The 253,552-nt window shown below is 45.5% G+C and overlaps 1 protein-coding gene across 2 annotated transcripts; it reads left to right on the forward strand.

Annotated features, from left to right (window-relative positions):
- The first annotated feature begins 16,005 nt into the window (after positions 1 to 16,005).
- Positions 16,006 to 223,968, forward strand: IGF1R (insulin like growth factor 1 receptor). Of its 2 annotated transcripts, none has more exons than XM_077263390.1 (21): positions 16,006 to 16,759; positions 38,552 to 39,103; positions 151,538 to 151,841; positions 155,220 to 155,365; positions 159,909 to 160,053; positions 167,472 to 167,686; positions 168,437 to 168,563; positions 170,851 to 171,089; positions 171,486 to 171,653; positions 172,332 to 172,539; positions 175,665 to 175,951; positions 177,251 to 177,387; positions 177,831 to 177,993; positions 180,249 to 180,354; positions 192,100 to 192,170; positions 198,299 to 198,528; positions 198,618 to 198,728; positions 202,843 to 203,002; positions 206,468 to 206,597; positions 206,783 to 206,917; positions 222,496 to 223,968. In XM_077263390.1, the coding sequence occupies exons 1-21, from the start codon at positions 16,651 to 16,653 to the stop codon at positions 222,860 to 222,862; spliced, it is 4,110 nt and encodes a 1,369-aa protein (XP_077119505.1). In that variant the 5' UTR covers positions 16,006 to 16,650; the 3' UTR covers positions 222,863 to 223,968. The 2 variants fall into 2 exon arrangements, with proteins under 2 accessions (XP_077119505.1, XP_077119506.1); XM_077263391.1 differs by having other exon boundaries at positions 155,223 to 155,365.
- The last annotated feature ends 29,584 nt before the right edge of the window (positions 223,969 to 253,552 follow it).

The raw sequence follows: 253,552 nt of genomic DNA on the forward strand, positions 1-253,552 counted from the left end.
TTTTTTTTTTTGGCATGCTTCAATAGCCTCCGTGGGAGGCTAGAAGCTGCCATAACTTGATCGGCTCTGCTACATAGAGGCGATGCTCAGATCACCCCTATGTAGCAGAATTACTATATTGCTATGAGCGCTGACTACTGGGTGGCGCTCATAGCAATCCGACATCAACAACCACAGAGGTCTCAAGGAGACCTCTGGTTGTCATGCCGATGCACCACTGACCCCCGATCACGTGACGGGCTCAGCGGTGCGCGTATTTCGGGCTCGATGGCCGGAAGCGTGCATTGAATGCCGCTGTCAGAGTTTTACAGCGGCATTTAACTAGTTAATAGGCACGGGCGGATCACAATTCCGCCTGCACCTATTGCGGGCACATGTCAGCTGTTGAAAACAGCTGACATGTCGCGGCTTTGAGGTGGGCTCACCGCCGGAGCCTACCTCAAAGCGGGGCTTCTGACGTCGGACGTACTATCTCGTCCGACGTCAGAAAGGGGTTAAAGGTGTTACCTGAAGAGCCATGTGTGAATGGTGCCAAAGTGAGCATGATTGACCACAGCTCCATTTACAGTTCTCGGGATCATGGGGGTCCCAGGGAATGGACTTCAGCTATTGGAAAGTTCTCGGGATAGGGGATTACTTGGGATAATCCATTTAAATGGGTTTTCCAATATGTATTTTATTTTCCTATTGGAATACTGAAAATAACAAACCAGAATTAACCCTCCCAAAGTCCAATGTCACCTCCGACAACAGGATAGGAGGAATGGTACTATGCAGTGTAGATGTAGAAGGGAAGACCGGGCTGCCAGAGCTGCTGAAGAGCTGGATCTGGAACTGCTGGGGCCGAACCTCCTGTTCCTGGGGGGAACGAGATTGCAGCCGGAGTGAGCCAGTAACCAGGGTGAATGGGGCATGGCCAGTCAGTGTGAGGTAAAATGGGTTGCGTGGCAACGGAAGCAGTCTTGTCACCAGAACGATGATGAGGTACAGACCGCAAATGCTAAGAGGGGAACGTCAGGCTGCGGCGTGAAGAGAAAGGGTGGCATAGTGAGGTACTCACCGAAACCGGCGGGTACACAGTGGAGCGTGCGACCGACGGAGCATTACAGCTCTGACATCCAGAGAGATGCACGTCGGGCAGAGCATTGCAGCACAGCCCTTCAGGTGACGGCGGCTGCTCAAAAAGACACATGCCAAAAGGAATCCTGCGGAGAGCTCTATTCTTTTGCTTTGCAGATATATGGACTAGGGGCTCAGCGGGCAAAACCGGAGACCGCCCGCTGCCACCAGAAGTAGGACCGTGTGCTGGGTGAGGAAACCAGCAGACACCACACCGACCGCTGCCAGCATCCTACTATCCACTGGACCTTCAGCGAGTGACAGGCTGGGGAGCCACGATAAGTGAACTGTTAACCAGAGGCTGTTAGTTAAACAGACGTTTATTCTGATTAGTTTTGTATCCTTTTACCCTGCTATCTCCCTGCACGGATTTCCCTACTGTTGATTAATTAAATATAGTTAACCCCTGCTCTGCAACATTTGTGTTACTGCATCCCAGCACCTGCATATTACATTTGGCGTAGTCGGCAGGATGCAGTCCGGGGATACAGATGCTGCAGACCAGGCCACTATGGGTGCCCAGAGGTCCAGTTTGCCATTGGGGGCAATGCTTCGTAATCTCCAAAAGTTCACGGGAGATATGTTGTGGGACTGGACTGAACGGGTCAGGAGCATGCACCCTATGGCCCCTGCGTTACAGGCGGAGATAGCGTTTAATGGCACAAGGCGGGGAGGCCCGGTGTTCTGGAATGTTCTGCCCTTCACATGAGCGGGATACATTTGAAAAAGTGATCCAGGTTTTGGAAGACATGCACGGGGATCCCACTTTGTTTGGTTGTGTCCAGCGAGAAGGGGAGAAGGTGGCGCAATATTTCAACGCGTTGCAGGAGGTACATGCACACATTACAAAAAAAGGAAGATGTGGGAATCATGGGAGTGGGGCCTCCTGATAGGTATTTGAGGGATCAATTTGTATCGGGTCATAGGGATGGACCGTTGAAACAGGCATAGCAAGAACGCTTGCACGCTAGCCCACGCATGACATTTTTAGAGGTGGGGCACAGGCGCGCGTGAGAGCAGGAGCAGGGGGTGATGGCCCTGGCAGGGATGGTCCGCAGCTATGAATTACCTACTCCACCTCCAGCAGAGCCGGAGTGGGCCCAAGAGATACGGAAGGATATACAAGAGATGCGGAGAGAATGCACCAGTCTAAGGAGAGACCCTGTTCCGGCTCAAGAGCCACCGGGGGAAGGTTCCTCAATCTGAGACAGAAATGCTACAAGATCTCACCTTTCTACCAGGATTCGTCAGGGAGTGAGACCTTTTGGTGTTGAAAGGGGGACTGACGTGTTTCAATTGAGGGAAGACTGGACATTACGCTTGAGGCTGTGTGAGCCGGAGACGGCCGCCACCGAGGCAGCTGTTAAACTAGTAGGCTCCGCGGCTGAGGGATCCAGCCCGGAGCCAGGAAGACAGAAGAAGGGGGAAGGAAGTCCAGAAAATATAGTTTCTGTGAGCCCTACAGTCTGGGCCGAAGTGAATGGGCGAGCTGTTCACTGCTTGATCGACACCGGGTCACAAGTGGTCTGGATGGAGATTAAAGTATGCGGGAAGGATGTAGGCAGCAAGGGGGTCGTGTTGGTCACAGGAGATGCCGGTCGTGGACCAGTAATGAGCTGCAGGGATATTTCTTAAACCAATGGAGCCCACGAACCCACCAACGGAAGGTGTTTCAGAAGCTAATCCGAGCAGCTCAAGCCCAGGAAACGTCAAAAGATGGAAGAGTCTTGGGAAAAGTGATGGTGCCGACGGCTACAAAGATTAATTTACTGCCCAGCCAAACAGTGCTCACATTGCCAATGCGAGCTTGTACTCCTCTGGAGGGAGTGGAGGTGCAGATCAAGCCAACAGCGACGGACCAAATACCCCTTGGATTGCTCGTCGCTCAAACACCAGCCACAGTTCAAGACGGCAATGTTGTAGCGTGGTGTATCAACCTGGGGACAGACAGTATCACTCTTTTACCCAAGAGTTAGATAATCCAGATCCTGGGCATGCCGGAGAAGCTAATGCCACCCAAAGAAGTACAACTGGCCGTTGTGCGAGGGGATCCCTGGACTCTAGCAGTTACAGCCACATCGGAGTCTCTGCCTGGCAGCCAGAAAGGTCATAGAATTTTAGAGCGGATGCGGGCAGAATTGACGGGACTGTCACCTCAAAAGGTGCAGCAAGTAGAGGATGTACTGGAGCATCAGGAAGTTTTTGCCCGCCATGAAGATGTCTTCAGTTGCACTCAGACCGTCGATCACAAAATTCCTACCAGGACTGCCCCACCAATCAGAGATATCGCCAAATACCCCCCCCCCTCCAGATGTACAAGGAGGTAAAGGAGATGTGGGCCTCACCGAAACCCCCATACTTGATTATGCTGATTTTTCACAGCCATTCATCCTTCAGGCACAAGGAGAAAAAAAATGGGTGATAGCCTACGTGAGCCGGTCCTTGCATAATTCAGAGCGAAATCCAGACAATTATAGCTCCGTCAAGTTGGAGCTGCTGGCCCTAGCATGGGCCATGACTGAGAAGTTCCAGGAGTACTTATCCGGATCAGAGGTTCCGATGAAAACGGACAACCCCTTAGCCCACCTCGAGAATGCAAAGCTAGGGGTCCTGGGTCAAGATTGTCTACGGGGCCAAGGCCGAGAATACTCATGCCGACGCACTCACCAGGATGACACACAAACGTCCTGGCTGTGACCGAGATGATGAGCTTGAGGCGGAGGAGATTCCTGGATTGGGAAAACTGGCTACCTCGTGTGTGGCAACGCAGGGACAGATCGAGGAAGAGTCTGAAGATCAGATACTGAGGCAGTGCCGAGATGACTGGATCCAACTCCAACAGATGGACAAGGAGACTGCTCAACTGCGACAGTGGGTGGCATTGAAGCAACTTCCTAGTTAGAGGGAGAGGAATGCGCTGTCCTCAGGTGCCCTGTGGATTCTAGGACAATGGGAATCACGCTGCTTGAGAGATGGATTGTTATATCAGAAAGTGCAGCTGTTGCGAGAAGAGGGAGTTATTTGACAAGTAGTGCTCCTGGAGAAGTTGATCAAGATTGTGGCCACCGAGGCTCAGGAGCGAGGGGCTCACTTCGGTGCAGAGAAAACGTTGCGGTGGCTACAGAGATTGGTATATCACCCACGACTGAGGAATGCCGTGGAAGATGCGTGCCAACAGTATAGAAGCTGTGAACTGGCTAAACCCCCAGAACAGCGGGCCCCAACACAGACCATTGTGACCTCCACCCCTCTGGAAGTCTTGATGATTGACAACCTGACTGTAGGACCAGCGCATCTTGGCTACGAACATTGTCTGGTGATGACTGACCACCAAATTTGCTGTGGTAACGCCAAACTTAGTAGCAAAGCCACAAAAGAGGACTAAAAATCCTCCAAAAATATAGCTGAAAAACAGGCAGCACCGCTTACCTACCCAGGTCTCTGAACAAATGCACTACAGGTTGCAGCCAGCCCATATAGCGTGCTGCCCCTTTTTCAGCTGTATTTTTTTATTTTTGGAGGATTTTTGACCAGACACCATATTACCACCACATAGTGACCTATAATACCACATACAAGGAACAAATACCACCACACCATGACCAGATTACATATTACCACATGGTGACCAATAATGCCACATACAAGGAATAAATACCACCACACCATGTCCAGATCACATATTACCACCACAGTGACCGAATAATAGAACATACAAGGGACAAATACCACCACACCATGTCCAGATCACATATTACTGCCACATAGTGACTGAATACTGCAATACTGATTATTAATAAAAAAAAACAATACTATCACAAGTGCCATTATACACAGGAGATCTGTACTTTGTATGCAGTGTCTGTGTACAGGTAACACACTGACTCACCAGTGACGTCTCTAGATGAAGTCCTTCAGCCTCGCTTTCCATCTTCATCCAGCACAGACCACCATCACGTCTTCCAGCCAGGACTCATCTCTGCCGGAAATAAAACAGTTATCTAGAGCACCGCTTGCAGAACATATTGCTTAATTTTTTCCCAACTTCTACACTATACAACATGAAGAAAAAAAGGCGCTTAGTACACAGTAACAGGACCGCCCCTCCATTTAAAACAGTAAACTAAAAAATTAAAATAAATACATCACTGCAGTAATAATATCCCTTAATTAGCCCCTATGGTAATAATATTCCCCATCCTGGCCCCGTGTATCTCATTCCTGGCTCCAGCCATATGTTCTCACATCCTGCCCTCATGAGTATCCATTCTGCCCCCATATGATCTCCCCATCCTGCCCCATGATTCTGACCCATCTGTCCCATGATCCTGCCGCCCCATCTGTCTCCATCCTGCATGATCCTGCCGCATCTGTCTCCATCCTGCCCCAACTGTCTCATTCCTGCCCCAACTGTCTCATTCCTGCCCCATTTGACTCCATCTTGCCCTGTGTTTCCCAGCCTGCCCCCGTGTCTCACATCCTTCCCCCGTGTCTCACATCCTGCCCTCGAGTCTCACATCCTGTCCCCGTGTCTCACATACTGTCCCCCTAAGTCTCACATCCTGCCCCGCCTCACATCCTTCCGTGTCTCACATCCTGCCCCCGTGTCTCACATTCTGCCCCGTGTCACATTCTGCCCCCGTGTCTCACATTCTACCCCCGTGTCTCACATTCTACCCCCGTGTCTCACATCCTGCCCCCCGTGTCTCACATTCTGTCCGTGTCTCACATTCTGCCCCGTGTCACATTCTGCCCGTGTCTCACATTCTACCCGTGTCTCACATCCTGCCCGTGTCTCATTCTGCCCCCGTGTCTCACATCCTGCCCCCTGTGTCACACATTCTGTCCCTGTGTCTTACATTCTACCCCGTCACTCTGCTCCGTGTCACACATTCTGCCCTGTGTCACACATTCTGCCCCCTATGTTGTTTCCATTCCTGCCCCTTGTGTTGTTTCCATTCCTGCCCCATGTTGTTTCCACTCCTGCCCCGTGCATCACATTCTGCCCGTGTTGTTTCCATTCCTGCCACCAGTGTTGTTTCCATTCCTGCCCCCTGTGTTATTTCCATTCCTGCCCCTATGTTGTTTCCATTTCTGCCCCTATGTTGTTTCCATTTCTGCCCGGTGTTGTTTACATTCCTGCCCCCTGTGTTGTTTCCAATCCTGCCCTGAGTCTCACATTCTGCCCCTTGTGTTGTTTCCATTACTGCCCAGTGTTGTTTACATTCCTGCCCCGTGCCTCACATTCTGCCCCGTGTTGTTTTCATACCTGCCCCGTGTTGTTTTCATTCCTGCCCCCGTGTCTCCATCAAACCCCTGTGTCTCCCATCCTGCCCTCTTGTCTTTATCATGCCCCGGGCTTGCCGCATTCAGTAAAAATAAAAAAACACCTTTCTTCTTACCTGGCAGCAGTCCAGCGCCGACGTCCATCCCAGCGCGGACTCGCCGGCGAATGACAAGGACGTCATACGCCAGCGACTTGCCCACTGACTTCAGCTGCCAGCCTCCGATTGGCTGACGGCTTTAACTACTGCCCTGCGGGGCCGGACGGGCCCGCAAAAGCAATAGAGGACATTGAACCTGCGTCTCAGACGCAGATTCAGTGTACCGTCAGAAGCCTGCCGCTGTGGCCCGGGACTGGGCTCGATGGGCAGATGAGACGGCCCGAAGCGGGCCCCCTCTGCCCACCGGGCCCCATATGCCAGGAGTGGTACTGTGCAGTGTATATATACAGGACAGGATGAGTGGTACTGTGCAGTGTACACTGTGTGCAGAATTATTAGGCAAGTTGTATTTTAGAGGATTATTTTTATTATTGATCAACAACTATGTTCTCAATCAACCCAAAAGACTCATAAATATCAAAGCTTAATATTTTTGGAAGTTGTAGTGATTTTTTTTTATAGATTTGTCTATCTTTGGAGGATATCTGTTTGTGCAGGTAACTATTACTGTGCAGAATTATTAGGCAACTTAATAAAAACCAAATATATTCCCATCTCACTTGTTTATTTTCACCAGGTAAACCAATATAACTGCACAAAATTTAGAAATAAACATTTCTGACATGCAAAAACAAAACCCCAAAAAATTAGTGACCAATATAGCCACCTTTCTTCTTTCGATCAACATTACGTGCAGCAGCCACCACAGCCTCCCAGACACTGTTCCGAGAGGTGTACTGTTTTCCCTCCCTGTAGATCTTCCATTTTATGAGGGACCACAGGTTCTCTATGGGGTTCAGATCAGGTGAACAAGGGGGCCATGGCATTACTTTTTCTTCTTTGAGACCTTTACTGGCCAGCCATGCTGTGGAGTAGGTGGAGGCATGTGATGGAGAATTGTCCTGCATGAAAATCATGTTTTTCTTGAACGATACTAACTTTTTCCTGTACCACTGCTTGAAGAAGTTGTCTTCCAAAAACTGGCAGTAGGTCTGGGAGTTGAGTTTCACTCCATCCTCAACCCGAAAAGGTCCCAAGAGTTCATCTTTGATGATACCAGCCCATGCCAGTATCTCACCTCCACCTTGCTGGTGTCTGAGTCGGAGTGGAGCTCTCTGCCCTTTACTGATCCAGCCACTGGCCCAGCCATCTGGCCCATCAAGAGTCACACTCATTTCATCAGTCCATAAAACCTTTGAATAGTCAGTCTTAAGATATTTCTTGGCCCAGTCTTGACGTTTATCTTATGTTTCTTGTTGAAAGGTGGTTGTTTTGCAGCCTTCCTTACCTTGGCCATGTCCCTGAGTATCGCACGCCTTGTGCTTTTTGTTACTCCAGTAATGTTGCAGCTCTGAAATATGGCAAAACTGGTGGCAAATGGCATCTTGGCAGCTTCACACTTGATTTTCCTCAATTCATGGGCAGTTATTCATGAACAGTCTATAATTTTAAGGGTAGGTTAATTTTAACATTGAGAGATAGAATATCAAAAATAAAATCCAGAAAATCACATTGTATAAATTATATACATTTATTTGCATTTTGCAGTGAGAAATAAGTATTTGATCCCTCTGTCAAACAAGACTTATTAATACTTGGTGGCAAAACCCTTGTTGGCAAGCACAGCAGTCAGACGTTATTTGTAGTTGATGATTGTCACGCAAATGCAGGCGGAGCGAGGTTAATGAATCCACTTGACCACAGAAGACACTGTGGAAGCTGAACCCTAGGAACCAGCCTGACCAGGATGTCAGATGAATTGCAAAGCTTTATTTAGATTCTTAAACAAGAGAACCCACAAGGGAGAACCCCCTGGGCCGAAACACCGAATTTCCTTGAGGGAGCTCTGGAGAGCGAACCCCTTAACAGGGATTGATCCGGCACAACTGAGGAGGTTCAAGTGCAACAGCTCCAAGACCACAGGGTCATACCCAAGAGGAACAGTGGAACTGAGGGGAGGAGAGTGAGAGGTCCAGGGAACCGGAGAAGATGAACCAGAAGATCCAGAGGGTACTGTCATAGTCCCCAGGTCCTAGAGGAATAGCACCAGGAATTAATACAAGGCAAGAAAAGGCTGAACAAGCAGGCACTGGTCTGGGACCTGGGAACAGCAACTTAGAACAATGCACAAAGTTGCCCAGGCTGCTCCCAAAGGATATGAGAACCTTAAGTATAGACAGGCCTTTCAGCGATTGGCTGAAAGGTGATTACAGGAAAAGGGTGCACTGGCCCTTTATATCACTTGACAGCGGCGTGCGCGCCCTATGCTCGCTGCCCCGCAACCCGGAAGTGAGGAGATTGAGGAGACACGTCGGGAAGACGCTGCAGCCCGAGGGAACATCGCGGGAGCGCAGACAGGGTAAGTAGGATTGTGGGAAACAGGGGAATGCCTGCAGCCAGATGGGGCCCGATCTCCCAGTATACTGGAGACGGATCCCGCCGACCGGATAGCTACAATGATGAGGTTTGCGCATGTCAGGAGGAATTTTGGTCCACTCCTCTTTGCAGATCATCTCTAAATCATTAAGATTTTGAGGCTGTCGCTTGGCAACTCGGAGCTTCAACTCCCTCCATACGTTTTTTATAGGATTAAGGTCTGGACACTGGCTAGGCCACTCCATGACCCTAATGTGCTTCTTTTTGAGCCACTCCTTTGTTGACAGCCACGACCCATTTTTAATGTCCTGGCGGAGGGAAGGAGGTTGTCACTCAGGGTTTTACAGTACATGGCTCCATCCAGTATGCACGGTATAATAGTTGTATTAAGTGTAGTAGTGATGGCAGTATGTACACTATCTACAGTATTACATGTAGTGGTATTATGGATATTAGCAGTAATTAGTGAAGCAGTGACAGTAGTATGTACAGTATCTGTAGTATTATGTGTAGTATCATATGTGTATTAGTTTTACTCAGTGAAGCAGTGATAGTAGTATGTATAGTTTCTGTAGCCGTATGTGTAATAGAATTATATACTGTAGTAACAGTAGAGATGGCATGGCAGTATGTACAGTAGCTGTAGTGTTATGTATAGTATCAGTGCTGGTAATACACACAGTATCAGTGCATATAGGGCCGCCATCTGACTGGCACATGGGGCCCGATGACCAGAGGGGGCCTGCATAGGGCCCCGTCTCTTCTGGTTATGAGGCACCAACGGCAGGTTCAGTTAAACTCTATTGCCGTGCGGGCCTGCACAGCATTGGTTAAGTAGCCCCTATTGCCATAGGGGCTACCTAAGGGATATTATTACTGCAGTCATGTATTTATTTTATTTTTTGAGGATACTGTTTTAAATTGGGGAGGGGGGGGCGGTCCTGTTACTGCGCAGAGCAACAGACACTATGTCGCCTTTTTTTTCATCTGGTGTAGTGTAGAAGATGGGAAAAATTAAGTAATGTGTTCTGCAAGCGGTGCTCTAGATCAGTGATTTTCAACCTTTTTTGAGCCGCCCGCGGCACACTTTTTATACTTAAAAAATCCTGGGGCACACCACCAACCAAAATGGCACAAAATGACACTAAAACAGTACATATTCTACATATAGTTAATAATATAGATTCTAAATGTATTTATACTCACTCAGTGTGAAACCTGGGCCTGTTTCGATAAACACAAAAGGGATATCCTGGCAGGAATGGTGGAAATCCGCACCGTGTGCACATAGCCTAATTCTAACCCTAATTCCAACCCTAACCCTAATTGCAACCGTAATTCTAACCCTAATTCTAACCCTAACCCTAACCCTAGCCCTAAGTGCAACCCTAGTCCTAAGTGCAACCCTAGCCCTAAGTGCAACCCTAGCCCTAAGTGCAACCCTAGCCCTAAGTGCAACCCTAAGTGCAACCCTAGCCGTAAGTGCAACCCTAACCCTAAGTGCAACCCTAACCCTAAGTGCAACCCTAACCCTAAGTGCAACCCTAAGTGCAACCCTACCCCTTCCCCTACCCCTAACCCTACCCTACCCCTAACCCTAACCCTACCCCTAACCCTAATGGAAAAACACAAATAATTATATTTTCTGCATTTTATTATTGTCCCTACCTATGGGGGGTGATAAGGGGGGGTTTATTTACTATTTTTTTTTATTTTGATCGCTGTGATAGAACTTATCACAGCGACCAAAATGTACAGGAAATAATCTGCTGGCCGGCAGATTCGGCGGGCGCACTGCGCATGCGCCCGCCATTTTCCAAGATGGCGGCGCCCATGGAGAAGACGGCCGGACACCGGGAGGGACATCGGAGCTAGGTAAGTATGGGGGGGTGGGATCGGAACTCGGGGGGGGGGGGGGATCGGAGGACCGGGGGAGCGGACAGGAGGGAGGAGGGGAGCGGACAGGAGATCGGGGCAGAAAGGACGACTGGGGAGGCGATCGGTGGAGGTGGGCAGATCTGGGTCTCCAGCCATGGCAGATGCTATTGCAGCATCGGCCATGGCTGGATTGTAATATTTCACCATTTTCATAGGTGAAATATTACAAATCGCTCTGATTGGCTGTTTCACTTTCAACAGCCAATCAGAGCGATCGTAGCCACGGGGGGGTGAACCCCCCCTGGGCTGAAGTACCACTCCCCCTGTCCCTGCAGATCGGGTGAAATTGGAGTTAACCCTTTCACCCGATCTGCAGGGACGCGATCATTCCATGACGCCACATAGGCGTCATGGGTCGGGCACCATAGTTTGGGGAACTTTCCCCGCGGCACACCCGACCATGTGTCGCGGCACACTAGTGTGCCACGGAACACTGGTTGAAAATCACTGCTCTAGATAACTGTGTTATTTCTTGCAGAGACGAGTCCTAGCTGGAAGAAGTGATGGCGGTCTGTGCTGGATGAAGATGAAAACAAAGATGAAGGACTTCACAGAGAGAGGTCACTGATGAGTCGGTGTGTTACCTGTACACTGACACTATACATGTACACTATATACAGCGGTCCTGTGTACAATGTCACCAGCTATCACTGTATTAACTTTACACTGACACTGTATACAGAGCTCCTGAGTATAATGTCATTGATCACTGTATAACCTGTACAATATAGAGAGGGCTCCTGTGTATAATGTCACTGTTGATCACTGTATTACCTGTAAACTGACACTATATACAGAGCTCCTGTGTATAATGTCACTGGTGATCACTGTATAACCTGTACACTGACACTATATACAGAGCTCCTGTGTATAATGTCACTGGTGATCACTGTATTACCAGTACACAGACACTGCATACTAAGTACTGATCTCCTGTGTTTAATGGCACTCATGGTGATATTAGTATTGGTTTTTTTTTTTTTTTTTTTTAATGATCAGTATTATAGTATTCAGTCAATATGTGGTGGTAATATGTTGTCCGGCCATGGTGTGGCGGTATTTGTTCCTTGTATGTGCTATTATTTGGTCACTATGTGGTGGTAATATGGTGTCTGGTCATGGTGTGGTGGTATTTATCCCTTGTATGTGATATTATTGGTCATTTTAAAAATTGAAAAATAAATAAGAATATACCTAAATTGTATTGGATATTTTAACAAAAGAGTCTACCTTGTCGTGGTGTCGGCTTAAAAATCTCTTGGTCAAAACAAAAGCTGCTGGCTATATGTGTGATCTGGTGATGGGAACTGTTAATGTGTGATTGGTGAGAAGTGGAGTTTTTCCAAGAGAGAGCGGTGGGGCTGTGGACAGTTCGAGGGGTGGAGCCTTGGTGGTGTCTCAAGGGGGCCCCCGAAATTCCTAGTGGCAGCCCTGAGTGCATACACGGTATCAGTGGTGGTAGGACACACAGTATCAGTGCTGGTAGGACACACAGTATCAGTGCTGGTAGGACACACAGTATCAGTGCTGGTAGTATGCACAGTATCAGTGCTGGCAGGATACCCACAGTATCAGTGATGGCAGTACACACAGTATCAGTGCTGGTAGTACACACAGTATCAGTGCTGGTAGTACGCACAGTATCAGTGCTGGTAGTACACACACTATTAGCGCTGGCAGGATACCCACAGTATCAGTGATGGCAGTACACACATTACCAGTGCTGGTAGTACACACAGTATCAGTGCTGGTAGTACACACACTATTAGTGCTGGCAGGATACCCACAGTATCAGTGATGGCAGTACACACAGTATCAGTGCCGGTAGTACACACAGTATCAGTGATGGTAGTACACACAGTATCAGTGCTGGTAGTACGCACAGTATCAGTGCTGGTAGTACACACACTATTAGTGCTGGCAGGATACCCACAGTATCAGTGATGGCAGTACACACAGTATCAGTGCCGGTAGTACACACAGTATCAGTGATGGTAGTACACACAGTATCAGTGCTGGTAGTACGCACAGTATCAGTGCTGGTAGTACACACAGTATCCGTGTCGGTAGTACACACGTTATCAGTGCCGGCAGGATACACACAGTACCAGTGCTGGTAGTACACACAGTATTAGTGCTGGCAGGATACACACGGTATTAGTGCACATACAGTATCAGACAGTTACAGTACACACAGTGTCAGTACACACGATATCAGTGCCGGCAGGATACACACAGTGTAAGTGCTGGCAGGATAGACAAGGTATCAGTGCACACACAGTATCAGACAGTACACACAGTGTCAGTGCTGATAGTACACAGTGTCAGTGCTGATAGTACACACAGTGTCAGTGCTGGCAGGATACACGGTATCCGTGCACACACAGTGTCAGTGCTGATAGTACACAGTGTCAGTGCTGATAGTACACAGTGTCAGTGCTGATAGTACACACAGTGTCAGTGCTGGCAGGATACACACAGTGTCAGTGCTGATAGTACACACAGTGTCAGTGCTGGTAGTACACACAGTATCAGTGCTGGTAGTACGCACAGTATCAGTGCTGGTAGTACACACACTATTAGCGCTGGCAGGATACCCACAGTATCAGTGATGGCAGTACACACAGTATCAGTGCTGGTAGTACGCACAGTATCAGTGCTGGTAGTACACACACTATTAGCGCTGGCAGGATACCCACAGTATCAGTGATGGCAGTACACACATTACCAGTGCTGGTAGTACACACAGTATCAGTGCTGGTAGTACACACACTATTAGTGCTGGCAGGATACCCACAGTATCAGTGATGGCAGTACACACAGTATCAGTGCCGGTAGTACACACAGTATCAGTGATGGTAGTACACACAGTATCAGTGCTGGTAGTACGCACAGTATCAGTGCTGGTAGTACACACACTATTAGTGCTGGCAGGATACCCACAGTATCAGTGATGGCAGTACACACAGTATCAGTGCCGGTAGTACACACAGTATCAGTGATGGTAGTACACACAGTATCAGTGCTGGTAGTACGCACAGTATCAGTGCTGGTAGTACACACAGTATCCGTGTCGGTAGTACACACGTTATCAGTGCCGGCAGGATACACACAGTACCAGTGCTGGTAGTACACACAGTATTAGTGCTGGCAGGATACACACGGTATTAGTGCACATACAGTATCAGACAGTTACAGTACACACAGTGTCAGTACACACGATATCAGTGCCGGCAGGATACACACAGTGTAAGTGCTGGCAGGATAGACAAGGTATCAGTGCACACACAGTATCAGACAGTACACACAGTGTCAGTGCTGATAGTACACAGTGTCAGTGCTGATAGTACACACAGTGTCAGTGCTGGCAGGATACACGGTATCCGTGCACACACAGTGTCAGTGCTGATAGTACACAGTGTCAGTGCTGATAGTACACACAGTGTCAGTGCTGGCAGGATACACACAGTGTCAGTGCTGATAGTACACACAGTGTCAGTGCTGGCAGGATACACACAGTGTCAGTGCTGATAGTACACACAGTGTCAGTGCTGATAGTACACACAGTGTCAGTGCTGATAGTACACACAGTGTCAGTGCTGGCAGGATACACGGTATCAGTGCACACACAGTGTCAGTGCTGATAGTACACACAGTGTCAGTGCTGGCAGGATACACGGTATCAGTGCACACACAGTGTCAGTGCTGATAGTACACACAGTGTCAGTGCTGGCAGGATACACACAGTGTCAGTGCTGATAGTACACACAGTGTCAGTGCTGATAGTACACACAGTGTCAGTGCTGGCAGGATACACGGTATCAGTGCACACGCAGTGTCAGTGCTGATAGTACACACAGTGTCAGTGCTGGCAGGACACACACAGTGTCAGTGCTGGCAGGATACACGGTATCAGTGCACACGCAGTGTCAGTGCTGATAGTACACACAGTGTCAGTGCTGGCAGGATACACGGTATCAGTGCACACACAGTGTCAGTGCTGATAGTACACACAGTGTCAGTGCTGGCAGGATACACGGTATCAGTGCACACACAGTGTCAGTGCTGATAGTACACACAGTGCCAGTGCTGGCAGGATACACACAGTGTCAGTGCTGATAGTACACACAGTGTCAGTGCTGATAGTACACACAGTGTCAGTGCTGGCAGGATACACGGTATCAGTGCACACGCAGTGTCAGTGCTGATAGTACACACAGTGTCAGTGCTGGCAGGACACACACAGTGTCAGTGCTGGCAGGATACACGGTATCAGTGCACACGCAGTGTCAGTGCTGATAGTACACACAGTGTCAGTGCTGGCAGGATACACGGTATCAGTGCACACACAGTGTCAGTGCTGATAGTACACACAGTGTCAGTGCTGGCAGGATACACGGTATCAGTGCACACACAGTGTCAGTGCTGATAGTACACACAGTGTCAGTGCTGGCAGGATACACACAGTGTCAGTGCTGATAGTACACACAGTGTCAGTGCTGATAGTACACACAGTGTCAGTGCTGGCAGGATACACGGTATCAGTGCACACGCAGTGTCAGTGCTGATAGTACACACAGTGTCAGTGCTGGCAGGATACACAGTGTCAGTGCACACACAGTATCAGACAGTACACACAGTGTCAGTGCTGATAGTACACACAGTATCAGTGCTGGTAGTACGCACAGTATCAGTGCTGGCAGGATACACAGTGTCAGTGCACACACAGGATCAGACAGTACACACAGTGTCAGTGCTGGCAGGATACACAGTGTCAGTGCACACACAGTATCAGACAGTACACACAGTGTCAGTGCTGGCAGGATACACAGTGTCAGTGCACACACAGTATCAGATAGTACACACAGTGTCAGTGCTGGCAGGATACCCACAGTGTCAGTGCTGATAGTACACACAGTATCAGTGCTGGTAGTACGCACAGTATCAGTGCTGGCAGGATACACAGTGTCAGTGCACACACAGGATCAGACAGTACACACAGTGTCAGTGCTGGCAGGACACACACGGTATCAGTGCACACACAGTATCAGACAGCGCACACAATGTCAGTCCCGGCCCCGGCTCCAGTCCGGGCTTTGCCGCCGCCCGCGGTGGATGTGATGTGTGCGGCGTCTCAGCCTCTTGTTTACAGCATTCACGTCACATAGAGCAGAGGGATCACACAATGAGAGCGCCGGAGCCCGCCGCACACGGAGCCCGCTCACACGCTCACTGACCGCGGCCACCATCGTCCACCGTGTGCTCTGACCTTCAGCGGCCGGGAGTGAGAGGCCGGCGGCGGCGGCGGAGGAGGGGACACTGCTCCATTCATTGGTCCGCAGCGGCCTCCTGCGGGCTGAGCTCCGGGACTGAGGCGGGTGACATGGAGGCTGAGGACTCGGAGCTGCTGCCGTGCACTGCGGGCGTCTGCTGTCCGTCCCTCACGTCCCAGCGGCGGCGGCGCTGACACACTACACCCGGCTCTCACTACTACTACTATTACTACTACTACTACAGCCCGAGGAGCGGGACACCCGCGGGCGTCTGCGTCACGTGACTGCGCCCCTTCTATTACGGGGAGGTATCTGGGGTCATAACCTCCCGGGCCACTGCTCGGTGTGCGACACGGTCTCCCGGGGGAGCGGCAAGGTGACAGTGCGCGGACCGTCCAGACATCGGGGCAGTGTGTGTGGGCTCCGGCCATCTTTCTCCCGGGCACTTCGGGGGCCGCCGTGGATGTGACCGGAGTGGCGGATACTAATCTTCTGTGGACATGAAGGCCGGATCGGGCTGGGGGGCTCCGGCCTGGCTCTCGGGGGTCCCCCTGCTCCTACTGCTGCTGCTGTGTCCGGCCCAGAGCCTGGGGCACATGGGTGGGAAAGGTGAGTGTCTGCCCCGGGGGTCTGTGTGTTCCCGGGGTGGTGGGGGAGCAGGACCCTCCTTATATCCTGTGTGTACAGCACGGGGGCTGCCACCTGTGGCTCCACTACTACTCCCAGCAGTCACTGGCTGCGCCTCAGAGCGTGCTGGGCGTTGTAGTGCCGCAGGCTGCAGCATCCCATGTGCTGGGCACAGAGGTAGTGTCAGGTGAAGGTGCCAGCCACCGTGGGTACACATCCTCTCAGCACATCCTGTCAGCACACGATGGGTTAGAAGGATGTGCCCGGCTCATCGGGTACCAAATGCCCCCTCCGCTGCATCTCTGGGCATGGGGGGCTCATCGGGTACCAAATGCCCCCTCCGCTGCATCTCTAGGCATGGGGGGCTCATCGGGTACCAAATGCCCCCTCCGCTGCATCTCTAGGCATGGGGGGCTCATCGGGTACCAAATGCCCCCTCGGCTGCATCTCTGGGCATGGGGGGCTCATCGGGTACCAAATGCCCCCTCCGCTACATCTCTGGGCATGGGGGGCTCATCGGGTACTAAATGCCCCCTCCGCTACATCTCTGGGCATGGGGGGCTCATCGGGTACCAAATGCCCCCTCCGCTGCATCTCTGGGCATGGGGGGCTCATCTGGTACCAAATGCCCCCTCTGCTACATCTCTGGGCATGGGGGGCTCATCGGGTACTAAATGCCCCCTCCGCTACATCTCTGGGCATGGGGGGCTCATCGGGTACTAAATGCCCTGCTCCTGCCCCCTTCTCTACATTTCAGGCCATGGGGTTATTTTGGTTTCACAGATGTTTTCCTCAGCACCCGGCCATTGTTGTGGCACATGGATGGTTGGGGGGGCAGTGTCTTGTGCAGAATTGGACGCTGGGGGGGCTTGGCGATGTGAGACCCTCACAGCCTGGTACAGGGGTGGGGGCTGGTTCCGGGGCCTGTGTTATTTACTCCTTGGTCTGTTATTAATCTGAGGCAGATGTTTAGTGCTACATAATGTCCCGGGTGCTGTAGTCGCACACAGATCCAGCCGCCTCATCTTCAGTCTGCATCAAGGTTCAGTCTGTTGTTCCCTGTTATCAGCTGTTTACCTGTTTGTGGTATTTGATAAGTGACCGGTAAAGTGGAAGAAAGGTCTGTCCCGCCGGGGGTCCCTAGTATGGAGACCGTCACGTGTGGGTGATGTCGCAGCTTCTGTATGTACTGTATATATCTGAGGCACCATTGAGGGCATGATGGGGTTAATGGATGTGATGGTAACGCGTGTGGTCAGTCCATGATGTGTTGGCCGACCTCGGAGATTTACCCTCTGGTCCGACCAGCATGGCGATCATTGGGGCATTCCTCACTAGGTGGGCATGCAGATTGTTTAGGAAGATGTCCGACTGTCCTGGTCTCTGTGGACGGACACAGTGTGGCCGTGTCCCCCTATAGATTGTGGGCACGACTCCTCTATTGGCTGTTCGTTGTGGTATACGGATCCCTGCCTATGTTTACACACCCATCAGGTACCCTCGTTATGTCATTTGCTTAGAAACAAGAATGGACCCCGGTGTCCGGACTCCTCTCCTGGCTCTGATGCATTATGTAGGTGTTGTCTGATGCCTTACATTGGCTCCAGTCTGGCTGACCACCCGCCTATGGAGCGCGTGAGGCCTCTGCTCACCCTGCCGCTGGGTTCCTTGGCTTTTTCCTCCATTAGTACTGAAACATTGACAGATCTCGTCATACCTTTCATAAGTCATTGGGGTCTGTAATACAAGACCTGTCCATAACTGAATACTGTAAATGCAGGGGTGCGTACCCCAAAATTATTTCATTCGTGGGGGAGACCTTTTCTATGGGTGTCGTCTGATTAAAAAGATTGGGGATCCGCTGCGTATTTACCAGCCATACATGATTACAAATTCATAGTTGGGATTTTGCTGTGAAAATCTGTAAAATGTTTGTGGCATCTTCACTAAATTGCTTCCAGGATGAAACTGTATTGTCCCCATGATCGTCCGTGCATCCTTAAAGACTGTACACAGCAGAGCGACCGTTGCAACCAACATGTCTGCTGTGAGCGCTACCAGTGCCCATAGTAGAGGTCTCTGGGAATAATGGTGTTGCCACTGGGATTATGCCATACACAATTCTATTAAGGCTTGTGTGCAAACACGAATGGTTAAAAACAGCGGCACCGTGAGTGCCGACACCGCAGGAACGGCGCCAGCATGGGAGTATAAGCTTTTTCTGTTTTATCGGGGCCAAGTGTGGGGTATGAGAAGTAGTTGTTCTAGTAGTGAACAACCCCTTTAAGAAAACACCAGTGTGATCCCCCTACCTTCTATCAGCAAAGATCCCTGCCTGGTGCAGCAAAGTACTAAACAGCGTAAAGTGCCTTTTTACATGGCGTACAAATAATAAGAAAATAGAAGGTCCAACATCGCAGAATGCAGTGTAGAAGTGCAGTAAGAGACCCTCGGGTGCAGGGGGTCTGTGCGTTCTGCTGGCGTTTCCTCACCACACACGGCTTCCTCAGGGGTTGCAGGCCATATTGATGTATAGTCTATAGCACCTCGAATTGTGTGGTCCTCTAACACGTGGAGTGTCAGCTTCTGGGCCAAGGTCGCATTATCCCCCTTATGGGCCCTAATGAGGTTTAGACTGTCCTTCTACTTCTAGATGGATGTGATGGAGTGTACAGTGTCCCTGCTGTGCCGCCATTCATAGTCACTGTATTACTCCACTCATCAAGTGCTCTGTCAACATGGAACAGAAGTCTCCACTGTATACAATGGCTGCGCTATTATTTGTCAGGGAGGGTGAGAGACAGGCCCCTACTATATACAGTAGTCCTGGATTAACTGTGACAGAGCGCCAGCGTTCTGCTTTCTGCCTTGTGTCTGGGGATTATACTGATATGGTCGCTTTCCCATGTTTACTCTTCATAGATGCCTAGAAATGCTGCCCGAGTGTTTCCATATGGTTGTGTGCGTGGCAGCTGTGGGGTTAATTGTTTTTATTTTTAGTGGTGTAAGAAGCGAGGCATATCTGTGTAGATCTACAGACCAGGCTTTGTTTGTGGGGTCACATAAGACGTCATTTGTCCCCAAAATAAAGGAAATCTTAGGACGAGCCAAAAATAAATTCCAAATGTTGAAATGTTCTTTTTTGTGAGTGATTTGGGGCTATTCTGTTCTGTCCAGTAATGTGTCCTGTATGTGCAGGAAGGTTTTACTCTGGTGCCTCCTTGGTTTGATTTATAAAGATCCTTTGTGTTTGAGACCTGATGCTTTCATCATAGGGGGAGTGGCGTGCGACTGGTGGTCCTGGCTTACCCTACTACGCACTTACTACCTCCTTGTTTACAAGCTTTGACTAGTTCTGTATAGGAGGTCGATGAGCGGGAACAGGCAGAGCGCTTACCATTGTAACACTGGGGATGGTATTTATTAGGAACCATCACTTTATTTTATAGTCTTTTCATACAAGTCATAGACTCAACAGGTAGGGAGACTCTGGAAAAGTCAAAATACCAATAAACATTGTGTGTATTCACCGTGTCTAATAGCACAATAAAATTATACACTTTATCCAGCTATCAGAGTAAAAGAAAAGCATAATGGAGGCTGATGTAAAAAGATCAATACGTGTTTAACATAAAAAAATGTTTATTTTATTGCTTTGGAAATAGGCGAAGTAAGAATAATTTATACTTTTATTTTTTTTAAAGCAAATCTTACCTTTTTTTTTATTTTTTATTTAACTTGAACCTAATATTTTGCAGTGCTTGGTCATTGTCATTTTTTTAAAGACTTTCTATTGTGCTGATGTTGGCTTCTAGTAATAATCTAACATACGATCTGCTATGTAAGCTGTAGCGGTAAAACGCCTGTGAGAATGAGGGCCGGTCACTGATAAACTAGAACTTCTGTCTCCTCCAGCTTTCACCACGGTAAATAGGAAACATTGCCTTATACTTTCTCTTTTTGTTACGTTAGCCACGTGTTGGCTTGTAAACATTATAAATACTTTCAGACTGTATATAGGTGTTTCTGGAGATATGTTTGGTGGGAAACGGCTTTTCCTTTAAAATCTTATGCCGATACGTTGTGGTCATCCCCTGTTTTGTGCAGGTTGTTGCATGGAGCCCTCATTATTAAAGAGGGAAACCATTGTAAAATTGTTGCCTGGTAATCATTAATTGTGCCCTCTTACCTATTTTATGTTGTATCCGAGCTGGTGTCCCAGGCGCACCTGTAATGTAAGCTTTGATTTTCTTTCATCAGATGTAAGGTCAGTTTTGTCTTGGCTTTTACATCTTATGTGGTAGGTTCTAATTTGTGTAGGTAAAATTATTGCATCTTCACATTAAAGTTAAGAAAGTCTTGTATCCCTAGTTGACTTATCACAGTTACAGATGATGATGGTTTTATATTTTATATATTTTGTGTTAAGGTAAAACAATGCTAGTAATATGGTCTCGCCCTTCTAAATCAGTAATTACCATAGTAATTTGTGTTTTCAGAAATAGGAAACTTTGACTTTAGTGTTTTTTTTTTGTTTTTTTTCTTTTTTTGTTTTATCGTATTTCTATTTAGATTTTTCTGCAAGTTTTAGGAAACTAAATAATTGTATAAAGCTTACAATAAAAAGAAATAAAAGCAAAATTGTCTGGTTTGCATAATCTTGTAATCTAGCTGATGAGATAATAATATATATTTTATATATAAGTAAATTTGTATCTTGTTAGCTTTTTTAAAATATTTATTTTTATTTAAAATTACACTTTTTTTTTTTTTTTTTTCCTTTTACAGTCCAGTTAAATGGATTTCAAGGAAAGTGTTCATACCTTAATGAATTAATCTTCTTAATTATATGTAGTAATATTTCCTTTATGTTTAAATTCTGTCCTTCAGAGAAAAGCATGAAATTTCTTAATGTCCGTATGGGGCAAAAAATATTGCAGTGTGTTTTCGCATGAGTATCCCATAGCTAATCATTCTATGTGATTTTTACAGAGTCTGATGTGGTATTGGTACAGAAAAGATTGTAATGTTTTGTATTGAATGAGCTTGTGATTAAAGACCCAAACATTGTGCTTGTGGAAGGACTTCTAAACTATTATGTTCGTCTTAAAAACAAACAAACAAACAAAAAACTAACAAAACAAGACTTACGGTTGACAAAAGAAAATGTACTGTTGTCCAAAAAGTTTTTTTTTTTTTCCCTTTTGACATCTTCATGTTTTTGAAATAACTGTGTAATATTTATTTTTAAAGATTTCCATTTTATTGTGGCAGATCAGTACTCCATTGTTAGTCACACCTAATTTAAGGGCTCGAATATCAATCCTTTGTGTAAAATCTGTAAATATATGTATGTCAGCTGCGTGTTAGAAAACTTTTGATAAACTTTTTCTTTTGTTCTGATCAAATTTCCATTTGTTTTGAGGTTTTTGGACTGCTAGAATGCTTGTTTGATTTAGCATTTAAAGGAAAATTATTAAATTCTTTTGTATTTAGGTGTAGATTATTCTAAATTAACAGAGTTGGGGATTTTTTTTCTTAAAATTTCCCTAGTTCATATGTGAGGGAAGTTTGAAAATTAAAGGGAAATGGGGAAATTTTAAGTCTAAAAACTTTAAGAAATCTGCATAAATCTTCATACAAAAGACAAACGGTATAATTAAATGGAAAAATCTGCTGTATTAAGTTTGCATAATTTTTATTCACGCACATGCCCTGCTCTCATCCAGTTATGGTGCTGACGGTCCCAGCATTTCTTAAATACTGTAGCTTTGTCCTTTTCTGCCACATTTCCATTGTATCTTCGTCCTTTTCTGCCACATTTCCATTGTATCTTCACAAATAGAGGTCGCAACATTTCCAGCCTTGTCCCCAATTTAAGCTTGAAGACCACTATGTATAACCGCATTGTTCTTTGACGCCTCAGCCCCATCCTGATTGACGCCATTATTTCTTTTGTGTTAAAAAATACAAAAAAAAGTGCATTTATTGATTGAAGTGAAATGTTATCAATTTAATGATCTATAGTTTTGGCTCTAGTTTTTGTTCTCATTTTTTTTAAGAACTCTTGCTGTGTTTTTTTGTTTTTCTTTTACATTTTTTTTTTTCTGATAAGTATATTTAAAAGATCCTGAAAACTTGTAATATTTATTTTGACCTCTAAACTTTGCAATAAGCTGACAGCCCCTGTTCTGTACACACAGACCACTTTTAGGTAGCCATCTGATCATCACAGGCGGGATTACAGTGACTTGATCCACTCCTCGATGTAGGAATTGGATTCTAACTGGAAAACTTATAGAATTCAGTTCAGATCTTCAGACTATTATTTTCTATGGTTCTTGTAACTGTTGTAAAGCATTTCCCTTAAATTATCAGATTATGCAAGGAGGCTGCCCCCAGAGTATCATGTACATAAACATTGCATAAAAAAAATCCCGAAACAGAAAATAAGATCATATTCTAACAAAATTCATCAGTATATGTTTAATTGGTGAAGTAAAAATATATGTGTTGTAATTCCCCAGTAGAAAGATAAGGATGATCATGTTAAAATTCATCTCCTGATCCTTTTTTTCCTCATCTGCTGTTGGGAGCCTATAGGAAATAAGACATTTATTTACCAGCGGCGCAATGAAAGATGAGGCTAATCAGTGGCTTTTTCCCTTATCCTCCACATCTTAAAACCTCCAAAACCTGTAGCATATGTATGAATGACAGCAGCTTTGTGATGTATCTTTTCATAACTTTTGTCGGCATAGAATGCAGAAACGGGCAAATTTGGTTAGAAAAATGAGTTTGTTTTTTCTTTTATGTTGCCATGATATAACTTTCAGTGGTTGTGTTAAGTCTGGGTGTCATCCCTTATTCTCAGGATAGGGAATAGCTTCCTGATCAGTATTGGCCTGACTGCTGGGACCTCTACCAATCCCAAGAACCAGGGCTCTGAAGTGTCCGATGTGAATGGAGTGGTGGTCAATCATGGTCACCTCTGCTCTATGCATTCTTAATGGCAGCACTGGAGATGGCCGAGCACAGCGTTTGTCTGGTCTTCGGCACTTCTGTTCAGAATTCAGTGGAGTTGCACATGATCGTGCAAAAAACCCCCCCAAAAAAACGAATGCACACTGACCCATCGTTTCTAAATGTCCTATTCTCATCCATTTTTGTGTAATTGTAGCTAAAGTGAAAATGTGCGTCTGTCTTTATACACACTAAAATAAATGAAATGGTAAAAAAGGAAAAGGGGGTAAATCTGCTGTGGATTTCCGTGCAGAAATTGTTCCACCTATTAAATCGACAGTGCTGTGACGATGTCATTTAGATTTATTGTGCTTTACTTATATAGAGCCATCATATTCTGTAGCGCTTTTCGGACATGATAATCATTGACCAGTGATGTGGCGGTGATCTCAACCTCATCATTCAGATTAAAATTGGATCTATGTAATGGTTTTGATATGCTCACCCCGAGGCGTTGAAGGTGTGTAGAAGTCAACACCTATTGAAGAAAACCCTCATAGCTGATAGGATGGTCACATTAGGTGTAATTAGGGGGATGATTTAGGCTGGAGACCCCGCTGTGCTACCCCTAAAACCTACAAGCCACACAGAAATCCTTGGAAAGGTCCAATAGAAGATCCAGCACCGTGTGACAACCTACCAAGGCAACTCCTGCCAGACCACCAAGACACCTGCTTTGCCTGAGGTCCATAGAAGTAGATCTCTATAACATGGTCTTGGTGTACAGTTTGGACACTCAGTATCTGTAGTTGCTCCCTTCACCCTCCTTCAGTTTTCAGTAGATGGCTCTGGTTGGCCTCCTGTATGCCCTTCCCGTCTTGGCGAAGCCATCATGTGGTCTGCAGGCTTTGTGTTGTACCATGTGTGTTCAGGTCTTGGAATGTCCTCCTATATGGCTCCAGGGCCAATGCTTTTGCATTGATGCTTTAGCTGCAGCAGACGGACTAGGAGGTTAATCTTCTTGGTTGTATCTGCGTTAGTAGCACCACGTGTTTCTTGATGAGTTCACTTAAACACAGAGACTAAAAAAACCTCACGTGACCCTAATGAGGAACGTCTATCCTATTTTTATTCCTCCCAATTAAAAGGGTCCTTAGTCTGGTTGCCAGGAAGGAGGTTACTGTCCTGCTCGTGCCCTCACCGCCTTGCCGAGGAAATAGCCTCGAATGGACAAATATTTCTACTGTAACATCTTCCACACAATCCCAGATTCCTCCCAGACTTCTTTCTGTGCGTGGAGCCAGCTGTGCTCTGCAGTGCTCATGGAGCGCAGACCTCGTCTGCAGTGTTGTGTGCAGCTCTTCTTAGAGATCTACTGTTTTTAACGCTGCATAAAAATATTTAAAAGGTTTAAATGGATTTTTTTGGATCCTAATCTGGGATTAAATGTGTGCTTGCGTAGCAAGGAACCCTTTTTGTGACAAACATGTTTTTCTTAAAAAAAAAAAAACGGGAAAGGGGTGTTGTCTTTTGTGATCCTACAGATCTAGACTTGCCCATCTATAAAGCGTTTTACTGTCCATCAGATTCTCTCCAGTAATGTGGCAGGTGGTACTCTGCAGTTCTTGAATCAGATTTTTGGCTGGCTGCCCTGTCGTAGCCGTTGTCTGGCCACATGTACTGCTGGGTTGTGCTGCATTATTGACATCATTTAAGTGTAATGTTATTTCTACAAGTCTGATGCTGGGAGTCTCCTAGTAAGAGGAAGGATTGCCCTAAAATTACTTCTGCTGATTTTCTAAAGATATCAGCCTCACTATTGTTTTGCTTGGGAAAAGTTTTTCCTAAAGAGAAGCCAGTAATGCTTCCCTCGCAGCAGGGTGCAGGGAGAGTTCTACCGAAATGTAGTGATTATGCAAGGACGACTATTACTTGTGCAGTCGTAATCATATCTTTGATTTGAGGGAAAACTAACTGACATTTTCTGCAGTATGACGAACTCAAACTGTGCGCTCTTGGGGACGTGTCCATGTTTGTCATAAGTATGTGTATAAGGGATCGGTAATGAATTTATAGTGATGGCGTTGTCTTGGACGAGTGACGTCACCAGAAATATTTGTGTGTAAACGGCCAAATTGCAGACAAGTCTCAAGTTTATTTTCGTGACTCGACTTACATTGATGTACGGTATTTGTGGACAAAATCATACAAGGGAAAATCCAACAGATTTGCATTTTACGGGCCAAAAATGTGCCATGGCATCTTTGATTTGCCTTCCCTGTCAGCCATTCACAAATTGATAGTTCTACAAAGCAGCCGGGAATTAGCCCTTATGTTCTCCATGGGTTCTGTTCAGGACTGTATGCCAGTGCATGGCATTTGCTGCATATTCCTGAACCGATGGGCACAGGATTATCACCTCTTTTTACTTGTATCATAATGTCTAGGTATGTGATGGTGGTTCTTCCACAATAGTGAAACCCCGGATATGAGCTGGCACAATTAGGGTACATTATGAGATGCGCAATCCAAATAATATTCTTCTAATATAAGGCTTATTCTAACGGCATAACCAGTACCGTGTGAGTGAGTGCAACCAGTCCAAAAACCAATGTGACTTAGGGGTGATGTGTTATGGTTTGTGATTTAATTGGCGTACTGACCTCCAGCCTGAAGATTACCATTATTATTATTTATTTATATAGCACCATTAATTCCATGGTGCTGTTCATGAGAAAGGGGTTATGTACAGAGTTATAGATATCATTTACAGTAAACAAATTTACAATGACAGACTGGTACAGAGGGGAGAGGACCCTGTCCTTGCGGACTTACATTTGTTCATAAGACTAAGCTCAGCCAACCCAACAGGAAGGAGAGGCCATATTGAATTTCAGAATTCCTTATACTGTTGTGAAGAGAAATGAGGCACTACCAGGGGTGTCAGGGCAGCTGCTTTTTCCCCTTTCCCCAATGAGGACACGTTTTACAAAAACTGGCATATATGCGGAGGGATATTTATGGAATGTACAAAACTCTTGAAGGTGTATAGTCACCTTAAGAAGGTGTCCTTTTGCACTCTCCATCTTTTTGCTATTATTACCTGTTGATAATATTGCAGCATAGTACAGAGGTTGTCCCCATTCACATTAGTCCACCATGCTGCTCACAGTGTAAGTACTCAATCCCTCACAGACACTAAACGTGGAGGAGGATCCATGGGACCACCAGGGACTTGGCAAGCTCATGTGTATTTCCTGCAGGCACTTTATAACAACTGACAGTAAATTTACATTTATTCTTCTAAATGAGGCATGGAAATCAATACATTTCAGGTTTGTGTAGTGCATTACATATAGAAACAATGGTCTGTAATAAAGTCCCCTGCTAGAAGACTATAAAATATGGCTTGTAGAAGAAGTGGTGCCAGCTGTTACACAGCGGAGTCTCGGCAGTAAGATGACGCCACTGAGCTTGTTGGGCACACACAAATAGTATTGTTAGCCACTAGTGTATTGTATTTTATTCTCTGGTGAATTAAATGGCTTTATACAGAGGTCTCGTTCCAGACTATCAAATTCTAATGGCCATAAAAATGTATTTGCATCAGGACTCCTTTTCTTTTGATCATGGGTTCTTGGCTGATATGGGCGCAGATTATATAGGACCATGGTCTGCTGGATTGTTTTCCCTGCCCCCACCCCACCTTACAGGAGGTTGGTTTCACAAGTCTGTCCGGCTGGAGGTTTTTATGACACAAGCTCTCCAGCCTTCTATATGCCTAGAAGGTTATTGAGTTGGGTCTGGAGACCTGCGGCCTGTCCAGGCACCATGAGCGCGGCCTGTCCAGGCACCATGAGCACAGCCTTAGGAACACCTTTTGTACAAGCTGTGACTCTTAAATTTTTATTAATTTTTAATTTTCTTCTACATTGTGGACAGTGGTGATATATATGGAGAACCTCTGAAATATTGTTTTGCCAGGCAACTTTGAGTTGGGTCAATAACGGGGGGTGGGTAGGGCGGCATCAGGAAACCATCTAGTAAAAACTGACTTCACGATATTTTCAGGATTACAAGTGAAAACATATTGTTGATAGTAGGAAATGTTTACTAAGTGAGTGACTAAGATATGTAAACAAAGGAAAAATATTTGTAAATAAGATGCCTATTACTATCACCAGGATGTAGATGATACACGTGCCATTTGCAATTTCATTTTAATTCCGTTTCTATTGTTCTGTTTTTTTTTCTTTTTCTAGCCACATTGATGTATTTAGTGGTTTGCATGGGATTCATTGGAGCAGATGCCTATGTTGTCTCCTTTCTTCCGATTTGCTAACCTTTCATTGTTCTGAATTGTGTGATTTGACAATGACAAAGTGCTTTTCAACAGAAAACAGTGAAGCCAAAGGGTTATTTCCTCAGCCATCCTCTTATTCCCCCCACTCAGAAAATAATGCAAAATCCTGGAATTCTTGGCATTCCTGAGATGGTCTGGAAGAAAGGACTGTACTGACCCCCATGCTCCACCCCCATCCTCATTCATAGACTGCACTTTGGATTTGTTATGGCTGCAATCTGATTGGCTGCTCCTCATAAAAGCTACCATTGAAGAAGCCAAAGGAAAGAATGGGCAGAACTTCCTGTGACTTCAGTCTGAGGTCACCCTCCGCCAATACCAGAGTCCTCATTTACTCCGGTGGTATCTGACGTGCTGTATACACGTACATGTCACATGAGGGTACACGCCATGAGGCGGTTTGTTTTTAGTGAGTCCAGGCTGTGACACCATAATATTTCACATACAACCTCTCATGTGGTTACGGACGTGATGTGTTGTTAAAGGCATGGCACATAATAAAAAACACAGCGCTCTTCAGTCATGGGAAAAGATCTCCTGGTATGTGAGCATGGCAGATTTATTTTGCTAATATTTCCTATGGGAAAAATCATAATGATTGAAGTAGGAAATTTAACCTTTGATTCTCCCTAAATAGTAGCTTCTTATCCAATTGCTGGAAATTGCAACCAAAATAGTGATAGCGAGGTGAGACGTTCTTGGTACAGGATACAGATATAGAAAGTAGACCATTCAAAGTTGTTGTTTTGTTTTTGTCATTATGAATTCAGCTATTGTTACAGTTGCAAAAATATTTTTCCTTTTTACATTAGTTATATCCTCTCATCCTCTGCGCTCGCAAAGTATGGTATCCCATAGTTGTAGGATATGAGAAAACTTGCTGATGTGTGGGGTCTGCCTGCTGGGGAGCTTCAAGAAGATCTTTGGAGTCTTCAGTGTAGCAGAGGTGCATGGTCAGCTTTGGCTTCATTCCTTGCCTATGGGGCGGAGAGCCGACCAATATAGTTACTGGTCGAATGATCGGCCAAAACCTCATCTGGTCGTCAGTTATCTAATATGTATAGTAGGGTGCCAAGGAAAAATGAACTTTGCACATTGGTAAGTCTTACCCCTCAAATTTGTCCCTTTTGGCATAAGGATTCACCATGTAAAATAGTTTGACATTACATTTAGATTTACCACTTGCTCAAGATGTCTCTCTCGATCTCTCTCTCGATCTCTCTCTCGATCTCTCTCTCGATCTCTCTCTCGATCTCTCTCTCGATCTCTCTCTCGATCTCTCTCTCGATCTCTCTCTCGATCTCTCTCTCGATCTCTCTCTCGATCTCTCTCTCTCGATCTCTCTCTCTCGATCTCTCTCTCTCGATCTCTCTCTCTCGATCTCTCTCTCTCGATCTCTCTCTCTCGATCTCTCTCTCTCGATCTCTCTCTCGATCTCTCTCTCTCGATCTCTCTCTCTCTCGATCTCTCTCTCTCGATCTCTCTCTCTCGATCTCTCTCTCTCGATCTCTCTCTCTCGATCTCTCTCTCTCGATCTCTCTCTCGATCTCTCTCTCGATCTCTCTCTCGATCTCTCTCTCGATCTCTCTCTCGATCTCTCTCTCGATCTCTCTCTCGATCTCTCTCTCGATCTCTCTCTCGATCTCTCTCTCGATCTCTCTCTCGATCTCTCTCTCGATCTCTCTCTCGATCTCTCTCTCGATCTCTCTCTCGATCTCGCTCTCGATCTCGCTCTCGATCTCGCTCTCGATCTCGCTCTCGATCTCGCTCTCGATCTCGCTCTCGATCTCGCTCTCGATCTCGCTCTCGATCTCGCTCTCGCTCTCGCTCTCGCTCTCGCTCTCGCTCTCGCTCTCGCTCTCGATCTCGCTCTCGATCTCGCTCTCTCTCTCGATCTCTCTCTCTCTCTCGATCTCTCTCTCTCTCTCTCGATCTCTCTCTCTCTCTCTCGATCTCTCTCGATCTCTCTCTCTCGATCTCTCTCTCGATCTCTCTCTCGATCTCTCTCTCGATCTCTCTCTCGATCTCTCTCTCGATCTCTCTCTCGATCTCTCTCTCGATCTCTCTCTCGATCTCTCTCTCGATCTCTCTCTCGATCTCTCTCTCGATCTCTCTCTCGATCTCTCTCTCGATCTCTCTCTCGATCTCTCTCTCGATCTCTCTCTCGATCTCTCTCTCGATCTCTCGATCTCTCTCGATCTCTCGATCTCTCTCGATCTCTCGATCTCTCTCGATCTCTCGATCTCTCTCGATCTCTCGATCTCTCTCTCTCGATCTCTCGATCTCTCGATCTCTCGATCTCTCTCTCTCTCTCGATCTCTCTCTCTCTCTCTCTCGATCTCTCTCTCTCTCGATCTCTCTCTCTCTCTCTCGATCTCTCTCTCTCTCGATCTCTCTCTCTCTCTCTCGATCTCTCTCTCTCGATCTCGCTCTCGATCTCGCTCTCGATCTCGCTCTCGATCTCGCTCTCGATCTCGCTCTCTCTCTCGATCTCTCTCTCTCTCTCGATCTCTCTCTCTCTCTCTCGATCTCTCTCTCTCTCTCTCGATCTCTCTCTCTCTCTCTCGATCTCTCTCTCTCGATCTCTCTCTCGATCTCTCTCTCGATCTCTCTCTCGATCTCTCTCTCGATCTCTCTCTCGATCTCTCTCTCGATCTCTCGATCTCTCTCTCTCTCTCGATCTCTCGATCTCTCGATCTCTCGATCTCTCGATCTCTCGATCTCTCGATCTCTCTCTCTCTCTCTCTCTCTCGATCTCGATCTCTCTCTCTCGATCTCTCTCTCGATCTCTCTCGATCTCTCTCTCGATCTCTCTCTCTCTCTCGATCTCTCTCTCTCTCTCGATCTCTCTCTCTCTCTCTCGATCTCTCTCTCTCTCTCTCGATCTCTCTCTCTCTCTCTCGATCTCTCTCTCTCTCTCGATCTCTCAAATAATGCAAATAAAATGATAAAAAACAGACAATGTGATTTTCTGGATTTTTTTTTCTCAGTTTGTCTCCCATAGTTGAGGTCTACCTATGATGTAAATTACAGACGCCTCTCATCTTTTTAAGTGGTGGAACTTGCACTATTGCTGACTGACCAAATACTTGTTTGCCCCACTGTGTATGTATGTATGTATGTATATATATATATATATATATATATATATATATATATATATATATATATATATATATATATATATATATATATATATATATATAATTATAGTGGATCCCCCTTTGGAACTGACATCCCTATGTAAGTTTGTGTTATTAATGGAGGTGATCTATGTGGACACTTTGCAGACTTGTTGACGAAATGTCGGACTTCCCTTACTGCCCCAGCAATGCTGCTGTGATGTTACTGGCAGTCCACAGACGGGGGGCCGCTCTCCATCCTCAATCTGCCCATGTTTGATTTCCCCCCCTCAATGACTTGTGTTTCTTATGACAGCCAGGTATCATAAGGGAAGGTAGACCAGTGTTTTCTGTGCAATTTCCTGTCTGCCTCTGTACACCCCGACAGCTACTAGCAGAAAACAGCTTAAATATTATTATCACAGCCAAGGAAAGGTTTATCTGTCATAATATGCCTCCCACTCCAGTTGCTCCTTTGAAAGCCATGGATGCCAGAGCATAAGTACCGGGATGTGAGCCTTGTTTTCTCCTGATTTTCTCTGAACTAGAAGTAGAAACCTGCGCTCCTCCATATCCCAGTCTGTCAGTGCTGATAACAATTGGCCGTTACAATGGATGGTCTTTCTGCAGTAGCTTTACATTTGTACTGCTTCACGCAGGAGCTTCATATATACAATTTAATAGTTACTGACCTGATATATCAGTCACCTGGCTATAATACGGAGCTTCAGGATTTTGTTAAAGATACTTGATGCAATTAGCTTTTTGTACTTTTAACCATTAACTGTGAAACCAAATTTCACTATTGATAAACAGATGACATTCTAAGGCTATGTGCACACTTTGCGGCGTGCTCTGCGGGTTCTCCCGCAGCGGAATTGATAAATCTGCAGGGCAAAACCACTGCGGTTATCCCTGCAGATTTACCGCGGTTTGTTTTGCGATTTCCGCTGCGGGATTACTCCTATACTATTGATGCTGCATATGGTTTATACTCACCCTCTGACGTCCCGATCTCCTCGGCGCTGCACACGGCGCTCCGGTTCCAAAGATGCTGTGCCGAGAAGGACCTTCGTGACGTCACGGTCATGTGACCGCGACGTCACCGCAGGTCCTGCTCGCACAGCAACTGAGACCGGGCGGCCGCGTGCAGCGCTGAGAGGTGAGTATAGCATCATTTTTTATTTTAATTCTTTTTTTTTACACTATTTATGCTTCCCAGGGCCTGGAGGAGAGTCTCCTCTCCTCCACCCCAGGTAGCAACCGCACATTATCCGCTTACTTCCCGCATCGTGGGCACAGCCCCATGCGAGAAGTAAGCGGAACAATGCATTTCTATGGGTGCAGAATCGCTGCGATTCTGCACAAAGAAGTGACATGCTGCGGGTTGTAAACCGCTGCGTTTCTGCACGTTTTTTCCCGCAGCATGTGCACTGCGGTTTGCAGTTTCCATAGGGTTTACATGTTAATGTAAACGCAATGGAAACTGCTGCGGGCCCGCAGCATCAAAATCGCCGCGGATCCGCGGTAAAAACCGCAAAGTGTGAACATGGCCTAAGGCTGCCGTCACACTATCAGTATTTGGTCCGTATTTTACATCAGCATTTGTAAGCCAAAACCAGGAGTGGAACAAATAGAGGAAAAGTATAATAGAAACATATGCACCACTTCTGCATTTATCACCCACTCCTGGTTTTGATGTAAAATACTGACCAAATACTGCTAGTGTGACGGCAGCCTAAGAGAAATCCTCCTAGGTCTTCCTGCTGTTGTGCTTTATGGAAACAGATCCTTGTGACATTGTGGAGATACCACCTTGCTGTTTACTTACGGGGATAATTATTTGTAAGAAATGCATAGAATTTCCTTTTTGGTGACCGTTCTGACACAAGATGGCCCAATGCCTCCTATCTATGTATAGTCGCATGTTGTACATTTGTGTAGCATGGTATTTATAGGAGCATGATGGATTAGGGTTGTCAGTACCTGTTTTCCAAATGGGCATTCATTTGGTTACAATTAACACAGGTGATTGTTGTCCCCCACAATATTTTTATGGCGAGTCTGTTAGCACAAAATGACTGTTCAAACCAAGCACGGGTGCACCCTAGGAATGGTCGAGCAGGTCAGTACATGATGCAGGTTTTCCAGCTATGTGCACACGTTCAGGATTTTTCATTAGAATCAGGTTTTGGCACAAAAAGGCAGTAAAACCTGATGCCTGCTTTTTTGGTGCGTTTTTTTTCCAGCGATTTTCACCACCCATTCATTTCTATAGGTAAAAAAATGCTTAAAGAAGTGACGTGTTCCATTGTAAAAAAAAAAAAACAACAAAAAGAAACATGCAAAGCACAATATACTGATTAAAAAAACAAAAACGAGCTGTGTGCATAAGATTTCTGCAATCTCATAGACTTTGCTGGTACTGTAAAATGCAGCTGAAAATTTTCATAAAAAAGCTGCAAAAAAACGCCCAGTGTGACCTTAGCCTTCGGGTGCTCAGATTGCTTGTGCTTCTTTTGGGCAGTCATTTTGTGCTGACCCTTTTAGATCTTGTTTACCATTGATCATGTCTAGTAAACACATACTAGGGGTTTTTCAGTTAAGACTGGGTGGGCTAAAAGATCTCGTCTTCTACTACCGGATCATCTCTATTCCCCCATATACTTTTCACTGTAATTTACTTCTTTCTTCTAAATCCCTGATATTTCAAGAATTTGTGTTTTTCTTTGTAAATGTCTCATTGGCTGCGCAAGTTGCTGATGTGCGGATTCAGATAAGAGGGGAATCTATTGTACCTGAATACAAAATGTTATTGTTCTCTGCGATACAAATCACCAGAAACCAAATTAGAGAATTTAAAGCGGCTGCGTTTAGCGAGAGAAAAAAAAATCACCTAGGGGCACAAAAAAAGCTAGCAGTTGTGTAATCCACACTGTCTGCCCTGAGTGCGAGCAATCTGGATAAAGCTGCTTTTGTAAACCATGCAGGGAAAAAAGTGTGTTTTTGTAGGAAGTTGGTAGGCTGCCCCAATGTGTGTTGTGCTAATGCATTGTATTAACACTTTCCCTGCCAGCGGGAACAATATAAGCCTTTCTTTTAGCCACTTTGCAGCCACTGAGGACTTGTTTTGATTCTGCAAATCAATTTGGTTCTGCGACTGCCAAACTTATTCTAGGCGGTATCTCCTCCACATACTGCACAAGTAATCCGCACCATGTCAACACACTGCTGATTTTCGCCAAACTCTTTGTTAAATTATGTGCACACAATGTTATTTTTTATTTTTTTGCGTTTTACAAAACGCTGAAAAAGAATGAACATATACACTGCAATGTCGGTAACGTGCTATGCATAAATTGTCTATTTGAGCTTCCTTTAAATGCTTCACACTCACTATATAGAAGAAATAAATAGAAAAAGAAAAAAAAAAAAGAAAAAAAAGACAGAAAAGACGTGTTTTTTTTTTTTTTTTCTGAAGTGTCTTCTGCTTGAAAAACGTGATTAGTATGCCAGCCTGCGCTACCCTAAGGCTATGTTTCCACGGTCAGGAAACATTCAGGATTTGCTGCGGATTGGACGCTGCGTACAGCCGCAGCGTCCAAATGTTACAGCATAGTGGAGGGGGTTTTATTAAATCCCGTGTCCACTATGCGTGCACGGACACCTCCGGGAGCTCTGTGTAACCGAACATGCGGCGCGTCTTTCCAGACCGCATCATATCTGTTTATCTTGCGGAGACGCTCCGTCTCCATAAGATAAATAACAGTCTATGAATACGATGCGGTGATTCCACATGTGTTCAATGAGCACATCCGGAATCACCGGGCATAAAACACGGGGCAGCGCTTTGGGCGAAGCGGGGTAGATGCTCAGAGGTTACACCTCATGGAAACATACCCTTATACAGAAAAACAACAACCTCTGTGAGACAAGCTCACTATAATGTAGCAACACTAATTTAGGATATTCACAGAAAACAATAATAAGCCTACTCCAAAATATGTGAATAAACCAGAAAAGAAACCAAAGTAATATATATAAAGTTTTACTGAATCATAATATTAAAAACATATAAAGTAGTGGAACCAGAGAACAGCAACAGACCCCATAGTACAGGGTCAATCATTAGTGGGAATACTGACCAAATAACATGCTTAAAGGGAACCTGTCACCACGTTTTTGCAAGATGGGATAAAAATAGCGTTAAATAGGGGCAGAGGTGGGCATTACATTAGTGTGTTTGTTATGCGTTTATTACCCACCTAAGTTGCCGAAATACCTTTGCAAAGTCTCCGTTTTCGCCTGTCAATCAGGCTGGTCTGGTCAAAAGGGCGTCTTGTCTTCCCCCAGATTTTGCGTAGTTTTCCGTTGGTGGCGTAGTGGTGTGCGCATGCCCAAGGTCCCGAATCCTCTGCCAGGGGATTTAAAAGAGCGCGCTGTTCGTTATTTCATTGGTGGTCGGTGGGCGCGGCCATCTTCCTTTGGCCGCGCGTGCGCAGAAGCGGCGCTCTGCTGGCCGCGGCTTCAGGAAAATGGCCGCGGGATGCCGCGCGTGCACAGATGGATATCGCGGCGGCCATTTTCCTGAAGCCGCGGCCAGCAGAGCGCCGCTTCTGCGCACGCGCGGCCAAAGGAAGATGGCCGCGCCCACCGATCACCAATGAAATAACGAACAGCGCGCTCTTTTAAATCCCCTGGAAGAGGATTCGGGACCTTGGGCATGCGCACACCACTACGCCACCAACGGAAAACTATGCAAAATCTGGGGGAAGACAAGACGCCCTTTTGACCAGACCAGCCTGATTGACAGGCGAAAACGGAGACTTTGCAAAGGTATTTCGGCAACTTAGGTGGGTAATAAACGCATAACAAACACACTAATGTAACGCCCACCTCTGCCCCTATTTAACGCTATTTTTATCCCATCTTCCAAAAATGTGGTGACAGGTTCCCTTTAAATATAATAAGGATCCCTTACAAGAAGACTAGGCCCCTTTCACACATCCGTTTTTTTGCTGTCAGTCACAATCCGTTGGCTCGATGGATCCGTCACAGATTGTGAAAAACTGATGCGACGGATCCGGCTAGGTGGGCAGGCTAAAGGATCCTAAAAAAAAATCAAAGCATGCTCCGTTAAAAACGTATCCGTCGCTGTCCGTTATTTCGACGTTACTTTGTCCGTCGTCTCCGGCTGCTGGACAAACAATTTTCTACGGATCCGGCAAATGACGGATGAAACGTGAGGCAATCCGTCGCTAATACAAGTCTGAGAAAAAAAACGGATCCGGGTGCATCAGTCTCCAGATTTGTTTTTTTCATAATTCGACGGATTGCGACTGATAGCAAAAAACTGATGTTTGAAAGGGGCCTTAGTGCAAAAAATCTAATAGACAAACATGTCTAGATGTAAAGTGCATAAAAAACATAAAGAGGAGGGATATAATAGAGTAATATGTACCAGTAGACGGTAACCCTTGGCTCCTTTAACTCCAACGTACGTTTTGACCTGTGGCTTTCTCAAGGAGTAATACAAAAAATATTTCCCACTCAAGTTATGTCCTCTGTAAACATGCCCTTATTATTCCTATCAGATAAATGTATGAATGTATGGCTTGTAAATAAATATTTAATTAGGAAAGTCGGGTAGGATAGGGTTGAAACCTGGCACCATAGGCCCTGATTAGAGGTACCTGAATAGCTATGACTAGAACCAGGCCATGTGTTCATTGGTCAGTCAGCTGGGGAAGCTGAGCAGTGTGGGTTGTTTTGGAGCTGGAGAGAGACGAGCCAGGATATCTTTGTCTCTCTGCAGCAAACTGCCACCATCACCGGTTGATATGGACGCTGGCTGTTTTGTGTTACCAAGCTGGGGCTGGCTCAGTTGTCTGAATGGCCAGAGTCTTAGAGGCTATGTGCACACGTTGCGGATTTGCCTCTGGAATTTTTTGTTCGGATTCTGCATCTCTTGGCAGAAAAAGCAGGTGCGAATTTGATGCGTTTTTTATGCGGATTTGCTGCGGATTTCATGCGTTTTTACTCCTGCGGATTTCTATAATGGAATGGGTACAAAAATGCTACAGATCCGCACAAAAGAAGTGACATGCTTCTTCTTTTAATCCGCAGCTTTTCCGTGCGGAATTTTCCTCACCATTAGGACAGCATTTTTTTTTTATTCATTGATTTACATTGTACTGTAAATCACTTGCAGATCGGCAGCGTTTCTGTACGGAAAAAAATGCTGTGGATCTGCAGGCAATTCGCACCGTGTGCACATAGCCTTATTGTTTAGTTAGTGCCTGGACAAGGCTAGGGATTTCATGGTTTTTCTCTCATTGCTGTTTAACCAGGGGGCGTGTTCTTTTTCTTCCTGAATTATGTCTCCTGCTTAAGATTGGTTAACATCATGCAGGGGAAGCAGTCACGGCCCCAGAACAGAGTCTCTAGTAACACCCCTTTAGGATTATCATAAATTATAACCTAAACTCCAAGACCATATCTCCACTACAGAGGTGACATATTAAAAAATAAAAGCTACTTTTTATCATGATATAGCCAGATTGAATGCTACAACTGGTGAAAGGGCCTCATTATTGGGTAGAAAACCCCATTATTATGCTATGTGTGCACTGGATCTTCATACATCATCTGGAATGTGGTGTAACTAGACCTCAAGTGTTACCTCTATAAATCAGTGGAGCCGCACATAATCTGCTGCAGATTGACACTTGCAAATCCGGACCGTAAAGCGACAGCAAATTTGCTGTGTCTGAACTCCTGCTTAGACAATGTTCACTCAATGCAATTGTTTTTTTTTTTTTGGCTGTAATATTTCTAAGTTGCTGTGTTTAAACAGGGATCCAAGAAGTATCGTTTCTCCTTGTGAAGAGTGACATGTTAAGCATGTCGAGGTGAGGAGACTTAAAGCCGCAATGCTCCTCTGGGAAATATGCAGATTGTCTCTTCAGAGAGGAAGAGGACTAGAACTCTAGTGCCACCTATTGGAAGTAGCAATCATTGACTGTTAGGACTGCTACTTCCAATGGGTGGCACTAGAGTTCTAGTCCTCTTCCTCTCTGAAGAGACAATTTGTGTTTAAACAATGATTTCAGAAAATTGCTGTAAGAGTGCAGCTTGATCGCATTGTGTGAACATGGTCTTAGAGTTGATTAGTAAATAGGTGAATGAGCCGTTATTCTTTTACTGTCTCCCAAATCCACGTAATAGGGCCCCTAAACTTGTTTTTAAGGATTGGTTGCTGTGAAATGTAAGTAGTTAATATAAATCTTGTGGCAGAGCTTCTAACCTTCTCTCCTTTCTCGTCAGTTTGCAGTAACAGCATGGACATCCGTAATGACGTCCAGGAGCTGAAGCAGTTAGAAGACTGCGTTGTGATTGAAGGCTACCTCCAGATTCTGCTCATCTCTACTGGCAAGGCTGAGGATTTCCGAAACATGCGGTTCCCCAAGCTTACTGTTATTACGGACTATCTTTTGCTTTTCCGTGTTTCTGGCCTGGAAAGCCTGAGTGACCTCTTTCCAAATCTGACAGTCATCCGTGGTCGCAAGCTCTTATATAATTATGCCTTAGTCATTTTTGAGATGACAGACCTGAAGGAGATTGGACTGTACAGCCTGAGGAACATTACTCGTGGTGCTATACGGATTGAGAAGAACTCCGACTTGTGTTACCTTTCTACAGTGGATTGGTCGCTGGTTCTGGAGGCAGTCTACAACAACTATATTGTCGGTAATAAGCCACCAAAGGAGTGTGGTGACATGTGTCCTGGGGTCATGGAGGATAGGCCACTTTGTACGAAGACGACCATTAACAATGACTACACGCACCGCTGCTGGTCAGCAGATCATTGCCAGAAAGGTAAGAGAAGAGACTTGGAACTACGTCTCATTTTCCTGTTGTATTGTCCTTTGGCAATCCAGAAGACTTGTGGTTACTAATGCTTTTACTTGAATGTTTTTTTTTTCCTGGATGTTTAAAGGAAACCTGTCAAGTTCAGATTCCTTATCTAGGTGAAAGCAGAGCACGATTGAGGTATTAAGTCAGGTCCATAACATATGTCTCCGGTAGCAGTCACGGGTGAAAGGAGGAAGCGATGTTATAATTGTACTTCGTCTGCTCCTTTGCAGTCATCAGGGCAGAGCAGCCCGTGCCCCCTGCTCTCCAGCCCGTGCCCCCTATTCTCCAGTTGTTTGACCTCCTGGTTATCGCATTCACAAGCTGAGAGGGACAGCAAGCAACTAAACGGTGGGCATGATTAGAGGTCGGACACGACTGCTCTGTGCTGCCTCCCTGATTGGAAAGAATCGGTATGTGCACACGTTGCGGATTTTGCTGCGGATCCGCAGCGGATTGGCTGCGGCGGATTCGTAGCAGTTTTCCCTGAGTTTACAGTACCATGTAAACCTATGGAAAACAAAATCCGCAGTGCACATGCTGCGGAAAATACAGCGCGGAAATGTAGCTTTGTTTTATTCCGCAGCATGTCAATTTTTTGTGCGAATTTCTCAGCGGTTTACATCTGCTCCATAATAGGAATCCGCAGGTGTAAAACCGCAGGTGGAATCCGCACAAAACCTGCCAAAAAGTGGTTATTCTGCAGGTAATCCGCAGTGCGGTTTACCTGCGGATTTACCAAAATTAGTCAGGAAAAATCCGCACCACTTTCCGCAACGTGTGCACTTGGCCTCAAGGTGCAGCCCTTGCACTGATGACCTCTACCAGTTACACACATGCTCTACATGCTAATTATCACCTCTAACAGGCTCTCCTTTTGCTTACATAGGGAATCTTGGGCCAACAGGGTCAGTTTTAAGCCCGTATTCACATAAGGCAGATATGTTTTTTGGGTGGAAAAGAACACCGCTTATTATGGCAAAGTGGAGGGTACTGTATTAAATCTTACACATTAGACTAAATCAGTGCAATAATTGACTTGCGGTGCAGATTTTAACTACTCCACACCATGTAATTTTGTGCTGTGGATTTTCTGTGCAGATTTCTCTCTTTACAGCGTATAGGGTAAAATCCATGACCGGACAGCAGGTAAAGCGTGGATTTCACATCACACCTGCAATGGACCTTCTAAGCTGCCGTTAAGTTTCCCATTGCTGCAGTTTTTGCAGTCAAAGCCAGAAATGGGTTCAAAAGTAATAAAAAATATAAAAGGATGTGTACATCTCAGAAAAAAACACGTTCCAGCTTCTTAGAAATAAAATTGCAGATTTATTGAAAAATTCTTAAAAAGTGCATGCTCCACGGATCTCACAATAGCCCCGGGAGGAAAGCGACGCGTTTCGACTGCAACCGCAGTCTTTATCCAAGCTGATCTATCCCAAAGCCCATATGGACATATATAGTACTATGCACCAATAAACAGGAAGTAACACAGCACATGATTAAAAGGTCCTGAAAGGCTATAGCAATTGTGCATACAAATGAACACATGGAAAAAAAAAACAAAAACAAATAAATCTCTTATAACACAATATAATATTGATTACTGGATTTTAGACAGATTTCAATAATGAAACATTATCTCATTTCTACGATTAAGCCGCCCGGAAAACGTGTGCCCAAAACAAAAATCCAATAAGCTTCCCGGGTTAATAACATTCTATGGATATCTCCACCCCGGTAAGGTTTTTTTACTTTCTCCAGACCAATACACGAAAAAATGAAGTATTCCGTGTGTGATGATCAATAAGTGTTTAGCCGCAGATGTGTACATCTCCTCTGCTGGGTCTGCTTTGGCGCAAAAATTTCATCAAAACCTACACGTGTGATTTTGGCAATGATAATGTTGTATTAAAAGGGGTTTTAAAAGTAAATCCTGATGGGCCCATGGTGGTGTAACAAAAATTAATACCGATCCTGCCATAATGGTGCAGCTCCTTCCCATTTGGTTCTTTGTCTCCTGGCATCATCATCCAGTGTGGATGTCATGTGACTGCTGCAGCTAATCAGTGGCCATGCTGCAGCTAATCGGTGGCTACGGTTCTCCTGCAGTTTTCACATTCTGTCCAAATCAGAAGAAAGCACTCTTCCTGTGAAGATGGAATGTAAAGGCTACAGCCTGTCAGAAGTTGCTGATTGGCTGCATCGCTCATGTGACTCCACACATACTCCAGAACAGATTACAATGCCTGGAGACTGCAGGGGGCAAAGTAGCAAATGTGAAGGAGCGGGCGCCATTACACTAGGCAAGTATAGGATTTATATATATATCTATCTTGTACTGTCCTGAGCCCATTGAGGTTAACTTTCTAAAGCAGTGGACAGCCCCTTTAAGTCCCCATGCTGCAGTGTATTACTGCTATGGTTTGTCTATCCACTGTAGCTGTGACTACCGCCATTCCCTCCATCATCGTTCTGCTGACCTGGCGGGATACCTCCATGACGATGCAGAGGTGCGGATGAGAATGGCGCGGCTCCTCTGCTGTTTACACTTCTTCTAGATCTTCTGGGATCCAATGCTAATAAAATGTATGTTGAATGAGCAGAAAGCATGGCAGAGATCAGCGCCTCCCAGACACGGGGAGCTTTTCCAGGACCTGCAGCCAGTGGCTAATTAGTCAGTTTTCTGTCTCCGCTGCCAGCATTTGTTGTTGATTAAATTGTGCAGTATATTAGCAATGAATGAATTTTCTCCCTCCTCTATCTCTGCTCTTAAAACAGTGTGTTTCTCTGCCAAACGTTTCTTAGAATCTAATTTTTTTTTTTTTTTTATTGTGGCTGCAGGGAAATATTTAATTAGCCACCCGGAAAGGGGGGCTCCATATCTGCTCTGTCTCATCGTCCCTGAACTTCCTGGTCTCAAGTTCTGGAACTAAGCCACAATTTCGGGGGCTGTGTATTGTTTAGTTTCTTGCCACCTTCTCGTTGCATGAGTGATGGCTCGGGTTTATTTATTATTACTATAGTGAAGTGAAAGCTGCTTGGGATGTCTGTGTTTCTGCTCCCCCACCGAGATGTCTTGGGATGTTTCTAATGCTGTTCCTGTTGGACATATACGTTTGACAGCTGTGAGAAAACCCATTAAAGTTGCTACATCTTCCCCATTGCAAAACAAGGAGAAACGGAGTCAGAATATACAAAAAAAGTAAAGATTTTACTAATGTTACAAGAAATTCCAGAAAAATACATAAATAATATTAGATTTGCATGGGTACAATATGGTTCCACCTTTTTGGGTAAAGGTACCGTCACACTAAACGATATCGCTAGCGATCCGTGACGTTGCAGCGTCCTCGCTAGCGATATCGTTTAGTTTGACACGCAGCAGCGATCAGGATCCTGCTGTGATGTCGCTGGTCGCTGAATAAAGTCCAGAACTTTATTTGGTCGTCCGATCGCTGTGTATCGTTGTGTTAGACACCAAAAGCAACGATACCAGCGATGTTTTACACTGGTAACCAGGGTAAACATCGGGTTACTAAGCGCAGGGCCGCGCTTAGTAACCCGATGTTTACCCTGGTTACCAGCGTAAAAGTAAAAAAAACAAACAGTACATACTCACCTGCGCGTCCCCCAGCCTCTGCTTCCTGACACTGACTGAGCTCCGGCCCTAAAGTGAAAGTGAAAGCACAGCGGTGACGTCACCACTCTGCTGTTAGGGCCGGAGCTCAGTCAGTGTCAGGAAGCAGAGGCTGGGGGACGCGCAGGTGAGCATGTACTGTTTGTTTTTTTTACTTTTACGCTGGTAACCAGGGTAAACATCGGGTTACTAAGCGCGGCCCTGCGCTTAGCAACCCGATGTTTACCCTGGTTACCCGGGGACCTCGGCATCGTTGGTCGCTGGAGAGCGGTCTGTGTGACAGCTCTCCAGCGATCAAACAGCGACGCTGCAGCGATCGGCATCGTTGTCGCTATCGCTGCAGCGTCGCTTAATGTGACGGTACCTTAAGGAGGCGTTTGATATCACCCCTCCTAATGCCACACTGGACATGTTGAATGCCTCTGACCGAGAAGGACGTAGGGTTACATTTGTCTGTACATATTACATTGTCTGTTACACATGTTTGTACATAATGTCCTCCATTGGATTGTTTTCCTACTATTATTATTATGCACAGAGCACTATCTGAACTTGAGAGTATCGGCTGATACATCAATCTTGTTGCTCCCATAGTGTCACTTTTTTCCTGACCAATTCTCCGGCCTTTTTGTTCACCTATGGATCAAACCATATTGTACCCATACAAATGTAATATTTGTATATTTTTCTCAAATTTTTTTGTTAAATTAATCTTTACTTTTTTTTAGTATTTTTTGACTCACTTTCTCCTTGGTTTTCATGTTGTTGTGAGTCATATACTATGTGGGTACATTAATATTTTGGAACTGGTGTTCCTGTTTAAATTTTCCCCATTGCGTTGGGTGTTTGCTGTGTTTTTGGTAACTTAAGGCACTGATGGCAGATGTCACCGGACAGGAATGATCTGCTGTGTAAATATCACGGTCTGCCGCCGTCATTGACTTTGTGTTGTGTTTGTGTGATAATCTGGCCATACATACAAGCCAAGATCCTGAAGACCGTCTGTGTATTGGGCTGGATCATCTGGGTGTACCTGTCACCTGCACACCAAACCATTGGGAACATGTCCCAATAATTGCCCTACCAAGGGTTCATTTTTGCCACAATATTGAGCCGGAGGACCAACAATTTTGTAATATTTCATTATTAAAATCTTGAATAGCTTTGTGTATTACGGGCTTTATTTCCAGGAGTGCTTATGAATTTCTGAAGGTATTGGGGATTTTACAGTATGAGTTTCATTGCCTCTTGAGCACTGAGTGATACTGGGGCACTGCAAGTCCCAGATATGCTAAGATAGAAATGTCAATCTACAACCATTAGTAGTGAAATGACAATAACAACAATTAGGTGGGTGCATGGGAAGGATGGCACAACCCTGGTTACACAAAGGTACAGAAGACTTGCTGGGTGGATGATGAGGTAAAATTGCTATGGGGGAATGCCCAAAAGAACTTTTCACCCCTGAGATCCCCTACTCAAGTGGCACACAGACAGATATAAGGACCCCTGTGCAGGGATAATATATGGGCTCTTTGCTGTCCAATTCATCAAAATGCACAATTCCACCTACTGTGGAGGTGGCCCCCATATCTCTCGGGCCCCTGTGCAGCTGCCCAGGTTACACCAATGATATGTCCGTCTCTGCCCTACTCCCTTGTCCCGCTCCAAGAAGCTTGGTGTGGTGGAGGGGTAAGCATCCTGTTATTTCACACTGGCTTTACTCACAGAGCGAGCATCTACTGTATGAATTTACAAGCTCTTTCCACTGTGTATTTTTCTGAAAATCTGCAACAAAGTCCTCATGTTACCTGCATGCAATGTAGATTATTTATAATTTGTCACTTATTTTTGACCCAAAATGTCCAAAATCCATGTAAATTCTGACACGTGTGAACTAGGGCTGTGGAGTCGGTATAAAATGGACAGACTCCTAAAATGTATAATAAATTGGGTTCAGTAGTTCAGGGCAGGATGTGCTGTAAATGTTTTCATAATAATTTGGAAAAGTTGTGAAATCTTCTATTTATGTCTGTTCTGTTCCTGATCTAAGGATCTCGGCTTTTAGTTGCGATGAATCTGTGCTGCACTTTATGCACATGCTCAGTAGTGACCAGGGCTGTGGGGTCGTAGATGAGATGAATCTGTGCTGCACTTTATGTACATGCTCAGTAGTGACCAGTGCTGAGGGGTCGTAGATGAGATGAATCTGTGCTCCACTTTATGCTTAGCACAGCACTTAGCACTTTATGGTTAGCACAGCAGCCTTGCAGCGCTGGAGTCCTGGGTTCAAGCCCCACTAAGGACAACATCTGCAAAGAGTTTGTATGTTCTCTCCGTGTTTGCGTGGGTTTCCTCTGGGTACTCCGGTTTCCTCCCACATTCCAAAGACATACTGATAGGGAATTTAGATTGTGAGCCCCATTAGGGACAGCGATGATGTGTGCAAACTGTAAAGCGCTGCGGAATATGTTAGTGCTATATAAAAAATAAAGATTATTATTATTATTATGCACATGCTCAGTAGTGACCAGTGCTGAGGGGTCGTAGATGAGATGAATCTGTGCTGCACTTTATGCACATGCTCAGTAGTGACCAGGGCTGTGGGGTCACAGTTGGTGAGATTGGGGAGTTGGAGGTTTGGTTCAGCCCTGGTGTGAACTGTGCCTTTTTTTAAAGACGTTTTCTGCTACGGTGACATTTATGACCTATTGTTATAAATGCTAGGAAGCCTGACTAAATTGTGATTATGTGGCCGCACCTTACTTATTAACAGTACATTACTGCCCTCCCCATATTTTAATGGCTCCTGTGAAGTGAGGGTAGTATAGTGCTCATGCTATAGGGACATGAGTTGGTCCTATTCCAATCCTCGCAGCGCGCTCTTTGTTGTCACCCTATTAATATCACCAGAGTAAAGTGATGATGAGCGCTGCTGGTTACTGCCGGCTGCTGCATCGCACATCCGGTGTCTGCGATTTACTGCAGTGCCTATTAATAGAAGCCAGTGCACCGGTACTTGGTTTATAAGCAAACAAATCTCTGTGCTGCAGAGTATATGGAGGTAGAGCACTATAGCTAGCCGTACATCACTGCTCCTCTGTGGTGCCTGATCGCTGGCTCCGGAGAGGTACCACCAGAGGAGTCGTCATCCACATCTGTGGTGCCTTATCATTTGTAGACTTGCTTTTCATTGGGATGTGTACTACGGCATCGAGGTATTTTACCGAAATATAAACCCTAAAGTGAGCTGTAGATCATATCCTCATGATCGATGCCAATGTGTATGCGTGGCATTAATGACCATTCACCTAGATGCACAGTGAACACGCTGGTGATTGATTCTGATTCCTCCAGACTGGAGGTCTGATCGCCGCAGACACAGTGACCCTTTCTCTTTGCCGCTGCTTATAGGCTACACAGGAAGTCCGCAGAGGATCACCCCGGCCGTGTGGCTGCCATATGGACAGATATTCTTTTTCCTTGGCAATTGACGTATGGTGATAATTTTCCTACTGTCCCCATAGCGCCCCATTTCTGGGATTCGTGCTGGTATAGGAAAGCGCCGTGTTCTATGTATTCCTTACCTCTGCCAGAATGCAGGAAGGAGCAGTGAGGAGAGGCCAGTCCCTGCAGGACCGTCCCAGCCCCGCACCTAATGACATGGAAAGCTCTTAATTTGTCTTTCTGGGTGTGGGGCATGGTGAGGGGCCCTGCGCCTGCCTGTTCTCCACAACACCTTTTGTTTGTACATTTTTATATGGCTGGCTTTGATGTTTGCTGCAGGAAGTTCAATGTTCCCTATTCATCTCTGTATCCTGTAAGGCTCGGTAATCCGCCTCGGGGCTGTAAACTCTGCTGGGGAGAGGTGGAGGGAGTGCACTTTTTTTGTGTGTTCTAACTACAAGGATCAGGGACTTCCACAAGTACACAATGTTAATAGTATATTGGGGTGGAAGCATTCAGCCATTAAAGCAACTTTTGTGTAGGCACTCCCCTATGGTGCCTGCACAGAAGCTGTATTTCCTCTATAGCTCGCTATGTATCGGCTCTGTTGTACTGTGAGAATGGTGGCCCATGCGGAATAGCGTACCTCACAGCCCTAAGACATGGCCGGCTTATAGGTTGGCCCTTACCTGTAGTAATAATCTTCTTGTGTAGAGACCACTGGCTAGCCTTTCTACGCCTCTGTAGACTTGCTGACACTGCTGGTGAACCCAGGGATGGGCAGGTTCTCAGCTGTGCAGCTGTTGCTGAATGATCTCCCCATGATAAGTCATCCACAGTATGGGTGGTGGAGCGTCCTGATGTATGGGTGCACAGGCAGCTGGAATGTCAGCGCACCACAGCATGTGCTATGGAAGGTGTCACACCCTGCTCATTTCTAGAAAGGGCTCATCTTCTTACCAAAAGGCCACAGAGGCTGTGTATTTTTTAGCAATTTACACTGTTTATAGCATAAAAGAATATTGTGTAGCATTCTTTGCTTCGCTGTGCCCTGCACCCTGCAGCTGCTGCGGTGGGCTTTAAATGTAATTTCCTTCCCCTTCTGGCAGCTATCAGTATACCTCTGTAGTATAGGAATCTTCTCGCTTATACTTCTATGGCAGTGCCAAGGCTCGGCTCCTCTCCTGACGAGCAGGCAGAATGCCGTTTTCTATTGGCTGCGGTGTAGTGACCAGAGATCATTATGCAGAGAAGGGACTGAGCATGTGTGTCCATTAGCACACGGGTCATTAGGTGGACGTGCACCGTGCTGGAGGCTGTGAACACCAGGTGGCGCTGTATGGTGTAAGAAGATTTCAGAACTTTTCACTTTTTTAAAAATCATTTTTGCCGCAAATCTGATAATTAATGGCCGAACAACCCCAGTAACATTCACGTTCTTTCATTTCTGGTTTAGGAGCGTAGAGAGTCATATAATACAGAATACTAGAGAGGTGTTTATGCAGCGGCCCGATACATGTGCACTTCTTATCTCTGCGCACATGGTTTTTAGCAGGTTGCTGGTTTAGTCAAGGATTATTCATCCTTTTTTTTTTTTTTTTTTTTAAATTTTAGATAATGATAATTGATTTGTATCTGTGTTTTTGCTCCCTTAGCAAAGAATGGGTTAATTGATCTATAATTGGCCGGGAATATTTGTCGGCTGAGTCATGTCGGGAGGGAGGCAGTGGGTAGAGTACTAAAATCCCACAAGCCCCAGCCCTTAGAAGCCCAGTGGGCAGTGCTTGTCATCCCGAAGGAATGCAAGTGTGAACAAAGCAGAGAGATTCTTTGCCCAAACAGCTCCAGACGTCAGGCAGGGCGTGATCCTCCGGGCAGATGGGTCGTCTCCCCAGTATAGCCGTACTCCGGTCAGGGAAAGGTTAAATGGCGTTGTGGAGCTTATATGTTCCCCTTATGGGGTCACCTTTGTCCATCCGGGCCACGGTTTGCCCAGCGTGACCCTTCTGGAATAAGTTTGTGATGTTTCGTCTGATTCCATTTACATCAGTCCAGCTTCCTGTTTTCTTATAGATCTGTAGAAAGTAACGGCACTTTCTGGAAATAGGGAAAACCGACTGAGCGAGCAAAAGAGGTCAGGCTGCTGGGGAATCCTAATCGATAGCACTGATGAGAGCCGGAGCTTTGTGTGTCGGGGCCCGCGGTATCAATAACGCCGCTGCGGACAGCTCTCTGTCTATTATGGAGTGTGTGGTTGGGATATTTCTGAACCGGAGGCTCGCTGACTAGGTGCTGCTGCCCGCCTATACCCCTGTGTGTATGTATAGCAGTAGTACGGGGTTGCACCGGGCAGGAATGTCACGCGCCGCTCGCGCAGGAGGTGTTTGCCGCGTTGCATCAGATGGAATTCGAAGGCCGGCCAAAATCTGCAGCATCTGCTTGGCTCCTGTAGCACAGCGAAGATTAAAATAACTCGCAGGCCTGCCGAGGAAAACTTCCCGTTTGTAGAGAAACCTCCGCGCAGAGCCTGTGCGATGCGGCATCTAAGCTGTAAGGCAGAGCTGCCGATAAATCCATGTGACCTGTGGATTCCAGCTTCTTATTTTTTAATCTGTTATTTTAGCTCTTTATCAAATTAGTTCCCCCAAGAGTTTATACAAAGGGGGTCTGTACAGGCACATGTATGGCCATATAGAGGACAGAATCAGCCTTCTAGCCAGCAAACTGTTTACACTCTAAAAATATCCATGGGATCACATTTTGGCCTGCAGGGTAAAATGCCCGATTAATGCATCATTTTGTCTTAAAGGATCTTGGGGTCTATTTTAGTGAAACAAAACAAATTTTCCTTTTTACCCTCAGTTTAAAAGCAGTCACCGAACGATGTAGACAGGGGGTAGATTTGCCTCCCCTTTGAACACTTTGACTATTGGTGGGATTGTATATTTGATCCACGGTTCATCCACAGATTTTTCCTTATAAAAGGAACACCTTGAGATATGTTGATTCCTTTAGTTAACACTGTCATCAGCAGGGCTGTGGAGTCAGAAAGCCAAACCTCCGACTCCTCAATTTCCATGACAGTCTCCGACTCCACCAAAATGGACTCCGACTCCACAGCCCTGGTCATCAGATGAGATTTTTATAAAGTGTCTGGACTATATTGCTGTGTAACACTGCTGTAAATAAAAAAAAACGAGGTTGGCGTAATTTTGTTTTAGGGATCTCGTTTAATTCACGGTCTTTTCAACAAACTTTGCATAAAGGAATAGTGCAGGTGAATATAAGAACCTTTGTAATATACTAGATCGGAGAATTCTGCTTATTTCTCCACTTAAGAGACATTGATTCCCCTCTGCCTCCTGAACTCATCAATCACTGTGAAAACACCACTCCAATCCATCTTGGATAAAGCAAAACAGACTGCTAGGACAGTGAGGTGAGCGGTTACACCACCTGTACTTTTCTCTATGGAACATGTGGACAGGGAGTGAGATCTAAATGGTATCATTTCTCCCTGTGGAGAGTGATATGCCTGGCATGCCAGGGTAAGGAGGCTTATAAGCCATGAAATGCTCCTCTGGGGAATTGAATGTGCAAATTGCCTCTTCAGAAAGTAAGAGGGCTAGAGCTCTAGTGTCACCTATTGGAAATGGCAATCCTAAAAGTCAGTATTGACCCTTGCTGTGTGACTTGGGCTAATGCTGATAGGGAATTTAGATTGAGCCCCATTGGGGACAGTGATGATTATATATGTAAAGCGCTTTATATACGCAAAGCATAAAAAAAATAAATATAGTGCAGTAGCTTCATCACAGTGCTGGAGTCACATCCACACTGCTCAGTACTGCTGTATAATGTATATATCTGTCCTAAGGACAGTCTACTCCCAATAGCTCAGCGATGGCTGAAAATGGAGATAAAACCCGTAGAACCTGAAGTTCAACAATAAATGCAAGCATTATATACTTATAGGAATGGGTAGAAATGTGGTCTTTAGGATAAGGCATCTCCAGACTCTTCCTAAACCATAGGTGCCTTCCCTTTACCTATTGGAAATGTGTGTGTTGTCTAGGCTCATAGGGAGGCCGTTCTCAGGTTGGGGCCCCACAGCTGTGATATTTGGGCTGGAGAGACCTTATATCCCCTACCCTGTTATACACTGATTACAGTCATAGTCTTCCTGGCAGCAGCCTCCTGTGCTCCATACCTGACAACTCCTGTCCTCCACCGTTCACTACACAGGGATGTCAGTGGGGGCCAGAGGGGGGGATTCTGCTGGAGAGTACTTTGTGTATGGCTTGTGTTCTTACAAATGGCTGTTAGGAGTTGCTGTTTCTTTGCACCATTTGTATGTGTTGGAGGGATGTATAGCTGTGATTCCATTATTCCCTTTTTCCATTTCCGTCATGGGGTGCGTGTCCCCCTCATCCCTGTGCCGTGGGTGAGTTTGGATGTGCACGGTCCTTGTGGTCTCGCAGAGATCAGTGTGAGCATGGTGGAGGCGCAGACAAAGCCTTTCCTTTGTACCATGCCTGTACATTCATGCCTTTCACTTCTGTGAGTCACCAGAGGATGTTGGTTTGTTTTGAGGCTCTGACCACCATGTAAGGACTCATTTTCCCTAAATTGTGACTCATTTCTGTGTCATTCTGTTACAAGTCACTATGAATGATTAACCATTTGCATCCCACTTCTGCTGGATCGATGTTCACAGATGTCCTCTGCCCACTGGATTTGGCAGTTTACTTAGAGGGGTACATAGACTCCATACACCTAAAATAAAGTAAAAAAGATTAAGGATCTAAACAAGGTTTTACCTATCCTCTGGGTTGGTCATAACTGTGAGATTAGTGTCGGCCCCAGTGATTGCCAGAATTGCGGACTTGATCAGAAGAATGATGTTGAGATGCAAAAATCATTACCTGAGCCTTTAAAGTGATGAGAGCAGTTGTCCCTTCCCTTTCGCCTCTTTGGCAGGTCATACAAAGTGCATTATTGTACAGGCGTTGTGTGTGATCCATGGTGGGAGCGACGTCTCACAAGTTACATTAGGAATCTATACGGCAGCAATGATTGGAATATGTTGTGGATGGAGTTGCTCTGTAAAGATTAAGTTCCTTTTTTGTAAAGCCTTCAAAAGTATAGCAACTTTGCTTAGGTGGCAATTCCATGCAGTAATGTTTGATCATGTGGTTCTCCTAGGCCTTATTTAGATGCCGTGGTCCCCCCCCCCCCCCATCGGTGAATTTGGATTTTCGGAGACTTGGTTAACATTTTATAAACTCTCGCATTAGTCAGAATGAGCTCACTGACCGATTCTCAGAAAACTCATTCTGCAGCCTGAGGCAGTAAGACAAACTGTGAAATGTTTTACTGTAATCCGATTGCAAAAATTTATATTTCGCCCCCCACATACAGGTAAATAAATAAAAAAAAAAAAATATATATATATATACATACATACATACATACATACATACATACATACATACATACATACATACATACATACATACATACACCCCTCCCCCCCCCCAAGGTAGACTACCCCACTACGCCTTTAAGATAAGGATGGGCAGGATGCATCTAAAGGCCCCGTCTCACATAGCGAGATCGCTAGCGAGATCGCTGCTGAGTCACAAGTTTTGTGACGCAACAGCGACCTCCATAGCGATCTCGCTATGTGTGACACGTACCAGCGATCAGGCCCCTGCTGCGAGATCGCTGGTCGTGTCGGAATGGCCTGGACCTTTTTTTGGTCGTTGAGGCCCCGCTGACATTGCTGAATCGGTGTGTGTGACACCGATCCAGCGATGTCTTCACTGGTAACCAGGGTAAACATCGGGTTACTAAGCGCAGGGCCGCGCTTAGTAACCCGATGTTTACCCTGGTTACCAGCGTAAATGTAAAAAAAAACAAACAGTACATACTCGCCTTTCGGTGTCCAGGTCCCTTGCCGTCTGCTTCCTGCTCTCACTGACTCCCGGCCGTACAGTGAGAAGTGAGAGCACAGCAGTGACGTCACCGCTGCGCTCTGCTCTCACTGTACGGCGGCTCAGTCAGAGCAGGAAGCAGACGGCAAGGGACCTGGACACCGAAAGGCGAGTATGTACTGTTTGTTTTTTTTTACATTTACGCTGGTAACCAGGGTAAACATCGGGTTACTAAGCGCGGCCCTGCGCTTAGTAACCCGATGTTTACCCTGGTTACCCGGGTGCTGCAGGGGGACTTCGGCATCGTTGAAGACAGTTTCAACGATGCCGAAGTCGTTCCCCTGATCGTTGGTCGCTGGGGAGAGCTGTCTGTGTGACAGCTCCCCAGCGACCACACAGCGACTTACCAACGATCACGGCCAGGTCATATCGCTGGTCGTGATCGTTGGTAAATCGCTTAGTGAGACGGGGCCTTTAATCACAGGTCAGATTGTTTCCCAAGGATCCAACAAATTAAAGGGCTGAGTAAGCTGGTAGATTCGGGACCTAGATTAAAAAAGAAATGTTGGGTGAGAGATCGGTCTCCTTATCACAGAGGCCTCATTGGGAATGAGAAACACAAAAAACGTGAAATATGCGGCAAATCTGCAGAAACGACCATCTCCGTGGCCAGCGTTATAATGTCTAGTTCTGATGTTTGCATTATCCCTTGTCATTGTGGTATGTGCCATGGCCTTAAAAGACCACTGTGAATAAAAGTAGACTATCCATGCCCCATTTAGATGGCCTCCTGATTACATCAAATCATATCCTGTCTGTTCCCATTGTTGCTGGAGTGAATGGACCCCAGCTAATTACATTAGTTCTGGGAATCCAGACCTTTCTTAATGCATCTCAGCAAGCAAGGTTAATATTCTCAATTTAACATGAATGAGGCATGCAATCTAGTGAGAGGCCGTGCTCCAGGAAGGCTGAACACTGCAATTTCTTCTCCTTTAATTCATTCATAAAACACTTATCTGTGCACAGCTGCACTGTTTCCAGGAGAGGAAGGACCAGCAGGTATCGTTCATAGGGGCTGGGAAGTATTAGTGCAGTAAGCAGACCACCTCTTTTACACACATGTTTATCTAAAGAAGCCACCCCATCAAAGTTTTCTATCCTCTTAATATATTGCAATCAACTTATTATATAGTGCTACGTACTGTATGTTCTCGAGTCTAAGCCGACCCGAGTATAAACCAAGTCACCTAATTTTGCCACAAAATACTGGGTAAGCTTATTGACTCGAGTATAAGCCAGGTATGCATTGTCCCCTCATCCCTGTCGTGCTCTGTGTGGCTCCTCCCTGTCCTGTCCTGCTCTGTGTGGCTCCCCCTGTTGCATGCATGGCTCCCCTGTCCCATCTTGTATGCATGGCTGGGCTCCCCTCCGTCCCATCTTGTACGCATGGCTCCCCTCCATCCCATCTTGTACGCATGGCTCCCCTCCGTCCCATCTTGTATGCACGGCTCCCCTCCGTCCCATCTTGTACGCACGGCTCCCCCTCCGTCCCATCTTGTATGCACGGCTCCCCCCCGTCCCATCTTGTATGCATGGCTCCCCCCCTTCCCATCTTGTATGCATGGCTCCCCCCCTTCCCATCTTGTATGCATGGCTCCCCCCCTTCCCATCTTGTATGCATGGCCCCCCCGTCCCATCTTGTATGCATGGCACCCCTCCGTCCCATCCTGTATGCATGGCTCCCCCCCCCCCCCCGTCCCATCTTGTATGCATGGCTCCCCCCCGTCCCATCTTGTATGCATGGCTGGGCTCCCCCATCCCATCTTGTATGCATGGCTGGGCTCCCCCATCCCATCTTGTATGCATGGCACCCCCGTCGCTGTCCTGGTATGTATGGCTATTTATCCCCTATCCTTGTATGCATGATTCCTGTTAAAAGCAAACCAAAAAAACATCCTATTTACCTGTCTGCGTGCCCTCGGTGGCACTGCATCTTGTTCGTTCTGGTGCCAGCAACTCTTCCGGCCGAGTGATCACGTGACCCCACTCATCAAGGTAATGAATGTTCCCTCCACGCCTATGGGAGCAGAGATATGTGCATATGCATTTCTTTATGAGGGCCCACGTGATCGCTCTGCACAGGAAGAGCTGCTGGCGCCGGAACGAAGGTCATGCAGTGCCAGTGAGGGCGCGCCGGAAGGTGAGTAGAATATGTGCTGGAAGCCGGCGGCTGGCACTGCGCTATTACAGCAGCAGCACAGGCCTTAGCCACAGCTGCCGCTCCCCCTCCCCCACCGGCCTCTGAGACAATTGACTCATGTATAAGCTGAGGGCAGCATTTTCAGTACAAAAAAATGTGTTGAAAAACTCTGCTTATACACAAGTACGGTATACACGGTACTTACAAATGCTTAGTTTGCCTTTCTACCCAGTTTATTCTTCTTTTACATTAGGTCTATCACATGATTAAACACTGACTAGCTGAATCCTTCTAAGCTCTATGTAGAAACAGGAGGTCAATTTTCCCTGCATGGCCCATGAGTCACGCAAGAGTCTGACTGGAGAGGAGGGAGCGGCTGGGTCAGGAGTTGAAGAAGATGACTTCCCGTTTCTACATAGCCGAGAAAATATAAGAATTAACTGGGTAGAAGGGGAAAATGAGCAATTGTTAAGTACATACTGCTATATAATATGATGACTGCAATGTATTAAGAGGATAAAAACTTTGATTGCTGTGCTTTTTAAAAAAAGAAAATTAATTTTAAAAGGTATTTTTGTTGGTAAATGACCTACTTGTTTAAATCAAGTTTTTGCTACATGTATTTTTTGACAATCTTTTTACTTTTCATATCACGATTTTTATAAAAAAAACAAAAACAAAATTTGTAATTTTGAGACTGGCCACTGGAGCTTTTTTTAGGCTTATTTTCCTGGAAGAGTTTTCATAGGGGACTCTGGGATGCACGGAGTATGGCGGGTGATTGAGTGGCATGTTCAAGTTCCTCGCACACGCATGTTTTGTGGGGATTGGCTGACATAAACGGGCGATCTCAGCATGTTTTGTAGCTATCGAACAGCCACGAAACATGCGGGCGTGGGGACACGAATGTGTCACTTGAGCACTCCTGATACTGTGTGTACCCGACGCCCTTGCCAAATGCCAGTGCGCTCATCACTAGTCACTACATAAAATAGGGTCAGGGGACATATGGGACCAGGGCTCACAGCCAGGCTCTGTATATACAATGTCTATAGACAGTGAGCTGCTTATCACAGGAGGGGACTTATGGAACCAGGGCTCACAGCCAGCCTCTGTATATCCAATGTCTATAGATAGTGAGCTGCTTATCACAGGAGGGGACTTATGGAACCAGGGCTCAAAGCCAGCCTCTGTATATCCAGTGTCTATAGATAGTGAGCTGCTTATCACAGGAGGGGACGTATGGAACCAGGGCTCACAGCCAGGCTCTGTATATACAATGTATGTTGACAATGAGCTGCTTATCACAGGAGGGGACCTGTGGGGCCAGGGCTCACACCAACTAGTCAAGGCAGTGATAAGCTACTGGTGCTAAAAAAATCACTGTAAGCAAACAGAAGCTCAGAGCTTGATAAGGAAGAAATGGCTGAAATCTGTTTTAACCGCGATCGCCTGCTGTTTTCAGATTACATAATAAACACCTGCTGACAGATTCCCTTTAAGCACTGTTGATTGTTTAGTTTTTTTCTAAGCTGTGTAGAAAAGGAGGGATCCCTAATCTGATTTCTCCGAATGTGTGATAGGAGTTTGTGTAGATGAGATTTGGTCATTTGGGTATGTGCACACTGATTTCTTGCATCTCTTGGCAGCAAAAATCAGCTGCAAAAAAACATTTTTGCAGTGTTTTGGGTGCTTTTTTGCCTGTGTTTTGGATTGATTTGAGTGAACTCAATGATGAAAAACGCACAGAATTGACACGCAGAAGATTATTTTCTGCACCAAATCTGCAAGCCAGAAATGCTCAACGTGTGCATGACACGTCAGGTTTCTCATTCACTTTTCTGGCATTAGGTGTCACAAAAACTGTGCCCGAAAAACGCGACAAAAACTTACCAAATCTGAAATGGGTGCACGTACCCTTAAGATAGGTGCACACGGTCAGTAATCGGCAGCGCTATGGATCAGCACATGTCCGCTCCATCCAAAGCGCTGCCGTCTATTGAACTCCGGTGATTCCGTATGTGATCACTGAACCGTGGGGAATCACTGCGTCCAATACATTGTATGGGTGAGATTTATCTTGCGGAGACGATAAATTGATATGCTGCGGTCTGGAGAGACACGCCACATGTCCGTCTCCACGGGTGATCCTCATTTCTTGAAATCCCACCCACTATGCTGTAACATCTGGCTTTTGCAGGTTGGACGCCGTGTACTTGTGCAGCGTCCAACCCTCAGCGGCCAGCTGTTGCAGCATAGTGGGTGGGATTTCAAGAAATCCCATGCTCACTATGTGGGCACCGGCACCCACGGATCACCCGTGGAGACAGACATGTAGCGTGTCTCTCTAGACCGCAGCATGTCTATTTATCGTCTCTGCAAGATAAATCTCACCCATACAATGTATTGGACGTGGTGATTCCGCACCGTTCAGTGATCACATGCGGAATCACCTGCGTTCACTAGACGGCAGCGTTTTGGACGCAAAGAACATGTGCTGATCCAAAGGGCTGCCAGTTCCTGATTGTCTCCACATTCCCTATTTGTCTTGATCTGCTGTCATTAGTGACTTAATCTAATATATAAAGCTGAATGTGTGTGTGTGTGTATGTATGTATGTATGTATGTATGTCCGGGATTGGCATCTGAACCGTAGCAGCTACAGCCACAAAATTTTGCACAGTCACACGTCTGGACCCCGAGAGCGTCATAGGCTATGTTGTGAGGTGAAATTTTAACCCCGCGCTTTCCAATTCACCAAACAATTTTGCCCCTATCTACATAATGGGGAAAAAGTGAAAGGAAAAGTGTTGGAGGCGTCGCAGCTACAGGCACAAAATTTTGCACAGTCACACGTCTGGACCCTGAGAGCGTCAAAGCTATATTGTGAGGTGAAATTTTAACCCCGCGCTTTCCAAGTCACCAAACAATTTTGCCCCTATCTACATAATGGGGAAAAAATGAAAGGAAAAGTGTTGGAGGCAAATTAACAGCTGCCAGATGTGAACAAGGGGGACTTAAAGAATGACAGCGATGGCACCAAAGAGTATATACTGTACAGTTGCTAAGGTGGGGCCCCAACATGGGATAATCACACCACCACGGGGATATGAACACACACACAAAATGCGCCACACACTACCACGTGCTCGAACACATATACCACCCTCAGTGCACATTTCACCACACATACACCAACCTCGCCACATAAAAGTAGAAACACAAAAGTCGCCGCTCAAAACTCGCCACGCGCAAAACTCTCCACATGCAAAACTCGCCACACGTGCAAAACTCGCCACACGCAAAACTTGCACACGCAGAAAAATTGCCACACGCAGAAAAATTGCCACATGCACAAAAGTTGCAACACATGCAAAAGTTGCCTCACACAAAACTTGCACATACTCAAAAGGCACCACACATAAAACTCGCCACGCGCAAAACTCGCCATGCGCAAAACTTGCTGCACACAACTTGCTACACTAACCTGTCACATGCAACTCGACACACAAAAAGTTGCTACACGCATGTCGCCACACAAAACTCATCTCACAAAAGTCCCTACATGCATGTCGCCACACGCAACTCAACACACACAACTTGACACACGAAACTCGCCCTAAAACACACACAAGTCTGGTATCCTTCAAAAATAAAAATCTGATTAATAAGCAGACAAACTACAAGAGCAACAAATGTACCATATAGGAATCCGGCAGCTGTCAGTCACATGACCAGTCTATTATGTGTATGTGTGAGCTAATATATACTGCCAGGGGGTGGGCTTACTGTTGGCTGGGGATTTATCAGGCTGCCATTTTAGCTTACAAATACTGAGGTAAAAATACTGACCAAATAACGTGTGAACGAGGGCTAATACAGGAGGAGATGGCATACAGCTATATACTATATACAGGAGATGACACACAGGTATATACTATTTACAGGGGAGATGACACACAGGTATATACTATATACAGGAGGAGATGACACACAGATATATACTATATACAGGAGAGATGACACACAGGTATATACTATATAGAGGAGGAGATGACATACAGGTACATACTACATACAGGAGGAGATGACATACAGGTATATACTATATACAGGAGGAGATGACACACAGGTATATACTATATACAGGAGCAGATTACCTACAGGTATATAGTATATACAGGAGGAGATGACACAGGTATATGCTATGTATAGGAGGAGATGACATACAGGTATATACTATATACAGGAGATGACACACAGATATATACTATATATAGGTGAGATGACACACAGGTATATACTATATACAGGAGATTACATACAGGTATATCTAATATATAAAGCTGAATGTGTGTATGTATGTATGTGTGTATGTCCGGGATTGGCATCTGTACCGTCGCAGCTACAGCCACAAAATTTTGCACAGTCACACGTCTGGACCCCGAGAGCGTCATAGGCTATGTTGTGAGGTGAAATTTTAACCCCGCGCGTTCCAATTCACCAAACAATTTTGCTCCTATCTACATAATGGGGAAAAAGTGAAGGGAAAAGTGTTGGAGGAAAATTGACAGCTGCCAGATGTGAACAATGAGGACTTAAAGAATGAGAGCGATGGCGACAAAGAGTATATACCGTACAGTTGCTAAGGTGGGGCCCCGACATGGGATACTCACCACACACGGGGATATGAACACAAACACAAAATGCGCCACACACTACCACGTGCTTGAACACATATACCACCCTCAGCACACATTTCACCACACACACACACCAACCTCGCCACATAAAAGTCGAAACACAAAAGTCACCACTCAAAACTCGCTACATGCAAAACTCGCCATATGCAAAACTAGGCTCACGCAAAACTCGCCACACGTGCAAAACTCACCTCATGGAAAACTCACCTCATGCAAAACTTGCACACACAGAAAAATTGCCACATGTACAAAAGTTGCACCACATGCAAAAGTTGCCTCACACAAAACTTGCACATACTCAAAATGCACCACACATAAAACTCGCCACGCGCAAAACTCGCCATGCACAAATCTTGCTGCACACAACTTGCTACACTAACCTGTCACATGCAACTCAACACACAAAATGTTGCTACACGCATGTCGCCACACAAAACTCATCTCACAAAAGTCGCTACATGCATGTCGCCACACGCAACTCAACACACACAACTTGACACATAAAACTCGCCCTAAAACACACACAAGTCTGGTATTGTCCTTCAAAAATAAAAATCTGATTAATAAGCAAACTACAAGAGCAACAAATGTACCATATAGGAAATACGGCAGCTGTCAGTCACATGACCTGTCTATTATGTGTATGTGTGAGCTAATATATACTGCCAGGGGGGAGGGCTTCCTGTTGGCTGGGGATTTATCAGGCTGCCAATAGCAACCAATCACAGCTCAGCTTCTATTTTGCTACAGTTAATTAACCTGAGCTCTGATTGGTTAATATAGGCAACAAAGACATTCTCAGTATAACAAAGCTAATATATGTTGTGAAATGCTTCTATTTGCTTAGTTTTTGCCTTTTAATAATTACATTTCTATCTATTTGTTTTGTGGTTTTTGTGTGCAGAATAAATTTTTGTTAACACATTCTATTTTGCTAACAGCAGTCATTAACCCGGGCGAAGCCGGGTAGTACAGCTAGTATTGATATAAAGGTGTAATATATCCATATACCTCTAATTTCCTACAGGTTAAAAAACTGCTTTTGCTGCTCATACCAATCTAATATGTTCGGGAACTCCTGCTCTATAATTTGCCATTCCCACTTTTAGAGGGAATTCCTTTTCATCGGTATTCTGCCAGCACTAAGGGTACTTGAACTTTCTTCCCAGAATTGACGAAGCCAGTCAATGTATGCATTGTACCAGCCTTCTCTGACAGTACACGTCAGAAGAAAGAAAGATCAGTCTGGCTGTGGCTTGCTGCTGGTTTACTTGGGTATGGGGTCTGGAGGAGGCGGCTGAAAATAACTGTGGGCTGCACAGCTTAGAGCCAAAAGCTATTAAAGAGATATGGTCACCTTTAGTCATGCTCACATCTGGGAGGGGATTTTTCGACTGCTGAGCAAGTTGTCTAAATAGTTTGCTACAATGTGTCAGTGCTGCTACTATGTATCCAGGAACATGGGTAAGGTGCCCAATCGCTTCTCCTGTCCAGCTTGGTGTGTTAGGAATGACTGAATGAAAGGTTTATTAATCTTTGGAGGAAGATGCTGGCCTCCTTCAGAGCCGCCTCCTGCTGACCACTTTCTTATCCTTATCTAACGTGTTGGCCACTGAAATCTGCAGCGTCCATGAGGTCCATTTACATGTGACTGTTCTCGGCTTCACCATGAGAGCTGGCACAGAGTCTGTGGCAGAGTACACAAGACCCTTATTAGTAGGCGTTTTGTGGGCAGCTAGTAACAAAGGCTTCTGAGGACTAAGACTTCACAGCTGTGAGGTGTTCTGTATACTGGGAGCACCTGGTCCTGTACGCCTTCCGTGTATATGCTGATCTGCATGGAGGAAGGAGAAGGCTTGGCTTACAGTTACTTGGTCTTTCTGTGCTCACTTCCAACTTCAAGTTGGGTAGTTCCTTTTTATCAGAGTTCTGCCAGTACTACAAGTGCAAGAACTTCTTCATTGCTCTTGCTTTGCCCAGTGACTTTCCTGTCTGTAACTGGAAGCCTGTATCTCTATATGCAGTTTGTCTCTCTGCTTGTTCTCTCCTGGCTCTATACCTTGCATAGATCCATCTCCATTACTCCAACAGGCAGGGGATGGAAATCTAGACAGAAGGGCAACATCCAGCGGTTGGCACTCTGCAACAGATCAGCTTCCTCTTATCCGATCATTATTGGTCACGCCTGTGGACTTTCCAGTTTTATGTAAATAGAGCTTCATCATTGTTGTTTTAAGCATTCTACATCTTCTTCATGTACTGGAATTGCTGCGTTTATTGAGAGCTTTGTTTGCTGTCAGTGAACGCACTTCTTCTTGTCTCCATCCAGTGGCTGATGAGTTGTTTTGCTCCCACCCACTGACACAAGGTCAAGTTTTCAGCCGCTTGGTTTGTATTCTCACATACCGGTTGGATCATGTTGTGTTTTGTTTTTTATACAAGATTTTTGCACACAAACGTGGCGAATTTGCAAAACTGCCAATTCCTGCCAATGTTTGAATCTTAAAGCTGGGCCCAAAGAAGGGAGTACCAGTTATCATCCCTGTACTGTGACATTGCTGTGTGCATAGGGCACGGTTTCTGGGCACTGACTCTATGCCTGGAAAAGCTTGGGACACATTATTTTATTTATTTTTTTAACATTGCTATATTTTCCCATCCACCTACCGATGGTCAAGAGTATTCTGTATATAGCAATGTGTAGAAGACTTCACTTTCCTACACAGAGGGCCACTGATCTGAAAATACCACATGGTATACAATTTGTAATAGGCCCTGTGGTGGACGGTTGCTATGGCATCCATCTAGACTGGCCACATATACATAACAGTGGCCAAACATGCTATCCAGGCCTAGCCTCATTGTATTTTGATGTTGTAACACCACTGTTCACTACCTCAAGGTCATAATATTAAAGGGAACCTGTCACCTCGTTTTTTCGGTATGAGATAAAAATACTGTTAAATAGGGCCTGAGCTGTGCATTACAATAGTGTAGTTTGTGGACCCCGATTCCCCACCTATGCTGCCGAAATACGTTACCAAAGTAGTAGTTTTCGCCTGTCAATCAGGCTGGTCAGGTCGGATGGGCGTGGTGTCTTCCCCCAGATCTTGCGTAGTTTTCCGTTGGTGGCGTAGTGGTGTGCGCATGTCCAAGGTCCCGAATCCTGCACAGGGGTGTGAAAATAGCAGCGATGTCCGTTATTCCATTGGTGGTCGGTGGGCGCGGCCATCTTGCGTGCGCAGAAGCGGCGCTCTGCTGGCCGCGGCTTCAGGAAAATGGCCGCGGGCATCCGCGCGTGCGCAGATGGCTATCGCGGCGGCCATTTTCGTGAAGCCGAGTTCGCATCTCGGCTTCACGAAAATGGCCGCCGCGATAGCCATCTGCGCACGCGCGGATGCCCGCGGCCATTTTCCTGAAGCCGCGGCCAGCAGAGCGCCGCAGCGCCGCTTCTGCGCACGCAAGATGGCCGCGCCCACCGACCACCAATGGAATAACGGACATCGCTGCTATTTTCACACCCCTGTGCAGGATTCGGGACGTTGGACATGCGCACACCACTACGCCACCAACGGAAAACTACGCAAGATCTGGGGGAAGACACCACGCCCATCCGACCTGACCAGCCTGATTGACAGGCGAAAACGACTACTTTGGTAACGTATTTCGGCAGCATAGGTGGGGAATCGGGGTCCACAAACTACACTATTGTAATGCACAGCTCAGGCCCTATTTAACAGTATTTTTATCTCATACCGAAAAAACGAGGTGACAGGTTCCCTTTAAGGATGCCGTGTACCTCAGTGACCATGATTTCATGTGTATGTCTTCATTTTTGTCATTACCTTTGTCATACCTCCCAACTTTAGGGGAAGGGAAAGAGGGACAAAGTCAGCGGCGCGCGTAGCGCGCCGCGGCAAATTTTAGGCCACACCCATTTCACAACTAGCCACGCCCCAACCACACCCATTTAGCACTTCTGATCACAATGTTTCGTTAACAATAATTATGAACAAAAAAATATGGCCACACACGACGCTCCATACTGTACAATGGCCATTGGCCACATTATGCTCCATACTGTATAATGGCCCCACATGATGCTGCGTACAGTATACTTGCCCCACGTGATGGTCCATACAGTATAATGGCGCCACATGATGCTTTGTACAGTATAATGGCCCCACACGATGCTGGGTATAGTATAATGGCCACACAATGCTGGGTACAGTATAATGGCCCCACACAATGCTGGGTGCAGTATAATGGCCACACATGGTTACCCCACCCCCATCATTGCCTTCTCCATCAGTACACACAAACACCTTTCACCGCTCTCCCTCGCAGCAGCCGGCAGCTTCCACTCCCACGGCGCTGAATGGTGTCATCCAGCTGCGCCGCTGACTGCTGTATCCAGCATTACAGCTCAGTCCCCATAGAATGTAATACAGCACAGCCCCATAGAATATAATGCTGCACAGCCCCCATAGAATGTAACGCAGGCAGGTGGCAGCCCCCATAGAATGTAACGCAGGCAGGTGGCAGCCCCCATAGAATGTAACGCAGGCAGGTGGCAGCCCCCATAGAATGTAAGGGGTGCTGCACCAGGTTGGTGGAGAATCCGATGGATGGGTACCAGGGGGAGAGTGGGAGCGGGGTGCGCGCACCATGGGGAGACAAAGTTTAGTTTGTCAGTCCTCCTATGCTGTCAGAGTCTCTGCTGTAACCGCAGCAGGGCAGCGCTGCATGGAGAGGGGGAGAGACACATACATTCACTTACAGTCTGGAGATCCGCTCGCTGCTCCCGCGGTCACACAGACACGGAGTGTCTCACAACTCTGCCCCCGTGCCAGAAACCAGTCCGGGTGCTGCCGCTCTGTCCTCAGAGTCCGCCCACGTCTATAGTTGAGGAGGAAGCCGGAGGCGGGCGGTGAGGCAACTCAAGGGGGCGTGGCTACAACGCAGTCCCAGGGAACGGAACGAACAGCGGGTACTAATCGGGCTCTCTCTACGTCCCGGAAGTGGGCGGGGCTTCACCGGCGGCCGCAAATTCGGGATTTTAAATGCCCGAAGCGGGACAGCGGGACCCCGGTGCCAAAGCGGGACTGTCACGCTGAAATCGGGACGGTTGGGAGGTATGCCTTTGTGCTGTATCACTAATGTTACCACTTTGTAGCGGTGTCATTTTTTTTGTCACTATAGTGTGTGTATATTATCTGTGCATTGTGACGTCGGTCCGTGCTTGCGGTCTGTGCATTGTGGCGTCGGTCCGTGCTTGCAGGTCCATTCATTGTGACGTTGGTCCGTGCTTGCGGGTCATTGTGACGTCGGTCCGTGCTTGCGGGTCCAGTCATTGTGACGTCGGTCCGTGCTTGCGGGTCCATTCATTGTGGCGTCGGTCCGTGCTTGCAGGTTCATTCATTGTGGCGTCGGTCCGTGCTTGCAGGTTCATTCATTGTGACGTCGGTCCGTGCTTGCGGGTCCATTCATTGTGACGTCGGTCCGAGCCTGCGGTCTGTACATTGTGACGTCAGCCCGTGCTTGCGGGTCCATTCATTGTGATGTTGCTCCGGGCATTGTGATGTTGGTCCGTGCTTGCGGGTCCATTCATTGTGATGTCAGTCCGTGCTTGCGGTCCATGCATTGTGATGTTGCTCTGTGCATTGTGACGTCGCTCCGTGCTTGCGGTCCATTCATTGTGACGTCGCTCCGTGCTTGCGGTCCGTGCATTGTGGTGTCGGTCCGTGCTTGCAGTCTGTGCATTGTGACGTCACTGTGTGCTTGCGGTTCGTGCATTGTGACGTCGCTGTGTGCTTGCGGTCTGTGCATTGTGACGTCGCTGTGTGCTTGCGGTCTGTGCATTGTGATGTCGCTCCGTGCTTGCGGTCTGTGCATTGTGACGTCGCTCCGTGCATTGACGTTGCTGTGTGCTTGCGGATCATGCATTGTGCCGTCGCTGTGTGCTTGTGGTCCATTCATTGTGCCGTCGCTGTGTGCTACCTTTTTCATTATTCCTGCAGTGTGAGATCATTGTGCATTTTCCCGGTTCTGAGACCTCACTGTTGGAATGGTTACTGTACAGTGGCATCACTGTGTGCATTTTGGAGCGCATGAGTGAGCTGAGATTTCATGTCATAGATGGCTCACTGTCCTGTACCAGACAAGAGAGAACCTGTACTATAAATTATATGTAGATGGGACTCTGCTGCAGCTTGTGCCTGGGGCCCTGACACTTCAGGTTACACCTCTGCATCCTCTGTGGACTGGTTGTTCCTGGACTCGCATGTCTAGCAGAGAATCCCAGCCTTGTGCTTGGATCAGGGTCACTATATGTGGGGGTCACTTGGTGGACTCGTGTCTCAATATATAGTCTTTTCTTGAAAATGTAATCCCTTTCCTAGAGTTTTCGGTTTGTTTTTGGTAAATGACTTAATTGCTGTTTGTGGCTGAGGCAGATGTCATCGGAGCCGGGCCTGATGGCACAGATAATCTGGGCGGTGATCATTGATAATACATGTAACCATGTGAGCCGCTGAGTTCCTGTTTTCTGCTCTGGTTAATGTCAGGGCGCTTCATAATTTATAAGAAACAAAATATCAGAGTTTATTTTATGCAAAACCGTCTCTGGGAACTTGTGTTATTCGGCAAGACGTCAGATTTCAGCTTTCTTTTTTACAGCCCGAGAACAATGTCGAAAAAGGCAGACAGGAAGGTTGAGGAGGTATCCGATGTGACAGGCGCCCCGGATTGTGCGTGGGAGCGCGGCCGGGTGTACAGCAGGTTTTGCACATGTAAATCACAAATCCATTGGCAAGACACGTGAGAGGGGTGGGATAAATGAGGATTGACAGCAGCTGCCCTGTTCTCTACCTGTTGGGGCACCTCGGCCTCCAGCTGCTCCATTTTTTCCTGATATTTAGAACCTTCTTATTTGCAGTCATTTGCTTTTCAGTCCTATCTCCAGTCATAGAATGACTTCTCTTTGATGACCTGCACATACAGGTGTGTGCGACATGTACAAATTTGATTCCAAATTCCAGATGTCTGTGAGAGGGGAACAAAGTCACCTGGTAAACGGCGGCTGCGGAGAAATTGGTGCAGTTACCTATAGCAACAGCTGTATTGTCTTTTAGATGCCCTTTAAGTGAAAGCTGTTCTTTGTCTCCATTTCATCACCTTTGATAACTTTTCTCCATTGTCTTAGAGAGACCTGTCGCCAGCTCAAGTGGCCAGTTTTTGCTCTTCTTCTATTCCCACTGCTCCCCTAAATTATTATTATTTTTTTTTTTGAATCCTTGCTATGGATCCAGAAATCGTGATCTTTTCGTTAACGGGGTTTTCCCACAAACAAAAGTTGATTTTAATCAATATATCTTGGAATAATAATAATTTCCACAATTGGATGTGCATAAATAAAATGTTCCTGTGCTGAGATAATCTTATACATGTGCCCCTGCTGTGTACTGTGTAATGGCCGTGTCTGACCATACAGGGACCTGGTCTGATCATACCACATCTCCTGGGCAGGGGAGGATGCAAGAGATTATACAGATATTACAGCACAGGATCACAGCTGATTCTTTTTGTCTAATAAAACATTGTTTCAACACCTGCAAAGCAACAATCCGCTGTGATCCCGTGAAGTCCTGTCTGTGTCTTCTCTTTTCCTTCCTCCTCTGCCCAGGAGATGTGGTATGATCAGACCATGTCCCTGTACGGTCAGACACGGCCATTACACAGTACACAGCAGGGGCACATTTATAAGATTATCTCAGCACAGGAACATAAACAATTCCAATTGTGAAAGTTATTATTCCAAAATGTGTTGATTAAAATTAACTATTGTTCGTGGGAAAACCCCTTTAAGTGCTAATATCTATGGTCTCCACCTATAGGGGTGTGGATCATTGGATTCTCTGGGGGCATCTTGAGGCTGCTCTGCATTATTACGCCTGTGAGCAATGACTGTAAAAATTAGCACCAAATAAAAAGGATCAGATCTCGGGAACAGAATGGCAAATTAAAAAATAAATACATAAATGGAATATGCCGGGGAAACAAAGTAAGGGCAAAAAGGGAATGTGCAGTCAGTAAATTACCTAATATAAATAATAATACAGAAAAATAATAGATCACATTTTTTAAAAAATATATTAAAAAAAACAACACAAAATTGGTAGTCTTGCAATCTTCGCGCTGACCATTGGGGCTTTAGACTGATATTGCCTGTGTTTCTTTCTGGAAGAGTTTTCAGCAGGCTCCTTATCATCTGAGACAGGACTACAATGACAGGTAACACCTCTATACACACAGGATCCATCAATCACTGAGTTTTATGTGCAGGTTTTGTCCATTAGCATGTATCAATAGTTTTATCAAAGTCAAATAACGGGAAGTATGAAAAACAAAGCGGCTTTATTTAAAACGTGAAAAAAACCAAAAACAGACAAACTGTAGCATCAAAAACCGTGATAAAACGTACTATAAAAAATGCTAAGAAAAGTAAGATATTTAAACTAATACAAAAAGGGAGAGAGAAGTAATCCTCTAGAGTTGGCTCGCCCACATGGTGATCCAGTGCTCGGGAGCTGCGCTGCGTCAGGGACTGAAGAAAAGGGGTTTCCAGCATCAGGATCTTCCATACAAATCGCTGCATGATTAGGAACATGCGCCCTAAACGGGTGTGCCCGTATCTTAGGCTATGTTCACACGGTGCGTTTTTTGGTGCGGATCCGGAGCGGAATTTCAGCTGCGGATCCGCATCCGTTTTCCATGTAGGTTACAGTACAATGTAACCCAATGGAAAACAAAATCCGCTGTGCCGACGATCCTTTTTTCCCCAGGAAAATCCGCGCGGATTTGCCTGCGGAAAAAAGAAGTACCATGTCAATTCTTTCTCCGGATTCCGCTGCGGGTTTCCAGCAGCACCAATAGGAAACTGCATTTGGAAACCCGCAGTGGAATCCGCAGAAGAAAAAGGATCAAAATCCGCAGCTAAAATCAGCGCTGAATTTTAGCTGCGGATTTTCAAAACAGGACAGGAAAAAAAACTGATGAAAAAACTGAACGTGTGAACGTAGCCTAACCTGTTTTTAGTGGTGGTGGAGGGTGTGTTTTTTTTTCTTGTTGTAACTTTTTTCTCCTATAATAAAAATATGGATGTTTATGGAAGATCCTGAAGCTAGAAATAGCTTTTCTAATTGAACTAATAGGTGCAGAAAATCTGCACCATCAAAGAATCACCAAACACTTCTCATGTGAACGTAGCATTATATCTAAGCCCTTCCCCAGCTACAAGGTATAAAGTGCTTGTCCAGGATTAGGAAAACCTGGGGACCATTGTGGTGCTGTTTTTTTTGGAAGAGGGCAGGAATGTCTGGACTTTTATGTGCAGTCTTTTGTTTTTTCGGCTACCTTCTCATGGGGTTTTTAAAGCAACAATTTGTGGATTTCGTGGCACCAACAAAAAAAACTTGTGTTATCTGTTGTGTCTAAAGTACTGTAGATGTGAGGCGTTAGTAGCGGGCTGATTACACTGCACTAGCTGTGAAATATTACAGACGCTCAGGCCACGGAATGCTGGGCTTTGTAGTACTGGTTGGATTTTTATAAGCCTGGCAATGATGGGGCTTGATGCGAAGGTGGGGGGGGGGGGGGGGGTGTTAGTCTACATTGGGTACAAGTTGTGCAGTCCCTTTTCTATGCAATGTATAAGTAAAAAAAAAAGTTGAGCTTTGATGATTTCCATCCATTTTTGGGTTGCCATAGAGACAGTCTGGGAATGCCGCAGGAGCGGCGTGGAAGCTTTCCCAAATTGATTTTGCAGCACTGTACAAACATTACAGCTCCAGTACATTGTACCACGGTGTCTTGTGCTTGTAGACGGTAAGGAGATAATGGCATGATCTAATTGCATCTAATTGATTTAGGCCTCTTCAAAGACCATGTTTTCAGCTTTTTTTAAACACTTGCAATTTATAGTGTTTTTTTTTTTCTTGAATTTTGTACATGCAGAATCGTCACATCCAGGACATAGTTTTTAAAGCCGTAAAACCAGAATGCCACTTCCCGTAAGGTTTAGTGTGTGGTGCTGAATATATTTCACTATAAACTTCAAGGTAACGTTTGCCCATATTGTTTTTGGCCCCTCAAAAAAAAAAAAAAATTAAAAATGTTTGTCTACCAAACTCCGTATGTAACATCATCCTGAGGAATTGTCCTGGTTGTCAGGGAAAACATTTGATCTTACATAATGGGGATCTGGCATCTGCCTGCACTTTGTCTGGTGGGTGGATGCTTCATGGAAATAATAGTTGGATGTGTTTTTCTGATTTTCCGGTGTGAGGACTTGTTTACAGGGGAGGCTTTGACCCTTGTGTTCCTTATTTGCCAAATGTGCTTTTGGCTTCCAGAAGATGGAAGAAGGAAAACCTGTCCTTTGGGTTTTCAGTCTTCCCTCGGAGATCCAGCTTTTTTTTTTTTTTTTGTTGGCAAAAACATATGGAAGAAAATACCAAGCTCCTATTTGTTGTAACCGTGTGTTCACACAGTGAGGAGCCGCAAAATCAGATGTGCGATTGCCGGAGCGCAAGATTTCTGCCAAATTTCCATTGAAGTTCAGAAAGTTAATCGTGGCACTCATGGTGGCAATCGCTTAGTCCAGCGTAATGTTGCCGTTAATGTGCTGTTACTCGTCCAGTTTGTAAGAAGATTTCTTCTGGATTATTGGCCGACATAAACATGCCGCCGCTCACCCAACAAGCGAGCAAAACTCTCCTTATCAGATGTTTATGTTGGCATGAAAATAATTATCGGCAGCGCACTGAACCGTGGAAATGGAGGCTGTATGCCGTCAGTGATTGAGGAGACATTAATATGGGCCGCTGTTTTGCTAATGTAGCGGCTGGGATGCTCAGAAACCTTCAATAGTGTAAGAAAAAAAAAGTTAGTGTTATCTGGGCACAACATGTGCCTTGTATAAGGGCAGTGCCATCTGTTACAGGTCTCTTTTCCTTACAGTGCTCTTGGCCCTCTGCCACTTGTCTATTTTCCAGATGATCCATTTCCGCAAATTGTAAATCCAACATGTACATTTTTCTCTTTTTTTTCTTTTTTTTTTTCTTTCCTTTTTCATCCAAAATACATTAGCTGGACGTCCTCTTCAATCTCTTCAGTGTCTGTGATGGCTTATGGAAGCTGTAATTATGTGAACACCGGAAACGCTCAGGATGTCCCGGGGCGTCCATGAGAAAATGAGAGGTCCACAATTCACCTAATAAGTCACTGTCACGTCGGCTGCCTCTGGAGCTGTATGATGTGCATGTCTCGTGTGATCTGGGCTAAATGCTAGTGATGCCAGAGGATCTGCTGGGAAGAATGACATTTACTTCCTGTTAAACTTTTTTATTTATTTTAATTTTTTTAAATGTTGCTGATCTTTGTAAGATGATTAGGGACCGGTCCTTTAAGGAAAAGCTTCAAGACGTTAGTAGAACAATGTATAGCTGTCAATGTCTCACACGGAGTAAGGTCGGTCATTCCTCGGAGCCCCGGCTCTTGTATGCGGGCCTTGATTGGAAAAGTCCTGAATTCTTAAGCAAGTTACTCAGTTTCCATCCACAATAGAATATTGTAGCATATTGTTTTTATGCAGTTTTTTTTTAGTCTTTTTAGATATTAGATAACAGATTTGTAGTATTTCTTTTTTTATACTTGGTTATAAAGTGCCGGAAGAAACGCCCAAACATAAGACATTCTTGCAGATGTAGACCCCAACGCTGCAAAGCAACAGTGCTAACCACTGAGCCACCGTGCTACATAAACCCAAACACTTAGTGGTGTTCATTTATTATGCAGCTCTCTATTGCCTTACATTTGTCATCTTGCCAGTGTCACAGCTTCTCCTCCACATTGGATAATGTTGCCCTGGCATCTCTATGGTAAGAGGCGGCCATTTTTCATGGTTATTGTTCGGCTGGGATGAGGTTAAAGAGCCTTCCATGGGCAGACTGACATTTACATCTCTCCGAGTAAAAAAATATTCCTGGAACAGCGAGTTCTGGTCGTGTTCTTGTAAAGGTTAATACACCTTTCACGGTAGGGAGCACGCGCTTGTAAGTATGAGCTGGTTTGTTTGTGCAAGGCTTTTGGGAGAGTGCTTGATAGCTGCTCAAATACTCCTTGGTTTGGCGGTGACGCTTGCCACGTATTCATTACGTTCGCACCAGTGCAAGTAAGTCACTAGTGACGAAAATCTGGCCAAGTGACACAAGCGCCGGTGAGAGCGAAGCCTGGGAGTCGGTGCCAGCCGTGCCGTGTTTGTATGGTCAAGAGATACCTGTGCGTGCACTAATGATGAAAAGGAACGCGTCAGCTAGCAAACAAGGAAATTCTGAATGGCCGCTGGGCGGGTTTGTATGGGGACGGTGCCAGAATCACTAATCATTAGCTAGGTGATGATGGAGAGATAGGGACAACATAAATACTGGCCTCGCCTGATAGCACTGGCGGAGACATTGTGCTCCTTCATCTCGTGCCTTTCTAGCCGACCCTGTAATGTAGCATCTCCGCTGCAGACTATCCCCGGAGGTCACGGCTGCACCTTGCAGAGGTAAATGGTCGCCTACATCCGCAGACGGAGTTGACGTACTGCAGCTCTCACAGATATTTTCTCAGCAGGTGCCTGAGATTTCTTAAAATCTGATGATAAATGCAGTGTATTTTCCTCTGCCTTACAGAGACTTTGCGCTGGACCCACCACACTGCCTTGAAGCAAAGTGTTCCTTATCTGTTCTTCAGTGCCCCTTCTTGGGTTAGAGGCCGGTTCTGGGGCATGGAGAGATCCACAGACCGAGAGTCACCGATGGTGCAGTGAGCCAGGGCTTGGTTTGGATTTACATTGCTCTTTTTTTTATTCCCCCTGTAAGATTACATCTGGCGATGTGGACCCCAAACAAAGTGATTATCTTTCTCCTTCGCTATAGTTAGTGGTTTTCCTAATTGCCATCATTATACTGAGTGCAGCGGTGTTTGCCTGAATTTCTTCTTTTTCATCTTCAGATTGATGGTTCCACTGCAATAAATACATAAATGTAATGGAAGAAAATCACTTTCTATTTTATGTCCTGAGTGTAACAAATTAAACGATACTAGTCAGGATTTACCAGGCTGGGCAGCGTGATGAGAAGATGGTAGATAAGTGGTGTAACCCTGTGCTGTGCCAGCTCTGCACGATTTCTTTTTTAGGCCTTTTTCACACTTCCGTCGGTATGGGTCCGTCGCAATGCGTCGGGTCAACGTACCGACGGACGTTGTGAAAGTTTTGCACGATGTGGGCAGTGGATGCAGTTTTTCGATGCATCCGCTGCCCATTCTGAAGTCCGGGGAGGAGGGGGCGGAGTTTCGGCCGCGCATGCGCGGTCGAAAATGGCGGACGCGACGGACAAAAAAAGTTCTCTAGAACGTTTTTTTGTGACGACGGTCCGCCAAAACACGACGGATGCAACGTGTGGCCATCAGTCACGATCCGTCGCTAATACAAGTCTATGGGCAAAAAACGCATCCTGCGAGCACATTTGCAGGATCCGTTTCTTGCCCAAAACTACGGATTGCGACGAATGCCAAACTACGGAAGTGTGATAGAGGCCTAAGCAGTTTGTGTGCAGATGACAAATTAATCACAAAAGTGGCCTGAATTATGACAATGTTCTCCCATTTGGCTGGAGCATATTTCTTACCCTGGCACGCAGCAGCATTTTACTCCAGCATCGGTCATCAAAACCCCAGTGTTAATGAATGGGGGTCATATTGGGTGGTGGATATTTTATGCTTGGCTATATGGTGGCATCTGCTGGAGAAAGTCTCCCTTAGGCCCTGTTCAGACCTGAACTATAGTGATCTGTTCAGTTTTCCAGTATTTGGGATCGCTACGAATAAATGCGATTTGCAATGTTAGGATTTGTTACTGCTGTCATGTCCTTTATGAATGAAGGCCATGAAGCCAGTGTGAATAGAGTCTTGAGGGTAAGTGCACACATCAGGATTTCTTGCAGAAATTTCCTGACAAAAAAACAGACATTTCTGCCAGAAATCCACATGCGTTTTTTTTTTTTGCATTTTTTAATGCGTTTTTGACGCCTTTTTTTGCGTTTTTTCCCCAATGCATTAAATAGCATGAAAAACGCGAAAAATCCGCAAAATTAATAAACATGCTGCTTTTTTTACCGCGATGCATTTTTTTCACGGAAAAAAGCGCATCATGTGCACAAAAATTGCAGAATGCATTCTAAATGATAGGATGCATATATCTGCATTTTTAATGCGTTTTTATAGCGTTTCTATTGCGAAAAAACCTGAACATGTGCACATACCCTAAATGTTCCTGTAAGACCGTGGGATATGTATGGTCTCTCCGGCTTCTTATGGAGGTCAGATAAAACTTTGTGTTGGAATCTAGCTCCATAAAAGCAGGAGATTTGGACCTGTGAGCCGCGGAGACATTGTGCTGTGTAGTTGCAGTGACGTGTACCTTATTTGCTTGTAAATCCATAGTAGACCTTCCTGCCTTCCTGCTCGCTCCTCCTCATCCGGACAGCGGTTTGGATAATGTGGTTATGCTCAGCATAACTTATTCTCTCTGGCTCAGGTAGTCTGGCTGATCGGGGGCCGTGACAAGGGCACAAGAAGAAAATGGATGTCCGTGGAGAAACTTTCCAAGTGAGAACTCTTCACACATTTTCCAGGGGATCGCTCTGACCTGACAGCCAGAAGACGATCTGTCCAACCAAGCGACACACACATACGTATGTGCAGCTATCTGTGCCCATATTAATAAAGAAAACCTGTAATTCTCACAATTTCCCTCAGATTTATAGTTTTGTTCTGTTTTCCAATATGATAAACCCCCTCCAATCTCCACTGGTAGTTTTTCAAGACTTTAGCTTCCTGTCGTACTAGAAAATCATAATTTACATTCATTATCCACAATGAATAGACCCTGACCGACTGTTGCACCCATTCATTAGATGAGTCAATACAAAAGACAGGGTGATTGTGAAGGGAAGGGGAGCTGTGACATTGCCGATGAGTGGTGGATAATTGGTTGTCTTTACAATCCTGCCTCTGATGATAATGAAACTGCTGGAAACTCTTCCTAAACAGACAGCTAGCTAGTCTTGAAAGGGTCAGTGTGAAAATGACAAGATTATTTTTGTTTTTTAATAAAGATAATATGAATAGTGATGAGCGGCCGTGCACTGATGAGGTGTTATCCGAGCGTGCTTGGGTGCTACCAGAGTGTCTTCGGCGTAATTGACAAATATGTTCGAGTCCACCGGCTGCATGTCTCGCGGCTGTTCAACAGCCACATCACACGCCAGGACTGTCTGTCTGTAAGGCAATCCCTGCATGTATTGCAGCAGTTGAACAGCCACGAGACATGCAGGCGGGAGGACTCGAACATATTACTCGAGCACGCCGAAGACACTCGGTTAGCACACGAGCATGGAGGATAACACCGACGTCTGCTCATCACTAGATATGAAGAAAATAAATTGTACAAAAATGATCTAGTACATGTAAGGCAGGAACCTGAATAAACAATAGTTTATTTTCTGCTGATGGCTTCCCTTTCCTTTCCTACCATACCTCCTAGGTAGACCGTAAAGTGACGTTTGCTTAATCCTCCTTGCTCTGTCCCTACTTGCCTAGTGAGAGCTTGTTCCTGGTACATGTTAAATCCCAAAGCAAACAAAAAGGGGAAAAAAAGCCATTGATGTGTTACAGGTAAAGACTTAATTCTGGCTTGTGTATAAATGAAACACCTTCCTGAAGGCAGGACGTCATAGTCCTGGCATGACCTGTCCCTTTAAAAACATGATCAGCTCTCTTGGCTCGCTCTCGCAGGTCAGTGTTTTTTTTGGCCTGTAAAGGTAGAAATGATGATCGCTGTCCAGAGAAAACAAATGCTTTCCACAGAACACCTGCTTAGAAGAGATCAACGCGTTTTACAACCTGCCATGTGGCACCGAGACTGTCACTGCAGTGTGTTACACAGACACCCTTATGTGACTCACACAGGGCCCATTAACCCTTCCACCGCGCCTGCTAGGTACTCCCCTGTAGTAGTATTAGGTGGTAGTATTCGGTACTCCCCCCTGCTCCATCGTCATGCATGCTTTATCATGTATTTTCACATCTGAAGAACACTAGTTAAGTTGCGTTTTCTTATTACACGTATCCAGAATGTTTTAAATTACGAACTCCTCACAGCAGGTTAATAAACCAAAACCTCGAGTCATGGCTGCATTGCACCACTGCAACCCCAGATTTCGTCCTTTTTTTTTAGCTATCTGTAGTCTTGAAATTTCACGGATTTCAGGTCTGTATTATACAGTTATATATGTCCCTGTGCTTGGTGCTTCTGTCTATATGAGCAGCCGGATCATTTATCGTTCACCACACATACAAGGTACCAATAATGGGTCAGATTTATTATTATCTTGGCTTAAAACTAGCCCAAACAGAAGATTGTGCAAATTTATTACAGAGATCATGGGGTGATGCATATGCTGCATCATTATAACCTTTTTCTTTGTGGGCTTCCATTAGACCAATACTTTGCTCTCCTAAATTATTGCTCCTTTTCTAGACCCTTTTTGTGCAAAATATGCAAAATAAATCTGGTGCAGAGCATAAATACAAGTTTTTATTTTTTATTTTTATTAAATATTTGCTCATTTAGCTTAGAAAATGTCCAATATTTATATGGAACATCATGTTATAATGTGTGTTCTAGAGAGATGAGCAGTGTCTATCAGGGCTAAAATGGACCGACTCCTAAAATATATAATAAGTTGGGCTCAGTAGTTCAGTGCAGGATCTGCTGTAAATGTTTTCATAATTTAGGAAAGTTCTGAAATGTCCAATAAATGTCTGTTCCACTCCTGATCTAACGATATGGGCTTTTAGTGGAGATGAATCTGTGCTGCACTTTATGTACATGCTCAGTAGTGACCAGTGTTGTGGGGTTGTAGATGAGATGAATCTGTGCTGCACTTTATGCACATGCTCAGTAGTGACCAGTGCTGTGGGGTCATAGTTGAGATGAATCTGTGCTGCACTTTATGTACATGCTCAGTAGTGACCAGTGCTGTGGGGTTGTAGATGAGATGAATCTGTGCTGCACTTTATGCACATGCTCAGTAGTGACCAGTAGGGTTGAGCGAAACGGATCGTTCATTTTCATAAGTCGCCGACTTTGGTAAAGTCGGCGTCTCATGAAACCCGACCCGATCCCTGTGTGGGGTCGGCCATGCGGTACGCAATGTTGGCGCCAAAGTCGCGTTTCGTATGACGCGTTTAGCGCCATTTTTACAGCCAATGAAGGACCGTGGGCAGAGTGATGACATAGGGGTTAGGGCATGCACGCCTATCATCATTTTATCGCTTGTGCGCAGTAGCGATTTGGAATGTGTAAAACGAAATTTTCTGTGCTGGGACGGAGGGAGGGAGGGAGAGAGAGCGAGAGAGAGCGAGATAAATAAATATCCCCATTGACGTGCATAGGGTTTCGTGTTCCGGACGATCCTCGACTTTGCGCAGTAATCGGCCGATTTCGCCCCACTCGACTTTTCCAACAGTCGGGTTTCGTGAAACATGACTCGACCCTAAAAAAGTCAAGGTCGCTCAACCCTAGTGACCAGTGCTGTGGGGTTGTAGATGAGATGAATCTGTGCTGCACTTTATGTACATGCTCAGTAGTGACCAGTGTTGTGGGGTTGTAGATGAGATGAATCTGTGCTGCACTTTATGTACATGCTAAGTAGTGACCAGTGCTGTGGGGTCAGTCAGGGAAATTGGGGAGTCGGAGGTCTGGCTTACCATCTGTACAATCCTAGTCTGTATAGTGCCACTTATCTGTGACAAACCACTTTTCAAGGAGGGAGAAGTTGTTTTTGGAAGTTCCTTCTTTTTGAGATGACAGATATGTAGTTCTGCCTCTTTTTTTTTTTAAAGATGTGCTGACAACAGACATTAAAGGGGCTCTGTCAGCACAGAATGACCGTTCAAACCAAGTACAGGTGCTCGGTGCTTCATGGTGAGACCAATCATTTATATACTCTCCCGCCTGCTTGTTTTCCCACTAGCTCCTCTTATTTGATTGACAGCTCAGGCTTCATAGAGCCGGAGGAGGTAGATGGAAACCAAGCAGGTGGGAAGGTGTAGTTTAATGATTGGCCATGCTATGAACAGCCATTCTGTGCTGAAGTCTGTTCTACATGACCCCTGAAAGTCTGTTATTTATTTGTCCATTTACACTGGCTGCCTACAGATCTATGCACAGAACGAATTGTACTGTGCACATGGAACATCATGTTCTCGGCAGCACATGTCCTGTTTATGGAGGGCAATGTGCTGCCGAGAACAATGATTATTAAGCAAGCCTATTAGTCAGATGATTGCCAGCCAATAAGTCCGAAACAGGTGGTCAAGGAACGCTAGTACTCAAATTATTGTGCCAACCGGTCTAAATGGGCCTTAAAAGGTAAATTCACGTGTTAGCAATTTCCAATGCAGATTTGTCTCCCAACATGACGAACTGCCCGTTTAATTGTATAACTGTATTCTACTGCTGATTGTCGAGCCCCGGCCCCTAGCCCTGCTGGGAAAGCTGTTCTGTAAAGCAGAAGGCCGTGTGTTCAGGTCAGAGGCTCCAACATACAAGAATCCCTGTGCTCCAGTCCTATCTGAATGACTCCCAGTATATTAGAAGAACAGGACTATATCTAGCCGTCCCCGGCAATGCAAACACCGGGCACAGGAGGCGCCAGCACTTGTTTGTATTGGTGGCCATTACCGTAGTTCATTGGGGAGGAAGGTTATCGATGGCACAACCCGGGTGTTCTGTTCTCAAACATGATCATCATTTTGTTATGATCACTCAGAGTTCCTATCAGAGTATTCCTATAGAGGATATATAGTTAACTATGGCATGCCAATCCCTAGTAATGGCCCTGTCATGTGCTGGTGCAGGTATATATGTGTAATATATTATTGGTCAGTAATACACTGGTGTCGTCTGCTTCTCCTATGATAAATCCAGACCCTGCACGGTTCCTGCTGTGGCCTCTGGGTTTCTCTGAGCCCAGTAGTAAATAAGTGCACCCCCCTGGAGGCACTATGGAGGGACGTGTTATGACGCCCCTTGCAAATTTTTGTATTTTGGTGTTTTTCGTCGGAGGTTGCGGAGAGGTGACTGGCTCTTCCCCTTTCTTGAGGCCCTTGTTCCTAACATGCTGCTACAGGGCCCTCCGGAGCTCCCAGAGAGGCATGCAGCTGAGGCACAGCGTAAGGGGGGATTTTACCTCTGTTTGTTGGAATTTGGGGGGGAGGAGTGGGCGGAGGAGTATGGGGGGGGGGGGTGTGGGGCTGATGTACACTGTATGGCAGCCTACAGAGGGGGCAGAGGGTGGGCTGTGTGCTTCATGTGTCACTCAGACAGGCAGTTTCAGGAAATATTACAAAACGTACAGTAATCTTTACAGGCTTAGTGACTGAAGACGTCTTCCAGTGAAACGTTAGGTTGCCGCACAATGCTCAGTGTATGGAGACGGTGCTGCACATTTATAAGTCTCCTTACACTGGGTGATATAGGAAGGTAATGCTGCCCCCACATTAGGAGACCTTGGACCCTTCATATTCTGTTGTCACCATTTAGGTCCCTTTCTATGGATTGATGTTCTATCAATATATGGGAGATTCACAGACCAGTCTGTCATGTGAAGGGTAGACCATGAGGAACATTAGTCAGAATAGGTGATAAATGCCTGATGACTATAGCGCCCACCTCCCCTCCCGTGCTGTACTGCCCCACTTATTTGTCTTTGGAACTGATGAAGATACAGACCCCTGTTCCTCTGACCTGTGGTTGTGACATCAGTTGGGTCTTCATCGCCATACATTTGCCACTTATTTATGATCGCACCCCTTTAAGGCTGATGTACATGGGTGTAATGTGGCTCCATAGGTCCCTAGGGCCACTCTTGTACACTAATGCCTCTGATTTCTGGCATACAGTGCTTTGGTTTAAAGTCCAAAAGCGAAAAAATAATAAACTATGATGATACATAATTGCCAGACGTGTTGTGGCGCCCCATGCAGAGTGCTCGCTGCGGACCCTCAGTGACCCCTTGTGCGGCTCGCTGCGGATCCTAAGCGACCCCTTGTGCGGCTTGCTGCGGACCCTCAGTGACCCCTTGCGCCAAAGTACAGTACCCTGCATGACTCCATAGACTCCCGGCATCTTTCAGCCACTTATAGCTTCAGCCGTGTTCACACTTTCATTCATATGTTCGATCTGAAATGGAATTAATGTCCAAAACAGATGGGTTGCATAACGAAGCAGGGGGACAGCATGTGATTATTACAGGGTCTCTCTGGGTTTTGTTATATCTTTTTTTAAAACCGGCAAACCATTTGTGCTGCACTTTTCTTCTGTTCTAGAAATGGGCACATGCCTGAGCCTAGACGATCCCCTATAATCAGTGTAGACCCTCTGCTTCCGTTTCTCTTACACCAAGGGTCCACTTTGGACCTTATTCCACTTCAATTAAAAGACCGAAGGAAATAAAGGGAATTTCTGACCAGCAATGTGAACGTCGCCTTAGGGTGCCATTTAATAACGTGCTAATTTTTTCTCGCCAGTGCACCTCAACGATCTGCGATCAGCTATATAACACATTGTTTGGTTCTCAATTACTGGCCTAATTCCACCGGTCTATGAACACCGACAAGGACACACAGAATCGCTGATACGAAGGTGCATCATGCTCTCGGCAGCACGTGTAAACAGGATGTGCTGCCGAGAGTAGAACTATCTGCTGGCATAAAGGAGCCAGTCGCCTGATTAATGCTTTGTTGGCTCGTCCGGTGATACCCGTTTTCTGATTATTGGCTCGTCTGACGGTTACTGTTGCTTTGGAATAAAGTCTGACGTTGCTATGAACACTGCCGATAACTGCGTTCCTTTCTTGTGTTCGTGCCCCGGGTGGTAGGTGCTGTCAGGATGGCGTCTTTCAGGGGATCTTGGGCGATCACCTTTGCTCTTTGTACTCGTACCCTTTTTGTATTGGCATATGACAAGGGAGATCCTGTGTGTGGGAGGTGGGGGATGGGTCTAATTGTCGGAAGGATATAATTCACTTGCTGGCAGCTGTTCTTGCCATTTTTTTTCTCCTACATTGAGGAAAGTAGATGTTTCCAGACTTGCAGGATTCTGTAAGGTTTCCTGCAATCACGGTGGGAATCGTAGGTACTGTGCGGCTGGTATCTCTCCTCCTGTGCCCGGTGTCCCCACAAAACCTGTCTCCGGATACGCGCACTCCTGGGGTTATTTCCATCTCCTCTTGTTACTATAGTTTCCGTAATGAGAATAAAAATAAGTGCACCCTAATAATTTCCTTACAAGGAGCGGTAATTACTTGCTGCACTGCCGGAGGCACATATAGGAGTAGGAAGGGTTTCCGGGAGGGGACTGTTCCCATTTTCACAGGCAGATTTTAGGGTAATTTTTTGAGTTTTGATAAAATCCAGTTGTTTTGCTGCAGCTTTTCCACCTGCAGTGACCATCCCAGTAATGTGTGCCCCGGCGCCAGCTTGTATTGGGTGGTACTGATGCCGCCAGCTTTAGCCATCGTCTCCCCCATGTAAGATTGGAAAGTAGTCTGATGTGAAGGTGGCTGTCGGGGCTTTGCATGGATGATAGTCCGCATTCATAGATGGTAAGCCCCCGAGCCGGGCCCTCGCTCCTCGTGTTATATCTATATTGGCCGGGCAAGTACCTTCTGTAATGTGCTGTGGAATATGTTGGCGCTATAGAAATGAAAAATCATTCAAAAAAATGAAGTAGCTTTTTGTGGGCAGCTTTGGATGTGAGTAGTGAGTAACGTATTTCGGCAGGTTCTGCTTCTGACACGCCGTGCATTAATAGGCCTGTGAACGCCTCTGAGCCAGCATTGTGTGATTCCCCTCATTGTGTGATTCCGGGCTCTGACTAATCGCCTTGTGGGTGCGTGGGGCTAGTGGGCTGCAGGAAACACTGATTGTGCCCGCAGATTTTATTTTTTCCTTCCTCGCTGTGCGTGGGACATTCCTGTGAACGCCGCGAGGCTTTTTGGAGGGGGGGGAACGTTTGTGACCAGATGTTGGCTCACTGAGCAGTTCCTATTAGGAATCGCGTTAGCGCGGCGCCCGGTGCCACTGATTCACGCTCGGTGTGCTGCAGAGCTTGGACACTGTGATATTTATCACTTTCCTCATTCATCTAACCAGCGTGCCGGCTATTTTAGGAGTGAAGAGCTAAACACGAGTCTAGGAATAGCTGCAAGTTAAGTCATTTCTATGGGTGTTTATGCTGCGCACAGTGGTGCACTATGGTTACCCAGCTCCTTCGATGCTGAACGTGTGGAAACCAGCCCCCTCCAGCCCCTCATCGCTCCGGGATTCCTCTGCGCGGCTTAGAGAATGAGGTCCTCGGGATACCGTCTCCATGGTAACAGACGTACACCTGGCAGCGGTGAAGGTGCACTAGTGGCGGGGGGCGGTGCCGGCATGGGAAAGTGTGGCGGTCTCCAGGATGAGGACGGCACTAGCATGAAAATGGATGGACACGATTTTCCATCCAGATTAGCAAGCGGAAGATATGCCTGGTGTTTCTGCAGCCGCTAAGTGGATAAGCGTTTGTTAGATGCAGATTTTATATCCGCAGCACGTCATTCATGTGCCGGATTTCACCATGAGGCTTAACACACGCCTATTTAATAAATTAGGTGCCATATAATCGCCGTAAAGTTACGTTTTATTTGATCACATTTGCACTATATTTTATTCTTATTTTTGGCATAAATTATTGTAAATGTGGTGGCCGCTGGTGGCTTCGCCCCGGTTCACTAAGCCTCATCCACTCAAAAGAAAGTTCCGTGAAGTCTTGGGGGACTAAGCCAGAAGACTGGGGAATGATCAGCTTCCCTCATTATGTTCACTGAGCGATTTATTTTTTTTTATTTTTCCAAAAAGGGCAATCCATGGCCATGTCAGAGCTATGTACACTGCGTGCTCTCGTAAGCCTCTGGGTGCAGCGACGTGCACCCCCATATATGTACACTGCGTGCTCTCGTAAGCCTCTGGGTGCAGCGACGTGCACCCCCATATATGTACACTGCGTGCTCTCGTAAGCCTCTGGGTGCAGCGACGTGCACCCCCATATATGTACACTGCATGCTCTCGTAAGCCTCTGGGTGCAGCGACGTGCACCCCCATATATGTACACTGCGTGCTCTCGTAAGCCTCTGGGTGCAGCGACGTGCACCCCCATATATGTACACTGCGTGCTCTCGTAAGCCTCTGGGTGCAGCGACGTGCACCCCCATATATGTACACTGCGTGCTCTCGTAAGCCTCTGGGTGCAGCGACGTGCACCCCCATATATGTACACTGCGTGCTCTCGTAAGCCTCTGGGTGCAGCGACGTGCACCCCCATATATGTACACTGCGTGCTCTCGTAAGCCTCTGGGTGCAGCGACGTGCACCCCCATATATGTACACTGCGTGCTCTCGTAAGCCTCTGGGTGCAGCGACGTGCACCCCCATATATGTACACTGCGTGCTCTCGTAAGCCTCTGGGTGCAGCGACGTGCACCCCCATATATGTACACTGCGTGCTCTCGTAAGCCTCTGGGTGCAGCGACGTGCACCCCCATATATGTACACTGCGTGCTCTCGTAAGCCTCTGGGTGCAGCGACGTGCACCCCCATATATGTACACTGCGTGCTCTCGTAAGCCTCTGGGTGCAGCGACGTGCACCCCCATATATGTACACTGCGTGCTCTCGTAAGCCTCTGGGTGCAGCGACGTGCACCCCCATATATGTACACTGCGTGCTCTCGTAAGCCTCTGGGTGCAGCGACGTGCACCCCCATATATGTACACTGCGTGCTCTCGTAAGCCTCTGGGTGCAGCGACGTGCACCCCCATAGGCCGTGCTATGGGATGGAGACTGAATGCAGTTTTCTGTAGATATGCACATGATGAATTTGTCCTGAGCTGCCCTCTATGGTGCTGCGATACGAGGGGCATAGTTCTCTTCGGGTGGAGTTTCCATCTGTACATTACTTGTATCGCACACGGTATTTGAATGGAGCTGTGCAAACACTCTGACATATACAATTACCAAAACAAATATGACCATGCTGGTCCGTGCCAGTGGAAATTCCTGTGTGGAATATGTCCTAAGCTTTAACCCTACTCCATTCACTAGCTCCATCCCGTACTGCACGGTCTTACACGGAGGGTTCAGGCAAAGGCTCATCTTAAGTGAATCCCTTGTGTAATAATTCCCTACTATAAATCGCCTCCAATACTTTGGCTTGGTCACTAGATTAAAGAGGGGGTAGGAAGATCATGGCTGCCTTCAGTATAGCGTATATTTACTCTGCCAGTATTTACTGGTGAGGGATGAAATGATTGTATTAAAAGCACTCGCGTCAAAATATTTATCATCTTAATGTATTGCAGTCATTACATTATATGCACTGTGTACTTACAATTGCTCATTTTGCCTTTCTACCCAGCTAATTCTTCTCTCCTCCATTGTCTATGACATCACATGATTAGAAACTGACTAGCTGAATCCTTCTAAGCTCTTTGTAGAACAGGAGGTCAATTTTCCCTGCACAAGTCATGAGCCATCACTCCAAAAGTCTATGGAGGAGAGAGCAGCTGGGTCAGGAGTTGCAGAGGGGAAAGATTTCTGCTGGGAAAAGAGACTTCCGGTTTCTACACAGAGCCGAGAAAAGAGAATTGTCTGGGTAGAAAGGAAAATTAAGAAATTGTAAGTACAGAGCGCTATATAATTTAATAACTGCAATATATTAAGAGGACAAAACCTTGTTGGAATTGGTGATTCTTTAAGGAATTGTGCATGTGATTGGTAGGCGTGAGGTCCCCATACATTTTAGACTAATGTTCACGGGTTTAGCCCACAGTCTGGTGGTTATAGTGGTTTGCTCTTGTATGTCATGGCCAGAACTCTGTACTGTGTAGATGTGTGCAAATTTAGGTTTACATGGAAGAGCCGGCTTATAGTAAAGATATCTTATGGGCTAACAAACTGGTAAAAGGCTTTCTTTGGAATAATTCAATCTCCCAATGAACGAACAAAACACCTGTTTGTGGGGTGTGATGATTTTTGAGCAGTCTTAAAGGGAACCTAAGGTCGCCACCTTTTACAGCAGTCTAGCAACCTGTATACAAGCCCCCAACCCATTCAGCATATCTCAAAAAATACTTTTCAGAATCTCCTCATGTGGTGCGACCAATCCGATGGGCGCCATTGGTCTTGTCTGCACCAGCTTTCTCCTCGCAGTCGCCATCCTTCTGCCTTGCTTCATGTGAATGACGCGGCCTATGTCATCTACACAGCACCCGCCATCTTGCTCCTGCACAGAAGTGCTACACTTTAAGTACTGTAATGCGCCCGGAGAGGACAAAAAGAAAAAGCTCCGATGACCTGGAAGTAGAGCCGGAGTATACACAGTACAGAGTGCGCCTGTGCTGGAGCTAGTGCTGTGTGGATAAGGCTGGAGCATGTTCTCCACATGAAGTAAGGCAGGAGGATGGAGATTGTGGGGAGGAAGGAGGCACCGAGCAAGGCCAGCATCATCCATGGGACAGGACCGTATGAGATTGTAGAAGATGGTATTGGAATATGCAGAGAGGGTCATGGGCTTTTATACAGATTGCTAGGCTGCTGGAAAAGAGATGGTAAAGGTGGTGGCCTTAGTTTATATTGAGAAAACCTGGTGACACGTTCTGTTTAGCCGCACATAGTTCTATGTAAAGGACGTGTGCTGCTAACACTGCACTCTGCACTGTACACACAGGCTGGCGACAGGTTCATGCAGCATTATGTGAATAGATAATAGTATATCTCGACTTCAGCAAAGCATTTGATAAAGTAGCTCATACTATCCTTATTGAAAAAAATGACCAAGTATGGGATTTACAAGGCTACGGTTAGGTGGATTCATAACTGGCTCAGTGATCGTACTCAGAGTGGTAATAAATGGTTGCCCATCCACTTGGAAAAGTTTCAAGTGGGTTACCACGAGGCTCTGTCCAGGCCCCAGTGTTGTCCAAGGTTTTTATAAATGATCTAGATATGGGAACTGAGGGTAAACTAAACAAATTTGCAGATAATGCAAAGCTATGAGGGATAGCTAACACTAGAGAAGACAGAGAAAGAATTCAGAAGGGCAGCAACTAATGGAATGGTATTTAACAGGGAGAAATGCAAGATTCTACATCTGGGCAAGAAAAACGAAAATTACATCTACAGAATGGGAGGAATAGAACTAAGTAACAGCACGTGTGAAAAAGATTTGGGTATACTAATAGATTACACACTGCACATGAGTCAACAGTGTGATGCAGCAGCAAAAAAGGCAAACACAGTTCTGGGATGTATTAAGAGAAGCATAGAGGCTAGATCACATGAAGTAATGATCCTCCTTGGTCAGGCCTCATCTGGAATTCTGTGTCCAGTTCTGGGCACCACATTCAATGGAAGCCTTCAGAGGCTGGACAGACATCTGTCTGAGAGGGTTTAGTGAATCCTGCATTGAGCAGGGGGTTGGACACCAGGATCCTGGAGGTCCCTTCCAACTCTTAACATTCTATGACTAGAATACCCTATTTATTATATTGATGGCCGGACCATACAATACAAGCACTTATTACCTTTTACCTTTGTCTCTCCTCTATTTCCTAAGACTGTAAGCTTTCGAACAGGGCCCTCACTCTTGGTATGTGTTGTATTATGTATTACTCTGTAATGTCTTTATTGTCTGTACATGTCTGAATTGTGAAGTTCTGCGGAGTATGTTGGTGCTATAGAAATAAAAATAAACACATATGGGCAGAAAACAATGGCACTAACAAACGTGCTCATAGAATTGTGGTCAGTGTAATCGGGCAAGTATGGGATGAGGCAGCTGGAGGGACTGCACCATGTGGCAGTCAAGGTAAATTCACACTGGGCGTTTTTTCAGCTTTTTTTTTTCTGCAGCAAAACCTGATCTTAGTCGTAAGCTTCAGGAAAAAAAGCATGTTTTTTTTGCATTTTGATGCGTTTTTTGTGATGGTTTCGTCATGCTAGATTTGTTTCTTGTGCATGCTGATAGTGTTAGTGTTGGGGGGGGGGGGTCCTATTCTATAGAAATCATCAGGTTTTGGCACAAGAAATGTAGCAAAACATGATGCCTGTGTTTGGTGCATTTTTTGTGCTATATATATATTTTTTTTTTTCACCACCATTTCATGTCATTGGCTGAAACACACTGAAAGAAGTGACATTCTCCATTGTGCACATACCCATGCAAAGCACAAAATCCTGATGACAAGATACCAAACTGTGTGCATGGGATTTCTGAAGTCTCATAGACTTTGCTGGTACTGTAAAATGGAGCTGAAAACTTGCATTAAAAAAACGCTGCAAAAACGCCCAGTGTGAACTTGGCTTAATACTAATACCGAACAATCTGTAGTGTAGGCAGCAAAACTGACCGGCCTGGACAGTTATCTGCCTCTTTGGAAGACTTGACACCAGGTCAAAAATGTATACTTTTCCCTCTTTATTTCTGCTGTTTCTAAATAAATATTTTTATATAGCGGCTCCGAGATCTGGTCATCTTTTTTATGTTCTTTACAGGGAGTAATTAGGCCGAGCAGGATGCCGAGCAGCCTCCTGTGAGCACTGCCCACTTGCACAGACCATAACAATTAGTGCAAAGAAAAAAAAAAAAAAGCACATTTCTAAAACTGTACTGTGGATTAAAAGAAAAAAAAATACTTGGGAGCACTGGGAGTAAAATGAGAGCAAAAGCTGAGCAGTATTGAGCTTGTGATGGGTCCGCTATAGGTTTGGTCTTGGCTGGTGGCAGAAAGTCTCTTGCCTCAATATGTGAACTTGTCCTCATTTTGTCAATTTTCCTACAAGGAGACGTGATTTTCTATAGTCTGATCCCTAAACCTCCCATTGCTCCGTGCCTTTCCCATCCTATCTGCGGTGCCCTCTCAGGGCACGGTGTATGTGCCATTAATATTTATTTTGTAGTATGTGCACATGCTCGCTGCCATACATACCCGCGGGGTAAACCTTCTATATTTAGTGGACGGATCTCCTTGTGAGGGAAGCAAGGCTTCTGTTAATGATTAGGAAAGTAGCTAATGGTGCTGAAGGTGGCAGGCAGAAAACACTTGTGCCGGTGCTCTCCTCCCGTACCCAATCTAACACCATTCTTGTTGCCACAAATTGACCTGTGACATTGGACTTTAGTCTGCTCCTGCTAATGGCAGTGTCTCTCGGAGGTACCATTCAATATCCCTTCATAAATGGGTTTACTTTTTGGACTCTCAAGTCACATTAACCCCTTCATGCCAGGGCCCTTTTTCGTTTTTGCGTTTTCGTTTTTTGCTCCCCTCCTTCCCAGAGCCATAACTTTTTTTTATTTTTCCGTCAATATGGTCATGGGAGGGCTTCATTTTTGCAGGACGACACCATTGGTTTTACCGTGTCTTGTACTAGAAAACGGGAAAAAAGTTCCAAGTGCGGTGAAAGTGCAAAAAAAGTGCAATCCCTCACTTGTTTTTTGTTTGGCTTTTTTGCTAGGTTCACTAAACGCTAAAACCTGATATTATGATTCTCCAGGTCATTACGAGTTCATAGACACCTAACATGTCTAGGTTATTTTTTATCTAAGTGGTGAAAAAAAATTCAAAACTTTGCTAAAAAAAAATGTGCCATTTTCCGATACCCGTAGCCTCTCCATTTTTCATGATCTGGGGTCGGGTGAGGGCTTATTTTTTGCGTGCTGAGCTGACGTTTTTAATGATACCACTTTTGTGCAGATACGTTCTTTTGATCGCCCGTTATTGCATTTTAATGCAATGTCGTGGCGACCAAAAAAACGTAATTCTGGCGTTTCGAATTTTTTTCTCTACGCTGTTTAGCGATCAGGTTAATGCTTTTTTTTATTGATAGATCGGGCGATTCTGAACGCGGCGATACCAAATGTGTAGGTTTTATTTATTTTTTTTTGTTTTATTTTGGATGGGGCGAAAGGGTGGTGTTTTAACCCTTCTGTGACCTTAGACGTACTATCCCGTCGAGGTGACCTGGGCCTATCTGACCCTCGACGGGATAGTACGTCATAGCCGATCGGCCGCGCTCACGGGGGGAGCGCGGCCGATCGCGGCCGGGTGTCAGCTGCATATCGCAGCTGACATCCGGCACTATGTGCCAGGAGCGGTCACGGACCGCCCCCGGCACATTAACCCCCGGCACACCGCGATCAAACATGATCGCGGTGTACCGGCGGTATAGGGAAGCATCGCGCAGGGAGGGGGCTCCCTGCGGGCTTCCCTGAGACCCCCGGAGCAACGCGATGTGATCGCGTTGCTCCGAGGGTCTCCTACCTCCCTCCTCGCCGCAGGTCCCGGATCCAAGATGGCCGCGGCATCCGGGTCCTGCAGGGAGGGAGGTGGCTTACCGAGTGTCTGCTCAGAGCAGACGCTTGGTAAGCCTGCAGCCCTGCACAGCAGATCGTCGATCTGACAGAGTGCTGTGCACACTGTCAGATCAATGATCTGTAATGTCCCCCCCTGGGACAAAGTAAAAAAGTAAAAAAAAAATAAAAAAAATATCCTAAATAAAGAAAAAAAAAAAAATATTATTCCCATAAATACATTTCTTTAGCTAAATAAAATAAAAAAAACAATAAAAGTACACATATTTAGTATCGCCGCGTCCGTAACGACCCAACCTATAAAACTGCCCCACTAGTTAACCCCTTCAGTAAACACCGTAAGAAAAAAAAAAGAGGCAAAAAACAACGCTTTATTATCATACCGCCAAACAAAAAGTGGAATAACACGCAATCAAAAAGACTGATATAAATAACCATGGTACCGCTGAAAACGTCATCTTGTCCCGCAAAAAACGAGCCGCCACACAGCATCATCAGCAAAAAAATAAAAAAGTTATAGTCCTGAGAATAAAGCGATACCAAAATAATTATTTTTTCTATAAAATAGTTTTTATCGTATAAAAGCGCCAAAACATAAAAAAATGATATAAATGAGGTATCGCTGTAATCGTACTGACCCGATGAATAAAACTGCTTTATCAATTTTACCAAACGCGGAACGGTATAAACGCCTCCCCCAAAAGAAATTCATGAATAGCTGGTTTTTGATCACTCTGCCTCACAAAAATTGGAATAAAAAGCGACCAAAAAATGTCATGTGTCCGAAACTGTTACCAATAAAAACGTCAACTCGTCCCGCAAAAAACAAGATCTCACATGACTCTGTGGACTCAAAAATGGAAAAATTACAGCTCTCAAAATGTGGTAACGCAAAAAATATTTTTTGCAATGAAAAGCGTCTTTCAGTGTGTGACGGCTGCCAATCATAAAAACCCGCTATAAAAGTAAATCAAACCCCCCCCCTTCATCACCCCCTTAGTTAGGGAAAAATAAAAAAATTAAAAAATGTATTTATTTCCATTTTCCCGTTAGGGTTAGGGTTAGGGCTAGAGTTAGGGTTAGAGCAAGGGTTAGGGTTAGGGCTAGGGTTAGGGCTAGGGTTGGGGCTAGGGTTAGGGTTAGGGCTAGGGTTGGGGCTAGGGTTAGGGCTAAAGTTGGGGCTAGGGTTAGGGCTAGGGTTAGGGCTAGGGTTAGGGCTAGGGTTAGGGTTAGGGCTAGGGTTAGGGCTAGTGTTACGGCTAGTGTTAGGGCTAGTGATAGGGCTAGGGTTATTGCTAGGGTTAGGGCTAGGGTTGGGGCTAGGGTTAGGGCTAGGGTTAGGGCTAGTGTTACGGCTAGTGTTAGGGCTAGTGATAGGGCTAGGGTTATTGCTAGGGTTAGGGCTAAGGTTAGGGCTAGGGTTGGGGCTAGGGTTGGGGCTACAGTTAAGGTTGGGGCTAAAGATAGGGTTAGGGTTTGGATTACATTTACGGTTGGGAATAGGGTTGGGTGTGTCTGGGTTAGAGGAGTGGTTAGGGTTACTGTTGGGATTAGGGTAAGGGGTGTGTTTGGATTAGGGTTTCAGTTATAATTGGGGGGTTTCCACTGTTTAGGCACATCAGGGGCTCTCCAAACGGGACATGGCATCCGATCTGAATTCCAGCCAATTCTGCGTTGAAAAAGGAAAACAGTGCTCCTTCCCTTCAGAGCTCTCCCGTGTGCCCAAACAGGGGTTTACCCCAACATATGGGGTATCAGCGTACTCAGGACAAATTGGACAACAACTTTTGGGGTCCAATTTATCCTGATACCCTTGTGAAAATACAAAACTGGGGGCTAAAAAATCATTTTTGTGAAAAAAAAAAATAATTTTTATTTTCACGGCTCTGCGTTATAAACTGTAGTGAAACACTTGGGGGTTCAAAGCTCTCAAAACACATCTAGATAAGTTCCTTAGGGGGTCTACTTTCCAAAATGGTGTCACTTGTGGGGGTTTTTAATGTTTAGGCACATCAGGGGCTCTCCAAACGCAACATGGCATCCCATCTTAATTCCAGTCAATTTTGCATTGAAAAGTAAAATAGCGCTCCTTCCCTTCCGAGCTCTGCTATGCGCCCAAACAGTGCTTTACCCCCACATATGGGGTATCGTCGTACTCAGGACAAATTGCACAACAACTTTTGTGGTCTAATTTCTTCTCTTACCCTTGGGGAAATAAAAAAATGGGGGCGAAAAGATAATTTTTGTGAAAAAATATGATTTTGTATTTTTACGGCTCTGCATTATAAACTTCTGTGAAGCACTTGTTGGGTCAAAGTGCTCACCACACATCTAGATAGGTTCCTTAGGGGGTCTACTTTCCAAAATGGTGTCACTTGTGGGGGGTTTCAATGTTTAGGCACATCAGGGGCTCTCCAAACGCAACATGGCGTCCCATCTCAATTCCAGTCAATTTTGCATTGAAAAGTCAAATGGCGATCCTTCCCTTCCGAGCTCTGCCCTGCGCCCAAACAATGGTTTACACCCACATAAGGGGGATCAGCGTACTCAGGACAAATTGCACAACAATTTTTGGGGTCCAATTTCTTCTCTTACCCTTGGGAAAATAAAAAATTGGGGGCGAAAAGATAATTTTTGTGAAAAAATATGATTTTTTATTTTTACGGCTCTGCATTATAAACTTCTGTGAAGCACTTGTTGGGTCAAAGTGCTCACCACACATCTAGATAAGATCCTTAGGGGGTCTACTTTCCAAAATGGTGTCACTTGTGGGGGGTTTCAATGTTTAGGCACATCAGGGGCTCTCCAAATGCAACATGGCGTCCCATCTCAATTCCAGTCAATTTTGCATTGAAAAGTCAAATGGCGCTCCTTTCCTTCCGAGCTCTGCCATGCGCCCAAACAGTAGTTTACCCCCACATATGGGGTATCAGCGTACTCAGGACAAATTGTACAACAAATTTTGGGGTCTATTTTCTCCTGTTACCCTTGGTAAAATAAAACAAATTGGAACTGAAATAAATTTTGTGTGAAAAAAAGTTAAATGTTTATTTTTATTTAAACATTCCAAAAATTCCTGTGAAACACCTGAAGGGTTAATAAACTTCTTGAAAGTGGTTTTGAGTACCTTGAGGGGTGCAGTTTTTAGAATGGTGTCACACTTGGGTATTTTCTATCATTTAGACCCCTCAAAATGACTTCAAATGAGATGTGGTCCCTAAAAAAAAAATGGTGTTGTAAAAATGAGAAATTGCTGGTCAACTTTTAACCCTTATAACTCCGTCACAAAAAAAAATTTTGGTTCCAAAATTGTGCTGATGTAAAGTAGACATGTGGGAAATGTTACTTATTAAGTATTTTGCATGACATATGTATGTGATTTAAGGGCATAAAAATTAAAAGTTGGAAAATTGCAAAATTTTCAAAATTTTCGCCAAATATTCGTTTTTTTTTACAAATAAACGCAAGTTATATCAAAGAAATTTTACCACTATCATGAAGTACAATATGTCATAAGAAAACATTGTCAGAATCGCCAAGATCCGTTGAAGCGTTCCAGAGTTATAACCTCATAAAGGGACAGTGGTCAGAATTGTAAAAATTGGCCCGGTCATTAACGTGCAAACCACCCTTGGGGGTGAAGGGGTTAAACTTTTATATTTTTTTTTATGTTTTTCATATTTTTAAAAACATTTTTTTACTTTTGCCATGCTTCAATAGCCTCCATGGGAGGCTAGAAGCTGGCACCACTCGATCGGCTCAGCTACATAGCAGCGATCATCAGATCGCTGCTATGTAGCTGAAATGCAGGCTTGCTATGAACGCCGACCACAGGGTGGCGCTCACAGCAGGCCGGCATCAGTAACCATAGAGGTCTCAAGGACCTCTATGGTTACCATCCTGACGCATCGCTGACCCCCCGATCATGTGACGGGGTCGGCGATGCGATAATTTCCTTCCGCGTGGCCGGAAGCGTTAGTTAAATGCTGCTGTCAGCATTTGACAGCGGCATTTAACAGGTTAATAGCGGCTGGTGAATCGCGATTTCACCCTCTGCTATTGTGCACACATGTCAGCTGTACAAAACAGCCGACATGTTGCGACTTTGATGTGGGCTCACTGCCGGAGCCCACATCAAAGGGGGGGGACACGACATGCGCAGTACTAGTACGGCGCATGTCGTGAAGGGGTTAAAGGGGTTGGTTGTCCAAACTTGGACCAAAGTCTTTAGTTTGACACAATTCGGTAGTCACATAGACTGTGTGATGGACATACTGTCATGGTTCACCTGTATTCCCGATGTGGGTCATGTGACTGCATGTATGTGATTTACATACCGTACTTGAGATCACATGCTGACGACTCATTCAGCTTTTCTCTATAGAAGAGAACTAGCAGAAACCGGATGCGAATAGTCAGCATGTTATTGCAAGTATCCAAATTGCGTGCATGTAAGTACTGTGGAATCCTGACAGTGCGCTCACCGCACACCACTGCAGTCCATTGACATTTGTCCCAAACTTGGACAACCCCTTTTTAATGGTATTTGGCTCTCCATTAAATATTGCATTCACTGTATCGCTCACTGAATAATTTTAACAAGTAAATTGCAAATCTATTGTGTGACGTGATGACCTACACCTGTGTAGTATGGCACCACCTGGTGTACAAAGTATATAGCAGAAAGCATGTCCACCACTGAGCTGCTGGTCACACACACTGTCGCTTTCCCTGGAGAAGAAAAAAAATCTGTGTTTTTCCAGTACTTCATATGCACCCCATATAAGATTAGGGTGTTTCGTAGAGTCACTAGAATGATGTCTTGTTGAGTGACAGTGCACTTGCTTGGCTGCTGCTGGGTTCATTCCCTGTAGGGCTGCTGAACAATGTGCCCAGCTTTTCACGGCAGCCACATGGAGAATGAGGGGGAGAGACAGTTTGCATTACATCCTGCTGCTTCACTTTGGACCGGGGATAATTGTTACATTTGGTGATAAATATTCCCGAATCTGCCGATTAGTGCGAGTCCCAGCAGTTCGCCCCTTCCCCCTGAACTTCACCGATCAGTACATCTTCCCATATCATGTTGTTAGCGGATAACTTGTTTTCTATGAACAATGCATTAAATACTATGGGAAAAAAGTGTTACATGCCAGCTTGACTGTAGAGGTACTTGGTGACGCCCGCACCACCACCTGCACCACCACCCGCACCACAAACCGCACCACCAACCGCACCACCACCCGCAGCTCTCCTTCCACCTTCATGATGACTTGTCATGTTTGTAGCTGAGGATCTGTCTGAGGTTATTGTGGTTCACATTGTGTCCTTGAAATCTCAGAGCACTGGAACCGTTCTCACTTGTGCCCTACTTGTTTTATGGGAAATTTCCGATCATGTATAAAACGAGCACATTGTTTTCGAGTCCTTGGTATTCAAACACAGGAAGAAGGCTTTGTAAATATTTTCAGCCGGCACAATACAGCCGGCAGTTCTCATGGTGCCATGTGTTGGCTCGGAGAGCTGGAGCTTGTTTTCAGCCTTGTATTAGCAATGGATTCTAGCTTAACTATAAATTATAATCAGTCTTGGCGGCAGTGTCTTCAGGTCTCCACTGACCCATAGGCTGCCTTCACCCATTGTAAGCTGCAAGGATATTAAATGTATGAATGGAAAGGAAATCGTTTTCATTTTACAATTCCTACCATTTAGGCTTTATATGCCACAATTCTTAGTGAAATATCCCAAACCCTAAGTTTCTGAGATGTGTGCTGCGAAGATCATTGGGTTCCTTAATTGCGCCTAGTTCTCACTTGCTACCCTGTCAACACCTGATTTGTAGGATCAAGCATGCAAACTTTGGGCACTGAAAAAGAGGAGGAATTAGGCCTTAATCACAAGTAGTGTTTTCCTGTTTCATTTTACAATAGCAAGCAAAATGAATGAGATTTTGAAAATGTGTATGTATGTATATTTGTGTGTGGTGTTAGTGCATTTTTCTCGTTGGTATGCTTGCCATTGCATAGTTCTGTCAATTGGCTGTTTTTCCTGAAAAAGATGCATTAAAAGCACAACATGTGAACATACGGTAATTATATGTGCTTTGTGTATTACTGAAAATGTTCACTTTCATCTCAAATTGAGTTTTGCTGTGTACTGGGCAGAGATAATGGACCTAATCACCCTCCCCTTGTGAACCTATCCTGGATCTAGTCACCCTCCACTTGATGGACCTATAATGGACCTAGTCACGCACTCCTTGTGGACCTATAATGGACCTAGTCACCCTCCACTTGATGGACCTATAATGGACCTAGTCACGCACTCCTTGTGGACCTATAATGGACCTAGTCATTCTCCACTTGTGGACCTATTATTGACCTAGTCATCCTCCCCTTGTGGACCTATTATTGACCTAGTCATCCTCCCCTTGTAGACCTGTAATGGACCTAGTCATCCTCCCCATGTGGACCTAGTCGCCCTCCCCGTTGCGGGCCTAGTCGCCCTCCCCGTTGCGGGCCTAGTCGCCCTCCCCGTTGCGGGCCTAGTCGCCCTCCCCGTTGCGGGCCTAGTCGCCTCCCCGTTGCGGGCCTAGTCGCCCTCCCCGTTGCGGGAGGATGGTGAAGAGTGGCTCTGCTTATTTGTTTTGCCCCTCCATGCTTCACTGGAATTGATCCACATCTTTGTTGCATTTGCTCAGTTTCTTTAGTCCTTAATTTTTCCATTTTCTTATTGCACATCTTGTAGCATAAATTGTTAGGCTAGCGGTACACTGGATTATTGTCTGGGAGACGGGGCCGTTTGCCCTGTGCCAGTGGTGGGCGCTATAGAGTCCTTTTTTGAGGCTTTTTCCTTGACCACTCGCCTCTAGTGATTTGTGTCACTGTGGTAGAACTTAAAGGCCGGTTTGCACACATTGCGTTTTTTTTCAGTGCAGACGTGTCACAAAAGCTGAAGGTTTTCCTGATGCCCGTAAAGTGGCTGAGAATCCTGAAGCCTCCTGCATACGTTGCTTATTTGTGACTTGCAGATTTGGTGCAGATGTAAATCTTTGGCACGTCCATTCTTCCACTGTTTTTGCAGCAGATCTCACCTATACTAATGTGTGTGGGGAAAAATCTGCACCAAAGCGCAAATAAAAAGTGCATCAAATACTTGTTTTTCCTGCTAAGAGATACAAGAATGATGCAGAAATTTCTGCATCAAATATTAACGTGTGCATATGTTTCAGCATTGATAATCTTATATCCTGGCATCACTGTAGGAGAAAAGACGGATACTTTGTATAGTACATGTGCAGAGCTCCGGTGCATGTATGTGGGGTCTTTGTGCGGACAATCCCTGGCATGGGATCTGTTCCCGGTCACGCTGTGCGCTTGCTGTTTGCAGTGGGCAGTCAGGCTCTGGTGGGTGGTGTGTTTTTGATGCCTCTGCCCCGTGGATTGGTTTGGCTTGGAGGCTGTGTGAGTCCTAGAGGTCCCTGTGAGGGGAAACTGGAACATACACCCCAGCACACCAATGAAGTCACCACTGACCAATCAGTAGCACTTGATATCGGATGCTTAACGGAGTACTTGGTATAGACAAATAATAACAGCAGGGTGGGTGGGAGGCAATGGGCCCGAGAACCTCCAATCGCAGGCGAGAGTCCCCAAATCCCAGCCGTGGCCAGAGCTCCATCCCTCACACCCACCTAACCTTTACTGATGTAACCTAGGCACAGTCCACACTGCTCCCAGCACGTCTCCCTGTACGGCGCACACCCCACAAAGACCGTCCTACTCCGAGCATGCTGCTTTTAAGGAAAAAAAAGCCCTTAAGCCCAAACAAGCAAAATAAGTGTCTTGTATGTAGACTTGTCAGTACTTTGCTTTTGACTGCAGTGTTGGGGATGAAAAAAAAATAAAAACACCATGAAAAGCTATGTAACAGGCTTTGTGTGAATGCAGTGAGGTTTCTGTGCCTTATAGGCTTATTCCTAAATGTCGCAGCTCCTGCAATCCCCCTCGGAGTGTTCAGAACTCGCTGTATAGGTCTTTAGCTGGTTTTGTAGGCTTTGTATCCTTTGTGCACATACCAGAGACAGACTGCGCTGTGCTCCGTCAGGCTGGATTATCATATTTAGGTTCAGTTGCGATTCTATTCATGCCTGGCTGAGGTTTCTGCCTTTTACATAAGTCTCCAGTAACATCATGTAATTGTAAGGCCGGGGATTTATACACGTATTATTCTACAGAAAGGGGCTCCAGTATGTGCAGGGTAGCCGGCGCCATGTCCAATGTGCCTATGGCTTAAATCAAGGTGAAATAGATTTTTTTAATTCTGAAGATCATGAAATCATGTAGTTTTCACTCTGACCACAATAAGCTGACACTCCTTTTCTGTATAGATGACTTTTCAGGAGTCCTTTTGCCATCATCACAAACAGGACAAGCAGGATTACATTGTCCTGTATCCCCTCCTCTTGCTCCCCGCACAATGACCTCTGCACAGATCACAGTGCATGCCTAGAACTGTCCTATAGAAGGAACTGAACATTTCCCTTTGGTTTCACATTAGTCTTTGGCAATATTTTTTTCCCCCACAGGTGAAATATGTTAACGTAAGTCTGCCACTACCCCCCCCCCCTCACCCCCTACAAATTAATACAGTCACATAGGTTTTTTAGCCTCTATAAAAGTCATAGGTGCAGTAGAGATTTCGCTACTTTTGTGTTATATAAAACCAGTTTTATTAGATATGTAATGAGGGCACTTCTGGCTTGATGAAGGGTTCAGTACACCGTTTTGCCCAGCACTTGGGTTTCAGCACTGCGTGAATCTTCATTCCTACACACACACTGACACTGCAGGAGCCGAGCAGGCACACGGTGTCAGTGCAGGTGTTCTTTCATTCCTCTCTCCTGTCTGCAGCGACCACTTATTACACAGAAGCGGATAGCCAATGCTTAGAGTTGAGGGAGATGAGCACGCACTGACACTGCTTTTGCTAGTGCGCCCTCAACCCACAGTGTCATACCAGGCATGCCCTCGGCTGTCCACTACTGATCCTGTGTGCTGCAGACGGTGCAGGCGTGTTCTCATCCCCCTCTCCTGCCAGCATCGGCTGTCCATTACTGATCCTGTGTGCTGCAGACGGTGCAGGCGTGTTCTCATCCCCCTCTCCTGCCAGCATCGGCTGTCCACTACTGATCCTGTGTGCTGCAGACGGTGCAGGCGTGTTCTCATCCCCCTCTCCTGCCAGCATCGGCTGTCCACTACTGATCCTGTGTGCTGCAGACGGTGCAGGCGTGTTCTCATCCCCCTCTCCTGCCAGCATCGGCTGTCCACTACTGATCCTGTGGGCTGCAGACGGTGCAGGCATGCTCTCATCCCCCTCTCCTGTCCACTATTGGTGCTGTGGGCTGCAGACGGTGCAGGCATGTTCTCATCCCCCTCTCCTGTCCACATCGGCTGTCCACTACTGATGCTGTGGGCTGCAGACGGTGCCGGCATGTTCTCATCCCTCTCTGCTGACACTGTGTGCTCTCTCCTTCTGCAGAGTCTGTGTGTGCAAGAATTGGGATTCAATTCCCGCAATATTCCAAAGCTAGCGCTGTCAATCCACGTAAGGGGAGGTGTAGTGGTTACTAATTTGGGTGGTAGAACCATGCACTGAACTATGTCAGGGATTCCTGACCTATCTAATGAAAGCCAAGTCTCCTGTATGGATGAATGAGAGGTTCCGTTTTGGGTGACAGACTCCCTTTAATGCGTCACATGTAAAAACCGAGCAGCTAATAGCCCTATCACACTTCACCGAAAAACACATGGAGTGTTTTCACACTTTGCTGGATAGCACCCGTGTGATCCATGCCTTCCACTAGTGAGGGATATGCCCTCCTCTTTGTACAGTTGACAGGAGATGCTTCTCTTTCCAGGTTCATGACTACTGGAGATCATGCATGTTCCTCTGTAATATTAGAAGTTTTAACCTTTTTTCACCCCTTCTTCAATATAAAATGGCTCAATCTGGTTTTTGTGTAGTTGGTCACACAGGTCTTTAATCGGGGACTTTACTATTCCTGTAAGGGTACTGTCACACAATGGCACTTTGGTCGCTACGACGGCACGATCCGTGACGTTGCAGCGTCGTTTGATTATCGCTCCAGCGTCGTAGACTGCGGTCACACTTTGCAATGCACGACGCTGAAGCGATAATTTCATGACGTATTTGCTATGTAGAAGCCATTGGTTATTATGCGCACATCGTATACAATATCGTGCACACCTTTGTCACACGATGCGATCATGCCGCCACAGCGGGACACTAGACGACGAAAGAAAGTTTCAAACGATCTGCTACGACGTACGATTCTCAGCGGGGTCCCTGATCGCAGTAGCGTGTCAGACACTGCGATATCGTATGGATATCGCTGGAACGTCACGGATCGTGCCGTCGTAGCGACCAAAGTGCCACTGTGAGACGGTACCCTAAGGCCGTAATTGCTGAGCAAAAGGAAGATGAGGACAGTTTGGAGAGTATCTGCCTAGACAAAGCTTATTGCACAGTACTTGGTAAATAAACCATTGTCTGTATACATACTAAAATCATGCTGGAAGACCCCTATGTGGTCAGATTGTCAAAGGCTCGACACACATCTGTATTGTGACACAGTGCCCTATTCATTATACAGATACCAATGCAGCAGTTTTCCATGCGTTATACAGTACTATGTAAATGTATGGAAAACCAAATCCGCAGTGCACATGCTGCGGAAAATTCAGCGGTTTATTTTCCGCAGCATGTCAACTCTTTGTGCGGATTCCGCAGCGTTTTACACCTGTTCCATAATTGGAATCCGCAGGTGTAAAAATGCAGGTGAAATCTACTTAAAAACTGCACAAAATTCGCAGTAAATCCGCGGTGAATCCGCAGGTGTAAAATGCAGGGTGTTTTACCTGCGGATTCTATAGAATCCGCGCCGAAAAGTCCACAACATGTGCACATAGCCTTAATCACCTCACAACTAATGAGGTCTACTGGGCTCCACTCAGGTGTTTGATGGGATTTTTTTTCTCTCAAATGTGGTGGAATCTGCCAAAATCCCGGCATACTTGTGAACTCGGCTTAAAGGGAATCTGTCACCACATTTGGCCTATCTAAACTATTAATATGGGAATACAGGTTATAGACTGCTGCGGAGAATGATGCCTGTATGTCTCATATCAGATTCCTTGTGGTTGAGAAATAATCTTTTCACATTTTATAAATGACCTCTTCAAGCCTATGGGGAACACGTAACCTGGAAGATAACTCTGCCTCCAGAGATTATTTTACATGAACAGCTCCTTTACATATAAGTAAAACGTGGCGTTCTCTGTAATAAGACATCAGATCACAGATATCAATGGATCATTTTATTCAGCTTCTTATGACCTACATGCCCATATAGTTGGCTTAGGAAGGTAGGTCCTACTGACGGGTTCCCTTTAAGAGTTAATAATGAAAGCCAAAACCAAAGATGATGGGAAAAAAAATTAAACCAACTTTACAATGTAGATGAGTGTTTATAATTGTATATCATGAATACAATTTTTATCTTCACTTATGGCTCAGGTTGCAACAACTGCCCGTAGAAGGTTGTGTAGAAGAACTGAGCTGCTGCTTGCTTTCAAGTATGTTTTATCTTGCCCCAGTTCTGGATTCACAACTACACTTCTCAGTACTTCTCTATAATGTTCTATATGCTGCTGCTGGGCATGTGCTGTAGAGAGTTAGGAGAGTAGGATCTCCTATCTTTATTTGTCTGTAGTGTACTGTAAAACGTTGTCATCCACTCTGCATGTGAGAACAGGGAGATCATGCAGGGAGAAAATGGCTTAAAGTAGGCTACAAGTCTGTTATATCTTAGAAGTCAGGAGAATACAAGTTAAAAACTTGTAGTGTTGATGGGCTTCAAAATGCTGTGTGTTATCCAGCCTGGGGCTATGTTAACACTCAGCGTTTTTGCATCGTTTTCCTTCTTCTGTAAAGAAATTGCATTTTACAGTACCAACAAAAACGGTGAGATTTTAAAAATCCCACGCACACTTTTTTTTCCCCTCCTGAATTTAACGGGTATATCCCTGGGACTTTATTAAAAAAAAAAAAAAGTGCCTAAGCACTAACAGGCACGTACGGTAATTGCTACTGACCTGCATGTTGTGCATGGCGCTCCTCTCCTGCCAGGGATTCAGCTACCTCTTCTGACTCGACGAAGCGGGACTTCCAACTTCATTCTGACTCACAGCAGGCTCGCCCAGTTAGGCAGTGGTGATCTGGCTCTCAATCAGAATGACTTTGGAAGCAGGGCTGTGGGGTCAGTAAGCCAAACTTCCGACTCTGACTTCTCAATTTCCCTGACTTACGACTCCTGACTCCACAGCCCTGGTCACTACTAAGCATGGGCTTAAAGTGCAGCACAGATTCATATCAACTAAAAGCCCAGATCCTTGGATCAGGAACAGAACAGACATTTATAGGACATTTCAGAACTTTCCCAAATTCTTAGGACAGCATTTACAGCACATCCTGCCCTGAACTACTGAACACATTTTATTATATATTTTAGGAGTCGGTCCATTTTATACCGATTCCGACTTCACGAAAATGAACACAAACTCCACGATTCCCGACTCCACAGCGCTGGTTGGAGGTCCCGCATTGTCGACAGAGTGGAGCAGAAAAAAGCCTCCGCTCTGTAGATGTGACGTTGGCACAGCAGAGGCTTCTGAATCCCCGGCAAGAGTGATCTGTAACTGCTCTGTGCTAGGAGAAAGGACTCCGTGCACAGTATGAAGGTAAGATGCAATTACCTGTCTGTTTGGGCTTAGGTACATTTTTTATTTTGTATAAAGTCTCGGATACCTCCTTTTTAAAGGGAACCTGTCAGCAGTTTTGGTCGATATAAGTGACGGCCATCACCTTTCAGGCTTATATACAGCATTCTATATTGATGTATATAAGCCCCCAACCCGACCTGGAAAAAATTAAAAATAAGTTATTATACTCATATAATGTCCGGTCTGAGGGGTGTTGCTAGTCTTGGTCCAGCGCCTCCCATCTCCTTATGATTGCCGCCCTCCTGCTTGCTTCTTGTGGATGATGCGACCCTGCATCATCCACACAGGCTCCTTGACATCGCGCTCCCGCACAGGCGCACTTCTCTGCCCTGTTGAGGGTAGCGCAAAGTACTGCAGTGCACAATGCCGGAAAAGGTCAAAGAGACCCAGTGCCTGCGCAGGAGCGCGATGCCAGGGAGCCTGTGTGGATGATGCAGGGTCGCGTCATCCACAAGAAGCAAGCAGGAGGGCGGCAATCATAAGAAGATGGGAGGCGCCGGACCAAGACCAACGACACCCATCGGACCGGACCGCCCCGCAGGTGAATATGATAACTTATTTTTCAGTTTTTCCACTTTAGGTATATGCTCAGTAGTGACCAGGGCTGTGGGGTCGTAGATGAGATGAATCTGTGCTGCACTTTATGTACATGCTCAGTAGTGACCAGTGCTGTGGGGTCGTAGATGAGATGAATCTGTGCTGCACTTTATGTACAGGCTCAGTAGTGACCAGTGCTGTGGGGTGGTAGATGAGATGAATCTGTGCTGCACTTTATGTACATGCTCAGTAGTGAGGCAGTGCTGTGGGGTCGTAGATGAGATGAATCTGTGCTGCACTTTATGTACAGGCTCAGTAGTGACCAGTGCTGTGGGGTCGTAGATGAGATGAATCTGTGCTGCACTTCATGCACATGCTCACTAGTGACCAGGCCTGTGGGGTCGTAGATGAGATGAATCTGTGCTGCAGTTCATGCACATGCTCAGTAGTGACCAGGCCTGTGGGGTCGTAAAGAGATGAATCTGTGCTGCACTTTATGTACATGCTCAGTAGTGACCAGTGCTGTGGGGTCGTAGATGAGATGAATCTGTGCTGCACTTTATGTACAGGCTCAGTAGTGACCAGTGCTGTGGGGTCGTAGATGAGATGAATCTGTGCTGCACTTCATGCACATGCTCACTAGTGACCAGGCCTGTGGGGTCGTAGATGAGATGAATCTGTGCTGCACTTCATGCACATGCTCAGTAGTGACCAGGCCTGTGGGGTCGTAAAGAGATGAATCTGTGCTGCACTTTATGTACAGGCTCAGTAGTGACCAGTGCTGTGGGGTCGTAGATGAGATGAATCTGTGCTCCACTTTATGTACATGCTCAGTAGTGACCAGGCCTGTGGGGTCGTAGATGAGATGAATCTGTGCTGCACTTCATGCACATGCTCAGTAGTGACCAGTGCTGTGGGGTCGTAGATGAGATGAATCTGTGCTGCACTTTATGTACAGGCTCAGTAGTGACCAGTGCTGTGGGGTCGTAGATGAGATGAATCTGTGCTCCACTTTATGTACATGCTCAGTGGTGAAAAGGCCTGTGGGGTCGTAAAGAGATGAATCTGTTCTGCACTTTATGCACATGCTCAGTAGTGACCAGTGCTGTGAGGTCACAGCTGAGATGAATCTGTGCTGCACTTTATGTACATGCTCAGTAGTGACCAGTGCTGTGGGGTCGTAGATGAGATGAATCTGTGCTGCACTTTATGTACATGCTCAGTAGTGACCAATGATGCTGTGAAGTCGGAGGTTTGGTTTACCGATTCCACGGCCCTGGCTAAAAAGCTGCATATGAATACTCTGAATTTGAATGGGAGAAAATGCTGCAAAGACGCCGGAAGCATTTACATGTCGCAGATATAAAATGGCTTCAGATATGGAAAAAATAAACAGCATGTGCAGATTTCAGAAATCTCATTCACTTTGCTGGTACAGTAAAATGCTGCATTTTTTATTTTTTTTTGCAGCAAAACAGGAGAGAATGTGACAAGTGAACAAGCATTAAATATCACTTTCATTTTGTATAATTTTATCTGAGCAAGATCTTCATGTGATATTTGCCCCTCCATTACTGTGGTTTTCCATTGCCCACATGTCCCATAATGCTTTGCACATCACTTTTAGGATAAGGAAAGAGGAATAAAATCTGCAATTCTTCTTTTCATGTAATCTGCCTCCCGTATGGCTGCAGTCCTGTATTTTAGGGACTAAGGAGTTCTGCACATTACAGAGGACCAGGATGAGGTGGGGTCCATAGATGGCTGGGAACTGAGCAAGATTCTGCATTCCTCTATTAAGAAATATTACAAAGCTTCACATATTCTCACGAATATGAAGGTCTCTTATGTCGCGCTGCAGGGCATGGCATTACCAAAGTTGTCATCGAGCCGCCGTCTGACGCTCTGTTTTCTGGACGTATAGGGCCCTATTCATTAGTCTGGTGGCATTTGCTGACATTATTTTCGCCAAATTCTTCAAAATGGCACACGCGGTTCATCAATTTGATGTAAATGGAAAAAAAAAATGTTTTTTTTTCCTTTCAAAGATTTTTAAATTTTGGTGTTAAAAGTTGCAAAAATGCATCATTTGATAAGTCGCATTTCATGAATCTGTCTAAAATGTGTGGCTAAGCAAAGTTGTCAAATAAAAATAAAAAACTTATAGAGAATAAGAGCTTAAGTGCTAAAGCCAGGGCTATGTAGTTGGTAAGCCAAACCTCTGAGTCCTCAATCTCCCTGACTCCAACCCCACAGGACTAGTCACTACTGAGCATGTGCACAAAGTGCAGCCCAGATTCATCTCATCTAAGACCCCACAGCACTGGTCACTACTGAGCATGTGCATGAAGTGCAGCACAGATTCATCTCATCTACGACTCCACAGGACTGGTCACTACTGAGCATGTGCATAAAGTGCAGCACAGATTCATCTCATCTAAGACCCCACAGCACTGGTCACTACTGAGCATGAAGTGCAGCACAGATTCATCTCAACTGAAAGCCGAGATCCTTAGATCACCAATAGAACAGACATTTATAGGACATTTTATAACTTTCCCAAATTATGAAAACATTTACAACACATACTGCGCTGAACTACTGAACCCGATTTATTATATATTTTAGGAGTCGGTCCATTTTCTACCGACTCCACGACTCTGAATCCACAGCCCTGGCTAAAGCCACTAAAAAGGAGAAAATTGATGCAGAAAAGTGGGGAAACGGCAATGATGAATCGGGGCCATAGTGCTGGAGTGGTCACCGAGTAAAGTGCAGTCTTGGTCCCAATGTTGCACTTATTGCCTTTTGCTGTCTGGTTTTCTTGGCTGCCAGGTGTGTGAGGATAGGTAGAAAGCGATATGGAGGAAATTCATCCATTCCTAACCTGTCATTATGTGGATTAATGGAGATTTCTTCGATAACAATTGGGCTCTGAGATGAACATCCTACTCCTCGTCTGTCATCCAAAATAGAGCTGTCGTACATGTAGAAATCCCCCCTTCCTATTTGTTTTATAGACCTCTAAAGCTGTCCACAGACTATGATTTTTATGTTTTTAGTTTCATCGTGTGGAATGTGAAATATCTACAGCTTCTTCTCACAGCTAGCCAGGTTCTTAAGACAGCGTTTCTAAGAAAGGGAGTCGCTATTTATTGGGGTTTCCTAGAAAAGCCACCTATCTCCTATCCACAGGATAAATATTAGTAGAAGAGGGTCCTGCTTGACTGCATCTGTGGGAAAGTGTCTGCTCTGATCAGTGGGGCATATTTATCAGTACCTAATCTGTGCAAAGGAAAAGTGCAAGTATACTGCACGATAATCGCAATAATGCAGAATAAACAGGCTGCTTATCAGCCCACCAAGGAGCACGTCGCAATAATGCAGAATAAACTGGGTGCCTATCAGCCCACCAAGGAGCACATCTAGTAAAGGGGGACACTTGGATATTTAGTGGCCATGGCTTAGTGATACATAGGTAAGGGAGATCTAAGGGGCGATGATCGCCTTAGGCCCCTTTCACACATTAGTTTTTTGCCACCAGTGACAATCTGTTGGCTTGACGGATCCATCGCAGATTGTGAAAAACTGATGCGACAGATCTGTTTTTTGGATGGATTCGAGTAGCGCATCTGGCTAATTGGAACGGAGCATGCGCAGTTAAAAAAACAAAAAAAACAACTGTCACTGGATTCCGTCATTCCGTCAGTCGCCGTCCGTCGTTTGCTCGAATGAAAGCCTATGGCGCTGGATCCGTCAAATTAGGAAATCCGGCCACGGATTCCGTTTTTTACCTGGGCATGCTCTGATTTATTTAGCCAGATCTGCTAGTCTGATCCATCGAAAAAACGAATCCGTCACATCCGTTTTTCACAATCGTCGAGCCAACGGATTGTGACTGGCATAAAAAAACTGATGTGTGAAAGGGGCCTTAGCCATTCTTGGAAAGAGCGATTGTTCCTGATCTTTGCCCCATGTAAATCTGATCAGTAATCGAATAATCAGCAATAACCTGATCCGTTATCAAGCTTGTGTACTCTGACCTAAGACCTGTCGCTGCTCATATTACCCATATCACAAGGATGTGTTGCCAACAACAGCGGAAGGGTTTTCGTACGAACAATTGCTCAAAAGGAAACTTCAATTATTGCATCGTCTGCAGGAATGTAAACGGTCGCCCTTCTTTTTCCTATGTAGGTTTTTGGCTCTTATTTACAGGCATTTCATCTGTCCAAAAGAAAAGCCCTCCGTGTAAGTTATTACAGAGGCATTAATAGGGCCAGGATTGTGCTAGCCGTTTCTACAGGCTGATTATTACAGCTTCATACACTGTGACTCGTGAGCCCTCGGGCACAGTCCATCCAACCTGCCAAGTGCAGCAGCCACTCCGTGATCCAGCGTTATATTGGCGCTTCGTTATAGGAAGGCATTGAGGATATAGGCTGCTTAGCATCATAATTAGAGCACCAAGAAGGAAAAGTCGTGGAGTTATGGAAGTCACTGGATGGATAAACATGTTAATGACGTGCAAATGGTGAGAAAATGGTAACAACATTTTCAAAATGAATGCCTTGTGCAGAACTCCCAGCACTTGCATGCCTTGGCATGTTATTAATGGCTGTCTGAGGATTGTTCTGCACTTGGTCAAATCATCAAGATCCACTGCTGGCAGCTCCCTTGTAAGTGCTGACCAATGACGTTCCAAATATGCTTCATGGGAGACAAGTCCGGAGACTCTGCAGGATATGGTAGCCAATTTAGGCCACGCAGGCTGCTTATGGTGACACGAGCAACATGTGGCTGGTAATGTGGAAAGCCGTGTGTTACTGCACATGGTGCTCATACTCGATACTGAGTTAAAGGGAACCTATCACCCCGTTTTTTTCGGTATGAGATAAAAATACTGTTAAATAGGGCCTGAGCTGTGCATTACAATAGTGTAGTTTGTGGACCCCGATTCCCCACCTATGCTGCCGAAATACGTTACCAAAGTAGTCATTTTCGCCTGTCAATCAGGCTGGTCAGGTCGGATGGGCGTGGCTTCTTCCCCCAGATATTGCGTAGTTTTCCGTTGGTGGCGTAGTGGTGTGCGCATGTCCAACGTCCCCAATCCTGCACGGGGGGGTGAAAATAGCAGCGATGTCCGTTATTCCATTGGTGGTCGGTGGGCGCGGCCATCTTCCTTTGGCCGCGCGTGCGCAGAAGCGGCGCTCTGCTGGCCGCGGCTTCAGGAAAATGGCCGCCGCGATCTCAATCTGCGCACGCGCGGCATCCCGCGGCAATTTTCCTGAAGCCGCGGCCAGCAGAGCGCCGCTTCTGCGCACGCGCGGCCAAAGGAAGATGGCCGCGCCCACCGACCACCAATGGAATAACGGACATCGCTGCTATTTTCACCCCCCCGTGCAGGATTGGGGACGTTGGACATGCGCACACCACTACGCCACCAACGGAAAACTACGCAATATCTGGGGGAAGAAGCCACGCCCATCCGACCTGACCAGCCTGATTGACAGGCGAAAATGACTACTTTGGTAACGTATTTCGGCAGCATAGGTGGGGAATCGGGGTCCACAAAATACACTATTGTAATGCACAGCTCAGGCCATATTTAACAGTATTTTTATCTCATACCGAAAAAAACGGGGTGATAGGTTCCCTTTAAACCAAGATATGGAAAGGATGAAAAAATGAAACAAAACTTTCAAAATATCATTCCCATGACTATCCATCCTGTGACTGCCATTGTTCCACCACTTGTTGAGGAGGAGCGCATTATGCACGGCTTATTTATTGTCCTTATTCAGAGCACTATTGACTTTCACAAGGGTTTATTCGCATGTAGCTGTTGTAGTTCTCGCTGTGCAAACAAGAACCGTGCAGCAAACGCATCTGAATAAACGTCGAGTATGAGCACACAGTAAGTATTTGTTGCACACATTTCTGCATCAAAAAGCATGTTTTTGCTGCAGTTTCCCACCACCCAGTCAATAGAATGGGTGAAAACCGCTGGCAGACTTCACATAATGTATACATGAAACTGCTTCACATCTGCAATGAAAAAATATGCATCAAGTGAATGAGACTTCAGGAATCTCCTCACCTTGCTGGTTCTAGGAAACCCGTCAGTTTTTGTGACAAAACTGTGCTGGAAAAAATGCAATAAAAAGGCAGCAAATGCCTCACGTGTGCACATACCCTAAGGCTATGGCAGAGACTGCCCACCTGCTCTGCGCCAATGGCCGCTTGATTTGTGCAGTGCAGAAAGTAAATTTCCGCAACAAAATCTGTGACCTGAACATGGATTGTTTTTTTTTTTTTTTTTTTTAAACCTAAAAATACTCTTTCAGTAATTTTGGTGGCTTCATGGTTTACAAATTTTAACATTGATTTCAAGGTGTTTTTTTTTCTCTCCGTCCATAAAAAAAGCCTAGAGAACTTAAAAGGGACCTGTCACCCCCCCCCCCCCCAGGCGTTTTTAACTTAAGAGTCACCTTGTGCAGCACTAATGCTGCATTCTGTGAAGGTGGCTCTTCTTTTTGTGCTCCTTCCTCTGCCTTCAGTAACGTACCCGGCGCCTGCGCTGTGCTTTCCTTTTTCGGGCATGTGCACGGGGATGGGCGGAGTGATGGCTGGGAGGCGGTTGTGTCTGGGGGAAAAGAAGTGCCCCCCGGACAGACTAAAGGAATGGTGCGCAAATTATAAAAAGTAATATTGCAGCGTTGGAAGGGAGCACAAAAAGAAGAGCCACCTTCACAGAATGCAGCATTAAAACCCAAACAATACCCCCGGCCAGAGTGCTGCTTTAAAAAATGCCGTGTGAAAGCACACCGTGTCATGTAGCCTCCGAGAACCTCCCTTGCCCTTGTGTTTCTGACTAGGGCAGTATGTGGCCTTTCCGTGGTTCCTATGCACTATGACCTTGATGGTGCTGAAGTGGGTCCGATAACCCCGAGCAGCTCCGCTCTGAGATAAGAGCTGCCATTCCCGCACACGGCCTCACATTCCTCGCAGATGGGTCTGTTTAGCTTTGATTAAACATTAATCAGGAATCAATTTCTGTTTCGCCAAGTGGCAATAGATTGGCGCCTCCTGCCACAGCAAATAGTGGCATTTATTAATCCTGGGTAAATAGCAGACTTGGCCAGGGACCGAGTTTACACAGGAGAAGGTGGCCAGATCATGAAGTTGTTTGTCAAGTAGTAACCTTGTTTAATTAGTATAAGTGGGCTATTGTGGTAACCTTTTCACTGCTGTGATTTACAAATCATTTTTAAGCCATTTATTTAGGGAAATGTATGCTTCAGTTTATCATTTTTTTTATTAGCAATAATTTTCTGTAGACTCTGTGGGAAAGAAGCAGAAGACATTTTGATGGGTTTGTTCACTTTATGTATGGGGTCCCCATGTAGCCACCAAGATGCTGCTGCATAACCATGAGCGGTTAGTAAGGCAACAATTTGCTATAAATTATTAGTGATCCAGTGGAAATCCACTGTGACTTGTCTAATGAGTCTGAGCACGTCTCCATGAAGTTGTATGGTCTTCCACACACAGACTGTGGACAGGGACTGATGTCTATGGTGACCTCTCTACAGCGTAGTGGCATATTTTAGCACTGTATAATCATCAAATTGCAAGTTCTTTCATCCATGGCATTGGGGATAACATGCTGATCCTTGGGGGGTCTAACCTTTTGAGGTGTCCAACAATCCTAATTATGAGCTCCAGCAGACTGATAACTGGGCAGTGGAAAAGAGGTGTGCATGCTTGACCTTCGCTCAAGTCATTGTCTATGGGAGTGCCAGAAATAGTTGGTGGGAAATCCTGCAGTCAGCCCCCCAGTGATCAGTGAGGTGTCCTCCATGCATGCCTTTGTGTGTGTATTTTATCTGGTTCTTGTCCTAGCATTGTACGATGGAGGTCAGGTGCAGGATGTAGGTGACCAATAATCCAGTATTGCGCATGGGGAGTATGTCCTGGGGAAGCCATAGGATCAGCCGGGTAAGGCTCTAGGCACCCTAACCATACCCATGAGGTATATGCCAATCATGTCTATAGTGTTGGGTCGTTGCTCGTGAATGACAGTCGTTCTGCTTCTTTTCCACCAGCCCATGACATATTTCCTCTCACTCCTAGTGACAGGAGGATGCAATAGATCAGCTGCTGTCAGCCCATGAAATGTAGAAACTGGGGAGGAAGACAAAGGGACAACTTCTATAGTGTTGGCACTGGTGTGAAAGGCTTCCGGTTATGTGGCCACGTGATCCTGTGTGGAATGTGCGGAAATATTTTCTCTGAGGCAGAAGGAGAGGGAGGATTTTAGGCCAAGACTGCAGCACATGGCGACTATTGAGGAGAGGCGCTTGCACTAACCCTACACAGGACAAGGCTTTACACAGGCTGCAATTGGACACGAAAATAATGACGTTATTATGATTTATTGCCGCAATCTGGAATATTAGACCGGTTCACACACAGCATGAAATGGCATTCTGTCTGCAGAATGGGAGAAGTCACAGCACTGAAAAACATAACCGTCCTTCCATCTTTATCGGCATGTGACTGCTTCCTCTCCTTCCATAGACGTGGCCAAGAGTGAAGGAAGCCGAGTACGGAGGATTACCGGTGATCTTCAGGGTGATTAAAGAACCAGCCAATGAGAGAAATGCCATAATAAGAGGATCCTTGTTCACCCGCCACACTCTCTGCCGCTCCAGTGCTCCCCACTGGTCTTTATTTTGGATTTTTAGACATAGTCATCAGACTTTTTTCCCTTCAGAATGGCAGTGACATGCCAGATGGAAATTGATGCAGAAATTCTAAGATTTATCTACTTATTTTTTTCAGTGGTAGCTATACATCTTTGCTGTTTGAACCACCAATGCTGTAATTTACATTGCCCAATTCTCTTCCTCCTTCACAACATCCGCTGTTGGGGATGAGTTGGGACATGCACATTACATGGTCTCTGTCGTGCTGAAATTGGTTGGCTCAGCCGACATTAATTTATCATGTACGTGCCATCCTATGCACATCTGACCCAGGCAGCCATCCGTTAGAAAATGTGCTACAATGATGTGTGACTTGGTATGCTGCAATGGCTTCTTCTCGGTGGGCCAGCTTCTGTATGTCCGACTACAGGTCCAATGGGCTGAGGAGTTGCCCCATGTATCCGCAACTACAACTCCTGTAGATCATAGGATATTAGGGCATCGATGCTGTGACTGTGTCGCATTCACCCAAGGAATATTGACTTACCAAGAAAATAAGTGCTCACGTAGGATTAATCTACTGTGATTCTACCTCGGTGGAGCCACGGAGACAGTCCGTGCCCCCGCTGACACCACCAACCCACCAAGAGGCCGACTCCTCGTCAGTAGTAAGGTTTTGCTTGACTTTTACCTGGATCTTCAGGACATAGAGGGTGCTCAGTTCATTTTCGCCTATATCTGTAAATTAAGACCACTTGGGGCTTGCGCAGACGACTGTGGTTTTGGTTGAAGTGCGACCCGATAAAATGTCAGCTCACACTCGGACCAATGTTATTCTATGGGACTCTGCACATGTCTGATTTTGTTCTTTTTTCCTCCTTAGAAGAAGAGGTCTTAGGCCGGGGTCACACTAGACCGTAATACGGACGAGTGTTATGCGAGAAAAAATCGCATAGCACTCGGCCCAATGTTAATCTATGGTGCAGCTCCCATCATCCGATATTTTCTCCACCGTATTCAGTATCCGAGGGAAATCGCAGCAGGCTGCGATTGTCAGCGTATCTCGGCCGAGACTCGCCAATGAAAGTCTATGGGGTCGAGAATAAATCGGATTACACACGGACCATGCGTGTGCATTGCGAGAAATACACAGCGGTGTTCTATAGAAAAGCCGGTAATTCAATTGCCGGCTTTTCCTGTCTCCTTCACAAACCCGACATGATATGAGACATGGTTTACATACAGTAAACCATCTCATATCCCCCTTTTTTTTGCATATTCCACACTACTAATGTTAGTAGTGTGTATGTGCAAAATTTGGCTGCTGTAGCTGCTCAAATAAAGGGTTAAATTGCGGGAAAAATTGGCGTGGGCTCCCGCGCAATTTTCTCCGCCAGAGTAGTAAAGCCAGTGACTGAGGGCAGATATTAACCCCTTCCCGACCTGTGACACAGCGTATGCGTCATGAAAGTCGGTGCCTTCCCGACCTGTGACGCATATGCTGTGTCACAGAATGATCGCGTCCCTGCAGATCGGGTGAAGGGGTTAACTCCGATTTCACCCGATCTGCAGAGACAGGGGGAGTGGTGCTTCAGCCCAGGGGGGGTGGCTTCACCCCCCCGTGGCTACGATCGCTCTGATTGGCTGTTGAAAGTGAAACTGCCAATCAGAGCGATTTGTAATATTTCACCCAAAAAAACGGTGAAATATTACAATCCAGCCATGTCCGATGCTGCAATATCATCGGCCATGGCTGGAAAACCTAATCTGCCCCCACCCCACCCCACCGATCGCCCCCCCTAATAAGTTCTGTCCGCTCCTCCGTCCTCCTGTACGCTCCCCCCGTGCTCCGGTGCCCCCTCCCTGTGCTCCGGTCCCCCCCCCCTGTGCTCCGGTCCCCCCCCCCGTGATCCGATCACCCCCCCTTCATACTTACCGGGCCTCCCGATGTCCGTCCGGCTTCTCCATGGGCGCCGCCATCTTCCAATATGGCGGGCGCCTGCGCACTGCGCCCGCAGAGTCTGCCGGCTGGCAGATTCATTTCAGAAGTATTTTGATCACTGCGATATAGCCTATCGCAGTGATCAAAATGAAAAAAAAGTAAATGACCCCCCTTTATCACCCCCATAGGGACAATAATAAAAATAAATAAAATATATATATTTTTTTTCTGCTAGGGTTAGGGTTAGAACTAGGGTTAGAATTAGGGTTAGAATTAGGGGTAGGGTTAGGGTTAGGGTTAGGGCATGTGCACACAGTGCGGATTTGGCTGCGAATCCGCAGCGGATTGCCGCGGATCCGCAGCGGATCGGCCGCAGATCCGCAGCGGATCGGCCGCGGATCCGCAGCGGATCGGCCGCGGATCCGCAGCGGATCGGCCGCGGATCCGCAGCGGATCGGCCGCGGATCCGCAGCGGATTGGCCGCTGAGAATTCGTAGCAGTTTTCCATCAGGTTTACAGTACCATGTACACCTATGGAAAACCAAATCTGCTGTGCCCATGGTGCGGAAAATACCGTGCGGAAACGCTGTGTATTTTCAGCAGCATGTCAATTTTGTGTGGATTCCGCAGCGGTTTACACCTGTTCCTCAATAGGAATCCGCAGGTGAAATCCGCACAAAAAAACACTGGAAATCCGCTGTAAATCCGTAGGTAAAACGCAGTGCCTTTTACCTGCGGATTTTTCAAAAATGGTGCGGAAAAATCTCACACGAATCCGCAAAGTGGGCACATAGCCTTAGGGTTAGGGTTGGATTTAGAGTTAGGGTACCGTCTCACAGTGGCACTTTGATCGCTACGACGGTACGATCTGTGACGTTCCAGGGATATCCATACGATATCGCTGTGTCTGACACGCAGCAGCGATCAGGGACCCTGCTGAGAATCGTACGTCGTAGCAGATCGTTTGGAACTTTCTTTCGTCGCTGGATCTCCCGCTGTCATCGCTGGATCGTTGTGTGTGACAGCTATCCAGCGATGCATTCACTTGTAACCAGGGTAAACATCGGGTTACTAAGCGCAGGGCCGCGCTTAGTAACTCGATGTTTACCGTGGTTACCAGCGTAAAAGTAAAAAAAAACAAAAAACGTACATACTCACATTTCGGTGTCCTTCAGGTCCCTTGCCGTCTGCTTCCCGCTCTGACTGTCTGCCGGCCGGAAAGTGAGAGCACAGCACAGCAGTGACGTCACCGCTGCGCTCTGCTCTCACTGTACGGCGGCACTCAGTCAGAGTGGGAAGCAGACGGCAAGGGACCTGAAGGACACCAAAATGTGAGTATGTACGTTTTTTTTTTTACTTTTACGCTGGTAACCACGGTAAACATCGGGTTACTAAGCGCGGCCCTGCGCTTAGTAACCCGATGTTTACCCTGGTTACCCGGGACCTTGGCATCGTTGGTCGCTGGAGAGCGGTCTGTGTGACAGCTCCCCAGCGACCACACAATGACTTTCCAACGATCACGGCCAGGTCGTATCGCTGGTCGTGATCGTTGGTAAATCGTTATGTGAGACGGTACCCTTAGGGTTGGAATTAGGGCTAGGGTTGGAAATAGGGTTAAGATTAGGCTTGTGGTTAGGGTTAAGGATAGGGTTAGGGTTGTGTTGGGGTTACAGTTGTGGGTAGGGTTGGGATTAGGGTTAGGATTAGGGTTGGATTTAGGGTTACGGGTGTGTTGGGGTTAGGGTTGTGGTTAGGGGTGTGTTGGGGTTAGGGTTGTGATTAGGGTTATGGCTACAGTTGGGATTAGGGTTAGGGGTGTGTTGGGGTTAGTGTTGAAGTTAGAATTGAGGGGTTTCCACTGTTTAGGCACATCAGGGGTCTCCAAACGCAACATGGCGCCACCAATGATTCCAGCCAATCTTGCGTTCAAAAAGTCAAATGGTGCGCCCTCCCTTCCAAGCCCCGACGTGCGCCCAAACAGTGGTTTACCCCCACATATGGGATACCAGCGTACTCAGGACAAACTGGGCAACAACTATTGGTGTCCAATTTCTCCTGTTACCCTTGCAAAAATTAAAAAATACTTGCTAAAACATAATTTTGAGGAAAGAACAATTATTTTTTATTTTCACGGCTCTACGTTATAAACTTATGTGAAACACTTGGGGGTTGAAAGTGCTCACCACACATCTAGATAAGATCCTTTTGGCGTCTAGTTTCCAAAATGGGGTCACTTGTGGGGTGTTTCTACTGTTTAGGCACATCAGGGGCTCTGCAAATGCAACGTGACGCCCGCAGACCATTCCATCAAAGTCTGCATTTCAAATGTCACTACTTCCCTTCCGAGCCCTGACGTGCGCCCAAACAGTGGTTTACCCCCACATATGGGGTACCAGCGTACTCACAACAAACTGGGCAACAAATATTGGGGTCCAATTTCTCCTGTTACCCTTGTGAAAATAAACAATTGCTTGCTAAAACATCTTTTTTGAGGAAAGAAAAATGATTTTTTATTTTCACGGCTCTGCGTTGTAAACTTCTGTGAAGCACTTGGGGGTTGAACGTGCTCACCACACATCTAGATAAGTTCCTTGGGGGGTCTAGTTTCCAAAATGGGGTCACTTGTGGGGGGTTTCTACTGTTTAGGCACATCAGGGGCTCTGCAAACATAACATGATTCCCGCAGACCATTCCATCAAAGTCTGCATTCCAAACCGTCACTACTTCCCTTCCGAGCCCCGCCATGTGCCCAAACAGTGGTTTACCCCCACATATGGGGTATCAGCGTACTCAGGAGAAACTGGACAACAACTTTTGGGGTCAAATTTTTCCTGTTACCCTTGGGAAAATTAAAAAATTCTGGGCTAAAAAAATATTTTTGAGGAAAGAAAACACATTTTTTATTTTCACGTCTCTGCGTTATAAACTTCTGTGAAGCACTTGGGGGTTCAAAGTGCTCACCACACATCTAGATAAGTTCCCTTGGGGGTCTAGTTTCCAAAGTGGGGTCAATTGTGGGGAGTTCCTACTGTTTAGGCACATCAGGGGCTCTGCAAACGCAACGTGACGCCCGCAGAGCATTCCATTAAAGTCTGCATTTCAAAACGTCACTACTTCCCTTCCGCTCCCCGATGTGTGCCAAAACAGTGGTTTACCCCCACATATGGGGTATCAGCGTACTCAGGAGAAACTGCACAACAACTTTTGGGGTCCAATTTCTCCTGTTACCCTTGGGAAAATAAAAAATTGTGGGTTAAAAAATCACTTTTGAGGAAAGAAAAATAATTTTATATTTTCATGGCTCTGCGTTATAAACTTCTGTGAAGCACTTGAGGGTTCAAAGTGCTCACCACACATCTAGATTAGTTCCTTGGGAGGTCTAGTTTCCAAAATGGGGTCACTTGTGTGGGAGCTCCAATGTTTAGGCACACAGGGGCTCTCCAAACGCGACATGGTGTCCGCTAATGATTGGAGCTAATTTTCCATTCAAAAAGCCAAATGGCGTGCCTTCCCTTCCGAGCCCTGCCGTGCGCCCAAACAGTGGTTTACCCCCACATATGGGGTATCATCGTACTCAGGACAAACTGGACAACAACATTTGGGGTCCAATTTCTCCTATTATCCTTGGGAAAATAAAAAACTCCGGGCTAAAAGTCATTTTTGAGGAAAGAAAAATATTTTTTTATTTTCATGGCTCTGCGTTATAAACTTCTGTGAAGCACCTGGGGGTTTTAAGTGCTCACTATACATCTAGATTAGTTCCTTGGGGGGTCTAGTTTCCAAAATGGGGTCACTTGTAGGGGAGCTCTAATGTTTAGGCACACAGGGGCTCTCCGAACGCAACATGGTGTCCACTAACGATTGGAGCTAATTTTCCATTCAAAAAGTCAAATGGCGCGCCTTCCCTTCCGAGCCTTGCCGTGCACCCAAACAGTGGTTTACCCCCACATGTGAGGTATCAGTGTACACAGGAGAAATTGCCCAATACATTTTAGGATCCATTTTATCCTGCTGCCCATGTGGAAATGAACAAATTAAGGCTAAAAGAAATTTTTTGTGAAAAAAAAAGTACTTTTTCATTTTTACGGATCAATTTGTGAAGCACCTGAGAGTTTAAAGTGCTCACTATGCATCTAGATAAGTTCCTTGGGGCGTCTAGTTTCCAAAATGGGGTCACTTGTGGGGGAGCTCCAATGTTTAGGCACACGGGGGCTCTCCAAACGCGACATGGTGTCCGCTAAAGATTGGAGCCAATTTTTCATTGAAAAAGTCAAATGGCGCTCCTTCGCTTCCGAGCCCTGCCGTGCCCACAAACAGTGGTTTACCCCCACATATGAGGTATCAACGTACTCAGGACAAATTGGACAACAACTTTTGTGGTCCAGTTTCTCCTTTTACCCTTGGGAAAATAAAAAAATTGTTGCTAAAAGATCATTTTTGTGACTAAAAAGTTAAATGTTCACTTTTTCCTTCCATGTTGCTTCTGCTGTTGTGAAACACCTGAAGGGTTAATAAACTTCTTGAATGTGGTTTTGAGCACCTTGAGGGGTGCAGTTTTTAGAATGGTGTCACTTTTGGGTATTTTCAGCCATATAGAACCCTCAAACTGACTTCAAATGTGAGGTGGTCCCTAAAAAAAATGGTTTTGTAAATTTTGTTGTAAAAATGAGAAATCACTGGTCAAATTTTAACCCTTATAACTTCCTAGCAAAAAAAAAATTTCTTTCCAAAATTGTGCTGATGTAAAGTAGACATGTGGGAAATGTTATTTATTAACTATTTTGTGTCACATAACTCTCTGGTTTAACAGAATAAAAATTCAAAATGTGAAAATTGCGCAATTTTCAAAATTTTTGCCAAATTTCCGTTTTTTTCACAAATAAACTCAGAAATTATCGACCTAAATTTACCACTAACATGAAGCCCAATATGTCACGAAAAAACAATCTCAGAACCGCAAGGATCCGTTGAAGCGTTCCGGAGTTATTACCTCATAAAGGGACACTGGTCAGAATTGCAAAAAACGGCAAGGTCATTAAGGCCAAAATAGGCTGGGTCATGAAGGGGTTAATAGCCTAGAGAGGGTCCATGGTTATTGGCCCCCCCGTGGCTAAAAACATCTGCCTCCAGCCACCCCAGAAAAGGCACATCTGGAAGATGCGCCTATTCTGGCACTTGGCCACTCTCTTCCCACTCCCGTGTAGCGGTGGGATATGGGGTAATGAAGGGTTAATGTCACCTTGCTATTGTAAGGTGACATTAAGCCAGATTAATAATGGAGGGGCGTCAATTATGACATCTATCCATTATTAATCCAATTGTAAGAAAGGGTTAAAAAACACACAGACATTATTAAAAATTATTTTAATGAAATAAACACACAGGTAGGTTGTTTTAGTATTTTATTCTCTTAATCCATCAGAACACCCTCGCTTGGCAAAATAATTAACCCACAAGATACATACCTTCCGATGATCTGTCACGTTCAACGAGGTAATCCATCTGAAGGGGTTAATTATTTTACAGCCATGAGCTGCGCTAAAGCACTCGCTCGTGTCTGGATCGTGGGCACCGGCCGTATACTCATTACTAGCCGTAGACTCCTTTCTAGCCGTAGACTCTTTGCTAGCCGTAGACTCTTTGCTAGCCGTAGACTCTTTGCTAGCCGTAGACTCATTGCTAGCCGTAGACTCCTTTCTAGCCGTAGACTCTTTGCTAGCCGTAGACTCTTTGCTAGCCGTAGACTCTTTGCTAGCCGTAGACTCTTTGCTAGCCGTAGACTCTTTGCTAGCCGTAGACTCTTTGCTAGCCGTAGACTCTTTGCTAGCCGTAGACTCTTTGCTAGCCGTAGACTCTTTGCTAGCCGTAGACTCTTTGCTAGCCGTAGACTCATTGCTAGCCGTAGACTCATTGCTAGCCGTAGACTCATTGCTAGCCGTAGACTCATTGCTAGCCGTAGACTCTTTGCTAGCCGTAGACTCTTTGCTAGCCGTAGACTCTTTGCTAGCCGTAGACTCATTGCTAGCCGTAGACTCTTTGCTAGCCGTAGACTCTTTGCTAGCCGTAGACTCTTTGCTAGCCGTAGACTCATTACTATCCGGCTCTGTTCACACGTTCAGGTTTCCCATAGAAGGCAGAGCGGTGACAGGGTCCGCATAGCCGCAGTGTGGGGGGCTACAGACCCCGCCATTGGGCTTTACAGCGGTGTCAGGCCGCGCTGCTTTATTTAGAAAGAAAACCTTACATATTTCCCCTAAAAAGCAGCTACAAAGAAAGCCGAGCCGCCAGCAGGGCCGTGTCCTGGAAGGTCTGTCTGAGGGAGCCGCCTCCTGTGTGAACAGCGCCTAGCCCGGCTCCGCGGCCACGTGGCGGATTATACGTCTTGGGCCAGGACTGGCCTGTAATGGCCGGCGCCTATATGGCCTCTCGGAGCCACCCAGGAATCCACGTGTGGCCAGCCCGCGGTGTGAGGTCGGTCACATTGTCATCTGCCACCACCACAGGGCAGGGTACCCGGTACATGAAGGCGCGGGCTCCATCCCGGACCTACACCTGTGCTGCTGTGTAGAAGTCGGCACATGGCGGGTACCCGGGGCTGTCCCGCGCCGCCTGTGCTGAGGCCGGCAGTGCACGGGTTACGGCCCCGCCACGATCAGATAAACGTTGTTTACTCCTTTCTGCGCTGAATAACACATCAATCACCAGGCTCCTCCCCCTTCCCGCTCATTGGTCACAGCCGAGATCCCGCCCTTTTCTGCGCCACAGCGCCTTTCTATAGGCTGCCCGCTGGTGCGGGGCAGATCCTAACGGAACGGCGTGGAGCTAATGAGGAACGAGTGTCATAGAGCTGTGAGGGCAGGAGGTGTGTGCTGTGGACGAGAAGCTCTTCACACATGGCACATACAGACACACCGGCTACTGCATCACTACAGTACAGAAGCGTGTCCGCCTCCCCTTAACCCCCCGCGTATGGACTCGTCTGGTGATGATAGTAGTCTGTGTAGGATTTCTCCGTATACGGAAATAGTGGTGTTCTGCAGCGTGGCTGCTAGAGATGGGTCCGCCGAGCAGCCGGTGTCTGCGCTGTCCTCACACCCCGGGGACGGCTCCGGACAGGCACACTCACGGGCTTGCGGCATTTTGTCTTTCCCGGACGCCGCCCAATAGTGGGGGCTTCTTACCAAATCCTACAGCCCATCAGGAGTCGCTGTGCCCCCTGCAGACCCGCGGAGCGTGATCGGTGTAGTGTGCCGCCATGTGCGCTCCCTGGGCGGTACCGCTGCGTCTGTCCGGCCCGCTGCGTCTGTCCGGCCCGCTGCGTCTGTCCGGCCCGCTGCGTCTGTCCGGCCCGCTGCGTCTGTCCGGCCCGCTGCGTCTGTCCGGCCCGCTGCGTCTGTCCGGCCCGCTGCGTCTGTCCTGCCCGCTGCGTCTGTCCTGCCCGCTGCGTCTGTCCTGCCCGCTGCGTCTGTCCTGCCCGCTGCGTCTGTCCTGCCCGCTGCGTCTGTCCTGCCCGCTGCGTCTGTCCTGCCCGCTGCGTCTGTCCGGCCCGCTGCGTCTGTCCGGCCCGCTGCGTCTGTCCGGCCCGCTGCGTCTGTCCGGCCCGCTGCGTCTGTCCGGCCCGCTGCGTCTGTCCGGCCCGCTGCGTCTGTCCGGGCCCGCTGCGTCTGTCCGGCCCGCTGCGTCTGTCCGGCCCGCTGCGTCTGTCCTGCCCGCTGCGTCTGTCCTGCCACATATCTGGGGCGCAGAGGTGCCTTATGTTTAGGCTTCCCTCAGATTTCTGGCCTGCTGGGAACCCGGCTACCAGTTCTCTGAATGCCGAGGTCTGTATAACCCCATCACTGATTGGCAGCTTCACGTATACGCTGTGCATAGGCAGAAAGCTGCCAGTCAGTGGTGGGGCGGGTTACACAGACCTCATGAATATGGAGCCCTACATGGCTGCAGGTTCACTAGTCCTCAGTGATATTCTCGGTCATCTTAAATAATTACAGCAAACTGCAGTGTCACATCACTGGAATCAGGGTCTCTGCCCCCACATCATGCTGCTCACACTAGGTGGCAAAAACCTGGTGACATTACTTTTACCTATTTCCCACACTGAAACAAGATTTGGTCATTTTCCAAATCTAAAGCCGGGGACTAATATCAAGATGCCCAATATATGCCCGCACCCTTATGGCAGCAGATTATACACCTGCCAGACCCCCACACGCTCCTTCAGGCCCCATGCATACACATTGCATTATCAGGTGACTTCGGGGGAATCGCTTGGTCCTGGATATCTGATGATTGTGGGGCTGGCTCTCGGCCCCACTACTGATCCGCTGTGATCTACCCCTCACCTGCAGGCATCTTCTGTAGTGTGACCAGTGATCAGCAGGGAGGAGTGCCGCCATCTTCCCAAGTAGCTGAAATGCTACTTTTTTTTTTTTTTTTTTTTGCAGGTGTCTGCACCAAAATATGCAATAGCAATCAGCAGTAATTGCATTACTTTTACAAATGTTCACACTTTTGATGTTTATTTGAAAGTAACAATTTTTTTAAAGTGAGAGCGTGCAGTGTTTCCGCACTGGAAGCATTAGGACGCAGATACAAGCTTACATGCCTTTAAGCTCCCATAGAAGCCACAATCCCCCGTAGTCCAACAGTCTTTAAAAGCACTCGGGGTATATATGTTTTTTTTTTTTTTTTCATGTGCAAATTGCAAACGTTTATATTTCGTGAACCTGTATGGAAGCATTCTGTTCCTGACTTGTATCAGTGTCCACAGATACACAGGGGTAGTGCATCCACTCAAATCACTTGGGAGGCTGAAGAAGAAAAATTCCATCGACATCAGTGCTCTCGTCTGGTTCATTGCAATCGCCAGTATCTCTCCAATCCTACTTTTCTCTGGTACTGCTCCAATTAGAATTGTAGTGTAGTTTTTTGATTTGAGATGTCTCTTTCCTCATGTGCAGGCATTGCAGGACCTTTTAGGGTATATATGTTTTAACAAATGGCATCTGCTTGGCTTGAACTGTGAAAGGGAACCTGCCACGTGAACACCGCTATTAACCTGCAGAGACGGAGTTAGACTGCAGGATAATAGTGTTCTGAACCTGCCCGGTGCTGGCACTGGGACCCCGCTGCCGGTCTGAAATGTAACTTAACCCCCCACCAGCGGTCAGGTTTCAGTCACAGGGGCACGGCCAGCGTTGGTTCAGTCACCGCTCAGTGTATAGAGGCAGCGGTATAGCCATGCCCCAGGTGCTGTCGGCCTGCCGAGGGCGCAGTTACAGCCACTGCTTTCTATGCACTGAGCGGTCACTGAAACCTGGAAGATGCCGGGAGGAGTAAAGTTCGTTTCCTCCTGGCAGCGGGGCTCTAAAGTTACCGTCACATTTAGCGACGCTGCAGCGATCTAGACAACGATGCTGATCGCTGCAGCGTCGCTGGAGAGCTGTCAGAGACAGCTCTCCAGCGACCAACGATGCCGAAGTCCCCGGGTAACCAGGGTAAACATCGGGTTAGGCTTATTTCACACTAGCGTCGGGCTTGGTCCGTCGCAGTGCGTCGGGCCGAGGTCCCCGACGCTAGCGTTGTCTCCGCCGCACAACGGGGGCAGCGGATGCATTTTTCCAGCGCATCCGCTGCCCCATTGTGAGGTGCGGGGAAGTGCGTGGAGGTGGGGGCGGAGTTCCGGCCACGCATGCGCGGTCGGAAAAAGCGGACTGTCGGGAGCAAAAAACGTTACATGTAACGTTTTTTGCTCCCGACGGTCCGCCACAACACGGCGCAACCGTCGTACGACGGTTGCGACGTGTGTCAATGCGTCGCTAATGTTAGTCAATGCAGAAAAAAACGCATCCTGCAAGCACTTTTGCAGGATGCGTTTTGTCGGCAAAACGACGCATTTGCGACGTATTGCAGTTAACGCTAGTGTGAAAGTAGCCTTACTAAGCGCAGGGCCGCGCTTAGTAACCCGATGTTTATGTGAAAACCTAAAAAACAAGGACCCCTAAAATATAACTTTAATTCAACAACATTTAAAACTCTCTTAACAGAAACAAGGAATGAGTAATTAAATAAGCAACAAGTTGTGTACCTGTTGGATCCTAGGAAATAACTACACTTAGCCCTACCTGGCAGTGGGGGTAGACACCCTAATTTGCTGCGGTAGGTGCCCCCACTCAGCGTAGGCTAACCCTCAGAAAACCCTAGAATTCCCTAAATAAGGAACCCTGAAAAAATACTAGAAAATCCCTAGAGGGAAAACACTACCTAGCAGTGGGGGTAGGCGCCCTAATGTAAAGCGGTAGGCGCCCCCACTCCGCGGCGACTGGCCCTAGAATCCCTACAAAATCCCTAAATCGGAATAGAATAAAGAAATGTGCCCAAAACTCCCAAACACCCAAAAAAATTGAAGAACAAAAAAAAGGAAAAAATGAAAAAATGCACAAATATTGAAAAAAAAACGTGAGACAAGATCTCACCAATTATATAGATGTGCCCAGGAATCGCATAGCAAACATCTATAACTAGAGCAAATTATGCCCCACAAAGAAATACATCAAATAAATAAGTAGGACATAAATGGTCTCAGTATAGGTGGATGGAAAATCTCAAAATTGTCCCAAAAAAAAAAAAAAAAAAAAATCAAACAAAGGCGCTCTTATAACATCAATAGCACAATAATAATAGTAATAGGTAGGTGCTCAAGACAAATACTTCAGTATAGCATGCCAATACTATCTAAAGTGCATATTGCAATGTAACATGTCAAGAAATAGAGCAAGTACTCAGGGCATATGGATAAAGCAATGTATACTGCCCTTAGGCCGGAGACACACTGGTGCGAGATACGGCCGAGTCTCGCTGGTTAAAAGCAAGCTGTGGCACCGGCACTCCGGAGCGGAGCGTGCAGCTCCATGTATTACTATGCAGCTGCACGCTCCGCTCCGGAGTGCAGGTACCACAGCTTGCTTTTAACCAGCGAGACTCGGCCGTATCTCGCACCAGTGTGTCTCCGGCCTTACTATAATAATAGTAAGGGCAGTATACATTGCTTTATCCATATGCCCTGAGTATTTGCTCTATTTCTTGACATGTTACATTGCAATATGCACTTTAGATAGTATTGGCATGCTATACTGAAGTATTTGTCTTGAGCACCTACCTATTACTATTATTATTGTGCTATTGATGTTATAAGAGCGCCTTTGTTTGATTTTTTTTTTTTGGGACAATTTTGAGATTTTCCATCCACCTATACTGAGACCATTTATGTCCTACTTATTTATTTGATGTATTTCTTTGTGGGGCATAATTTGCTCTAGTTATAGATGTTTGCTATGCGATTCCTGGGCACATCTATATAATTGGTGAGATCTTGTCTCACGTTTTTTTCAATATTTGTGCATTTTTTCCTTTTTTCCTTTTTTTTGTTCTTCAATTTTTTTGGGTGTTTGGGAGTTTTGGGCACATTTCTTTATTCTATCCCGATTTAGGGATTTTGTAGGGATTCTAGGGCCAGTCGCCGCGGAGTGGGGGCGCCTACCGCTTTACATTAGGGCGCCTACCCCCACTGCTAGGTAGTGTTTTCCCTCTAGGGATTTTCTAGTATTTTTTCAGGGTTCCTTATTTAGGGAATTCTAGGTTTTTCTGAGGGTTAGCCTACGCTGAGTGGGGGCACCTACCGCAGCAAATTAGGGTGTCTACCCCTACTGCCAGGTAGGGCTAAGTGTAGTTATTTCCTAGGATCCAACAGGTACACAACTTGTTGCTTATCTAATTACTCATTCCTTGTTTCTGTTAAGAGAGTTTTAAATGTTGTTGAATAAAAGTTATATTTTAGGGGTCCTTGTTTTTTAGGTTTTCACATATATCTAGGATCCCAGGTTATCCTGTTTGTGGTTTGGTTAACCCGATGTTTACCCTGGTTACCAGTGTAAATGTAAAAAAACCCAAACACTACATACATACGTGTCTGTCGCGTCCCCCGGCATCCGCTTCCCTGCACTCCTCCTGCATCCTGTGTAAGCGCCGGCCCTAAAGCAGAGCGGTGACGTCACCGCTGTGCTTTGCTTTACGGCCGGCGCTGACACAGTGCAGGGAAGCGGACGCTGGGGGACGCGACAGACACCGGAATGTAAGTATGTAGTGTTTTTTTTTTTTTTTTTACATTTACACTGGTAACCAGGGTAAATATCGGGTTACTAAGCCCGGCCCTGCGCTTAGTAACCCGATGTTTACCCTGGTTACCAGTGAAGACATTGCTGGATCGGTGTCACACACACCGATCCAGCGATGTCAGCGGGTGATCCAGCGACGAAATAAGGTGCTGGCCTTCTAGCTCCGACCAACGATGTCACAGCAGGATCCTGATCGCTGCTGTGTGTCAAACACAACGATATCGCTATCCAGGACGCTGCAACGTCACGGATCGCTAGCGATATCGTTGTTAAGTTCAGTGTGAAGGTACCTTAAGTGCTGGCTCTGGACAGGTTAAAGAACACGATTTATTCTGCAGTTTTACCCCATATCTGCAGGTTAATAGCAACAGATCCACCCTCCTAAGCCGTCTATATGGACATGTAAGTCAAAGGAAGCTGAATAATATACCTTGATGTCTGAGATCCGATGTCTTAATCCAGAGAAATCTGTTTTCGTAATATGTAAATGAGCTGTTAAGATCTATGGGCCGGACACAGATCTCCCTGAGAATCTGCCTGCAGAGCTTGTTTTGAATGAATGGCGGCTTTACTAGTGTGAGACATGTAGATCAGGAGCGCAGACTGTCAGTCATTACATGTCTCACTGGTAATGCCCCTTTCATTTAAAGAGGCATTGCCGACCCTTAGGATAGGTCATCAATGTCTGATCAGTGGAGGCTTCCTGTGACCTACATGCCCATATAGATGATTTAGGAGGCCTGATCATACGGACAGATTCCCTTTAAAATGCCTCATTGGCTGCATATTTCTTTCTGATAGTGTCAGCCAAGTGCCCTGTGTGCTAAGATGTCTGCTTAAGGAGAATGTTTAAGAAGCTTCTAGCCAAGAATAAGTTAAAATCAAAACGTATGACCTGATCAGGACAGAATCTTATCAATTAGAAGTAAACATTAATGATTTCCACTGAGTTACTGCAAGCAGAGATCTTGAAAAGCTAAAAGAAAGAAGAAAAAAAAACTATTGGAAAATTTGTATCACATTTTGATTACTGAAAGAATAAAGTGTATTTGTTGAAAGCCTAGCCCCTCTGTAAAGCAGGAGTCCACACCGTCTGTGCCCGTCCACGATTATTGGGCGCAGGCAGGGAGCCTCCGTGAAGCCTGACAGAACAATGTCATGCTTTATTTATTCTGCACTGGGACACTGTGTAGATTTATAATCTCGGGAAGAAAACCATGACCATTCCTTTTTTCCGTCACTTTCCCAAGAAGTTAATAAAAAGAAATGAATATTTTATATGTACCCTAGATGGTTATCAGCACAAATGTGGCCAGTGATTGTCTGCAGTGGTGATTTGCTCTTCTGGCCAGAACAGGATGTTGAGAGACCGGCTCTGTACGGTTACCCAGTGGGGTGTTACTATAACGAGTTTCCCTCGCTATGGAGGACACGTCTGATTATTACACAAATGGCCACTAATTTCATTAGCAATCATGTAGTAACTCATCTATCCAGAGATTTTCTCCAGGAAAATGTAACACTAGTTTGTGGATCTCCCCAACGACTACAGCTTATTGTTGGGGGAGCTCTCCTAGCAAAACCCTATGCATCCAATGTGCGTAACCCCTTTAAAGGGCTCGTCCAGTTCTGTGACAACTTTTTCTTGCATATTATATTCCACAATGTCCAATGAACCCCCTCATACTCTCCTCCCATACCGGCACTGCTCCAGTGAGGTCTGCATCGGGTCCCCCGAGACTTGCATGACATGATGCCACATGAGCCCTGCTGCCCATCGGTGGCTGCTAACAGGCTGCAGTGCTCACGTCTTCCCGAATTTCCGAGGTTTGGGGAATGAGAGCGCATGAGCTCAATAGCGGCCACAGATTGGCTACGGGGTTCACATAACAGTGTTTCGGGAGCCCCGCCGCAGTAAAGGTGCCAGTGCAAGAGGGGAGTATCTGATATTTCCATTTTACACTGGGGAATATAGTATTATGAAGCAGTTTTCTGAGTTTTGGACGTTTTGTAATTTTTTTTTAAATACAATCATTTAATCTAAAACTGAGCTCTGATACTTTGTTTTTAAGCCGCTGGCTTTATGCCATGGAAGATGGTTTGGCATTCCTGCTGGCAGAAGGCTAGTCACTAGACAGATTTTGTATTTTTTTCCCCCTCCATTCACCTGATAACGGCTTTCTCGTTAGCTGCTAAGAATACTGACAATGGCAGAGGTGGTGGGTGAACGGGCTGGGGTGTGATGGCCGATTCCGCCATATCATACATGCAGTGCGTGTTCTGGTGCAGACAGTGTCTGTGACGTTCGTGTCTGGAGGAAAACGCGGCCAGTCATGTGATCTCACTCCAGACTCCAAAACAAGTGTCACGTGGTGTCACATTGTGCCCAGGAGCTGCTGTTCCCAGCCTCATCCATTGATGCCCACGTCTGCACTCACTAACAATACCCCATTCATGGCGCTCGTTCTTTTCTCATCCCCACTGTTGTTTTTCGGCGTGCTTTGTCCTTTCCTCAGCCCCCCTTCTCTTAGTGTTCTGCAGCATATGTGGCTCTTTTATCCGCGAGGACAAGGCTTGTAAGGGAATTTCTGTTCTCACCTTGTGAAGTCCTTGAAACGTTTCCATGAGAACCCACTAGTTTCCAGTACGCAGCCTTCTATCCAGATGTGAAGCTGCGCAATTCCTGGGGCTTCACAAGCACAATGGTGTGTGAGCTTCCCACAGACCGGGCACCTGTCCTGCCATACAGAATATAGGTGTGCCTACAAATGGCCCGATGGCACGATAGGAGCAAATGTGGCTTTCTCTGCATGCTCTTGTTGTCTTTTTTTCCTTGATTATCTGCAGTAAACTTCTCAAAGCCTGGAGGAATATGCTGCATCTTTGTCTTCATCTCAATTTCTTCGTTCTTTTGGTACATGTGCTTTTTTTTTTTTCACCTTTATTCCCTTTTTTTGTAATCAACTTATGGAAAAATGCGCAAAACCCCACTCTTAGAAGATAGAATGTTGGAGATGGAAGGGACCTCCAGATTCATCGTGTCCAACCCCCTGCTCAATGCTGAGCAATGCAACACAATGCATTTGGAAAAATAAACATTTTTCACGGACCCATGTACTTGTATGAGAAATTTTGATCCATGATTCAAGCGAAAAATGGACATCTACTTTTTTTTTTGTGTGTGTTTCCATACAGTCTGCAAAAAAAAACAGACAACAACCTACAGGTCCTTCTCAAAAAATTAGCATATAGTGTTAAATGTCATTATTTACCATAATGTAATGATTACAATTAAACTTTCATATATTATAGATTCATTATCCACCAACTGAAATTTGTCAGGTCTTTTATTGTTTTAATACTGATGATTTTGGCATACAACTCCTGAAAACCCAAAAAACCTGTCTCAATAAATTAGCATATCAAGAAAAGGTTCTCTAAACGACCTATTACCCTAATCTTCTGAATCAACTAATTAACTCTAAACAAATGCAAAAGATACCTGAGGCTTTTAAAAACTCTCTGCCTGGTTCATTACTCAAAACCCCCATCATGGGTAAGACTAGCGACCTGACAGATGTCAAGAAGGCCATCATTGACACCCTCAAGCAAGAGGGTAAGACCCAGAAAGAAATTTCTCAACAAATAGGCTGTTCCCAGAGTGCTGTATCAAGGCACCTTAATGGTAAGTCTGTTGGAAGGAAACAATGTGGCAGAAAACGCTGTACAACGAGAAGAGGTGACCGGACCCTGAGGAAGATTGTGGAGAAGGACCGATTCCAGACCTTGGGGAACCTGAGGAAGCAGTGGACTGAGTCTGGTGTGGAAACATCCAGAGCCACCGTGCACAGGCGTGTGCAGGAAATGGGCTACAGGTGCCGCATTCCCCAGGTAAAGCCACTTTTGAACCATAAACAGCGGCAGAAGCGCCTGACCTGGGCTACAGAGAAGCAGCACTGGAAATCAAGAACTGTCATTCGGAAATCAAGGTGCCAGAGTCTGGAGGAAGACTGGGGAGAAGGAAATGCCAAAATGCCTGAAGTCCAGTGTCAAGTACCCACAGTCAGTGATGGTGTGGGGTGCCATGTCAGCTGCTGGTGTTGGTCCACTGTGTTTCATCAAGGGCAGGGTCAATGCAGCTAGCTATCAGGAGATTTTGGAGCACTTCATGCTTCCATCGGCTGAAATGCTTTATGGAGATGAAGATTTCATTTTTCAGCACGACCTGGCACCTGCTCACAGTGCCAAAACCACTGGTAAATGGTTTACTGACCATGGTATTACTGTGCTCAATTGGCCTGCCAACTCTCCTGACCTGAACCCCATAGAGAATCTGTGGGATATTGTGAAGAGAAAGTTGAGAGACGCAAGACCCAACACTCTGGATGAGCTTAAGGCCGCTATTGAAGCATCCTGGGCCTCCATAACATCTCAGCAGTGTCACAGGCTGATTGCCTCCATGCCACGCCGCATTGAAGCAGTCATTTCTGCCAAAGGATTCCCGACCAAGTATTGAGTGCATAACTGAACATTATTATTTGATGGTTTTTTTGTTTGTTATTAAAAAACACTTTTATTTGATTGGACGGGTGAAATATGCTAATTTATTGAGACAGGTTTTTTGGGTTTTCAGGAGTTGTATGCCAAAATCATCAGTATTAAAACAATAAAAGACCTGACAAATTTCAGTTGGTGGATAATGAATCTATAATATATGAAAGTTTAATTGTAATCATTACATTATGGTAAATAATGAAATTTAACACTATATGCTAATTTTTTGAGAAGGACCTGTATATAGAAAGAAACACCAGAGATAATAATTTTTATAAACTGAGGAAAAACACTATAGAAACGAACCCTTAAAAAATCCCATCAGACCAGATTATATTAAATAAAATATATTTTTTTATTAAAAATAAATTGCAATCACAAAAAACATCACCAAAACGTATGGAAATTTTTGTTATTACTAAAATTGTATAATCTACAACAGATATTTATTAAGAATATAAAACATACAACTATAGATAATATGTATCTCCTCCAATCGAGGTTTACTTAGGGATAGATAAAAAAATATATATACAGGTCCTTCTCAAAAAATTAGCATATAGTGTTAAATTTCATTATTTACCATAATGTAATGATTACAATTAAACTTTCATATATTATAGATTCATTATCCACCAACTGAAATTTGTCAGGTCTTTTATTGTTTTAATACTGATGATTTTGGCCTACAACTCCTGATAACCCAAAAAACCTGTCTCAATAAATTAGCATATTTCAACCGTCCAATCAAATAAAAGTGTTTTTTAATAACAAACAAAAAAACCATCAAATAATAATGTTCAGTTATGCACTCAATACTTGGTCGGGAATCCTTTGGCAGAAATGACTGCTTCAATGCGACGTGGCATGGAGGCAATCAGCCTATGACACTGCTGAGATGTTATGGAGGCCCAGGATGCTTCAATAGCGGCCTTAAGCTCATCCAGAGTGTTGGGTCTTGCATCTCTCAACTTTCTCTTCACAATATCCCACAGATTCTCTATGGGGTTCAGGTCAGGAGAGTTGGCAGGCCAATTGAGCACAGTAATACCATGGTCAGTAAACCATTTACCAGTGGTTTTGGCACTGTGAGCAGGTGCCAGGAAGCATGAAGTGCTCCAAAATCTCCTGATAGCTAGCTGCATTGACCCTGCCCTTGATGAAACACAGTGGACCAACACCAGCAGCTGACATGGCACCCCACACCATCACTGACTGGGTACTTGACACTGGACTTCAGGCATTTTGGCATTTCCTTCTCCCCAGTCTTCCTCCAGACTCTGGCACCTTGATTTCCGAATGACATGCAAAATTTGCTTTCATCGGAAAAAAGTACTTGGGACCACTTAGCAACAGTCCAGTGCTGCTTCTCTGTAGCCCAGGTCAGGCGCTTCTGCCGCTGTTTATGGTTCAAAAGTGGCTTTACCTGGGGAATGCGGCACCTGTAGCCCATTTCCTGCACACGCCTGTGCACGGTGGCTCTGGATGTTTCCACACCAGACTCAGTCCACTGCTTCCTCAGGTTCCCCAAGGTCTGGAATCGGTCCTTCTCCACAATCTTCCTCAGGGTCCGGTCACCTCTTCTCGTTGTACAGCGTTTTCTGCCACATTCTTTCCTTCCAACAAACTTACCATTGAGGTGCCTTGATACAGCACTCTGGGAACAGCCTATTTGTTGAGAAATTTCTTTCTGGGTCTTACCCTCTTGCTTGAGGGTGTCAATGATGGCCTTCTTGACATCTGTCAGGTCGCTAGTCTTACCCATGATGGGGGTTTTGAGTAATGAACCAGGCAGGGAGTTTTTAAAAGCCTCAGGTATCTTTTGCTAGAGTTAATTAGTTGATTCAGAAGATTAGGGTAATAGGTCGTTTAGAGAACCTTTTCTTGATATGCTAATTTATTGAGACAGGTTTTTTGGGTTATCAGGAGTTGTATGCCAAAATCATCAGTATTAAAACAATAAAAGACCTGACAAATTTCAGTTGGTGGATAATGAATCTATAATATATGAAAGTTTAATTGTAATCATTACATTATGGTAAATAATGAAATTTAACACTATATGCTAATTTTTTGAGAAGGACCTGTATATAAAAATCCCGTATGTGCAAGACAGGGCAAGTCCAAACTGATCAGTATAATAAACATAAAAATATATATAATGCAGCAAATAATAATTTAATAATATAATATGTGATAAAAATCAGTCAAATAAATTTGTGAATAATGTGTGTATATCCATATATACACACACACGCCTATTGTGTGCAGCAAAATAAATCAATTCATAATAAAGTGCAATAGTGCAATAAAAAATAAATTGCATACAAAACAACCAGTGTGTCCACAAATGTTGTGAGCCAAAAACAAAAAAGAAATAATTATATATTACCCAGTAAAAGCGCTGCCAAATGTGCCAAAATATATTATGAATACTGACCAGTTAGGAGTACCTGATGAAGCAGTGAGCGAAACGGCGTTGGAGTAGTGTGTGCAGGGCAGTGGTACTCCTAACTGGTCAGTATTCATAATATATTTTGGCACATTTGGCAGCGCTTTTACTGGGTAATATATAATTATTTCTTTTTTGTTTTTGGCTCACAACTTTTGTGGACACACTGGTTGTTTTGTATGCAATTTATTTTTTATTGCACTATTGCACTTTATTATGAATTGATTTATTTTGCTGCACACAATAGGTGTGTGTGTGTGTGTGTATATGGATATACACATATTATTCACAAATTTATTTGACTGATTTTTATCACATATTATATTATTAAATTATTATTTGCTGCATTATATATATTTTTATGTTTATTATACTGATCAGTTTGGACTTGCCCTGTCTTGCACATACGGGATTTTTATATATATATTTTTTTATCTATCCCTAAGTAAACCTCGATTGGAGGAGATACATATTATCTATAGTTGTATGTTTTATATTCTTAATAAATATCTGTTGTAGATTATACAATTTTAGTAATAACAAAAATTTCCATACGTTTTGGTGATGTTTTTTGTGATTGCAATTTATTTTTAATAAAAAAATATATTTTATTTAATATAATCTGGTCTGATGGAATTTTTTAAGGGTTCATGCAAAAAAAAACAGACCTGTGAACAGCCCCACATACATTAAAGGGAACCTGTCACCCCGTTTTTTCAATATGAGCTAAAAATAGCTTTAAATAGGGCCTGAGCTGTGCTTTATAACTGTGTCTTTATTGTCCCCTGATTCCCCTGAAAGGTGGGGACCTTTGCTGCCAAAATACCTTAGTAAAGTCGCCGTTTTCGCTTGTCAATCACAGCGGTCTGGTCAAATGGGCGTTGTAAATTCGCTGTTTCTCCCCCACCTCTTGCTTTTCCCTAAGTAATTTCTTCTCGGCGTTTACGTAGTGTTTCGCACCTGCGCAGTTAAGTCTAATGTCGCGCCTGCGCATTATGCTTTGCCCAACTGTGGGCATAGCATACAGGTCGTCTCTGCGCATGCGCGGCTCTTCTCTGTAACCTGTGTGCCCCGGAAGTCTGGCTATGCAAATGGTGTTGTCCTGGATGCCGGTAAAATTTCCCCATCCAGAACTTCTTGCGTAAGTTTTGTAAGAAAATCGCTTATCTACAAAACTTACGCAAGAAGTTCTGGATGGGGAAATTTTACCGGCATCCAGGACACCATTTGCATAGCCAGACTTCCGGGGCACACAGGTTACAGAGAAGAGCCGCGCATGCGCAGAGACGACCTGTATGCTATGCCCACAGTTGGGCAAAGCATAATGCGCAGGCGCGAAACACTACGCAAACGCCGAGAAGAAATTACTTAGGGAAAAGCAAGAGGTGGGGGAGAAACAGCGAATTCACAACCCCCATTTGACCAGACCGCCGTGATTGACAAGCGAAAACGGCGACTTTACTAAGGTACTTTGGCAGCAAAGGTCCCCACCTTTCAGGGGAATCAGGGGACAATAAAGACACAGTTATAAAGCACAGCTCAGGCCCTATTTAAAGCTATTTTTAGCTCATATTGAAAAAACGGGGTGACAGGTTCCCTTTAATGGGTACGTGTTGTATCTATGAAAAACACAGACAGAATACATACATGTAAAATGGACATTACAATGAAGCTTAATATGGATATAGGTTTGTGTGTGTAATATATTTATAATTTTTTTTTTTTCTAGTGCAGCCCTATCTGTCAATCATGTGTTTAATCTGTGCTGCCCACCTATAGCTTGTTCTGATAATATCTTTTGCTTGTGGACGGATTAGTAAGGGAACTGAGAGTGTGCCATTTCTTGCTCCCTTATGTGAATTATTATTGGCATGGTTATGCTACTTATTTTGGCAATTCCCGTACCCTGATGGCTATTTGTAGGGTTCCCTTAACACATGGATATAATAGGTCAGTTGTATTGCTGTTCCCCTGATGGGTATATAAACATTAAAGCCTGGCACCTCCTTACAGTGCAGGCCCATTAGTAGGTTTCCAATATAGCGTACACAAAATATAATGTCTGCCCCCTCCCGCCACCACCAATCTGTCAGGAGGCTGAGATTTCTCGCAGGGCTGGCAGATGAGTCGGTGTAGATAGTTTGTGGCAGATAACTGGGGAGACGGTGTATTTGGGCTCAGTCTGGAAACATTGCTTTAGGATGCTACGAGAAGTCAGTCACTTCAGCTTCTCATCAAAAGCCTTGACTGTTACAATGGCTGCTCTGCAGATGCAGCAGTGAGCAAAGCCCCCAATTTGCTTTACACTCCCCAAAATGTTCATGTTTAGATTTGCCCTGTACATATTATAGCTACTGATCCAGTGTTTGTGTTTTACACCATGACTACATGTGCTGCATGCGAAGCTTTGGCTAATCTGGCATCCGTTACTCTGGCGGACTTGCTGCAGTGCTGTGCAATGCCCCTCTCCCTTGGATTTCTTCCCTGCCCCTCTCCCTTGGATTTCTTCCCTGCCCCTCTCCCTTGGATTTCTTCCCTGCCCCTCTCCCCTGGATTTCTTCCCTGCCCCTCTCCCTTGGATTTCTTCCCTGCCTCTCTCCTCTGGATTTCTTCCCTGCCCCTCTCCCCTGGATTTCTTCCCTGCCCCTCTCCCCTGGATTTCCTCTCTGCCTCTCTCCTCTGGATTTCCTCTCTCCTCTGGATTTCCTCTCTGCCTCTCTCCCCTGGATTTCTTCTCTGCCTCTCTCCCTTGGATTTATTCTCTGCCTCTCTCCCCTGGATTTCTTCTCTGCCTCTCTCCTCTGGATTTCCTCTCTGCCTCTCTCCCTTGGATTTCTTCTCTGCCTCTCTCCCTTGGATTTCTTCCCTGCCCCTCTCCCTTGGATTTCTTCCCTGCCCCTCTCCCTTGGATTTCTTCCCTGCCCCTCTCCCCTGGATTTCTTCCCTGCCCCTCTCCCTTGGATTTCTTCCCTGCCTCTCTCCTCTGGATTTCTTCCCTGCCCCTCTCCCCTGGATTTCTTCCCTGCCCCTCTCCCCTGGATTTCCTCTCTGCCTCTCCTCTGGATTTCCTCTCTCCTCTGGATTTCCTCTCTGCCTCTCTCCCCTGGATTTCTTCTCTGCCTCTCTCCCTTGGATTTATTCTCTGCCTCTCTCCCCTGGATTTCTTCTCTGCCTCTCTCCTCTGGATTTCCTCTCTGCCTCTCTCCCTTGGATTTCTTCTCTGCCTCTCTCCCCTGGATTTCTTCCCTGCCCCTCTCCCCTGGATTTCTTCCCTGCCTCTCTCCTCTGGATTTCTTCCCTGCCCCTCTCCCCTGGATTTCCTCTCTGCCTCTCTCCTCTGGATTTCCTCTCTGCCTCTCTCCTCTGGATTTCTTCTCTGCCCCTCTCCCTTGGATTTCTTCCCTGCCCCTCTCCCCTGGATTTCTTCCCTGCCTCTCTCCTCTGGATTTCCTCTCTGCCCCTCTCCCCTGGATTTCCTCTCTGCCTCTCTCCTCTGGATTTCCTCTCTCCTCTGGATTTCCTCTCTGCCTCTCTCCCCTGGATTTCTTCTCTGCCTCTCTCCCTTGGATTTATTCTCTGCCTCTCTCCCCTGGATTTATTCTCTGCCTCTCTCCTCTGGATTTCCTCTCTGCCTCTCTCCCTTGGATTTCTTCTCTGCCTCTCTCCCTTGGATTTCTTCTCTGCCTCTCTCCCCTGGATTTCTTCTCTGCCTCTCTCCCCTGGATTTCTTCTCTGCCTCTCTCCCCTGGATTTCTTCTCTGCCTCTCTCCCTTGGATTTATTCTCTGCCTCTCTCCTCTGGATTTCCTCTCTGCCTCTCTCCTCTGGATTTCCTCTCTGCCTCTCTCCCCTGGATTTCTTCTCTGCCTCTCTCCCTTGGATTTATTCTCTGCCTCTCTCCCCTGGATTTCTTCTCTGCCTCTCTCCTCTGGATTTCCTCTCTGCCTCTCTCCCTTGGATTTCTTCTCTGCCTCTCTCCCCTGGATTTCTTCCCTGCCCCTCTCCCCTGGATTTCTTCCCTGCCTCTCTCCTCTGGATTTCTTCCCTGCCCCTCTCCCCTGGATTTCCTCTCTGCCTCTCTCCTCTGGATTTCTTCTCTGCCTCTCTCCCTTGGATTTCTTCTCTGCCTCTCTCCCCTGGATTTCTTCTCTGCCTCTCTCCCCTGGATTTCTTCTCTGCCTCTCTCCCCTGGATTTCTTCTCTGCCCCTCTCCCCTGGATTTCTTCTCTGCCCCTCTCCCCTGGATTTCTTCTCTGCCTCTCTCCCTTGGATTTCTTCTCTGCCTCTCTCCCCTGGATTTCTTCTCTGCCTCTCTCCCCTGGATTTCCTCTCTGCCCCTCTCCCCTGGATTTCTTCCCTGCCCCTCTCCCCTGGATTTCTTCAATGTCCCTCACCCTTGGATTTCTTCTCTGCCTCTCTGCCCTGGATTTCTTCTCTGCCTCTCTCCCCTGGATTTCTTCCCTGCCCCTCTCCCTTGGATTTCTTCTCTGCCTCTCTCCCCTGGATTTCCTCTCTGCCTCTCTCCCCTGGATTTCTTCCCTGCCCCTCTCCCCTGGATTTCCTCTCTGCCCCTCTCCCCTGGATTTCTTCCCTGCCCCTCTCCTCTGGATTTCTTCAATGTCCCTCACCCTTGGATTTCTTCTCTGCCTCTCTGCCCTGGATTTCTTCTCTGCCTCTCTCCCCTGGATTTCTTCCCTGCCCCTCTCCCTTGGATTTCTTCCCTGCCTCTCTCCCCTGGATTTCCTCTCTGCCTCTCTCCCCTGGATTTCTTCCCTGCCTCTCTCCCCTGGATTTCCTCTCTGCCCCTCTCCCCTGGATTTCTTCCCTGCCCCTCTCCCCTGGATTTCTTCCCTGCCCCTCTCCCCTGGATTTCTTCCCTGCCCCTCTGCCCTGGATTTCTTCTCTGCCCCTCTCCCCTGGATTTCTTCTCTGCCTCTCTGCCCTGGATTTCTTCTCTGCCTCTCTGCCCTGGATTTCTTCTCTGCCTCTCTCCCCTGGATTTCCTTTCTGCCTCTCTCCCCTGGATTTCCTCTCTGCCTCTCTCCCCTGGATTTCTTCCCTGCCTCTCTCCCCTGGATTTCTTCCCTGCCTCTCTCCCCTGGATTTCCTCTCTGCCCCTCTCCCCTGGATTTCTTCCCTGCCCCTCTCCCCTGGATTTCTTCCCTGCCCCTCTCCCCTGGATTTCTTCTCTGCCTCTCTGCCCTGGATTTCTTCTCTGCCCCTCTCCCCTGGATTTCTTCTCTGCCTCTCTGCCCTGGATTTCTTCTCTGCCTCTCGCCCTGGATTTCTTCTCTGCCCTGGATTTCTTCTCTGCCTCTCTGCCCCTCTGCCCTGGATTTCTTCTCTGCCTCTCTCTTCTGGATTTCTTCCCTGCCCCTCTCCCCTGGATTTCTTCTCTGCCTCTCTGCCCTGGATTTCTTCTCTGCCCCTCTCCCCTGGATTTCTTCTCTGCCTCTCTGCCCTGGATTTCTTCTCTGCCTCTCGCCCTGGATTTCTTCTCTGCCCTGGATTTCTTCTCTGTCTCTCTGCCCCTCTGCCCTGGATTTCTTCTCTGCCTCTCTCTTCTGGATTTCTTCCCTGCCTCTTGTGGAGTTGATTTTAATTGACCTTCGAAACGTGAAAGCTGGAAGCAAAGGGCCTGTGAGACATGTAGCGAGAACAGTGCTTTGAGCTACTCCACGATTTGCAGTCCCTCTTGTATATTGCTAATGTCCAATAATCCAGAAAATGCAGCAATGTAGCGCCAGACCATTTCTAGGCCGTGCAGGTTATCACAGTGGTGCGGTGTCACAGCGGTTTCCATCTTTTGTGCCTTCTGTTAGTAATCTGCTCATCACCCGCAGAAGGTTTGGCACAAAGTCGCAGGTGTCTAAACAGAGCAAAATAAATAGCCACGATGTCTAAGAATATCTGCGGAATAACTCGCCCTTCTGTCTTCATTTTACGGTCGTTCTTTGTCAGTTTCTCTGTTTGCTGCCTCAATTGACCCTTCGAGTATGAAATATAGCCCTGAAAACATCTTGAGTCATTGTTTTAACAGGCGGCACACCCTTCCCTATTATTTCTGTACGGCTCCAGTTGCTTTTGTTAACTTGCCAGGTAGAACCTTTTAGGAAATATTTACCAGTCTCTATTACATTTCAAGCAGTTTTCATGAAAGTGGACTTGTGACAGCCTTATGCCACTTACCGTAATTCTTCACTTCTAGGGAATGATGACCCCCAAATAGTCAAACTCTAGATGGCTGACGGCTAAAGGCTTGTTTACTCGATAGCTGTTTTTCCCAACCCATGATCCCGCGTTCACATGCTCGCTCAGCTCGTCTGTCATCAGCAGGGAGAGGGGACTTAGCCACTCTAACTTTTTCATCAGAGAAGACCCAAAACACCTACTTCATAATACATAGTCCGCTCCTGTTGGCCATCTTTAATGTCTATGGCCAGCTTTCAAGGGGTATTCCCATCTTCAAGATCTTCTCTATGTAGCGAGTGTAAAAATATTAGCAAATGCCTTCAATTAGAAATGTAGCATAGTTCCTCTGATAAGCTATATCACTTATGCAACATGCAGGGCATTGTGGTAGCTTAGGTATTCAAGGTTACAACCACTCATATGTTAGTTTTTAGTGGTCATAACCATGGATATATAATCTACTTTAATGCCCTGCTCAAGGGGTAAGTGACATAAATTATCAGAGGAACTATGCTACATTTCATTTTACATGTGAAGGGCATTGCAGTAGCTTATATTTCCATGGTTACAAGCTCTAACAACTAACTGTCACTATATGAGTGGTCATAATCATGGATACCTAAGCTACTACAATGCCCTGCACATGGGTAGGCGACATAGCAAATCAGAAGGACTATGCTACATTTCTAATTGAAGGTATTATTTGCTAATATTATTATTATGCCTACTACATACTGGCATAGGATCTTGGAGACCAGAATACCCCTTTAGATAGACCTCTTCCGTAAACCAACCAGAAGAGAGAATTTTTATTGAGCTGACCTCTTTCCTACCATTTCATCATTGTGACTTCTTCTGGGAAAACTGGGTTGTCAACCACCATGGCAGCTCTTACCGCTTTCCTCTCTTGATACTCACCATTGCTATAGTTCTGATCAGCAAGTTCTAAAGGAAAATGTCCAGATATCTGTCAATTAGCTGAATCTCAAGAGAACAATGGCAAGACAATGAAACAAAGTGCACACGTCGTTCTACAAAAGATGAATTAAAGTTGACTTGACCATTCCAAAATGAAGTCCTGATAAGACACGTCACACGAGCGAATATCTTTGGCGCCATCATTATTCGGCAAGCTATAGTGCTTACCGAATAGCTTCATCGGGAACCTGGATACCTGGAGCGCCCCCGATCATCAGGTGTCCTGCTCCGCAGCTGCAGGTGTCCCAGATGTGTGACACAACACATGCAGCTGCGGAGCTGAACAGCGGATTATCGGGAGCGCTCCAGGTTCCCGCTGCAGCTGTTGGGTAAGCGCTATTAGCGAGCCGATTAATGAGGGATCCGACGATATTCGCTCGTGTCTAGTCCTGACCTTGTCCCATAGAAATATTGTGGAAGGACCTGAAGGGATCAGTTCATGGGAGAACACCCACCAACATAACAGAATTGAAGCTGTATTGTAGGGAGAATTGAGGGAAGATTCCTCCACGCCAATGTGCAGGCCTAATCAACAATTAGCCGGGATGTGTAGGTGTGGCTATTGCTGCACAAGGGGATCACAGCAGAGGCCGAAAACAGAGGTTCACTTACTTTTGCTACTCACAAACGTGATATTGGATCAGTTTTACCAATTTAATAAAGCAACTATCTAATGTTTTTGACTTGTGTTTGATTTGGTTCAATTTAATTTGATGACTAAATCTAAAATAAGTTGTACGCCAAATTTATGCAGAAATTTGGAAAATTCTGAAGGGTTCACAAACTTTCAGCACCTCTGTACTTTGCTGCTAATGTAATGCATTAGAATTTAACACCTGTAATTCCATGCACTGCTGTAAAGAGCCAACGTTGCCAAAGTGTAATGCTTACAGAAGAACCATACATGAAGCGTACGAACTGAGCCCAAACCGCCCCATGTGAACAAGGCCTGAGATCCATGCGCTTTCTTAGGGCAGTATTTTGCATCAGTGTTTGTATACCAAAGAGTGAACTTATAAGGAAGAACTCTAGTTGAAAGATTGACGCCTGTTCTCTGGTTTGGAGACAATAAAGTGTTAAGCCAAGCCTGTTGCTGTGTTTCAGGCTACCTTCATATGGTATTGGTTGAACATGTCGTCTTTCTGGCTTTGGAAGGATTTCCCGTGAAGTTCATATCCTGGGAACAGAAGCCTTTTAGTTCTCCGGGAGGTTGAGGCGACCTGTGAAGTCCTGTGTCGGGTGATGCCATTACCCTCCCTGTGCACAACATGGAGGCAGTGATTGCTGTGATCTTGCCCACTGTCAGGAGCACTGACACACGTCTAACACCAGCTAGCCGTGTAATTGCCCAAAACTTGTAACCAACACCAGTTTTCAGAATAAGTGCCAAACCGCAGGGCAGGGGGCCTCTCCCCTCTGATTTTGGCCCTCTCTCCATGCACCAGACAGCTTGAGGTTTGTTCCTGTGGGACACAGACCTGCCTTGTTAGGAAATCCATCCACGCTGTTCAGGCCGCGTACAATGCCTCAAATAGCTCTGTGTACAGTAAGCAGGAGTGGAAATAGGCCATCCGCACAGTCAGGGTGAGGTATAAATATAGAGGATTCTGCGCCCTCAATTCCTCGCGTCTTAGTCATAGAAGGGCAGTGGGGTTTTACGCTTATAAGGTATATACAAGCGGGAGCGGACGCTCCTTACAAGTTTCTCTTCCACACAAGTGACAGATGGATCGGAAAAATCTGAAGGCATTGTTTGGTCGAAATGTGTTAGATGCTTTGTGTGATTGACATTGCAATGATGATGATCTTTTCATAGAGGTATGTGAGCGAGGCCACGGGCGGTCGCACTGTTGGCTGTCCTCCAGTTATACGCAGGGAAAAAAGTTCTACTGCAAATTATCCTGCTGTCACCAGAGTCTGCTGACTATCTATTGTCCTGTCTGGCCGGGGCTACACTACTGGGACATCGGCTATGCCTCGCAGCCTCTTATGCTCTAGCTTGTAGTATTGGAGATGGGGGTCTGAGAATATCTACCGCCATCTAAGGCTACGTTCACATTTGCGTTGTGCGCCGCAGCGTCGGCGCCACAGCGCACAACGCAAACAAAAACGCAGCAAAACGCATGCAGAACGCTGCGTTTTGCGCCGCATGCGTCCTTTTTTTAATTGATTTTGGACGCAGCAAAAATGCAACTTGCTGCGTCCTCTGCGCCCGGACGCGGGCGCCGCAGCGACGCATGCGGCGCAAAACGCAAGTGCGACGCATGTCCATGCGCCCCCATGTTAAATATAGGGGCGCATGACGCATGCGGCACCGCTGCGGCGCCCGCCGCGAATGTGAACGTAGCCTAAGGGTATGGCTCCACGGTCCGGAGGGGCGGCGGTATCGCCGCAGCGGCGAAGCCGCTCGGCGCTAAGCCCCGCCCCCTTTCTGGGACGCGATGGTGCCGGATGTGTACAGTACACATCCGGGATCATCGCACCCCTCGCCATAGGGCCCTGTGATATGCCTTGCGGGGACGCTGCGTGCGGGTTTCCACGCATAGTGGAGACGGGATTTCATAAAATCCCCTCCACTATGCTGGAACATCTGGACGCTGCTTGTTTGACGCTGCAGCGTCAAACAAGCAGCGTTTACTTACCGTGGAAACATACCCTTATAGGTCGTTTCCTATTGAAAAAAAACACTTTCCACATGCCCTGTTGGGGTCTATGAACGCCATTGAGGAGAAACTATTGATCAGCATTGCCTCTCCGATAAACGTAGTGGCTCCCTTTCTGGAATACTCTACATGATTGTTTACAGCATTGTGGATCTTCCATTCATGTAGACACATTAGAAGAACAATATGCCTACAGTTGTCCGCCTGGCGATCACGAGCGTGCTGAAGATACAACGGATACAGAATATCTCCTATCCAATGCTTGTCTAAAGGGATCTGTCAGTAGGATCCACCCAGAGCACTTGGCTGACGCTATCAGAAAGGATTATGCAGCCGTAGGAAAGGGAATCTGATCATGCTCACCAAAGCAGTCTATGTGGACATGCAGGTCATAGGAAGCTGAATAAAATGTATACAGTGATTTTTGGACCATAAGATGCACCTAAGTTTTAAAGGAGGAAAACTGAAAAAAATTGAAGCAAAAATGTGGTCATGACGCACTGTTATGAGGGAGGAGGGTGGATCTGCTGCTGACACTGTTATAGGGATAGTGTCACCCAATTCTGTACTATATTCCCCATCCTGGTATATATGCCCCCACCAACCTGATACGTATAATCCCGATCCTGGTATATATGGCCCCCCCATCCAGGTATACATGGCCCCCTCCACATCCAGGTATACATGCCCCCCCATCCAGGTATTTATTCCCCCCACATCTAGGTATACATGGGCCCCCCATCCAGGTATTTATTCCCCCCCACATCCAGGTATACATGGCCCCCCTCCGTCCACATGTACATGGCACCCCCATCCACGTATGCCAGCCCCCCATCCACATATGCATGGCCCTCCCATCCCAAGCATGGTATACATTGCCCCCCCACACTGTACATATAAAATTAATGATCCTACTCCCTCTCCTTCCGCTCCCTCACAGCACAGCTTCCTGTTCTGATGCCAGCTGCTACTTTCACACTAGCGTTAACTGCAATCCGTCACAATGCGTCGTTTTGCAGAAAAAACGCATCCTGCAAAAGTGCTTGCAGGATGCGTTTTTTCTCCATTGGCTAACATTACGCGACGCATTGTGACGGATTGACACACGTCGCAACCGTCGTGCGACGGTTGCGCCGTGTTGTGGCGGACCGTCGGCACCAAAAAACGCTACATGTAATGTTTTTTGCCGCCGACGGTCCGCTTTTTCTGACCGCGCATGCGCGGCCGGAACTCCGCCCCCACCTCTCCGCACTTCCCCGCACCTCACAATGGGGTGGCGGATGCGCTGGAAAAATGCATCCGCTGCCCCCGTTGTGCGGCGCAGAGAACGCTAGCGTCGGGAACCTCGGCCCGACGCACTGCGACGGGCCGAGCCCGACGCTAGTGTGAAAGTAGCCTTAGCAGGTCATTGTATCACTGCCATGTGCCCCCACACACTGAGGTCAGCTTCCGGCATATTCACTGCTCCCCACGCCCGGGACTATGGGAGTGGAAAGCGGCTGCAGCTAACACGTGTTACCGCTGTTAAAGGAGATGAATAGTCACAGCTCCCCACTCCCATAGTCCCTCCCACCTCTTGGTGACCGCTTCACTGCATAGAGGTGGGCGGGACTGTAGGCATGGGGAGCTGTGAATATTCATTTTCTTTAACAGCGGGCACACGTGTTAGCTGCAGCTGCCAGCTCCTGCCTACTGTGACTGTTGGTCCCCCATTCCATCCACAGCCAGAGCTGGACACTAAGGTGCATCCGGACTATAAGATGCACCACCTACTTTCCTCCAAAACTCTGTGTTAGTCTGAAAAATACGATACCTTAATATCTGCGACCAGATGACTTATTCCAGAGAAATTCATGGTTTTCTTAATATGTACGGTAAATGAGCTGTTAAGATGTACGGGCCAGACACCGATCTGTGTGAGAATCTGCCTCCAGAGATTATTTTTAAATAAAAGGGGACAATCCCACCAAGGACAACATCTGCAAGGAGTCTGTATGTTCTCCCCGTGTTTGTGTAGATTCCTCCGGGTTCTCTGGTTTCCTCCCACACTCCAAAGACATACTGATAGGGAACTTAGAGCGTGAGCCCCATCGGGTACAGCGATGTCTGTAAAGCATTGCAGAATATGATGGCGCTATATAAGCAAGGAAAAATAGAATAAATGATGGGAGTTATTACATACATTACTCACAAAAATTAGGGATATTTGGCTTTCAGGTGAGATATATGGAAAACGTGATATTCTATGAAAGTAGAGTGTTTAAGTAGAAGCATGTAATGGAGATTTCCTAATCTGAAACAATGTATTGAAACAAAAGCCAATAACCGTGGTGTGTATACCCCAGCAAAAAATGTGAATGTCTCAATAACTTGTCCTGTGGCCCTCAGCATCAATTACAGCTGGACATTGATGGCTCGTGCTGTTCACAAGTGGAGTTATCTGCTGAGCAATGGCATCCAACTCCTCTTGAAGGGCGGCCCTCAGGTTCATAGGTTTTCTATGGGATTCCGATCTGGAGAAAGTGCAGGTTATTACATTTGAGGTTCCCCAGTCTCCAGCAGCCGTTCCCTAATGATGCAACCTCGATGAGCGCATTGTCGCCCATGAAGATGAAATTAGGCCTGTGTTGTCCATGCAGAGGCACAATGATGGGATGTTCTTAAAGTAGTAGTGGTTATCACAAGTTTAGGGCAGTTCTGTATTGACTAGACACCTGCCCACACTGTAACACCACCGAAGACTCGTCTGGTGACAACAGTGGCTGATACATAGCGCTCGCACTTACGTCACCAACATTGTTTGCACCCATCATTTCTGCTCAGCTTGAATCGACTTTTATCTGTTCACAGCACTGCGGCCCACTGGTCCCTCGTCCAGGGTAGATGCTCTCTGGCCCATGTAAGACGATGGTGGTGTGGTCAGGTACCCTTGCAGGTCGTCTAGCACGCAGACTGTGCTGATGTAGACTGTTCGGATGGTCTGACGTGACACTTGGGTGCCTCTCACCTCCCTTACATGTGCCTGGTGTTGTGTGTCATTCGTCATACGGTTCTGAAGGGCATTGTTCACAATGAAGCGGTCATCACTGTGGGATGTGGCCACAGGACGTCCACTTCTCTGCCTCTCTGACTTTTCCAGTCTCTGTATCTCCGTTACAATCTGCTGATGACTCTGTGTCTCTCTAAGCTCAGTGGCCTCATCCGTCTGAAAACAACCTGCTTGAAGTCTCGCAATGGTGAGGTACTGTTCTTCATTTGTTAGGTGTCGTCTTGGTCTCATGATGTCAAAATGTGAACAGCATGATGAGGAGGATTGCTTTATACCAATTCTAACTGAACCCCAAAATTTATTGGTCGATTCATGGATCAAACGCCTGTTGTGAATTTTGGCGTCGGGCTCCTTGTTAGAGAACAGCAAGTTGTGTAAAAAGTACTGAAACCTTGAACATTTGGACATGGGCATTAAAAGGTTAAGAGAAGGTCACATTGACCTGAAAGGGTTAGGGGGCATTTTAGGATCACCCTGAAAACGTCACCTGAAAGCCAACTATCCCTGACCTTGTGAGTAGTGTTATTTTTTAGTACTGGGTTAGATTTGTGATCTGGTAGATTTGCCATTTTCTCAGTCAACTAATTGCGCTGTGTAAATGTCTCACAAAAACTCGTGCTTTCTATTTCTGTACAAGGACACGACATTACTTTGTTGTATGTCTTTATAAATCTTCGCCAGTGCCTTGTATGTCCATTGATGTGTCCGTGTCAGACACGTGGTGGAACAGAGCTGCTCTGTACAAGATGCCAGTGATCGGGGCACGGGGCCTGCGCTCTCTTATGCCCAAGACAGTCGCTTGCTCCTGGAAAATTGTCAGTTTTGTATCTGAAAAGTCCTACGTAATTTCCCAGTGACCTCTGCCGCGCCATCACCACACTATGTACAAGTGTAGAGTGCAAATCAGCAATGACCCTATGAGACGCTTGTGACTCTATTCTAGTGTTAGTGAAGACTCCTCAGTCATGCTGCCCGAGCCACGGGCCACATAAAATCCCAAGTCCCACAATACAGAGTGCAATGTTCTGGAAACTAAGTGGGGACGGGTGGAAGTGTTTCCGGTGTTCCCGTCTGGCTTCTTCTGTCTTGGCTTGTTTTGGATAGCAGATTATCCTTATATGCACGCAAAGTCCTGTCATTCCAAAACCTGAAGTGTGATCATACCCTTATTGTAATTGTTTTTCTGTTTTAGCTATGATTTTTGGTGATGCAGGAACTTTTCTTCATGTTATCACCCCGTTTGAATCCAGGTGCCCAACCATGTAAAATGCTGGGTGCACTTGGTCTACTTTCTGAAAATATATACCGTAATTCTGTTTTTAATTTGCGGTTTGTCAAAAATGTGAAAATTGTCTTGTTAGCAAGAAGAGTAAAGCTGAAGAACCTTCTTAAACCACTCTAAGGGTATGTGTCCCCAGGCCTTATTGTCTGTGCTTTGGATGGAGCGGGAACCCCACTCCACCCAAAGTGCTGTCCCCTTCTGTACGCACAGTGATTCTGCATGTGTTCATTGAACACATCCGGAATCGCCGCACCCTATGCTTCTTGAGATCTTCTGTTGGTTGATAGTGAGCTGGTGTTGAGAGGTGACTGTACATGTACACCTGTACTCTGTTCCCCGTGTTTCCAGCCTGTACCATGCACATGGGCAGTACACCTGTACTCTGTTTCCTGTGTTTCCGGCCTGTACCATGCACATGGGCAGTACACCTGTACTCTCTGTCCCCCGTGTTTCTTGCCTGTACCGTGCACATAAGCAGTACACCTGTACTCTCTGTTCCCCGTGTTTCCTGCCTGCACTGTGCACATAGGCAGTACACCTGTACTCTCTGCCCCCCGTGTTTCCTGCCTACACTGTGAACATAGGCAGTACACCTGTACTCTGTCCCCGTGTTTCCTGCCTGCACTGTGCACATAGGCAGTACACCTGTACTCTGTCCCTCGTGTTTCCTGCCTGCACTGTGCACATAGGCAGTGCACCTGTACTCTCTGTCCCCTGTGTTTCCTGCCTGCACTGTGCACATAGGCAGTACACCTGTACTCTCTGCCCCCATGTTTCCTGCCTGTACCGTGCACATAGGCAGTACACCTGTACTCTCTGCCCCCTGTGTTTCTTGCCTGCACCATGCACATAGGCAGTACACCTGTAATCTGTCCCCCGTGTTTCCTGCCTGCACCGTGCACATAGGCAGTACACCTGTACTCTCTGCCCCCTGTGTTTCCTGCCTGCACCGTGCCCGTAGGCAGTACACCTGTACTCTCTGCCCCCTGTGTTTCCTGCCTGCACTGTGCACATAGGCAGTACACCTGTACTCTGTCCCCCGTTTTTCCTGCCTGCACTGTGCACATAGGCAGTACACCTGTACTCTGTCCCCCGTGTTTCCTGCCTGCACTGTGCACATAGGCAGTACACCTGTACTCTGTCCCCGTGTTTCCTGCCTGTACTGTGCACATAGGCAGTACACCTGTACTCTGTCCCTCGTGTTTCCTGCCTGCACTGTGCACATAGGCAGTGCACCTGTACTCTGTCCCCCGTGTTTCCTGCCTGCACTGTGCACATAGGCAGTACACCTGTACTCTGTCCCCCGTGTTTCCTGCCTGCACTGTGCACATAGGCAGTACACCTGTACTCTGTCCCCGTGTTTCCTGCCTGTACTGTGCACATAGGCAGTACACCTGTACTCTGTCCCCCGTGTTTCCTGCCTGCACTGTGCACATAGGCAGTACACCTGTACTCTGTCCCCCGTGTTTCCTGACTGCACTGTGCACATAGGCAGTACACCTGTACTCTGTCCCCCGTGTTTCCTGCCTGCACTGTGCACATAGGCAGTACACTTGTACTCTGTCCCCCGTGTTTCCTGCCTGCACTGTGCACATAGGCAGTACACCTGTACTCTCTGCCCCGTGTTTCCTGCCTGCACCGTGCACATAGGCAGTACACCTGTACTCTGTCCCCCGTGTTTCCTGCCTGTACTGTGCACATAGGCAGTACACCTGTACTCTGTCCCCCGTGTTTCCTGCCTGCACTGTGCACATAGGCAGTACACCTGTACTCTGTCCCCCGTGTTTCCTGACTGCACTGTGCACATAGGCAGTACACCTGTACTCTGTCCCCCGTGTTTCCTGCCTGCACTGTGCACATAGGCAGTACACTTGTACTCTGTCCCCCGTGTTTCCTGCCTGCACTGTGCACATAGGCAGTACACCTGTACTCTCTGCCCCGTGTTTCCTGCCTGCACCGTGCACATAGGCAGTACACCTGTACTCTGTCCCCCGTGTTTCCTGCCTGCACTGTGCACATAGGCAGTACACTTGTACTCTGTCCCCCGTGTTTCCTGCCTGCACTGTGCACATAGGCAGTACACCTGTACTCTCTGCCCCGTGTTTCCTGCCTGCACCGTGCACATAGGCAGTACACCTGTACTCTGTCCCCCGTGTTTCCTGCCTGCACTGTGCACATAGGCAGTACACTTGTACTCTGTCCCCCGTGTTTCCTGCCTGCACTGTGCACATAGGCAGTACACCTGTACTCTGTCCCCCGTGTTTCCTGCCTGCACTGTGCACATAGGCAGTACACCTGTACTCTGTCCCCCGTGTTTCCTGCCTGCACTGTGCACATAGGCAGTACACCTGTACTCTCTGTCCCCCGTGTTTCCTGCCTGCACTGTGCACATAGGCAGTACACCTGTACTCTCTGCCCCGTGTTTCCTGCCTGCACTGTGCACATAGGCAGTACACCTGTACTCTGTCCCCCGTGTTTCCTGCCTGCACTGTGCACATAGGCAGTACACCTGTACTCTGTCCCCCGTGTTTCCTGCCTGCACTGTGCACATAGGCAGTACACCTGTACTCTCTGTCCCCCGTGTTTCCTGCCTGCACTGTGCACATAGGCAGTACACCTGTACTCTCTGCCCCGTGTTTCCTGCCTGCACCGTGCACATAGGCAGTACACTTGTACTCTCTGCCCCGTGTTTCCTGCCTGCACCGTGCACATAGGCAGTACACCTGTACTCTGTCCCCCGTGTTTCCTGCCTGCACTGTGCACATAGGCAGTACACCTGTACTCTCTGCCCCGTGTTTCCTGCCTGCACCGTGCACATAGGCAGTACACCTGTACTCTCTGCCCTGTGTTTCCTGCCTGCACCGTGCACATAGGCAGTACACTTGTACTCTCTGCCCCGTGTTTCCTGCCTGCACCGTGCACATAGGCAGTACACCTGTACTCTGTCCCCCGTGTTTCCTGCCTGCACTGTGCACATAGGCAGTACACCTGTACTCTCTGCCCCGTGTTTCCTGCCTGCACCGTGCACATAGGCAGTACACCTGTACTCTGTCCCCCGTGTTTCCTGCCTGCACTGTGCACATAGGCAGTACACCTGTACTCTGTCCCCCGTGTTTCCTGCCTGCACTGTGCACATAGGCAGTACACCTGTACTCTCTGCCCCGTGTTTCCTGCCTGCACTGTGCACATAGGCAGTACACCTGTACTCTGTCCCCCGTGTTTCCTGCCTGCACCGTGCACATAGGCAGTACACCTGTACTCTGTCCCCCGTGTTTCCTGCCTGCACTGTGCACATAGGCAGTACACCTGTACTCTCTGCCCCGTGTTTCCTGCCTGCACTGTGCACATAGGCAGTACACTTGTACTCTGTCCCCCGTGTTTCCTGCCTGCACTGTGCACATAGGCAGTACACCTGTACTCTCTGCCCCGTGTTTCCTGCCTGCACCGTGCACATAGGCAGTACACCTGTACTCTGTCCCCCGTGTTTCCTGCCTGCACTGTGCACATAGGCAGTACACCTGTACTCTGTCCCCCGTGTTTCCTGCCTGCACTGTGCACATAGGCAGTACACCTGTACTCTCTGCCCCGTGTTTCCTGCCTGTACCGTGCAGTTGGGGCCCAGTGGTGACTCACTTTCGGTCTCATCTGTCCTTCATTAGGTATGATTACTTTTGCTTACAGGAAGTATGGGATTCATGCAAACCATGTGTTCAATAGTAGATCTGTGTTAATCTGTAGATTTTCCTTTCCTGCTGCTTAGTGAACATGTGCTTGTGGGACTAAAGTTAAAAAGTGATTCCTCTGCTGGAGTTTAGCAGTAGTTTGGGGACGGCTATGCTCGCATGTGTATCGGCAGCTCAGGAGCCTTGGTCTCAGATTTTGGTCTTGTGGACTTCATGGCCGCACTCTGGTTACTAGTTATGTGATACATTGGCTTTAAAGTTACTAGCCAAAGACTGGATACGACTACAGTCTGGTAACTTGCTTTAGACATGCCAGAGACATGTTGACGAGTGTGAGCGCTGCCTCCCAGTGTTTAAGGCATGATCCCCACTACATAGTAAAACCGATGCTCATATAGGACTTAATTTGTGGACAAATTATCTTACTTGTGAAGAGATGATTTTGGAGTATTTGTAAATAAATATGTCCAGTAATTGTTCCATCTCTCATTCTACAGAACTTCCCTTTGATTCTTTGTGAGTGGGCCATTCCTCCTTTCAGCACTATAGGTGCTGGAACCTCTCTTCTCTCCCTGGACAGTGTGCATTGCTTCAGTGGTTTGCCTTTCTTGGACTGAAAGCCTGCGTCTGTTATGCCTGTATACAGTTTGTCAGACAGGAGAGCAGGAGCTGCGAGAGAGACCACCCACACTTCTGTAATGTGTCTAGTGCAAGGCTTATGACACTGTACACTAAGGCAGTAAGTTAGATCGGGGATGCACCTAGTGGCTCGCACTGCACAGTGAGCTATAGTCTGAAGTGTCACTTGGTGAGAATAAAGTACATTGCACTGACGGGCAGCATGATAAAAGTATTGGAACATCGGTGGCCATGAACGGATGAAGGACACATTTCATAATAGTTTTTGCTTGTATTTTTTGTATACACACATTCATTTAACTGATAGCTGCACAATATGCCCAACAGATTTACCCCTTCTGTTTTTAATGCACAGTATATTAAGATGTGATACTGATGCTCTAACGAAAGTTCATGATTGTGACAGTAATTGCCTTAAAGGGGTTGTCCAGATTTGGGATGAACTCCTCACAGCGTACAATGCACACTGTCGGGAGCTCTTCGGTGCCGCATCGAGAGTGGGCGGTCACGCTACTGCAAGTGTGTGATTTCTATACTTCCGACTACATTCAGACTAGACATGCGCTACTTTGCTCAAACAAGTGAAGCAATGCTGAGCACGTCTAGTCAGCATGTGACTGCTCTCATGCAAATCGCAGTCTTGTGGTCACGTGTCTGTCCGCTGTTGCTGCCTGGACCAGAGAATCCTTAGGGTATGTGCACACGTTGCGGATTCCATTGCGGATTTTTCAGAATCCGCAGGTAAAACTGCCTGCGGATTTACTGCAGATTTTGTACTGATTTCACGCACGTTTTTACACCTGCGGATTCCTATAAAGGAATAGGTGTAAAACGCTTCGGAATCCACACAAAGAATTTACATGCTGCGGAAAATAAACCTATAAAATAAAATTTTCCACAGCATGGGCACTGCGGATTTTGTTTTCCATAGGTTTATATGGTACTGTACAATGCATTGGAAACTGCTGCAGATCCGCAGGCAAATCTGCAACGTGTGCACAGACCCTTACAGCGTGCACTGCACGTGCTGTCAGGATTCAGAAGTCTGCAGTCACATAGTCACTGCAGACTTTCATCCCTAACCTACTCTTATGTAACGAAGATGGTTAAAAACCGTTTAGGGAGTAAATATTGTAAGTCCCTCACTGATGTATTTTCTTGGTCTTTTGCAGTGTGCCCCAGCGAGTGCGGGAAGCTGGCGTGCTCAGACCAGAATGAGTGCTGCCATCCGGAATGCCTGGGAAGCTGCCTCGCTCCGAACAACGACAGTGCCTGTGTGGCCTGCCAGCATTTCTACTATGAGGGCAGATGTGTCCCCAGCTGCCCGGAGAACACCTACAGCTTCGAGGGATGGCGCTGTATCACCATGGAAGACTGTGCCAATGTGCACACCTTGTTTAATGGCGCCAATCCCTTCATCATCCACAACGGTGAATGTATAGATGAGTGTCCATCCGGCTACATTATCAACGGAAGGTAACCAGAAAGCTCCTCTACTGAAATGTATCTGGGGTGTCTCTTATTTTGGGGCATTGATAAATGAGATTGGATTTATCTTTGTTTTAGATCTGCTAGCTGCGTTTTTAATCATTATTATTTAAAAGTCTCATGTCCAACTAATCATAGATTTTACAAATCGTCACCTTTACCATAAAACTGGTGCACCCCTGTGAAGAAATTGATCTGTATCCTCTAAATCAGGTGTGGGCAATTAATTTTCTCAAGGGCCCACATGAGAGACCGTGACTATTGTGGAGGTCCGAACCTGCAGGCTGAAATTAATTCTTCTCAATATTAAAGGGAATCTGTCACCCCCAAAATTCGCCTATAAGCTAAGGCCACCGCCATCAGGGGCTTATCTACAGCATTCTGTAATGCTGTAGATAAGCCCACGATGTAACATGAAAGATGAGGAAAAGAGGTTAGATTATACTCACCCAGGGGCGGTCCTGTTGTGGTCCGGTCCGATGGGCGTCGCGGTCCTGGTCCGGCGCCTCCTATCTTCATAGGATGACGTCCTCTTCTTTGCTTCTTGCAGCGGCTCCGGCGCAGGCGTACTGATTTGCCCTGATGAGGGCAGAGCAAAGTACTGCAGTGCACAGGCGCTGGGCCTCTATGACCTTTCTCGGCGCCTGCGCACTGCAGTACTTTGCTCTGCCCTCAACAGGGCAGAGAATTATGCCTGAGCAGGAGCCGCAACAGAAGCAAGGAAGAGGAAGTCATCGTATGAAGATGGGAGGTGCCGGACCTGCGACGCCCATCGGACCCGGACCGCCCCCAGGTGAGTATAATCTAACTTGTTTTTCTTATCTTTCAGGTTACATCGGGGGCTTATCTACAGCATTACAGAATGCTGTAGATAAGCCCCTGATGGCGGTGGCCGCAGCTTATAGGCGAACTTTGGGGTGACATATTCCTTTTAATATAAATAATAATAATTGTATCACTAATATTGAGCAGAATTAAGTATACTGACATCCCCCTATATACCAGTAAGAGCCCAAATAAACCCCTATATATCCTGAAGATGCAGGTAGGGATGGCGGCGGATGGACGGCGAGTGGGGGGAGAGTAGTGTGCGGCCTGTGGGCCACTGTTTCAGCACTTCAATTGTCTCAGTCCGTGGGCCGTACTGGAACAGCCAGAGGGCTGGATACGGCCTGTGGGTCTGATCTTAATACATGAGTAGTACAAATTTCCCTCATGTCCTAGGATTGCCTAGAATGGATAATTTTGCATACAGCTGTTTTGGTCTTTGTTTTCATCCCATTCACTGACAATAAGCAGAGGCAACCAGAGGGAAAGCTGCCCTGGACAGTGAATGAGGTTCTGTATTTAAAAAAAAAAAAAAAAAAAAAAAAAAAGTCAATTCACCATCATAGGGCTCAAGGAAGAATAGAAAAACAGTGTGCAGAAATCTGTTTGCTCCTAATCCTGGTATGGATATAATTATTCTTAAAGGGAATCTGTCAGCAGGTTTTTGTTATCTGAAGACGGAAAGAGATAGAGGCTGAGACACAGAATTCAGGGATGTGTCACTTGTCACCGTGCGTGCTGTTGTGTACTCCAGCAATGCTAATCTCTTAGTGATAAACCCTTCATAGTTAGTAAACTAGTCCGGCAACGCCCCCTCCTGTGATAGGCAGCTCACGGTCTATAAACATTGTACACGGAGAGCCTTCTGTGGGCGGGGTTAGCTTTCTCAGCTCTGCTGCATTCTAAACATAAAAGCTCTTGTGTGAGAACGGCAGCACCCAGTAATCAAAGTGATACATCGTTGGATTCAGCTTCTCTTTGTGTACATTATGCTGCTCAGATTAGGTAGCAAAAACTTTCCTCTGTAAACTGAAAAATATTTTAAAAAAATGTGCTAGTCTAAGCCGAGGACTCTGGTACAAAACATACCATGTGGTATAGTTTTTTTTGTTTTGTTTTTAAAACATGAGCCTATGGGCTTGTGCACATGTTGCAGATTTAGTGTGTTTTCGCCATGGAGATTTTTCTAGCAAAACCTAATGCCAGTAAAGTGAATGACAAACCTGAGGTTTCATGCACATATTGCTTAATTGTGACTTGCAGATTTGGTGCAGAAAATAATCTGCAGCATGTCCATTCTCTGTGTGTTTTTGCCTTATTCTTTTCACCATTGACTTCACTTAGATCAGTCCAAAAAGCAGGGCAAAAAATAGCGTTTCTGCGGCTGCAATTTTCCTGCCTAGGGATACAGAAATGTTGCAGAAATTTCTTATCCATTTACTCAATGTGTGCACACAGCCTATGTGTGACTTAATGGGACTGTCTCAGTCCGCATGTGTGCACCAGTAAGATAGCACGTGTACGCTCCTCCGAGGCGTGAGACTATGTATTGTGGAGCATGTTCCCCATCAGTGCCGGCTGCACCCTCCTCACCTTCGGACATGTCAGGAGCCGCAGCTCTCGCTTCCCCGTACTGTCGGATTCTCCTGAAGGAGCGGAGATTGCAGCCAGCGCTGGTTGGGTGCAGGGCTCACCTGACATAATCCTGCTCGAACCCCGTGAGACCCAGTGTCGGCACCGGAGGCCAGTGTGTTATTTTACAGGTGCAAACGTGAGGTGGGGTTTATCAGAGTAGTAGTGGTGGACAACCCCTTCCAGCCACTGAATCCCCGTGCAGTGGTATCAATGTCAAAAGTCATATGTGCAGAAATCCTCTCTTCATATATCTGCGATGTCCAGTGCAAGAACGATGGGAATGTAACGGTTTTTATGGAAAAACAGAGGGGGGAAAGCCTTAAACAATCCCTTTCCTACAGGGTTAATTTGCCATCAGGTACATCCATGTATCAGGTTTCCATAGCATTTTGTGGGAAGACGGTGCGTAGTCTACTGCTCTATTCCACCGGGAAATAACAGGCGTTGTCAGTAATGCCAATGGGACCTGTTAGCAACCAGTGCACTTGGATTAGAAATGGATCCATCGTTTATCTTTCCGGAGCTTTGACGTTGATCTGGACAGTGCCCTAGTTGGGCTTTTACTTTAATAATTGGACTGACTAGGGTGTTTTTTTTTTTTTTTTTGCTTGTTTTCTTCCCCCCCCCATATATAGTGCCACCCTTGTCATTGGGTTGTGTCCACTGCAGTTTACACCCATTTATATGAATGTAGTCTGGCAGAATCGGTCACAGCCCTTGGACAAGCCTAGCAAGGTTTCTTTAAAAACGTGCGACGATCAGCCCCCTCTAGCAGGCATTAGTGACCCCAGTAATGTGCCTGTGTGACAATGCCCTGTGCCCCTTCCCGTGTAGGTAGTCAGTAATGGTGTTCTTGTCAGGTTGTGTGACTTGGGTCAGTAACGTGTGCCCTTTCTCCTCCAGCAGCATGTTCTGCAGTCCCTGTGATGGGCTCTGTCCGAAAATCTGCTACTCCGATGAGAAAACCATCGACTCGGTCACGTCCGCTCAGACGTTGGAAGGCTGCACCGTGCTGAAAGGCAACCTGCTGCTCAACATCCGCAAGGGCCGTGAGTATCCCACCCTTGTGCCTTCATTTAACCCCTTGCCTCCGCAGTCATTTTTACATTTTTTTTCCTCCCTTTTCTCTTCTTCCAAGAGCCATAGCTTGCTTTCTGCAGTTGTAGTTTTGCCGTACAATGTGCTAAATAACTAAGAATAAAATTTAATGTGAGATGAAATTGTGAAGAAAAAAATGTAATTTAGCCATGATTTATTGGGCTTTGTAATTAAAGGGAAGCGGTCAGCAGTTTTACTACCACAAACCAAAAACATCGGTGTTAGATCACTGTTATACAGAAACAGTCCGTACCCTCGCTTTTGTAATCCCTTTTTTGTATTCTAAAGTATTTATTCTATTCAGTATCTATGCTATTTAGCCACAAGTGCTTGGGGCGTGTCCCTGAGCACTTAACAGCTCTCCGTCCTGTTTCCAATATTCCCCACCTACCGCTGTCCTTTGCTCCCTGAGGGACCTGCCTTCCCACCGGTAAACCTACGCAGGTGCCATGACTTCTATGGCGGTGCTTGTGCAAAAAGATCTGATGACGCGGGGAGACCAGGACTATAGATCTTCACATGTGCCACCCCCTCTGACCGGCACAGGGAGTGACGACACATATGCAAGAGTTGCGCCACAGAAGGCAGGTCACTCAGGGATGTTACGTGTCAATCGGGGAGCAAAAGACGGCATGAACATTTAATAGAAATTACTTTAGAACGCAGAGAAGGATTAAAGTATAGATTCATTCTGGATTACGGCGACTTAATATGGATGTGTTTGGTTTGTGGTAGTAAAACCTACTGACAGGTTCCCTTTAAATTATTCATTCTATGGTGGAATGACCTGGAAAAGTGATCATCCCCTTTTTTCCCGCATTAAAAAGTTTCTCTGCATCATGTTTTTAGCTAGAGAAGCACTCCCATGAAAACGATTATCCTCTCAAAATATTCCAATCATATTATTCAGCATTGTGTACTTGTAATTGCTCATTTTGCCTTTCTACCCAGATAATTCTTCCGTCTTCCGTTATGTCTGACATTGTGTAATTAGCTGACTAGCTGAATCCTTCTAAGCTTTATGTAGAAACGGGAGGTCAGTTTTCCCTGTATGAGTCCTAATCACAGTAAAAGTCAATGGATGGAGGATGAATGATTTCTGCATGGACAAACCACTTCCTGTTTCTACATAGAACAAAGAAAACAAGAATTAAGTGGTTAGAAAGGGAAAATAAGCAATTGTAAGTACACAGTGCATATAATATGATGATTGCAATATGTTAAGAGGATAAAAGCTTTGATAGGAGGGCTACTTTAAAAGCCAAAATATTAACACCTTACTGCAAAGTGCCGTGCATGTATATGGTAGGGTGCTGTCCATGTCCCTTGTGTGGAGGGGGCTCAGGAGACGTAACATAGCCGGGATCTGTGTCCGACAGCAGCTGAAGAGGAGCTATTGACCATTTAGATGCTGCAGCCATATAACAATGGAACAATTCGATTCTCACCTTTTTCCCCATTACAAGTGAATAAAAAAATAAATATTAAGTGTTGTAAAAGTCCTATCTTTCAAAATATAAAATGGATTAACCCATTCAGTAAAAGTCGCAACACCTGCCTCCAATATGCAGTGAAAATCATCAAAATGTCGTATCCACCTCAAATTAGTATCCATAAAACAATCAGTTTGTCATGTGAAAAAACACATTCATACCGTTCAGTTGACAAAAAAATTACTGGTATCAGACGATGGCAAAAAACCAAAACCTAACAAGATATACTTGTAGTATATAGGGGTGTGTGTATATATTTCTCTTAATGACTTTCTGTATGAGTTCATTTTATAAATTAATATTTGTAAAGATCAGACTTTCATGATGCCTAATATGGTTTTGCTTTCTTTATTTTTAATTGGGGAAGAACACTGTGAATCAAATTTCTAGATTTTGTTTTTTTCTTTGACCACAGCATCCAAATGGTTAATAGCTGATCTCCGGCCGCTGCTGTTAGTCAGATTCTCGCTATGTAACCCAGCCGGCATATACTGCGTGTGACAAGGGCTCAGTCCATCTCCACACATGGGCAGCACCCAGCGCTGATGTACATGTACATTATTTTGTTCTAAGGGGTTAATATTGTGTCTCTCAACAAAAATGAAAAATGACTTCCATATTACCATCCTATAGATCAGAAAAAAATAGATGCCCGTTTACCATAGATCTGAGTGTTTGCAGCAGTATTCCCTTTGGTTACGGGTCCCCCCACCCCGCACGGGTAGTATAGTGACGTCTTCGGGGACCCGCTCTGTCGCCCTATGGGAGCACGGGCTTGGTGTCGGTGTTTCCGTGTGGGTCCAGGGCTCCGTCCCAGGTGGCAGCTGCAGTGTGCTGGCTGTGACACATACAATAACAAAGCCGTAGGATCTCACACCTGCGGGAACAGCTAGTGTCCAGTGATGACTTTGGACCCCGTCCCCGCACAGCTGTGAGCCAGCTCGGTGTCGGCACCATAATCTCCGCATGCCGGCCGTGCAGACATGGCAGCGTCACTGCTCCTAATGAACTTCCCGTGTCTCTCCCAAGGCCCCCATTCATGGGACTTTAGGTTACTTCCCAGAAGCTGCGTCCCATCCGTGTAGCACAGACGTGCTCTATACGTGGTGTTAGTAGATAGAAGACGTACCCTTTATAGTCTACGGTCATGTTCACACCTTTAATTTTTATTTTTTTGTCGTCCGATTGAAAATTAAAACTGTAGAAATGTCAATTATTGATCTGATTTGTGTAAAAACACGCCCCTTCAATTGAATATTCAAATAAAAAAATACCATCTGTGTCATCCCAGTGCATTTATTAAGCACCATTTGTACTGTGTTAAAAGGAGGAGAAACTTTTAAAACGCAAACTTTTGCACACAAGAAAAGTGGGTGCCACAAAGATGGTAAAAAGAGACCTGGGCCAAACACGGATGGAAATTAGATGTAGCACAGGGATGAAATAATATCCATAATTTTTTTTCTTCTGGATACTTTGTGTGTAGAGTTTGTGTAGGACTCTCTACCCTTTCCTCCCACTATCAGGACAGCCATCAAGTGTTGCCATAACTGGGACCATCAGCAGATGTTTTCTATTTGGTGGACATTGCTAATCGCCTGTTAAACAAAGGCCGCCTTGTTCCTGCACCTTTATCGCACCTCATTTAGCCAGTCACCTTTTGGCGGACAGTCAGCCTGTTATTTGGCCGTTCAGTTACAAAGTTCCTGTAGCGAGGCCACCATCAGAATACAGATGTAGTGTTAGCAGATGTGAGAGTCGGAGGGAGCGCTGATAGCTGGTGCACCCAGTGATGCTGCTGGTGCCAAGAGAGGAGAGCTCAGGACTGGTTCCTGGCATCCATGGAGTCTTCTTGGAAACCTCGGCGGATATATGACCTGGTTCTGAGTGGGAGCCGTACCTGTCAGGTCTCCGACACTGGTCTGGCACACCGTGAATCCCACTCTCATTTTTCCGCATGTTGTTCCGATTTTAAGGAATGAGAAGCTGTGCCCATACGAGCTCTTAGGAGCCAGGTCTTCTGCCTGTATCGTTACCCTTCATCTAATGGGACAAGCTCCTTGGTGAAAGGTTCTTCCAGTCTGTCATATCTTCAGTCTTGTAGCATGTAACCTGAGTATATACATTTTTTCCAGTATATGTTGAAGTCCTTGTTGTATATCCTGGAAAGACCTGTTAGGTTTCCACCAAAGCATAGATTGCGGCCATACTTAACTGCTGTAATGCACGTTATCTCATTCCTTTTATGGCATATCCCCAAACTGTCTGATGGGTTACGTCCCATCTCGGAGACTTGCACCTCTCTCCAAAGTAGGGGTCACCTGATCCTGTGGCCGGTGTAAAGGGAGAGGTGTTCCTCATTCACTTCGCTTCTGTTAGATTTTCTAAAACTGCAAAACAAGCGTACTCTAAAGAAACCTGAAGTGATGTGTGAGCTGCATAAAGTACCGTGGGATATGTTGCAATTAGTCTACAGAAACGGCAATATGCAGGCAAAATAGTTTTGCTCAGAGAATATTTTTTTAGTTAGTGTTTGATGGTAAGAGACTGTGACCTCATCTTAGAGCAGCATAATGAAGAGACAGAGACCATGATTCCAACGATGTCAGTGTCTGAGCTTCATCTCCAGCTGATAAAACAGTGATTTTATCATAAGTGCAGAACGATCACTGAGAGGACTAGCAAACCCGCAGCAATGTAGTCCTCCATATTCATGAGCTCCAGCTATCCTCACCACTGATTGAAAGCTGTGAATTAATACCATGAGTGGGCTGGCAGATCTCATAATTGAGAAGACTAGCAGAGCTGCAGCGGCTAAAACTGATTTTAACAAGAGCAAAGCAAGCAGCCCAGTAAGTGACACATTGCTGTAATCAGGGTCTCTTCACCTACATCATTCTGCTCTGAAATGGGGAAGCCAAAGCCCGATCACGGAATCCGTTTAATAGATTGAGAAGCCATATGTTCATGTTGGTGTCTGTCTGTCTATGCTTGATTTTAGAAAACATTGCTGCAGAGCTGGAGAATTTCTTGGGCTTGATCGAGACGGTGACTGGATATGTGAAAATCCGCCACTCCCACGCGTTGGTGTCGCTCTCTTTTTTGAAAAGCCTGCGTTACATCAATGGAGAGAACCAGACCGATGGGTGAGTGACTCATTTGAGAAACCTGTTTAGTGCACTTATTCCAAAATGTTAGAGGACAGTAAAACCTTCGTGGGCCCCATGTGCCGGCACAAGGAGAAACTCTGCTTCATTTTCAGAGCCCTGGAATGCCAATGTTTGGACAGATCTCACTAGTTTTCTAGTTCATCTTTTTCACTTTGACACAGAGTAAACCTGTTTTCTTCCACAAAAAGCCAGGCATGAGAAGCAGGGACTCGTGTTCAAGGATTATGTAGTGAATTTTAGATTCTGGGAAACCTTTCTCATGTAGTTTCTGACCTTCGTGAGTAAGGCTATGTGCTCACATTGAGTATGTGCTTGCTGAAATTTCTGCAAGGTTTCTGCATCTCTTGGCAGGAAAAACGCTGCAGGAAAAACTCGCATTTTTTAATGCATTTTTTTTACAGCAATGAATGCTTTTTTGTGCTAAATAAATATATTTAAAAAAAAAAGTTTTTTGATGTAATTTCTTGGTTCAACACCACCTATTTCATGCTGATGCAGTAGTGGGGCTTGGTGTCAGCAGCTGTCATTGACACCTAGCTGTAGGCTTAGTAATGAAAAGGTGTCAGCCCCATACCCTCATTACTAAAGGTACCTTCACACTAAGCGACTTTACAACGATAACGATAGCGATCCGTGACGTTGCAGCGTCCTGGATAGCGATATCGTTGTGTTTGACAGGCAGCAGCGATCAGGATCCCGCTGTGAGATCGCTGGTCGTTGCTGAAAGTCCAGAACTTTATTTCGTCGCTGGATCTCCCGCTGACATCGCTGAGTCGGTGTGTGTGACACCGATCCAGCGATGTCTTCACTGGTAACCAGGGTAAACATCGGGTTACTAAGCGCAGGGCCGGGCTTAGTAACCCGATGTTTACCCTGGTTACCAGCGTAAATGTAAAAAAAAAAACACATACTCACAATCCGGTGCCCGGCGTCCGCTTCCCTGCACTCCTGCATCCTGTGTAAGTGCCGGCCGTAAAGCAGAGCGGTGACGTCACCGCTCTGCTCTGTGGGAGATGCCGGAGATGTTCGGCGCTGACACAGGATGCAGGAGGAGTGCAGGGAAGCGGACGCCGGGCACCAGAATGTAAGTATGTGTGTTTTTTTTTTTTACTTTTACAATGGTAACCAGGGTAAACATCGGGTTACTAAGCACGGCCCTGCGCTTAGTAACCCGATGTTTACCCTGGTTACCAGGGGACTTCGGCATCGTTGGTCGCTGGAGAGCTGTCTGTGTGACAGCTCTCCAGCGACCACACAACGACTAAACAGCGACGCTGCAGCGATCGGCATCGTTGTCTGTATCGCTGCAGCGTCGCTAAAGGTACCTTCACACGAAACGACATCGCTAGCGATCCGTGACGTTGCAGCGTCCTCGCTAGCGATATCGTTTCGTTTGACACGCAGCAGCGATCAGGATCCTGCTGTGAGGTCGCTGAATAAAGTCCAGAACTTTATTTGGTCGTCCGATCGCTGTGTATCGTTGTGTTTGAAAGCAAAAGCAACGATACCAGCGATGTTTTACACTGGTAACCAGGGTAAACATCGGGTTACCAAGCGCAGGGCCGCGCTTAGTAACCCGATGTTTACCCTGGTTACCAGCATAAAAGTAAAAAAAAACAAACCGTACATGCTCACCTGCGCGTCCCCCAGCGTCTGCTTCCTGACACTTACTGAGCGCCGGCCCTAACAGCACAGCGGTGACGTCACCGCTGTGCTTTCACTTTCACTTTAGGGCCGGCGCTCAGTAAGTGTCAGGAAGCAGACGCTGGGGGACGCGCAGGTGAGCATGTACTGTTTGTTTTTTTTACTTTTACGCTGGTAACCAGGGTAAACATCGGGTTACTAAGCGCGGCCCTGCGCTTAGCAACCCGATGTTTACCCTGGTTACCCGGGGGCCTCGGCATCGTTGGTCGCTGGAGAGCGGTCTGTGTGACAGCTCTCCAGCGATCAAACAGCGACGCTGCAGCGATCGGCATCGTTGTCGCTATCGCTGCAGCGTCGCTTCGTGTGAAGGTACCTTTAGTGTGAAGGTACCTTAAGCCGATAAGTAAACACAAACACACACATTGTCACCAGCCTATGTAGGTGCGTTAACAACAAACGTACATAGGCTGTAACCAGACAGAAACTGTTAATTTAAAAAAAAGAAAGAAAAAAAAAATTGTGTGGGCTCCCGAGTAATTTTAATAACCAGCAGAGGGAAAGCAGAGGCCTGATAATTTCCTGGGGAGGAGCCAATAGCCATAAAGGTTCTCAGGCTATTAATACCATCTCACAGCTGTTTGCTTAGACTTTACTGACTAGTTTACAGGGGGACCCCAGAAAAAAATTGACATACGTTCCCCCTATGAAATCTAATCAGCAAAGACTAGTCAGACATCTGTGGGCTGATATTAATAGCCTAGGAAGGGGCCATGGATATTGGCCTCCTCCCAGACTAAAAACATCAGGTCTCAGCCGCCCCAGAAAGGGCGCATCTATAAGATGCGCTAATTCTGGCACTTAGCCTCGCTCTTCTCACTTGCCCTGTAGTTGTGGCAAGTGGGGTAATATTTGTGGGGTTGATGTCATCTTTGTATTGTGAGGTGACATCAAGCCCATAGGTTAGTAATGGAGAGGCGTCTATAAGACACCTATCCATTACTAACCCCATAGTGTTAATGTATAATAACACAGACACCCAGAATAAAGTTCTTTATTTGAAATAATGACACACACTCCTTTAATAATCTTACGTAAACCATACTCACCGAACACCTAATCCACCAACAAAAATAAAATAATAAACCACATTATACCTCACCTGTCCACAGAGAAGGTAATCCATAATGTCCCTCGGCATTCCTGATCACTCTGAGAGCAGTCAGCCTGCGATACACTGCAGGAGCGATTACCTCCTGTCAGTGTATCACTGAGCTGCCGTTAGAGAGTTCATCAGCTGATCAACTCCGGTGATCTTCCCTTGTGGCACCACTGCTGCATGGGAAAGGGAAAGTTCTCACGCAGCGGTGGCGTAAGTGAGAGCACCGGAGCTGATGAACTCTCACAGCAGCTCAGTTATACACTGCGGGAGCGATTACCTCCTACCACTGTTACTCCGGCGGCCCGGTAGGGTGGTCACATCTCCCAATGACACTTGAGATCGCCATGAGACACTCTGGATTACCTGGACTACAGTGAGTATATGTTGGTTTATTACTTTACATTATTTCTACGAGACGAGGGCGTCGGGGATTTGGTGTTAGGTGAGTATAATGGGTTTTTATTTGAATGTGTATGTAATTTTACTTTTTTTTTTTTTAACGTTGAGCACAGGCGCCGGCAGATGAAACTACTTCTCCCATCAGCGGCGCCTGCTGTCACTGTTATCAGTGACAGCAGAAATAGCCCGATGGGAGCAGTAATCTCATCGGCCCATCCCTGCGGGTCTCAGTTACAGCTGCAGGGTCACCTTGACATCTGCCAGCATGAGCCCGCAGTGCTCTGACCGACGGTCTTGCCAGCGGTTGCGTTACCGCAGATAGGAACCACCATGCCGGTGTCTCCCATGCTGTCACACAGATGACAGTGTGGGAAACACCATAGAAAGACGGTAAAATACAAAACAAAAACTCAGCAGATACGCAAACTTTTTTATACCTGCGTTTTTGCTGCGGATTTTACTGACTACAGGAAAAAAATGCACTGCAAATACGCACAGAAATTTGCTGATCATGTGCACAACACTGCAGGATTGTCATTGAATAAGCTTGCATAACAATTTCTTAGCGGTTTTGTCCAATTTCCTCTGGGGAAAAGACGCCACAAAAACGCATCAAAAATGCACTGTGTGCACATAACCTAAAACTTCAAGATGTGTGAATTCCTGGCATCCTGATGTTTTTTGAACGCTGCTTATTTTAATGTTTTAAGATATTTATTAAATTTACCTAAAGAATGTGTCATTACTAAAATGTACCCAACTTGCAAAATGCATTCCCAAGTGTGGATCTCAGTGGAATGATTATTTTACTAGTCTTCCTGTTCTATTATGTTAGTAATGTTTTTTGCCTGGTGTTTTGTTTAATGATTTTGATACAAATCCAGCTTTAGGCTGGGTGCACACGTTGTGGATTTTTTGCGTTTTTTTGCTATAAAACACATAAAAAACGCATACATTATGCATCCCATCATTTAGAATGCATTCCGCAATTTTTGTGCACGTGATGCGTTTATTTTCCGTGAAAAAAACGCATCGCGGTAAAAAACGCAGCATGATCATTCATTTTGCGTGTTTTTCGTGTTTTTCCCGCTATTTAATGCATTGGGAGGCTCCGGAAAAAAAGCGCAAAAACGCGAAAAAAACGCATGCGGGTTTCTTGCAGAAAATGTCCAGTTTTGCTCAGGAATTTTCTCCAAGAAATCCTGAACGTGTGCACATAGCCTTAGATTTTCATATGTGTTTTTTTTTGCCTTCTCTTGCCTCCATGCTTTACTTGTTGCGTGTTGTTAGGTAAGGCTCTTGTCACTTGTTTGCATTTGGTTTTGATTATCAGGATGGTCTAGTGTATTGCTGAAATTTAGGTTAGAGGGGTTTTCCAGGTTTTGGATGACAGTCTGCAGTTATTCTATCAGTCTGCACATCAAACGCTGTCGGGATTCTTTGATGTCAGCGGCGATTTGCTTACATGCGGTCACGTGCCAGCAAGATGTGTGGCCTCGTTCAATTCACTTGAGTTGAGCAAGTAAGAACATGTCTCGTCGGAGTGCGAATTGCATAGTTGCAGCACCGGAGAATCCTAACAGTATGCAGTGCACACGCTGCGAGGAAGTCACTTAGTGACTGCAGACTTTCATCCCAAGCCTGGACAACCTCTTTTAAAGCAACTCAGACTATATACCCACTGACATCGGTCCTACAAAATTTAATGTGGATATTGACTGATAATGTGTCAAAATTTTCTAAAAAAAAAATAAATAAAAATAAATAAATAAAAAAAAATACAAAAAAAAGAAATAAAATTATATATTATATCTTTATATACTAACAAGAAGAATGACTTAAATAAAGGTTCCTGGAGCTAAACATTGAAGGTTCCCTCTGGGGAGAGATCCTGAAAGAAGGGAAAGTGAGAATTTTGATCAGATTATTTGCAAATCCTTATAACTTTTCAGTACACAGCATTTAACAATAGTTCCCTGAAATGCGAATACGTTGCTCCCACCGAGCCCAATGTTCTTTCTCTCTGATGATTTGCTGCTCTGTCTCCTCGGTCATCACAAGCCAATATGGGTTTTGGTGGCATAGTTGTCGGTGTCATGAACCTGCTTTATTTTTGGAGTATCCGGCACGTTCACACAGGTTAAAAGTCTAACTAATCGGAACTTGGAGCTTTCATGAAAAGCTTTCTCACACTTGGCTCAGCCAAGACAAACTTCTGTCCCAGCTCTCCGGACTCTCACCATTTCAACTGAAAGGAAAGAGGAGAACAAGGACAAATATGTGGGTGTATGAAAATCTCTGGAGATATATATTTTTGTGGGTAAAAGCACAAAAATATATATGTTGGCACACTCTGTAGTTTTTCAGTTTCCCTGGCTTATGCTGCACATTGAAGGAAGTCCTACGTTCAAGACTCGTCTCTATAAGCCAGAGCCTAGTTCTGATTAGTGGGGTCCCAATTTTGAGATCAGCCTCTCATTTGGAGGAAACTTCTAGGGAATCTGTCACCAGGTTTTTGCAACCCTATCTCTCAGCATGATGTAGAGAAAGAGACCCTGATTCCAGTGTTATATCACTTACTGGGCAGCTTGATGTAGTTTTGTTTAAAAACGGTTTTATCTGCTGCAGATCTACCAATTCTCTGAGTGCTGAATTATTTCATAAATAAACGCAAATCATATCGAAGAAATTTTACCACTAACATGAAGTACTACATGTCACGAAAAGGCAATGTCCGAATCAGTGGGATGCATTGACGTGTTCCAGAGCTATAACCGCAGAGTGACAGTGGTCAGAATTATAAAAATTGGCCCGGTCATTAAGTACAAAATTGGCTCTCGCTAAGGGGTTAAAGCGTTATTCCTGGGCAGCACAGTGGCGCAGTGGTTAGCACAGCAGCCTTGCAGCGCTGGAGTCCTGGATTCAAACCCCACCAAGGACAACATCTGCAAAGAGTTTGTATGTTCTCTCCGTGTTAGCGTGGGTTTCCTCCGGGTTCTCCGGTTTCCTCTCACATTCCAAAGACATACTGATAGGGAATTTAGGTTGTGAGCCCCATCGGGGACAGCAATGATAATGTGTGTAAAGCGCTGCGGAATATGTTAGCGCTAAATAAAAATAAAGATTATTATTCCTAACTGGACATGTCATCACCTACCCATGGGACAGGTCCATCTGCTGACACCTCTACACTGCTTTTATGGTCTTAGGCTACTTTCACGTTTCCGTTTATTTGGATCCGTCACAATGCGTCGTTTTGGTAAAAAAAACTCATCCTGCAAATTTGCCCGCAGGATGCGGTTTTCCACATAGACTTGTATTGCCGTCGGATCGCGACGTATGGCCACATGTCGCGTCCGTCGTGCACTGGAAGCGTCGGTTTTGGCGGCCCGTCGTCTTGGAAAAACGTTCAAGGGAACGTTTTTCCGTACGTCGCATCCAGTGTTTCACACTGCACATGCCCGGCTGGAAATATCGCTCTCACGATCTTTCCTGCTGGGCAACGCAGATGGAAATGTGAAAGAAAACACTTCCGTCAGTACGTCGCACCGACGCTTCGTGGCGGCCCCGTACCGACGGAAGTGTGAAAGAAGCCTTAGTAGTGCCAGAGATTAAAGTTCAGTTTTTCTTTTTTTTTTTTTTTTTTTGAGTCCAGGTCTTGTGGCTGGTGGGGGTCCTAGAAGTATAGATGATAACTTGCCCTAATAAGGTTTGCTTTCAGCCTCATTCAGATGTGGGCGATGTTTATATGTCTGTGTTTTGGTGTACCACGTGTGTTTAAAAAACACAACCAACACTTATAAGTGTAAGTAATTTACATGCAGAGTACAAGGTGACATGCTGCTGGTTCTGAGCTGCAGTCACATTTTTGTGTCTGTGCGTGTAGTAAGGCTGAGAGCACATGTTATCATTTAAGATTTTCTGCTCTGTTATTGAATCAAAAACACAGAAATGGTGGAATGTGGAAACAATCACATGATCATTGACTTGCAGTGTGCCCTATAGTGGGGTCCGCCAATCTGACAGCGTAGAGCAGCGAGTAGTGCTGTTCCTTTTTTTCTCTCTGTGATGAAGACTTTTAATATGAGCTCAGCCTTAAAAAAACCATGTTTCTAGATTCTTTAGGGGATTTTCTATACGGTTTTCCTTGATTATATTCTCAATTATTTCCTTTTTTTCCTGTGTCTCCCAGATCTTATTCATTTTATGTACTGGACAACAATAATCTTCAGCAGCTATGGGACTGGAAGAAGCACAACCTCACCATCAAACTAGGCAAGATGCATTTTGCATTTAACCCCAGGCTTTGTCTAAAAGAGATCTATGATATGGAAAATGCGACAGGAACCAGAGGAAGACAGACCGAGTCGGACATCAATCCCAGGAATAATGGAGATATGGCTCCTTGTAAGTAACCAGTTTTATATAAAACGTATACGAAACCAGAGCTGCACCTGGATAAGGAAATGGGGGCTATGGGGCTACGGTACAGTTCATCACCCCCACTTATCTCCAGTGTGATACTTCTCAATATGATGTTATTCTTTTGAGGGTGCAGTAGTTCAGTAATAGGACACATGGTAACTTTCTTTTGTTGTGATTTGCCAAGATCACGGCTTTGTGAGTAGTAAATGGACATAGTTTATGGCTACATTCACACACAGCAGTTTGAAGCATTTTGGATCAACATTGTGTTATGGATAGTTGCTTTTTGTTCTTGCGTTTCATACGTTTTTGGCCGGTCCAGTCACACACCAGTTTTCTGCCGGACTGAAAAAACGTTCCCCTGGACGTTTTGTCCGTCCGCCGGAAAATACATTTTGGATGGATCCGGCAAAAAAATGGATGCAACATTGGGACATCAGGCACAAACCGGCACTAATGCATATCTGTGGGAAAAAACGGATCCGGCGGGGAAAAAAAGGATAGATATATATTTTTTTTTTTTTTGAAAACTCGCCGGATTGTGCTTGATGCAAAATACCTGATATGTGAAAGTAGCCTTACTGACAAGGACTCTGCTCCTGGACCGTGCACAGCCTATGTTCTATGTACCTTATCTGGCTGGTGACATTAGCCCATCTTAGGTGCAGTTCTGCGTAGAAAACTGGTTAATCTAATTTTGCCGAAATACACGAGTTTCACTTATTTCCACAGGTGAGACCTTTACTCTGAACTTCATATATAACAGCACAACTAAGAACAAAATACTATTGACGTGGCAGCGTTACAAGCCTCCGGATTATAGAGACCTCATCAGCTTCACCGTCTACTACAAAGAAGCGTAAGTCCTTCAGTCAGTTTCCAAAATGTTACATTTTTCTTACAGACACTGCATTGGTTTGGTAATTTTTTTGTTTTTCTATTATTATTCTTTTTAATAAACTGTTACACGGCACTAATACATGTATTCCAAAAGACTTATTCAGAAGTAGGAAACTAAAGTACAGCAATATGCATTGTTCTTCAAAAGATATGTATAAGGCGTTGCTCAGGTACACAGATCATTGCTTAGTTTGATATTCGCAAAGCTAATTTGTGTTGAAGGAACATAAAAACTATCTACACATTAGGCTAGGTTCACATTGCGTTAGTGCAATCCGTTCAATGCATACGTTAAATGGACTGCGCTAACGCAAGTGCCGACTTTGGCACAGCGCTAGCGCAGATGGAGCTTCTGCTAGCTCCATCTGCGCTAGCAGTGACGGACCCGGAAACGCTGCAGCCCGCGTCTCGTGTCCGTCACTCAATGACGGCACATCTCTAGCGCACGCCCATTGTGGGCATGTGCTAGCGATGCGTCAGACATTGCATTCAATGGTGGCGTTAACGGACTACGTTACACCGCGTTATGCCGCGGTGTAACGTAGTCCATTTAACGGAGACACTGAACGCAGTGTGAACCTATCCTTTACTCTTCTGTTATCGAACCTGAAGTACAAGTTCAGAAATTAAACTCTTCAGATCTTGCAATAACTATAATAATAAAACCTTTTGCTGCCCACTGTAAGAATCCCACCTACATCTCCAAAACCTTTAAGTGATGATACAAATAATACCGCAATTGTGGAAGACCGTATGCGCCGGTGAGTTCCACACATCCCATACCTTGTCAAACTTCTGAGAGCATCTTCTATTACGATACTGTTTTCTTATGTGTTTATTGCATTTACCGAATCACCCCCAACCCAGGCCCTTACCGTTCGGGGAGAATTACCCATCCATCTTGTAGCGATCAATAATGTTTCTGTAATCTGAAAGATTCTGGTAGGATGACTCCATAGCCCAAATAAACATATTTTAGGATCTAGTAGCACAAGAATGGATAACAAGCCAGGAAGGTGACTACACTCTGCCAGAAGGAGAGCATGCTTGGAGAAGCCCAAACCTTGTGCCAGAAATTTGTGTTTAAGGTGGTACACCGCAAACGTTCCGAAGAGGGTAGTCTACCCATTCAGTACAACCTTGGTGAGGTTCGGTAGGCTTGGAGAACAATGTATAATTGAGTCATTTTATTGTTCACTGAAGGGGAGACATAACAGGGGGATTTCAAGATCTCCTCAAGGTCCTCCCCATAATAGTGGGAATAAGCAGCTCCCACTTGTCTGTCTTCTTCTGTCAAGTAAAACCAATGCCTATTGATAGCATGTATGTGTACAGGGCTGATATATCAGACCTTGCCATTTAAGAATACCTAATAAAGGGGAAGGTAGATATGGTTACCATTGTACTTTGTGATTGGAGAGCGTACATTAATTGAAGATAGTTAAAAAAAACAAATTGCGATCTCGGCACATCATCGAAAGAACTGTATATTCTGGTCATAAAGGTTGCCAAGTAAAAGGGACCTTTTAGGTGCTCCTGAGAAGAAAGTGGAGATGCCAATCATGGAAAGTAAGGTTTGTCCGCTAGAGTATGAGTAAAATTTGACACTCGTCTCATCTGTCTCCAGACTAAATGCGCCATCTTGAGCATAGGCAACATTTTGTCAATGTCAGGTTTATCAAGCTCCAAAAATCGTAATAGACAGCTAGTGCCTGCCGCTTCTGCCAAATTTGGAAGTTGAGAACCTGTCCTTCAACTACTTGGTGCCTTTAGGTGGCCTGCTATGTAATAAAGAAAACAACTGGCAAAGCTGTACCCCCAAGCTTTTTGGGTCTTTGAAGGGTAGATCATTTTGGTTTGGGCTGGGAACTACCTCACACAGACAATAGCAAGCCAAGTATTGTGAAGGAGGACTTAGAGATAGGTACCGCACGGTGTTGCAAGGTATAACTGAATTTTGGCAATAATTTCATCTTCAGTTTGGTCATTCTTAATACCTGTAAACTGTCAGCAAGAATAAACCCTATGTTCTGTCATATAAAAGTAAAAAGTGCTAAAGCTATTTAAAGCTATGCAGGCCTGCAACTACCAACAACTACATCAGGTCCTCTTTATAGATGCAGTTGTTAGTGAAGGACAAGCGGCAGCGGTAATGACATGTAGACTTGGATTCGTAATGGTCACATTGTTACAGATGGATACAAAGTATTGCTCACGTTATTTAACCTTCTCTTTTCTAATGTCAGCCCCGTTCCTAATGTGACAGAATATGATGGTCAGGATGCATGTGGGTCCAACAGCTGGAACATGGTGGATGTGGACCTACCAGCAAATAAGGACCAGAACCCAGGGATTCTCCTGCAGGGCCTCAAGCCTTGGACTTCCTATGCAATCTTTGTAAAAGCCCTCACCTTGACCCTGCTAGAAAACCATCAGATTCATGGAGCCAAGAGCAAAATTGTTTACATTCGTACAAACGCTTCAGGTAATTGGAGGACATATTATTTTCTGCTATATTTAACCGTTTTCCAACTTGCGCTCAAAAAGTGTCTACCTTACTTCATCCTGCAAGGCAAAGCAAACTCTGCTGGTAATATTGTACTTTTCTGTCTAAAAAAAACAAAACAAAAAAAACAAAGGTCATAGGAGAGTAAGCTTGATAACGTCATTAAAGGGGTGGCCTGTCCCCTTAAAATGAATGAACTCTGAAATGTTGCGCTGCTTACAGATCTGATTCTCCATCCTCTGACCGACAGGCGGCTGGTTTACCCACTGGATGGCATTTTATGCTTTTCTTCTTTTTACCACATTGAATTCTTAAAAAGACGTCTTGAAAAGAAGAGTTTTTGTTATCCAGTAACGTGGCTGCTTTCTTCCGTAGTGCCCTCCATACCTCTGGATGTCATCTCTGCCTCAAATTCCTCCTCTCAGCTGATAGTGAGGTGGAAGCCACCCTCTCTGCCAAACGGCAACCTCTCCTACTACATTGTGCGCTGGCAGCAGCAGCCTCAGGACAGCTATCTGTACCAAGACAACTACTGCACTAAAGGTGCGTCTTCTCGTCTGGGGCATGGTGGTTGGAGCGTTCTCTGTAGACCTCCTAGAAGAGGTTACACTACCAGATCCCCTAGTTACTATACTGAAATATCTTCCTTTCATTTTAACATTTTCATGAATGATTGTTGGGTGGTTTCCTGGTCACATATGATAAAATAGTTGTCCAACTTAGCGTACAAGTCTGCATCATTCTTGGTGACTGCAGGCTTATGAACCTTCACGGCGTGCACACTGTGAGGATTCTTCAGTGCTGGCGGCCGTTGTGTGACAGCAAGGATGCGATTTGGTCACTTGCGGACTAGACATGTGCTGCCTCGCTAAAGGCAAATGTGGTGAGCGAGACTGGACACGTCTAGTCGAAATGTGGCCGTAAATATGCAAATCGCGTACATGCAGAAACTTGACCACCCGCTGCTGGCAAATCCTTGCATTGTGCACGATGTGAGGATTCCCAAGTCTCCTGTGACTGCAGACTTGTACCCTAAGACCGGACAACCCCTTTATCAATCGGATTTTTCTCACATTTCTTTACAGTAACTTTTTTGTACTTTTTCACTTTTGGTTGTTGCCTCTTTTTTCTGTAGTCTCTTCAGATTTGGAACGTCTATACATTGACCAGAAGTTTGTGTCTTCACTATTTTATTGGTTCTGACGTGTTTCCCCATTTCAGATAAGGTCCCAAGTCGTAAATATGCTAATGGGACCATCGACATGGAGGAGGAAAATGAGCCAACCAAGCAAGAATCAGGTGACGGGCAAGAAAAGGGAACTTGCTGTGCGTGTCCTAAAACGGAGGCGGAGAAGAAAGCCGAAAAGGATGAAGCGGAGTACAGAAAGGTGTTTGAGAACTTCCTGCACAACTTCATCTTTGTGCCAAGGTAGTTCACTCTGACTATGAAGTGACACCTCCTACATCTGCACTGTAAAATAACCCTTTACACTCTGTGTAGCCTCTGTTTCCTGAGACCTTTGGGAAATAGCTGCCTTTCCCATAGAAAGCATCTTGCTCCTGTACCCTGCTCAGCCTGCCACAGGGAAAAATGCAGCTTTCTATAGTTACATAATTAATACTGATGAAAGACAAATGTCTAACAAGTAGAATGGGGAATTGGAAAGCATAAAGAAAAGGGATATATGCCCAAGCACAATGCATGATCCCGTTCACCCCAAAACAGTTAGCCCTTCCCTCCTGATCCCAGTTGTCCAGCCACAGGACCAAACATTAAGAGCAGACCGTTACATGTTTAGGCTACGTTCACATTTGCGTTGTTGTGTGCTGCGTCGGCGACGCAACGCACAACGCATGCAAAACGCAGCAAAACGCAGCGTTTTGTGACACATGCGTTCATTTTTTTAGCGCAAAAAAAATGCAACATGCTGCGTCCTCTGCGCCCTGACGCTTGCGCCAAAAAAACACATGCGTCACAAAACGCAACACAACGCATGTCCATGTGCCCCCCATGTTAAATATAGGGGCGCATGACGCATGCGTCGCCGCGGCTGCGCCCGACGCAACGCAAATGTGAACGTAGCCTTACATAGGCATTTTCCTTACTGTCAGTGATCAGGACATGAGGTATCCATGTAATATGTGGAGGAGCTGGAATGGATGCGTTAGTGACCCATGTCTCTCGGAAGAGAGCCCCTACTCCTCCTAGTGCTATCCATGTGCCGTAATAGGCTATAATGAAAGGTGGTGTCTAGATAATAAGCCTATTTATTATCCCCTATACTCAAAATGATTCGTCAGGGAATGTAAAATTAATCTTGGATGTGTTTTGTATATAAAAAAATAAATAGCATCCACTGACTAATTCTCATTAGTGTTACATTTTACAGTAGGTTTAATGTGAGAAAATGAAAAATAAAAAAAACTTCTAAAAATGTAATTATTGCTTAAGGCGAGTATAAATTTGTTTTGTAGCAGAGGTCTCCCTTTTAGTAAGCCCCAGTGTACAGCGGCCCTCCATGGAGGTGCACTATGGAATAGGTGAGCCGTCCTATAGGAAAGGACTTCGTGGGCGCTAACCCCAGATATTCGCCATGATGGGCTAACTGGCGTAATGTTTCACAAGAGGAAAGAAGTGCGGGGCTGCTGTAGGAGGAATGTGAAGCGGGATTGTGTCTAATCCTACCTGACAAGTCCAGGCAGCCCAGGGAGGAAAACCTTGTCTGAAGGGAGATGGCGGAAAACAACAAGCTCCCGATTCCTATTGTTCTCCTGGAGATAACATCCCCCCCCCCCCTTTTTTTTTTGTTCACCTTTTCTTGTTCACTAGAAGTAATCCAGTATAACAGATCATATTGGATCGGAAATGTCCTGTCCAGTGGGCTGTAGTATGGCGCGTCCTGCCTGTATTGTCCTATATTATATATACTCACTGGATAGAAATGTGGCCATGTGATTGGTATATACAGCCAGATATGCTACTAATACACCCAGAATTGCAGTGACAGGATATATGGCCATTATGGCGTGCAGGGTCCCCTCTCCTCATGTGCAAGTTATGACTTGTATTGTTTAAGATTACTGTACTTGTTTTTATTATATATACCCCTCCTCACATGTAAAGCGCCATGGAATAAATGGCGCTATAATAATAAATAATAATAATAATCATTGACATACCACATTGAACATCTGATAGTGACCATGACATACTATATGGCTTCAATACTTCCGATACACTCGCTGAATAGCCTCTTAAAGGGGCGTTCTTTTTGTCAGTACACTTTGTGTTCTCTGTTTGCTTTCATGCAATGAGAACCTTCTTTTATTTTTTTATACTTCCGGCCAGAGATAACAATCAGTCTTGGCCATGTGGTGGACACACACGTGGATGACTGATCCTAGGAAGTGCCCAGGTATCAGAGACCCATATGATTATTTCATGAAAGTAATCAATGAAGGTTCCTGTTTAATCAGTGCAAGCAGCCATCTTGAAAACCATGAGAAATTGCTGCAGAAAGTATATTAGAGTTGAATAAGTTTTCATTACTATGAATATATGTATTTTCTATTTGCACGCAGCATTTACATCTGTATGACCTGATACATTCGTGTCCTTGCCACAATGGGCTTCCCCGACCGTTTTTACCAAGGTGGAGCTTTTTTAAAGCAAAATTGGTCACATTCGCAGAATGCTTTGAACCTGATACCTTGTTATGTTCAGCTTGACCCTTAGAGTCCCGCCTGTGAATGGCAGCTGGGTGCACGGTGTTTGGAAGCAGTGAGTGAACCTTTCTGAGACCCAGACGAAGTTAATGCATCACTCGACACACTGTCTGCTAATACTGGATCACATTTCCTGCCCAATTTCGGGGAGGGGTCCTTGTGTGTTTGAGGAGTGTGTAAAACATACACGGCGCTGTGATGAGTGTGTGTGGTGGATGTCAGGGCTTCATCCTGCCATGGCTTGCCTGCAGATGTAGAAGACAATGTGAGTAGACACAGCAGCCTCATTTGCCCTGCTTTGGTAAGCAGTGCAGGAGCTGGCTGTACCTCCGAGCCACATTTCACTATGGTCTCCGTGTACCTGATGTGTACACACAGTGACTGTGTCCAAGAAATGTCAAATGACTCATTACATCAACACCGGCCAGTTATATACTCCAGCTCTTGCACCAACGTGGTGTGCGGTAACTGGAGGCCATTATGCACCCAGTCGATGCTGCTTGTACCCGTGGTTGGTGACTGAGGTCTGGGCACTTACTGCATGTTCACGTGTGGCAGGTGTTCTTGTGGACAGTTTTTGTGACCATAAATGTTCTTCCTTTCATCTAACTGCACTTATTACAGCATTTTTACTAATCCCATTCAGATATGAATCACCAAACATTTCTTACCCTAAAAGATGATCCCATGGCCACCTAAGTCATTCTGTTGTGAAACAAAGTCTGTTTCTATCTTGGTCAGCTAGAAAATAGTGAAAAAAAAAAAGGTTTCCATTAGTGGACGATGAATGGGCTCCTTCCTCATATAATTCCGTTTTAATGTTTGCAGGCCTGATCGCAGACGTCGTGACGTGTTCGCTGTTGGTAATGCAACATTGGCTGCCTATGGCCGAAATGCCACCACACAAGACCTCTCTAACACATCGGACTCTGAGCCAAAGGAGATGGAGTATCCGTTCTTTGAGACAAAGGTGGACCACAGATACCAGAGAACTGTTATCTCAAACCTGATGCCCTTTACCCTGTACCGTATCGATATCCACAGCTGCAACCACGAGGCAGAAAGGCTTGGCTGCAGCGCGTCCAACTTTGTGTTTGCCAGGACCATGCCTGCAGGTTAGTACTCGGAAAGTGCTATCATGTAGATCGCTCTTCACACTAGAATAAACGTCTGCACACAGTTATGACTTCCTTGTGTTTAGCGGTTCTTTCCATTGTTTGTGTAGCACCAACCTATTTCCCAGTGCTGTACACATTGTCGTCACGCACCGCAGTCCTGTCCACAACCTGATTTCCCTGCCAGAGAGAATGAACCAGTGTGCCGGACAAACCAGGGGCACCCAAAGGAAACCCGCGCACACACAAACTCAGTGCGAATACTTTATATTGGCTTCAGTAAAACATGGGAATTCTCCCTTCATTTGTTCACATTTTCACTTAATTTGAATGCCAAGTCATTTTACTTTTCTGATCTTTCCAGGCTTATTTCTGTAATTACCTGGTTAGGCCACTGCCTTCTGTGTTAGTTATTAATTCCTTTCTTACACTTAATAAATGATCAGAAATTACTGGATATTTTATAATTGCGCTAAAACCCTTAGTAATGACACAATGGATGCCGCTAATAAGTTACCCAGCCGTATTGTCCGGCCTTGGCCTGTGATCCTGATGGTCACTTGGGTTGAGCAGGATTGTACACATCTCTTGATTTATCGCAGTATTAGTGGTTTACGCTTTATTTTATTTTTTTTCCATAGTAAAGACCCCCATTCACATTAGAATAAACCTGGCTGAGCCCATCGATCCTGTGCAATCAGCTACTCCTCTAATGTGCTTGGGGGCTTCTTATTTCTCCCTTGACAGGTTATTTTAGGATAAAAGGATCTTTGTACTGCAAAATTAGCCGCTGACAGAGAACTCTGACAATAACTTATGGCCTCCATACACATTACAATAAAATTATCGATATTGTACAACAGTCTAACAATGGTACTGTCGTCTGACCAATGGCTATCTCTCCTGACTCCCCCATATACAGTAGCCCTCGTTCTGCTAAGTTCTCCTCTCCTCTTTTCTCTGAAAGAGTCGCTGCCAGACAACTTCTGGCGGTTGCCTATGTCTAGAGAACAAAACTATTTGCTGTAGGAATCAGACCTGTCATATCCTTAACTACCTTGCCAATAATCTGTCGGGGTCTCCCATACACATTACTGTTGGCCAAACCTGTCAATATCTTGATAGTCTAACGTGTAGGGACGGCGTGAGCTCTCCTTCCTTTTGGATTTCCAATGGCTGATCCTTTTTGTTTTCCTCCCCTTCATTCCATTGTAAAGTAGAAATACGTAAAATGTAAAACTATTAGGGTAAGTGATGAGGACTATATGTACATGCATTGATCTTGCCTTTGTGATTTAGTTGGTGCTGACAACATACCTGGGCCCGTCATCTCTGAAGAATATGATGAAAATGCAATTGTCCTGAAGTGGCCGGAGCCCCCTAATCCCAATGGACTGGTCCTGATGTATGAGATTGATTACAAACTGCAGGGGGAGGTAAGCTGCACATAATTATAGTGGTAGACCAAGAGGTGTCATCGGAGACCTCCCAGCCTGAACAGAAGTCCTTTTCTCCATGGCCCTCTACTACTTTGGCCTGTAGCTGTGTAGCATGTAATCAGTGATTGAGTGAGATTGTAATGGATTCTGATCCTGTGAATAGCATGACCAACCAATTTTCGATAAATCTGCCGTGTATCTTTTGTCGGCGTATCAGTTTTACATTAATGTTGTATAAGCTGATTTGTGTGAAGCGTCGTCTGCTGGGTCAGCAGTTGTCTTTTGTCTCTGGCCATGAATAAAGAAATGGAGGGAGCACAAGTCATTCTGCTTTATATATCAGAGTTCTGCCTTCAGCTTTAGTCTATCAGGTCTTTTTTGTCCTTACTTTTCCTGATTAGAATGACCACAGTTATTCTCATGTCTGTTGTCCTCTGCAGCCTCCCGGTAGTGAATGTGTCTCCAGACATGACTACAGCAAGATGGGAGGTGCCAAAATGACTAGACTAAATGCTGGCAACTATACGGCACAGGTGCGCGCCATATCGCTCTCTGGAAATGGTTCCTGGACAGAGGTGGTGTCCTTTTATGTGAAGGATAGAGGTGAGTGCAGCAACTAGAAAATCAAAGGTGCACTATTTTATTTATTTATTTTTTATCCTATACATCATTTTAAAAAAGCAGGTCACCGCATTCTCGACAGACGGTCTGTGGCATGGTCCTCACCACTTGTACCTCTTTATCTGCCAAAAACAATATCTGCTCCACAAGTTCTAACACAACAAGCAATTATGTCTTCCCCTAAAAACCACAGCAGTAGACACTCTTGTCTGCACAGCATGCTGCACTTAGGTGCGGAAATGAATCCCAATTAGTGAAGTATGAAGGAAAGCTCCACTCCTCCTCTGGTCACATACTGCTCTTTGTTCTTAGGGTACATGAGGCAAGGCACTGTGAGACCTTGGCATTGCTGTCCCCTCTCTTGCTACATTATATGGACCGGTCAGTTCATAATTGGGAATATCACCTCTATTTTATAGTGATGAGTCCCTGGATCTGCATACACTCCCCACATACATCCTTTATAGATCTGCATACACTCCCCACATACACCCTTTATACATCTGTGTACACTCCCCACATACATCCTTTATACATCTGCATACACTCCCCACATACATCCTTTATAGATCTGCATACACTCCCCACATACATCCTTTATAGACCTGCGTACACTCCCCACATACATCCTTTATAGATCTGCGTACACTCCCCACATACATCCTTTATACATCTGCGTACACTCCCCACATACATCCTTTATAGATCTGCATACACTCCCCACATACTTCCTTTATACATCTGCGTACACTCCCCACATACATCCTTTATAGATCTGCATACACTCCCCACATACATCCTTTATACATCTGCATACACTCCCCACATACATCCCTTATAGATCTGCATACACTCCCCACATACATCCTTTATAGATCTGCATACACTCCCCACATACATCCTTTATAGATCTGCATACACTCCCCACATACTTCCTTTATACATCTGCGTACACTCCCCACATACATCCTTTATAGATCTGCGTACACTCCCCACATACATCCTTTATACATCTGCATACACTCCCCACATACATCCTTTATAGATCTGCATACACTACCCACATACACCCTTTATAGACCTGCATACACTCCCCACATACATCCTTTATAGACCTGCATACACTCCCCACATACATCCTTTATAGATCTGCGTACACTCCCCACATACATCCTTTATAGATCTGCGTACACTCCCCACATACATCCTTTATACATCTGCGTACACTCCCCACATACATCCTTTATACATCTGCATACACTCCCCACATACATCCTTTATAGATCTGCATACACTCCCCACATACATCCTTTATACATCTGCATACACTCCCCACATACATCCTTTATACATCTGCATACACTCCCCACATACATCCTTTATAGCTCTGCATACACTCCCCACATACACCCTTTATACATCTGCATACACTCCCCACATACATCCTTTATACATCTGCATACACTCCCCACATACACCCTTTATACATCTGCATACACTCCCCACATACATCCTTTATACATCTGCATACACTCCCCACATACATCCTTTATACATCTGCATACACTCCCCACATACATCCTTTATAGACCTGCATACACTCCCCACATACATCCTTTATACATCTGCATACACTCCCCACATACACCCTTTATACATCTGCGTACACTCCCCACATACATCCTTTTCTTGGGGGTTGCGTTTTGTGGACCCCATCCTGTGTGCCCTGTCTTGACGCCTTGTATTGGTAAGCGCTGCTTTTCAAATTTGTTACCTTATGCCACATGGCACTTTTCTGCTATCACAGTTAGACATGTATCTATAGCAGCAGGCCTTGTATACTGGAAGTATGCATGGTGGTTTCTTTGACAGCGCACACCGGGGGTTATCCACTCTCTTAAACATCCTTGAGCACTGTATTTATTTATGTACGTCATTTTGTATTTTGTTACTAAGTATATAAATTATATGTAACTTAATAAAGTATTTCTTACTGTTTAATTACCCATACGCTCCTAGTTTTCTCCTTCTTTCAATGATTCTCATGGAGTGGGTTTTTTGCTTTGGTGGGGGGTTGTTCTGCACAACTTAGTGCTCTTATCCCCTTCTTGTATCCAATATGTTGCCTGATTTTGTTATCATACATCCTTTTCTCCAGTTATTATATGGAATGTAAACCATTCTGCATCCTATCCAGTTCTTCCTGTTAGTGACATTACTTTCTTGTTGTTGTGCAGATATACAAAATGACAATCTCTTGCACTTGGCTGTGATCCTACCCGTCACCACAGTGTGTTTGCTTGTGACCATCTCTCTCATCGCCTGCTACGTTACAAAAAAGAGGTAAGATTCGAGTGAGGATGAGTTGTAAGGCTGAATGAGACAGTGGTTTGATGACTTTCATGTGGAATTTCCATCTGAATGCTATTTTTCAGGGATTGAGGCAAACCCCTGAGGGAGCCATTCACTAAAGTGAACTAATGGTTCCAATAGATTTGTGTTCTTGTTTGGGGAAGTCATTGTTTTCAGAGTGATACGAGCAGAGTTTACAAAGTTACTGTTGCACTCTGAAATGGACATTACCACAAAGCAGAACATACAGAGTCCATTTGAACTCCTTTCAGCGCATTGGGACGACTGGCTCCCTCAGGGGCACTTCTGAATCTTACTTTTAAACTTGCATCAATGGATATACACACATATGAGTCTATGTATGTATCTGTGTGTTTTTGTGTACTATATATTGGTGTATGTATATGTTTATGTATGTGTGTACGTGTATATATTGATACCATGGATTTCATGGTGGTGTGTGTGTGTGTATATAGCAAATAGATCAATGGCTGCACTCAACTGTACTAAAGCAAGGAAATGTGCGATATATGAAATGTGAATAGCATAATGGCTTGTAAAATCTGTGAAAAAACACGAGATGCTTAGCACAAGATTTGGCCAAAAATGTGAGCCCATCCACCAAACGTCAAGGTAATCTCAGATCGGATGGGTCCCTGACCTGTCTGCCTAGTGTGAACACTTACCTATGGCTAATAACATGGTAAAGCCTGCATTTATAGGAAGGTCGGAACCAACTGTGTTTGGATGTAATTAAAATCACAGCATGGTGAAGGGCGGGGGCGTTCAAGTCAGCAAAAATAGTACATAGTAAATATAGGAAAACTGACTGAACAGCAATCTAGTCTGAACTGGTGCATAACCAAAAAAGACTTGCATAGCAAATAGATCAATGGCTGCAGTCAACTGTACTAAAGCAAGGAAATGTGCGATACATGAAGTGTGAATAGCTTAATGGCTTGTGTGTGTATATATACAGTTGTGCTCAAAAGTTTACATACCCCGGCAGAATTTTTGCTGTCTTGGCCTTTTTTCAGAGAATATGAATGATAACATCAAAACTTTGTCTCCACTCATGATTAGTGGTTGGGTGAAGCCATTTATTGACAAACTACTGTGATTTCTCTTTTTAAATCATAATGACAACCTAAAACATCCAAATGACCCTGATCAAAAGTTCACATACCCTGGTGATTTTGGCCTGATAACATGCACAGAAGTTGACACAAATGGGTATGAATGGCTACTAAAGGTAATATCCTCACCTGTGATCTGTTTGCTTGTAATCAGTGTGTGTGTGTGTGAATGAAAGCTGAGCGAGTTTCTGAGATCCAGACAGACTCTTGCATCTTTCATCCAGCCACTGACGTTTCTGGACTGTGAGTCAAGGGGAAGGAAAAAGAATTGTCAACGGATCTACAGGAAAAGGTAGTTGAACTGTATAAAACAGGAAAGGGATACAAAAAGATATCTAAGGAATTGATAATGCCAGTCAGCAGTGTTCAAATCAGGGGCTCTGTAAAAACAAAACCACGGTCAGGTAGATCAACAAAAATGTTGTCCACATCTGCCAGGAAAATTGTTCGGGATGCAAAGAAAAACCCACAAATAACATCAGCTGAAATACAGGACTCTCTGAAAACTAGCAGTATGGCTGTTTCAAGATGCACAATAAGGACACACTTGAAGAAAAATGGGCTGCATGGTCGAGTCACCAGAAGAAAGCCATTACTGTGCAAATGCCACAAAGTATTTTGCCTACAATATGCAAAACAGCAGAGACAAGCCTGAAAACGTCTGGGACTTTTGGGCCAGAACCATAAATGTTACATTTGGAGAGAGGTCAACAAGGCCTATGATGAAAGGGCCACCATTCCTACTGTAAAGCAAGGAAGTGGATCGCTGATGTTTTGGGGATGTGCGAGCCTTAAAGGCACAGGAATCTTGGTCAAAGATGAAGGAAAGATGAATGCAGCACGTTATCAGCAAATACTGGAGGCAAATTTGCACTCATCAGCCCGGAAGCTGTGCATGGGACGTAATTGGACGTTCCAACATGACAACGATCCAAAACACAAGGCCAAGTGAACCGGTCATTGGCTACAGCGGAACAAAGTGAAGGTTCTGGAGTGGCCATCTCAGTCTCCTGACCTCGATATCATTGAGCCACTCTGGGGAGATCTCAAGCACACTGTTCATGCTTTACTGCCCAGGAATTTACAGGAACTGGAGGCTTTTTGCCAAGAAGAGTGGGCAGCTTTACCATCTGAGAAAATAGAGACCCTCATCCACAACTTCCACAAAAGACTTCAAGCTGTCATTGATGTTAGAAGGGGCAATACACGGGATTAAGAAATGGGGTATGTGAACTTTTGATCAGGGTCATTTGGATGTTTTGGGCTGTCATTATGATTTAAAAAGAGAAACCACAGTAGTTTGTCAATAAATGGCTTCACCCAACTACTAGCCATGAGTGGAGAAAAAGGTTTAGTGTTATCATTCATATTCTCTGGAAAAAGGCCAAGAAAGCAAAAATTCTGCCGGGATATGTAAACTTACTCTGTCGCCTCATTGCGGGACACAGGACCATGGGTGTTATGCTGCTGTCCACTAGGAGGCGACACTATGCATAATCTGAAAAAGATTAACTGTGGCTCCTCCTGTGCAGTATACACCCCTGGACGGCATCAGCCTTCTCCAGTTTTTGCTTAGTGTCGCAAAGGAGGCACACCTAAAGATTTTTACTCCGTTTTCCGACGGGATTACAGATGAAGAAAAGAGGGTCTCCTGTGAGACTCCCGGCATGGCTCCTTCCTCGGCCCCCTATTATGGGGTGCCCAGTTGAAGTTGAGATGGCTATTCCCCATGCTGCTCCTTCCCCAGCCCCTCGGGTGCTGGTTCGAAGTCGAGACCACCCTCCTTCCCCAATTCCTTTTGGTTTCTGGGTTGAGGTCGAGGCGAGGATAAAGGCCCCTGAAGGTGACAACAGCACCCTCCCTATCCCCCTCTGGGGGTATTAGGTTGAGACACCTCAGGTAGGGCCTGTACAGGCAGCATCCTACAGCTCCCAGCAATGGGCCAGCATACTGCGCCTGCATCCAGGGACCCCAGCCCAGCTGCGGGCTCCTGTTGGGGCCGGGGGGAGTGCAGGCAGGCATGGCACATACAGACACAGGGCTCCTTGCGTCCCTGTCTCTGCGGCAGCACCAGCTCTATACTGCCTCAGGGGGACCCCTCACAGGGCCCCCCTCTCGCTTACAGCCCCACCGCTATCCTGCCTTTAAATCCGGAGGGGTCCGGTTCAGATCTGACCCCCTTCCGGACTTTCGCGCCGGCCTGGAGCCCTTCTGGGCCTCAGGCATCTAATTTAGGCCCCGGCTTCGGCCTAGCTGAAGCAGCAGCCTCCTCTCCGCCCCCCCCGGATGACAAATATGACACTCTACAGTGTCATACAGGGGGCGGATCGAGACAGAAAGGGCGGGTTTTTTACAGCCTTGCCGCCTTTTTCCAGCTCTCCGCCCCCTTCTCCTCCTCTCTTCTCTGTCTCTGCAGCCATTTTCGGCTGCAGATTAACCCTGCATCTCCCGGTCTGCAGGACCAGGACCAGGCAGCCAGTCTCCGGGGGGCACAGGACTGTGGATCTTCGGCGCTGGACCTCGGGGCACAGTGGTGGGGTAAGATCACGGCTGGGTTCTCTTTACTCAGCTGTGAATCCATATTACCTATAAGGCTCCCCTGTAGGTTCTCTACCCCTGTAAGGTCCATTTGCTGGCAGCACCTCTGCACTTTGTGCATTATGCAGGGCTCAAGGTCCAAGAGAACCAGGCAGAACTGCTATTATGCATTCTGCACAGCCTGCGGGACCGCTCTCCCCAGTAGTAGCACGTACCCGCATTGTCAGAACTGTATACAAACTAATGTGTCACAGCCTCAAGAAGCCCCTGCCAATGCCTCGGTGTCTAATGCCACGCCGGAATGGGCTACTCAGATGTCGCAATCTATGACGCAGTCTATAGATAACCTAACTTCCACATTGCTTCAGGCTCTGCAGGGTCATGCCCCAGCTATGACCGTTACCCAGCAAAGGGAGAACTTGCCTCAGGGACAAGATGACCCTGGCACATCCACGTCTAGACGCAAGCGGATCCATAGATCAAGTCCATCTGCGTCATCCCATAGCACACGGTCATCCCCTTCTAGGGAGAGACACCGTAGCTCCAGGTCATCTAGACCGTCCCATTCCAGGGACGGACAATGCAGATCTCCGCAATCCCCAAATAGAGAGGGCCTCCTCCCCAGCCCACCCAGCAGGGGACGCCTCAGTGATACACAGGATTCGGAAGGCATCTGCGACTCTGACTCGGACAGAGAAACGGAGGGGTCCCTGATCCCAATCCCTCCTAGTAATACAGCGCTAGTTGAGGACATAATATCGTCCATCCATCGGGTGCTGGACATTTCTGATCCACCACCAGAGGCCCCAGAACATAAGATTTCCTTTGAAGGACCTCTGAAGCCGCCTAAGGTTTTCTCTAACCACCCAGAGTTTAAGGCGATCCTTAAACAGCTCTCACAGCCTGAGAAAAAATTCGCTAATCGCAAATATCTGGAGGCGAGGTACCCCTTCCCACAGAAGGACACCAAGGAATGGAGAGATCCACCTGAAGTGGATCCCCCAGTCTCCAGGCTAGCAGCACAGACCCTCCTTTCACTGCCAGATAGCTCAACCCTCAGGGACGCAGCAGACCGGCAGGTAGAACGCATGGCTCGTTCAATTTTCGAGGCAGCAGGGGCATCCCTGGCTCCCGCGTTCGCCTCAGTTTGGGCTGCCAAGGCCATCCTGGCCTGGGCAAAGAATTTACAAGCCTTCCAAGCATCCGCTCCTGAACTGTCGGACCAAGCGGTTCAAATTGCAGTTGTAGCAGATTACATGCTCCAGGCAGCTCTGGATTCAGCAAGGGGAGTCGCGGGGATAGCATCAAACTCCATCACGATTCGGCGTATCCTCTGGCTGTGGGAATGGAAAGTGGACGCAGCCTCAAAGAAGTCCCTCACGCACCTCCCCTACCTCAGTGGGAGACTTTTCGGTGAACAGTTGGATACCATGATATCCAACGCCACAGGGGGTAAGAGTACTTCTCTTCCCCAACTGAAACCTAAACGCACTTACAAGAAGCGTAACCAAACTCGATTCCGATCCCTTCGGAATTCCTCCGGCTGGTCCGTCTCACGTCCAGTACAAAATCGTAACCGTTCCCCACGCAGGGACAACTCACGATCGACGCAAAGGTCGGACAAGACCTGGCAGTCAAAAGCAGGCCAGTCTAAGCCCAGAGGAGGAAAATCTCAGACTTTCTCCTCCTCATGACTCACGGACTCCGGAAGACACCACACCAGTAGGCGGCCGACTTTTGCTCTTTCATCAAGTCTGGCTGCCTATTACAGAAGACAGGTGGGTCACGGAACTAGTGTCTTCCGGATACAAAATAGACTTCACCTCCAACCCACCGGACCGGTTCTTCCTCTGTCCCCCCAAAACCGCCAGCCAAGGCTCGAGCCTACCACCAAGCGGTCTCCTCGCTTTGTCAATCTGGAGTCATAGTACCGGTACCCACGACCGACCACTTCCGAGGGTTCTACTCCAATCTGTTCGTAGTTCCCAAGAAAGGAGGCAGCGTACGGCCCATACTAGACCTAAAACGGCTCCGCATGGAGTCCCTTCGGTCCATCATTGTGTCCATGGAGAAGGGAGAATATCTCGCCTCCATAGACATACAAGACGCATACCTGCATATACCCATTGCACCTGCCCATCAGAGGTTTCTCAGGTTCGCAATAGGCCAGGACCACTACCAATTCGTGGCTCTCCCCTTTGGACTCGCCACGGCTCCCAGAGTGTTCACCAAGGTCATGGCAGCAACCATGGACGTCCTGCATTCCAGAGGCATAGTAGTCGTTCCATACCTGGACGATCTACTCATCAAGGCTCCCACCTTCAAGGACTGCGAGCTCAACGTCTCAATCACAACCGATACTCTCAGTCGCATGGGCTGGTTAATCAACCTACAAAAGTCATCACCAACCCCGAGTCAGTCCCTGACCTTCCTGGGAATGTTATTCAACACTTCCAGGGGTCTAGTGCTCCTTCCCAAGGACAAGGCACTGGCCCTCCGACTAGCAGTTCGCACCCTCCTCCGCAAACCCCATCGATCTCTCCGGTTTGCCATGAGAGTCCTCGGCAAGATGGCAGCAGCAATAGAAGCCGTCCCATTTGCCCAGTTTCACCTCAGACCTCTCCAACTAGCCATTCTCAAGTCCTGGGACAGGAATCCCTTCTCTCTCGACAGGGAGTTCCAGCTAACGTCGTCAACCAGGAGGTCCCTGCACTGGTGGCTCAAGCCAACCTCGCTAGCAAAGGGGAAATCCTTTCTCTCAGGTCAATGGAAGGTTCTGACCACCGACGCGAGTCTGACGGGTTGGGGTGCGGTGCACCTACACCACAGGGCACAGGGCAAGTGGTCCCCAGCGGAAGCGACCATGCCCATCAACATCCTGGAAATTCGTGCCATCCTTCTGGCATTGAGGGCCTTCCATCACTTATTGGCAGCCTCTCACATCAGGATACAGTCGGACAATGCCACGGCTGTGGCATATGTGAATCATCAAGGGGGGACCCGCAGTACCCAGGTGATGCGGGAAGTGTCACATATCCTCCGCTGGGCAGAGGACACAGGGTCGGTTCTTTCGGCGGTCCACATTCCGGGTGTGGACAACTGGGAAGCAGACTTCCTCAGCCGACAAGGAATAGACTCGGGAGAGTGGTCTCTCCATCCCGAAATTTTTCAACAGATCTGTCTCCGCTGGGGGACCCCGGATGTGGACCTAATGGCATCCCATTTCAATGCCAAGGTCTCCAACTTCATTGCCAGAACACACGATCCGCGGTCGCTCGGAGCAGACGCTCTGGTTCAGGACTGGACCCAGTTCCAGCTTCTGTACATTTTTCCACCTCTCCCCCTGATATCCAGAGTGGTGAGGAAGATCAAACAAGAGGGAGTTCCAACCATCCTCATTGCACCGGGACTGGCCCAGACGCACATGGTACGCCGACATCGTACAACTCACAGCAGACGCCCCTTGGCGTCTCCCCGACCGCCACGATCTTCTATCACAAGGGCCGTTCTACCACCAGAACTCAGGGGCTCTCAATTTGACGGCGTGGCCCTTGAGACCTGGGTTCTAACCCAGGCAGGGCTCTCGACAGATGTCATTGGAACCATGATCAGAGCACGGAAACCAGCCTCTGCCAAGATTTATTACCGTACCTGGAAAGCTTTCTTTACCTGGTGCGAATCTCGTGGCCAGATCCCACTCCCTTATTCCCTACCCAAAGTTCTTGGTTTTCTCCAAGCGGGTCTGGAGGCCAGGCTGTCATTGGGCTCGCTTAAAAGCCAGGTGTCAGCCCTCTCAGTGCTTTTCCAAAAGCGCATTGCTACCAAGCCGCAAGTAAGGACTTTCCTTCAGGGGGTTTCCCGATTGGTTCCCCCCTACAGACGACCACTAGAAACGTGGGACCTCAACCTGGTCCTGACAGCATTGCAGGAACCACCCTTCGAACCCCTTAAGGAGGTCCCGCTCCGCCTTCTTTCCCAGAAGGTGGTTTTCCTGGTGGCAATCACCTCGCTACGCAGGGTGTCTGAACTGACAGCACTCTCCTGCAGACGGCCTTTCCTGGCATTTCACCAGGACAAGGTAGTTCTTCGTACGGTCCCATCCTTCCTTCCGAAGGTTGTGTCCGACTTCCACCTCAATGAGGAAATTTCACTACCATCCCTTTGTCCGGTTCCGGTTCATAGAGTGGAGAAGGCTCTGCATACGCTTGACCTTGTCAGGGCTTTGCGTATATACGTGTCTAGGACTGCGTCCTTCCGCAGGTCTGATTCTCTTTTCCTCCTTCTGGAAGGCGGTCACAAGGGTATGCCAGCTTCCAAAGCTACTCTTGCCAGGTGGATCAAATCCACCATACAAGAGGCGTACCGCCTTAAGAATTCTCCTCTTCCAGCCGGTATTACGGCACACTCTACACGGGCGGTAGGGGCCTCCTGGGCCATTTGGCACCAGGCTTCGGCACAACAAGTGTGTAAGGCGGCCACTTGGACTAGCTTACACACATTTACTAAACACTACAGGGTTCATACCCAGTCCTCAGCGGACGCGAGCCTGGGTAGACGTGTCCTGCAGGCGGCAGTGCCCTAAGTGTACGGGCCTGTCTGCACAATATTCGTCCATTGCTTCCCACCCAGGGACTGCTTTAGGACGTCCCATGGTCCTGTGTCCCCCAATGAGGCGACAGAGTAAAGGAGATTTTTGTGTACTCACCGTAAAATCTCTTTCTCTTAGCCTCTAATTGGGGGACACAGCTCCCACCCTGTTGCCCTTTCCGGGCTGTTGTAACTGTTGAGTTCTCATATTGTTTTCTTGAGCTCGTACATAGTTGCCTTCTTACAGGCATAATTATGTTATTCATGTTACGTTCCTCCTACTGCTTTGGCACAAAACTGGAGAAGGCTGATGCCGTCCAGGGGTGTATACTGCACAGGAGGAGCCACAGTTAATCTTTTTCAGATTATGCATAGTGTCGCCTCCTAGTGGACAGCAGCATAACACCCATGGTCCTGTGTCCCCCAATTAGAGGCTAAGAGAAAGAGATTTTACGGTGAGTACACAAAAATCTCCTTTTTGCGCACAACTGTAATATATGTATATACAGTTAGGTCCATATATGTTTGGACAGACAACATTTTTCTAATTTTGGTTATAGACATTACCACAATGAATTTTAAACAAAACAATTCCGATGCAGTTGAAGTTCAGACTTTCAGCTTTCATTTGAGGGTATCCACATTAAAATCGGATGAACGGTTTAGGAGTTTCAGCTCCTTAACATGTGCCACCCTGTTTTTAAAGGGACCAAAAGTAATTGGACAGATTCAATAATTTTAAATAAAAAGTTCATTTTTAGTACTTGGTTGAAAACCCTTTGTTGGCAATGACTGCCTGAAGTCTTGAACTCATGGACATCACCAGATGCTGTGTTTTCTCCTTTTTGATGCTCTGCCTGGCCTTCACTGCGGTGGTCTTCAGTTGCTGTTTGTTTGTGGGCCTTTCTGTCTGAAGTTTAGTCTTTAACAAGTGAAATGCATGCTCAATTGGGTTGAGATCAGGTGACTGACTTGGCCATTCAAGAATATTCCACTTCTCTGCTTTAATAAACTAAACTCCTGGGTTGCTTTGGCTTTGTTTTGGGTCATTGTCCATCTGTAGTATGAAACGACGACCAATCAGTTTGGCTGCATTTGGCTGGATCTGAGCACACAGTATGTCTCTCAATACCTCAGAATTCATTTGGCTGCTTCTGTCCGGTGTCACATCATCAATAAACACTAGTGACCCAGTGCCACTGGCAGCCATGCATGCCCAAGCCATCACATTGCCTCTGCAGTGTTTTACAGATGATGTGGTATGCTTTGGATCATGAGCTGTACCACGCCTTCGCCATACTTTTCTCTTTCCATCATTCTGGTAGAGGTTGATCTTGGTTTCATCTGTCCAAAGAATGTTCTTCCAGAACTGTGCTGGCTTTTTTAGATGTTTTTTTAGCAAAGTCCAGTCTAGCCTTTTTATTCTTGATGCTTATGAGTGGCTTGCACCGTGCAGTGAACCCTCTGTATTTACTTTCATGCAGTCTTCTCTTTATGGTAGATTTGGATATTGATACGCCGACCTCCTGGAGAGTGTTCTTCATTTGGTTGGCTGTTGTGAAGGGGTTTCTCTTCACCATAGAGATTATTCTGCGATCATCCACCACTGTTGTCTTCCGTGGGCGCCCAGGCCTTTTTGCATTGATGAGTTCACCAGTGCTTTCTTTCTTTCTTTCTTTCTTTCTTTCTTTTCTTTTCCTTTCTTTTCCTTTCTTTCTTTCTTTTCATAATATTGTAGCAATTTCTGGGATGGGTTTTTTCTGTTTTCGCAGCTTAAGGATGGCTTGTTTCACCTGCATGGAGAGCTCTTTTGACCGCATGTTTACTTCACAGCAAAACCTTCCAAATGCAAGCACCACACCTCAGATCAACTCCAGGTCTTTTATCTGCTTAATTGAGAATGACATAACGAAGGGATTGCCCACACCTGTCCATGAAATAGCCTTGGAGTTAATTGTCCAATTACTTTTGGTCCCTTTAAAAACAGGGTGGCACATGTTAAGGAGTTGAAACTCCTAAACCCTTCATCCAATTTTAATGTGGATACCCTCAAATGAAAGCTGAAAGTCTGAACTTCAACTTCATCTGAATTGTTTTGTTTAAAATTCATTGTGGTAATGTCTATAACCAAAACTAGAAAAATTTTGTCTCTGTCCAAGTATATATGGACCTAACTGTATAATATATCTATCAGGTCAATTGTAACTATTAGGATGATTTTGTGCTTTTTTTTTTTCCTTTCATTCTGTTACATGAGGGGACGTGCTGCTGACAATGGATAAGTATTTTACATAAAATATTCTATGACAGTTTTTTTCTTAAACGGTTTTCTTATTCTTTCCCTCCTATTTTTTCCATGTATATCGGGGCGTTCAACCAATAAGATCACTTATTTCATTTTGAAACGTGCTCTAAAAGAAAATTAAAAGTGGAGACCTTATTGGCTGTTATGTCTGAAACTTCCTGGTAATAAATTTGGTTTCTTTATGTGAGACCCTCTCTAAGATGTCTTACCTGGTAAATTCTGTCCCCTGTTTCTACCTGTCCACATTTTCAGCCTGATGTGGAAAATACTGCCACACTTTACCTTTAATATTGGTTTTAATGATAAGGTTTGGGGGATTATTTTGTTTTTCGTGTCTCTTTGCATCACACTGCGATTTGTGGCTCCTCCTGGGGAGAGAGGGAAGGAGCGGTGTCTGTTTTTATGATAAGTGATGTTTGCATGTGATTATCCTTTAAGACGGCCTTTGTTCTGTCTGAGAAGAGTATGATGCGCCTGGACCTGCCTCCGTGTTATGTGATGATGCCGTGATGTACAAATCTTGGGTGCTTTTCTCTGTCAAGATCAAAGTGTAGAAATAAACCAGTGCCATCATGAAAGCAAGTGTCACCCATAGCGAAATGTCGTGATTTCTCTCTGGAAGATGGGCGTCTGTTTTGCTTGTTAATGCACATTTCTTGTCTTATGGGGAGCTTGAAAGATGCAGAGACTCATCATTTTATATATTTTTTTCTTTTCTGTATACAATTATATGTAAAAATTCCTTATTTTACTCATATTAATCATTGATTCTTAGTCCCGCAGCATCTTGACTCAAAATTATGCAGCAGTCATGGCTGGCAGATACATGATTTATTGGACTGATGGCTATGAGCCCCTCTGTAATCTCTAAATTACTAGTTGAGGACAAAGCAGACATTGGCCTCAAAAATAAGACCAATTATATATGGGAACCATATGAATAAAGATTTCCCTGTCTTTCTACCCTCACACAGGAGAGGACAGAGAAAAGCGCTACCTGTAGTAAGTGCAGCTCACTGACTGATTCCCCGTTGTCTCATTTTCCAGTCTTTGTACTATGATACATAGAGGCTGTAGAAGCCAAATGGTCCAATGTTTTTAATGAAACCCTACTGCAAAAATGCTTTAGACAAACATTTAATTAATTCATGCCTTGTTTCTTCCCTGCAGGAATAGTGAGCGATTGGGAAATGGAGTGTTATATGCCTCTGTGAACCCGGAGTACTTCAGTGCAGCAGAAAGTAAGTGGTATCCGAGTCTATTTTACCCATGATGGAGGCAGGCACTAGCCTCCACTACATGTTCCACATCAGAATAATACTTTGTGTACAGCCTGATTAGTGTTTGGCACATATAGATATACGTTGCCTCAGCTCCTATGTTTTTGCCTAATGGCGGAGAGGAAATTCCAAAGCTTTGTTTTATTAACTGAGCAAGTTCTAGCGAGAGACGTCCTCCTCCCTTCACCTTGGAGGGTCACCAACACTAGAATATTTAGCAGTTGTAGATGGCAGTATCTATAGGACGTTCCAGTTGATGACCTCAGTCATTCACCCAGAATAATCCGTACCTGCCATGTACCGAGGTGACTGCTGCACTGCATGAGCTTAGAAGATCTAACGCGGGGCGAGGAATAACAGCACCTGAGCTCTACATCCGTCGCTCCCTAGGCCTGTTCCTGGGTTGTGTAGTGGGTATCTACAGGTCCTTCTCAAAAAATTAGCATATAGTGTTAAATTTCATTATTTACCATAATGTAATGATTACAATTAAACTTTCATATATTATAGATTCATTATCCACCAACTGAAATTTGTCAGGTCTTTTATTGTTTTAATACTGATGATTTTGGCATACAACTCCTGATAACCCAAAAAACCTGTCTCAATAAATTAGCATATCAAGAAAAGGTTCTCTAAATGACCTATTACCCTAATCTTCTGAATCAACTAATTAACTCTAAACACATGCAAAAGATACCTGAGGCTTTTAAAAACTCCCTGCCTGGTTCATTACTCAAAACCCCCATCATGGGTAAGACTAGCGACCTGACAGATGTCAAGAAGGCCATCATTGACACCCTCAAGCAAGAGGGTAAGACCCAAAAAGAAATTTCTCAACAAATAGGCTGTTCCCAGAGTGCTGTATCAAGGCACCTCAATGGTAAGTCTGTTGGAAGGAAACAATGTGGCAGAAAACGCTGTACAACGAGAAGAGGTGACCGGACCCTGAGGAAGATTGTGGAGAAGGACCGATTCCAGACCTTGGGGAACCTGAGGAAGCAGTGGACTGAGTCTGGTGTGGAAACATCCAGAGCCACCGTGCACAGGCGTGTGCAGGAAATGGGCTACAGAGAAGCAGCACTGGACTGTTGCTAAGTGGTCCCAAGTACTTTTTTCTGATGAAAGCAAATTTTGCATGTCATTCGGAAATCAAGGTCCAGAGTCTGGAGGAAGACTGGGGAGAAGGAAATGCCAAAATGCCTGAAGTCCAGTGTCAAGTACCCACAGTCAGTGATGGTGTGGGGTGCCATGTCAGCTGCTGGTGTTGGTCCACTGTGTTTCATCAAGGGCAGGGTCAATGCAGCTAGCTATCAGGAGATTTTGGAGCACTTCATGCTTCCATCGGCTGAAATGCTTTATGGAGATGAAGATTTCATTTTCCAGCACGACCTGGCACCTGCTCACAGTGCCAAAACCACTGGTAAATGGTTTACTGACCATGGTATTACTGTGCTCAATTGGCCTGCCAACTCTCTCTTGACCTGAACCCCATAGAGAATCTGTGGGATATTGTGAAGAGAAAGGTGAGAGACGCAAGACCCAACACTCTGGATGAGCTTAAGGCCGCTATTGAAGCATCCTGGGCCTCCATAACATCTCAGCAGTGTCACAGGCTGATTGCCTCCATGCCACGCCGCATTGAAGCAGTCATTTCTGCCAAAGGATTCCCGACCAAGTATTGAGTGCATAACTGAACATTATTATTTGATGGTTTTTTTGTTTGGTATTAAAAACACTTTTATTTGATTGGTCGGGTGAAATATGCTAATTTATTGAGACAGGTTTTTTGGGTTATCAGGAGTTGTATGCCAAAATCATCAGTATTAAAACAATAAAAGACCTGACAAATTTCAGTTGGTGGATAATGAATCTATAATATATGAAAGTTTAATTGTAATCATTACATTATGGTAAATAATGAAATTTAACACTATATGCTAATTTTTTGAGAAGGACCTGTATGTCCCTCAGGAAAACACCTAGGGACCAACGGATGTAGAGCTCAGGTGCTGTTATTCCTTAAAAATACCCAATCTCTCGCCCTTTGGAGCTTTGGAATTTCCTCTCCGCCATTAGGCAAAAACAAAGGAGCTGAGGCAACATATATCTATATGTGCCAAACAACCCTAATTATCCACAGGCAGAAATTTGACAGATCAGGACCAGAGTGGCAGCGGCAACCGCTGAAGACCAACTGATGAATATATTACATGTGGCAGGGAACTTGCATTAGTGGCACCACTGATGCACCATGTAGTAGCAGAGACCCTGATTCCAACGATGTATTACTTAGTTTACTGGTTGCAGCAGTTGTGATAACATTCTTTTTTTCTCTGCTGCAGGTCTAGCAGTGCTGTGAAAGCAGAGCCCATTATAACCCACCCACCCCACGGATTTGCAGCTTCTGTGTGCATTGTATTGCCAGAGGGCTGGTAGTCAGTGGTGGGGGTTACACAGAGCAGATGTCTAGGAGGCACCAGACATATTGTCCTGTATTGATCATCTGCTTATAAAACACTGATTTTTATGGAAACAGCAGAACACAGCCTAGTAAGTGACACATGGCTGGAATCAGGGTCTCCTTGCCCTACATTATGCTGCTCACAAATTACAGAACCAGAACCTGCTGACAGATTCCTATTAAAAGATACTAGGGCCAAATCCAGATGGATTTTAGTCACTTTGTAAAAGGAACCTGTCATGTTAAAAAAAAAAAAAAAAAGTGTTAGTCCCTAGTAGGGTTGAGCGAAACGGGTTGGCCATTTTCAGAAGTCGCCGACTTTTGGCTAAGTCGGGTTTCATGAAACCCGACCCCTGTGTGGGGTCGGCCATGAGGTCGGCGATCTTCTGAATCTGGTATCGGAATTCCGATACTGAGTTCCGATATGTTTGCGATATCGGGAATCGGTATCGGAATCCACATTTAAGTGTAAAATAAAGAATTAAAATAAAAAATATTGATATACTCACCTCTCCGACGCAGCCTGGACCTTACCGCTGGTAACCGGCAGCCTTCTTTGCTTAAAATGAGCGCGTGAATGGCCTTAGATGACGTCACGGCTTCTGATTGGTCGCGGCCGCCCATGTGACCGCCACGCGACCAATCACAAGCCGCGACGTCATCCCTCAGGTCCTAAATTCCCTTCTAGGAATTTAGGACCTGAGGGATGACGTCACGGCTTGTGATTGGTCGCGTGGCAGTCACATGGGCGGCGGCGACCAATCACAAGCCGTGACGTCATCTAAGGCCCTGAACGCGCTCATTCTTAAGAAGGAAGGCTGCCGGAAAGAAGCAGGGCGCGTCCGAGGGTGAGTATATACCTAATAGGAATATACTCACCCTCGGCTTCTTTCCGGCAGCCTTCCTTCCTAAGAATGAGCGCGTTCAGGGCCTTAGAATTAGGAATTTAGGACCTGAGAATTACGTCACGGCTTGTGATTGGTCGCGTGGCGGTCACATGGGCGGCCGCGACCAATCAGAAGCCGTGACGTCATCTAAGGCCATTCACGCGCGCATTTTAAGCAAAGAAGGCTGCCGGTTCCCTCGGTAAGGTGCAGGCTGCGTCGGAGAGTTGAGTATAGCAATATTTTTTATTTTAATTCTTTATTTTACACATTAATATGGATCCCAGGGCCTGAAGGAGAGTTTCCTCTCCTTCAGACCCTGGGAACCATAGTATCCCATTGCACTGCATTGGGTTTCGTGTTTCGGCCGACCCCGACCCCGACTTTTTTATAGGATCGGCCGATTTCACTCGACCCGACTTTTGAGAAAGTCGGGTTTCGTGAAACCCGACCCGATCCTATAAAAATAAAAGTCGCTCAATCCTAGTCCCTAGCGTTCTGACACAGTGCGAGCTCCGCTGTCGGGAGGAAACAAACTTTATTCCCCTCAGCAAGCTCGTTCTTTCACTCACAGGGGTGGGCCAACATGGTTTCAGTCATTCCTCTGTGCATAGAGAGAGGAGGAGAGGACCCTATTAACCAGAAGATTAACCCCATATTTGCAGGTTAATGGCATTCTTTTACATGACTGGTCCACATTATCAGTGTAATGCCTTATTCTGTTCCAATGGCCGTCTCAGAATGACTGGAACCTACGTGTTATATACCTAATCTGAAACCTAATGTGCTTTACTTCTGTAATGTGCACATCTTCGGCCCGGACGCCTCGGCAGAAGAGGCCAAATAATAAGAATGTAGTGCCCAGATGAAACCGTCCAGAGACGTACACATCCATAGCATTGTTGGTTAGAGCCGCCCTTCTTCTGCAGGGCTGGGACTGTTTTTCTAACCAGACGTCACAGCAGATGTACCAAGGCCCTGGAGCAGTCTGTGTGTATATTAATTATCCATAAAATGTATTCTAAAAATGTTTTTTTCCTCCTTATCCCATAATTACTTTCCACCTGGGTTTTGGTTTCTCTAAGCCTCAGGGCACTTTAATCTGTTAAAGAATTTACTCTCCTCCCTCTGTCATATCCCCTTAAATCTTCTGGGTTTGGAAGGGTCAGAATTGGCACTTTCTGTCCTTCCGCCTTTTCCCAGAAAGCAAATTTATGATTGCCACAGGTTCCTTTGACTCCAGACGTTTTGTATGGTGCAGGTTACATTAGCTGACGCTCTTGTAGTAGGCCTGCCACCTAATAATTGACTGTTTTGTTGCTTATGATGGCATCACCCTATTGCTAGCCTTGCTTACCGTCTAATCTTCTCCTCTGAAATGCATACCTACCCAGTAAGGCTTACTGACGCCATAGCTCAGTTGCCCTTCTGTATATTTCTCTTCCCTGCACAATCTCCAGGACTCGGAGACAGACAGAACGTACAAAATCAATGTAAATGTTATGTCAGGACCCCAGAGATGCAGATCAATAATGCTAACCACTGAGCCCATGTTATACCTGCAGTATATAGAGAACGCCGTCTACCTATGGGTTCACTAGGTCATGTCATTTGTGCCTTCTGTTTCCACTTCTGGCCCTGGGCTTTTCATCATTGCCTGCCGTAAGCCTAAGCCTGGGTTCACATGATTATTTGCAAAATGTTCCGTTTTAAGTAAAAAAAACAACTATTTTTCATCTGTATGCCGTCTGTGTGTACGTTTTTTACGTTGGTGTCCATTTTGTATATACATATGGAATGTGTTTTTTGCTTCACGTCACCTGTGTTATCCTATAGCATTATTTCTGGGCTGTGTTGTGCATAAATATGTGATTCTTCAGAATTTGTATTAGTCTATGCCTGATGAAGGGACCTGAGTAGTCTCGAAAGCTTGCAATCTGTTACCATCTTTTCAGTTAGCCACTAAAAGGTATCAACCACTGAGGACTCTCAATTCTAAATATTTTTCTATAAGGGTGTTGTAACAATGGTGGTTGTAGTACAGTGACTTCTGTAAATGTAGATGACTTTTGGATCATTCATATAAAAAGTGAATGTGAAGGTCTTGTTCAGTTACCCTTTGGCTTTTTTCCAAGGTATACGTGCGGACTATTCCTTGCCGTATACTTGTAATGTTGTCAATGAGGCCACCAATTCTTGGAGTATATCCTTTTGGCAGTCACTGGGCTGATCTACATCAGTATACTTTTTTTTTCTCTGTAATGTACTATAATATCCAGTGCAGAGGGCACGTTAAAGCAATGTATAGTGCACGTCTCCCTCTCCCCCTGCCCTCACAATTGGAGTCCATACCTAGTGGCATACAATGGAGGCTTCTGTCGGATCCATACATCACTACATCTAGGCTGGGACTACATGGCAACAGTGACCACAACACAGGTTACACAGTTAAAAATCACAATCACCAAATGGCAACATAGTGCTGGGTATGGGGTCACCCTGCGACCCGCATGGTACTGTGACTATGAGAAGCAAGTTGCAAAAATTCCAACTGGTTCCAAATTTTTGTGATTTTGCAGGTTCCATGTGATCATGCTCCTATGCACTTGAACTAAGCTGCGATTAGCAGTGGCATACAGCCTTCTTCGGTTGGTTGACCATATTGCCCCAGCCAAACATTTTTAATAAGACATAATCTACTCCTGTGTCCACTGAGTTACTAGTGTGGTTTGTTATCACAGTGTATGTGCCCGACGAGTGGGAGGTTCCTCGGGAGAAGATAACGATGAACCGCGAGCTGGGGCAAGGATCGTTTGGAATGGTCTATGAAGGGATTGCTAAAGGTGTGGTGAAAGATGAAGCCGAAACCAGGGTGGCCATAAAAACTGTGAATGAGGCAGCCAGCATGAGGGAAAGGATAGAGTTCCTAAACGAGGCTTCAGTGATGAAGGAATTTAACTGTCACCATGTGGTAAGTGGACGCCATCATTTCTGTGTATTGTGATCTGCCGAACCGCCCTAAATTCTTATACTTTTCCATGCGTTTTTTTTTTCTCTCAGGTACGTTTGTTGGGTGTTGTCTCTCAAGGTCAACCAACCCTTGTCATCATGGAATTAATGACTCGAGGAGACCTCAAAAGCTATTTGAGATCCTTAAGACCAGACGCAGAGGTCAGTAGAAGGCTGGAGATAACTCAGTTATGGTGACTGTATTGTAATATTTTATATTGTCATGCATGTAGGTTTTAGGACTTAAACTTTGGCATGAAATGAGAAATGTATAGATGTATAGTGAACATAAACTCCAATAAGTGCCCTATAATGGATCCTTAAATTACGGTTGTGGGCATGACTCCGAATCATGATACACACTCTGCAGTGTTCCAGAGTAAGACGCTTCCAGATGAAACCTGCTCTCTTCGCCAGTGTATTTCAACTATTCTTGCGGATTTGTTCCTGATTGATTGAAAGCACGTTCAGGGGTCACTGGCATGTTACATCTGGAGCACAGCTATTTAGTGATGCAGGTGGAAGTAAACAGGAAAGGCGGGAGCAGCTGCTGCAGATGAAGGAGGGGAGCGGGGCGTCTGCTGGACTGTAAGAACGGAAATGAAATCCAGGGTCCTTTAGCAGGAAGCGGCTTTTTATCACAGATGTAAATCGATAGAAGTACAGGTCCTATTCTGTAGGCTGATAACTAAATGTAGTGTCAGGTGGACACCTGATCTGACCCCTCCACTGCCCGTCTCTTGGTGTCCGGTGGGCACACACACAACAATGGAAATTGCATGCATCATGCCCCATCCATTATGACAGTGCTTTAATGTCAGAAAAAACTTTGGAAGCAAAAGAGAATAATTTTATATTGAGAATTCATGGGTGAATGCTTCTGTTACTTCCATGATATCCTGAAAGGTAATGGGTGAATATCTTGTCAGGGCTTTCTACAAGATTTTGCCTGTGGGAATTTTACCCACTCATCCATTAGAGCAGTTGTGAGGTTAGGCTCGGATGTTGAACGAGAGGACGTGACTTGCTGTCTCTACTTTAGTTCATCTCAAAGGTGTTAGATGGGGTTGAGGTTAGGACTCTGAGGCCAGTCACGTTCCACACAATACTCTGCAAACCACGTCTTTGTGGACACAGCCATGATGGAGCAAAAAAATGGCATTGAATAATTTTTCTACAACGTTGGAAGCATGTAATGTCCTAATATATTAAAGTATCAAGAGTTCCCTTCACTGGAAAAAAGGAACCTAGGCTAACCCCTAAAACAGCAACCCCATAGCATTATCCCTCCTCCACCAACCTTAAGAGCTGGCACAGTACAGTCATGCAGGTTTCCGTCTTGTGGCATTCATCCGACCCTGTCTAGTCCATCAGATGCCAGATGTAGAAGCAGAATTCATCAAGCCCCACAACTATTTTCTACAACTCCAGAGTCCAATGGTGGCTTTACCCCACTCCATTTGACTAGTTGCTTGAGGATATAAGGTTTGCATGCTGTTGCTGGGCCCTGAAAACCCATGCTGTGAAGCTCCTGGCGCATCGTTTTTTGCTGATGCTAATGCTTGAGGAGTTTTGGAATCAGCAGTTGTTGCGTGAGCAGAGCGTTGGTGAATTTTACGCTCTCTGTGACCCCCATTCTGTAACTGTGCGTGGTCTCCACTTTGTTGCTGAATGGCTGGGGTTTCTAAAATGCTTTTACATTTCAATATCATCTGTCAGTTGACCGTCAAATATTTTGGTGACAATACATTTTCTGAAGTGACTTCTTATGGCAATGGCTCCTATTACAGGACCACGCTGGTATCCGTGAGCTCTGTAGATTGTGCCATTCTTTATCAAATGTTGGTAAAGGCAGCCTGCATGGCAAGGGGCTGGATATTACAACCTGTAGTAAATGAGTGGAAAAAAAAAACAAAACTGCAAAGATTAAGTGTTGTGCCCCAAATATTTTTGTCCACATTGTGTGTTTTGTAAGAGCGTATATATCTGTATACATACAGTAATCCGTGGCTCGCTCCGGGGACCACAGTTTTTGACCAAGGACAGCATGTGCAGGCAGTTTATGGGTTCTCCTTGTATTTGCCTTGTATTTCTTGTACACTCCAAACACAGACTGATGGGGAATTGGTTTCCTATTAAATCATCTTTGAGTGATAGGGAAATTTAGAATCTGAGCCTGAATATGAGACAGACACCAATATGCCCAGTAATGCTGAATTTATGTACGGTATTTACCCTGTGAAGTTTATCATTTTGACATGTTTTAAATATGTCTAGGTCTAGGAACTCCTTCAAGCCTTTGTGGTTCCTCTCAGTGTGAAAAACAAGATAATCTTGTAGTTATGATACCTTTTAATGGCCAACAAAAATAAAATAATGTTACAAAGCAAGCTTTTGGGACTTCTTAGGTCCCTTCCTCAGGCATGATTTAAGTATCTGAAGAAACACAAATATGTGCTCAAAGAAACTGCAAAAAAAGAGGGGCATGTTACAGAATCTGAAGAATCTGCTCCAAAGAAGTTGAGGGCACCAGGTCTCTGATCTTGGATATTGGGACTATAAAACTTTCACACCACTAATCTAATCTAATTCAGGATTCAGTCTCTGAGCTCAGTTTTTGTTTATCCACAGGTTCATTTATTATACCATGCCCCTCTTTTTCTTTTTTTTTGCATATATTTGTGTTTGTTCAGAAACTTTATTATACTATGCCTGAGGAAGGGACGGACAATGCCCTGAAAGCTTCCTTTGTAACATCATTTATTTTATTTTTGTTGCCATTAAAAGGTATCATGATTACAAGATTATCTTGTTTTTCACACTGAGAGCATTATTTTTTCAACTGCCTAACACGGTACTAAGCCCCTTTTTTTTCTTTTAACTTTGTGGCTCCTGTAACCTGTATGTATTCATTTCCCCTTCAGACTCATTTAGAGGAGGGCGATCATTTAGCGCTAACCCCCAGCCCATTCTCCACATTCCTTTGTCACCTATTCCCAGACAATAAATCATCCGTGTGCCAGGTACCATTACAGGAAGGTTACAGGGCCATATTAGCAGAACTAAGGCCGCCTATCTGCATTCCACTGCCCTATGGAGCCCCTTCCAAATTCCAAGAACTGTAATTTGTTTGTGACCCCGCTATCACCGGAGCTCTAAATTCCTATGTTATACGTTTAGAGAACAGGCTGCTGTAAAACAGGACTGTGTGAATATCGGTATATTAATTATTTTATTGCCCCCTGCTGACTACTTGTGTGCTCACTATTGCGTTTCATCAGGTTTAATGCGTTTATTATGTACAGAAGGGATTTAATTACAAGTGGTTCTGAATTTTGCTCATTCCTTACCACATAGGGATGTGTATGGAATAAGGCGATGCTTGTACTTTAAGATTGCAGCGCAGTACCAATTTAATAAGCAAATCTGTCTAGTTTAGCTCCCAGCATACTGGGTTTCCACAGTGATACTTGGTGGAGGCAGACAGGAGAGAACATTATGTGCCCTGACTTCTACCTTGAAAAGTACACATGTGGATTTATGAGCTTCCCTCCTTTTCAACAATGCTTCAAGCCTTATTACTATTACTGTCTAAGGACATATAACTAGGCCAGGTGTAATAGATCGGATGGGTACTGGAGCTGGCACTGGGCTGTAGGCGTTTATGGCTGTCACAAAAGGGTTCGCTTCCAAAAGTTGTGAGGCATATTTGCATTTTTCGGCCGCATTTCTCTACTTTCTTCTGCTCTTCATTGACAGTCAATCTAGTTTTTATATTAATAAAAATAAAACCGATTTAGGCTACGTTATTTCCTAACGCGTGGTTATTTGTGTTCTATCCACAGACCTGACCATTATATATGCCCATAATCTCATATCTGACCATTATGCATGCCCATAACCTCATACCTTACCATTATGCATGCCCATAACCTCATACCTTACCATTATGCATGCCCATAACCTCATACCTTACCATTATGCATGCCCATAACCTCATACCTTACCATTATGCATGCCCATAATCTCATACCTGACCATTATGTATGCCCATAATTTCATACCTGACTATTATGCATGCCCATAACTTTATACCGGACCATTATCATGCCCATAACTTTATACCGTACCATTACATATGCCCATAACCTTATACCTGACCATTACGTATGCACATAACCTTATACCTGACCTTTACTTATGGCTATAATGTTATACCTGACCATTACGTATGCTCATAACCTTGTACCTGACCATCTCTTGTATTTCTTTTCAGAGCAACCCTGGGCAGCCTCCCCCTTCATTGAAAAAGATGATCCAGATGGCAGGGGAGATTGCAGATGGGATGGCATATCTCAATGCAAATAAATTTGTTCACAGAGACCTAGCAGCCAGAAACTGTATGGTGTCAGAAGATTTCACAGTCAAAATCGGAGGTAAATCTGGATTACCATGTTGCTTAAACACATGTTGTGCTAGACTTAGCTCATTTACTTGTACTGTGTGTGGTTTTATAAGAAGGATGTATATATGTGCATTATCAGCCATGACACCAAACCACTGACCGGTATAGCCAATGTTTTTTATAATGGCACCTGCTAAGGTCATATACATACTAAGGAGGACTTGAGTTCTTAAACTTGATGTGTTGGAAGCAAGATAAATGGGCAAGCGTGGGATCTGAGTCTCTTGTACAAGGGCTAGATTGTGGAGGCTAGAAGACTAGGTCAGTCTGTTTTACCATGGTTAGTGCCTAGGAAATGTGGCCCACTGTAGGGCAACAAGGTCATGGACACTGAAAAGTAACGGATGCACATTAAGAAGTGAAGGCTAGCCTTTCTGGTCCACTCACTAAGAAAGTTAAACCTGGCTATGATAGGAAGTAGTCAGAACACACACAGTACATTGCAGATGTTTGTTGCTTAAGAATTTTCAGCAGGTTCATTGCCATCAGAGGCAGAATTACAATGACAAGTAATACCCTTATAAAGAGCTGATCACGCGAGATCCATCATTCACAGCAGGCGATGTCACTGTTCCCTCTCTCTTCACAGTGACCTCTGTACATGCTCTTTAGATGCTTCAGTACAAAGGATGGGGTTTATTGCTGTATTATTATATATGTGTGGATTTTGTGAAATAGCAGGAATAGCCTCAGTGGCCAGTGTGAAATTTGCAAGATGTCTTACAGCGCCTGGGTAGGACTGAGCTTTGTCGCTGCCTGTGATCTGCTGAACACATCAGTGTGGAGGTGCATGCTGAAGATTAGAATCCAAGATGGTGCTCGCTCCCTGTGCTTGTCGCCCCCTTTGCTAAGCGCTGGCTGTATCCCCTGAGGGAAGGCGGGTAGCTGGTCCTTGAGTTAGACTTGTGTTTTAAAGAGAATCTGTCATAGGATCAACCCTCCTAAGTCGTCTATATGGGCATGCATGTAACAGGTGAATAAAATGATACAATGATATCCGCGTCCGATGTCTTATTCCAGAGAAATGCACATGTTTCTTAACATGTAAATGAGTTGTTAAGATCTGTGGGCCGGACATAGATATCTCTGAGAATTTGTCTCCAGAGATTATTTTAAATTACATTGGCCGTTACCAGTGTGAGACATGTAATGACTGACAAGTCTGCTCTCCTCATCTACATGTCTCACACAGGGAATGTTGCCTTTCATTTAAAATAATCTCTGGAGGCAGACTCTCGGAGATCTATGTGAGTCCCGTAGATCTTAACAGCTCATTTACATATTAAAAAGGAATGTAATTCTCTAGAAAAATATAAAAATTTGCATTCTCATTGGTTGATACCTTTTTAAAGGCTAACTGAAAAGATGGCAAGCTTTCTAGGCTTCTCCAGTCTCCTCATCAGGCATAGTGTGGAATGCCTGATGTAGAGACCGGAGTAGTCTTGAAATCTTGCTATTTATTACTTTTATTTGTTATGATTATCAAATTTGTGTGTATTTTTCTATCTACTGCTTAACACGGTAGAAACATATATATTTTTCCTGTATTTTTCTTGAATAAGATACTGGGTCGCAGATAACAATATATCATTGTAATCAGCTTCTTGTGGCCTGTGTGCCCACATAGATGACTCAGGAGGGTGGGTCCTACTGACAGATTCCCTTTAAATCATCTTCTGCTAGCGTCTTGGTGCCCAGTACCACAGAACACCTTCAGAGGTCTGGCAGTCCATGCCTTGGTGGGTCCAATCTGTTTTGACAGCATGGTTTTAATGGTATGGCTGATGGGGGTGTGTGTGATGTAGTCTTACTTGCCTAGCTCTTTATATTTACCTGTCCTATCTAGGTTTTTCTGCATCTGGGGGCAGAGAGTGTTTGTTTTTCACCCCCTATACACACCTTAAGCGATTTGACTAGTCATCATGTAACCACTCGTATGCAATTTTAACTATGTCCCTTGCTTCATTGAGAGAGGTAGGCAAGCTAGTGGGCACGTGACCGTAAGTATAGAAATCACATATGAATGGTCACATAATCGCTGGAATCTGCAAGCAGAGACAAATCCTGACAGTGAGTATATTACACACTGTTAGACTTTGGCATGCTACAGTCTTTCTTGAAAATGTGCTGCTCTGGTGCATTGTTGACATCATGGCTGCAGCACACATGAGCGATGCGCCTATTTAACTAGATTTTAGTTTTTGGGACGGACTACCTTGCTGATTCCAGTGACTGGCTGTTGTCCTCACATGAGCTGTAATTGTGATATTATCTCTGCAGTCTGTAAGGAAAGAATAGGGCAGTAGTTGAGAGACAGCACTGGATATGCACAAGGGTGGTCATAGCTGAAAAAAAAATCCTTTCCAAGGGGCTCTACATACAGCAGCAAAAACACATTGATTCAGAAATATATTTATTTACACACATATTCACTAACACACAGACAGACAAAGGGTACATGCACAGAAATGCTGATATACAGTTTAGGTGCCATGATGACTTTTTGCATCCATGTCTTGTCCCTGCAGACTTCCCGCTACCTGATACGATGCCCTTAGAAAGAAGTGCTCTTACAATGGCGCTGAAAGAAGAATCTGCCCACACTGTTCCCCTGAATAAATAATTGTCCTCACTGTGCTCTCTGCACAGAATTTCCCCCACACTGTCCTCCTCATGGTACATGCCCTCCACATGGTCCTCTCTAATAAAATATTGCCATTCTCCTCAAAAAATATGACTACGACACTGTCGCACTTATTTGCTATAACCGACACATTGTTTGCCTTTATTGGCTATAACAACCACACTACCCCCATCCACACTGTGCCCCCTCCCAACACCGCCTCCTTTTCATACTCTGCCCCCTATTCATACTGCCCCCTCAGTGTGCCACCCTCTCTTCTCCACTAACTTTTTTTTATATTGTAACCCCCTCCTCCCTTTTCCCAGCTCTTATCAGCGCTTACCTTTCCGTTATAGCCGCCTTCTCTGAAACAAAACAATGTCGTCATCAGTGTGATCAAGTGAACATATCGCGCTGCTGCACATGGCCTCAACCATGGAAATGTCGGTTGACAGCCGCAAGTACAATTGAATGCCCAGAGCAGGGGTCCGGGTGGTGTTGGTTCTCCCAGCTGGTTGTCAGTTCAACAACCAGTTTGGAGAATGGATGAGTCCCACTCCCATGGAGTAGCAAAATGCTGACATTGGGGGACATGGCAGACTGCCTCATGAGGCGAGATGCTAATCACTCCTCATGGCTCCTCTCTTCCCCTCTAGTTACACAACTGGAGTGAAAACTGCTTGGACATAGATAATCACTGCTAAATACGTCTGTGCTCTCTGGGATGGAGCCAAATTGTTATTTCTGAGCAGTATTTCTACTTTAAAGCTTGGGGAACTTTGGTTGTTCTAATTAATACTTTTTTTCCTCCAGATTTTGGCATGACCCGAGACATTTACGAGACAGATTATTATCGAAAAGGAGGAAAAGGTCTCCTTCCCGTGCGCTGGATGTCCCCAGAGTCTCTCAAGGATGGTGTTTTCACCACTCACTCTGATGTCTGGTAATTAGTAGTATTGATGATATATATATATATATATATATTTTTTTTTTAATTTGTAGCTTGTGTTAATGAGAAATCATGTAATCGGTATAAAAAAAATCAGAGCAAGGACTTGCAGTGGAACATATATTTGTAGTTTGTTTTTTCGTTGACCTTTCTCTCTTCTTCCTCTCCCATATGTGTAGGTCATTTGGGGTAGTGTTATGGGAGATCGCTACACTGGCTGAACAGCCATACCACGGCATGTCCAATGAGCAGGTTCTCCGATTCGTCATGGAAGGAGGGCTCCTGGAGAAGCCAGACAACTGCCCAGATATGCTGTATGTCATCCCTTCTTTATCCTTATTATCAGCAGTCTAGCTGCGTTATATATGTAACGGTTAAAGGAGTTTTCCAATATTAAATAACTAAATCCTAATACCCTAACTGCATACAAAAAAGTTATGCAACTTTTAGGTAGATTGCCTTAAGGGTGGTCAGATGAGATAATTGGTGGCTTATACAAGAATTACTTTTAGTATGATGTTCTCTTGGCTTTAATAGTATATTACAGTGTAATCTGCAATAGATATCGGGGTGGATGTGGGTTATAAACTGTGTGCAGCAGCTGCTGTGCTAGGAGATGTTGGCGCTGTTCTGATACAATGGATTACCCTCTGGTGGCACCAACTATATGCAAGAAACATTCAATGATGCTTAATCTGTATTGCATATGTTTGGTGCTGCAAGATTACACAACTTTGCTGCTTACATAACCCATATTCTTGACAGTTTCCACTCCCAAGGTCATAACATAAAAGCAGTTTGCATCCCATATTTTAGCATGTCAGTATGGCCTGACCACTTAGTTTACATGCACTTTTTATGGGAAATGGAGACGAGGACGCTTTAATTTTTGCTCTACATCCCTTAAAATCTACTATTGCTTAAAAAAAAAAAGTAATCTAAAAACTACTGCAACACCGCACTCTGTGAACACAGTGTAAGGTCATATGAAAAATGACCTGGCTCTGTTTTAGGTAACATACGGAGTTCACGTTTATAAAGCACCATACATACATACATACATACATACATACATACATACATGTGCTTCTCACAATATTAGAATATCAAAAAGTTAGTCTGGGGGCTGGCCGGGGCTCGACTGGTGACGCAGCCGGAGTCGCCGTGGCGACACGTCTGGGACGGGGCCTGAGGGCGCATCCCAGTAACGGATTGTCGCAGCCTGATGATGCATCCAGGGTGCACCACGGTGCACGCCTGGGGCCGTAGGGCTGTGGCTGGGGGGCACCCGGGTCCATTGCGGGCTGGTGGCGCAGTCATGGGCCTGCAGGGATGTGGGGCGCTTGGGCGGTCTCATCACTTCCAGGGGTGTGGTGGTGATCTGGGGGAGGAAGAGGCACCAGAACCAGATACCTGCTGAACCAGATACTCGGGGGGCTAAAAAGGGCACATGCACGAACATCAGTGCTTCTGGGCCCAATCCTGATTCAAGAAGGATGGAGTCATGCGAGCAGCAGGAGCAGGTACACCCTGCACAGCAGCAACATCAGCAGCTTGTTCAGATTCCCCGTTCAGCCCAGTGAAAGACCCGTGAGAATATGGCAGGTAGCCAGGCAAGCAAAAGTCGGGATTCTGCAGAAAGGTCCAGCCTCAGAAGCTCCTCCAGAGTGGACGAGTCAGCAGCGTCGGCTGATATGCGCCCCCCTCGTAATCCGGTACCTATTTGTTTGCTACACTGGTAAGTGATCTTCGTGAAAGTTCACTCGGTGATGTAGTCTTCCCCTTATTTCTCCTGATCCTGCCAGGGAAAGAAGTGCTCAAGGAAGTCAAGATACAAGGAGTGTGCCCTTTGCAGGTCCCCCTTGCCGGACTCCTGTCCAAAAAGATTGTGTCAATCTTGTGTCCAGCAGACGGTGGCTGAGGAAGTGAGGGAGTCCATGATGTGCCTATCCCAGGGAGAATGTTCTAAGGGGAAGAGTAAAGGACGGAAGACTAAGTTCACGGAGTCAGACTCCTCTATTGATTTTATTGGGAATAAGGACTCTTCTGGATCATCTTCAGCATCCTCTTCTTCGGAAGTTGATTCTGGCCGATGCTGTTTCCCCATAGATTGGGTGGATAAATTGGTGAAGGTGGTCAGAAGCACTATGGTGATAGTGGAGTCTAAGCCTAAGTGTTCTGTTTAGGGAATCATGTTTGTGAGGCTAGACCAAAGGAAGCGCAGGTCCTTCACCTTATACGATAAAATCCATTCTCTGGTGCGCTGGGAGTGGAAGAGGCCGGAGAAGAGGGGCTCCCTTCCCCCAGTGTTTGAGGAGATACCCCTTTGAGGACCCAGTAGCAAGCACTTGGGATAAGGCCCCAAAACTCGATGTGGCAGTGGTCAAAGCGTCAAAAAAATCCTCATTGCCCTTTGAGGACCTGGGGACCCTAAAAGACCCTCTGGATAAGAAGGCGGACAGATTTCTTAAGGGGGTATGGGAAATGTCGGCAGGAGCCATGAGGCCAGCAGTGGCATCTACATGTACGGCCACATCAATGATGATCTGGCTAGATCAGATAGAGACTCAATTGATTCAGGGTGCCGCGGCGTTCTTGTCAGATGCCTCTGCAGACTCTCTCAGGATGGCTGCTAAAGCAACGGGCCTCTCAAACGCGGCTCGGAGAGCATTCTGGCTGAAGGCCTGGCCTGGGGATATTCAGGCCAGGTCTAGACTGTGTTCTATTCCATGTGAGGGGGGATTACCTCTTTGGACCGGTCCTGGATAAGCTTCTGGAGAAGTCAGGGGATGATAAAAAGAAATTTCCCAGTCTGTTGGCTCCTTCCTGCAGGCGTCCCTTCAGTAGGAGGAGGTTCAGTTGTTGGAAGCCTTCCAGGGACTGAGCAAAATGGGACGAGGGGAAAAGAAAAGGTACGGGGTACATATTTGGGGGCTCCTCATGAGCGCGTAAGAAACCACCCCAATGACTGCCGTCCCCGGTAGGGGGTAGGCTGCCGGCCTTCTACCAGGCCTGGTCGAATATTACTAATAGTGACTGGGTACATAGTCTGATATCATCAGGGCTGAAATTAGAGTTATCTTCTATCCCACTGGACAGGTTCATGATAACCCCTTCCTGGTCATCACCCTCAGAACAGGGAGCCCTGTAGGCTGAGATCCTGGAACTATAGCGTAAAGCAGTCCTGGCGGAGGTTCCTAGGCCAGAAATGGGTTTTAGTCCCCCTTCTTTCTGATTCAGAATCATGATCCGGTTCCTCGCATCATGTTCTCATACACTTTATGCAGTTAATAGCACTCTGTGTCTGTACTGCTACATACTTAGGCTGTTAACTGGTTCATGCAACTTTACATGAACACCCGAGCCTTACACTATGGCTGGTCCAAATAACTAAAGCAATTGTTACCATCCACCTCTCGTGTCTCCCCTTTTCCTCATAGTTTGTAAGCTTGCGAGCAGGGTCCTCATTCCTCCTGGTATCTGTTTTGATCTGTGATTTCTGTTATGCTGTAATGTCTATTGTCTGTACAAGTCCCCTCTATAATTGTAAAGCGCTGCGGAATATGTTGGCGCTATATAAATAAAATTATTATTATTATTATTCAGAAGCTGCATGGCTCTTTCAGGACGATCATTAACCTTAGAGCTCTAAATGGGTTCTTGGCAGTATGCCCCTTCAAAATGGAATCTATTGGATAAGCAATTAAGCTAATTTTTTTTTTTTAAAGCTGTTTTATGACGGTGTTGGATCTAACAGATGCGTACTGTCACATGTATATTTGTGAAGATCATCAGCGGTTCCTCAGGGTGGCGATAGTCATAGGGGGCTCTGTTAGGCATTTCCAATTTAGAGCTCTCCCCTTTGGTCTTGCCGTGGCCCCTCACGTTTTTACAAAGGTGGTAGCTGAGGAATGGACAACATCAGAGCAGACTTTTTAAGCCACAACCTACTCAGGCAGGGAGAATTGACGCTGAAAAGTTCCATCTTCAACCACATTGTGTGGATGTGAGGTCACCCAGACATAGACCTCTTCACCACCAGGAAGAACAGAAAAGTGAGGCAGTTCTGTTCTCTCAACCCCAGAGAAAAACCACTGGTGGTAGACGCCTTCTTAGTCAGGTGGGAGTTCAACCTGAGTTATGCCTCCCCCCCACCCAGCCCTTTTACCTCTAGTGGTGATGAAGATCAGGGAGGACAGGGCAAGAATTATCGTGATTTCCCCATTTTGGCCCAGAAGGGTGTGGTTTTTGTGGCTCAGGACCATGTCTGTCTCCGAACTGTGGGTGATAGCAGAACTCCTCTCCTAGGGACCGGTCTACAATCCACGAGTGGCGGGGCTTCACTTGACTGCGTGGAATTTGAGAGGTCCTTACTGAGGGGTAAGGAATTTTCCCCCAATTTGATAGCCACTCTCCTAAAGAGTAGGAAGGTAGTCACTCACGACCAAGATCTACACCAGAACCTGGAAGAAGTTTCTAGCTACTTCAGAATTTAGATTCAGGGAGGGGGTCCCGATAAGTCAGGTTCTGGAGTTCCTTCAAAAAGGACTGGAGATGGGTCTTTCCACAAGTACCCTTAAGGCCCACGTTTCAGCCCTTGCTCAGCTGTGATATCGCGGGTAACAAATTTATTAGTGTTAAGTAGATCTAGGCCCATTCTTAAAGAGAGGATTATGCCGTGGGACTTGAACTTGGTTCTCACGCCTATGACAGATCTCCTCTTTGAATCCATTGAGTCAGACCCTATAAAGGTGCTCTCCCTTTAGGTAGCTCTTTTGGTCGCGTTAACATCATCTCGGAGAGTGAGTGATATCCAGGCTCTTTATAGACTCCCTCCATATTCCCAGTTCCTGGAAGACAGGGTTGTACTTAGGCTGGATCCATCTTACTTGCCCAAAGTAGCTTTCAAATTCCATAGGTCACATGAATTAGTTCTCCCTCCCTTCCTTCTCAATCCTAGAAACCAGAAAGAGATGAAGCTTCATACTCTAGATGTTAGGCGGTGCATGTTAAGAGTATTTTTGTCACTGACCCTTGGAAGGATAATTCCTTATTTGTGTCCTTCCAGGGGGCCAGGAAGGGTCTTAGCGTGTCAAGAAATACTTTAGCTAGATGGGTTAGGGAGACTATTTCATTAGTGTATACACTGAGTGGCAAGACGGCATCGGAGGGTCTGAGAGCACATTACACTCGAGCCATGGCAGCCTCATGGGTGGCGAGATCGGAGGTTTCAATCGATCAGATGTGTAAGGCTACGTTCACATTTGCGGTCTGCGCCGCAGCGTCGGGCGCCGCAGCGTCGCCGCATGCGTCATGCGCCCCTATATTTAACATGGGGGCGCATGGACATGCGTCGCACTTGCGTTTTGCGCCGCATGCGTCACTGCGGCGCCCGCGTCTGGGCGCAGAGGACGCAGCAAGTTGCATTTTTGCTGCGTCCAAAATCAATGAAAAAAAGGACGCATGCGGCACAAAACTCAGCGTTGTGCATGCGTTTTGCTGCCTTTTTGTTTGCGTTGTGCGTTGCGGCGCCGACGCTGCGGCGCACAACGCAAATGTGAACGTAGCCTAAGGCAGCTACATGGTCTTGTCCTTCCACCTTTTATAAACATTATAGGTTGGATATGGGTGCCTACTCAGATCTCACCTTTGGTGTAAGGGTGCTGCAGGCTGTGGTCCCTCCCTAAGAAAATTCTTACCTCTCTGTAATTCTCTTGTGGTGCTGTCATGGGAGACTGAATAGAGTTTTAGTTACTTACCGGTAACTGTATTTTTTGGAGCCCATGACAAGCACCCTTAGATTCACGTGTGGATGTGCTCTTCTTTCTCTTGTAAGCATTCACGAGTGTAAAATTATCGGGTATTATGGTATTGTATATTTCTGCCATCAACCATGGAGGTCCCCTTGGGCTCTGTAATCCAACTAATGCGTGAGAGAGGTGCCACCCTTTTATGTCTGTAGGTTTCCTGTCCCTGAAGGACAGATCCCTTCTCTCGTGGTGCTGTCATGGGCTATGAAAAATACCGTTACCGGTAAGTAACTAAGACTTTACTTTCATCTGAAAACAACACCTTGGACCACTGAGTAACAGTCCAGTTCTTTTTCTCCAAGGCCCAGGTAAGATGCTTCTGGCGTTGTCTATTGGTCAGGAGTGGCTTGACACAAGGAATGCAACACTTGTTCTCCATGTCCTGGATAAGTCTGTGTGTGGTGGCTCTTGAAGCAATGACTCCAGTAGCAGTCCACTCACTGTGAATCTTCCCCCAAATGTTTGCATTGCCTTTTCTTAACAATCCTTTCAAGGCTACGGTTATCCCCGTTGCTTGTGCATGATTTTCTACCACACTTTTTCCATCCACTCAACTTTCCATTAATATGCTTGGATACAACACTCTGTGAGCAGTCAGCTTCTTTAGCAATGACCTGTAGTGGCTTACCCTCCTTGTGGAGTGTGTCAATGACTGCCTTCTGGACATCTGTCAAGTCAACAGTCTTCCCCATGATTGTAGAGCCTACTTAAACAGACTAAGGGACCTTTTTAAAAATCTTAGGAAGCCTTTGCAGGTGTTTTTTTTTTTTTTTTTTTTTTTTTTAATTATTGTAATTTACTGAGATGTCTTTTGGGTTTTCATTGGCTGTAAGCCATAATCATCAACATTAGCAGAAATAAACACTTGAAATAGATCACTCTGTTTGTAATGACTCTATATAATCAGTTTCACTTTTTGTAAAGAAGAACTGAAATAAATTAACTTTTTGATTACCGTATATACTCGAGTATAAGCCGACCCGAGTATAAGCCGACCCCCCTAATTTTGCCACAAAAAAGTGGGAAAACTTATTGACTCGAGTATAAGCCTAGGGTGGAAAATGCAGCAGCTACCGGTGAATTTCAAAAATAAAAATAGATGCTCCATACCATTCATTATTGCCCCATAGATGCTCCATATAAAGCTGTGCCATATATAATGCTCCATACCATTGATTATTGCCCCATATATTATCCATATATAGTTGTGCCATATAGAATGCTCTGCACCGTTCATTATGGCCCCATAGATGCTCCATATAAAGCTGTGCCCCATATACAATGCTTTGCACCGTTCATTATGGCCCTATAGATGCTCCATATAAAACTGTGCCATATATGCTCTGCACCGTTCAGTTTGGCCCCATAGATGCTCATTATAAAGCTGCCCCATATATAATGCTCTGCACCGTTCAGTTTGGCCCCATAGATGCTCATTATAAAGCTGCCCCATATGGAATGCTCTGCACCGTTCAGTTTGGCCCCATAGATGCTCATTATAAAGCTGCCCCATATGGAATGCTCTGCACCGTTCAGTTTGGCCCCATAGATGCTCATTATAAAGCTGCCCCATATGGAATGCTCTGCACCGTTCAGTTTGGCCCCATAGATGCTCATTATAAAGCTGCCCCATATGGAATGCTCTGCACCGTTCAGTTTGGCCCCATAGATGCTCCACATAAATCTGTGCCATATATAACGCTGCTGCTGCTGCAATAAAAAAAACAAAACACATACTCACCTCTCTTGCTTGCAGCTCCCCAGCGTCCGGTCCCGGCGTCTCTCCGCACTGACTGATCAGGCAGAGGGCGGCGCGCACACTATATGCGTCATCGCGCCCTCTGACCTGAACAGTCAGAGCGGAGAGACGCCGGGAAGATGGAGCGGTGCCCGGCGTGTGGAACGTGGACAGGTAAATATGCGATACTTACCTGCTCCCGGCGTCCCGCTCCTTCCCCCGGACAGCTGGTCTCCGGGTGCCGCAGCCTCTTCCTCTATCAGCGGTCACCGGCACCGCTGATTAGAGAAATGAATATTCATTTCTCTAATGAGCGGTCCCACGTGACCGCTGTACAGGGGAAGAGCTGCGGCACCCGAAGACAGTGTGACGGGCAGGGGGAGCGTCAGGATCGCCGGGACTAGGTGAGTATGCCTCAGCGCTCTCTCCCCCTCACCCGCCGACCCTGCCACAGACCGTGACTCGAGTATAAGCCGAGAGGGGCACTTTCAGCCCAAAAATTTGGGCTGAAAATCTCGGTTTATACTCGAGTATATACGGTATCTAATTTTGTCAGAAATCTATATATATAAAGTTGAGTGTGTGTGTGTATCAAGCCACACCCACTCCACATAGCAGGCACAGGCCACATCTAGCTCTGTCTTGTCTAGAATGGAGGTGCTCCTGTGAGACATGAGGTCAAGGGAAAGGGAGGAGCCAAATGGATAGAGGCGTGAGGGGCAAAATGAGAGATGCCAGGGGGAAAATGAGAGAAGTGAGGTGCTGCTTCAGTATGGGGCTATGCATAGAGAAGAGTGAGGTGCTGCAGGTGGAGGCTGTGTATAAGGCCACATTCACACGCTCAGTAGTTGGTCAGTATTTTACCTCAGTATTTATAAGCCGCAACCACGAGTGGGAGAAAAATACAGAAGTGGTGACGTGTTTCTAATATACTTTTCCTCTGATTGTTTTCCTCCAAGTTTTAGCTTACATGTACTGAGGTAAAAATGCTGACCAAATAGCGTGTGAACGAGGTCTAAAGGAGAAAAGTGTGGTGCTGCAGAAGAAGTAGGCTGTGTATATGGTACGCTTTATTGCAATTAGTGCAATTTCTCTCGCGATCAAGTGTTTCCAATTGTATATGGAAGAGGAGTGTGAGGTGCTGCCGGAGGAGGCAACAATAAAGGAGAAAAGCTGTGCTGCAGAAAAATGCTGTGTATAAAGGAGGAGCGTGAGGTGCAGGAGGAGGATGTGTAGAAAGAAGGCGCATGTGGTGCAAGAGGAATTGGGCTGTGTGCCCACGTTGTGTTTTTTTATGCGGTTCTGCCGTGTTTTTTGCCTCAGCGGAAACGCTTAAAAACGCATTCCCATGCTGCAGATTTTCCCTCTGTGGAATCGCATAGCGGTAAAATCCGCAGCATGTTCATTATGTTTGCAGAATCGCGGTGATTCCGCCGCCATAGGATTGCATTGAAATGCTCACTTTACGCATGTGGCTATGCCCAAAAGTGTAAAGTGAGCGCTTCATGTGCGGATGGTACCCAGGGTTTGGAGGAGAGGAGACTCTCCTTCAGGCCCTGGGTACAATATTCCTGTAAAAAAAAGAATTAAAATAAAAACCAGGGATATACTTGCCTTCTGATGGCCCCCGGAGTCCTCACGGCTCTCAGCAGTGCACACGGCGGCTTCCGGTCCCTGAGATGACATCGCAGTCACGCGACCGTGACGTCACAAAGGTCCTTCGCGCAAAGCATCCGTGGGAACGGAACGTACCGGGAGCGCCGCTGAGGAGATCGGGGGCCGTCGGAAGGTGAGAATAGCCATATTTTTAATTTTTTTTATTATTTTTAACATTCTATCTTTTACTATTGATGCTGCATAGGCAGCATCAATAGTAAAAAGTTGGTCACACTTGTCAAGCTCTGTGCTTGACAAGTGTGACCAACCTGTCAATCACTTTTCCAAGCGATGCTTCAAATCGCTTGCAAAGCGCAAGCATTCTGCAAGCTAAAAACGCTTGCAAAACGCTTGTGTTTTGCTGGAAAACGCATGCGAATTCCGCATGCGTTTTACCCGCGGCAGGGAGTTGCGGAATTGCTGCGGACATTTCCACAGCATTTCTGCAACGTGGGCACATAACTTAAGACCGCTTAACTGCCGTTGTTAAGTCGTATCGACAGTCGTGAAGGAGTTAATATTGTGTTAAAAAACCCCTTTTGCTTCAACAAAATGGTGCCGGTAAACCTGCGAGACGCGACACAAACCGCAGAGCAGGATATACTATATACAGGGGGAGATGACATACAGGTATATACTATATACAGGGGAGATGACATACAGGTATATACTATATACAGGGGAGATGACATACAGGTATATACTATATACAGGGGGAGATGACATACAGGTATATACTATATACAGGGGAGATGACATACAGGTATATACTATATACAGGGGAGATGACATACAGGTATGAACTATATGCAGGGGAGATGACATACAGATAGGGGATGACATACACGTATATACTAGATACAGGGGAGATGACCTACATGTATATACTATATACAGGGGTGATGACATACATGTATATACTGGAGGAGATGACAAACAGGTATATGCTATATACAAGGTGAGATGACATACAGGGATATACTATATACAGGAGGAGATGACCTTCAGGTATATACTATGTACAGGGGAGATGACCTACTGGTATATACTATATACATTGGAGATGACATACAGGTATATACTATATACAGAAGGAGATGACGCACAGGTATATACTATATTCAGGGGAGATGACACACACACATATATACTATATACAGGGGAGATGACCTACATGTATATACTATATACAGGGGTGATGACATACAGGTATATGCTATATACAGGAGGAGATGACAAACAGGTATATGCTATATACAAGGTGAGATGACAAACGGGTATATGCTATATACAGGGGGAGATGACATACAGGTATATACTAAATACAGGTATATGCTATATACAAGGTGAGATGACATACAGGTATATACTACATACAGGTATATACTATATACAGGAGGAGATGACCTTCAGGTATATACTATATACAGGGGAGATGACATACAGGTATATACTATATACAGGGGAAATGACATGCAGGTATATACTATATACAGGAAATGGCATACAGGTATATACTATATACAGGGCAGATGACATACAGGTATATACTATATACAGGGCAGATGACATACAGGTATATACTATATGCAGGGCAGATGACATACAGGTGTATACTGAGGGGAAAATGAGAGGTGTGAGGTGAAATGAAGAGGTGTGAGTGCAAAATGAGGAGTAAGGGGAAAATAGTGGAGTGATCGTAAAATGACAGGTGTGAGGTCAAAATGACAGGTGTTAGGGGGGAAAATGAGAGGAGTAATGGGAAATGAGAGCAGTGAGGTGCTATAACTAACCACAGTTAGTTACTATGTAACTCTGGCCTTTTCAGCTAACGCACACGCACACGTACACGTACACATATATACACACACACACGTACACGTACACATACACATATACACACACACGTACAAACACACACACACACACACACACACATACACACACATACATACACACACACACACACACACACACACACACACACACACACACACACACACACACACACACATACACACACACACACATATATATACACACACATGCGCACACTTTGCTACATAAGGGCTCAGTTCCATCATCTTTCACCTCTGTTTGGAAAGTAAGGAACACAATGCTGTAGTCTAAAGGTACCTTCACACGAAGCGACGCTGCAGCGATAGCGACAACGATGCCGATCGCTGCAGCGTCGCTGTTTGATCGCTGGAGAGCTGTCACACAGACCGCTCTCCAGCGACCAACGATGCCGAGGTCCCCGGGTAACCAGGGTAAACATCGGGTTGCTAAGCGCAGGGCCGCGCTTAGTAACCCGATGTTTACCCTGGTTACCAGCGTAAAATGTAAAAAAAACAAACAGTACATGCTCACCTGCGCGTCCCCCGGCGTCTGCTTCCTGACACTGACTGAGCTCCGGCCCTAACAGCAGAGCGGTGACGTCACCGCTGTGCTTTCACTTTCACTTTAGGGCTGGCGCTCAGTAAGTGTCAGGAAGCAGACGCTGGGGGACGCATGTAAGTATGTGCTGTTTGTTTTTTTTACTTTTACGCTGGTAACCAGGGTAAACATCGGGTTACTAAGCGCGGCCCTGCGCTTGGTAACCCGATGTTTACCCTGGTTACCAGTGTAAAACATCGCTGGTATCGTTGCTTTTGCTTTCAAACACAACGATACACAGCGATCGGACGACCAAATAAAGTTCTGGACTTTATTCAGCGACCAGCGACATCACAGCAGGATCCTGATCGCTGCTGCGTGTCAAACGAAACGATATCGCTAGCGAGGACGCTGCAACGTCACGGATCGCTAGCGATGTCGTTTCGTGTGAAGGTACCTTTAGGAGCATTCTGTATACGCTCACTTCCACATGAGGAGCTGAGTGGGCAGATGTCGTCACGTCTACGGATATCGCAAATGGATAGCACGGTGTACCAATTGTGCATGCCATCCAACAGGTATCAGTACATGTGAGGTTACCTGCCCCACTCCTCTCCTAGTGTGGAAGTGAGTGGAACCAGAATGCCTCTAGAAGAGAGTGCGGACAAGGCTCCGTTCACATCGGCGTTTTGAAATGTATACTGGTGTATCTGTTCCATTTTAGGGTGAAATCTGCTGTGCTGTGTTTATACATACATACATACATACATACATACATACATACATACATACATACATACACACACATATATATGTGTGTGTATTTTTTTTTTTAATGAAGTGACTGACCCCATGACGGAAACCAGATGGACCCTGTTGTACTATATAGGGTCCTTCACATCTGTTATGTAATGGTTCTGTCCTCCACATGAATTCAATGTCTGTTCTTAGAGTGAAAAAAATAAAGGAATTGCAGATGTGGACAGAGGCAAATTGCAGTTTGGACTGTGGGTGCATGAGAGGCGTATTATACACCATTGCTTCAGATCCAGTGTAATCTATTGGCCGGTAGATGGGCGATTTGCAGTCTTTGTGCCCTGGCTGCTTCTTCAGTTCTCTACAGTAAGGGAAGTTTTGCTAGAACTGATATCTTGGTCTGTGTGGACGCTAAATCAATGTTTCAGCTCCTGTCCTCCCTGCCGGGGCATTTTCTTTTTGCACGAGCTTCGGTGATCACTCACTATCAGATGCTGTGTGAGCCGCCTGCAAAACATGTTTATTTGTTTCTGTGCTCGCTGCGATTGAAAGATGAGTATCATGGGACATTACTAAAGGGGCCAGAGACGGGGGAGGCCTTTATAACTTGTCCTTTAGGGGATTCTCATAAAACGTATTGCACTTTATTCCGCTGCTTATCATGTTGGTTCTTCGTTATGAATCATAGATTTATTAATCATAGTTTAGTTGTTACTGTCTGTGGATATTCAGCTAGAAAAGTTGTAACAGATTTGAGCTCTTTTTTTTTTTTTTTTTTAATACTAGCATGGCCATATAAAGGTCAATCTTCCATGCACATCTTCCATCTTGGCAGAATCTGTGCAGCTGCATACACCTAACATAGTCGGCCGATATCTGCAGGTGAAATCCGACTTTGCTTATGATTGAAAAGTGCAAAGAAAATCAAAAAGCCAAGTTTATCAGTGATGGCGTCCTGTTGTGAGCTTCTGGATCACAAGCCCTGGGTGTAGTGTACCAGCTTATGGGTTTCCTAGCAAAATAGTCACACGTCACAACAATATTTTTTTGCCAATATTACTAATGAGCCTCTTCCTTTAAACCCTATGTTTGGTCAGAGGGGGGTCTGTCATGGATCCCAGTGCTGTGCCAGTGTAATCCAGTCACTGTGAACCTAGTAATGTAGTTACCAAGGGGTAAACTGTAGAAAATGCTATTCTTTTCCTTACAAGGTGGCAGCCCGCTGAGCGTCTCTGGTTACAGATGTGGCATGTCTGCTCTGCTGACATTGGTGTGGAGTGAATACCGTGTAATAACTATTGGGATGATAACCGCCCTGGTGATGGTATATCTGTGCCACATGTACGAGCTCTCTGTAAGCACATCACAGGGTGAATGATACCATCCTACATATGCTGGAGCGCACATGATTCCTGTCCGGTGCACAAGGCTGCTCCTCCGGGAGACTCAGTAAACAAGGTATTAAATCCACACGGGAGGGGAAGAGGGGGATTAAAAAGCCTTCCATTTATGGCAAGAGCTGGAAGCATGGTCACTCCGGAATGGCTCCAGGAGTGTCAAGTGACAGGGCTGTGTGTGCACGTCAGACGTCTGGATTCCCCCGCATGGACCCCATGTGAAGGGCCGCAAGGGTGCGAGAGATCCTGTTTTTAAGAGACTCTTACTAGAAGAGGCACCCTTCACCGGAACTGGGGTTGACATTCACTATAGGAATACCCTAAAGTCAGGTTTCACAGCCTAACATTTGCTACATTAATTAGTATTAAATATGTTTTATATGCTTGTTCTATAAAGTAACATTTTTTTCTATATGTAATGTAGGTAGATGCAAGAGAGAGAGGAAATGTACCGGCACATTATTTTTTTCGTATATTGATTCATTGCAGATTCCAAAATACTGCATTGAGTGCTGCACCAAAAGCTGCTTGTGTGAATCCCGCCTTTGGGAGAGAAGTAAAAACTGGTCCAGCAATCATATTTATCTATCTATGAAGCAGAACTTTGCTATAATAGTGGCCAGGGGAACCTAACACTTTTAGACCTTAATGGCAAATATACTGTGTATTGCTATTACAGGAGCCCCTGTAGTTAAGTTGGATCCTGAAGAGCCCCTCTAGTTGTTAAGTTGGATCCTGAACTTTGGCAAAAAATATTCAACAAAATCAACTCTGGACATTGCATGCAGTATGGGTAAAGTTGTGCCCAGTGTTCTTTGTGTCTCAGCTTCCTTGATTGACAGCTGTCACCCACGCATGCAAAATCCTGTGCCTGCAAAGTGTCCCTAATCCGGCGGGTGCACTGACATCTGCCCTCCGTTGCACATCGCATGCACTAAAACAGCATGAAGCTGGGGAGTATCCCTACTGGGAACCCTGGCGCTCCGTCATAATCTGTGAGGCAGTAAGTTGTCAGTATCCATGCATCTCTATATGTTTAGAGCTGACCGGACAGGTCCTTCGTATAGACTGTCCCCCTGCTCTAGAGCGCCATCACTAGAATGGAGTGGTATAAAAAGTATCTCAATCTATTACCTCATTGTTTATTAGGACTCATAACGGAGTTTTGAAACAAAAAAAAATGTTCAAACCACATCAAACCTCTCCTATGCCCGCAAAATGACATTCATACAGCATGTGGCCGCTATGACCACTGGTTGTCCTTGAAGTGACCACTGCAGTCAGACTAGTGGAAGTGCTGGAGCTTCTGCTCTAGATCAATGGGGACTGGAGAGGTGATGGAGTTCTGTGATTTGTAACATTTGCTGTCTCTTTAAGCAGATGCAGATCTAGAAAAGAGTAATGCAGGTAAACCGGAGATAAGTGTACCCACATTATATTTTGTCCGTTTACATGATCTTTATTTCTTGGATGTCCTGCAGAGAAAAAACTTAATTTTCTGCTGATCTATTCCATTCTCGTCTGGTTCAAGAGAGAGAAACTGGAGAGGAGACAAATAGGGTCTGAACTGGGTAACAGTATAGAAGTATCTGACGATTGCGCTCACCTGGATGGGTTGTGTGCACACAAGCACTTCTAAGGCTTAAGGCTGCTGCAGACCCACAAGGAGGTAAATGCATAGAACTGGAGTAACGGGTTATTCTGCGCTGCCCTGTAGCAAAACTGAAGGATGCCAATCCCATTTCAGGTGGTTTGTCAGTTCATCTTGATGTATATAGCTTCTTCAGGAGGACAAGCCATAATTGTGGTTTGTCCTAATGAAGACGTTGTATATGTTGAAATGCATTGATGAATAAACCAACTGAAATTGGATTGTCATCCTTCATTTTATTTCTCCACGGCCGTGCAGAATAACCCATTTGTTTCTCCGGTTCTGTGCTTTCTCGTCTGGTTAACAGCTGGTTTTGGGGCATCATGGAGGCTCTTGCTGCAGCCAGTTTTCTTCAGACAGTTGTCCTACTACCAGACACAAAACAGGAGGAGGGAGACCAAGAAGACTTTAAATATATATTTCTCAATTTTAATTGCCATTTTTTTTCTTTTTGGTATTAGGGCTCCTTTAATCCTGAATCGATGTGTTTATTTTTCCCTTTTTCTAGGTTTGAGTTGATGCGCATGTGCTGGCAGTACAATCCTAAAATGAGGCCCTCATTCCTGGAAATAATCAGCAGCATTAAAGATGAGCTTGATCCAGCGTACAGAGAGGCGTCGTTCTTTTATAGCGAGGAGAACAAACCTCCCGATACAGAGGAGCTGGACCTGGAGGCAGAGAACATGGAGAGCATTCCATTGGATCCATCATGTACCTTACAGACATCTGAGCATCTCGTAGGACACAAAGCCGAGAATGGTCCAGGTGTAGTTGTCTTAAGGGCAAGCTTCGATGAGCGACAGCCATACGCACACATGAATGGGGGACGTAAGAACGAGAGGGCGCTACCTCTCCCCCAATCCTCGGCCTGCTGATCCAGGCTTGAGGTCTGACGAACACTTGTAGAAGTATAGCCCCTCGTGTGCATCAAAGACTTATCACGTGGGAGGTTTCCTCCGTATCCGTGCAAACACTAATCCACTTTCTCTTCTGGTTGGGCTTCAGATGCCTACCAAGTTGGCACTGGTGTACTTGGAGGACAAGGTACGTCAGGCCAGTGCCCCCATCTAACTGTTTCACGGTAAGCCTGTACCTGCTCTCACACAACAAGGATGAAAGCACTTCTTTCCCATTACGTTTTGGGCCAGAGAAAAGAAAAGAAACAATTTTTTATTTTTGGCCCATTATAAAACAGACTAGTAAAGTTTAAGAGTAATGCAACCCAGAAGTTTATTTAATTCTGACAGTCTTTGCCAAATAGATTTTTTTTTGTTACAGCATGGACAGTGCGGATGTATGAAGTCCCTATTCATATCACAAACCCATGCACACTTTAATACTTTTTTTTTTGTCTAATGGGGAACTTGCTATCTAAATTAAGCTTTTTATTTTCTTAGTTTTTTTTGTTTTGTTGTGTGTGATGAGGTGGGAAGTGGAATAATCCTGTAAATATATACATATATGTAATGTAATACATTCTGGAGAAAACTGGCAAAATATCACAGCACATCACAAGTAAATGGAGATGGGGGGTTTATAGTAAAGTGGGGAAACTTTGCTTTCCAGAAGACCATGGAGGGTTCAGCAATGAGTTTGACTGAAGGATGTGTGTCCTGTACACAACAGAAATTCGAGCATCTTAATTGGTATTGTGAGGTCACGGTTTGAATTGGAAATGTTTTATTACATGAGACGTTCCTGCAAACCCCAGGATTCTCCACATCTCTAAACGTAATACCTTCTTGCACCTCATACGTATATACAATTTTTTTTTTTGGGGGGGGGGAGGTGGATGAGTGGGAGTTTCGTTCTTGCAACAACTTTTATAGAAGGTCCTTACAGTTCAATGTGAGGTCATTGCATCATTTACATACACATTGTGTCCCTTTTATAACTTTTTTATGGTTCAGATATTCATCTGTCTGTACAGAAAAAGGCTGCTATTTTTTCTTTATCTTTTTGTGTATTTAATCTTCAGTAGAAAAAAAAAAATCGAAAAAAAAATTGCACCTTCAGGTCTACTCTTCCATCTCCTCATGTTCCTATCAAGCCGCGTCTCTTTTCACAGGGCACACACATCTATACACACTTTGCCAGAAACTTCCATTTACTGGGATGGGAGATTTTGGAATATTGCGTTATTCTGCACCACTTCTACACATAACACCCTCACAGATGAACTTGTAGTATTCTTCATGTTTGTTTAATGCCTTTATGTGGATTTTTTTGTTTAATTGAATGGTTTCCTACAAGTGTTAACTAAGTGTCTACGGAAGGGTGGAGGGGCAAAACAAGTGTCTTATGATACCGTGTGTAACTATTGTCCTATGTCCCTTTATCTCCTCACACAGCGACCATTCTGTCATAATGCAATGCGTCAAGCAAAAACTCAGGTGAAAAAAAACAATAGAAGTAACGATGGTACAGTTTCATCTTTACTAAATCCTCTTTGTCCCTGCAGTTGTCAGAGCCTGGAGCACTTCCCTGGCTTATGGCTACAGGACAGGTTCCATATTTCCAGATCTGTCGTCTGTGTGTGTATCTATCTGTGAATTTTTAGATTCTGCTCATCTTACATTTTGGGAGCTATTTTTTTTTTTGGTAGAAAAACCCTTCAATCCAGGGCAAGCTGTATCCAATACACAGACCAAATTCTTTGAAAGTAAATTGATTCCATGCAGCCCGTCATGGTCTTCACATGCAGTAAGCCCACTTTGGTTTATGGAAATGGAGGCCATGCATTTGTAATGATGGCTACGCCGAAGTGTCTTGTCTGTCACCTATAGAACGGGCTGGATAGATCTTATAGTTGAGCTCTCTATATCGTCCTGTTAGGGGGCAAACTTGTACTGCAAGCAGGTTCGGTCATATCATACGGCCATATTCATCTGCATTGCCACTTACTGCACTTAAAGACTTGAACTTAATCCACATTTAGACCAAAATACCAACTTCCAAGAATTGCATGCTGCAAAAATGTGCTGTATCCACATGAATGAATCTGTTTTCTCTACTACTATTGGTGCACTCAGTGGGATTGTGTCAAGTAAAGAAGTGATCTCCTTTTCATGGAACAGAGAGGATACTTTCCTGATGAGTGGGGACCTGCACCAAACTCGAGATTAGGCCGCTGCGGAGCACCTTGTGCCGGGAGCGTAGGTTGAGCTGGGCACTTCTGCTCCATTCATTCTCTGTGACTGCTGGAGATGGCCAAGTGTAGTACCCGGCTATCTTTGACAATCTTATAGAGAATGAACAGAGCAGAGATGCGTATGTGCAACCTCTGCCCCATTTTCAGAATCTGTGCGGGTCCCTAAATTTGCGCTCCCACCGATCCGGAAGTTTTCTTGTATTTCATGGATACGAGGTGATTTCCATACCTTGGGAAAATCCTTCAAAACGTCTGTTCCATCATAGTGATGGTATGTCCTGGCAATATGCCATGCTTTCTGATTGTTGGTGGTCAAACATCTGGCCCCTTCCAGTGATCCCATTTTAGAGAAAAGGGGATGCTTCCGATTGCTGGGGGTCAGACACTGATAATTGTCAGCAATCCTAAAATGAAGGCGTACGAGTGATATACTGTAGAGTTTGCGTCCTCTCGTATGCTGAGGAGCTTTTAGGGAGTAGGCTTGATTGTGCAAAAGCTTCTCCCTTACAGAAATAATACATGCTGCCCTATATTAAAGCATAAAATCTGTAAGTGTTCATCTTTAGTCTTAAAGTTTGCGGCTGAAGTACTATGGGATGTCATTACAAGCAATTCTGTAAAGTCTTGTCTAGCAGAAGCACATGCAGGGAGTAGCACAGCGTCTTGGTAGCAGATCAGTCTACGGGAAGTTGCATTATGAGTAATTTCCTAATATATTGTCTTTAGCAAAATAACTTGTACAACAGAGCAGAATCTGTAGGACATGAGCGAACGTGCTCAGTAAGGTGTTATCCGAGCGTGTTCGAGTGCTAACAGTGTCTACGGCGTGCTCAAATAAGATGTCCGAGTCCCCGCGACTGCATGTCTCGCGGCTGTTTGACAGCCACAACAGCGGCAAGGCTTGCCTAACAAACTGTCGTACAGCCGCGGGGACTCGGACATAGTATTCGAGAACACCGAGAGGACACTGTTAGCACCCGAGCATGCTCGGTTAACACCTTAGAGCACGTCCGCTCATCACTATAGGATTTGCTAAATTCTTTGTGACTTATCTTCACACGCTGTCCACTTCTATAGCCTGATAATGGGCTCTAAGGGCATACGGATGGGACCGCTCTCCCTTTGGCTGTTCCTGGAGCGATTTTGAGAATAGTATATAATGCACATCCATAATATTTTAGCCATTTTTAAATGAGCGGTACACATGGAGGAAAGAATAACACGATTAGCTTCTATGGCTTGCAGCAATTTGGTGGTGGTCATCCATTGTATTTAGTGACCTCACCGATATTTGCTTTTGGGGTGGAGAAGTTTTTCACTTTTTAACACTTCTGTAACTCACAGGTTTTTGTGTCTGCATAAGAATAACATGAATGTCTGTAGTAACGCTTGATGTTTTCCTGCTGAATCTGATCTCTCATCTTGTATATTGTCCTTACCCTGCGGCCCCTAAACCTAAGAAGGTATTCTATGTAGGATTTCTTTTTTTTTTTTTTTCATTTTCTAATTTATTGTTCTCATTGGTTTTGGTCACTGTAAAAATGCCCCAACATATTCTTATGTATTGAGATAGTGTTTTTCTTTTTTTTTTTCTTTGTAAATGACAGGGGACAGTTTTCAATATTTTTTTTCCCAAACATTTATCTACCTCACTCTTTATTTTTTATATGTGTAAATATCTATATCTAAACATATATATGTAAAAATGACAAAAAAAAGTACATCTCACACTTCTCAGCAGTTGACAATAAACCATAAAACCGGTAACCTCATACACTACTCAAGCCACAAAATGCTGTTACAGAGAGGAGGGAGAGGTGATCTGCCATTCCAATTCCCTGGGGGGTATGTTGGGGTGCACTGGGAATTATTAGTGGTGCGGAGTGATGTGCTGTTCGTTACATAAAGGAGCCATCGTTCATGAGGTCTGGCCTTTTATGTGGATGCTTATTTCCAAGGCATAAGAGCCATCTCTTTAGTCAAAGTGGTGAAAATTCACCTCTCTGGCTGTAGCTGAATAAAACCACCATGAAGCTGGATTACTGGAGATTCAAAGGTTGTTCGCTTTTTGTTAAAAAAAAAAAAAAAAAAAGTCACGCGTTGCTAGCTTGGTACATTCAAGCAAATGTATGGATCATAGCCGTCAACTGGTTCCCTAGGGCTCACAAAGGCAGGGAGGCATACACTACAAGCAGCGTTGATTTCTGTCTTCATAGAAGTGATACTACATCATTTCTAAAGATCTTTTATGTTTCTGCTCCTAACCAATATGCTTCTTGTCTGTTTACTAGAAACCAACCTTATTGCAGAAAGTCAGGTAGCCTGTAAGGATTTAGGCCAGACTCCTACACTTGTGGTCCAGTCATGGTTTGAGCTTGGAAAACCCGGAGCAGATGCCAAGTCTATATCAAAGGATAATGCTGTCCTTGTCGCCCCTTTTGATATCCACTGCGTTTTGCAAATGGTGCCTGAACCACATGTGTGCAACCAGCCTTAAGTTTTCCCAGAACATTTTGGATTCTAGCTGCATCCTTATATTGCAGTGCAGATAGGACATATCACTTGGATTTAACCTTAGATTTTCTGCTTTCCCTCCTTGGCCATCTGCAGCAGAAAAGGAGGACAACCTTTGATACTCTAGCTTTCTTGCATTGTGGTGGAACATATGCTGCTTTTTCTAGGTAAGGCCTTACAGCTGGGAATCTTCTATGCAAGTTACTCATTATCAGCTTGTAGGGGCAGAGAAGAAAAAAAAATGGCATCCCAAGTCTTAGCAATACTCAGAACGTAATTGGTTTCTAATCAGATATTTGGGCTCAGCGACGGTGCGGGCAGTAAGGGCAATTGCCCAGTTCTCTTACTAAGGAAGGGGTAATATTTTACTGTACTGACGTTTGATGTGGTTTGGTTTCCTTAATGTTCCAAGGTTTTTTCTTATTATTTCACGATGATGTGCACCTCCTTGGCATGGTGATGACCTCAGGACATGGCGATTACCTCACCCCCCTCTCTCTCTGTCGCACATACTGCTAAACCGATTCCTCAGTTCTCCATAAACTATGAGGGTTATGTTAAAAAAAAAAAAAAGCAAGTTGTCTTTATTATTGCATGTATAATAGAAAATTACTTTCACAGAATGGCTTCAACTAGAAAACGTTCTCTCCAAATTCAAGAGCGAATATTGAGCACTCATTGAATACAGTGCATAAATCCTGTTGGAATGATGGGGTCTGGTGTACCCCCCTTTGTACAGTGATTGTCATTCACTTTGGGCCAGTTGTGATAGATGATGGTCAGCCAAGGATTCCCACCTATGGAGGTTCTGTGCTGGTCAGCCAAGGATTTCCACCTATGGTAGTTCTGTGCTGGTCAGCCAAGGATTCCCACCTATGGAGGTTCTGTGCTGGTCAGCCAAGGATTTCCACCTATGGTAGTTCTGTGCTGGTCAGCCAAGGATTCCCACCTATGGAGGTTCTGTGCTGGTCAGCCAAGGATTTCCACCTATGGTAGTTCTGTGCTGGTCAGCCAAGGATTTCCACCTATGGTAGTTCTGTGCTGGTCAGCCAAGGATTCCCACCTATGGAGGTTCTGTGATGGTCAGCCAAGGATTTCCACCTATGGTAGTTCTGTGCTGGTCAGCCAAGGATTCCCACCTATGGTAGTTCTGTGATGGTCAGCCAAGGATTTCCACCTATGGTGGTTCTGTGCTGGTCGGCAAAGCATGTCCACCTATGGATCTTCTTTAGAAAACTGCCATTCCCTAATACAGTGTTAATAGCAGAATTGACCATTTGGTCCTGGTTAAGAAAATAAACCCTGGCAATCAGAGGGGATTTGATCTTGCAAATCTGCCATCAGGCTTCTTGGTGGTCATACAACAACCTATCGCCCTGTTCTCTCAGATTGCTCCTACTGATGTAGGGACAAGTCCAGCAGATAACAATACGTCAGGCAAAATGTCATTTATACTGAATTTATAGGTCAAATTCCAAGCTATAAAATGCTGCTTTTAGTTTTTATAAGTAGACTACATCATTTTCCAATACTTGCTATGTAAGATGCCTTAGAGCATTCTTATTTCATTAGTGCAATTGTTAGAAGATTGTTCCTTTTCCTGAGGCTAAAACACCACGACTGTGATTCATCAAGCAGTGTTTGCCAGTTTTCTGGCATTAAAAAAATGCTTTAAATGTTAAAAAAAAAAAAAAATTGGAGACGCTTGGCATTTTTGGCCAACGCCATTATTATGGTGACACGCACCCCTTTAATGAATTTGGTGCATCTTGCTCCAGCACACTGTTCGTAGTCTGCCGTGCCAAATGCCAGTCTCCATGAATAGAGTTCAAGTCTTAAAGGATCACTGGGGAATTGTTCAAATGATGCACGTCTACAGGGGGATTTCAGCACGAGGCATTCATCATCTACCCACCGAACATGTGATTAATGCTGGATGCAGAGAATAGGGGGCCACAAGCCGGGTGCTGGGCCAGCAGTTCTAGCCTCAGCATTTATCATCCATCCATAGGATATTCAGCCTTGGAGACCCCTATTTCTGCCTAGGTCAGTCATGAGCTAAATAATGAATTTATCATCATGGCCTTCGTCACTGCTTTAAAGCCCATATTATAATAGCAATTGCCGGTAATGTCTTCTAGGATTGAAATTTCCTCTTTCATTGATCTCTACCCCAAAGATGAACAGCAGCAGAGTTATCTTGACAGGACAGGTGGGCACCAGAATATATCCTCCATAATAACGCCTTTTATGTGGCCACAAGTAACACAGACAGTTTATAGTAAAGCTTTATTCATTTCTGATTGCCATTCAATCAATGCCTGCGAGACTTGTTCAGATGGTTGTGTACATGAAATATCATGGCACAAAGTGACTGAATGACTTGTCCGTTGTACAAAGCTTAAGATATATGGCCAATTTCTAGTAGCAAGATCACACTTCCAAGATCATCAGGGACCAATTCCAAGGATTTATTCTATGACTGGCCAGTGATCTTATAAGCACAGTTCAGCCATAGAATAGAATTCAGCCGCAAAAAAAAATGCAATTGGTCATAGCGGGTGTAGTATTTGAAGTCAACCATGTATCATGGTCTTGAGGTATTACACAAAGGTCTTAAAGGGTAATCTTTGCTATTTACTTATTAAAAATCCTCTGTTCTTAAGAACAGAGGAGTTCTACATTTTGGTCACTGCTCGTTACCTAGGTAATCGGCCACTGCTGCAGACAGTTAGCTGTGGCCGGCTTCCTAGGCACAGCATTTATAAATTGTTACTAATTGAGCTTGTAAGTGCTGCTCTGAAGTTAGCAGATGGAGGGTCCGGCCAGCTTTAGTCCGCCTGTGCCTCTGATGCTTCAGAGGTAAATCTGCTTCTGCCTACAGCAGCGTTTAGTCCAGCGGCTAATCGGTGCCACTGGCATGAAATGTCAATCAACAGTGCACTGTCCCCTAACAAAGTAGTCCGCTCCTGAAGGTCCGTGATGGGAACACCCCTTTAGGAAGTAAAATCAAATCCTATCACATTAGGCAAAGTTAAAGGTAATATGTAGCATCCATTCAATGTTGTGATTGTCTTTCCCAAACGGATACCTTGTGTTTTCAGGTGTCTGGCCGAGGAGCAGGAGGTACAGAACTGACTTTTTTTTTTGTGAACTTGTTGCTCCATGTGTTTGTCCAGCGTTCTTTTCAAAGGCACTTATATTCCCCCAATTAGGAACGTCCTTGGACACTCAAAAATGAGGATGGAGCAATATGCAAGAGTACACAAAACTACGCTAGTATTAGAACACTAATTGCTTATGTGTTACTTATAACAGACCAGTTTCATTATTTTGTAAAATGCGTGAAATGGCGTATTTAATTTTGTTTTCTTGGTGAATAGCTTGATGACATATGTTGTATGATAAGAACTAGATATGAGCCTCTCTTACCAATTTCTTAAGGAATTGGCTAATGTTCCCTACGTTGCATTGGGACAAAAATGAACTTTCGAGGTTCTCCAATGAAAATGAATGGAGCGGAGACCTACCTTACCTGTCCTGCACATCAGGCGCGGTGGCTCTGGTAGGCGGTTGGACCGCTATCATAAAAATGAGTGAGAGCTGATATATTAGAGGTTCTCCAGGACGAGGAATAAAGGAAAAAAGTGTGTTTCAGAAACTGACCTCAGTGTCTGGTACTGCAACTCGGTCCCATTAAGGCTACGTTCACATTTGCGGCCAGCGCCGCAGCGTCGGGCGCCGCAGCGGCGCCGCATGCGTCATGCGCCCCTATATTTAACATGGGGGCGCATGGACATGCGGCGCACTTGCGTTTTGCGCCGCATGCGTCGCCCGCGTCGGGGCGCAGAGGACGCAGCAAGTTGCATTTTTGCTGCGTCCAAATTCAATGAAAAAAACGACGCATGCGGCGCAAAACGCAGCGTTGTGCTGCGTTTTTGTTTGCGTTGTGCGCTGCGGCGCCGACGCTGCGGCGCACAACGCAAATGTGAACGTAGCCTAACTTGAGTGGGGATGAGCTGCAATATCAGACATAGCCTATGGGCAAGGGTGGCACTGTTTCAGGGGGTGAAATCAGACTTTTTTTTCTTTTGTCCTAATGTCAGATAACCCTTTTAAAGTAATATCTATCTAAAATATTATAAATTACCGTTGATTAATGAACCTCTGTGAAGTGGATTTCTTAGCTGTACATCTTTTGCTCCAATAGGAGGGCAATACATATCAAAAGTACAAGTGGAACTGCAAATGTAAGGGAAGCGGCCAGCATCTACATATAAATGAAGCATTAGGTATATCTCTCAGCTAGGCTAGTAAGGAGAGCTCCGATCACTACATACAAGGGAGCACTTGGCATTACTTCTCCTACCTATACACTTAGGATGTATCTTGTGCTTTTAGAAGAACCACCCTCATACACTAGTGCCAAACCCCCAAGTCCATGCTCACTAGTTCATAGTTTGTCTTTCTGAAATGGTCTTGCATTATGTACTATTTATTGACTAGCGTTTTTCATCGGGACTAGCAGGTCCGGTAGATTACGGGTAGAATATTTAAGATTCTGGTTTACAGATAACACTCTTGTTTGTCTCGCTGCATTACTACAGTGACAAGATTATTGAATGTGTATTCCTGTTAGCTGCGCTTATAGCTCCTTGTTTTTCTGTCCATAATGTATGTCCACATAAATACACTACAATGTCTTTGGTTTCTGAGCTTTATGAAATGCCAAAAAGTGACAATTAACTTTTTGTGAAATGCTAATTGTTATAAATGAACAGTTCTGTATCCTCTGCTCCATATCATCAATGAAGATGTATTATACTTTTTTTTTTTTTTTAATTTTTAACACAACCCTCTAGTTTCATTGGAATACATTGGGAAGAGCTATACTGGTCATTTCACTTTTACTGTATACTACAGTTAACGCAATGGATATACCAACCTTTACTGGATGGCAGCAGAACTGGAGGTTTTGAGAAAAAAAAAAATATTCTTCAGGTTTGTAAAAACATTCTTACTGTTTGGATCAAACCTTACATACAGCCAAGGAAAGATCCGATAAGAATATGGAAATGATTTTGATGCCAACTTGGTTTACCCTGCTTCAGCGGGTTCACTTAATGTTGTCAAAGGGTATTATCAATGTTTCTGCTTTTCAATCCAGTAAGGCTTCAGAAAGAAAAGTACTGGCCAGAGATGATCACTACCTCTGGAATAACAAAAAACCATGGAATTGATGCATTGCTAATGAGAATAATATAAATGGATTACATTTTTTTTCCAAATGTTCTTGTTTAAGAAAAAGCAAAGCAAAAAAAACTAAAAAAAATAAAAAATAAAATAAATAACATGGTCAATTTGTTACATAAAAATTACATGCTGTGTGTAAATTATTCATAAGATATTCCTGTGTTTATATTAAATGAATCAGTAGATAAGAAAAAAATTTTCAAATGTTTTTGTATATTCTGTTGTAAGAATTTATTCCTGTTCTTGCTATATAATCTAAATTCTTTACATTATTGGAAAAAAAGAAACTTTGTCTATTTTGAATGGCTGAACCTAAGGCAGTTTAGTTTCTCTTACTCTGCTTTTTTTCTAGTAGTTCCAGTACTACAAGAGTTAAGTTAAATAAAATAAATCTGTATGCATTTGTGTCGGATTCCCTTTTTTGTTTTGTATGTCTATACTTTAGATAATTTCCATCTTTAACCCCTTTCTGACATCTGACGTACTATCCCGTCGAGGTGGGGTGGGCCCGTATGACCACCGACAGGATAGTACGTCATATGCGATCAGCCGCGCTCACGGGGGGAGCGCGGCCGGGTGTCAGCTGCCTATCGCAGCTGACATCCGGCACTATGTGCCAGGAGCGGTCACGGACCGCCCCCGGCACAATAACCCCCGGCACACCGCGATCAAACATGATTGCGGTGTACCGGCGGTACAGGGAAGCATCGCGCAGGGAGGGGGCTCCCTGCGGGCTTCCCTGAGACGATCGGTACAAGGGAATGTACTCACCTTGTACTGAGCGTCTTCTCCCTGCAATCCCCGGATCCAAAATGGCCGCAGGGCTGCATCCGGGTCCTGCAGGGAGGACTTCCGGGTCAGGAGCAGGCTGCAGCTCTGTAAGCCTGCAGCGATGAGTGAGATCGCTGATCTCACAGAGTGCTATGCAAACTGTGAGATCGGTGATCTGTGATGTCCCCCCCTGGGACAAAGTAAAAAAGTAAAAAAAAAAAAAAATTTCCACGTGTAAAAAAAAAATAAAAAAAAATTCCTAAATAAAGAAAAAAAATATATTATTCCCATAAATACATTTCTTTATCTAAAAAAAAAAAAAGAAAAACAATAAAAGTACACATATTTAGTATCGCCGCGTCCGTAACGACCCAACCTATAAAACTGTCCCACTAGTTAACCTCTTCAGTGAACACCGTAAGAAAAGAAAAAAAAAACGAGCCAAAAAACAACGCTTTATTATCATACCGCCAAACAAAAAGTGGAATAACACGCGATCAAAAAGACGGATATAAACAACCATGGTACCGCTGAAAACGTCATCTTGTCCCGCAAAAAACAAGCCGCCATACAGCATCATAAGCAAAAAAATAAAAAAGTTATAGTCCTCAGAATAAAGCGATGCCCAAATAATTATTTTTTCTATAAAATAGCTTTTATCGTATAAAAGCGCCAAAACATAAAAAAAAGATATAAATGAGGTATCGCTGTAATCGTACTGACCCGAAGACTAAAACTGCTTCATCAATTTTACCAAACGTGGAACGGTATAAACGCCTCCCCCAAAATAAATTCATGAATAGCTGGTTTTTGGTCATTCTGCCTCACAAAAATCGGAATAAAAAGCGATCAAAAACTGTCACGTGTCCGAAAAGGTTACCAATAAAAATGTCAACTCGTCCCGCAAAAAACAAGACCTCACATGACTCTGTGGACCAAAATATGGAAAAATTATAGGTCTCAAAATGTGGAGACGCAAAAACTTTTTTGCTATAAAAAGCGTCTTTTAGTGTGTGACAGCTGCCAATCCTAAAAATCCGATATAAAAAAACGTTATAAAAGTAAATCAAACCCCCCTTCATCACCGCCTTAGTTAGGGAAGAATAATAAATTTAAAAAAATGTATTTATTTCCATTTTCCCATTAGGGCTAGGGTTAGGGTTGGGGCTAGGGTTGGAGGTAAAGTTAGGGTTAGGGTTGGGGCTAAAGATAGGGTTAGGGTTGGGGCTAAAGTTAGGGTTAGGGTTTGGATTACATTTACGGTTGGGATTAGAATTATGGGTGTGTCAGGGTTAGGGGTGTGGTTAGGGTTACCGTTGGGATTAGGGTTAGGGGTGTGTTTGGATTAGGGTTTCAGGTAGAATTGGGGAGTTTCCACTGTTCAGGAACATCAGGGGCTCTCCAAACGCGAAATTCTGCGTTGAAAAAGTAAAACAGTGCTCCTTCCCTTCCGAGCTCTCCCGTGCGCCCAAACAGGGGTTTACCCCAACATATGGGGTATCAGCGTACTCGGGACAAATTGGACAACAACTTTTGGGGTCCAAGTTCTCTTGTTATCCTTGGGAAAATAAAAATTTGGGGGGCTAAAAATAATTTTTGTGGGAAAAAAAATATTTTTTATTTTCACGGCTCTGCGTTGTAAACTGTAGTGAAACACTTGGGGGTTCAAAGTTCTCACAACACATCTAGATTAGTTCCTTGGGAGGGCTAGTTTCCAATATGGGGTCACTTGTGGGGGGTTTGTACTGTTTGGGTACATCAGGGGCTCTGCAAATGCAACGTGACGCCTGCAGACCAATCCATTTAAGTCTGCATTCCAAATGGCGCTCCTTCCCTTCCGAGCTCTGTCATGCGCCCAAACAGTGGTTCCCCCCCACATATGGGGTATCAGCGTACTCAGGACAAATTGGACAACAACTTTTGGGGTCCAATTTATCCTGTTACCCTTGTGAAAATACAAAACTGGGGGCTAAAATATCATTTTTGTGAAAAAAAAAATTAATTTTTATTTTCACGGCTCTGCGTTATAAACTGTAGTGAAACACTTGGGGGTTCAAAGCTCTCAAAACACATCTAGATAAGTTCCTTAGGGGGTCTACTTTCCAAAATGGTGTCACTTGTGGGGGTTTTTAATGTTTAGGCACATCAGGGGCTCTCCAAACGCAACATGGCGTCCCATCTTAATTCCAGTCAATTTTGCATTGAAAAGTAAAATAGCGCTCCTTCCCTTCCGAGCTCTGCTATGCGCCCAAACAGTGGTTTACCCCCACATATGGGGTATCGTCACACTCAGGACAAATTGCACAACAACTTCTGTGGTCTAATTTCTTCTCTTACCCTTGGGAAAATAAAAAATTGGGGGCGAAAATATCATTTTTGTGAAAAAATATGATTTTTTTTTACGGCTCTCCATTATAAACTTCTGTGAAGCACTCGCGGGGTCAAAGTGCTCACCACACATCTAGATAAGTTCCTTAGGGGGTCTAATTTCCAAAATGGTGTCACTTGTGGGGGGTTTCAATGTTTAGGCACATCAGGGGCTCTCCAAATGCAACATGGCGTCCCATCTCAATTCCAGTCAATTTTGCATTGAAAAGTCAAATGGCGCTTCTTTCCTTCCGAGCTCTGCCATGCGCCCAAACAGTGGTTTACCCCCACATATGGGGTATCAGCGTACTCAGGACAAATTGTACAACAACTTTTGGGGTCCATTTTCTCCTGTTACCCTTGGTAAAATAAAACAAATTGGAGCTGAATTAAATTTTGTGTGAAAAAAAGTTAAATGTTCATTTTTATTTAAACATTCCAAAAATTCCTGTGAAACATCTGAAGGGTTAATAAACTTCTTGAATGTGGTTTTGAGCACCTTGAGGGGTGCAGTTTTTAGAATGGCGTCACACTTGGGTATTTTCTATCATATAGACCCCTCAAAATGACTTCAAATGAGATGTTGTCCCTAAAAAAAAAAATGGTGTTGTAAAAATGAGAAATTTCTGGTCAACTTTTAACCCTTATAACTCCCTAACAAAAAAAAATTTTGGTTCCAAAATTGTGCTGATGTAAAGTAGACATGTGGGAAATGTTACTTATTAAGTATTTTGCGTGACATATCTCTGTGATTTAAGGGCATAAAAATTCAAAGTTGGAAAATTGCGAAATTTTCAAAATTTTCGCCAAATATCCGTTTTTTTCACAAATAAACGCAAGTTATATCGAAGAAATTTTACCACGATCATGAAGTACAATATGTCACGAGAAAACAATGTCAGAATCGCCAAGATCCATTGAAGCTTTCCAGAGTTATAACCTCATAAAGGGACAGTGGTCAGAATTGTAAAAATTGGCCCGGTCATGAACGTGCAAACCACCCTTGGGGGTGAAGGGGTTAAAGAGAAAAAAAAATCTTCAAATGGGCTTCTCAACTTTTAATGTGTGTAAAAAAAACAGTGCTTGTAAAAAAAACAAAAAACTTTGCAATTGACCTTTTATTGGAAAGCCTCTTCATTCTCAAGAATGAAGGAATTTCTAATTTCCCTTTCTGCTGCTTGCCTAGGTGAATGGCTACCTTTGCAGTCTATGAGCAGTGGTAGGTCTCCAAGGCAAGGAGCACAGCACTTACAAGCTCTTTGCCATAGAGTGCTCCTACGATGCTGCAGAGGCAAAGCTGCCTCTGCTTGTACATTGGAAAGTGTACAATTTGTGCCAGCATACTGCAGGACTGAGCTATCAATCATCAAGAGCACACTGCCCTGAGCAAGCAGGGAAGGTGGGGTATGTGCAGTGTGCTACTGAAGACAGGACATAGGAAAACCCTTTTTAAAGCTAATCTGTCACCCACTGGGACATATACAACCTATTAATGGGAACCTGTCACCCCCAAAATCGAAGGTGAGCTAAGCCCACCAGAATCAGGGGCTTATCTATAGCATTCTGTAATGCTGTAGATAAGCCCCCGATGTATCCTGAAAGATGAGAAAAATAAGTTAGATTATACCCACCCAGGGGCGGTCCGGGTGCGATGGGTGTCGCGGTCCTACCGGAGCCTCCCATCTTCTTACGATCACGTCCTCTTCTTGCATTCACACCGTGGCTCTGGCGCAGGCGTACTTTGCCCTGTTGAGGGCAGAGCAAAGTACTGCAGTGCGCAGGCGCCGGGCCTCTCTGACCTTTCCCGGTGCCTGCACACTGCAGTACTTTGCTCTGCCCTCAACAGGACAGATAAAGTACACCTGCGCCGGAGCCGCAGCGTGAAGACAAGAAGAGGACGTCATCGTAAGAAGATGGGAGGCCCCGGACCGGACTGTGACACCCATCAGACCGGACCGCAGCGGGACCGCCCCTGGGTGAGTATAATCTAACTTCTTTTTCTCATCTTTCAGGATACATCGGGGGCTTATCCTACAGCATTCCAGAATGCTGTAGATAAGCCCCTGATGCTGGTGGGCTTAGCTCACCTTCGATTTTGGGGGTGACAGGTTCCCTTTAATATGGGTATACAGGTGATAGAAGTGTTACACTAGTCCTACCTGTATGCCTCATTTACAGTCTTGTTGAGAAATCTATTTTATTTCTACATGATTATTTCTGTGCAGAATAACACTGCAGCCAGTACCCATAGAAAAGCTGAATAGGTGTACTGTATAGTATTGCAGGGCACAGGTGTGGGATTCTGGGGCCACAAATAAGAGTCACACGGCACTGGGACACGGATGAGAGGGAGCTAGTAAGATAATGAAGACAGGAGGCAGGGATTTCTTCCAGGCACCTCACACTGGAGCCTGGATGAAATCATTAGAATACAGAACTAAAATACGATTTCTCAACAACGAGACCATTAATATGAGGCAGTCAGGTAGGACTAGTGTAACATTTCTATCACCTGTATGCCCATATTAAAAGGTCATATATGTTCCGGGGGGGGCGGCACCTTATCTGTCAACTTGTTAGAAAGTTTGGTTATAACCACTATGGCCACCATGACAGTTGCTTGCATTCCAAGGAACCAACCTACATACATAAGAAAAATAGCATCCAATCCAGCATGATGAATTCCAATAAGTCACATTTTATTTCGGCATCAAACAACAAGGTTTTGACCCATTACATGTCTTATCATGTTGCAGGTTCCATTTAGCCTAGATAGGTGTCGTATAGTCCACTGATTAGGCAGATTGCTTTTTAACTAGTTTAAGTGAACCATATGGTTACTGAACTGGTGAGCACTTGGTTATCACCCATCTTCCCAGAAGGAAATAACATCTGTAAAGGAATATCTAGGTTAGAGTGCCAATCTAAAAAACAGGGAATTCTACGTTAAAGGGGTTTCCTGGACTCAAGAAAAATTTCTGCAGAAATGACTGCAGATTGAGAGAAACAAATATCTCAGTCATAACCAGTAGCGTAGCTACCGGGGGGGGCAGAGGGTGCGGGTGCCCCGGGCTCGGTGCTCTGAGGGAGCCCACCGGGAGCTACGCTGCTGTAACTGTATCGGCGCACGCAGCATGCCGATACAGTTACATTCTGCGGCAGAGCAGGGAGAATCGATCTCCCGGCTCTGCCGCTATGGGCCACCCCTCTCCCCCCCCCCCCCCCCCCCCAATCGGAAGATCAGCTGTACCGGCATTTAGCCGATACAGCTGATCGCAATGATGGGAGAAGGAGCGCAGCGCTCCATCATCCCAGTCAGTGTCAGCGTCTGACGTCGCCGACAGCGGGCGCGATGACGTCACTGCCCGGCTCCTGCTGTCAGATCAGCGGGAGCAGCGCAGGAAGCAGAGAGGTGAGTATTTATTTTTTTTATGGGTGCTGCTGCCTTATTACAGGGTCTGCCTATGGCGATCTGCAGCCTTATTACAGGGTCTGCCTGTGAGGGGGGGGGGCTACCTTATTACAGGGTCTGCCTATGGGGATCTGCCGCCTTATTATGGGGGCTGCCTCATTACAGGGTCTGACTATGGGGGGGCTACCTTATTACAGGGTCTGACTATGGGGGCTGCCTTATTACAGGGTCTGCCTATGGGGATCTGCCGCCTTATTACAGGGTCTGCCTATGGGGATCTGCCGCCTTATTACAGGAAAGAAATGTTAACACAAAAAGGGGGAAAAAGATCCCTATACAGATTCTATTATATTATACACTCACCGGCCACTTTATTAGGTACACCATGCTAGTAACGGGTTGGACCCCCTTTTGCCTTCAGAACTGCCTCAATTCTTCGTGGCATAGATTCAACAAGGTGCTGGAAGCATTCCTCAGAGATTTTGGTCCATATTGACATGATGGCATCACACAGTTGCTGCAGATTTGTCGGCTGCACATCCCAAAGATGCTCCATACAAGGCAGGATGGATCCATGCTTTCATGTTGTTTACGCCAAATTCTGACCCTACCATCTGAATGTCGCAGCAGAAATCGAGACTCATCAGACCAAGCAACGTTTTTCCAATCTTCTACTGTCCAATTTCGATGAGCTTGTACAAATTGTAGCCTCAGTTTCCTGTTCTTAGCTGAAAGGAGTGGTACCCGGTGTGGTCTTCTGCTGCTGTAGCCCATCTGCCTCAAAGTTCGACGCACTGTGCGTTCAGAGATGCTCTTAGGCCTACCTTGGTTGTAACGGGTGGCGATTTGAGTCACTGTTGCCTTTCTATCAGCTCGAACCAGTCTGCCCATTCTCCTCTGACCTCTGGCATCAACAAGGCATTTCCGCCCACAGAACTGCCGCTCACTGGATTTTTTTTCTTTTTCGGACCATTCTCTGTAAACCCTAGAGATGGTTGTGCGTGAAAATCCCAGTAGATCAGCAGTTTCTGAAATACTCAGACCAGCCCTTCTGGCACCAACAACCATGCCACGTTCAAAGGCACTCAAATCACCTTTCTTCCCCATACTGATGCTCGGTTTGAACTGCAGGAGATTGTCTTGACCATGTCTACATGCCTAAATGCACTGAGTTGCCGCCATGTGATTGGCTGATTAGAAATTAAGTGTTAACAAGAAGTTGGACAGGTGTACCTAATAAAGTGGCCAGTGAGTGTATGTATTTACGAATGTGTTTAAGAATTGTATTAAATGGACCCCCAGTGAAAACAAGTAGAGTGAGTGGAAACCACTCATAGATAGTAGAAACCAACCACCAGCGCTAGGAACCAACTCCAAGAAACTTATATGGCAAGGGTATATTTATTTTAACAATAGTACTTTATTAGTAATGGTAATAACATATTTATTTGTGCACATGCTGGAAAAATACATAAAAGCATATAAAAACAGAGGTAAAAAATCACCAATAATATGTACTATATCTGCCACTTGGGTAAATCCCACGCTATGTTTTTTACCTGGCCATTTCCTCTTTTCACTCACATCCGTACGCCGGTGTTGTGCGCATGCGCTTTCAGCGGTCCGGTGTTCCTGCGCTTGGCGTCTCTGTGGCCTAGGCAACGCCAGGTACTCAGTTCCTGTGCGTCTGACCGCGTGACGCCGGGGGCGGGAACTTCCGGTCTGGTCTGTCAGCGTCTGCGCCGCCTAACACACTGACGTCCGATGTCGGTTACATATAAACTCCTTGATCCTAATACCTGCCACCCCCTGACGAAGGATTTCATATCCGAAACACGTGTCGGGGTGCGCATTGCTTGGATTCGGTGCTGCCACAAAGGTACAGGAACTCCTTTACAAAGCATTTCTCTTTGCACTAGATTGCGGTTAGGTTACTTTGTCATATGATTGCACACTGCACTTTTTGCATGGCGGTTTGGCCATATAATCTGGGTCATCTTATTTAACCCCTAAAATTGGTGTCATTGCACACTCTATATTTTATTATATTATTTTATTATCCTTTTCAGCACTTGATACTCACTACGTTTTTTTGTAAAAGAGTCCTGTTATTAATTCTTCCTTTATTGGTGCACCTTATACCTATTTTGGCTGTGATATGTATACATATTATTGGTGATTTTTTACCTGTTTTTATATGCTTTTATGTATTTTTCCAGCATGTGCACAAATAAATATGTTATTACCATTACTAATAAAGTACTATTGTTAAAATAAATATACCCTTGCCATATAAGTTTCTTGGAGTTGGTTCCTAGCGCTGGTGGTTGGTTTCTACGCCTTATTACAGGGTCTGACTATGGGGGCTGCTTTATTACAGGGTCTGACTATGGGGGGGCTACCTTATTACAGGGTCTGACTATGGGGGGGCTGCCTATGGGGGGGGCTACCTTATTACAGGGTCTGACTATGGGGGCTGCCTATGGGGGGGGCTAACTTATTACAGGGTCTGACTATGGGGATCTGCCACCTTATTACAGGGTCTGACTATGGGGGTGCTGCCTTATTACAGGGTCCGCCTATGGGGGTGCTGCCTTATTACAGGGTCTGACTATGGGGGCTGCCTTATTACAGGGTCTGACTACGGGGGTGCTGCCTTATTACTGGGTCTGACTATGGGGATCTGCCGCCTTATTACAGGGTCTGACTATGGGGGGGCTGCCTTATTACAGGGTCTGACTATGGGGGCTGCCTTATTAGGGTATGTGCACACGTAGAATGGTCCACTGCGGATTTTTCTGCAGCGGATTTGATAAATCCGCAGGGCAAAAACACTGCGTTCTTCCTGCGGATGTATCGTGGATTATCGTGGATTTACCGCGGTTTTTGTGCGGACTCCACTGCGGTTTTACACCTGCGGTTTTCTATTATGGAGCAGGTGTAAAACCGCTGCGGATTCCGCACAAAGAATTGCCATGCTGCGGAATGTAAACCGCTACGTTTCCGCGCATTTTTTTCCGCAGCATGTGCACTGCGGATTGCGTTTCCCATAGGTTTACATTGTACTGTGAACGCATGGGAAACCACTGCGAACCCGCAGCTGCGGATCTTCAGCAAAATCTGCAGCGTGTGCACAGCCTGACAGGGTCTGACTATGGGGGTGCTGCCTTATTACAGGGTCTGCCTATAGGGTTGCTGCCTTATTGCAGGGTCTGACTAGGGGGGTGCTGCCTTATTACAGGGGCTGCTTTATTACAGTGTCTCCCTATGGGGCTGCCTTATGCTATAGAGTCTGCCTATGGGGAGTGCATTATACTATATTGTGGACTATTTGGTGCATTATATACTGTATATTATATGGAGGCTATCTAGGGGGCCATCATACAGTATGGAGATTACAGTGTGGGGTCATTATACATTGTTGGAGCCATCAATCAGTTTGGGGGCTTTAGAATTTAGAGGGCGCAGAGAACCACACAGCAAGGGCAGTAATAGGGTCACATACGGCAGCAGCAGCTCAGTATTGGGGTATCAGGGGCAGTAATAGGGACACATACGGCAGCAGCGGCTCAGTATTGGGGTATCAGGGGCAGTAATAGGGACACATACGGCAGCAGCGGCTCAGTATTGGGGTATCAGGGGCAGTAATAGGGACACATACGGCAGCAGCAGCTCAGTATTGGGGTATCAGGGGCAGTAATAGGGACACATGGCAGCAGCGGCTCAATATTGGGGTATCAGGGGCAGTAATAGGGACACATACGGCAGCAGCGGCTCAGCATTGGGGTATCAGGGGCAGTAATAGGGACACATGGCAGCAGCGGCTCAATATTGGGGTATCGGGCAGTAATAGGGACACATACGGCAGCAGTGGCTCAGTATTGGGATATCAGCAGGATGAGGAGTTTGTGCAGGTTGGGAATAGATGGTGATGGGGCTGGAATGTGAGAAGTGAAAGTGTCTTTGTTGTATTCTCTGCAGACGAGGTGTAGCTGGAAGAAGTTGTCATGTCGGTCTGGGCCAGATGGAAATGTGAACGATGTCAGCGGTAAGACATTATCTGTAACTGCAGTGATCTCTTATCCGTTCTGTAGGGCTGGTTTCTACCACTGACCATATGGCGGTAATATCCATATTGGTCTTTATATAGAGATTATCTTCAGTAACAGCGCGGTCACCTGTTGAGGTTCTCCTCCAGTATTAGGGTGTGTCACCCAGTTGTAAACAAGGTTACCTGGTTAGGGGCCCACTCAGAAGTTTGGCACCCCTGAACCAAGACCCTAGCTACACCTCTGGTCGTAACGTTACTCCAAATGTGTACGTAGCATATTTCCAGTGCAAGTGTGTGGTCATGTAAGGGAATCCTAAGTGTGCACATTATTGCGATTTCACAATCTGCCATCACATTTTGACTGCAGAAGTTTTTCTTGAGCCAGGAAAATCCTTTTTAATAAAGACAGGCTCAACATCAACAATAATCTTTATTTTTATATAGCGCTAACAAATTCTGCAGCGCTTTACAAAAACAGTGTGTAATCATACCAAGGAGTGATTATAGAGAACGTGTTGCTCTGCCGGACTCTACATACTTGCCATGTTGATGGGAACGGTTATGCTTTATTTTATCTGCAATGGGTCCACTGAACACTTTCCAGATTCTACTGTAGATTACAGCTGATTGCTGGGTGTACCAGCGCAGAGGGGGCCATCGCCCCGGGCCCTGTCACATGAAGGGGCCCACTGGGAGCCAGGGCCACTTCTGTGACGAGGCAGAACACCATACCTCCCAACTTTTGAAGACGGGAAAGAGGGATAAAGTTTGCGGCGCGCGAAGCGGCAAATTTTAGGCCACGCCTCTGACCACACCCATTCATAATTAGTCACACCCATATCCACGTCCCAACCACACCCATTTAGCACTGCCGATCACACTATTTCATATACAATAATTATAAACAAAAAAATATGGCCACACAGTGCTCCATACTGTATAATGTGAAAATAAACACCGTGTGCACTGCTATCATCTGGTGCAGAGACTAGGTACCCAAACCATATAGTAAAATTGTAAAGAAGTCTCGCACTCAACTTAAGTATTTTTGATTTGCAGATTTATTAGTACTGAAGGTAGCACTGGAAACGTTTCAGCCTATATCAGGCTTTCATCAGTCACGTGCTGTGCCTTTCAAAGTATACCGATAACGCTCCTAATTAGGACGCAGATCATGCGTGATGCAGTGGGTGACCGCCTTATGTGGAAGTGGAGTAGTTTGATAACCAGAAAAAAGCTCAAAAGGCATGCATAAGGCTAGAGGTGGTGACCTCAAATGGCCGGCAATGGAATCCGGGGCTGGAGGGAAGCCGCTCGGTCCTATGTGATCTCCTCTCAGACGCGGTGTCCACCGCTTGTCTCAATTAGGAGCGTTATCGGTATACTTTGAAAGGCACAGCACGTGACTGATGAAAGCCATACTGTATAATGACCACACATGATGCCCCATACTGTATAATGGCCACACATGACGCTCCATACTGTATAATGACCGCACATGATGCTCCATACTGTATAATGGCCACACATGACGCTCCATACTGTATAATGACCACACATGATGCCCCATACTGTATAATGGCCACACATGACGCTCCATACTGTATAATGACCGCACATGATGCTCCATACTGTATAATGGCCACACATGACGCTCCATACTGTATAATGACCGCACATGATGCTCCATACTGTATAATGGCCCCACATGATGCTCCATACTGTATAATGACCGCACATGATGCCCCATACTGTATAATGGCCACACATGACGCTCCATACTGTATAATGACCACACATGATGCCCCATACTGTATAATGGCCACACATGACGCTCCATACTGTATAATGACCGCACATGATGCTCCATACTGTATAATGGCCACACATGACGCTCCATACTGTATAATGAACACACATGACGCTCCATACTGTATAATGGCCGCACATAATGCTCCATACTGTATAATGGCCGCACATGATGCTCCATACTGTATAATGACCGCACATGATGCTCCATACTGTATAATGACCGCACATGATGCTCCATACTGTATAATGGCCCCACATGATTCTCCATACTGTATAATGACCACACATGATTCTCCATACTGTATAATGACCGCACATGATGCTCCATACTGTCTAATGACCGCACATGATGCTCCATACTCAATCAAAAATATCCACGGGTGCAGTTGCCCAGGATAATGAGTGATAAAGGCCAGAAAACAAATTATATTAAAATAATATTTTTATTAGAGAGAATATATAAAAAGTATATGTTAAACAGGGCTAAAAAAAACCTCCAAAGAGAGGGAAACGGATACAGACACAGATAGTACATATAAATTTTTTTTAGATATATATAATATACTAATTAGTGGTGGTAAGGCTGTAATATAAACAACTGGGTATATATGAATACTGCTGGGATAAATAACCACCGTAATGCAACAAGGATACAGTATATGCAATATATTATATTAGAATCCAGCAGTATACTAATGAATGCACAATTGCTCTAATGTATTAGCACCAGTGTTGTATAGGACTAACATAACAATATGCAAATAGCAATTAGTACCAAAGGCACCATATGAGGTAATAATTCTGAAAAAAGGAAGACTAAACCTATAAAGGGGGACAGAACCGCTGTGATCCAGTGAAAAATAAATAATAAATATCACCGAAATTGGTTACATACACTGGACAACGGTGTCCCATAAATACGGTCCTCACCAAGTGATAGGAAAATGAACCTAAAGGTGCCGATGCATAAATGTACTGTATAATAGGAGCGCTTACCACCAAAATGTGCTGTGTCTGCCGTACTTTCTCCCGCCCGACGGGCACCGTTTCGCTGATCGCTTCTTCCGGGGGCGTGTCGGTGAGGGGTATCTACGCAATATAAGAAGGCCGTGCTGGGGGAGGAAAACGAGGCCATAACTACGGTAAGTACATGTCCGAAAAACATGTTTGGGAAATCAAAAAAATTTCCACCGCTCAGTACTTGTTCGGCCATTGAAATTTTTACTAAAATGGTTACAGCAGATATTGAAAATCTAGCCGCTAGGCCTACACATTTTACCAACATTTCTAGAGAAGAGAGGCAAGCTTTGACCGAACTACAAGCATTCAATGATGTGGTCTTTAAGGAGGCCGACAAAGGTGGCAACCTAGTAATTTGGCCGATTGACTTGTACGAGAAGCAGGCCTATAAACTACTCAATGCCCCTCTGGGATATAAAAAGTTGACTTTTAACCCCACCCACAATTATCAAATTGATTTGATTAACATCCTGGATAAAGCATGGGAACAGGAAATTATCTCCAAGAAGATGTTGGACTCTATACGACATCTACACCCCAAATTGCCCACATTTTATTTAATCCCAAAATTACACAAAAATACCTTAGACCCCCCCGGGAGACCAATCGTGGCCGGCAACGGTGGGCTTAATGAAATTGTCTGCAATTTTATAGACTGGTATCTAAAACCTTAGGTATTTACGTTACCTTCTTTTATCCAAGATACCAATGCAGCCCTACAGAGACTTGATGGTCTCTATGTAGATGAAAATATGGTGATGGTAACTGCGGACGTAGAGACTTTGTATACGGCAATAAAACATCAGGATGGTCTCCGGGCAGTTGCCTATTATTTAAATTCTACCAACCTCAATTTTGATTTGATCGATTTAGTCCTTACCTTACTTGAATATGTTTTAACACATAACATCTTTACGTTTAACAATCAAACATACCTACAATTACAAGGTACGGCAATGGGGGCTGCTTGTGCCCCCTCATATGCCAACTTATTTATGGGGGCCTGGGAAAGGGACATTTTCTTGGATGGCTCCATCCCTGAAATGGATAGGGTTCAGGGATGGATGCGTTATATCGATGATATATGGTTTTTGTGGGAGGGGACAGTAGACGAGCTTCATGGCCTTATGGATAAACGTAATAATAACTCCATGAATATTCATCTAACTTACAAGCATGGGAGGAATTTGGACTTCTTAGACTTACAAATTGGGGTTCTTGATGATGGTACCCTAACAACTGATCTTTTTAGGAAACCTACGTCTACCAATTCCTTACTACACTATTCATCAGCTCATCCGCCTTCAACTATCAGAGGTATCCCCATTGGCCAGTTTCTTCGGGCTCGAAGAATATGCTCACAAGAAGAAGCTTTTGAAAATCAAGCTGTTGATTTAGCATTGAGATTTTCCAACAGAGGATACAGCAAAAAGTCTATCAAGCGAGGTTACAATAGGGCGACTAACACTGCCCGTACCAATCTGATACATCCTCCCATAAAGAAACATCGTATGGAGGGAAGGGAGCCGGTTCGATTTATTTCAAATTACAACAACCAGTGGGAAGAACTTAGAAGTATCTTAAAGAAACATTGGAGTATACTTAAATTGGACCCGGTTCTACGAGAAGTCATTCCGGCAGCCCCTCTGATGGTAGCTAAACGTGGGCGGAATATTAAGGATATTTTGGTCCACAGCCATTATGACCCGAAACGGCACTCTAAGAAGAGGACACTACAGGATGGTTTTTTCCCTTGTGGCTTGTGTAAAGCCTGTCTAAATTTACGTAAATCCACCTCATTTACCAACTGGAATGGATCTAAGAAATATGAAATTAAAAAACATCTCACCTGCTCTTCACGAGGGGTTTATTTACTACGCCAAATGTCCGTGTAATTTAATTTATATTGGCCTCACCACACGTGAACTCAAAATAAGAGTGAGAGAACACGTGAAGGATATCGAGAAGGCCTCGACAGTTGAAGACGTTTCTAGTCTTAAAACACTCCCCCGTCATTTTATGGCCCACCACAACTGCAATCCCAGAGGGTTGGTCATCCATGGGATTGACCAGGTGGACCTTGGTATTAGGGGGGAAACTTAGGTCAAGTGTTGGCCCAATATGAGAGTAGATGGATTTTTCGCTTGGGCACTCTCACCCCACAAGGCCTTAATGAAAATTTGGGATTTAATGCCTTTTTGTAGTTTATTTGGTTGTTTCAGTGGTTTTCCTAGGTTAGGGGTTCCTTTTTAATGTGTTGTATGTCTTTTTACTTGTTTTTAACACCTTTTTTTTTATTCTCTGCAGAAATATCCGAAACTAGGGATTGTGAATATGGGATGTTATATTGCTCTGGCTATGACTAACAACACTATATATTCTGGCCATAAGAAATAAGCATGAGACTATTCCTTTCGGAGGTCATCATCGGGAGGCAAAAAAGGAGGAGGGATACATGGATGCAGACGGACTACTTATACGATTTATATATGTATTTTTATGTGGTATATTTAGTTATTATATATTATATTAGTTTCACTTTTACGGATATGATATATGCCTACTAGTTTTGGGTTATATCTCCTTATGGGAATTTATTTGCATTAATTTGGTTTATTATGTAATTATGTACACATATTTATTCACTTTTTATATGTGTGTATGGTGTAGTTTTTATAGTTAATATTATTAATTTGGCCATTTATATATATTCTTTTTTAAAAAATAGGATTGTGTAGTATAAGGTTATTCGGATTTTAATAATGAGATTATATTGCCAGTTATATTTATTATTATTAATAATTATTAATATTTTGTATGCACTATGGGCACTTTACATTAAAAGCACCTTTTTATGTATAATACGCGCATGTAGTTTTAGTATTTCTAATATCAGTTTGAACACATTAGTTCACCTTTTTGGGGTAGTACTGTTCCGTCCATTAGTCTTGCGTTATTCTCCCCTTTTTTATCATCCCTTGTTTCCAGGCGCGCATGTGTGGGGTCAGATTCCCTAGGACTTCCGGGTGTGCCTATCAGGTGACCGCGGTGCGTTTCACTGCGTTCCACCTGGCAATTCCCGGAAGTCACTTTCATTATGGGAACGTAGTCCCGACGCATGCGCCATTAACACTGGAAGCACATCCAATCACATCCCAGCACGGCCTTCTTATATTGTGTAGATACCCCTCACCGACATGCCCCCGGAAGAAGCGATCAGCGAAACGGTGCCCGTCGGGCGGGAGGAAGTACGGCAGACACAGCACATTTTGGTGGTAAGCGCTCCTATTATACAGTACATTTATGCATCGGCACCTTTAGGTTCATTTTCCTATCACTTGGTGAGGACCGTATTTATGGGACACCGTTGTCCAGTGTATGTAACCAATTTCGGTGATATTTATTATTTATTTTTCACTGGATCACAGCGGTTCTGTCCCCCTTTATAGGTTTAGTCTTCCTTTTTTCAGAATTATTACCTCATATGGTGCCTTTGGTACTAATTGCTATTTGCATATTGTTATGTTAGTCCTATACAACACTGGTGCTAATACATTAGAGCAATTGTGCATTCATTAGTATACTGCTGGATTCTAATATAATATATTGCATATACTGTATCCTTGTTGCATTACGGTGGTTATTTATCCCAGCAGTATTCATATGTACCCAGTTGTTTACACATAATGCTCCATACTGTCTAATGACCGCACATGATGCTCCATACTGTATAACGACCGCACATGATGCTCCATACTGTATAATGACCGCACATGATGCTGCATACTGTATAATGACCGCACATGATGCTGCATACTGTATAATGACCGCACATGATGCTCCATACTGTATACTGGCTGCACATGATGCTCCATACTGTCTAATGACCGCACATGATGCTCCATACTGTATAATGACTGCACATGATGCTCCATACTGTATAATGACCGCACATGATGCTCCATACTGTATACTGGCTGCACATGATGCTCCGTACTGTCTAATGACCGCACATGATGCTCCATACTGTATAATGACTGCACATGATGCTCCATACTGTATAATGACCGCACATGATGCTCCATACTGTATAATGACTGCACATGATGCTGCATACTGTCTAATGACCGCACATGATGCTCCATACTGTATACTGGCTGCACATGATGCTCCATACTGTATAATGACCGCACATGATGCTCCATACTGTATAATGGCCACAGTTCTCCATACTGTATAATGACATACAGGCACGCAGCTCACACACACGCTCACACACACGCACACAGCTCACACGCACGTAGCTCACACACACACACGCATCACACACACACGCAGCATCACAAACGCAGCTCACAAACACATGCAGCTTTGACACAAATGCATCACACACACACGCAGCCATCACACACACACACACGCAGCCATCACACACACACCCAGCCATCACACACACACACACGCAGCCATCACACACACACACACGCAGCCATCACACACACACACACGCAGCCATCACACACACACACACGCAGCCATCACACGCACACGCAGCCATCACACACACGCAGCCATCACACACCAGATACCTCATACACACGACACACACACATGCAGCATCTCACACACACACATGCAGCATCACACACACACACACACACATGCAGCATCACACACACACACACCATCACACACACACATGCAGCATCACACACACACACATGCAGCATCACACACACACACCCACATCACACACACACACAATCGCTGATGTTCAGGTGCAGCTCTTCAGTTTCTCCGGCTGCTCACAGCTCTGCACTGTCCCGGCACCTCCCCCGTCTCTCCTTCTCTGCCGGGATAGCAGATAAGAGCAGGAGAAGCCGGAGCTCCGTGCACACACAGGAGGTAGTGAGTCGCTGACCTCTCATCTTGATCGCTGCTGGCTCTCAGCCTCTCTTCCTGTCCTCAGCGTGGCAGGCAGCGCAGCGCCGCACAGGGGGCGGGGTCGGTGGGGAGGTGACCCAGCTTTTATTAAAAAAAAAAAAAAAAAAACAGCCACAAACCTAAGTTACTCATGTGCCGCCCCCTGCATTGTCCCCGCCCTAGGCACGTAGTGCGGGACAACTAATGTCCTGCCCGGGATCCCAGGGCTGACTGTCAAAATCAGGACAGTCCCGCGGGATCCGGGACGGTTGGGAGGTATGGAACACAGCATAGGAGCAGAGCAGTATAATGTCTGCTCCCGTCTGACGGAGACTCTGCAGGCTGCTAGCACAGTGGCCGGCTGCAGAGTCTCCCCCCTGCAGTGAATGGTTTCGCCTCTCTGACCCGAGATCATGAAGCTTTTCCCCGGCTGCAGTTTTCTTCACTTCGTGCACACTGGGATTGGCTCAGGTACGCTGGGTCCTAGTGCCCACACCTTGCATTTCACCTAGACACTTCCTGGTCCTGCCTGCAGTGCAAACTTTCAGTAAGTGGGGATGGGACTTATTAGGTTTATTAAATTCAGGTATGTCACTGTGATGTGAAACCATTGGGGTATTGTGGGGGCTGAAAGTGGGTGAGGGGGGACAGGGTACTGAGGGGGTGGATGTGAGACCATGGGGTATTGTGGGGGAGGGGAGACAGGGCACTGGGGTGTGAATGTAAGACCATGGGGGTATTGTGGGGGCTGAAGGTGGGTGAGGTGGGACAGGGCACTGAGGGGGTGGATGTGAGATGATGGGGGCATTGGGGTTGAAGTGGGGGAGGGGGGACAGGTCACTGGGGGCTGAATATTATAATGTTTTGTTATGATATTATTTGTGATCCATCACATGTAATATTTGCTGTCTGGGGAGGCTGGAGATGAGGGGGTAGGGGGCTTTTGATACAACCACGGTCTTTTATGAGTATTAGTATACGAAGACCCCATATAGTAACTAAGAGCTGCATCACATTTACAGCACCACTCTAGCATTATTTTTAATTTCACTGCTGGAGCGGTGCTGAAAATCCGCGTCCCCTGCCCCTGTCTAATACTCCTCTTCTGGCATCTTCATCTGTTTTAGTCTGCGCTCGGCTCCGTCTCCTGCAGTTTGTGACCTGTCCGAGGCTCCAATGTTTCATGGAGCAGCACAGAGGTCACTAATCAGTGTGAGTCTATGGGAGCCTCGTTCTGGCCTCTTTCTCACTGTCAGTCTGTGTGCACACGGTGCGGATTGGCCGCTGCAGATTCACAGCAGTTTTCCATGCGGTGTACCATGTAAACCTATAGAAAAACAAATCCACAGTGCCCATGGTGTGGAAAATACCGCATGGAAACGCTGCATTCTATTTTCCGCAGCATGTCAATTCTTTGTGCGGATTCCGCAGCGTTTTACACCTCCTGTATAGGAATCCGCAGGTGTAAAAATGCAGGCGAAATCCTCACAAAAAAACGCAGGAAATCCGCATGTAAAACGCAGCACATTTTACCTGTGGATTTTGCAAAAACGGTGTGGAAAAATACGCACACGAATCCGCAGCGTGTGCACATACCCTCATAGTCTTACATTGAGCGCTTGTGACATAGCTTCTAACTTCTGGCCAGTCAGAAGCTGCGCTCACAAGTTTGAGCTGTGGGACTGCAGCAGTGCCGCAAAATAGTGAATACGCCGACGGATGAGTAAATGACTGGGGCAGGGGACTTGCGCTTAAAACACCACTCCAGCGGTGGAAAAAAACCCTGCTAGAGTGGTGCTTTAATAATAAGCAATTTATTACTATAAAGTTGATAAAGGCTTGGAATAAATGTCTGCAGTCACTTTATGTGACTGCAGACTGCCAAATCATGACGGAGCTGTGGGCCCATCATACTGTGTATAAGGAAGCTGTGGGCCCATCATACTGTGTATAAGGGAGCTGCGGGCCCATCATACTGTGTATAAGGGAGCTGCGGGCCCATCATACTGTGTATAAGGAAGCTGTGGCCCCATCATACTGTGTAAAGGGGAACGGTGAGGGACATCATACTGTTTGACGGAAGCTGCAGGCCCATCATACTGTTTATAAGGGAGCTGTGGACCCACCATACTGTGTATAGGGAACTGTGAAGGCATGTTGTGCATATGGGAGCTGTTGGCCTATTACACTGTGTATAGGGGGGCTCTGGGGGGGCATTATACTTTCTATAGTGGAGCTCTGTCAGCATTATACTGTGCAAAGGGGAGCAGTGAGAACATCATACGGTGTAT

The sequence above is a fragment of the Ranitomeya variabilis genome, chromosome 5 (genome assembly GCF_051348905.1).
Source record: "Ranitomeya variabilis isolate aRanVar5 chromosome 5, aRanVar5.hap1, whole genome shotgun sequence".
NCBI lineage: Eukaryota > Metazoa > Chordata > Amphibia > Anura > Dendrobatidae > Ranitomeya > Ranitomeya variabilis.

Bases quoted from the DNA above. Each gene is read 5' to 3' on its own strand.
- IGF1R (XM_077263390.1), top strand. From the start codon at position 16,651: ATGAAGGCCGGATCGGGCTGGGGGGCTCCGGCCTGGCTCTCGGGGGTC. The intron at 168,564-170,850 runs GTAAGTCCTTCA...TTCTAATGTCAG, and splicing joins ACCGTCTACTACAAAGAAGC to CCCCGTTCCTAATGTGACAG. The intron at 180,355-192,099 runs GTAAGATTCGAG...TCTTCCCTGCAG, and splicing joins TGCTACGTTACAAAAAAGAG to GAATAGTGAGCGATTGGGAA.